The sequence below is a fragment of the Zosterops lateralis genome (assembly GCF_965231275.1).
Source record: "Zosterops lateralis genome assembly, chromosome: 3".
Lineage (NCBI taxonomy): Eukaryota > Metazoa > Chordata > Aves > Passeriformes > Zosteropidae > Zosterops > Zosterops lateralis.
Window position 1 is genome coordinate 97938982 of NC_139764.1, and position 243793 is coordinate 98182774.

General features: G+C 40.4%; 1 protein-coding gene and 2 long non-coding RNA genes across 3 annotated transcripts; 2 read left to right on the plus strand and 1 right to left on the minus strand.

Moving 5' to 3' along the window:
* Nucleotides 1-72718: 72718 nt before the first annotated feature.
* LOC310906681 lies at nt 72719-242030 on the minus strand. Its single transcript, XR_014589465.1, has 4 exons — nt 241941-242030; nt 121257-121352; nt 95350-95455; nt 72719-73062 (listed from the first exon to the last, which is right to left on the minus strand). It is a non-coding gene; the product is annotated as an uncharacterized lncRNA (long non-coding RNA).
* LOC310907794 lies at nt 182602-184666 on the plus strand. The gene is made up of 3 exons (XR_014589724.1): nt 182602-182692; nt 183687-183779; nt 184560-184666. It is a non-coding gene; the product is annotated as an uncharacterized lncRNA (long non-coding RNA).
* On the plus strand, nt 237204-239378 carry ID2 (inhibitor of DNA binding 2). Its single transcript, XM_083856067.1, has 3 exons — nt 237204-237636; nt 237849-237913; nt 238584-239378. Exons 1-2 carry the CDS (start codon nt 237289-237291, stop codon nt 237903-237905), a joined length of 405 nt encoding a protein of 134 aa, XP_083712193.1. The 5' UTR covers nt 237204-237288; the 3' UTR covers nt 237906-237913; nt 238584-239378.
* Nucleotides 242031-243793: the final 1763 nt, after the last annotated feature.

The window sequence follows — 243793 nt, forward strand, 5'->3', positions numbered from 1 at the left end:
GTAAGACCTGATAAAGATTTCTTGCAGGGTGAAAAGAAATTTCACTATCTATTTTAATGATGAAAGTTCTCAAATGAAGACTCTTTTATCCAAAAGAATTGAAGGGAATAAACTATCAATTCTGATTTTCAGTGAGATCTGCACATTAACTCTCAGTAGATGCCTTTGAAAATATTAGTCTGAAGAGCTCAGCCAAGAGTGAAATTTTGCTCAGTAAATCCAGAGAACACCACTAACATCAGTTGCAGTTGCACTGAGTGGGAAGGATGAAGGGTAATTACAGTCCCAGCTGCCAATTCACCTCAGTTGCAAGTAATCATGATTTGCGCTGGAATTAGGAGATGGAGAGACAAAACCCCTCTGAAAATCAAGCCACGTTTTTTAAATGCTAAAATGTGGACATAAGCACTTCATCCATGTTTGAAAATCTTCACCTCAATGACTACGGAAGGTCACTAAATCTACACAGGGATGTGAATGACACTAATATTATTGTGATCCCCAACAAGCTGGCTACGCCTCCTCTTTTATTAAAAATATCATCAAGTATTTTGGTACCTACCCAGATTACTACTACTTTTACGTCTTTTATAATTAGATAATGCTAACAAATAACTAGCATTTTTTTATATAAAGTTATGTGTATTTGTAGCAAAAGTATTGTTGTTTATGGCATAATTATTACACTATGATATCACTGTTCTTTACTAAACTATTGTTTACTACAACAACAACAACAACAGTTGTTGTTCTTGTGTACATATCAGATAAACTAGTGTATTATTAAAATGGCCTTCTCATAGAAAGTGTTATTTACAGCATTAGACCAGAGTAGACCAGTAACCTGTAGCGCTTAGGGAACCTCTGCAGGGATAAAAGAAGGCACATGTCTCTGCAAGTGCATCACTTCATTCCTGCCTCCCAGTCCTCTGTAATGTCCAGTATTTTTCAAGGAGGTGCCCTCCCAAAGCCCTGTTGTTCGGCACTCCAAGCAGTGCCGAACAGTGCTAGTTCTCAAGCCAGCCTTACAACAGCCACTGCATACAATTGCTGTTCTAATTTAGAGGAAACTCCATCCTGAACTATTCATTACAGTAAATAAGGAGACAAGATACTTAAGGCAAAAAATAGAGCTCTACCATGTCACCTACCATTCCAAGCATCAAAAGTCATTTTCATACTTTACCACTATAGATGATCATCAAAACTGAAAAGGCAAGTGGAATCAACAACATTTTCTAGGGAGAAAAATCAGTTTTAATGTTTTGCAAATCTTTTGGCTCAGTGGGTTATTGATAACATGCAACATTTCTCTTACACCATTCTGCACATTTATCAGAATATTTTCAATAGAAAACACTCTATTGCTTTCAGTGACCTGAGGCCAGCTTTGAAGCAGGCATGTTAGACTTACTAAGCAACCAGTATCTTACAGATAATCACTCAGAAAGCTTCAGTCCAGAGCAACTTATTGTTCTCATAATTGTCATATCTGATCACCTTTAAGAGCAGATTATTTGGAAGCAGTAGGTAAAGATTAATAAATTAATGCCTTAAGTAAACACACCTGCATTTTCTCCACAGCAAACACTGCTGATCATTGATCTGTATCTAATCTCTTCCTTTCAGTGAAGCATAAATTCAGCAATGATTGGGATCTCAATCCAGATTTGAAAGTTAGATATTTAATAGGCCAAACTAAGTCCATGATATGCAGACATTTGGAATTCAAGAAAGAATATGACTGAGAACAATGCTATCTCTTTTTTAATGTTAGCCCCCCTCTTTGTAATTTTTTCATCTTGACAGTTTCAACCTGCCTCAAAACCAGTCGCCATAGAAAGCAACACTTTTACCTATTGCTGACAGTCTTTGCTTTGTATTCTTGAGAGAAGGAAAGGAAAGGAAAAAAGGAAAAAGGAAAAAGGAAAAAAGAAAAGGAAAGGAAAAGAAAAGGAAAAGGAAAATTGTTTTCCCGAGTCATCTAATTGAATTATCTTCCTACAGTAGCTGAGCTAATTGTTTTAACCTATGATTCTGTATTGTCATTTCACCTTTGCTAACTATTTTCTAAGCATGTTTCCTATTAGTTTCTCAGAAAAGACACTCCACCACTTAGAGTGATGTAGTCCTTCTTTGAAGGAGAGGTAAAGTACCTTGATGCTTCTCCAGAGTTTTAAGCATCTGAAATGCAAAGCTTAAGAGCACTGTCCCTTATTCTCAGAGGAAACTATCCTACACTGGAAACTATCAGGTGAATAATTATGAAGAGTAGCTAGAAAACTCCACTTCTGGATTCTCTGGGAAACATCTCATTACATCATTACTGCTCAGGCTTCTCTGGACACAGGCATTCATCTCATATTCCAACTTAGCCACAAGTCATAGATTTGAAGCAGGAACTAATTCAGGTAAATTTAGTAGCAAGGTCAGGAAAAAGGAGAAAATATACCAAAAGTCAAATTGGATTGTCATGATGGCTGATTGCAGGTTTAAAATAGACAAATGTAGATCTGTTGTCCTGCAGAAATTTTTATACAATGCTGTCACACACTTCCTAGCCACAGAGACCACCAGTATACTATCACTCAAGTACTCCAACACTGTTATTATCACATAGAAAATATTACAGGAAAAAAAAGCACCTTTTTTATTAGCCAGTCTGCAACTCTCCTCAACCAGCTCAAGGGAGAGTGGCCTTAAGCTGAAGGAGAGTAAGTTTAAACTAGATATTGTGTAAAATTTATTTACTGTGAAGGTGATGAAGCATTGAAACAGGTTGCCCAGAAAGGTTGTGAACTCCACATCCTTGGAAGTTTTCAAGACAAGGATGGATGGAGCTCTGAGCAGCCTGGTCAGTGAAAGGCTCCCTATCAATGGCAGGAGCTTGGAATTAGATGATGTTTAAGGACCCTTCCAACCTAAACCATTCTATGATTCTATATGCATTATTAAGCATGCTGTGATGGGACATATCCTTCAGACAGATTTACACAGTTCCACACACAGTGAAATCAGCACATGTGACATAGGGACACATGTAGACCTTACATGTTCCCCTTTCAGGTATATATTAGAGGCTTGGTCTCTATGCAATCAGCACATCAGCATAAATTTGTCTGTACTTCCACTGCACACTTTCCTGGCTTTCTCTATACAGAGAAAATACACATCTAGTTTAGGTCTAAAGTCTTCAGATTATTATTTTCAGACTAAATGTTGTTGTCTGGATTATGTGCAAAATGGGGAGGACAACCCATGTTGTTTCTATATTATAATTTAATATGGATGAGTCAGATGATGACTGTTTTCTGATAACTACATGCCTTTTGTCTTTCCAGATTTCTATAGCATCATAGTGATTTTCCAAGGACCATTTTACTATCAGAATTTAAAGACTAGGCCCAGCAACTGGATCTCAAGAGAAATCTTGGGCTCACAGAAAAATTTAGTGAATAATAGATTAATAGATATAGAAATCTAAGGTTAAGAAGATGGAAATTGCATTCAATAATTTCAGTTTAAAAAATTTGTCATGCTTATTTGGAAACAAACATCTAATAAATTCTGCTGAAATCCTTGAAGAAATTAAAGGCTATACTTTACAGTTTGCACCTCCCTCTATTATGAATATCCCAAGATACTGAAAAAAAAAAAAAAAAAAAAAACCACAATATAAAATTCCCATTTTGCATCTGGGGTAAATTTTGGGTGCTATCTTGCAGGATAGGAAAGGTTTGGAGCATTACTGCAGTTGCATAAGCCTTTAGAAGCCTGCATGGATGAAATCAATTGGTTTAACTCAGACATGTATAGCTAATAAATGTACAGAGTAGTTTTCTTTCTACTAGTGTAGTGTGCAGGTGTGTCACATCCTGTTCTTATGTGACCAGCTGGGCACAAATGCCTCCCAGAAAATTCATCCATGGCTGTAGAGACTGTAAATCTGATTACCCCAAAATGGCTGTTGTACTTATGAAGTTAAAACAAACAATGCCAGGGGAGTGCTTCATGAAATCTTTTCCCCCATGTCAGGACAGTCTTTCATGAAGTACAAAGAACAGGTGTGCATGTGAACTAAGTTGTCTCTATTGTTTTATAATAAGCTCTCTCATTTTTTTGTACTTCAGCCCTGTGTCCATTAAACGCAGTTCAGTGGGATCATCAGAGCTTGAAAGGGCAGATCAAACAGCACTGAGAATCCCAGCTGTGCAGGCCCCAGTTCAGAGTGAACATTAACTTAGGCATTCAGCTCTAATTTATTCTACTTAATACAGGAAGATGGTCTATTTCTGTGTTGTATGTTGGCCCCATTATTTTTTTTTCTTCTGAAAAAAAAATCCATACAGATAGGTAGAGAAAGAGAGAGAGAAAGATTTATGTATTTAATTGTCACAACCTAAGGCAGTTTTTATATATGTACACACTAATACATGTGGCAAGGAGAATTATACATCTATGACCTGGCTAAATTTGGATATACACAGGACTGGACTAGTATCTCAGAAGCCCCTTCAGAGAAGCAAGATATTTCTGTTATTATTATTATTGTTGTTGTTGTTGCTGCTGTTATTATCGGTAAACACAATGATTCTAAAAGCTCGTATCCATGTCTCTGTGGTGAAACCTGATGCCCGAGGCTAAGGATTATGGTGAAAGCACATTTTTTGGGCAGAAGATGCTGAGGTAAATGTTGAAACAGTGTTGAGTTTTGGGTTTGTTTTTTTTTTTCCTTTTTAGTCCACTGTTAGCTAAAGTTCCAAGCAGAGCTTCTACTAGAACCTGAAGACAAGAGATGTGCACAGAATAACTTGCCAGATAGGCTGTACCTCATGTGATAAAATCATATGCATATCTCTTCATTTTGCAGTGCATTTTTTTAACTACAAGAGATGTACAATGGTACAAACCTCAAAAGCTACTCCAGAACCAAAACCTGCAATTATCCCTCAGGTAAAGGAAGGCAACAGTACAGGGATTTGTGTCCATGATGATCATTGCACAAATTGTTAAATTACGGACTTTCTCTCTTCCTGTTCTTTGCTCTGTACTAGATTGTGCTACATGAAACATTTTGCTTGTTTTGATTTTTCCTAAGTACTGAAGTTTATTTTGGATCAGTGAGGTGAAAAACTTTAGGAAGGCTCATGAGACTCCCTAAGCCTGAGAGTCCAGCATTTGCACCTGTCAGGATCACAGTTTTCTTCAACAGATTGCTGACTTGGAAACTTAGCAGACACATTTCTGCATTTATTTCCTCCCCTGCCTTAACATGAAAAGAAGCAGTATTGTGTAGGTAACATGTAATCAAAGGTTTCACTTGTCAGATTAAGTGGATTGTGATTTTTTTCAGAAGTGAAAGAAAGCTGCAGCAAACTCTGTCTGCATTGCACAATCCCCCAGGTACACAGAGACAGTAGTTAGCTTGTGTTAGAGAATGTTAGAAGGATTAAAAGAGTACATAAAAAAGGCGTGGGGGAGGAAAAGGAGTTACTCTGATCAAGGAAACCAGTGGTTGCCTGGGTGTTTGTTTAAATCTTCACAGTCACATTAAAAGCCTAATTACTTTTTAGTAAAGGATTCAGGTTCTACTGAGGACAAGAACTATGAAGAGACAAAACTAATTAATGCAAGATATTCAAAGTCATGGAGCACAAAATACTCTACAATATCCATTTTCCTTAGATACATTTACATTAGTGAAAGGTACATCTAATAATATCATACAAATTTCTTCCACTGAAGTATTGCAACACTACTTCTTTTCTCCATTCTTTCTTAACTTCAGAAATAGATCTAGTATTTAATTTTTATCTAATACATATATTTACAAAACAGAAAGTGAACAGATCCTGGGATCTGAACATTTACAGACACCATGAATCACAGCTACAGAAAGATACAGTTTTCAGTCTGGAGGTCAACAATTTCAGAACCTCCTAAGCTCATTAGCAGTCTAAGTTCCACAGATAAGCCCTGCTTTGAAAAGCAAGAAAATAAGAGCCTAAGCTTCACCAAAAAGGGAGAATTAGGCTCCTAAGTCAGAAATCAGAAATCAGGTATAACTTTATTTGTATTTTTCAGAAATGTGTGCCTGTAGTCATGAACCCTATTGGAAAGTAATACTGTTTATTACTGGAAAGTAATATGAGCCTTCAGAAACCTACCTGCTTTTTAGAATACAGAGCTATGGTCTCAAAGCATCTTAACCTTACCTATAGCCTGGCTATATGTGAGTCTTGCTTAACTTAGGGTTGCTGTGTGAAAGGGCCATTTGCTTTCCATTTTATCAGAAATGCTCAAAAGCTACTCCAGTTACTCCTTGGCCATAACACACTGTAAACCAAAATCACAACCAATAGTCAACATGAACAAGTGTGAATACATTGTCTCTCCCATTGCCTCCTCCCTTTGGACAACCACCCCTTTGATGTCATCTCAGTAACACTAAGGAAGAGAATTGTAGGTGCCCCATAGCAGCTCATCATCTCAGAATTACATTTATGCTGAGCCAGATCCTCCAGCTTTCATGTGAGTTTATGCTGACAGTGCAGAGAAAAGCAGCTGCACAATAATGGAGACTCCTGCCCTACATTTCTATTTCTATCTAGCCCAGAGGAACCATAAGAGGATGACCACATCAATCATAAACAATCCAAATGTATTTCAATGCATACTATGAAGTTGGATGAATGTTGCATTAAAAAAGGTTTTGCCTATTTGTTAAAATAGAAACCATGGATGCAATTACTTTCTACTTCCTGAATATTCAATAGTTATGTTGTGCTGTTAATATGTTCAAAGTATGCACATGTGCATTGAAACATTTACAACCACATTTGTGCTAATATTCATGGAGGTAACAATCTCACTGCCTTCTTGACATCCCTTCATCAAAATTCATTTCCCCAAATCAGGGGACAGAAACAAGGGTATATGTGTTTCATAATCTCTCTAATACAACATATAAAGTCTGAAGTAAAATGATCATGAAAGCTAAAGAGATTACATAGTTTTTCAAACAAAGGAAAGCAATAAGGGAATTAACAAATATCCAATAAAATAGAAAGGAAATTCATAGATGAAGCATGAAAAAATATTTCATAGAGTTAGTTGACAATTTACCATTCCCAATTCATCACAGTCATATCACAAAGGCCTTGAAAACTTATCTTCACTTTTTATATTTACAAAGGGTATCTAAAGCAGCAATATACGGTGAGGGACAGTCTCAGTCTTAAGCAGCCTTTTTGTTCAAAATGAGCAAGTGAAGTGAGTAATAGGATGAAGGCCATGTAGATGCATTCTGTAGGTGCTCACACTGAATCATGTTTCAGAGGCATGTCCCCAGCACCATGGAGATGCCTGTTACAGGATGGCTCTCCCTAGCTTTGCTCAGTATGGAAAATGGGAGCAGGCTGGGATAAAGGCCAAGAAGTAGAAAAGTGCTCACACCTGCCAGAGTATGCTATGGGTAATCGGCAACTGGGTGAGGAGAGAAAGCCCCTCCAACCTCTTTTCCCCTGATAAATAGAATCCTAGGTAAGCCGCAGAGAAGTGATTTGTCCTGGTAGTCCTGCTACAAATTTAGGAAACCCCAGGCTTCCCAGCTCCCAACACATTGTGCTTTATTCAAGCATATTTTTCCCAAGTGCTCTTTTGAATTAATGCCACACTGAAAACCTAGCTCACAGCATGTCATCTATTAAAAAGCCATATATCCATCCCGTCCATCTTTCCACCCCCCAAAAAATCTTTTTTTGAAAAATATATTCCTCTTTGCCTTTGAATACCTAATCTATAAGAACTGTGAAGGGAAGCTCAGATTGAAGGCTACAGATCTCAGTAATATACTTGAGTCAAGTGTGAGCCATGCATTCAACAATTGCTGGCTTCTGTTTCATCACTGATTTATGCAGAGGTGTACACAAGCTACACCCACTCCTGACAAAGCTTTTCAATTGCCACTGGAATCAACAAGAAGCTTTGAAGGATTAGGCATGGGCAAGTCTTCTGAGAAAGGTGGTTTTTGCTAAAGAAAGAAAATTAACATGCAAATTGGCATCCAAGTACAATATGAAGCATGTAGCCTTTTATTTCCTAAGTTGCACATTTCATGCTGCCTCCCAGCTTTTAAAGGTCAAACATGTAAACTTAAGAAGGTGTGTGAGTGTATACTAGTTGCAAAGCTCTTTTTTTGTCAGCTCCAGGAAGCAATAACCCATGAAATATAGTTGATATCTCATGGGCACATTTCTCCATGCCTGCAAACATTTAAAATTGCACTCGTGGTACATAAAAGATTTATACTGATCTCACCCACAAATATAAATTTTATCCCACGTAGGACAAAAAGACCTAGAAGCAGAAGCAGTGAACAGCTGAACATGAGCACAGTGTCATAAATTCATAACACTTACAGCTTTTTAACAACCAGTCATAAATGTGACTGATTTCAATTTAATTTATGAGACTTAGAGATAAAACTAAGAATACCTCCTCAAAACTGAGTTTTTAAATGGAGTGAGTACAATTATGGCCTTATTAGGATCTTAGCTGAGGCAAACAGGATTGGGGTGTCCATCTGGAAGGTTCCTGAGCCATGCTGCATGTACAGGGTCAGACAACTAGAGCTGAGTGGGCTCCACCAAACTGCAGTGCCGATCCTACTACCACTCCAAGTCAATAGCACGTCCCTTCCCAGCACAAACTGCCACAAAGGAACACATAAACACAACTTATTTTTACCAAACCTAGGGCTCTTGCTATGGGTACAGCTGGGCAATAGATGGCCAAGTCATCCATCATGGTAGTGTTGGGACTATTTCTTGTGCAGGTGACAATCAGATTCACCTCATCTCTTTTGCTCCATCATATCCCCCAGATATTCACAAAAATCACACACATTTAGGCGGTTTTGTTTGGACTGGAATTTTTTCTGGCTGTTTTTTGGATGGAAAGGCTGTTTGGGAAGGGACTGGAAGATAGGAAACAGCACCAACCAAGACAACAGTGGATGAAAGAAGTGGAACATTCTTGCTCAAGCTTGCTTCCTCAGGCATCACTAGAACAGCTCATGTAAATCAGATGTCATAAGTTAAAAACCTTCACTTTCAAAAATTTGATGTTGCCTTTCTCCCCCTACTGTATTTTTTCACTACAGAATCTATGGTAAAAATAAAAAAAACCCTGAATTTCATCTACATGAATCTCCTAAAATCTCCAAGACAAGCCCTGATATCTAGCAAGTCAACAGAACTGTTTATTTTCTTGGACATAGAGATTGAATTTTATTTTGGGTCTGGCAAGAGGAAAATTTTTTAAATACCCTGGGGAACCAAAGTTTGCCTCAGAGCTCTCTCTTTCTGCACCTGTCAGAAATTTGATTTATTTATTTTTTCTCTGCTGTACATATTGGCAGCTTGGAAACCTAACAAACAAACAACTTGTATATTTTTCCTGTAACTTCATCAGGATAGAAACAGAAGGGAAAAAACATGTTTTACTACCTAAGTCTCTTGCTTCCAGCTTTATCTTATGTTGCACTTGTTCTTACAAATGGAAGATAACAAACAGTCCCTTGTGTTGCCTGTGTGTATGAAATTGAAGGCAAAATATTATGCCACAGTGTGAAGTTGTAATATTGTGCCTATTAAAACATCAAAACTAATTCAATATAGAAAAAGACATGATGAGGTCAAGCTGCAGATGTATCCCTAAAGGTATGAACTAAGGAGGACATTTCAGTCCCAATTATTTTTAAGTGTGTGTTGATAAGTAAAGCATAGTTCTTTGTGCCTTGAAGGATAATATATTTGATAATAGGTGATGAGTACATTATCTGAAAAGGTAAAAGGTTTTTATTTTATTGATTTTTTTAATGCACATTTTTCTTATCAAGAAACTAATTGACCAGTTATGGAGACAAAACTTCTAAGGACTGACAGGTTAGTGATATTTATTAGTTACAGTTAAGTACCTTAGACAAACTAAATGTAGATCATTAAAGAGACACATGGTGGTCAATGTGAAATGTAATAGTGATCTGAGTTTCTTGTATAAAATTGTACAGAAATAACTGTTGTGGGTCCTGGATTTAAAAAAAAAAAAAAAAAAAAAAAAAAAAAAAAAAAAAAAAAGCTGAATTCTTACAACACTTATAGTAATTCTTAAAGCAGTCTGGAAAACAGCAGAGATAATGCTTACATGTTCTGTAATAAGGAATACGAAATATTGGCATACCACCAAAACCATAGTGGTGTCAGCACTGGGGTCTGAGGAGATGATCTGTGCTTTAGGAAAGGTGTAGGAAAAGAAAAGGCAATGCCAATTGGCAGGACAGCCCTGAGTAGGTTGCAGAGCTCTTTGCATTAAAATAAAGTGGTTAATATGAAGAGCTCTTCATAGAAATCACAGCAGCACCCAAAGAATTCAGACACATCCTGAACTGGGGTGCAAAGCTGCAACAGCCAAAAGTTCTAGTCATGGCCTAAGAAACCACTGATCTGATAAAAGATACATATCTTTCTTTAAATATCTCAGTTTATATTCCTGAGACCATGATGGTTACTAAACTATTGTTTCTGGTTCAGGGGACAAGGACACTTTCATTTCTGAGAAAAGCAAGAGAATCAATATGCATTCAAGAGTATCACTAAGAAGCAAATATTTTAAAGTACACAAAATTTTTTTTTTTTTGCTTAAATAAGAAATAGCATTAGCACCCAAAATATCTCACCTTTCAAAGAAGGTAAAATAGGCTCAAAGTGCTGAAGATATACCACTGGAAACCTCACCTATGACCGTTAGTGAGACCTTTCACACAAACACAATTTAGGCTAAGTGATACTCCATTTATCCCGCCAAGAATTAATCTAGTAACTCTTTTAATTTTATGGAAGTATTCCATGATTGCTCTTCTGCCTCCAGTTTAAGATGGAGAGGCTAAACCATGAAGAAATATGCTTGTGTAGTCAGCACATGTCAGTGAGCAGTGTCTTGCTCAGAGTGTGGCTTCTATTCCAATGGTAGAGGTGCAATTCTTTCATTTTCAGCTTCATCAGAAAAAAAAAAAATCAGAAAATTATACTTTAAGATATCAGAACTAGAAGACTTTAAGATAGCAGAATTAGAAGACTTTTCTTCATCTGTGTTTAGTCTTCCACTTATGACAGTCTGGGTGTTAAATTTACCATTGTGTCTTTTAAAATAGAGTGACCCCTAGGAGAGAGAAAGGACAGGTATTTATATCCTAATAGATGCAGGGACACAACTCACATTTGCACTGCTGCTTCAGCTATTAACTAAAAATTAATATGAATTCCTTGGAGACTGAGGAGAGCAAAGGATAATCTTTCCTTCTTGAATCAGTGGCTTGGAGAAATGATTGGAGAAAACTGAACAAGAGGTTTCTATGATTATAATTCTTTATGTCAAAATAGACTTAGTCATATTTTTAGGATATTTTCAATAAATTCTTTCAAATATGACAGTTCCAAACTCACAGTTCTGATGTAGGCTCATTTCCATTTCTATCGAGGAAGGAAATGTGACCATATTCATGTAGCCTGTAGCAGAATATCAAATGCCAGAGCATCTACCTTTAAAGGGTTTGGTGAGGCATCATTGCTTACTGCTGTCACATCCTGAGTCTCCATTCACTCGCAAGGAAACAGCCACAGCCACCAAACTGGACACCACTGTAGACAGTCTGAAGAGCATCTCATGCCTGCAGTCAAGATTTATTCAAGAAGTTTGTATGTGCCAGTGTAAAAATAACAGATTCCAGAAAGGCTTTGAAACTGCAAATATTAGGGTTATCAGAGCTAAACAATTAGCAACTGAGTCATACAAAAAGAGCAGTTACTCATGTGCACAGTGCAACTTCAGTAGCAGATCCTAAATCTGACCTACTATAGGAACTAAAACATTCTCTCTACTCTTTCAGAATATTATACAATTGCCATCAATGTTTACCTACCCCAATTAAAACAAATATTCATCTTGGCACTCCAATTACAGTTAGTAGAACAGCTGTGGAGTTGTAAAAGAGAAATAGCCAGACACAGTTTTTCAGTACTGAAGTGTTACTGTTTTCTCCTTTTTTTCGGATGCATAATTTTACTGATCCTGTGATGCAAAGCTTAAGCTGAACTAGTTCCTACTTTGCCATCAAAAGGATAATGTATGATTTTAAATCATTTTTTTGACAGCCTAGACACAAAACTTCCCAGATAAGAACCAGGGAAAAATTTTAACATTCATTTAACTGTTCCGTAGCTCCGCACATTTCAGCTGAAAATTCATGCAAGCCTTTTGTCATCCAGTGCAGAATGTACTTTTAGTTTCCTCATAGTCCCCAAATTCTGCCAAGTATTTTTTACCAGAGAAGGTAAAATAGATGGGGGAGACTTAAAAAAAAATAGAATAAATTAATTAGTTAATTAGAAAATTAATTAATTTTCATTGTTTTGTCTACAATTCCAGTACCTATATGCCTTTTATGTGCATATTTATTGTGGGATCTTTTTATCTAAAGATACAAAGATATAAGCCCAAATACTAAGCGTATCACATCTATTGGTGATCATTAACACATATTTTGAATTTACTTGATATTCTTGGGCTTTTTCCAGTCTTTTTTCATTTCATTTGGAGACAAAATTGATGGTTACACTATGGTATGCCAAACTATATTTTTTCCATGACACATGAGGCACCAGGTAACTAAATGCTGAAAACTCTAGGATCCAGACATTTTTGAATCTAAAAAATTACTTGGTCCATACAAGGAAGCATGGACCAGTGCCTCAGCCAACAACTAGGAAGCAATATGAGACACCAAAGGTGGTGGTGATGAAATTCATGAGATGTTGTTCTTATCCTGGCTCTGCTACTGGCTTACCTTACACTAAAACTGGAAAAGGAAGTTAAAATGCTGGACCTTCTGCAAAGAACAATGAGGTCTTTGGCCAAGAATAAGCAAAAAAGAGCCAGATAAAACCATTATTCTGGCACAATAACCATATAGCCACTGGAACATATTGAACCACATGGTCCTCATGTATGACTTGAAGAGCTATCAAATCACAAAGTAACTACATCCTGGAGAAATAGCTTTAGTCCACATTGCTTCACGACACCATGGGGGTTTCTAAAAGGCAGCCAGTACTGGGGAGGTCACCAGCCCCCTCAAAGTTTGACAAAGAGCAGGGGCACACGTGGCTCTGAATCGATATCAGAGTGTATATACATAATGCTGCTCTTGACCTCGTTGTCATTTTTCTCCTTATGCTGATCCTTTTCATTTTCCAGCAAGTATCTTCCTTCCTTCCTTCCTTCCTTCCTTCCTTCCTTCCTTCCTTCCTTCCTTCCTTCCTTCCTTCCTTCCTTCCTTCCTTCCTTCCTTCCTTCCTTCCTTCCTTCCTTCCTTCCTCTCACAGTATGAAGATGTTTGCAAACTGAATGGAGAACACTGTCAGGGTAGGACTAAACCACTTCTGAAAAGGTAAGCATTTCCATTTTTCTTGTTTAACCATGTAATTACAAACAGGAGAAAAGGGACATTAGAAATACGTGAGATTTTAATGTTTCATAAATGCTTTTCTTCACCTTCCCACATGCACAGTGGGAACTATATACTATATTTTAGTCATCTACCCTTCAGCTTGTGAGGAACAATCTTACTGCTCTGAAAATGAATGGGTAGATCCAGTAACGTTAGACAGACCTTGGCTAATGTAGACCAGAAACAATAAAAGTCCATGCAATTTACTGCTGGTTTAATGAAACATATTCACACTGAAGAAACGCTACTTCTTTTCTTTTACCGGCTCCACTCACTTTATTACACAATCTTCTGTGCCTGTGTCATTAAATCCACCAACTTTCTGGACCATAGCCTCTACAGACATCTTCCCTTGGTTAATGAATATCTTCCAGACAACATTCATTTTATTGACATCCATAAAAGTCCAGGGTTATTTGCCTTGCAAAAGTTAGATTTTATTGGCTGTGTATGCTTCAGTTAGTTAATTAAGAAGTAACCAGCAACAGCCTTGGCTTATCTTGATTTTGTCTAGGTCAATTTCCAGTGCTTTAACACGTCAGTTTAGCATGATTTTTTCCTGCATATTTTTCCATAGCCTAAAAATCATTTACTATTATTTCTTTTCTTTTCTATTCTATTCATGCCTTAAGGTTCATACTCAACTGTGCATCTCTTATGTCTTCCAGTACCATGACAAAAAAAGGTCTATGCTTTTCAGAAGCTCACAATACAAGAAAGTGGCAGTAAAAATTATATTATCAGTAAAACATTGACTGATAAGGTGACCTACTTATAAATAAAATTTAGGGCCTGTAGAAAAGCCACAGAAATCAGAAAAGGTTTGAGGGCTTTTCTTCTGGTTTCTATGCTAATAGATATCAAATGTTAAATGGATTTAAAATCCTGTAAAGAAAGTTCATAATGCTGTATCTAAAAAACAGCAAGCATGTTTTAGGCATTAAATATAATTTGTTTGGTGAGGTTTTTTCCTCCCATATTGGGTTTATTCACACCTCTGAGTATTCACATATTGATGATCAAACAAGCCTGGTAACAAAGCTCAGCCTTATTGAGTCTTCATGGTGTTCATTCAGTGATCAAGAGACTGAACTAAACAGTCATTTTTGATGGTTGCTTGTGATTACTATGTTATGTCATAGCAGGATCAGGCCTCCAGGAAGATCACTCCTCTCCTTCAGGTGCAGTGCAGGTGATTAGCAGGACTGGGATTTTTACATCAGCTGAGGGCCATGGCCAGTATCTGAAGACAGAAAACCAGTTTGTGACAGGGGCACTTGCTAGCAAACCTACTGTGAGACACAGCAGGATGAGGGTGATCTATTCATCAAGTGTCTCCAAAGGGCACAGGTGAACAGGAAAATATTTGTGATTCAAAAATGTTTTCTGACAGTGCAGAAGAAAATACTCTTAGACACATCTGACTGCATATTTTTTAGTACCTTTTCCATATGTAAGTCCCATCCATATGTGAAATGAAGGGCCATTTTCTTCCCTATAAAATATATAATGGAATACTTGTCTGTTAGGCAGGTGACGCTTTTGCAGATACTTCTTGAACAAGGGCATTACATACTGCATGAAATCCTTCATACTTTTTACAATATAGATTTTGTAAAAGGCTCATGGAGCAAAAGCAGAAAACATGGAACACATTCAAAACTCTCCTCTAAAACACATGGTCCATGCTATTCTGTGCTGTCCCTACAGCATCATCTTCCCCAGCCCATTTTAACCTGATGATCTTTGCGATGTAGAAATCCAAAGGTTTCCATTATATCAATCTTTTTCTTATTATTACCTCTTTATAAGAAAAAAGTACATTTGCTGACCACAATCAAAGATCTCCATGCCTCTCCTCCTTGACTTGCTTTTGGAAAAAAGAAACAAAATCAAGCAATGGATTTTCTTGTCTATTTTACATTATTCTAATTTAGAATATTTTGTTGAAATACTGCACTGAACAGGAAGCCTCTCTCTGTTCCCTGTGGGCATTTGTGGTGCACTGATATACATGCTAAAGAAAGATTTTTGTTCCACATGGACCACGGCTTCAAAAATAGCAGCATCTCTGCAATACAAAAGGTGCATTGCTCAGAGGGGATGTTCTGTAGTCAATCTGATGACTTCTGTGACCTTTTTCAACGAGATGAGGGAGATCATAAGACCTATGCATTGCCCTCTTGGTCCCCAGCCTCAGAGCTGTCAATGCCTTGGTGAAAACTGTAGCTGCACATACTTCCCTTGTAGCAGTTGCTATCTGACACAAAAGATGACTTTGAAGACAGAGCCAGGCCAGCCACAGTGCCAGATCAGCACAGGACTGAATAAAATTTTAGACTGATAGCTGTGTTCTGATAATTACAACTATTAAAATATTTCCTGAATTTATCATTAGAAAAAGTAAGTCTAAAAATAATGATTCTTTCATGCAGTGGTCCAGAATTTTAAAAGGTAGGATAAAAATCCCAGCAATCATTGATTGTGCATTGAGAGGGAAAGCTGTTTAATATCTAAGAACAGCTAAGACATCTGGGTTGTTTTCTAAGCTCTGCCACAGATTTTTTGCATCTCCTGGGGCTGGCTACTTAAACTGTAGAAAACTGCTCAACAGCTGCACCCTGCAGCATGCTTTGGAGCCCTGGACCTTCATTCACTAAGAATGGGGATCCAGCTGGGACACACTGGGGCTCTCTTATGGCCTTCAGGGGAAAAGGAGATTTCATTGTCTCACACAGCTTGGAGTAAGAGCAAAGAAATCATCCAGAACCTGGGCAAAGTGTGCCTAAGCTTCTCCAGTACTGATCTATCATACAAGGATAGAGAAGAGGAAAGATGGGAAAGGAGATATGAGGAAAAAAAGATAGAAAGAAGGAAAGATGGGAAAATCTCCAGTCCAGTAGGTCCTAAAGCACTTAAAGTCTTCCCATTAAAATGACTGTAAAAAACACAAAGAATTATTGTCTTTGTATTTTTATATACACAAGGTGTTACTGTGTCTTTGTGGCTTATGCTAAGGGAAGAATGTATTGGCTGAAACACATCAGGAACCAATGCTAAAGAGTGGCTTGCTAAATTTGGGAAGCTGAAAAATATAATAAGCAATAATACACCGTCAGAAAATTCCCTTCCTTAACTTGCTTGCTTGAACTGTGCCTTCAAGACCTGTACAGAGGTCTGAGTAGTGTCTTAGATTCTGACATTTCTGAACTTTTAACTGACAGAGCAGAAATGCCACTGGAAAAAGGGGCATCAACAGATGAGAGAGGAATACGGGCAATTAGGCCTTCACCCTGACACATTTCCCCGGGGAATCAGGCTCAGCGAAGTCAGAAATATTGCTTGAGCAGGGTCTAAGACCCCAGTGCAGAAAGCATTTAAACAAGGTGCTTTTGATTTGAACAAGACTTGACCAGATACTTAAGTGCAGTTTGATGAACTGATGCTTGATGAATGATTGCAGAATCAGACCTTTACATTATTCAGTTCAAAGCTGCTTTTAAAGACCCTTCACTTCAATGTTTATAATGCTCTCTTCCAGAAACATAACTATTCAATACAAACCTTGATTTTTTTTTCTTTACAGTGGCATTAACTCCTGAAATTAAATTAATTAGTTGCTAATTTTCACTCTGTAAAAATGTGTTGACACAAGGAGTATAATAAATAGTGGTTGGGTCAGACAAATAGTGAAGCATTTACCTGACCCCAAGCCATTATTATAATTAGCTTCCTCTGACACATTACAGTGTGTTCTTCAATCTACCACTCACCAAACATCCAAAAGGACATGCACACAACAGCACCAGTTCACAGTTCCTGGCATACTGAGAAGTGCTTTCTATCCCATAAAGAGCATAGCAGAATGCGGTGTTAAGTACTTCCAAGGCTTTAAGCACTGTGGACATAGCTGTTCTTTCAAGTTTTACTGGGTTTTTTAAGCATCATTTTACAGTGGAGTTGGACATTCAATTTTCTGTCAGAATAAATAAAAAACTTCAACACCTCAGTAGTAAGAACAGCAACAAATATCCAGCACTCATACAGAACTGCATTCACAGTGGAATCCTACAAGCCAACTGTGTATCATGCTTATTGCCCTTTGTCATGAATTTCCTCTTATTTGAATATCTGGCAGTATTATGGATGAAAAAAAAGATTGAATTTAAAGAAGATTATCAGCTGTTCTGAGTTTTTGAGTCAAATGCCAGATCTTTTCAGTTTTCACTATAAAATACAAACAGGTTATTTTTATAATGTGAAGAATTCTGGAATGATTTTTTTCTCTTTTTTTAAACAAAGGAATACATGATGTCATGGACAAACAAATATTGGGTTTAGTTTGTTTCTAATAACGAATACATTTTTTAAAGTAAGGATAACAGGAAAAAAACAAGATAAAAGGAAAAAAGATGAAGTTAGTGTTGAATGAATTAATAGCAGGCAGGTGGCTGGGTGGGTGTCATGGCAGATAAACACTGAGATGAAGCCAAGGTAATTATAATTATAATCTGGCTAGTAATGCTGTCAGCTGAGGGTGTATAAAAACCTCGGTAAGTTAATACAGAGATGATCAGATCAACCTCCTTCCTGCCTGATCCCACAAAACACAATCTCATATATTCAAACTGACATTTTATGCATTTTTATTTTCTGAGTATTTCATGTATGTTTTAAAAGAGGATGTTTTAAGAGAGCTATTCTGTTGTAACCAGAGTTTAACCAACTTTCCACTCTCCTCATGAAATCCTGGAAAACATGAGTATGTAATCAGCTGAGTCTCTCCTGACCTCCATGTTTTGCTGGACAGAATTCACCACTTTCTATCATTCTCTTTCGCAGGCTTTCTCTCCCCACCGTGCTATTCACGGGGGTATAAAATGCTCAGGCAAACAGAAGTCAATGGCAGATGTGTCGGCAGCACTTCTTTCTGCAATTTTACTAAATGGATGTAGTCCATAAAAGCAGCCTTAATTAATGGAAACATTTTAAAGGCACTTATAATAAGCTGGGAAAACAGTTGCCAATAGCAAACTTTATTAACAAAGAATGTTTAAAAATTATGTTCCTGAAGGTGACAAAAGATTTGTGGTGGGTTGACCTTGGCTGGGTGCCAGATGCCCACCAAAGCTGCTTTATCACAGCCTTCCTCAGCTGGGCAGAGGAGAGAAAGTGTAATGAAAGTCTCATGGGTCAAGATAAGGGCAAGGAGAGATCACTCACCAGTGACCATCATTGGCAAAACAGTCTCCACTTGGGGAAATTAGTTTAATTTATTACAAACCATGGAGAAATAAACCCATATCTTATAACACCTTTCCCCCAACCCCCCTTTTTCTCAGGATCAGCTTCTCTCCTGATTTCTCTGCCTCCTCCATCCCAACAGCATAGGGGGAGGGGGAATGGGGCTGTGGTCAGTTCATCACACGGTGCCCTTCTGGCCCCTTCCTCCTCAGCAGGAGGATTTCTCATGCTCTTCCACTGCTCCAGCTTGAGATCCACCACACAGGAGCCAGGCCCCACACACTTCCCCCAGCTGAGCCTTTCCCATGGGCTACAGTTCTTTATGAACTGCTCTAGCATGGGTCCCTTTCATGGGGTGCACTCCTGCAGGAACAGACTCCTCCAGACTGTACCCCACAAGGTCCCAAGCCCTACCAGCAAACATGTTCCAACATGGACTCCTTTCTGCACAGGGACACAGGTCCTGGCAGGAGTCTGCTCCAGTGCAGGCTGACCATGAGGTCACACCCTCCTTCAGTCATCCCCTTCTTCTCCATGGGCTGCAGGTGGATCTGTGCTCCATCCTGAACCTACATGGGCTGCAGGGGCACAGACTGTCTCACTCAGCCCTGGCACCTCGAGCAGCCTGCCTCCCTCCTTCTGCACTCACCTTGGGGAATGTTGGGTTGTTCTCTCACATATTCTCACTTGTTCCTCCAGCAGCTGTTGCACCCCAGTTTAGTGGGGTTTTCCCTCACTTCTTGACTATGTCATCCCCCAGGCTCCACCGCCATCACTGATGGGCTTAACCTTGGCCAGCAATGGGTCTGTCTTGGAGACAGTGGTCATTGGTTCTGCCAGGCATGGGGGAGCTTCTGGCAACTTCTCACAGAAGCCACCCCTGTAGCCTCCACCTCTACCAAAACCTTGGCATGCAAACCCAATACAAGATTTTATGTGAGCAGTATTTTAAAAAGGTATTTCTATTCAAATACCTTAAAAATCTTGTGGGACTCATGTTTGGGATGTGGCACGTTTTCTGGAGGATGAAACTGAGACAGGACAGCTTTCCTGCTCCTGTGTGACAGGCAGGAAGTGCTTTTACTGTGTCTCAAGAGTATTTTATTATTTAGAGACCTGAACCTGAAAGGTGCTGAATGCTCTCAGCTCTCATTGACTTCAGTGTCACCCAGTCCTCAGTTAGCTTCAATAGGGTCTGAGGGAACATCACATGCCATAGCAGATGTTTACCCCACTGAGCATCTCCTCAAGTGTACCCCAAATACAGAAACATCAAGGCCTCAATTCAGATCCAGCAGAGCTCTTAGATATATGCTTAAGTCTCTCTTAGCCTAACATTCCTCAGCAGGATTTAGCAACATGTCTTAAAATTAGTATTTGTTTAAATATCTTACATTCTTGAAAGAAAATGGCAGACTTTTCTATTTTCTGTGAAAGATATGACAAAATGTTCTTTTAAGTACTAAATCATATTTTTAAAAAATAATAAAAACCCACATAATAAAATATATTGTCAGTGGGTAAATAACCTGGACAAACCTCTTGTCATTTTCTAAGCCATTACAATCTGTTTTTGCTGACATACACTTTGCCTTGTTTTGTTGTGGTGGGGATTCTCATGGAGAAATTGAGTAAGTTCTATGCTCTTGTTGCACCAAAGGAAATGTCTTTCCTTAGGAAAATGCCCCCTCACACACCATCTGACACTGGCTTTCCAATCAAATATAAAAAGTAAAAGCAAACTGTCCCCACCATCTGTGACAAAGTCCCTTTAATTCTTCAAACACTTCTCTATAAAACATGGCTATTAGTAATAGCCACACATTTTGCTGAATTTGTATATTAGAGCTGTTTTCTTTCATTCCTGATTGAGACAGAATCATTGTATTATTAACCCAGAGAAGTTCTCTGTGCTTTTTAATTCCAGAATAATGAAACTCATTGGAACTTGGCGGCATTGAGTCTTGCTGACTAATCATTGGCATTGGCTAATGGCAATTTTTAATCAAATCTTATTATTAAATCAGAATATAAAAGATTTAGAAAATGCAAGGTTGCAGCTAGAGGTCATTAGTCATGAGCACAAGAAGTAATCAATACAATTATGGTTGCTGGAATTGTGTTGGATGGGCCAGGTGGCGCGGAGTGATAATGTGTTACCCTTTCACCCCGGGCGTCCCGCTCGCATTGCAGATAACGACAGGGCTGCTGCCTCCCATCTAATCTCTGGTGGATGCTTGGACGTGCAGAAACCATTAAAAGGAATTCAACAAAGTGGGCTAAATTCTATTCTTGGTCACACTGGTATAAATTTTCAGTGGAGTTATTCCATGTTTATTCTTGTCCCATTGCAAGTTTTTTAGCAGTCTCTTTTAAAACTAAGATATTGTTTTGGGTATTAGGGATGAGATGGAAATGCTCATTTTACAATGCCGTCAACAGCCTAACCTACTGTTATTCACTGTAGTGCCAGTATGAAGTAATAAAAATAAAGTCATTGCAGATTATACTAAAGATAACGAGTGCAGAGTTGTTTGTTAAGCAGTTTCTTGCAGCTCCTTTCTGTTATGAGAATGTGATACTGAGGTTGCCTTATTTTCTTTGTCTTAGAAATGTATTTAAGAAAGGATCCTCAGAAAGACAAAGGCTAGGAAAGGCTAGGAATTTTGAAACTCCAGTAGCAGGTGGAGCTACAAGCAATCTGTGAAAAAGCTACATTTCATCCTAATAAATTATTTTGTCTCTAAAAGATGAGATGGTACAAGAAAAGTTACACTACCTGTAAATCTGGCCCTACTAGCAAGTGTTCAAGCAAAAATATTACCATCCATAAGCATTTGCTTTCCCAAAGACATGTGTTTCTTTATCTCCTTTTGACAAAATTATTGGCTCAAATCCAATCTTAGGCAATTTTTTTAAGGATTTCAACCATGCATCTGCCTGGACAAGGGGCACTGGTCTCCTACCCTTCCTGTCAGAGAACATTGAAAAATGCTTGGTTACCAGCACAGATTGATGTCTGGGGCATTCACACATCAAGAGTATTACCTTCTCTGAGAATTGCAAAATTTCCCTAAATATTTATTTTGGAGTCCATTTTCTCTAACAAAAATATCATTAGTTTCACTTTGTGTCATTGTATTCCTTGCATTCATCTATATAACTACTCTCTAATGCAAACAAAAGGAAATTCCAACACTGTAAAACTTCTGTGTTCATATGAAGGTGACATTTCCTTACAAAAGCCCAACAGGCCAAATTAAGTACACTACCAATTTTTTTTTACTTTTTTGCAAACAGTGAAAATATCTCCTTTTTTATACATAATGTTTCATCCTGTGAACCTTCATATATGTATGAATAAGAAATAAAACTTCACACAAGCTAACTACCAACCATATAGACATAATTGCTTTTGGAAATATTGTACTTGAAGACATTTTCATGTCAGCTGTATGTGTTTGAGTATCATCATAACATGGTGTTTACACCAGATTAATACCATATGCTGTGTGGGAATTATGTCAGGTTATAAATGGAAATACAGTATAATATCTGAAATTCAGGAGTGCTTTAGAATCTGATTTCTGTTAAAGTGCTGCTATTCTAGAAGAACATAAGTTTGAATAACATTACTTTTGATTTACGCCAGTAGAGTGTGGATAGAAACCCATTCCAGCTGCCTTAAATTTTGTTAAACAAGTGCTAAAATTATCACCAATTAAAACTGTTTCTACACACTGCTAGTGGATTCATGACCTCATTAACACAGTCAGGAGTGCTGCCACAGAATCATGGTGAGACCTCAGATCTGATGAGAGTCATTTTTCTAGCTTTTCTTCTCCCAAAATGATGCCACTCTCCCATGTCTCATCTAGGCCTCTTGTTAGTCCTGTCAACACATTTTAGCTGAAAGCGCTTCTTGAATCTGCATTTTACTCACTGCCTAAGTAATTTAACCGTTGTCAAGCAGGTCAGGATTAGGAATAAGAGTACAAAATACTAGAGTGGGGAAAGGTGAGGAGTGTTTAGAACACAGCAGAAGGGAGCCTAAACAGAAAGCAGTTAAAAACAGAAAAGAAAGGCAAATTAAGGAGCAGAGCCAGAGTACCAAAGCCAGTAAAGTCCAAGAGAGCTTTCCACAGATTTTAATCAGACCCCCTGGGAATGACAGAGAGGAGAATAATGAAGGACATTGAGAGAGATGGCATCATTACAGTAACAGGGCTTAGCGAAAGGAGAGCGGATGCTGACAGCAAGTAAAGGTTTACCAAGGGAGTTCCTTCCCACACTGCTGAGGAAGAGGCAGCAGACTCCTTCCTGGGCTGAGACAACCAGCTTCGGGAGCCAAACTGCCACATTAAGTCAGCACTGTGTTCCAGTCTCAATTCTGCTCTCCATGGGGCTCATTATCCGCAACACCAGCACAGTGCTCGGGCTCCCACATGTAGAGGCTTCCCAGCGAGCCAGGGCAGCACAGGGGCAGAGCAGGAGTAGAGCTGGGTCACCCCCATGTCTCTGCAGACCTGACCCACCTTTGTTTCACATTCAGGCTGCTCAAAATTAGGCAAACACATGACCCCTTGGACAGCTTCTTAAATTCACCCTCTACTTCTTCTGAGCAGACCACATTACTTAGGTCACCAGGTTGGAAAAAAGGAAAAATATCAGAAAATGCTCTGAGTTTAAGTAATATTACATTATTAAATGTACAACATTATATGAGAAGCTTTCAGAAAATTACAGTATCTGGGAGAACAAAAATAAAGGTTGTATTGGTACCTCAGAAAACGAAATTCAGATCTAAAGATAATTTTTAATTTAGAATGGATATGCATGCTAGCATCATAACTTCTCATGTAAGGACTAAAGTATCTTCTAGATATTCCATGAAATGCTTTCTGTGTGCTGCACTAAGTTCTCCCGTGCATTTTCCACTAAAACATATTCATATTATTCACTCAAACATTATTTAACTCTCTTAGGGATGACAGATTGCCATTTTGATTAAAAATTTAAGGGTTTGCTGTTGATTTGACCCTGATTCATATACTGAGTAGGACGTGATATCTTTCATGCTAATCTAGTTCCAAGCAGATTTAAATATATACATATATATATAAAACATATATATATATATAAAACTAAGTTGGAGGATTGAATGTAGAAGGAGAGCATTAACTCTGTCTTTACACAGGACCTATTAATATGAAAATTACTGTAATATGATTAAAGGCTCCTCTTAGCACCAAAGAGAGTGAGTCCTGAGAGATTATTCCTCAAGGTGATAACATTTCCCTATCCAGTTTGTAACCCTAGGGAAAACTGAAAAAATATGGATTTTGACTTGAACAATAATGAAATGGTAAGTGATATAGCTTTGCTGTCTTATAATGACTGTATTAATTTGCAAGCTGTAATGTTAAACCAGAATAGAGGTGCTTGAGGAGATATGCCTGTTATCTAGGCAACAGTTAATATGATGAAAATGCTATTTAGAAGCAGCTCTGTATTTTTATCATAAATATAACTTTAATTCCTTGAGAGTCTCCATAAAGTCCTGGTAGAATGCAATAAATGCAACATAATCTAAAAGAGAAGACTGTCATTTATAGCCATTCCCAATATTAGTTATGGATCTTTTAAAGTTTAAAAGCACTTTCTGTAAGAGAATCTGTCTTATATATTCCATCCAATATTACTTCCCCAGTTTAGAAAAATGACTCAACTGTGATAAAGAGATTCAATTTTTACCTTTTGCTTGCTTTTTTGAGTTAGCATGGCAGACCTTATCTATTAATTTTCTAGGGAGAATTTCTCTTCAATGATGCTCTTTTCCCCAAAAGTGAAAGTCTTTTAAATTTTAATTTTAGTGCGGGAAGGAAGTACTCCACAAGCAAATGACAAAATTGAACTATATACAGACTGATGCTTTATCACCTTTCATCAGGCTGGAAGTGCAAAGCTTCTGTGAATGCAATTCTCTTACAATTGTCAGAATTTTATATTACTGATATTTATATATGACTAGGCTGAATAAGCCTTTTTATTCACTGGTGAGGCTGTCCTGTCCAGATTTCATGTCATGTTTACTGAAGCTGAACTTAATTGACAAGACCATAAACCACAGCTATTTTTTCTATGACAATAGCCCAACTTCAGCTTTTGGGAAAGAATATTTTTAAAGTTTCCTGGAAGTCAGCATAGTGGTCTGAGAGCTGTAGGACTGAACCAAGCAATAAAAACAGGGTCATAACGAGTAACATACAATTACACAATATGCAGTTCAGACCTCAGTCAGAGCCTCTCCTGCCTGGCTTCTCCAAGGATCTCCCTTTGTCTTGTCTCTCCTTGTATCACAGCACAAATATGCTGGCACACTCTACACACACCTCCAGGCAAAAGATACAATGAGGAGGCAGGATGAGAAGGAGCAGTGGCCTCCACATGCTGCAGTGCATCACCTCTTTGTACAGCACTGCAAAGGGCTGGTCTCCTTCACAAGCCACTGCTCCAAGTGTTTCACCCCTGAGGATCCATTTTGCTGTAGTACTTAACATGAGCTAACAGTCTGAGGTTCATAAAGGGAGAGTATTCAATATAGTGCTGATAGATGTTTGCTCTTGCCTGGCTGCATGAAACAGACAGTTATTTTTTCTCGGTTTTCTTATGGAGTGCTGAATGAACTTTGGGCCTAGACATTGTGGGAAGATCAGTTCAGCGGCTGCATGTTTCTCATGAGACAGATGTCTGCAACAGGCTGAAGGATTTGATGTTGCTACAAACTTTGCAGGCAAGTGTGATGTTTCCAAATACTTAGTGGTACAATGGAGTTACCTGAGGATCCTCGAGGATGGGGGACACTTAAATCCTTCTAGATAAGGGACAAAAAGAAACCCTGCTGTTCTAATTCTGCTTAAAGTAAAGAGAGAAAGTTGAGGTTGATTTGGTTCAGACCATGTCTTCTGATGTTTACCTGTGCAGTAAATTATCAGCTTTTTCTCCATGTGACAGTGCCATCAAAATGTACTGTGACATGTTGAAGCAGACTTTCATCTCTGAAGGAGAAAAACACTAAGGGGAAAAAGTATGGGAAATGTATTAAAATGTGTATTCTGTTTAGGTTTTCTTCATCAAATATAAAGCACCTCAAACAGTTCATCAACCAAACCAGTAGCTGATTTATTATAAATGAGAATGGGAATATTATGAGACAAGATTCTCTCTGCTTACCGTCCACATGAGCAGCTGCTTTAATAAGAAGTTGTCTTTCTTTCTATATATTCTACATGTTGATGTGATAGCCACAGATTTCTGTATCACTAAACACAAAAGCCTTCACCGCCTCCTCCTGAGATAGAACTGACAGAAATTTATAGGGAATCTGAAGGATATTCTCCCCATACTAGTATTTTCCTTTAAACACTCTCATTTTCGGGGAGCAGGAAGGAAATTCTTTTATTCAGCTTTGGTGTGTGCAAAGTCTCAGTTTCTGTGCAAATTGCAGGATGTTATGGCATTGTCTATGTCAATATTGTCTGAGTTCATTCTTAAACTCTGTCACTCTGAGCAGGTAGGATTCTGTCTGTACCTAAATGATAAGACTGTATCTGCTATAAATATAATAACATCATCCACACATACATATAGATGGCTACAAGAGCAATGAGACATCTTGTTTCGCCAAATATGCAACCTAATGACCGAAATCAGAGACTACTTCTTAGCTCTTGAGACTTTTAATCTTTAAACATTTGAGTTCAAGTTCCTCTTGGCTCTGAGAATATTCAGCTTTTTATTATACTATTTTGTTCTTTCTTCCCCCACTAAACTCCTAGTGCATGATTTAATTACAAATAAGAATCTTGGCACAGGTTTCAATTTAAAGAGAATTTTTTTTTTCTACTAGATTTATGTCTTTTCTTCAGTGAAGGGACAAGTTTAAATTACAACAGGGAACACAATCATCTCATAAAGGTTTGGAAAAGCCCTCATTTTCTTCTAAAGCTTAAAATACTTTTCAAAAACTCACTCCCAGCAAGGCTCTTTCAACACAGCTATTAAAATATAAGTGACCATTTTCATTTAGGTTTATGCAAAAAAGAATCTATTGTCATTTAAGTCTACTGCCAATTTCTCCGCTGGTATAAATCACCATTATTACAGTCTAGTGGAGTAAAACTGCTGTACATCTAGTCCAGGATCTGGCTCCTGTTTTCCATTAACTCAGATAAAGGGTACCTGGATGAAATTCTCTAGCCTATGTTTTACAGGTAGTTAGACTCCAAGCTCTAATGATCTCTCTTCTGCCTTTGAAACCTATGCATCTAATGAAAATTATGTGCATTTATCAAGGGGAAAATATACCTGTTTACAGCACAAAATTCTTGTGCCTCATTTCACAAGACATAGAAACCTGGCTATTTCTTAAGCCAGAATTTCTTTTTGCAGTATTGATAATTATATTACAAACAGTAATTAGCACATGAAATTAATAAATCTTTTGCTTCTTCATTTACACCAGTTTCCCATATTGTATTAGTAACCACACATTAGCTAATCAGCAGGTTGGGAGGGAAAGCTGCCAAAAGCAGATCTGATAATTGGCAGCAGTCAAACAATCATAGCAGGAAACTTTACACTTCCTGCGGACAAGGCTACTGATGGAGACAACACTGAGATACAACATTAGGGGAAAAAAACTAGGATGTTTAGCTCTTTCATGTTTCATTATCTCTTGTAAAACTGGATTCACATATCACAGTGAGATACAGGCATTTTGCTCGGAAACCATGTAAATATCCACTACAGGTTAAGGAAAACTTGGTAATCTAGTGATCACCTAGAAACATTCACAGATTTGTCTTCTGCCAAATTTTACAAGCCATTTAAAATACAGTTCTATCTCTCTAAGTCCATACATGCTACAGTTATTACTGTGATAAGTGACCACATGAACCATTTCACTGTCCAACATCACCCTGAGATATATATCAACAAATCCATCCTCCAGCAAGGAAATTTAGACACTCATCAGCTGAGTTTTAGACCAAATCCAACACTTTAGATGGCTCAGATAGTATTTAATTCAATATTCTAAATTTTCCCTAATCTACTGCTTAGTCTTTGCACCATCTGAAGTTCTTCAAGTGTTAAGACTAAAGTTTCCCTAGTCATCTCAGTGATTCTCCTTCTAGACAGAGATAGAAACACTTCAATTTTACAGTATAAAGAACCCAGGAATCTAAAATAACTTTGACTCCATGCATTATCCACAGCTTGGCATCCTTAATTTATCTTCTTCCTGAAGGCATTCTTGCTTATGTTTTACATCAAATATCCCCAAGATTAAATACGGCAATAGTATCTCAGAAAAGCAGAGCTGAAGAACTCCCACTTCTGCTCATACATAGGTGACTTGGTCCCTCTGTAAGCCTCTTTCACAAGGAGAAACATTTTCCACAGGAAAACATCAGATTTCCTTACTGCAAAATGGCCTATATCTGGACAGGCAGGACAATTCCAAGAATTGCACTACAGGCTTTGACAGAAATAACTGGTATATGTTCACTATATAAAGCAAAGAGGTAGGAGAAGGCGCAAGATTATGAATTCTAAGAATTAGCTTCCTATATCTTAATACACATGGTGCCTACGTACCCAAAAGGCTGGTATTTAAGAAACACCCTTGGCACTAGCAGTTTCCTCCATTTCTCCCTGCTACTGAGAGCTATTCAGTAACTTTCCTTAAACTGTAAACTTCCTCATGTCAAGTTGTCAAATTAGGGACCAAATCCTAACAAATTTCTGAATGTGCAGGTAGCCAACCTCTTTAGGCATCTTTTATATTCCTAAAAAAACACAAACATTCAATTTCATGAAACAAATGGGGAGTGGGAAGGTTGAAAAAAATCCTGAACTTAAAATCAAAACACAGAATGAAAGAATTTCAAATGGTAAAGGGAGAGGATACATAGGTCATGTACCTGGTCTGCCTACACCCTATTCACTGTTTTTACTGTTCATTACATTCCTTTTGGGCTGTGTTTCTAGTCTATGCATATACAGGGCCCCAAACACAGGGTTCTCATCTGCACCAGTTTTCAGGGAAAAAATAAACAAACACAAATTAATATAAACTAATGACAGAGAACTAACACCTGAAGAACAGTCAGTGCACTGCACTCATTTTCAAGCACCTTGAGATGATAAAGCTTCAAATAAAATACGAGGAGTCCACTGAGATGTACAAAAAGAGATATACAGAGTAGGAGCCAGAAGAGCAAGATCCAGTCCAATCTTTGAAACCAAACTGTCTTTGCTGACAATGAGGGTATATACACTCCTTGGAAGGTGTGAGTTTTGAGAAGAGATTTGTAATGCTTCTGCTATGTAGGAATATGATCACCATCTGCTCAAGTCTGTTGAAATTTACCTCTAAGATTTCCTTTACAGATCTAAGATGGAGTTCTTTGGCCAGCAAATTCTGGGACTGAACACCCTATCCTCACCTGTGGTATCTCAAATATATGGAAAATGAGTCCACAAATTTGCATTGCTTCTTCCTACTAAGTGCTTTTAGCTCTCAGGACTAAGGACTGAGACCATAACAGGACTTCAAAGGATATTGTCAATAGTACCAAGTACCAAAATCAGAAGGAAAATGCAGGGTAAAATACCTTGAGGTAATCTCTAATCTCTCAAAAAATCTCAGCAATCTTTGCTTTTACTTTTAGTGCAAGCAGATCAGACCCTCTGGTAAACCATGTGTTTTGTGGATTAAATGTTCACATTTCCAAGGTCGCACAGCAAAAGGGAATGATAGTTTTCCCGTACAAATTTCTGATTTACCATTTAATTAATTGACTTTGGCAGTTGGCACACAACCTTTTAAAAAAAAATTCTGAAATGTCAGCCTTGAACAGGGAAAAAAATAATTTGACGAATTTAATCGAAGTGCCAACCAAAGCACAAATGTTCCCTGTGGACCCGTTACAACACTGGAGTTCACAACTGATTGCTTGGGAATGAGCAAACTAATGCAGCAAAATATTTACTAGCTAAGTAGATGTAGTTTAATATATACACATTACTTGCCAGATATTTATACCTGTATCCAGTAAAATGCTGAAATTTTCAGACTTGTTAAATTAATTAATTTGATTAAGGTAAATAAATAGAAATACAGGTTGCTCTTTTCCCAAACAAGAAGTTTCAGTGACTGAGGGTATTCATTTATTATTTCTTTTTTTGCTGTTTTGTTATTTTACAAATGTAAGAAACCACAAAAAAAAAAAAAAAAAAAAAAAAAAAAAAAAAAAAAAAAAAGTTCTCCTTCTTACTCTACATACTTTTCATGTAAATTATATATAGTTTACTGAATAGTCTTCAGAAATGAACTTCAGGTACCATCTGTATATTTTTCTGGCACTATTTATTTGCAATTAACCACGGCCTTATGTTTTATCCTCTGCAACTTAGAGTCTTAAATCCTGGAGGAGGTAAGTTTAGCAGAAGGGAATATTGAATTCAGCATCAGTCTTTCTAATGAGCAAAACCTATTCCACTATTCCATATTTAAACCATTGTGACTAAGAAAGACTGTTCTTCCTAGGTTAAAAAAATTCTCTTGGAAAAAAAAAAAAAAAAAAAAAAAAAAAAGACAAAAACAAATAAAAAACTCACCCTAGTTTTAATAGCATCTGCAAGTGCAGATTAAACTATTTGTAATGATTCATTAAACTTGATGGCTCAGATACTGCACCAGTGAGAACAAGCTCCACTGATTTCACCAGAACACAAGGACTTAACTGATAACTGAGACACTGTAGCAATTTACCCCAAGTGACTCAAGGTGTCCAGTCACATAATAACCTTCTCATCTTGCAGATCTTCTCCTGAGGTCAGTGTTTAAAAAGCAGAACCTCTGAGAGCAAATATTCATGAAGCACCAGAAACTTTATTGATGCTGGAGACCGTTTCTTCTTCTCTTCTTTCAACCCACCACACTCATCCCACTCCACCCACAGGAACCACACATCTTGAAACTTGCAGATGCACTCATATATCAGCAGAGATACACAGCTTTGGGAGAACACTTGAGCAAAATGCAGCAGGCTCAGAAAAATCCCTTTATTCATAAAATCACCCAAATTATCTGTGTGCAGCTTCCTATGTGAGAAGTACTAGTCAAAGATACAGCAATGAGGCAGAGCTATGAGCCATACCAACATTTTCCAAAAAGAAATAGGCAGGAAAACACAGATAACTGCATCACCTATTAGCTAAATCACTTCTCCACTTCTGAATATGGAGCTAAACCAAGCAGGCAGCAAATTATTTGTCACAACATGGTACACCCCAGCTCTTCATAGCACTGCTTTCACTAATGGTATTTCAGTGTCCCGAATGCTGAGTGTTAGGTGGTTTAGCACTCTTCCCAGAAACACCCACCTGTGATTGTAAGATTGGTGGAAATGACTTGTGAGGCTGAAAATATAAACTTTTCATCCCAGCCATTGGTCACATTCTCCTAAACTGAGTGAAATTCTCTGAAACCTTATAGTATGCAAGTACATCTGTGTGTGAGCATGTATAAAAGCAAGTGAGGGAGTGGGTGGGGAAAATATGTGTGGTACAGAACAAATAAAGCAGAAAACCCCAACCTTATCTCTAGCCTTGCACAAGGAAAGTCTATTTGTGTCAGTGCAAGTAATTCTAAAGCAAACAAACAAGACAAGAAGGAGTAAATGACCGTGTTTCCCTCCTTTTTATATATATATCATCCCTGAACATTGGTATCAACACATTAAGGAGAGGGAACTGGTGAATTTTACAAGCAGGAGAACATAAATAAACATCAACATAAAACAGGGAGCTAAGAAGTGATGATGATTACTGAAATTGGGCTGCCTGGTTAAATTAAATCAGGACAGGGGAAAAAAAATGTAGCCAAACCACAAAATACTGGCCTCCCCATTTCATAAAAATAAATTTATCATTTCTTTTACAAATTTACTGGAATCAAGTAAGAAACACAGACAGTCTGAATTCCCCTCTCTCTTCTCAGGTTCATTAGCACCAAAGGGCAGGATGAGGAAGCCATTAGTGGGAAGAAGTGGCCCTGCTCTGAGCATCTCCCCACTGTGGTCACAGCAACTGCTATCAGCTATCCCACACATTCACATGTGGGCTTTGCACATCATACAGATTACAAAACAGAGCAACAGAAAGTACCCTTCAGCATGAGAACAGTTTTGCTGCATGAGACCAAGAGTACTTCCAGCCTTTTATCTCATTTCCAGCAATGGAGACAAGGAAGGGCAAAAGAACATGGCAAATATATACTTATAATTTCTTGGTTGACTCCTGTCTTTATGATGTGTTGTCAGGGACTCTCTGATAAGAAGATATTTTAATGGCCCTCTGTGGATTTTTATTCCACAAACACTTTTAACAGCTTTCTGTGCATCTCTAAACTCCTTTTGCACTCATGAAATAATGAGTTCCACAGCTCAACTATGCACCCAGTATTTGTTTCAAACCTGCTGTCCAGTGGTTTACATATGGTGCTTTCTAGGTCCAGTGTTACCAGAATGGTTAAATAATAATTCTGTATTCACCTCCTTCGTCCAGGATCCCAGGCATTCCCTTCACTTGTTCCTTTCATACCAAAGCCCACAGCCTATTTTATCCCCATCTGAAGAAGTTGTTCCACATGCTTGACTACCTCTCTTGCCTTCATCACTGTTGAGTTCTGGGCTGATGGTTTTGGAGAACTCAGATATTCCTTCTGAGTGATAAAAGCCAGTGCAAAAGCCACTACTGTGTATATAAGGTTAATACCTCTTTACACTTTTAATTACTTAATTGTACCTGACATTTTGTCCGACAGCCAGTCAGTATCATCATACTCCTCTGCAATTCTCTCCAGCATATATTTTTTCTAATTGCTTTATATTATTTAAACACTATATTATTTCAATATTTCTTTTGCCAGATCTTCTACTGACTGTGTCTTGCTTATATCTTTGAGGGACTTCACTGATGATTTTCTGTCGGAAAAGCTGATGGTTTATTCTTATGCTTTTAACTAGCCTTTATGAAGAAGCAAAGATGCAGACGAATGGGATTAAATAAATATTAAAAATCAGTCTGTTATGATGAAGTGCTGCAAGTTTCATTATTGCTGCTTGTTGTGGTACCTGTGTTATAAGATTTACAAAATAAAAGCTCTTCCTAAAACACTCCACACTACAGAACTAAGGATCTTTGATCAAGCAGCTATGTAATAAAGTTAAAAATAATACTTTTTAGCTGAGAACTCTTCATTAAACTTCTCATTAATAGCTCTGGAAATGTTTTTGTATTGGGATACTGTCAGTTTTCCACAAAAACATCTAATTCTGGAAATACAATATTCTGGGGAAAAAAAAAACAAAACAAACCTAAAGTGCTTAAACTTGTAAATGGTGCCACAGTGATGACTAATAGCAGGGCACTCTGGCTAGGTACTAATATATTATTTCTCAGTGTGCAGTATGGCCACAAAGTTCAATGATGGAGCTTCATATTCAGACCCTAACTTCCCCTTAAAAATAGCTGCAAGATATATGTAGAAAACTCAATCATCTCCCACTGTTTTCAATTCTTGTGCTTTTTAATTATCATTATTATTAATTTTTCTTGAGCTGAGTAATTTTGGAGTTCAGAAGAAATCCAATATCTGAGCTTCAAATGCTACCAAGCAGTTTAACAAATAATTTAGGTGTAGATTTTTAGAAATTTTAAATGTTCTATTTCCCTTCTACAGGAAGGGAATGGTTATTATCCAGCCCTTTTCAACAGCAGAATATTGGTAATTATTGATTTTTGCAAATAATCAGATTCCTTTGGAGGCATATGATCAGTAAGCTGCATTGGCAAGCCATAAAATGATACCATAACATAGATTGCATTTCAATAAACATTTGTAAATCCAGAGGATGTGTGCATCTTACCAGGTTGTTTTCTATTTTGCAATATCATTATGCTGTTATTCGTTTCATTTGCAAGGCTAATGATCTGCTTTTGCTCTATATATCTTTGCCTGCAAGGTCCTTGACCCCTCCACATGCAAGGATCATACTCTGCAAAAATCATGGCTCTTCTCCTCTTCATGTCTAAGTCTTTGAGATGAGCCTAAGTGGCTCATCAGAAGTTGTCAGAAGTTCAGAAGTTGTCTGAAATTAGGCAAGATAAACATATGAAAGAAACAGATCAGTTAATTCTCCCTTCTCTGTACCTTGCTTTTAATTTTATAGTGAAACACTGAATTTGTGTTCATGGGTTGTTTGACTTTTTCAATAAAGTTTTCTTTTTTATATTGTTTTATATTGCTGACTTCACAATATTCTCTTTTGAGTGGGATGATTCATCGCTCTGACATTTGCATGTCTTTTGCCAGAAACAAAACAAAACAAAACAAAAAAAAAAAAAAAAAAAAAAAAAAAAAAAAAAAAAAAAAAGAGGAAAGGAAACTCGGTTTTTTGGAGGTAAGGTTTTTCCTTTTGTAATTCAAAACACACATATCACACATATTGACATCTAGGTAGAATGCATATTTTCCTAGGTTTTTTGGATAAGTCTCGATCAGAAGTGGTCAAAATGAAAAGGCCTGGTATGAGATTATTCATCTGGTCATCCATCTCTGAAATATAGAAATATATATTTGTGATGGGTTATGAGGTGACAGTATGGCAATCCTTCCATTTTCCCCTTTGTCCCTTACTCAGAAGTTTTTTGACTAATCATCAAAGTACAGTGACAATCCCTAGGAGCAAGGAAGTCCAGGAGCCATGCCTGATGGTACCCAAAACTCAGGGCAAAATGAATCCAGACAAGAGGTCAGGTTTTGAACATATGGTTTCCTTCCACGCATTTCTATCCTAACCATGTCTTTTACATTTGCCTTGCCAATCACTTTCCCAAATTCAAGGAAAACATAAGAAGAGCACTAGCATGTCACTGGAAAGCTTCTGGATGTGATGGGAAACTGTCAGTTCCTCCTCCAGGTCTGTCACACCTGAGATTTATTTGTGAATAAGACTTAATTGGTTAGAGTCTGCATTGCTATCACAGCAGCTACATGTGCTTCCAAGATGCTTTTGCCAGACACGCAAGGTCAAGGAGACAAAAACTATGGGTAGGTATTGGGCCCAAGAAATCCCTTGTGAAAGGCTATTCATCTATGGCAGGCAGATATTCTTTCCTTCTGCACATAAAAATGGGCAGAGTGGACTCTAAATTGTCTGAACGTTCTTTCATAAATTTTATTTATGCTGTCCTGTTATTGGTTTCTTAAGCGGTCCCTTTCATAAAGCATTCTTTGAACAGCAAGGACTGGAGTTGCCAGAGCAAGCACTTAGGGTCCCTGCTGCTCTATGAACTTTATTGCCAAACCATAATGCCATTGATCTGTTAAATAAAGGCAAACTTTGAAAACTAGTACCACTTCCTCTTGACAGTAATTTTTAATGAAATGTACTTTTCATACAGTGATTTAATTTCAGTAGGACCAGCTCACTAAGTAAGGTCAAGACCTTGTAAGAACTATAGAGGCTAATGTTGCTGATCTTGACAAATTAGGAAGAGTATCATAGCATTACTCCATGTATTAGTTTAATAGGCCAATAAAATCAGTGCAAGAGATGGAGGGATAGGACATAGTGTTAAAAGCAGTGTTCCTGTAGTTATGTATCTAATACAAAGTTTGGAGGCTTGAACATGCAATTTGGAAATGGAAAGGTACCAGCCTCTGTTTCTTTCTCAGACTGTAGTATTTCATGTGGTTTTGAGGACCATCTGCCCTTACAATAGTCTTACCTATTTCATGGAGGTGCTGTGAGCATTAGCTAATGACTACTAAGTGCTTTGAAGGCATAAAGCTCCATGCTTTACAAATATATATATATTATGAAATATAATTACATAGTTATTGGAAAAGTCCCCAATTGTCTCTTAGAAACAACTGTCATGAAGCACTTACTATACATAGGGAGTGACACATAATGATGAAGTAGTTAAAATGATACTCTTGCTTCTAGACAGAGCATTTGCATTTTTGGAGAAATTTCTTGTTTCTTTTCAGGGATTGGCATAAGAAGCTTTCAGAAATGCTAAAAATATCTTTTTATATTAACTAGCTTTCCTTTTCTTTGGCTAAGCCCACAGAGGTACAAAAACAGCTTTGATAACTTCTGAATAATGACACTAAGGTTAGAAAACTGAAAATGATAGTGTGTTATATGAGCCTATTTTATATAGTAATAGGGAACATTCATTACCACAGAATTAATAAATTCTGAAATTATGATTATATAAGTTGCCCTTGGGCACAACATATACCCATAGTATTTCACCCAATGACTTCTGCATAGACCCTATAATTTCTAGTCAGAGTAGGACAGCTTTTAGAAAAGATATGTTTTGAAATCTTAAAATTAGTAAGAATCCCACAATACCTTAAAAAAAAAATTAAAAAAAAAAAAAAGCAGCTGCTACAATATCAAAAGTGCTACATCTTGTGTGAACTTGTCCAGATTAAGCTCTCAACCACAGGACCTTGCTATGGCTTTCGTCTGCTAAATTAGAGATTCCCCGTGTATTGGAAAACTCTTCCTCTGCTTGGGATTTTGAGACCATGATCAAGACACCTCTTAACCTTCTCTCAAATAATCTAAGTGCACTGATCTTCTTTAATCTCTCAATGTCAGGCAGGATTTTCAGACTTTCAATTGTTCTTGCTCTTCTTTTCTGCAACCTTTCGAGTTTGTCTCAATCCTTCAAAAGTAAGGATATTCAGCAAAAGATTAACAGGATTCTAGGATAGAAACCCATGGGAAACACCCATAGCTCTGAACCACCAGTGATGGGATAGTATTAAAATCAGTGGCCATCAGTTTTTTGCATGGCCCCAGATAAATCAGGCTGGGAGGCTGCTCTTACGATGGAAATTAAAGAATTCTCTTGACCCAGTGGCTGGAAGTGAGAAAAGGCAAAAACTTTCAGAACCAAAGCCACTAGAACTTAGTCTTCAGCAGAAAAAATTATATGTATGGGATTTCTCCAGTCTGAATTATAACAAAACAATTATTTTAGAGCTTGGAAATGTTTAGGAAATTGATTCAGTTTTCCTCACACAATTTTATTAAAGATACTAGGGGTTTTTTTCATTCTTTATTGACTGCATCACATGACAGCATTTACAAGAACTGTGACTGGGAAAATATCTCTTTAAACTTCACAGATTGTTTTGCTAAACCAAGTGGATTTCTATTACAGTCAAATATTAGCAGACCAGACTCCAATGACAGGGCAATTAATGGCTGATAAGACCTATATACATTAATATTTATACAACATGGTTATGAAACATTCTAAGTATTTCAAATTCACCAGTTAACCCAAAACCACCTTGGTGATTTAGACAACAGAAAACTATCACACCTAATTTATAGATGTGTGGTTTAGCCAAAACTGTACTGTTGCACCAAATGGAAATTACTACTATGTTCATAGAAAAAGAAAATAGAAACAAGTTTTGTTGGGAGAGATCTGCGTACAGGTGATCGAGAGTCCCCTTTCTGGTAGTTCTGACTTCCTGATAGATAAAATAAATAGCCATTAATAGGTTAAAATAGAATGAATAACTGAAATGATTAATACTGTCATTTTCCTTATTCTCTCCTGTGTGATCTGTAAACTGTTGTCTAGGCTAATTCATCATTGCCCTAATGATTTGTTTACTTGTTCCTGGAATGTGCATATAAATTGCTCCTAAAAGAGAATGCATTGGTGTAAATCAGGTCACATGATGCTCAACAACAGTGAATGGGGGTTTGGGTTTCTATTCTTTCTCTCTTCTTCCTACACCCTTTGTCAGAAACCCCACCTGTGCATGCTCAATCACCTCCAAAGGGATTTGGCAGTAATTTCGTCTAATGCTAATGCTATGTCCTCCACAGTGAGTGAAGGGACAAATGAGATGCTGAAAAGACCCATTAGGTATCAGTCTTTCTGAGGACATCTTCCCCTCCTTAACCACCTATCCTGCTCCATCCCTGAGAACCAATGCAGAAAACCCAAAACTGATAGAACAGTATGTGTCCTGCCAGTTTAAAATAGTTCTCTGTAAGTCCAGACAGCTCTGTAAGCAATAGAGCAATCAGCCAGCACTTGCAGCCATTTCTCTAAGGGAAGAAATTTAAACAACAATAAAAACAATGCAGGTGTATAGATCTTCTGCAAAAAAAGTAGCAAGTCTTGTTATGTCCATTGCTCTGGTGAGCGTCCTAGGCAGCGTGGAATGTCTGGGGTAACAAATGCTGGCTTAAAAATACAGTGGTGCATTGCATGTCTGAAATACTCATTATTATTACTGTGCACTTAAACACAGCTCTAGGAGAGTTCAAGGTCCCATTTGAGGAAAAGCTGGCTTAGGGTCTTGGCCAAGGTCAGCCTGCAGTCAGAGGAAAGCCCAAGAGGCTCCTTTGCCTGGTGGGAGCATAACCTAACTTTAATAAGTAACTCTTAATTTCAGACAGAAGCTCTAACACCCATTCTGCTTGTTATATGTCAGAGGCTAGGATAAAGGACAGGAAAAGAAAACTTCTGTTCCCTTTGTTTTTAATGCATTTCTGTTTATCCCTTTGTTGTATCACTTTGTGAGGCAGTTTCAGAGCTCTGTAGGCAGGCTGAATATTAACCATCCACTGCGATCCTCTCCGTCACTCCTGGCACAGGTTAATCCCTGTATCATAGGCTGCCACCAGTTTGCTAAGCAGCTTAAAAGGACATGTTATAACTTTGACAATGACCTGCTAATGGTTTTACATTTCTCAGAAGTATTATGAGCTATCTTTGTCATTTTTATCTTCTAATGAGATCAATAAATTTAGGAAGCAGACATAGATGGTGCAAACTGCAATGCCACAGCCAAGGACATGGTGTGTATAACTGTTAAACTATAAATAATAATGCAGGAACTATAATCAAACCTTGACTTTTACAGAAGAAAATCAAGTTGAAAGTGCCACAGTATTAAAAAAATCTAGACATTTTTTAGGAAAAGTGTAACCTTTTATTTCTTCTTTCATGTCACACTATATCAATTCTTCAATGAAAAGCTTAACACTAAGAAATATGTTTCACTTATTGATTTTATTTTTTTTTCCCCAGTGGTAAATAGCAGTTCTTGACATTTGAATCCTCTGTCTCTGTCTTTGGTGACTCTATGAAATAAGCATGTCAGGTAAAATTTTTTGCACAGCTGCACGGTAGATCTTATTGTTTCTTACAAATGTATCATTACTCTCCTTCTCCCTTCCAAACAACTATGAAAAGTTCTAGGCTTTAAAACGGCAGAGATTGCAGGTTGCTTTCAGTGCACAGGGCCATGATTTTGGGTGATATGAGTTCACATGTCCCACATGTAGCTGTATCACATGTATCATACCTTGGGGCTGGGATCCTGGGCCATCTCTCAGCAGCATGAATGCCAGAGAGCCCCCTTTGCAGAGTCCAAATGGTCCCCCAGAGATAACAAACCATTCTCAATATGTTTGCAAAAGGCCTGGAAGCAAGGTATCTTTACCTTCTCTGAGCTTTACACCTGTGGGTATCCTCTCCAGTGCATACTGGCCCAAACAAACATGAAAACAAACTAACATTCAGTGACCCTAAGACTCACATTTGATTTCACCGTGTCTGCATTTTCTGTTGAATGAATCAGAAGCTTAAAGTCAAGCACCTGTACCACTAGATGGTCACAGGAAGGTACAAACTGCATGGCAAAAACTCTGGGAGCACATGCCTTCAGGTATTAGAGTCCCAGGAAGAGAAACACCAAGGTATAAGATAGCTAAATATTTAACTGGTCCTCATTTCTGCAGCATACAAGCATTTGTCACACAGCGGTTGCATTAAAGACAGAAAAAGAAAGGAAAGTACTATTTTACAATACATCAGCTGGCTACAGCTTCACATGAATAAGATAGAGTTTGCATTTCTTGGAGCAGGAGTCTGCTTAGCCTACTATAGTTTCTAATTTTACCAAACTCAATGTGAAAAATATATTGTGGCAAACCATTACACATCCTATCTGTCTAATGTGTACAGAAGATTCATTCTATTTAATAGGGTTTGGATCTGTGTGCTAATCAGATATAAAAATTCTTTGACAATTAAATTTGATGATTGATTTTTGCCTTGTACAGTAATGATATCTTATAGAGACTACCCTTGACAATATTTAGGAGATATTCCAACAGAGAAACAGGTACTCTTCCCCATTTTTAAGCACAAAGTAAACTATGCTGCCTGATTACAGAGCCACAGAGCCCTACTCTGGAATACTACTTAATCTGCAATAATGTTAAATGTGGAATGAGATCCATACCAGCTGAATATGTGTCTATAAAGAAAGAGAGGGCTAGCTACTAATCCAAGCACCCCAGGAATGCATGGCTTGACTTGAAAAAGGTCTTCCTATTGCAAAATCGAATGGTTTGGATTTTCTTTTTTAGCAAATGATCACAGGCAATGAAAATTAAAGCATTGAGCACCTTTGAAACACCCGCAGTTCCTGACTCAGTGCATTGCATTGTTGTGATGTCAGGAATGAGCCCCAGGAAGGCTTTCAGTGGCACTGCAGCCATGCTGCTCTAAGTAGTTGCTGCTGACACTGGCTCAGACGAGCCCAAGATACATGTGAGCAGAAAATCCATTATAGAAACTAGAGACTGGGGAAGGGAGAAAAACAAGTCTCCAGTTAGAAAATACCTTTCAAACAACTGTACATTCACAAACCAAGAACATTTTTTTTCTGCCAGCTTTAAAAAATATTCTTTCTGATTTGGATGACAAAACTGGATTATGTTCTCTGTTAGGTGTTCATGGTGCCAAAGGTGGACATGAATGCCCAAATTACTGGTTTGTGCCTAAGAAAAAGTACAGATTTCAACACACACATTGTCCCTCAAGCATATGTGAGCAGGACTAATGCAAAGATACATGTGCAAAATTTAACGTAGGATTTATTACTCCAGCAACATCTGCATTCTGCTTTTCACCTGTTCCAAAATTAGGTTAATAAGGGCTCCAAAATGGAAATTCTGGTCCCAACTTTGTACCCTCCCTCACCAGATGCAGCAGCAAAATCTCTTTGATATCAACAGAAAGAAAATAAACTGCACTCTTTGTTGGGAAGTTCATGTTGCTGTATTCCAGATACTGTGAAAACCCACCTGGCCTTTTGTGGAGGATTTCCCTCCTTTTTTATTTACCAGAACAAAACAGCTCTTTCAGACCATCCCTCTGCAGTGGAATGGGTGAAATGCATGTGATGTGTCTCCAGCATGATCAGAACACAAATCACCTCACCTGTTACTGATTGTTTATAAAGTAGGTGTTTGTGCCTGATGCAGCAAGCTAGACTCCAGTCATTAGAGAGGAACAGAGCCTTCACTAATCTGAAATGAGATGTCAGCCTCAGGGTGACACCAATCATGCCCCAGCAGTGCTTATGTCTCTCTGAGGGCTGCTAAGTATGTTTAGAAAATGAGCTTAGACTTTAAGCAGTCACAGTGCACTCATCTACAGTCCACCACATTCTCCACCAATTCAAGTTCCATTCTCATGGACATTGCTGCTGACAGCCTTGCATCCTTACTATTTCTAGCCACAGTTTTAATCATTATCTATATCCAGGTTCCATTTTACATCCAGCTTCCATTTTGCCTGGAACCTCCCACTTTTTGAGACATCTCTCTACAAAGGTAGTTGGTAGTGGTTATCTCACATCAGCTTGGAATCTAAAATAATTTGATGACTGCACCATGTCTCAAAATCCTGAAAAGCCAATGAAAATCAGTTACTTTATGCATGCAGATGAGTAGGCCAGTGGAAGAAAAACACTACAACTTGTCTCCATATCACATCCAGCTTGGCTGTAGCATTTGCAGAGGATTTTAAATCCTAAGGTGAAATCACCAAGCTGATACTATGGGACATCCAAAAAGCTGAGCAAAACAGCACCTACTTTTGATGTGATAGTCTGCAGGAGTGGAGGAGTTGTGAGAGACAGAGCCTCTGGATATTTCTATACCAAAACAGATCCAGGAAACTGATAGCAAGGAGACAGAAAGGATCAAAAGATTTTACAGCTATTACTTTCTGCTGCTTTTCAACTTGTTTCCAATATTTTATCTCAAAATATTAATCTCATTTCTAGTAAGAATGCTGTCCTTGTTAAATATATGTATTTTAATCAATTACTTGCTGAAAAGGCTATGGGATGATGTAAACCAGAAAGCAGAGTAGACAAGCAGTTAATTCATACTGTGGGAGCATCCTTGGTACATGGAGCTTTATGACATGCGAACATTTAACATTTCAACACAAAGATAAGAATTTATGTTTTCTTTATGTTTTACAATTGCCTAGAGCATTGCATATGCATGTTTCAGTTTCACTAAAGACAAGCTAAATACAAAGGCCCAATATTATTACAATGGATGGAAACTTAATGTCCACTGAAGCCATTGACCTAATTAAATATATAGAGCTGCCTAAACGTATTAACAAAGGTCTACCTTTGAAAATGATATTGCAATGCCTATCTGAGAATATAACACATGCTCCCACACACTCATGGAGTACCAGTGACACTGATGAATGAGTATTAGCATTTCAATGATGAAATGAGGAGACAGGAGTGAACACCACCTGATACTGTAAATAAGCGTGATTCAGAGAGAGGAGGAATAATTTTCTATCTACAGTCTAATCATGACCTCAGTCCTGACCTGAAAAGACCACTTTCCTTAGTGATTAGATCAGAGTTAATCCCACTGTGGCATGCACCCAGGTGTGTTGAACTGAGCTGAAGTGGTTATGTGACAAATGCTGAATTTTTAATATTCAAAAGCAGGACCATGCAAACTAAACTCGATTTGGACACAGGAAGAATCCATTATTTTTAACTCTTTTAACCAACCACACCTGAATTTCATGCAGCATATTTTAATACCTTATCAAGTATTCCAATTTACTGGGTTTCCTATAAATATTATTCATTACTAGAACTGCTTCGTCAACTTTTAAGCTGTTTTTTCAAGAAGATATACATGGTGCTTTATGCGTCCAGACAATCAGAACACAATTGGACTGGCAATAATTCTGGCAGACACTCAAACTACTACACTAATTTTGAAAACAGAAATTGGCTAACGTGAAACCACTACAGGAGTATACAGCATTTTTGCTAATAAAGGCGCTGCAATAGTAATTCATAGTCCCAAGCTGAGCCCGCCAAAGACCAAATACCATGGTCACAATGCAACTATGGCTATCACCTAAACTTGCTCCACATAAAAGTAAATTTCATCTCTTGATGCAGTTATCCATCCATCCCCACTAACTCAGATACACAATTTTCAACTGCCTCACTTGAGACTTTTTTTAAATTCATGCCCAACAATAATCTCTGATCCCTAGCAGTAATACACTTTAGCACCTGAAATGTTTTTCCTTAAAGCATGAAGCAGAAGACAACTAACCACATGCTTCAGCAGAGTGAACAGAGCAACCTCCTGCAGTCATTCAGGAGGACTGTGGTCTCAAACGAAGAAAAGGCTTCTTTTAAGTCTCAGATCTCAGCCAGACAATATATCAACATGAGTCTGTGGTAATACAAGGTCTACGGTTCCGCAGACAGACTACCCAAGCTCTAAAATCAAGGATAAGCACAACGGTAGCAGATTGCTGCAATATTGTGATCCTACAGACTTGTGAGTGGATTGTAGATCCTGAATCCCTCCCTTTTCTCCACTGACCCACAGGGCTGTGGACCTAGCACATCCAAATCTGTAAGTCTAGTGCTGGCTGCAGGCCTGACATTTATATTCCCATACAGAATCATGGAATTATTTAAGCTGGAAAAGGCCTCCAAGACTATCAAGCCCAACCTTTGTCCAAACACCACCAGGCCAACTAAACCACCGTACTAAGTCCCATCATTTCTTCATCACTTCCAGGGATGGTGACTCCATTACCTCCCTGGGCAGCCTTCAATGTTCGACCACCCTTTCAGTGAAAAAATTCCTCTTGATGTCCAACCTGAACCTCCTCTGGCACAGCTTGAGGCTATCTTTGGTATTTATTAGCATTTATTCATTGAGATGTTTCCAGATGCAAATACCTGGCTATTACAAAGGGATTTTGCACACCCCTGTTCTACCAAAATAGTTAAAAGCAGTAAGTGCTCTTTGAAGAGCCTCACTCATGCAGCAGCATTCAGGTCTGATGAGAACAGTTTTCAATAAGTGGTCACAAAGTGGTTTTATTTTAAATGTCACTGTCACAGTGACACAAGACAAATCAATTGTGATGAAGCATCAGCAATATATCTGTTATTAGGGTCAGTTTTAAGAGACACAACATCATCTGAGATGAGTACAGAAATTTCCCCTAATTTTGCACTAGCCATCAATTTGGTTTCAAAATTACACTTTGCAACTGGATGGGTCCAGTGATGGGTCCACTCTCAGGAAAGAACTGAAGCAAGTGCACTGACTCATGGTGCACTTCTGCATACCAATAAAAACACTGAACAATGGAAAGCTGAAATTTTAGGTACCTAAAAAGTATACTAAAGTATACCATTCTTGTCACTGTAGATCAGGCTTGCCAGGTACAGTATTTAGTACCATAAATATTGTCTCTCTCATATCAATGTGAAAAGAAAGCTAAGTCCAGAAATATTGATGACATCTGGGGAGGAAGCACTTCTCACTCCATACCTGAACACTGCTACTGACCTTCCCTCTGGTTCTGCATCCTTTGAACTACTCTGAATTGTTTATCAAAATCACAAACAAGGAACAAGTCATTTACACTCTTACAGCATAAAGCTCTGAGCCTTGATTACATGTGCAGGAGGAATATTTACTTTTTAATCAGGGTTGACTGTGGGGTGTGGAGGTAAGGCTATTTTGAAGATTAATTAGTTAATATTTGTACATTGCTTTGAAGATGCGAGATAATAAGTATTTTTATGGCACCCAGCTAATGGCCTTAACTCTTTCAGCAATGCTGATGTCAAGGCCTTGAAAAGTGGCCCATCTGAGTTGCTTCTATATAACCCTTTGGAGGCTATATCAATAAAATGCAAAGACAGAGTTTTCAGATTTGGTCCCAAACCCTCTTCCACTTCTGCCAAATCCTGCCAGCAAATGATAGATTTTGAAAACATCAGTAGAAAAAGTGGGTAGTGGGATAACATACACTTTTATGTCCTTCTGATTCGGCGTTTGGGCTTAAGATGAGTGGCTTACATGTTACAAACGTGGTACGTCTGTTCTCACAACAGCCCACTGAAGAAGACTATGAGCTTCCATGTTCGTTTTGCAGATGAGGTGCTCTAAAATCCTAAGAGTTTTGAAAATTTGGACCTTTTTCCTATCCAGGTGGCTAAATCCCACAGTGGGATTTAGGTGCATAAGTATTTTCTGGATCTTAGCTTATGTGACTTGCACAAGGTCAAGCACAGATCATACCTATACTGTAAAAGTGTTCCAGGGCACTCTAACCACTGCTTCATTCCTCTTTTCCTATAACAGACAGATGAGCTCCCATGTTTTGCATTAAGACAGTCATTTCAAAATAAGAGTTAAGGAGTTTAGCTTTATTTAGTCTCATCAAAAGTCAAATCCATGCAGAGGATCTAAGGTCATGAGAAGACATAAACACAATCTCTTTCTTAGGCAAGCACAGAATGTAAAATCACAGGGGATATTCAAACCTTGGGATGTACCAACTGCATCCCTTTTGTATACCCTACAGCAGCTGGCCAGAGCACAGCATCAAGCCCCAGGAGGAAAATGGCTATTCTGACAGCCACAATACTGGTGTGCATCTGCCACTGTGAGAAGGGGAGATTATGAAAGCAGGAAAAACAATAAAGGTGGCACACTGGTGCCAGTCTGATATTCCAAGATCCATCCTTGCGAAAGTTAAGAGGCCTCTTGGCATATGGCTTCAGCTGACACCCTGGGTAAAATAAAACCCCAAGGTCTCCAGCTGAAAATACAAATGACAAATAAAGAGAAATTTCTGGAGGAGAGAGAATGGAGTAAGCCACCACGCATATAACTGGCATTTAAATTCAAAAAACAAATGGGAATCTTGTTATCATCAATTATGACAAAACATAATGTCACATAAAAGCTCAAAAATGTAAGAGACAAGGTCCTTTGACTAAATACGCTCTAGCTGCATCCAGCACAAATTACACAGACTGGAAAACTAAGCAGATTCTTACAGGATCAGGTATTATGTGAAGTGTTCAGGATTTGGGTTAATGAATACAGCGTTCTCCAGATGTTCCATCATTGTTCCAGAGTGGGAGGAAAACTGGCTGCAGACCAAATCAAATTTTTATACTCCTCTTCGATAGTGCCAGACACTAAGATTTCACCAATATAACATCTGAGGCACAGAGACAACGCATCACGGTTGGATAACCCTATATTCAATCCATTTTGCTGAAGACAGGACAAATAAACTAAGAATCAGAGCATTCAATGAGTCATATCAAAGGTATAAATTGAAAGTCGACACTTGTACTGCATATAATCTAGCTGAAAAAGAATTTATGGTCTGGAATTTCCCATTTAAACATTGTTGCTGCTTCTTGTAGATATACTCCAAATGGTAACTTTAAACACTGCCAGTCCTTTAGAGATGGGTTTTCTGCTTACTTTATAATATCTTTAGGATGCACATCCTTCTCCAGAGTAATGGAGGGTTTGAGAAAATAAATTAATTGCTAAAAATGCCTAGTTTGCTTAGAAAAAGTGCACCATTTAGTGTTTATTAAGTATTCTTTTAAACATTTCATTATTTTTTTGTTAACAGAGTTAAACAAGAAAGTTTCTGGGATATGCAGAAACAGAGATCACTAGAGAACAAAAAAAGGCAGTCAGCATAACACTCTAAAAATGCCTAAGAGGTGATGACAGGAATAGAATCAACATCTACACTGGCCAACAGAAACCCACCACAAGAAATAAACCAAGTTTTTAAAAAAATACACAGAAATTAATAATCGTTTGCAAGTGCATTTTGAGCACATAGCTGATCCACAGGCTGAGCAATAGGAAAACTGATGTCAGGGAAAAGGGTGTACTTGGGCACTGAGTTTCAGTTTTGAGGCTTAAAATCAGACTGGATGAGGTCTGTGACTGCAAAGCTAAGATCCAGTTCAGTTACACTAATCTGATTTGGTCCACACTTGTGCTTAAATTGATCACTTAGCCTAAAGGACTGAAGGTAGGTGGGGTGGGGGGCGGGGGGGGGGGGGGGGGGAGGAGGGGTGTGGGTGTGTGTGCACATGTGTGCTTGCTTCTGGGAACACATCCATAAGACCTAAACACCTGCACAGATGTTTTTTACACCCTCTGAAAGCAGGTCAGCAGTCAGCATTCACTGGGCATGAAACAACATTAAACTATAAAACATTCCCTGCCTGGTGCTGGGGAGGATTTCATTTTTGTGACACAAGCAAGTATCTGGGAGTACTGTAGATATATTCACTAGCAGTATTTAATGTGCTGTTTCATAGGTGGCCTTTCTCTACTGCAAGACATCTGAGAGGTCGTACAACAGGAGAGAAAACAAAAAGGCAAGAAGATGCCATTGGACAGATGCCCAAGAATAGATCCTGGCTGTGGTCCTCTTAAAGCCCAAGGGCTGTACAGGGGTTCAGTAAAAACTTCTGTGGCTTCAGGAACAGAGCAGAACCTGGAGGCAGGAAGCTGCTGCAGCATGGCAGACAGGTAGATGAGACAGGAGGTGTGGGCCAGCTGACTGAACACCATGTGTGGAGCATATACCAAACTTAGCTTGTGCTAAAGCTAGGGCTGCATTTTCTCCAGATTCAGCAACAACCAGGATCAGGACAGTAAGAACTAGAATATAGTCACACCAATGACAATTCATGGAAATGTATCTTGTTTGAGTACATCAATACTGGAATTCATCTAGAACATAGTGCTTAGATGATATTTTCTTATAAACCAAATCTAACCAAACAAAACAAAATAGAACAAAATTTTTTAAAACCCACCCAAAATGTTTAAACTTTAAGGAAACCAAGAAATTCTCACCTTCATTTATTTCATCTTTCACTTCTCCAGCTGCAGAAACATGTCATGTAAGTAAAACAGTACTGACTGTTTCTTAAAAGGAAAAATCATTTGCATAATACAAAGTAATAGTTTCATAAAGCCTATTTTTATGTGTGTAAAAATGTAGCAAGATGATAAAGAAGGTGCTGTAGACTTAGAAATTCAGATTTCAGGTCTTGTTGACCTGTAGGTGAAATATTTGAACTGTATGTATTCGCCTGGGGAATATCTTGTCTTTTAAACATGAAGCATGTTATCTTCTGCCTGCATTTGCCTAAATAGATCTTGAATTTCCATTCAGCTCCAGCTTGTTGGTTTCTTTTTAAGTATTTATTTATCAATTAGACTTCTTGAGAGTAAACTATCTGAGGAGTTACACTCCCCTCTCTTCAAATGTATGTGATAGATCTAATTATTTTTCTGTAAAACTACAAACAACCTTTTAAAAAATGACAATCATTAGAAAACATTAGGGTCTGTCACTTATAATCTTTGCCAACTGCTGATAACATTTTATTACTGCTTAGAAAGGTTGATTAAAGCTTGTAATAGATTTAGTGAGGGTGAAAGATTAACAAAAAGGTATTTATGACAGAGACACTAAAACATAATATGTTCTCAGTAAACACTTGAAAAAAAACATCCCTGTGACATTTATAGAGGTTGCTCAAGATACAGTTTTTCATCTGCACAATGAAACCGATAACAAGTTCCTACATGCTGGGGGAAAAAAAAGACAGAAAGGGAGAGGAGCACATTACCTTTGCATGTCTCATGTCAAAGCAAGTGAGAAAGTGCTCTTCAAAAATAAACCATCTGAAACCCCTGAAGGATCTCCTGGGAGTGCTCTTTGACCATTTGGACAAACTCCTTTGAAACTATAGCAATGAAAATTAAAAACCAGGCTGGATATGAAGGTAGTGTCTAAGGGGTATATTTTTAAGCCTGGCCTTGGCCTCAGCCCACCCCCCCCACACCCCAGCATGGGGTGACAGACCCTGGTGGGGCTGGGCACTGCAGAGCACAGCAACTGAACACAGCCTACCTGGCACTAGGTAGTGACAGGCTAGCAGGATGGACATCCAAGTTTTCCTCTTGCTCATCATTCACTGGGAGAAAGTGCTGCCAAAAACAGCCCAGCATTGTTTCAGTGTGGAGAGGTTACTAAGGATGGAGAGAACTGCAAGATCATTTGGAAGTAACCGTATCCCTCACCAGCACTGATCTGGTGAGAGATCCCTTCCTCCTCTGGAGATGCCAACCTTGCAGTGCATGGCAAAGACTCCATGTGGCTGGTGCCTCAAGTGAGAATGTGCATTCCTGTGGCATGTTACAGTCTCCTTCAAACACTTTGTCATTTACCCAGTCATAGGAGCTACTTGCAGGTACAGCAAGTATTTAATGGATGGCAAGATCAGCTTGCTCCTCACTTCAGAACAGCCTCTGCTGAGGTCAGTGTGGAGGACCTGATGCAGAAGAGAAGCAGGGGCCCAAACTCCACAGTTACACACTCGGGCCAAGGATGTGAATGCAGGTGCCACAGCAGAGAGCTTCAGCTGTCCTAGCTCAGCCCTGACCTTCAGCTTCCTGTTCTGCCTCTCTACATCCTTAGCCAAGGAGATGGAGCAGGAGGGATCATCTGGTTTCCACAAGCCTGCAGCTCACCTTTGTGAAATAAACAGAGGTCCATTCCTGTGAGTCACAGATGTGAGTCACAGCATGCTGAGCATCCACAGTCAGACATCAGGGAGCAGGACAAGATACCAGGAGTGAGCTGGAGCAGACATTGGGAGGACTAACTGGTTCAGACTACCTACCTTAAGGCAACACAGCAGGACTAGATGACCTGGTAAGGCCTTTTCTGACTTGATTCACCCTCCATAAATAATCTTCTCTGGTTTTTTGAAAATCAAAGGGCCAATATTTAACAGCAGTCTACAACTGACTATCTAACACCACAAAAATCATTTACCAGGAACAAATCACCAGCCAGATCACAGTCAAAACCAAACACATTTAAAAATAAAAACAATTTCTGTGCTGTGCATGCCTCGACACGTCTATAGCCAAATATACGTACACAGTCTGCAAACACATTAATGTGTGGCTCATCAGAGAGGTCAAACAGTGGTGAAGCAGAATGAGTTTGTGGTTAATTCTGAGCAGAGAGTCACTCTCTGCAGCATGTGAAAATGTTAATACATTAAAGCACTGCAAAGTGGATGACAGATTATAGAACCTGTGAATTCAAGTTAACCTGCCCCAAACCATTCCTCAAATGCACTACACAGGCAACACTCATTTCAGGTCTGACTCACAGCTTTCATGTTCAAAAGTGGAAAATTATTTTTAATGTCAAGTGATGGTCAAAGCTAAGGCTGTTAGTTATACCAGAAGATTTAAACCCAAACCTTCCTCAGATTTAACTGTACCCTACTGTGTCACAGCCAACACATAGCTCAAACACAACTGCTGAGATTAGGTTATGTACTGGCACTTTTTTCCCTCATTCTTCCACACATTGGAAATGAATAAAGCCTTGAAAAAAATATTTTCAGGCTTTATAAATATACACAAAAAGCAATAAACGTAAACAAAAAATCTCATGTTTATGTGTTGATGTAGTGAGTCACAATAAACATGACAGCTTTACCTGAGAAGTTAGAGTCTGAAAACAAATGTCTTATGTTTGGCAACAGGCACAGAAGATTTTTAAAAGAAACACCAAAAATAAACTTAGCAACATACTTTACAACTCCCACAGGTAGGCCTCATTCACCCAGGCAGACTCACCAAAGTCAAGAAAAAAGCAGAATCCTGTAATGCTGGGTGCTGAGCATCCCTCAGGCCCTGTATTCCACATGGTGCCTGTATCCCACACAGCTGCCACTTGAACCCTGCCCCTACAGGGCTAACCTGTTCAGACAGCAATCATTGTCCTGAAAACAATAACAAATTAGAAGTTCAGCAAAGGTTAGCATAGTGAGCTAAACCCACAGAGCCCACATAGGAAAGAAAGAGACTGGGATAAGCACACTTATTTATTTCCAGCTTTTATACACTGGACACCAGCTCAGGCAGGAAGTGACACACAACACTATGGCACAGACTTGAACCTCATCAGAGAGTGCTGCCAGCCTCCTCTATCTCTTTGTTAATTCTGTTCTGACCTCTGTGACACCTGAATTCCTCATGTATGATCCAGAAAGATGATTTTCTACCAGGGTAACAAGGAAGAAAAGGGGATTTTGAAAGACACTGGTAACCCTGGATTGTGGTAATGGAAAGTTAATTCCACATAGTCTAAACCATTTTGGAGTAGACAATGGATAGAGTATTTCCACCTGGCAGAAATTCCAGTTCAACTAGGACAAACCTACTCATGGAAGAAACAGAGGGAAATTTTGAGAGCTGGGTATTATGAGTAACAGACATTTAATCAAAGAATAGATAAAAGAACAGAAGAACCATGAAAGCCACAAAAACTTCCATACTGTTAGTGTCTGAACAAAGAAATATATCCTGAGGTGTAGTTCATCAGATGCGAAAGCATAAGATTAGCAGAGAAATCTGAATAGGTTGGACTTAGTAGGGTGTCTGGCCCCAAGTTCAGATAGAAGCAATATTTCAATTTTTACCTCCCAGTCAGAAGGTACCACAACACAAATTCACATCAAAAACATTGGCCTTTTGTCTGTATCCACTTGATTCAATAAAACTATAATGGTGAGGTATTTCTCCCTTACATTTAAAACCAAAGATTAGCAAGCCAGAGGTTAAACCATGAGATTTTTAATAAAGACTCTTTGCTCTTGAGTACCAAAGTAGTGTTTCCTTCGAGCTTGGGACACAGCTGCATAGGCAGAGCAATGGCTTGTACTAACCACAGTCAGAGAAATGGTATCCTGCCTCTTTTTTTTTTTTCTAATAGTACAGTCATTTTTAGAATATATGCTAAAATAAATACATTCAAGAAGAAACAAAATAATTGCCCTTCCCATGGCTGTGAACTCTAATTTTTGCCTCTTCAAGTGTAGTATCATTTCTTGCACCTCAAGTATGACACATTCACACATTCATCAATGGTGTGTCTCAAGCTGAGGAAAGGGGAGTTATAACATGATTCTCTGTGTGTTATATCTGGTGGGTTTTATTAAAAAATAAATGACTCTGTGTTATACCTGGTGGTTTTTGTTAGAAAGCAAATTAAGCCTTAATTCTCCAAATTTACTGGGTAAATGACCAATTTTATCCTTCACTGAGTTCAGTTTGGCATCTTTTGAGATCAGTAAGATTTTTCTCATTGATTGTTAAAATACATCATAATGAATCAATAATTATCCACAGTTGTTTGATAGATGGGACCTCTGCTATGTTCCGCAGATATTAAGAGAATTTTCTGCTATGTTACTCATCTTCATTTTTTTCTACTGCCCTGTGTGGATACTCTCTGCTTGTAGCCAAATTTCTGGCAGAATTATTTTCAGTTTAATGAAAGTGATCATTCTTCTAGAGAGGTTTCCTTTCTCTTGGTGGCATCTTAGCTGTTGACAAAGTAAGTGGTCTTTGAGGAGTCAGAGCTCCACACCTGCTACCCTTAGGGTGGGAATAAGCTTCCTAGAAGGAATTACTGCAGAGATGATAGGACAAGCCTTGGATGGTAAAACTCCTTCATTACCAGCCTAGAGAATCCCCTGCCATTTTTGGGCCCATTCCCTATGGAGGCCTTGCAGCATCATCTCTCAGTATTACTCACCATTGATCTTCTTCCATTTCTGCTTGAAATGGTGAAAAGCTGAAAAAATCTGGTGGGCCTATTACATTTCTTGAGGAAAAATAATTTAATTTGAAACATTTCCTCATCATTACTTTCTTTCTCCGAGTTCCTTCAATGTCATGAGTTAAGAGTACATAACTTTAGTTCCTGACCTTGAAGGAAATCTGATCCATCAGCAGAAATTTTATCTATCTCTCTCTTGCACACACATACTGCAGAAGCATATTGGTCAAAAAAGAACAGAAGAATGCATTTGCCTATCAAATATGCTCAGGCTTGCAGGAGTTACCAAATATCTTTCTCTATACAAGAGGCAGAGCTCTTCAAGGAAAGTTAGAGCATGTCAACTGCATATTCTGTGGTCCCCCAAAGCCCTGGAAAGGAACACTAAGCTTGAGGTTCATTGTCCCCCGTGTGTACACAAGACCCCTTTGCCTTGCGCTGATCAACAAAATATTTCACATTAGTGTAGTTTTCCTACTTTAACAGCCTTTCTGTCCCACAGTATGCACAGGTGGCAATTTCTGTTGATATTGGGGATAATGAGGACTTAGATGTTGTTGCACTGTGCCTATATACTAGTTTTCAGAATAGGTTTTTTATGCTAGCCAACATTAGAAATCATCCTCAGCACAAGCCAAGTCAAAAGCAAGGAAAAATACTTATTTATAAAATCCAAAATAAGCAACAGAGTTGTAGAGATTTTTAACATATGGCTAGCAAAAAGGAAAGAAAACTTTCTCTAAAATCAAGTCCAAGAAGCCTGCCATCATCTCTTTTCTTCTTGTCTCACTTTGTATCTAACTGCCAAACAAGATCTAAACCACATCTGACCCATGGGGACAGTGTCTCAGAGCTGGTGTACACTCTTCATCACAAATATATATTCACAGAAGGGAGCTAGCAGCCAGGGAAGAAGGCTAATTTATAACCTGTACTCCTTCTTGAAGTTTTGCATGAGGATTCATTCGAATTCATCACCCCTCCTTCATTCAGGTGTTGGCTTCAATGTCATCTCCCTGGATTATTTACTGGCCTAACATTTTCAAATGCAAATCTCCCTTCAATAGGCCAGCTGCAAATAACTCTTATCCTTTACCAAGCTATCAGTAAATCATTAATCCACAGAGGAGCAAAACACTCCCACTTATCAGGACAAATCTTCGTGCGAAGCTTTACCAGGTTCCAAATTTCTTATTTCAAATCTGCATACAGATAGACAATCACAGCTGATGCTAACATTAAAGCATGACCTGTGCTTTTGGGGTAGAGGTCTACGGGATGATTAATACACTCCAGCTTCTCACTAAACATTACCATGAGCCCAGTGTAACATGGTCACCAGGCCTGGAGCAAAAGCAGAAAGAGTCCATGTTGTCAAGTGTGAGAACAGGCATTTAATGGTTCTTCAGAGTTTTAGGCTACAGGAATCCATGGCATCTGCAACAGAGGATTTGAATAGATGTATTCTTCCAGCAGATTCTGACATATATTTATTAATGCAACATGAAAAAAGGGGAGAAAGCCACAGCAGAATCTAAGCCTAAGAATGTCTTAAGCCTCATCAACTCCAAGTCACCTTATAAAAAATGGGCTGCTGAGTTGCAGGTAACCCTCAGACAGCCCGAGAGCACAGGTCCTGCCTGAAGCTGACCCAGAGCAGGTGTACTGAGTATCAAACAGAAAACCCTGCTCAGCTGTGGCTGCATCAGCAGCTCAGCCCCCCACACATCACTTGGCCCTGCTCCAGAGACCAGTTATCTGAAACCAGACCCTGCACCGAGGCGCGCTAAACGTGGAACTGCGGTGCTGAGTCACTCTGTTTGGGGCTGCCCCCACATTTAAAAACATTTTTTGTTATTGATCTAAAGATTCATGACTCACAGGCTCAATATAGAGCTGAGTTTAAAAGACTGCTTTGTTCTTGGATGTGACACATATGGTCTCCCCAGGGCAGCCACCCTCCTCTGCGACACCTGCTTCCTCAGAAGAAACTCCACAAGGAGTTGAAAAGATGCACAAAAATTAAGTAACAGGGGAAGTGGGTTATGCAGCTATCACTCCATCCATACACTCTTTTCCAGCCTGCAAGGCTCAGATGGCAACATTATCCATTCTGTGGTGCATCACAGAGGTTTGCCATAATGTCTCCTCTCACTTCCAAGGAGATGAAACTGAGGTCTCCAGGACCATAAGGCATCATTCACTATGTGAAACTGTCTAATTTAACAGCTTTAGACCAAAAAAAGAAATCAAATTGGACTCTATACACCTAAAAATGTGACCTTGACCTGAAGAAGCACTCTCTAAAGCCACAGAAATAATTAGGGACCAAACTTCAAGGATCTCACCAAACTCATATACGGAAGCAGCAGCAGCCACAAGTGACCTTGTTGGTGCTCAATCATGTTCAGAAAATACAAAAGCATACTCTTTCATTGTGTTCTAGCATACTTTCCTTGCCTGGGGAAATTCATTCTGAATGTGTGATGTCTCTTTGAATTAACTGGCACAAGTTTTGTAATCAAGCACTGTTGAGCCAACAGGAAGACAAGGAGTTATGGTATTTTAGTGTGGAATACACACAAAAAAACCAAAAGAAATTGGCCCAATATGCTGTAGAAGACCACAATACACGCATTCATTCATACAAAAATTAAGTATATAATCACATGATGAGCAAAGGACTTTATATGATGGTATACAAATTTAAAACACATACAACCCTATTTAAATAAACCGCACACTCTGCTAGATTCCAAAAAAGATGAAGTTACAGTAATTGTCACTTTCAGTTTTATATAATTTTCCAAATAAAAATGTGATAGTTGCCATTAACTAGTACTGACAATGCACATACAGTACACACATTTGTCAATTTCATTAACCTTCCAAATTAGGTATTCACGGGGAGTTAATGGCAGCATAACACATCATTACAATATTCAATGCAATTTCATGGATATTATGTATAGGGAGAAATTTTAGGCTCTCTTGTTCTTACAGCTGTTAGAAAATATTATACTTTGCAAATATCACATTAGTGATCGGCAAATGCTAAATAGCAGAATCTGAATAGCTTGAATTATGTCCCACTCTCCCGCCTCTCCTCATCAGGAATGGGGGTTGCCTCTATTTGTGTCACATTTGGCCGTAAGTAAGAAGAGCAAATCATCTGCCTGGACTTTCCACTCTCCTCACCATTGCTATTACAGCTTCCACAGCCCAAATTAGGATCCATGAGATTTGCTCTTAATTATCCATTAACTTTCTTGATGACCTTGGGCAAATCACTTAATTTCTTGCATCTGCAACAATTTCTTCTTCAGAGGGCACAGTGCGGATAAAATCTATTATGGATCATGGGGGTCTGAAGTACTGGAGGAAGGGTTAATTTCCTTCTCATAACTCAAAAGGGAGTTTTACTACAATGGGAGGAGGAGATCTTCCAGCTGGAAATGAGAGTAGGAAGGCATTGAATATGAGAAATAGAATGTGGGCAAGTGTGGGAATAAGAAGAAAACAACAGATACTTTGAATTATCTAAATTAAGGTTTATTTGGTGACCAGCTGGGACAAGGCGAGTGCCTCTTCAGAAGAGAAGAAAAATTAAAGAATCTTAAGTAAAAGGAGTATTTTTAGGAAGTCAGAACGTGCAGGAAAGTAACTTTGTGGTGCACAAAATGGTAACATGGGTCATAGGATTGTACATCTCAAAAAATGACATGTTCTTACCATCTGCAAAGGAATATGAAAGGATAAGATTGTCCTGCAAGGCCAAAAGTGGACATGAATGACAAAAAACAGATTTTTGAGCTCTAATGCACTTTAAAGGGTTTTCTTTTCTAGACCTCCTTGAATTCCTCAAACCAGTCATATTTGAATAAAGTCAGCAGGACTGAACCTCATGGAAATTGCTCTAGCTTGAGTAGAAAATCCTTGATCCTAAGACTTTTACCTCTTTTGAATTAGAAAGTGTTTAGAAAACAAATAAGGTATAGGAAATTCTCAATATCTTTCCTTCTGATCAGCATTAAAGCGTTTAAAAAATAAAAACCATCAGCAGTCACGGCAAAATAAACACACACTCATATGAAATCTAGGAAAACAACAAATTCCCATGCAAGCCATCCCCTACAAAAATGGTCAAGGTTACCCACAGAAATTTTAATTGAGATTTGCCTTTCTGCTTGATACTGTTTTCCCTGCAGACTCTAGATAGAGCTCAATATAAGACCTGTTTACCTTGTCAAAGAGGATCAGAGTTAAATGCCCCCACAGAATTCCTTACCAAAAGAAAGTGGAGTTCTCCATAGGTGGCAGCATGGTGGGCAGCACTAGAACAGTGCTTCTAACCCAGTTTGTTATGTTGCATCTTAAAATATCTGAGGTACTCTATTCATGGGAAATGCTTTGGATGGACCAGCTTCGCAACAGCCAGCTCGTGTTAATTTGAATCACTTTGGTTTGCTTTTCTCACTGTTGCTCTCACTGCCAAGGGCTGTCAAAACACATTGTCCTGCTTTCAGAAAAGAGCCCCATACTGTGTCATGGAGAGATACAAAACACAGCTGATAAAACTGCACAGAAGAGTTCAGCTGTCTTCCCAGTCTATGTATTTAAATAGCATTCGCCTATAGAAGTGAAGCAGTTTGTACATTAATTTGTCTTTCTTCCCCTCCATATGGAGCACCTGCTTCACTTAGCCACCTCATTTTGTATTTACTTTTTTTCTGTTAGTTCAGTTTTCCATTTTGAAGACTTGAGTACCAGGAAAGTGAGCTTTTAGCCTTCTTCCTCTCAGAAGAGTTAAAGTTATCCATCCAATCAGTTCTGGGTGTTAAAAAAATGCTGCACTGGCAGACTTTTATTGCTCAGTGTCTCAACTTCCTATTGTAACATACAGAGAAAATATAGAACAAGATGTGTGACTCTGCATCTCCAATAATTTGTAGAAAAAAGCAAAGTAGTGTTGCAGCTTCTTTAAATTCTGGCCAGCACAAAACTCTCTGATAACTAGGAAAAAATTAAAATAGAAAACTTTATAAAAATAGTAAAATAAATAGCAACACTTTTTTCTTATAGTTGGAGATTTACCACAGACAGAAAAAGAGCAATCTTTGACACAGGAGAGAGGGCATGTTTTAATAAGGTGCTGTGCCAATTTGGCTTGTTATTCCTATGCATAAAGTATCCTGATGTCTTTTAAATTAAAAAAAAAAAAAAAAAAAAAAAAAAAAGTTCAAGCTGGACAGAAGTGCCAGCAAATGTTATAAGCCAGTGGATAGTGGGTGGGTGGTGTGAAAACGTTTCATAACTGCTAACAGCAACCCTGTTGTGAACCAAACAGCTGTGCACAGAACACAGGTGTGCTGCACAACAAGGGCTATTCATGCCTTCCCACAGGGTGCTGGCCAGGTTTGCGGAGCCACAGCTGACCACATAAAGCATGGAGGATGGAAAAGGCTGGGAGTGAAATGTCCACTAAAAGTGTAAACACCGGACGCCACACACACACACACACACACACACACACACACACACATTTTTAGCACGTTTTGCTCACTGCTGTAATGAAAAGAGGTAAGGAAACCTTATTCTACTGTGGGAAGCAGAGAATATAATGACATAGGAAGTAAATAGGAATGTTATGTGCATGAAAAAAATAGGCAAACAAAACAGAATTGGGATATGGCACAAGCCAAAATAGTCATAAATTAACTGAACATGTTGTTCCAATAAATTCTTTCCTCAATGTATCAAAGACATTTGTAATTATAGAAAATGTAGAAGATACTCCAAATAATGCCAGCACAGGGGTTACAGATTCTCTTTCCTTCTACAGAACCTCCAAGAGAGAAGACAAATTTCAGGAAAGTCAAATATTATGGTTAAAAATTAAAACCATTTCCCTTTCATATGCTCTGCATAAAGTGTTTTTGCAGCTTTTCTTCCACAAATATCAGTGCAGTAAAAGTTGGGGGGATGGCTGGGTTTTGTTTCCTTTTTTTTTTAACAGGTTTTTTTAGGAAATTGTTTAAAAAACAATTCAAGTGAAAAAGGAATGATAATCAGGAGCCCTTGAATTCTAATTCTGGATATAGAAATCCTGTGCTGGGCATCTCACTTGAACACACAAGCAAATATGATTCAGTTGCAAAAGGTAGAGTACCTCCTTTGTAAAAGCAAAGGACTGTCTGCCCAAGCAGATCATCTCTATCTATTGTATCTATTATGAAAAGGTAATTATTTGTTAAAAACACAGTCTCCAGATACAATATTTGTAGCCACATGGTACACATAAGGAATGAATACTTTCCAGTTTTAAGTACAGAAAAGCCACTTTTCATGAAAAAAACATGGCAATGAAAATACAGCATACCATAACCATGATGTTGACTAATATCTCCACATTTAAAACTCTCACCAGCCAGTTCAAGGTGAAATGCCAGACAACAACAGTTTTGACACAGCAAAGCTCTGTCTGATTCCTACCACTGCTGGTATTCCTGGATACATTTCTGCTTTCAAAACAGACTACAAGTTATTACTGAACGGAGTTGATGTGTCAGCTAATAAAGTGACTCCATGATACAAATATGATATATCTATAATAAAGGGAATAAGTGACCCTAGAAACATGGAAAATCTTACAATTCTTCAAGTACCTTTTTGCATGAGCACAGTGAAGAACCCTAGTTCCTCTTTCACATGATAGCCCCATTTCAAAGACATTTAAATACTGAACCAAAAATCCTGTTTGTTGCAGATGTAGGACCTCAGCACAACTGTTAGAGATGAGCAAGAGCAGCATCAGAGATAGGTTCACCGGGTGGCTGCAGCCACACATCTTTGGCTCCTGGCAGCAGAGGCCTAGATGTGTATCTGCTCAACGCTCTGAGTGTGGCTGTCCCACCCCATGAGCAGCAGCTGGTGGTCAGCCTCCTGAACCACACATCAGAAAATAGCACACACGAGCCCTGCTGTTTGTGCATTATGGCCATTATCTGGGGTAAACTGAACATCCTCTCTCACCAGCTACAAAGGTCTAGAGACATGCTTTTATCGCATTGTTATTTTTGCTTTCTTCTAAGATGGCCCCACCTGTCACAGGAAAATGAGTCCCAAGATCAACCAAGATCAGCAATTTGCATGTTCGTTTTTGGTGCTGTTTGCAAAGTTGATTAAAATCCAGTGCTTGACACCATTAAAACACTCACAACTGAAGAATGATCTGCAGGTCTTCACTCATCCACCGGCTGCTGTGCTCCAGTGGGACACGCATTTCACATTAGTCAAATTTTGCCCATAAACCTCAAGAAATGGAGCCATCTCAGGAAACCAGAGTGTAGTTCACACTCTACCTCTATTAAGTCCCTGGCCTCTCTGTCAAGCAGAGTGGAAAGTGCCTGAAGTGGCTGATCACCCAGATTTGGACTGAGATTCCCAATTTATCACCTCTAATCTAATTTAACATATTCAACCACAGGAGTTATTTCTGCTTCTTCTCACTGTTATTCCTACATGAATCTACTGATGCTGCAGGTATTTAGTCACACTTTCTTGTCTATAAAATATGCAGTAGAAATTTAAGTAGTACTAAGGCAAAAATAGTGTAAAGACTGTCTAGCAGCTTGTAATTAGGAACATTTCATTCGTCACAGCTTACTTAGAAGTGATTTACACTTGCCTCAAAATGTTGAGCAAACCTGAAGCACATGCTCACAAAATTCTCAAATTCTTTTGGAGATCTCCCTGCAACTGACAAACCCAGCTTCTTTCCAAAAGTACCAGAATTTGATGTCTAACAACTGAATTATATCTATCTGTCTTGGAGCACTGCTGCAAGCCAGCATCCTGTATTTAAAGAGTCACTGAGCAAATTACAGGACCATTGGATATACTGGCTCTCAGTAAGTGCTGGTACTATACTGGAACCAACACATTTGGCTTATATATGATGTAAATTGTTACAATGATAACAACCTTGAGAAAGGTTTTCAAAAACTAGAGGAGCTGAGGTTCTGGACTGTCATATTTGTCAAAAAATTGTTTAAACAATGGCACTGGCTCTCCATTTATTCAATTACTACAGGTTTACTCTAGCTGTGCTTGAGCAAAAGCAACACCAGGACCAGCCCAAGCAGACCTAACACCTTTAAAAGGAAACCTTCACATTGACATTCTCACATTAAACCTTCCAACCAATCTTACAGAAACCCTATTTTAGTGCTTTTTCATGTGGAAATGAATGACTTGCTGTTCTTTTGTGTGATAATTTAGCTAAGCAACAATTATTACTTTGTGTCCTCAGCTGTGGAAAGGACGGAGTTGAGTTACTCCAGTTCATTCCCTTTCCTCTCTCTCTGGAATTATAAATTATATATTTTTGTCCTTATAAGAAGTTTGCAACCAGAAGGAAATCAAACTCATCTGAATATTTATCTCACCTAAATGTTACTATAGAAATTCAATTTCTAATCTCAAACACAGATAAAAATTTGCATTCATATTGTTCCTTCAAATTTGTTGATGTGTTTTTTACAAATCCAGATCAAATTTTGCCCTTCAGTTTCTTATAGAGATTTGAACATAAGGGTTAAGAACAAAAAATGAACAGAACAACTCATGTGTAAAGGAGAGATACAGCGTGTAAAAAAAAAAATCCTTGTTCACAAGATCCTTTTATTCAAGAACTGTGATTTTATGAAATTCTTAGAGCAAGCTTCCAGAGAAAATAAATAATGGATTAGTATGAATTATGCAAGTTATCTTTACAATAGATTACTAGTAGTATAATAGTATGCTATTAAGTCACACATATTTTCTTCTCACTATTTATTACAGTGATGAGCCCTGTAGCACTGGAACAGCTATTGCCACTGCAAAAATTCAAAGCCCAGTGAAGCCTTCCATGTACAAATCACACTAATCACTTCTTAGAAGCAGATTACCTTCAAATGAGAAAATGTGAAGAAATTGCACCAACTGCAGCAAACAAAAACCCCACTAGTTATTTAAAGAAAATTGCACACAGCAATGTTGCCAAGATGTTACAGTGTCTCCATCACAGCTGGAAGTGGATGGCTAATGTAGGCTTGGGCAATTCACATTTCAGATTCTTTTCCCACTGCCCACATGTTCAATTTTACTCAACAGCAAGCCCTATTTCTCCCTTATTTACCTTCTAAAGCAAAGCCTACATTGGTGGGAATGAACACCAAAGTGACACTTAGAAAAAGCAACATCATTTGAACAGCTGTAGACAGTCTGTTATTTATCAGAAATTTTAACAAAGGCCAAAGGAAAAAAGCAGCAGTTCAGCAGAGAGCGAGTCCTGCCCTAGCACAGCTGTTACACAAGATGCGAAAATTTCAAAATGAGAAAGTAAACATCACTCTATATTCTAGAAAAGAGGTTTCTTGGGAAGATGTTTCTTCCCAATCCTTGGAAATAGCAAACTTAACACTAATGAAATGCAAACGTCCCCCCACCCCCTGGGTACAAAAGCTGGGATCCAGTTGTGATTCTTTCCTTGTGGAATTACTTTGCCCACACTACCCACAGGGTAAAAAGCTACAGATGCTGGACAGACCCCCAGCAGCAGTAAACCAGGCCTGCTTCACTGATGTTCACATTCTCTGCTCTCAGGGGTTGCTGGACAGGCACAGGGTTCACAGACAGACTGTGCCAACAGATCACAACTTGGTGTACTGCAATTTGGGAAAACGCACAGGGGGAAACTCTGCCTCCACTAACCAGATTTGTTAAAAGAAATGCAGAGAAACCCTTTCAAGGGTCCTTTCAACAGTTCTTTAGTGAGGGCAGGAACTGATGTTCCTGTGATGTTAGTTCCAAACTGTCCCCATTCTGCAGGTAGAGACAAACTGGTGGTAGCTCTAGCATGAGAGTTTGATTTGGCTGCTCTGTAATTTAGAGGCTTTCACTCCTCAGTGCTGTCATTTACAGCTAAGATGGCAAATGTACAGAAGAAAGAAAACCCCAAACCCTCCTTTGAATGAAGGTGGTACATAAAAACATCCTCCTCTCAGCAAAAGGCAAGCCAAGCACAGCCCAGCTTTTCACCAATAGTGCAAGTGCTATACAGGTCTGCTCTATTGGAGCCTGACATATAAAACAGCCTTACATGGAACAGTGTGGTCCTCAAAACACCCACCCAACATGTCAGAGAGGTAAAGAGTGCCCCACTGCTCACTCAAGTGGATGAAAGGCTGAAATTAATGCCTGCAGACTCTGTGGGAGTTGAGCAATGCATGGAGGGAGACAGAAGCAGAAGGTCCCACCACCTGTGCTTTGGTTGTCTTTAAGGGTTCCATCAGCACCTGTCACCACCTTTCCTCATATCTGGTTCCTAAAAATTAGAATAGGCCAGTTTTCCCAAGATAAAACAAACACCTGGAAAGCTGTTCTGAGTTACGTACCCTGATTTACCAAAGGCAACATCTCAGGCTGACAGAGCATGCTAAGAAGCGAAAAGAGGTCATCTTTATGTCCTGATCTCTGTAAAGAGAGGTTGGGGCATCAGCATCTTCCAAACAGTGTATAGGGAGGTCAGGTGCCTGACCCAAGGCTAAAAAACCCTGCTGTGGGAAGCAGACACCTTATCTCCACTCTTCTTATTGCTATGTCTGGGGAAATCAGGGAAACAAGGTCTGGCCATCTGGGCATCTACAAGAGCAGCTGTGTTGTACAGACACCTGTGCCTCGCAGGGCTGACACCAAAAACCAGGCACAAAGCAACACAGGCTCTGAATTGCTGAGCACCATCGATATACTTTGAATATTTTTCATACAAAACAAAAGAAAAGGCAGCACACCATGGGAAAAACTGTATTTGAGGCATCTAGAAGTCAGATACAATCTGGATATTAATCTTCTACCATCCTTTGAATGTCTGAATTGCTAGTACTGAGGTATTCTGGGATAAGCACTATGCATCTCCCTTGTTGGAATAACTTCATTTTGTGTAAGCAACAACATATTAACTGGAAAGGGAATCCCAGTCATCATCTTCCACCTACTGTGTGGTTCTTCATTATATAAAGACCCTATTTTTTTCCCTGATTCCTAAAGAAAAATGTCCAGTCAGGGAAGGGAGAGGCCCAAGACAAAAAGGCTCAGGGGTCAATTCAGAGAACTACATTTCCTGCCCACTTGCAAGAACTGAGCTGTTGGTTAGTCTGCGGTACAGGCTGGGGTAGGTGACCAGAAACTCATCACATCCTGGGGTACAGCAATCTGACATTTGCCAATGAAAAACTGTGTAGTCAGAATTACTGCTGACCATCATTCCCCCTGACTCCATTCTACAGCTATTTCCCCTGGTTATTCAGTAAGCAGAAAGCTGCTGCATTGCTCTGAATGCTCTGTGCCTTATATCATACCCCAAAGGTCCAAAGCAATACGCCAAAGAAATAACATTCTAGCTGTGCTCAGTTATAACACCACGGACAATGGAAAAACCCCAACTTTCCAGTTATTAATAGAAAAATTAGAAACTTCTGAATTTTTAATAATTTACTTACAAGATTTTCCTTTTTAAAACAAATATTCGCTTTTCTAGGAATTGCTGACTACTGTGTTTATAAAACATAGCCCATTTTTGCTGTGTCTAGGGAAGGATAAGGAAAACATGATGCACAAACTAGGAAAACTGTAGAAAAAATATTGGCTGCAAACTCTGTGCTCCTGAAGACAACCAAGGATAACATTTAACCAGAAACAGGTTTAGGCATTCAGCTGTCAGTATTTTACTTAAGCACTGGAGACTCTCAGTCTGCAGATAAAATCCTGATTCACACAAATGCATGTGCTAAATAAGTGTAAGAATCAACCAAATCTTTTTAGAAAATTTAATGAGAAATGACCATTCAAAGACTGACATGCATGCAAATTGATATATATATATTTATGACATATAATTCATGGCTTCATACCCTTCATTTCACTTTCAAAGTAAAATCTAATTGTTATTAGGAGAGCAGGATTAGTGTATACCCATTATCCAGGTGTTTACAGAACTTGCCTGTATGAAGCACGATAGGTAAAAAGCCATTTATACTACTCCCATTCACAGCAGTGTTTCCACATACAACCTCATGTGTGTTTCAGCTTTGAAATTTAAAGCACATTAGCTCAGTGTCAACTTAGGACATCAATGTCTTTATCCAGAATAACCTGAAATACTTTTTTATTATTTTATTTTCTTGTCCATCAGCTGTTCACTAGAGATCCAACATATATTTTCATGATCGTAAATTGTACCAATTGAAATACCAAAGCTGCAAAATGTAAGAGGGGAAAACAAAGACTGTAAAAATAATTTATAAGATTTTTTTTTCAAAAATAGTATCAAAATAATTCTTACGAATGTACGTAACCCTCTCACTCAAATATAACAGTCTCCAGCAATATTTGAACACTTATGTCTTCTGAAAAAAATTTGTTTCGCAGAAAATATAGCCTCTGCTAAAATAACTTCTAGGTTTTCTTTTTGAAGGACACCCCTATTGCTGGTAGGTAACTCTGCCATATATATTTATATTGTACTTATTATTTTCCATAGCAGAAAACCCAGTATATATTTTTGTTCTCATACAATATGCTGACAAAATTATATGATCCAGCACTACTAATATTTTAAAGGATACAAAACAGAGGGGAAAAAAAACCACACACACACACACAAGGCTGTCTCTTTTCTGAAATCTAAAATCTAAATTTTACCTAAGGTATAACTAGGGACAATAAAAGAGATGAGGGAACACCTTCACAAGTTTTCCAGTTCAGGAAAAGGCAAAACAAATGCCATTGTCACAGTTATTTCAAATTTATAATAATAGGGGGCACAGGTGTTGTGAGCCAAATCCTACCTAAGGCAGAAGAAAGATATGTAATGGCTGAAGCAGTGCTTTGGATCAGAAATAATATTTCCATCCAATTGAAGCTAAAGTTATAAATCAACTTAGCTTACTCAGATTCAGTGAAACTCACAATTTGCAAATGCCTGATGAATGCCTTTGAATAAGCAATGCTCTGAATCCGGTGATTTTTAGGAAGACATTTAAATGGATAACAGTAGTTTTTCCTTGAAGAGTGCATTATTGAGGTGAAATGCCCCAGCTGTACATTGCTGGAGGTTGTGGGAGTGCCCTGCTTTTGTACCATCCACCAGCATCTCCTGTCATCCTCTGTCAAAAACATGACACCAACCTGGGAACCTTTGTCTAAAATGGTCTTTGAACCTTCTTATGCACTATACAGAAAATCAAACAAGTATCTTTGCAAAACTTCTTCCCTTGCCTCATACTCCCCACTCTCACAGTTACAGCATTCACAGTCATCATTCCATAACTTTTATTTTCAAAACTTTTTCATTCTAAATCACTGTCAAATTAAAACCAGGCTGATAGGATCAGTTATAGACAAATGCAACACGCAAGTGGAAGTGGCTTAAACTTATTTCTTCTGATGACAGGGCAGTGTAGGGCTCTCCTTACCTAGCATTTTACTGGAGCATCTTTCAGAAGCATTAGCAGAAGATTACACAGTCCTTCTTGATTATCTCAGACCTTAAATTTATTATGCCCCTATCACACACAGCTATTATAGTAAACTGCAGGCTTGTAATTGCTCTCAGTGGGAGAAGGTTCAAGCCCTTTATTTCTTCCTCAGAAGGATATTGGGCCTGATCCAATTCAGGCCAGATTCATACTGTTCTCTTCTCTAAAAATCCATTTCCTTTTTTTTTTAGGTTAATTCAAGCTACAAGATACCATCTTTCTCTCTGGCCCTTGACCTTCTAGATAACCTTTCTTTACACCAGGAAATTATGTGTAGGAGAATATAATATTAATTAAAAGGCAGCATACATTTACTATCTAATAAAAATATAATAACATTGCTGAAGAAAAAAATCTCAACTGTATTTCATCATAGAGACAGCAAGTAAAATCAAAGTGTAACTGTGAGTCAGTATTAACAACAAAAGCATATTCCCCTCTGATGCAGATGCAGTCACTCAGCTGTGTTATCACTTGAATGCAGGGTGGGATCCTTGCCCACTCAAAAGCAGTTTTCGTTTGTCCCAGACTCCCCCTGAGGTTCTACCAACAAGCTGAGAAGGTAAAGAGCCACTCCTGGGGGTCCCCTCTGTGGCAACCCTGTTGCATGAATGAGATATCCACCCCTCACCCCTACACACACCTATAGATCACCTGCAATTGTACTCTGCTAAGTGTGTTATTGGATATTCTCTTAAGGTCAGAAGTGTTTGTCTCATCCATTAGTTGTTCTCTGTAAAAATGCAAACTGTGATGCCCTTTTTTTTTCCAAAACAATAAGAAATATTGTTCATTATGAATGATAATGCATAAGAAGAAAATGCACCTCAAAAATTTTGTAGGAGACTAAAGTAAATAATAGTGTTTGGAGGGGAAGATGATACTTTTATTCCAACTTGATGGTGTTTGCAGGAACTCTGAGTTTAACAGCAGCTCAATAGTGCAAACAGTCCACACATAAACTTGGCTGTCACACATTGTGAGTCTACAAAACCTACCCCTCCCAAAAGATTTACTCGCTGCTCAAGCTGCTCTGCTTGAGAATCTCCCACAAAAATTGCTTCCAAAGAGGAAAATCGATAGAGTTCTTCATCAGACAGAAATATGCTATAATCAGATTCAAAAGTGATTAGCATTGAAAAGATTGCTGATTTAAAAACATTAGTGACAATTCCCCCAGCACTTGACTTTGTTTGTAATCTGCAGCACAAAGGGTCTTCCCAGATCCTCACTATTGAGTTAAAACAAGGGAAGGACTAAAACCAGCTTACAATATTTGCCAATTCCTGTTGCTGGTTTTGTCTTCTATTTAAATGCTATTCATTTCTCCTTTATTACCTTTTCAGCAGAAAACATTCAACTCTACAAAACCTAGACTTGGGACCAATTCTATGTTTAGAAATATTTCAAAGCTAAAAGCTTTTACATAAGGAATTCTCATTTAATGAAGGATTAGAAAGTAACAAAACGGTCATGTATCTATATTTTATAAAGCAACCAAGCTAAGCTGGAAGATGAATACTGAAATACCTAACTTTCATTGGTGAATTAAAATGTTTAATTGTTGAAATCCAATTGCATGATATATAGCACTATTGAGCAAAGTTAATATCCTTTGGATGGATATCATAATTATGTATTTTCATAGCCTAAAATGTTCCAATTTAGTACTAAATTTCTTATGTTACATACTTATGTAATGTAGGGTTAATTTCAATACATGTACAATGTATGCTATGCTTATGTTACTAGAACATTTTGTCCATTTTAATTGAAATTTAACATTTTTTCCTACTTCAGAGTACAAATCAGTCATTGCTTTCTCTCAGTCTTATCAGTCAGCTGCATAATAAAATATCCTTAAGACCCTACATATTGTTGCCTCATAAGGCAAGTGCTATAATATTTTGGTTTATATGTACTGATGACATACCTGAGTTTTTATATTTAAGAATTTCTACATCAGCAATGAACTGAAATTTGGACAAATTATGTGCTGAACTGTCAGAGACTCTCTGGGAAGGCAAAGCTCAGCAATGATGCTGTGGCATGATACAAGATCCAAACTAAGGATGTTTGTGAAATGGCTTTCATTGAGCCAAAGAGATTTTACAAGACTTCAGCACAGCAAAGCATTATTATGGCAGGACTATTAGGGCAGCTCACTGTTTACCCAGCACAGTCCTATTTCTGGTGTATGCAAAAAAAAGTGTGAAAATGAAGAGTACTTAGGCTACAAATACAAAATCTATTATCTCCAGAAATGTAGAGACTTTTCACTGTTTCCTGTAACAACCTTGTCACACTTTATAAGAATTGTCATAATAAGGAAACAGTTGCAGCACTGATTTACTTGAAACTTTGCTACTGAGAACAGTCCACTTTACAAATTGCCAATTAGTCATGTTCAAATAGTTGCTACTACAAATTTGCTGGAATAAATAAGTATAATAACTGCTTTGATTTTTTTTTTTTTTAATTTTTAATCTACTGGAACTTGACCTGTGGGAAATTGAGATTTTACAAATGCTCTACATTCTGATTTAAAATATGGAACCTGGAATTTGCCCAAAATGATGATGTCCTCATAAAAAAAGCATGCTGGTCAAATTTGTTAATATAAAGCATAGACATCCAGGCTTTAAAGACCCATGTGCTGAGAGAGTCTCACATTGACATGGCTTTAAAGGTCACTTACATACTCTGCCTCAATTGAACCCCAAGGGACGCTGTGGCTAAGCACACAAGATGTTCAGACACTACAATCAGGTTTAAATGGGCATATGGCAGAAGAAATCTGTTCCCACAGGAGGAGGAAAAGGAGAAGTAATATCACAAGCGAAATTAAGAAAAAACAGGATGACAGCATATTACTAAACTAATAGAAAGGGTGATACAAAAGGGAGGAGGTTGAGTTGCAGAGACACTAGAAATTAAGAAGGTAATTCTGGGAGCATGGCAATGCGCTCAGTGTTCTTGCTGACCTTCAGCTGGAGGAAAATGCCATTCCTTTTGATCCACGGGTTTTGGTATATTTCATATTTATCTAATATTTTCAGTACAAAGCAACCTAGTCTCAAAAAAAAAAAAAAAAAAAAAAAAAAAAAAAAAAAAAAAAAAAAGAGCTTGGTTTGAAAGCTTAATAAATGAGGGAGTTCACACCAAACAAAGAAGTAAATGAGGGATTATGGGTTTTTCCACCTGTTTAAAGAAAAACTGCTTTCACATACTGGCATCTAGACCTCAGAATCTTTCAGACACTACTGCCTCTGTCTGGCAGGCCTCACTTACAGAGCAGAGGTCAACCTTGGTGAAAAGTTTGGACCCAAATCTGTCTATGATACTTTCTCCTTGGGTTTCCTTTCCTTGGGCTAATAAGACAGAAATCAGCCTCAGAAAGAATGAACATTTTGTGAAAGAGTTTTCCTTCCTCCATGCCTGAGCCCAGCTCTAAACATGAAGCTGCAAATGCAGAAAGGCTCATTTACCTTTCAAAATATATTTTTTGATAGCACTTAGATCTGCAGTATCAATAAAAGTGTACGGAGTGGGTCTGCAAGCACCTCTGTACTACAGGCACAGGAGTGCAATGCATCACACTCATTTTTCACAAAAGAAATTATACAGAGGAACACAGATTTTTTTAAAAAAACTTTCATGATACCTTCACTATCATGCATATTTTTAAAAATCTGTAAAGCACCAAAAAATCACAAGACCTTCCATTTAAAAAACTCCTCAGGTCTACAAAATCCTTTCTCCAACTGCCTGGAACAACATCATTTTGGGGAAGACTTTTCCACATGGACATATGACAAATGATGCAAAAATCCTCTTCTGACACCTTCTCTATTGTGTATGAACAAGGCAGAGAGTCTTTGGTAGCCCCCATCAGTCTGGGAGCTGGCTGCTGCTGGAGCTGAATACAGAAGGGAAGGAAGGCAGTCCAAAAGAGGAACAACCAGGAGAATGAGCAAGAGAGGAAAATACCTCCTGGACCTGGCCCCCAGTTCAGACTCTCACTCCCAAACACAGTGCAGATGGCGAGTGACTTTGCAGTGACTGGAAGGACTGGATAGGGTCCTTTTTCTCATTCTTCAATTTTTTGTGGCTCATTTGTTTCCTTTGTTTTCCTTAACACTACATTCTAACAGTATTTTAATTAAAGTCATATCTATATACAACTTTGACTGCATCTTAATGAAGGTTTTTTTGTTGATAGTTTGGGGTTTGGTTTTGTTGTATTGCTTTGGGTTTTTTTGGTCTGGTATTTTTCATTTATAGTTAAAATATCTAATTACCAAGGAAACTATAATGAAATCCACTAAATGTGAAACAACAAACAGAAATTCCAATTAGCAGGGGGACTGATAAAAGAATTTACATTTCCAAAGCTGTAGCCAGATACCTTTTCTTATTACATTACCTGTTATTCATTTCATGCTATCAAAGCTCCTTTGCACAACAGAGAAGCATTTATAAATTCCAGCCATGATTCTTCACCCAGATAAGCAGCATGTGAGGGAAGGAAGGAGTCAGCAGCAACAAAAGAAACTGAGGAAGTTTCAGAGAGAGTTTGTGGTGAGAAAATTATGAGACTTTTGTCCTTTTCTATTTTTCCCACCTGTCTAAACTGTTTCGCCTACAGGAGCACATTTAAATCCTTCAGATATTTTTGCAAATTTTGACTTTAGAGTGAGTAGAAAATAACAACAGCTCCTAAGACTACTGCAAAATACTTCACCTGTACACAGGAAAAATCATGTCAGAAAACATCTGACTAACTGCTGCTTTCATTGATTTTGGTCCCAAGAAGATGAATCATCTCCAGCAATGTCACTCCACATCACTCTCCTGAGAAGCTGCACCCCAGCTTTTGTTTACAGACTTTTTTAATTACATGTCTCCCACAAATGAAGGAACTATTATGCACAGAGTAACAGCACTGTCACCACCACTGTATTCAGGAGGACTCTGGAAATGATTGGCCCAACATGATGTTTTACAAAAATGAATTGCAAGCTATCCATTAAAAAACAAAACAAAACAAAACAAAACCAAAAAAAAAAAAAAAAAAAAAAAAAAAAAAAAAAAACCACCACAGCACCAAACCTCTTCAACACAACATTCAAGAGAATTTAGGTGGGAAACAGCAGTTGTAATGACAATATTTCAGTGTTATTAATAGAAAACACCTGTCTCAAAACTCAGATGTATGGCAAATTTTAGCATTGTCAGACAAAATTTTCAGCTGATGAAAAATCAGACAGATGTAGGGATTTTTCATGTTTCACCTTTCAATGCTAGTAGCCTGAGGAAAGGAAAAGGTATTCTTTTCTAAACTTTTACAAAAAATCAAAAACACTTTGTTTAAAGAAATGGGAAAATATAGGATTCTGAAGGACTGTTGATTTTTGTTCAACTGTTTTTGTGGGGAAACTCATTTCTTTTTCTCTCTCCATCCCTTTTTTTGGTCCCTCCTCCTCTGGAAGGATTCTGGCTGGAGCAGTGGCAGCCAGAAGATTGCCCCTGTATTATGGCAGCAGTGAAGTTTGAGTCAGGCTCTTGCTCCATGAGTCAACCCTGTTGCTTGACACTGGGGTGGCTGGGAGTGGAGTAGGTGGCACAAGGACCCAAACTCACCCCTTGTTTCAGGAAAACTGAGAGCATTCTCTGAAATAATCACATCTGGCCAGGGTATAGGTAGCCCAGCACCCAGCGCTAGGAGGCCTCTGACCTCAGACACACAGGTGGAAGGGCTGCAGAGAGAAATGGTCTATGAGCCAGAAACAAAAAGCAGTGCCTTGAACAGGTCCTGGGAATCAGGATCTTGACAAATATTGTGAAAGTCAGCTATAGTTATCATTAACAATATGCATCACAAGCTCTGAAGACAGAATCAAAGAAAAATGTGAAGTTGGTTTTATCCTTTTCCTCAGTCCTCTTTGAATTTTAATTTCAGTATCTGCTTCATCTTTTCCTATTTTGTTGTTTTGCCTCCTTTGTATTTTCTGCTTGCTGCTACAAAATATGGAGTGATGCCTCTGTGTACTGGTAGGAAGATGTCCTGCTCCCCAGAACTGCCTGTAATTCAGTGGTGTGGGAACTGATTCATGTGGCCATATGTAATTTGTATAGCACTTTGGGACCCTTTTGGAAGAAAGACACTATAGAACAGTCAGATCATTTGCATTATAAAGGTTTATTGGATTAGCCACTTTAGGTTTGTACAATGTTTCTATATTAGAAGAAACAGGAGCCAAACAGGGGGAAAAAAATCTTTTCCCTGAAGTCAGCTATACATTCTATATATTAAGTAATTCTATATTCATTATTCATTAGTATTCTTATTTTCATTTTGACTTTCCAAACACACTTTTTTTTCCAGATTCTCTTTCATTGTTTAAAAACAAACCTTTGGAACATTCAAATTAAGGTGTTGCTTTATGAGTTTAACATAAATATTGCTCTTTCCCAGCAGTAAACCCAACCACAGAGGCAACTCCAAGCACCCAGCTTCCCAGACCATTAGATGAAATAGCACGGTCACTCTCTTTGATGGGAGAGTTCTCCCCTCACAGCAGGGAGCATCAGTGCTTCCTACAAACCAGTATCCAGGAAGAGCCAATAAGATTGTTCTGAGGCAAAATGTTGTATTGCCTCTTCCTACAGAAAAAGCACACGGAGAAAAAGGGGGTTGAGGTGAATGAGAATATCTGAATGAAGTAAGTAAAAGAGGTGTTAATATAGAATGAACTGTAAAAAAAAAAACAATTCTGAATCCTCTGCCCTAGATGTATTACCAATAAAAAATAAGATTAGCTTCATTGACTTCAAGCCCCAACTTATGCCAGATAAGAATTTGCCTAACTTAATTTTACTCCTTACCTTTTTAAACAAGGAAATGACAGTCTCTATAGCTTTACCTTCAGCAACAGATGAGCAGAACAGATTCTGTACCAATAATAAGAATCCACACTTTTTATATAGCTTTTAGCTTCTCTCAATAGTTTAAAAATGTCCCACAGAGTGTTTTTTACCCATATTGTAACACCAACTACTTCCCTGTACAATAGGCTTATTCCAGACTTTGTTGGAATTACTCCAGATACATTCACATGAATGTACAATCCCTCAGTATCCCTCTGACCAAATGCATATATATGTGCCATACAGTCCTGTGCCAGCACAACACTAAACTGTCACATTTTCATGTCATTTCATATAAACAGACCTTTTTAACTAATATTTTATAGTGAAGAAGCTGTTCAACATGATATTTCTGAGTGGGGGACAGAGTCAGAGATTATGCTTTAACATGTACAAAAAGAGCATCCTATTTTGAGCTATTCTGAAGAACTCCTGCAGTTTATATAATTGCAGTGTTAGGATCTGCTTCTTTATTGCATGACAATCTAATTATTCTTTACTTTCTCCCACTTGGAGATAGACCAAAAGTCCACTGCAGTTACCACAAATCTAGCTTTGGGTCAGGACCTTATTTCATAAGGAATAGTCTGTCTGCAAGTTGGAGTTACTGCTGGTGCAAGCAGCTATTCAGTGTGGGTATGAATGTCACAGTCTGGTCCTGAGAATTTTTTTATTAATTATTCCATAACTCATTGTGCATGTTCTAAAAGTTTGAGCAAAACCTATAAAAAAGATGATGCTACAGCAAACTACCTTAAGAAAACTACCCCAGTAGCAAGTGTGACAATGTTATCAAATAAAACAAGATAGACATCTGTTATTTAAGTTATTATAAAGCGTTTGGTGTCATACTCAATAAATAATATTCCAGGAAGTTTAAATGTAATCCTGATGGACACTTAGCAAAAATAATTTTAAAATGAATAGCATATGTGGAGCATATCTGATGGTTTTCTACTCTAAAAAACGAAAGAGAGCTATTTGTGCCAGAAATTGACACTCTTCCAGTTATCACTGTGCTCCAATACAGTACACTGTATGCATAAAATATCTTCCAGTTTAATGTGCACCAGAAGTGTAGAAGGGGGAGTGAAAAGGAAGAAAAAAAAATCACCACGGCTGTAGTTAGGAATTCCAGGCTGCTGGTTATTAAAGTGCCCTTCGTTCACCTGCTACATCCAAATCAAGAGCGCGGCGATTGGCGCCTGCTCCCGTCAGCGGGTATTGTGTGAGCAGTGGGCAGCTGGAACCCTCCGAGAATCTTCACTTGTCAGAGATGAATCAATCATCTCAAAAGATGTCAGCATCTGCCCAAACCATTTTATATTAGAATAAATGGCAGATGGTGGTGTTTTTATATTTAATCAGTTCCACCAAATGCAGTTTCATCTCTTATAAAACTAAACCATCTGCAGTGTGTAGGTGTACAAATCTAGCTAAATGCCCACTGCAGAGCCTTTCCTCTTAAAGGTAAACTGTACATGTTTAATATTTGTGGATGCTGAGTTCACTAAATTTCAAAAGCTTTAACAAACCACCCTGGTTTTATAAACACTTTTTATTTTATTTTTATATTCAAATATTTAATATGAATAGCCCATGCCTAACTCTTGTTTTTGAATCTTGTTATGTAAACTGATCATACTTGACAGTATTAAAATACTTTCTGCGTAAGATCATTCCTTCCTTCTTTCTATGTAAGTTCATGCCCAGCTTCATAAAGCATGGCACAGAAGAGGCTTAGTACCTTGTCCACGACAGAAGACCTCAACAATGGTATAACTCAGGAAAAAAAAAAAAAGGTTTCATCTGACAGAACCAGACCTGAAAGTCTTGACCATAGCAAGGCTTTCTCTTGATTTTAGCCTGGCCTTTAATACTATCTCCTGTAACAGCCTCATAGACAAACTGATCAAGGAACAGACTAGATTAAATGGACAGTGAGGTGGAAAACCGGCAGAACTGTTGAGATCAAAGGGCTCTGATCAGCAGCCCAAAGTCCAGCTGGAGACCAGCTGTTAGTGGAATATTATAGTTTGATATCTGGACCTGTACTGTTTAATTTCTTCACTAAGGACCTGTATGATGGGGTCACAATGCACCCACAGCAAGTTTGCAACAAATGAGAGTGGTTGATGAATCAGATATTTGGGCTGCCATCCAGAGGGATCCCAACAGGCTTCGGAAATGGGCCAACAAGAAAGTTGTGATGCTCAAACAAAGAGAAATGCTGAGTCCTGCAGCTGAGGAAGAATAACCTCATGTGAGGGGCTGACCAGACTGAAGGTTGATTAGCAGAAAATCTTGTTGAGGACACAAAATTGAACACATACACGCAATGTACCCTTGCATCAAGGAAGGTGAACAATTTCTTGGGCTGCATCAGGAAGAATATCTGATCTGCTGTCCTGGGCTCCTCAGTTCAAGAGAAACAGACATACTGGTAGTGCGCATCCAACAAAGAGTGAAGTGACTGGGGTCCAGTTGTGCAGAAACTACTGTTCTTTTTTTTTTTTCCCCTTTGTGGCTTTGCTAACAGTAGCATGGAAATACATACAAATTTTAAACAATTTCTCCAACAGAACCTGAGTGAAGCCTGACCAACAACAGTGGATAGCTGATTTCAAGTACATTTCACAGGATTTGATGGGGCAAGAGAAGCAGCAATAAAGCAGTCACATATCCTAGCACTGTCTTCAGTCTTTGAGCTTTTTTGTGTTTTACTCAGTCAGCACTGATGTTGGTGGGCAACAACCAGAACAAATCGGAACAACTGACACATATTGGACTCTGCTCAGATGAAAATTAGCAGTGGAATCACTTGGAGATCTAGAAGTTCCCCAACTTTCATGGAAAAAAAAGCTAAATTCCCAATCAGAAAAAAATACAATCCAACAATGGAAAATATTAAAGATATATCTAGTTGTCTAGTAACTCTACAACTTTGGAAAGTGATATAAAAACCAAACCTTGCCATAATTTTAAGAAAAAGATTCTTTGCTATGCCATAAACTTGCAGTACCAGATACAATTTTCCTTAGGGCTGTAGCAATAAACATGGTGAAGTTTTTGTGCATTGTTAAACTACGCTTACTTTTCAATCCAAGAGTGGCCATGCATTGAGGAATGGCTACAGACTACAAGAAATCAGCTGGTGTGGGAAGCCATTTGTAACCTTTTTACTTTTTCTAAAAAAATGAAGATGTGAAAAAATGTAACGAGACTGAAATATCCTTGAGAAGGTACTTCCCAGGGAGCCCCTAGAAATGTAGGCAGAGAAGACACAAGTGACATCAAGCCAATGCTTTCATGGAAATTTGCTGCCCACAAAGGCTGCACAATCCAATTGCATCAGCAGGATGGGGACAAGATATGCCAAGTACCCCTTGCAGAGGAAAGAAGATCTCCTCTCAGAATGCTTTATACTTCCCCTGTCTTCCATCCCACAGCAGGGAGGAGCAAAATGTGGTTTGTGCTTGAAGGATAGTTCCTTCCCAGTGTTTTATCTGAGGCAAAGACTTTTATTCAAGGTCATCTCCTATCCTGCCAATTCACAGGGAGTAGGCAGACAGGTGCCCCAGCTGGGAAGTAGGGCACCCATCTAGGTTAACACAGTGGTTTCCACTTATAGCGATTCATGGAAAGCTCTTCTTCAGTTTCAGCCCAAGTGCACACACAAACAGTCCACTCTGGTTTCAGTTTGAGTTATTCTGTCAAATACAGCTCATGTGAAACCAAGTGACTCCTGAAACTGCTGTTTACTGCATGAAAATGAAAACTATCCCTATGCTGTATTGTTTAAGACTTTGGGGATTTTAGTAACTTGAGAGCTCAATACTCAAAACTCAGAGGTTTTTTCTGAGTTACTAATTTACTTTGGGCCTTTAGTCCCCCTAGGTCAGTTTTTCCAAAAGCTTCCTATCTGTCTCTAAGGAGTCATTCAGGACATGTCTACACACTGTGCAAAAGCCTAGCTTCAGTGTGGGCATCACTTGTACTTTTATGTCCATCTGTCTTCACCATACCTTGGTTCATTTCAGTTTGTATTAATAAGCAGGGAAATGGGGCCAAAAAAATCTATCATTGAGAAAGTCTCTTGTAAGGGTTATTGTCTGGGCACAAGGGCAGGACACTGAGAAGACTCAAATCTAGGAAAAGGCAGAATGTCTGTACTGGCTGCCAGAGCTAGAGCCTGGGAATTTTCCTACAGGCAGAAGAATGAAATGAAGCATTGATACAGTCCTACAGAAGCACATACTTTGCCTTGATAAAATCTCACAGATTAAGGAGCTGGGAAGGGCAAGCTGAGTAAAAAAGAAATCAAGACAAAAAAATGGAGAGGGCAGTAGTCCAAATAAGGAAGTAGGAACCAAATGACACCAAGCCCATAAAGAGCTGTGCACCACAGGAAGGCTTGGACATAGCCCCTGAAAGCAGTAGGGAAACAGAGGAAAGAAAAAGTAAGGAGCATAAATATTCTTCATTTTAGGAATATACACATACAAAGCTTTGTGCATAAATGCACATTTGTGTGTTCACAAACATGCATGTACACTTACATATCCTTACACGTACATGAGTGCATGTGTTATTCCTTGTGCTAGTTCATTTAAAAAGTTACTGCTGTGCAAAAAGTGCAAAATGTGTTTGTCTGTTTACTATCAGCTGTCACATGCCCAAAGAATAAATTGTAAACTGACTTTTCCAGTAAGACCAACATTGTCAGCAAAGATGAGCTAACACTAGTCAGGAGCTTGGTGGGGAGGCCAAAGGGGCTAATACAGCTGTGAAAGCATAACAGGCTGCCAGATTATTTATGGGAAAACTGCCAGGGAAGCCAAAAGAAGAGCCCATGTTTCAAACCATCCAGTCAAAAGGGAGGTTGGGAATCCACCATAAGTCTGAAAGCTGAGTTAACACCAGCTCAGAGGTGCCCTACCAATGCTGTGACACATTTTAAATAACAGTTTTGTATTTGTATAAAATCCATATTTGATTCATTCTAAGCCACTGATAAATCATCATTCCAAAGGAAAAGTCTCTGCAATGCTAATTTAATCAAAACTGTTATTCAAAATTTCCAAACAGATATTTCTCCCAGAATCCCACAAATACATAAACACTTTATCTACAATATCTACATGTTTAGCTCCAAAGGACTGCTGTAATTAGTAGAGCTACAGCTCATGCCACAAAGTACTGGTCTCAGGCCCTCTCCTCACATCGTTGTTATTAAAATACATTCAGAGTTTTTTATTATGGTCTATAGGTATCCTGTACACAGCTTCAAAAGCACAATGCTACAAGAGTAGTACTGATCTTAGCCCACCCAACATGTATAAATATATAGCACCCATAACAAGCCAAAATAAACTATTTGATTACTCAAAGTCCTAGTGATACAGGTGAGGAAGGCACAAAAGGTATGGTAGATGAGCAAAGGATTACTGGCACACAAGAGCAGGAGGGTTTTCTGGGGGAAAATTGTACCAGGGATAGAAAATACACAGGAGAAAGCATAAAGGTGTAGGCAGATAATAGATATGAAGCTGCTAAACTAGTATAGGAAGGTGACTTGGCAGTGTAGGCAACATCTGTAAGGCCCTGAAGATAGGGTTGGGAATATTTTGTGTGGGGCAGCTAAACAGGAACACAATAAGTGACACAGAAGGAAAACAAAACTACTACTGGATCACTTAATCTACTGTCATGTCAAGTCTGAATGCAATTCACAGATTACAGATTTAGCAGCTAGCACACTCCTCACTGCAAATTCCTAACCAAGCCAGCTGTACAGCAGTTTTCAATTTGGCTGCACCAAGAATTCCATTGTGTTCGCAGCACAGACCAATGCATGAGGAGAAGGCTCTTGTCTTCTGCCACTGTCATTCTGCAGAGTTCAGCACACTGATGGTGGCATCCTGACCAAAATGCTCCTGTCCTCTGCAACCTCATGAGAGACCCAGACAGAGAAACAACGGCATAGCCACGCTCTCCAGATAACAGAGATCAATTCTGTTGTGGTCACCAACAGTTTGCCATTGGGGAGAGGAAAAGGGATCGTGCCAATTGCTTTGTTTCAGCAATATTTCTTCCCAGCCTATTTATAATGCAATTTTAACAGCCATGGAGGACATATTATTTGGCTGCCCAACTTGTGGAACACAACTAGCAATGAAAGAAGAAGAACTGCAGAAGTAATGGAAATCATAAAATATATGCTGTGTAATCTTAAGCAGTCTCTTTTGTAACTCAGAGTAGAAAATAGGGGCAGAAAGGGTGAATTTTGGGGCTCAGAGTATTAACCTGGAGTTAGTCTCACCCACCAAATGCAAATAAATTCCTCTTGGAGAAGTGGAGCTGTTCTGCATTTATACCAAAAATAAATGTGAGCAGAGCCTCATCCAACATGATAACTACTTCTGCTGATTTCTTTTGGCTTGTTTCTTTCTCACCCCACAAAACTGTATAATGGGCAAATGAACATGGAGTTCTCCTGCAATAAATTAGATGAGTGAACAGAAGGAAATAAATTTCTAGATGAATCCTAGTATGAACAAAACCAGAACGTCTAATGAGTGCTAGTATGATGAAGTTTGAGGACAGTCTATTATTAAATTATGTTAAACTAAAACAGCTTTGTTGAATTCAATACATTTATTCCAAATTTTGCACAGATAGAAACTGTGACTGGAGTATACAGAGTCTATGAAGTTGTGGACCTGGCTCTGGAAAATTGAGGGATTTCTGCTTCTTCTGATGATTAGAACTAAACTGGATCAATCTCCAATTACACAGTACATAAGGAAAAATGTCTAGTATTATTAACATGGGATATGACTGAGAAATTAATAGGAAGCTTCTCTAATTTATGAGTTTTAAAAAAGAAATTCTTACCAGGGTTGGACTGAAGAGAGAGAAAATAAATTTTACAAAGACTTTTTAAACAAATCATATAAAAATAGCAAAACACACTCTTTCCCATAGTATGAAGGTGACCAGCAGAACAGATATGTGGAAGGTATTCTCTAGCTGAGAGTTTAATTAGAAATTAAAATGCCATACACAATAATTATAACAGGTGTTCTCAAACTTTTTCTAAGCACTTCCCCTGGAAGCAATAGTTTGCATACCTTGCCTTATACTCTTCATATGTATTAAACTAAAAATGTATATACGTAATTATGAACAAATTCAGACTCCTACTCTGAAACCCTATTTCCAGCAACATATAAGACTTGAGATGGGCTGTCCAGTGGGATTCTCCATACCTCTCACCAGACAGCCTGCTTTAAACTTTATATGGACTGAACTATGATAATAATTTATCAGAGGTACATTAAAGACAGAATTAGAAAGAATCATCCCATTGCTGCACAGTGATGTTCTCTGGCAAATCTGAAGATAGGCACCAGGCCAGAAAGTGCTCTTATATGGAGCACTAATTACTACAGTACTGTAAAAGAGCACTGTTCAACTGATGAACTTCTTTTGTAAGAGAACACCTTACATACCAATGCTAAAGACAAGTGTACAAATGCTTAAAAATTCAGGAGCCATATGCAGATGTCAGGATGGAGCATGTGAGTCGCTGCAGTAAGTTACCAATTCTGTGACATTCTTCACAGTGCAGGTTTCTGAGAGCAGACAAGGATGACCAGGTTCTCCAGTTTGCTCCTGGCTAGGAGCTAGTGATGACTCTGGTCTGCAGGTATCAGAGATGGTAGCAAGATACTGCTGCTGCCTATGGCACATTGAAGTGAAATGAGGTCCTGTGTTCAGCCTGCAAACAATTTTCTGGAGCAGACTTTGCAGAACTCCACTAGCAGCAGAGCTGAAGATGGCATTTCTAACTTGCATTAGGGTCCAACAAAAGGACACCCTCCAAAGTGCTGATTCAGGTTTGTATTTCTAACAAGGAATAAAAGAAAGACTTTATCTCTGATACTTCTGATCCCTTTAGTCTGATTCCATGTCATTATTGCATCCTACAGCAATAAGCATATCAAAACACATGTGTCTTTATTTGTTCATTTATTTTATATTTTTACAAACCCAGGATCTTAGAAAAATGAGTTTAAAAAAGGAGCGTCTGTCTGCAGGCATATGGACCCTGAGGGCTGCAAATGACAGCACACTTTCTGAATTACAAATTTTTCACTTAATTTTGAAACTGAAATGTCAGTCTTTAAAAAAATTTACTTTTAATATCCAAATGTTAAAAAACCCCTGTTTCTGCTTAATTTATACCTACTCACATGTTTAGCTTTTATTTCAAAAGGGATGCTTAAACATCCTGCTAACTGTTCACTGGTAGCTGTGGTTTCCAGCAACACCTCTTATGCCAGTTCCTTCATGAGTAAGAAAGGAGAAATCTCACACTATGAACCAAACTTTCATGACTAATTTTCCCATTCAGAGGCTCAGAGTCAAAACCCAGTTTTGCAATGCATGTAAACCCATATTTAATTTTAAGCTTTGTTCCCACAGCATGTATTTAAAGTTTAAAATTTTGCTGAATGGTGATTGCCACAAGTACATCTTTAGTGCTCTGTTGAATCAAGTCACAAATGCTGATGAAGTTGGAAAACTAATTTGTATCACAAGGAACTTGAATACAATCTATAAAGACATCTACTTTTTAAGGTCAGATTGTAAGCTCTGATACACACTTCATATCTGCAGCACCTCAGAAAATGTATAAACACATCTGCCAAACTGGGATGCACATCTGTGGCCACTCCTGTTACTAGACAGGCTATCAGATTCACATCACATATGCATGTACATTTCCTGGCTCCCTTCAGTACCTGACCTACTTGTGCTTCCTATGTGGAAGGGTATGGTTTGAGAAGCAAAGGTCATGAATCGCCCTCTTCATACTACACACCCTGCCCACAGACAGCAGGTGTATCTATGTAAGCTCCCCTGGAACATTCTGTGCTTGCAGCCATTGCAGCAGACATTTTGAAATAGGTTGCACAAGCCAACAACTACCAAAAATTATAACCACAAGATCTGAATAAATTTTAAATGTCCAGAACATTCCCTTTCTCAGCTACAGAACACAAAAAGTTCTCCTGTGATTTTTACCTCAGTGCCATACCCATCAGCTTAATGAGATTATGTAGCGAGCAAAACACATCAAGGCTGGACTCAAGATTTGTAGGAGGCATTCAACATGTCAGCCCCCACAACAGGAAAAAGTATTCATCAGCTTTGCAGGAGACTTTTGTACATATCACAATGCCTCCTACATCACTGAACAAGTCTCTCCTATCACCTACCACATGTATGTAAAATACACACCACCTCCCATCCTCTGAGCACAATTTGAGGAGCAAAATCATCTTGCCTTCTGTCAACCCCAACTGGGCAGTGAAACCTCTTATTACCTCACTCCTCCCCTGGCCTCCTCAGAGACCAGTGTTCAGATTTCTTTTCTCTGTGGAACTACATCAGTCACCATTATCAGCCTTCAACCTTTGCTAGATCTATTATACATCATTCTGTTAATATGTTCACAAAAATTATTTTCCATCCCTGGTCAGAATTCAATGCATATCAAAAAGTCCTATAAAAGGAATAATCAAACATAACGTCATTCTGAAACAACCCCAAAAAAACAAGTTGGCTTTTTAGAGGAGACAATAGACTTTGAACTTGGTAATTACCATCTATTCCTGATGATTCTACATAAGAAAAGCCACAACCTCCCCTATCCATGGAGGCTGCAGATGTAAACCCTTCATTATCACTCCTGCTATATAAATGTTCTTTTGCTTTTTCATGTATTTAACCTTTATAATGGTAAAGAAACTCAGTGTTTAAACCAGCTTTAATTATATATTTTCCTGAGTGTTGCAACAAGGTCCCTTGAGTGAGTTACTTGTCTGAAAGGAAGAAACGTTTGCACAAATGGGTTTTAAAACACTACTTCTGACCCACAGAACTATTTCTCTCACAGGGCACAGTAGACAAAGAAAGGACACAGAGTGTTTGTCTCACAAAAAAAAAAAAAAAAAAAATATATATATATATACATATAAAGGAAAGAGTTTTCAGGAATCCAGTCACAAAGCAAATTTTTGTAAAGATTACAGATGGCATTGCAACCTGAGAGAACTACGTAACTGTGGCAGGCCCCTTTCAAGGCTATGTATCCAGATTGACTCTAGTGCCCAGGACAATGTAAGATTCATTTTAAAAAAAGCCACTTTTGCTCATTCCCCACATAATGTGCTTCTTGTGGTGCATTAGATTTTACATGTAAAATGACTGTATTTTTAGAGACACTTAAGCACTTTAATCTTCAGAAAACAGAAGGCCAAATACCTTTAAAAGTCTGGCCCATTATCAGCTGGAAAGAAATTCGTAAAATCAATTTTAGTCACTTTTTTCTTTTCTCTGTTCATCATCAGAATATCTTTTTTCACATATTGGCCTAATTTAGACTCTAAGGGAGTCTGAGCAGGGAGTATGTTTTTACATTTATAGAGTGCCTCATAAATTTGTGACACTAGATGTGTTTTTATAATAATAAGGAGAAAAAAAATCAATTATTTCAGAAAAATTATACTTTCCTCTCTCAAGCAATTGATATTAATGCCTCCAGCAATAGCTGATATTGCCTTTATCAACATGAGGACCTCTAAAAATTCTCGAAAATTGTACATATGTTGTTTCCATAGCGTGTGCAGTTTGGACTCTTGGAAAATAATAAAGCATTTCAATGCAGGATGTCTCTTTACTCCTTCCTTACATAAAGGCACTCTGCTAACTTCTTACATTCACATGGCTAAATCGTTAGTGAATCTCATGAGGTTTAACATCACCAAGTACAAGGTGCTGCACCTGGGTCAGGGCAACCCCCAGTATGAATCTAGGGCAAACAGATCCACAGCAGTCCTGCCAAGGACTTGGGGTGCTGGTGGGTGAGAGGCTGGACATGACCCAGCCATGTGCCCTCACACCCCAGAAAGCCAAACCTGTTCTGGGCTGCATCCAAAGCAGCGTGGGCAGAGATAAGGGAGGGGATTCTGCCCCTCTGCCCTGCTCTGGTGAGACCCCACCTGCAGGGCTGCATCAGCTCTGGGGTCCCCAGCACAGGAAGGACATGGACCTGTTGGAACTAGTCCAGAGAAGGGCCACCAAGATGACTAGAGAGATAGAACAACTCTTCTATGAGGAAAGGTTTTAAGAAACGGGTTTGTACTGCCTGGAAAAAACAAGGGTGAGGGATGACCTAATTGTGACATCACAGTAACAGAAGAGAGTACAAGATGGAGAGGGACTTTTTACAAGGACATATGGTGGCAGAACAAGAGGGAATGCCTTCAAACTGATTTTAAAAAGTAGGTTTAGATTAGATTGAGGAAGGGATTCTTTACTGTGAGAGAGGTGGAGGTACTGTAACTTGTTGCCTAGGGAAGTTGTGGATGTCTCATTCCTGAAGCATTTCAAGTCAGGTTGGACAGGACTCTGAGCAACCTAGTCTATTAAAAGGTGTCCCTGCCCATGGCAGGCAGGTTGGAACTGAATGATCTTTAAGGTCCCTTCCAACCCAGGCCATTCAACAATTCCATGATAAGGCCATCACATCAAATGGTCAGGATATGCACAAGTGAAGCACATGCAGCTTTTGTACTATAAATTTCTTTGAAAACTTATATAACCACTGTACCTACGTTTATGTAGGCCTTTTGTTGTCTCAGCTTTTTTTAAGTGCTTCTCTGGCCCACATTGCATGATACATAAAGTGTGGTTTTATGCATATAGCATAGGCTCTAGTGGCATGCATGTAAAATGAATGCAAAATATGCAGCCAAGATAAACTCTGGAAGATCCAGGGAGCAGAGCAGAAGAAATCATTTTTTTCATTACCTTTAAAATCTCTTCCATTTGATAACTATATAACCAACAGAGGGAGAAAAGTATTTTTCCTTGCCAGACGTGCATTTTCCTGTAATTGAGCAGAACTTCGCAGGATGCCTACTCTCTATTTGAATCCTTAGGAATTAATTGCTTTATTCACCCATTTCCATAGGACAAGGCCACTAAATAATGAGACCCATCAACCTTTAGAATTAAGGAAAAATACAAATAACATAGAAACAGGCAGGGCTTTTGGTGGCATGAAAGGACACCTCTAGCTAGTTAACAGGAACAGCCAATGTATTTGTGATCCTAAGTGCAACGATTTTAACAGCTGGTCTCAAAAATAGATCCCATGATTAATACATTTGAAACAAACCTGAGTTGCTAGATTAGGGCACTCTGTTCAGCAGTGGGAGCGTTCATTAAATTACGCATCAGATACCCATTGTCTGAGCGCGGTTCTGATAGTCACATTGTAAAGCTGATTCTCTAATATTCTTGGGATGCAATGTACTGCATTTTTTTCATCATTTCCTCTACATGTAAACTGATCTCCTGCGTTGAAGCAGTACTATTTAAAACAAAAGGGTTTGATTTATAGCCAGTCCCCAGCCTCATAAATCACACCTGCAGTGTGGTGCTCCGAGCTCCCTGTGTTCTGCCAGCATTTACGTTTTATAAATGATTTGGGTTTACCTCCCATTGTGATGGAGACTAATACAATTGCATTCTACTCTCCCAGCATTCACTCTTGCTGTTGCTCATTATTCCCACTGGGAATTCAGACCTAGTTTTTGCAAGCTTGTCAGGGGGGAAGGGAGTGAAGGTGGTGTGGGTTGTTTTGTTTTGTTTTGTTTTTAATTAAAGAATGTTGAATTAAAAATTTATGTTTGCATTCTGTAGCTTTTTCTATCACTAGATATACTAGGCAGTGGAATTTTTTTTCCTACCTATTGACTTTGCTTATATTTAGGCTCCCATTTGCTAAGCCAATGATTTGGAACTTAAGCAGGACAGCAGCTTGAAATGTTCAATATGCAGAGTATTTGACCTTCAGAGTAGCCCAGGTATGCACATCAGCCTTTCTAAAAACTGCATAAGGAGCCTAAATGATCATTTAAAAATAAATAAATGATGAAAAAATAATTACTTGAGTTCCTCAAACACTAAGTGCAAAGATTTTGTTTTTAATTCTCAGAATCTACTGAAATGCCAAAAAGATACTTATATAATATTTTGCAATTATGTTTAAAGCTCTCAACCATATAACAGTTCTAGTTGGTTAAGCACAGTTCAGACACTTGGAGATAGCAAGACTTGCTTCTTAGAGCTGACACCCTTAAGTCTTGACACAAGGAATTATTCCTAAATCATAGCACCATGTAAGTGAGATTGATGGAATTTATGCACATGCCTTTATTTCCTCTGTATCAAAACAATCAATGGTTCAATTTGTTCAATTAATGACTATGATCACTGCCTCTTTTTTGGTTAAATACTGCTATTACTATACCTATAACCAACAGAGAACCAATTGTATCTCGAGATTGGCAAAAGCAACAAATCTAAGTTACACTTCTGTCACAAATACTCAGTAGAACTTCAGTTCTGTTTTGGAGCCCAGTCTTCTGAGCATTTAAATTGCAGCCTGTTATTTGATGAGTTGAAAAATTTAGACTTGAGATTTGAAAGGCTGCAGTACATATCAATGCATGCTGAAATCAAACTTAGACCTAAATTGCTGCAAAAATATTTCTAAAATTAATAGCAGTTATTCAGAAAATCTAGTCCCTTTCCAACATAATTTAAAGGGGGACTGGTATGCAGACTTGTTCTAGTTTAATGAAGGATTAAGCTAAACACTACTATTAAAAGTAGGTTAAGTGAAACCAGAAGACATTTTGATTCCTGAATTAGAACTGTCCACACATTCACTTATGCAGGAAGAGCTTTTGTGCTTTAAATGCAAACCTTACTTTCATCCAAATTAACTTTCAAATGAAGGCAGCAATTCTTGAATTATTGCACCCATTGTCTGAAAAATTCATATAAAATCCTTGTATGAAAAGTAGGATACTGAAGTTCATAGTGTGGGCATAAAGATAATCAAGTGTAACAATTCTTGCTAGTTAATAACTAGCCTAATTTTTAGAATCTGTTTTGCCTTTATGTAGCTACTGATTGTGTAAAAAACAGTGATTCTGACAAGTGCTTCCAAAACAGAAGTTAGCAAATTTACACATTCTGAGTAACTGCTTTATTTCTCTAGCAGTTCAAAATTATACTTTATTGTGGATCAATTACTGAGAAGTAAACATCAAGTTTTTTATGCCAAAATTTGTTACCTCAAGTTTAAATTTCTTAGGTTTATAATCAAAATATGGTAGACTGATGAGAAGTGACAGTCACTCTGCAAATATTGTCCATTTGATATTTTATCTTATTGCAGGACAAGGTAGCAAAAACACTGCATGAACTTCCCCCCTCATTGCAATTATTGTTTGATCCGCAGGTTAGTTTTACTATCAGATTTAACTGCAGTAAAAATTAATCATGCAGATCCTGGTATACATGAATAAGGTTACATTACATCTTGCTGTGTAGTCTTGTGCATGTAATTCCATACATTCTAAGAAGTCCTCTACTATGATTTCTTTTGTGAAGCATCTTCATACATATATCCAGGATCATGAACTTCATTCTGAAGTAGCTTCACATAAAATCTTGTCCACTGAAATATTAGAGAATTTTATTGCAAGTTTGGTCCATTATTATTGCAAGTACATTTGATCCAACTGCATGTGAGGCTGCATAGCCATCACATATAACGCATCCATATACATTTGTTTCAAACAATCCTAAAATTCCAATGTTTCTTCCTGAAGGCAATGTCTTTATACAAGGTGCTATCAAAAATAAACCTGCCATTAAAAATGTCTATGTTAATAAAAGAGAGTTTGGTTGAACGCATAAAACCTGCTCCTCCATCAAAGTAATCATTTGACTTAACTTTGAAGTTTGATTTATTAAATATTATTTATTATATATTAGCAAAAGTGAAAAATTTATTCCCATCTTTACACAAAGCAAAAGGGCATTAAATGTGCCCCAACATCTTCAATTAATGAACCTCATTTCAGTGAATGTAGCTGTGTTTCATTTCATGGCTTTGTTTATAATGTGAAGCAGCAATTACAAGCCAACTCTAGAACACTCATAAATTCATCCAATCACCTCTCAGATAGTGGCACAATCAATTTAAAGGAAATTACTAAAGTTATGTTTCCTAAACTTCCATTTGCACACACAACAGCAGTAACTGAAAACATGCAGTTTGATTTGAACCCATAGTTTTGACTTCTTCACAGACATTTCTGAAGACAAGTATCTAGAATTTTGCTGTAATTTTTCCCTCCTATGACTCCCTACATCCTAGGATTCTTGACATAGTCCATCCATCTGTTTTCTGAGTTAATCCTTATATAATAAAAAGTCTTGAAATCCACTACATTATTGGAATCCAAATGCCTGTTCCAACTGCTCCTGTAATAGAGCTGATCTTTTGAAAATACATTTAAATGTCCAGATCTAGCAGAAGAGGACTGCCTATTTCCACTTCTGCAGCTCATTTACCCCTGGGAGAAATCAATAAAGAAAATTTAGCCAAGAAACTTGCCAAATAAATATCTAATAGATCCATTAATATACAATAATAATCAATAAAGAGGGCTTTCCTGGCAATGACTAACTGGAAGAATCATTAACTGTGAGAAATTTCCGATATAGAGTGTAATCTGATCCTGAAAATACTTATTCATATTATCAAACCTTATTCTTACAAAATAGTCCTGATTTGGGTGAGCCAGATGTAACATTCTGTTTAAATACCATTACATACCTATTGTTCCCTAGTACATTAATAAAGTAGCATTTTTAGACCATTTGTTAAGTTCTGCAAATACTAGTTACAAAATTACTTAAAAAGAAAAAAAAAAAAGGAAAACAAAACCGTTTCTTAAGAAGCTCTTAAGAAGCTTCCTAAAGTTGAGTTCTACGTTCCCATGGATACACTGCACTGGTCCTATAATGGTCTTGCTTCAGCACAGTAAGCAGCAGGGAAACAAGACTAACTCACAAAATTTCCATGGGCTTAGAGCACCTTCATTAGCTAAGTGCTCCTCTGGTGCTGCCCAATGGAACACATCTTTATCTTTTTCATTCTGAGAACGAACTAATTCTTCTTATGGGTCAAGGCCCCATAGTTGATCTCAGCATAAAAAAAATGCAGTTGTATAATTTCTCCCTAATACACCCCAGGAGTGTTTCTCTGGCTGCTTCATACAGTGCCAGGTGGTTGCAAATTACTTATCATTTTCCCAGCTCATTTGTACAACACCAAATATCATCACTGACCTCCTCCCCTAGAAATAAGAAGTTTTCAGTTTATACACAGAATCCTGTTTTCTAGAAGAATTCTTAGAATGATGGAATGATTACCAATGTAAATAACAATTGAATACCTTTCTTCTGAAAAAATTAGTTATTCTGAGATATTCCATGAATCCCATCTTATCCAACTGTACATGTGAGGAACAATTCTCTGATGCTACAGGTTGTTCTGCTTTCTTAATCTTTGGTGAAGATGATCATTATCATCCCCCAGATAAATCTCAAAAACATTTTTAAGGGAAGTGATTGGCAAAGAGAGCAATCTTGGAAGAAAAAGAAGCTATTGAAAAAAGATAATTTTCTTTAGATGTAAAGGAGGCAGAGAAGGGTTACTAGTGGAATACACAGGTTTTCATCTCTGTATCAATACTTCAGATATAGCTGAGGTAGTCGGTGATCAGAAGTGGTGAGTCTACAAATGCTACAAAACATCCAAGAGTCAGAGATTACTAACATCAGCACTAGAAATTCAAAAGAGGGAAAATAGAGTTAAATTGATACTAGCTTTCAAAATAACATTAAAACATCTCAAAAGAGAATACAGTTAAGAGAAATCCTATCTTCAGGGTGAGGTGAGCTAGTGACCTAACAGCTGTTTTCTACAAGATGTTTTCAGATGAATAACAGCCATTGCTGCACTCAGGGCAAATTAGATTTTCACTAGACTAACTTCTAAGATTGCTGGTGATCTTTCTAACATTCATCAAAACTCCCCTCTGACCTGTTTCATAAGAAATTCATCATCTATGTTCGCTTGGTTCAGAATGGCCAGCACAGTTCATCGTAAAGTTCTTTTTAATTAAAATATTATTGTTAAGCTCAATATTTTAAAAATCACTATTAAATTCACAGTTTAGGGTATCCAAAGTGATGCTGTGTCTAAATTACTGCAAAGATAGTGTGTGCATCCTGCACCACCATCAACACCATTGGTTTTGCTATTTACTGTCTTCTTTCAAGTTTCACATAGGCTCCTCAGCCTTGTGGCTATTATCACCCAAACCAGGACATTGGATTCTGATGCTGCCTGGGCTTTCAGGATGCTGTGCAGAACGAATCACCATCATGGCCAATATCTAGAGAGCTGTGACATTGCTAGATGTCACTTGGCTCAGTGGCTCCATTAGCCCCATCAATACACATCCAATGGCCACGTGAGCAGCTATGTGATGTAGCAGCAGTCATTTCGGAAGAATCATTGACTGACTTACTGCACAGACACAGAACTAACAATTAAATGAACTAACAGCTTCAGTTTGCTTGTCCTGATCAATTTAAGCTACAATGCAGTCGTGTGGGGAAAAGTTAAGAGCAACATGACCAAGTCTAAACCACAGCTCCCATTTTGTGACACAATGTCTTCCAATAGAGAGTTTTTCTGTCAAGTGCAAATAAAGCATCTTTAAAATAATTTTCATGAGTTTATCTTAGAAGTGCACTTTCTGATGCAGGGCAATATATTTTGTCCAAGAAAAGTATGGAAAATTAAGTGGAACAGCTGCTTAGTGGGCTGAGGATCCTTTGACTTGAGCAGGGAAACTCCCTGTGTCTGGAAGGAAGTCTACAGAGTATTTGTATATAATCTGGGTCTGAGTCTTTGCTGACTCATATAATGGGTATTTACATCCATGCAAAGACTGAAACATGGTCACTCTGAGCAGACTTTTACAGCCACTTTGCAGCCCATAGAGCAGGCGAGTGGAAAGCGGGTCAGCAAAGCCGGCACTGCAGATATTACATGCAGTAAAACTTCTATTTACAGTATATTTTTCCATGCTCCTGTAAAGCCACTTTTTTTTCCTTCATTCTTGATACAGAAATAGTTTATTTACTTTTCATATCCCTGTCCTGTCTGAAAAAGGTTCATCACTCTTTAAAGTTGATAAAAAACTAAGTCACACTGAAGTGCTTTTGTGAAGCTTATCCAAGTTCTTCAGTACAATTGACGTGTTTTCCTTTTAACACAGATATGGCAGAGTTGAATAGACTCCCTGGAGACTCCACAGTTATTTTCAGTAGCAACAAGAGCCCATCCCAAACATAACTTCCAATCTGTCATCCCTCCTTGAATACTAAAAAGAGCCTCTTCCCCTTACAATGTACTGAAACCAGATCTGTAAAACAAAAACACCTCCAACATTTCAGTACCACCTGAATAATTTTCATAAATATGTATCCCAATGCCACAATTGATCCCATGTCAGTCAAGTCACAAGGACCATGCACTGGCTTTTCTCAAAACCCACCAGCATGGGAAGTTCCACTGTGAGATACACATTTCTGCCAAGGGCAGCATACAGCATCTTGGAATTTAAAAGAACCACTAAGGAGGAGAAGATGCACACAAAGGGAATTTAATGCAAGATTCAATGCAAGCTAGAAAGCTTGGGGAGTCCCCTCCAAAAAAACTAATTTTTAAGATAAAGCACCAACTCAGCAGTAGTTCTATGTAACAGCAAAAGTTATAACAGAGAGAATTTATACTTTTTTTTGGCCAGTGACTCATATTCTTACAGGCAAGTAATTAAGAGCATTTCCTACCATTAGTCTTTTCCACCATTAATATAGATATAGGATCTCTACATTTCTGGCAAAGTTACGGTTCTCGTGGAAGAAAGAGCTTTGATTTTATGACAGTAACTGTCTGTACATATTCTCATTAAAGTCTTCATCTTCAACAATAAAGCTTGGAGACTGTTTTCATGATGTTATTATTTCCCTCGTTTGAGCAAATGCATAATTTACAGAACATATTCACTTTTCTCGTGCTCCAAGTTTTTGTAACAGTGTGCTCCCTTTCCAAAAGTTTGCATGCAAGGTCTGAAAAAATTTTCTCTTACTAGGAACAAAGTCCTACCCACATACATATTAGAACATTTTAAATGCTTTTTCAAAAGGAGATGGGTCTTGGGATAAAACACGAGACATGAAAGGCCTGAAGACTGCATACAATTCTCTTGTGAACCACGAGACATGATGCTCTGACAGCACAGCCAGCCCTTGAGCATTACTGTACATCTGCAATCCAACCTGTGCTCAGTCCCACAGCACAGCTGCAATCCTGGGGGTCATTCCCCTGAGCCCACAGCACCCGACATCCCTGGCACCAGCCCTTACACTGTTCCTGTGTCTAAGTCCCAGTGCCAGGGGCTGAGCAGCCACAGCACCCATGAGGCACCATGACAGCACCTGGAATGGAAAACGGGATCTGAAGCTTAACTTGCCCTGACAGACAACAGAGACAATTAAAACCAGTGATATGATGTGTGTGCGCCTATACAGAAATCATTACAAAGGAAGAGAAATGCAGTGCTATCCTGCTATCTCTGCTCAAAAGAGAACTTCTACCAACTTTTTTGGGACTGTATTAGTCAAAAACTAAAAAAGACATCGTATTTCATTGTCTTAAGATATTTCTCAGTTCCATGGCACATGCATACAAAAGATAACAACTTTGGTTTCCTATTACTATGAATGCATTAAGCACAGCATCAAAAGTATTCCTGAAACCATTTTGTTTATCTTCTGGCATTGAATTTGATATGACTAGAAACAATTCAAAATTTGTTAAAATAATTTTTAAGCCAAATATTATCATCATTGAAGCTCATGCAAGTGCTCATGCCCATGCACTGAAAAAATAGGAATATCATATTATATTTGTCATGATTATTGATAGTAAAACGTTTAGGACTGGTTTTAAGAGCAATGGAGAATGGTAAGGAATGGTAGTATTATTAAATTTCATCATTGGCCCAGTGGACTTGAGACAGCAAGTACACAATCTCTTTCTAGTTTTTAAATTATTATTTATATGGACTTAGCTGTCCTCTATTAAATAATGTCATATAACCACTGACCAAAAAAAAGCAATTGATCAGTTGAACAACATAGGAGGATTTATCATCTGTATGCAACATTACAGACTTTTTGCAATTTGAGTACCTAAAGTGCCATTCAGAAAAATGTGTCACCAAAGAAAAATTAATTGGGACTAATTTAGCTGTCTCATTCTAGGATTGCAGCCTAATAACAAATTCTCCCTCATGTCTTCCTATTCCTGCTGCTTAGTGAGGTCAGACAGGAGGTTCAAGGGGACAGGTAATTTATTTTGCAATCAGTATTGACTTCTCGGTCTACAGTTAATCATCAATTTTATTTCAATGGGAGTAGTGACCAAACAGAAGACATGACTTGGTGTGTGACCAGCTCAAGAGATAGTTCATCCTCTGACTACTAAACACAACATAGAATATTAAGAACCAACTTTTGCAAGCACCAGCTGATAAAGTCTTTGTTACAAACTGCTGTGAGGTGTACATCCCCAGTGTTCATACTACCAGTCATTTACTAGTGTTCATCCTACTTCCTGGAATCTTCATGCTTCCTCCTGGGAGAGGAAACCTCTCCTTTCCTCCAGCACACTCAAAAGCTACACCACCAAGAATCAAAACAGTTCTCTCACCCATTCTGTGCTGAAGGAACTGTTAGTTTCTTAAAAGTGGCACACAACCAACTGCTAACACCAAAAGCAACATTCCCAAAACTAAGACTGGGTAACAGATTTTGTTCAATGCCTTTAGGCCTTTGAATAACAAGATGTCAGCAGCCCTGATCAAGCAGCCACAGAATCAGCCATAGAATGGTTGGCATTGGAAGTGACCTCTGGGGGTCATCTGACCCAACCTCCTTGTTCAAGAACCTTGCTTCAAGAAATTGGAGCAAGTTGTCCAGGACCATGTCAAGATGGCTTTTCAATCTCCAAGGATGGAGACTTCACAGCCTTCCTGGGCAACCTGTGAGTGACCACACTCACCATGAAAAAGTGTTTCCTGATGTTCTGATAGCACCTCATGTGCTCCTGTTTGAGCCCATAGCCTGCTAGAAAAGTGGCAGAGAGAAACTACCTGGAATAATAGGCAGAGCTGGAAGACAAGAAGGCTCTGCCAAATGAGAAAATTTTAAGCATGTCTATGCACAATTATAGGCTCCATACACATAAGGATCAGTTTTTCCACTATTTTAGCGGTCCTGTCATGAGCTTTGTGATACAGCTTCTGTGACAAGCTCAAATTGCAACCTTTCTGCTCTTCTGCCTCTATCAAAAGATCAGCCTCACTTTCTGCAGTGATTGACACACATAAATAAATTACAGTGAAATTTCTGCAAACTGTCATCTGGAAAGGGCCAAGAAGCCTGATTTTCTCCATTGTAGCAGCTTTGAGTAGCAGTTTGAATCTTTGTTATGGGGTTTTTTTTCTGGAAAAATATTAGTTTAACATTTTTGAAAAGATTCTGCCTTTTTTTTTGTGGGCATATCATCAAAACGTATTAGTTTAATACTTGCTATCATTCATTTACTGGAGAAAAATCATTAAACACATGTCACTTCAAAACTGTGTGACACAATATGAAATTGAAATGACCTTTATTTTGGCATACTAGTGCACTGAGTTAGAGTATTACAAAGTCCCAAGTGTTGCCTGTTTACAGATGCCAGACAGACTACTACTATGGCTCTAATGTGCTTAGAGATTGTGCAGCGTATGAGCAACTGTAACTAACTGAAAATAGTGAATTAGCTGTGGGGGAAGATTCACAGCTTACCAATGGGAAAAGCCACTACTTCGAGAGAATGGTTTAATTTATGTTGGAAATTCAACCAAATAGAAGTGGAAATTTTGACCAAGTACTCACTTTTTTTAGATGTTGTTTCAGTGTTTGGCCTCCTGTCTTGCAATCCATAAACTTACATCTTGGGTCTAGGATACTTCTTCCCTTCCATATGGTTCTCACACCAAGACTGTAAGAGTGACAGCTGAATGAGTCACAGTCATGCTTAACTTCAAGCACAAAGGTGTCTAATTCTAAGTCTTAAAAATGCACATGACTGCATCATAAAAAGTCACAGGCTGCTGCAACACAGATCTTCAAAGCACTGTTAGGGAGTGCACAGATGTGTGTGTCAACTCTTTGCACCCACTGTGCCATTCTCAGGACTCAGGATAGTCAAACAAGAGTCAGATTTCCACTCATTTCCTGAGGTTGTTCAACAGCATGTGATGGAAGCTGTGGATCACTAACATTCTGTCCCCTGGACCTTTTAACACATATTCAGGCATCCCCTCTCACACCAGGGGACTTCTCCTGAAGAGGTGCAGTGCTCCAAGACAAAGATGTGACTGATTCTTATATCTATTCCAACAAGGAACACCACAGCTAAAGCAGTTGCAGTGTTTCACTGTGTCCAACTGAAGTCCTTCTCCTGAGGCCTAACAACACAAAGGCATTTTGTAAGAGCTCCCTTTGAAATCAAATTAGTGATGTTTCAAGGCATGACCCGTAAAGGGCTGCTGTCCAGAATGGACATGTGTTTGACAGATACAGGTTCCACCTAGAGCTTCTCTTCAAGAGTACAGATGGAATCAAGATGTGTGAACAGAGCTCCAAAAGGGGAGCCATGGGATATCAGGATATACAGCAAAGTACTCTGCCTCAACAGATATAAAGGAAACAATATCAGATACAGTGTGAAATAGCTCACTCCAGCAAGTAGGACAGATTCTGACAGAATTATATAGGTATGATTATTAAAAAGAAAGATGCTATTCCATATGTGCAAAAGCTAGCAAAAAATAGCCCAAATTAAACTATATAACCTTGTGCCAACTCGTTATAAAAGTCGTAAAATGTCACAATCTCCTACTTCCATTTGTCCATACACTCCAAAATGCTAAAAGTTATTGTGGGCTGTAGCTCAGAATACCCATGAACACAATTTGGAGACTAGGAGTATCTAGAAAGCAGCCTATTTTTACCTGTCCAGCTATGAAATTATGGAAAAATTAGAAAAGAAGATGATCTTTCAAGTTTGCCACAACGTATTTGCTTATGTGACAGAAAAACCACCCCTTTGTCCTGCAGGGTCAATTTCTCTGAAGCAGGAATGAAGATGAGAACCCCCATCCATAATATGTAAAACAGGAAAGCATTTGTTGGTTGGACTTTCCAAACATCCAAAGGTCCCATTTGACTGTAGAGAAAATTAATTTAAAGCACAGTAACTTCCTAATGCAGTCCAGGCCTCAGCTCCATAACTCATTTTCACATGAATTCACAGACTAGAAAAAAAAAAATCATGCTAGTATATCAGAAACCCCTAGAGCAGCCAAATTAAAAGAAATATTTGCTGTCAGGAGCTCCATCTACTATTCCTTGTAGCCAGTGTGTTCTGTCTGAAAAGGGGACAGGACAGAGATTAACTAGGTGTATTTTGCAGAGTCCAGGGAAAGACAAAGGCTGTGCGTTCTTCAGTATGTGTCAGGACCAGCCACTTCTGAAGAAAACCCAGGTACTTTAGGCCAGGACTAGGAGCCAAGGCTAAAATTCTACAGTGAAAAATGCCTGTGGATGACAACAGCAGACTTCACTGATGGTAGAACTTTACTTATATCAGACTCCCAATGGCTCATTTCTTCAATGATCTTCAAGTTCTGCCTCTGCTAACAATAGGAATGGTAACTGCTTCAGGAAATGGAACCCATTTCTACCTTCTCACAAAAAGGATAGTGGAGTATGCCATACTCTACACAGTTCAGACATAAGATTATACCCAAGATTTGGCCCAAGTTCCTGTATATCTATCTTTTCAGCTGCATTTAATTACCTGAAAATCATTAACACTTGTGATTTCCATATTATTTTTTCAGGAAATTACTTTAGAGACCAGGAAACTGTCACAGTGATCACAGAACTATATGCAAGTGCCATCCTGATAAACTCACCATTCCTGAGAGACATAAGCAATACAAGATTCAAATCCTGATACAAAATTCCAACCCAAAAGAGGTGGGAATTCAGCTCACTCTCCATGTTCAAGTGGATCTCCTTCCTTGGACTGCAGAGATGGTCTGTGGTCAGATTGGCTTTGATCATTCCCTCAGGGAAGGAGAGAGAAAACCAAACTTCTACCACTAGAATTTGATGGTGAATGACTTTGCGTATGAATCCCAGTGTGGTCACAGCTCTTTCTCTTGGATTATAAACCTAGTTACAGCTTTGATTAAGGAGTTAGTAACTGAATGGTAATAGGATCATTCTTGTCTGTGCCTCTTTTTCAGCAGCAGAGTGACATCCTCCTATTGTTTCTGAAGCAGTAACTATTCAAGTTCTCCATGTGGGCTATAAATTAACTTGGCCATGGAAACTATGCTGTTGGAGTAGTCCATTAAAAAATATTTTTAAAAATAATGCATTTAACACAGACTAAAGCCCAAAGGCAATGATAAGTCTGCCCTGTCACCCAGGTTAGTGAACAAGAGCCAACACTTAGGCTTTGAGTTCCCCCCTAGAGTGGTACCTCTTCCTTTTCAGTCTATCATGACATATTTACAGCTTTGTCTCTCAGCAGTCCCTACTGAGAATCCAGGGATCTACACTGGCCCATCATGAATGTTATTTTTCTTGTGCTACTATTGTTAAGAGCCAATAGAAAATATTCAGGAAGGAATTAGAGTCTGTGTTAATGTGATTTTTGTCATCCCTAAATATCTTAGAATAAGTTAAACATACTCTTTCTCCACTTCCCCATTTCAAAATGGCGTCCCAATGTATATGCTATAGAAGTAAGCTTGCATTAGCTCTACACTACACAATTGAACAAGCCTGAGACAGCTCTTTGGGATTACAGCTACTTGTCTGCAAACATTTCCTATTCCTATTATTTAACTCTCTTTCCCTCCAAGACAAGATGGTCAGGTACCTGTTCAGAAGGGGTTCTGGGTTGGAGCTCATCCTGAATGGTGCCTATAAATTATTTGAGGCATCTAGTTGGTACAGGTCTGAAGCCTTCCAGGGACTCTTCTAACACTTAATTGTAGACCGTGTGGTGCTTGGGGATGCTTCCTCACAGTTTTCTTTAATAGTATAGATATTGCTGTAGACAACAGGAAAAGAAACTCAAAATCATACAGAATCCAGTGACTAATGCTCTGGTTTTACTGTTGTTTTCTTTTGTTTTCATTTAAACTCATCATCAAAACAGCCTTCTACGGACTAATATCATATTCTACTCATTTACAAAACTATTCAATGCTCTATGAACACCTTGATTAGCTGTCAATATATTATCAAACTTAAAGCATTATATTAGACACTGGAAATATTATGGGTACATAAAACACGCCCAGAAATTATGCAACCCTTTCAGGCCAGAAGGGGTCTGTCTTTCAGACCTCCCAAGAGAAAGACTGAATTTCTCTTAAGGGGGTACCAAATCTGCATCATTCAGCAGATCTAAAACAAACTGCGTCACATCACAGAGCAAGGAAGCATTTACAGGTCTCTACTCTAGGACAGAGCTCCCCATCTCTTGTCTGAGTGTGACAGCTCCCACGCAAAGGTCACTGGTTTCTGGGTTATTCAAGCATTCAGTGTTGATGTAGAGTCTGATCTGTTCCCACTCAGTTATGCAGCTAGGGCACATCATCCCTCAGTTTCACTGTACATTCTCAAACACTCAGACAGACACAAGGACAGTAGTTTTAAATCCTTACAGAATGGAAAAGATCTTCCCTGCTCAGAGACAAAAATCCCTATCTCTCCCTGGCATCATTACTTGGTAGCAATAACTCCAAGGTGTTGAAACCACATTTAGCTTTATGGAATAAAACATAACAAGCTGTCAAAATGTGCATAAATAAATTAGAGTCATTATTCCAGCTTAAGGTTCTGGGGACATAAACAATCCTCTTGAAGTTCGCTGTGACATTTTTTGCAGCAAGAGCCAAGCATTAAAATTACGTCCTGTATACAGAGAGCTGTAAATGCATTCTGTCTTAGGGCCTGGCACTGCGGCACAGAAATCAACAGGCCTGCCTTGGAATAGAAAATACAGCAGTTCAGGGCCAATTCTCTGCCCCTGAGCACAAGTTTTATGGCACAGCCCATGTCCATATGGCTAAACTCTGTCCTGCTCACTCCCCAAAGAGTAGTTCTCATCCGTATCTGCCTGCTTGGAAGAGTCCCTGGCTCTCACTGCTGCCCTGACCCATCTCGAGGCCCAGCTGCAGAGAGCACTGGCTGGCACAGGCAGAACCATGCCCCAGAGTGTGCTAAACTCCACAGGTCACCAATGCCACTGCTCCCTGCCCAGTGTACCAATACAGCCACAGTCTGTATTCTATACTTATCCAAGGATACTACACTAAATGCTTACTCTTTTGTAAGTGACTTTCAGTTATATAATAAGAAATGCAGAAAGTGAGATCCCAAAAAGGTATGAGGAATGAAGACATACACACATTTTGTGTGTATAGGGATATAAAGGAGCTGTACCAGGTAAGATCACATATCCATCATGCCTGCATCACTAACCAATTACATAAACTTAGGAAACAGTGGGATATCAGGGTAAGCACACAGTGGCACCTCCTCAGCACAGTCCCCTGCAGCCCTCTGTGACTCAGAGACTTCCGGATAAAAACTGGTACCCTGGTATTTTAAAGCCTTCTGAGGATTCTTCTCAATGAAAATGAACTCTGGAATTAAATGGTGTATAATTAAAAATCCCGTGAAAATAGGCTTCAGCAATTTGAATTATAAACAAGGACCAAACCCCTTCATTCAGAAAACACACTTTACATCAAAAGAACATCAAAACAAGGATGAACAAGAGTAGTGTCATTACAAGAAAGCCTCAAGCTGAAAGCTACAATCTCTAAGAGCAAAATGACACTGACATTATGACAGAAAGCTTTTGCTTGAGCTCAGTGCACATAAAACACAACAGAATCAAATTTTGTAGTGTATTCAAGGCAGAAGCTGCTATGGGAGAAATCAAAACAAATGGCTAGTGACTCTGGGAAAATGCAGGATCCCTCCTATTTTGCAACCAACAATTTTTAAAGCAAATTTTTTTCTAACTTTTTTGTATAGCCCTTTAAGGTTTTGAAAAACCGCCATAGCAACTGTGTCTTTGGGTTCTGATGGGTATTTTTGAGCTACTTGCTAAATCCATATTAGGAGCTGAGGCAGTCGTGGCAGTACGAAGGATTGTTCCATTCCTGAGTGGGAAACATTCTTGCATTTTGTCCAGCTGAAATACTGTATTTCCACTGAAAATGCCATACTAATAAGCTCACTGGTGATGTTTATCTAGAAATTATTAAGACAGAAAAACTTTTCATTTCCCTGTCTCCCCTTCTCTTTCTCTTCAATGTGGGATCAAGTGGGTCAAACCAAAAATCTAAATGCATTTTTCCTCCTAATAATAAAGAAATTGATATTTTGTTACTTTTGCCTTGATGTATCAAAAACATACCAAGGTAGAATCATCCTGCTTTCCAAAACTTTTTGTTGACCATTGAAAGGAAAGACTCCCTAGACATTCACCTAGCACAGAAAAGTTCTTGCTTGCTCTGTGCTTACTCGCAGTGTCACAACAATGCAGATGCAAGCTTGAAGATCCATGATTTGACTCTTCTGAGATTTCTCCTCTCCTCCATGTACATTTGTAAACATGACACAAATGCAATTCAATATTTTTATTTGAGAAATCATGCAAAGTTACAGAAATTAATTTAGAGCAGATGACAGAACAATTCTGACTAGGACAGAAATCAGGAAGAATGCAAAGTCTTCTGCCAAACTTGGGAAGGAAGTAAAAATTCATCATAGAATTTGTGCTTCTATAGATCACTATCTGATGTATATTAGGGGAATGCTGGTTATGTCATTTGATTCTCTTCTGCCAAAAATTTCCTCATCTCCAAAATGGTGACAGCAGTACTGCCAAACTCACAGGGATCCTGTGAGGACAATGACCTTTCCAGTGTTCTTACACTGGGCAAGTACTAGATGAAGGACAGAGGAGCCCATCACCACTCTATAGCCTCCTCAAATGCCCAAGTAGCATTATAGGGCTCCTGACATGCAGAGCAGATCTATTCATGCATGATCATTTTACCTAAACCAGCATTGGCCTGGATACTTCAGATCACTAATCACCTTCAGCTCAGAACACAACCACTACACCAATGCTAGATAAAAAATACAGTGCTTACAATTATATGTGTAAGATCAAATTAATAGAGAAACAGAAAAAAAAAAAAAAACAACAATATCAGATCAGAATATATTTGGGTTGCAAAGAATTTAAGGGGAAAAAAAGGGGTGGGAAACCCCAAAACTGTGTAAAATGATCCTTCAGACTAACCAGTAATTCTGGTAAGCCAGCCATACAGCAAGGGCTCAGGGATCAGCTTGGTAAGGAAAATGAGCATTCTCATGATGTGTAAGCTGTAATAAGAGCAGTGGGGGGTGACACAAGCCCCTCAAAAACATTCCATTGTCAGTGCAGCAACATCCTCCCAGAAGGAACAGTTTCATATGACAGTGTTCCAAAGTCTCTCACACCCCGTTAGTCATCTCCATGTCTTGGAACATATTATGGAAAAAAACAGAGGCATCACTACAAGATATCCCTGCAAAACAGGTTAATACACAGGAGAGGCAGCTTTACAGAAAGACATCATGAAGTTCCCCAATTCTTTTCCTCTCAGCCTATATTATGGCAGGATATAGGACAGACATAATAAATATGAGAATCACAAAAAAAAAAAAAAGCACCTAGGAAATGTTTTTCTAAAAATAGTCTGTGTACAAGATTATATCCCACTTCTTTCCACTCTGATAGTTACAGTCCAGCTTACATAGGCATGCCTTATCACTAAAGACACGCAATTAAATATGGGAACGGATGTCAAGTCAATGGTCTGAGTTCTTGTGAAACCATTTCACCACTCTTCCACAAACTGGAAAATATTTAGCAAGAAGTGTGCAAACTGAGCCCAGGTGCAAGAGTGTGCTCGAAAGGTGAGTATCATCTGCTGGAAGGAGATGTAGACAGAAAGATTCAGGACAAAAAATATTTCCTTATTTCTCCAGATATAAAATTTTGTTCCTCTGGCCTGAAAATATTTGTTACTTTCATTTTGAAACTTCAAGTTTTCTATTCATATTTCCAACAACAAACTGTCAACTGCTGTTACAAAATGTATGGTATTTCACAGAAAAACCTACTGACCTCAGCAAAATATTCTTCTGCTTGCTCACATAGACCAAAGCATTTGAGCCACTGGAAAACACAGCAGAGAATAAAACATTTGGCCATTAAAACTCACTTATGCATTTAGTTTTTCTTTAACAGCCTTTCAGAGCTTCAGTTCAGTGACATGAAAACTTCCCAAATCTGGAAAGCGGTCAGTCTGCAGAGAAAGCACTTTCCAACAGCTTTGATGTCTCCTGGTGAGACCCTTCATCACCCCAGAAGCCCCAGGGATGCACAATGTAGCAATATGAGGGCTGAAATTTGTCCTTATATTTTCGTATTGCTAAAATCCAGCATAATCCTCATTTTGAAGACTTAAGTGAGACTTAAGCAGTACATAACCTCATACCAAGTCTTCTTTGTATTGGCACAAATTTCACCCAGGCAAGACAATATTTGCTCAGGTGCAGTACCTTAGGTGAGAGTTAATCCCTTTCATTTCTGACACAATACTTATTATTATGTACAATAACTTATAAAAGCCACTCTTGAGATCGACAACCTACACATTTTCAATTTCCTCTCATGTACTGTAGTTTTTCATAAGCTCCTTTGATCCTGTATAGGTGTCAATCTTTGCATGCACACAGGTCACAAGAAAGTTCACCTCATATTAATAGCCCAGTCACTTTCAGATACATTGATTTTAAGCCATTTCCATTTCCAAATTGCAATTTATCATCTTACTTTAATTACTGCATTCTTCTCAAAGATATGAAGCCACAGAGACTGTGATTTTGCTTCGACCTGTATTAAAAAGGAAAAAGTCATGTCAAATATCAAACCTTCCTTCTTGTCTGGCCAGTTGGAGACAAGTGCACACTGTGCTCTTCCCTGTCAAGGGAAAGGTGGTCCATCTGAGGCAGGGTTTTTGGGGCCTACTGACCCTGGAGCAGCATTCCTGGGACAGCAATTGGTCTGAAATCACACAAAATGCAGAATCAAATCACATGGCCTCATGAAATCTGAGCTGAGGTCTCTGAATTTGAGGAAAGGCAGAGGGCTACCTGATGCAGGCACTCCTAGAAGAGCTCTAGGAGTGCTCTTGTCTTCATCCAGCCCCAGATGCTGAGTGCACAGGCTGGATTTTGCTGCAGCCTGAAATCCCTGCCCAAAGTAAAGCATCCTCCATAGCTTTTTTTTTTTTTCCCTCACAAACCACCAGCACTAAAAGTTCTGCCTTCTTTGGTGTTTCAAACAGGACCAGAGTCTGCCGGTGACAGAGTGCAAGACAAGAGGGCCTGGACTTAATCTTTTCTGAGAAGGCAAACCTTGCAGAAATGTTTGTTTTCACTCTGCTGTTCAACATTCCAGCTAGTGGGAAGCTTCAGAAATTTGTTCCAATGGCTTGTTTCTCCTGCTCCCTCCCATGGCAAATTGAAATCAATATTTTTAGATTCTTGTCATTCCCTTGAAGACTCTCTCTCTCCCTCCCTTTCCGAGGTCACACAAACTTTGCTTTGGACTCCAAACTATTAATTTTTCACATTACTCATGTTAGGTGTCTGAAAAGCTTCTTACTCATCAGCCCATAGAAGGAAGTGTTCTTTTTCTTTTTTTTTTTTTTTTCCTTTTTAAGACAAATAATAGATACAGATCTCAGCAATGGAAATAAAGTCTCTTCCATGCCATTGCAACAAGGTGTCTCCAAGCCTGACTTGAAGTCCCCCCTCCTTGGCACACACTTGCTGGCTTTTCTTCACGATCAGAGTGCTTTGCTTCCATAGGAACAGGGCACTGAAGAAGAAAAAAAAAAAAAAAAAAAAAAAAAAAAAAAAAAAAAAAAAAAAAAAAAAAAAAGTCCGTGCCAATTGAGGAAATCAGGGGTGCTTTTCTAACCAGGCAAAGTAAATTCAGGGAATCATAGTGAAATTGAATTCATTTCCCACAGGTCACCAAACACTGTGTCAAACATTACTGACTTTTGGTAGCCATGAACTTAAGTTAGGCTTACACCCTAACTAGAGCTTGACAGCTGCATAGCCCAGTGTCAGCTTCAGGAGCTCAGCAAGGACTCCTGTCAGCTATGCCTGGAAAAGAGATGATCATGTAAGAGGAAGTGGCCTGTGAAGCAAGAAGCAGCCTTCCTCATTTACCAAAAGTTCCCTTTTCTGCTCAGCTCCTTTTCCAGACTGGACTAGCAGAGGAATATACCAGCGCAGTCTAACCTGTCAGCAGGGAAGAATGTTTGTGCATCTGATTCCTCTATCTCTCTACCAGAGCTTTGCTCTTGGATCTCCTGAGGCTCTTGATAACCTCCTATATTACTGCAGCTGTTTGTTTAACATAAACCCATAAAATTCTTGAGGTTGCCACATTGCCCTCTTCTCCTGTCCACACCCATGACCTTCTCATCTTCTTACACACAGTAAACAACTCCCCACTGGGTCCACATTTGTTGTGATAACTCACTCCCATTCAAACTTCAACTCTGATGCACACAATGCAGCAAGCTTGTGGAGTGCTGTCAGGTAAGACTTTGCTGATGCACTCGTGTAGCAATTTTTTCTGTGGATGGCAGGGACAAGGAACTTTGCAGATCTAAGATGTTCTAGAAACACGTGGCTTTATTATTACAAGGGTCGTGGGTAAAGCGGGCCTGCTTCCAGCCACCAGCCTCGGCTGAAGCAAAGCCCTAAAGAGAGAATGTGGAGAGAGAGATATAGAAGAGAGCTAAGGGGTAAAAACGGGGCAGGAGCAGGGGAAAAACGTGGGGAGAAAACAGGAGCAAGGGAGGTGAGGGAGAGGAGCGGAGTGGAGAGGGCAATCCTCTTGTTACAATACATTATATCTCTTTTTGTGTTGAATATTCTAATTTACAGTGACCAACCGGCGTGAGATACAAAACCTACAAACTTTGCATGCAGCCTATAAGAACTACTACATTACCATGTCATTTTATATTCTAAACTCTATAGACTTCTTTCTTATGCACTTGTTCCCGGATGTCTTTGCCAAGGCGGAAAGGCAACATTCTTGTCTTTTGTTTTCCTGTTTTCAGCTAATCACCATCTTCCTGCCTGCCATGCACATATCTCGAAACTGGCTTTCATTCCTATTTCACTCAGGTTTTACATCTACAGTATTTCTTACCATGCAATCACATTCATAAGTCCTTCCTCTCCCTTCTTTCCCAACACACTCTGATTTTACCAATAAAATAATATTTGTGTTCTCAAAATCATCTACTGAAGTCTCCCAGAATGCCATAGCAAGAGCTACAAAGTATTTTTAAGGAAAAAAAAAAAAGAGAGAGAGAAAATATTTTTCACCATAGAGATTTCAGCAAGTCAACTTATGTAGACAGGTTGGAAAGCTTTTTGCAAAGGCATAAAGACAGTTTCATTCTGCTCACTTATGCAGTTCCTTTGGCTTAGTACAAATTGGATGCAAGTAGTACCATAATCAAGTATTTCTGGTTTGGTCCTCGAGTGGGCAGAATACAACTGAAATCTAGATGATCCACATTTTTTACATCTGGCAAGCCAGGTTGACACACAGGGCAGAGGAAACCAATTTGCAAATGCCCCTACCCAGATTTTCGTTCTGAAAAATCTGCTGAGTTGCTTGTGCTTGTTTGGAAAAAGTCTTAAGCCTAGATCAGCAAGAAGGTCTTTCCTTGCTGCATTGCTTCATGTCTGCCTGGGACAAGGTCCTGTACAACTATTTCTGTGCTCAGGATGTCTGTTTGAGGTGTGAAAGTCCTAAGTCCCCTCCCCTGCAGACTCTTGAGAACTCTGACAGACTGTACTATGCAGTTTCTTCATTCAGTTGTCTCTTGAGATTTCCTTTTTGATAAACACAAAAGTCTAAATGTACACAAATGCGTAGCATACACAGCCAAAAGAGAGAGAATGAAAGCACCAGTCAAGCAGTATTAACGACCTTTGTTTAATACTACAAATATCTGGAAGCGTTTCTTTGTACGTACCTTTCTGGAAGTCCACAGCCTATTTCCCAATCAAAGACAACATGTTGCCCGTGCAGCAGCAATAAAGCTGTCACACCGCCTTCGGCTGTAACTAGCAATCTGTCCATAGCCAGTACTTCATTGAAAAATAAAAAGGTGCAGGCCCTAAATCTGGATGAATTGACTGGCAAAGGGCTGTGTACCTAAAGTTCAGCTCACGTTTTTCTTGGCAAAAGTATTTAAATCCACTAATGGAGATTTATGTCATTTTGCCTGGGTGCCTTTCCCACAGAGGCTTCAGATATTAATCATGCTTCCTCCACAATCATGGAAACATCCGCAAGTTAGCATGAAATTACCTTTCCATTTTTTTTACCTCATTCTTTTCCACCTGTCGTTCTTCACCAAAACACCCATACTGGCTGAAAATATATTATGCTTATGGAGAATTGATCTGTGAGAGTTAACAAGATTCTGCAAATTATTAGGACTGTCACATCTTCAACATTTCTTGAATTGTGTTACAGACTTGGCTGCTGTTTGATCTCAGACTCACAGACAGCTGCAAATTCAATATCTTTAGAGATATTTTCTTATTTTGCAATTTCAAAGAGCTGCATACTTGTAATTCATTTTAGAGACAAATGACCAGCAATAAACTATTCCCTTATTTATTATTTTTTGCTATATTTCATGTTTCATTAGAAGATGCAAAGCACCCTGACAAACAGGAACTGAAAAATAAAATACTGAAGCAGGAAGCACTGTTTGCAAAGATGTCGGTTTAATGTATGCAAAGCGAAAGATATTTCATAAAACCTATTAATAAAAATATTCCCAAGCTAAGCCAAAGTTAACTGCAGTGTTTCTGGTCTACTTCAAAGAATATTGGTTTCATAACTAATTATCTCACAATTACTAATATTTTTCCTTGATGAACTCTGTGCTGCCTCATCCTAATGAAAGTGCTGCAAGGTAATACAGCAGTTACGTGACAATGCAAATAGGACCCATTCAATTTGCACAAAAAAAGGTTGCAAGGAGCAATTAGCACTTCATTAATATGATATAAAATGCTAATTTGCCATATATCCCAAGCGACACAAAACTCCTTTCCATCCATATGTGCAAATAATACTTAATATGATGCAGTGTGTGTGAACCAGGTTCACGGTGCATTAGCTGGAATCCCTGTGTCAATTTTTAGTATAATAGCTATTAGTTAATATGAACAGTAGTTCATATTTAACCTATGACAGCAGTGTTAAATGATAAAAGGATCTGTTGGCAGCAATATCTCATAATTCCACTCTGGTAAAGTTCTCCCTTCCTTGCTATCCAGGATGAAGTATTGGAAACTGACTTCTAATCTAATTTATAAAGCAGATTGAAATGAAGTGCTAGTAGCACTCAGCTCTGCTGCTCAGCATTTTGAGAAGCAAGATCATTCCTGGTGAATTGCACAGCTCAGGCATTCAAGCACTCACTGGCAGCTTCTAATGATCAAAGTATTTGACTTAAATAATTGATTTATTTATACCAGTAAAGAAGCTCCAGGGGGTTGTGAATATTATGAGATATAATCACACCACTAGGGAATTAGAGACCCTCAGATGTGCCTTGTGCTTGCTAATGCCCTACGGGTGTGATTAGGATATCACACATCAAAGGAATTTGCTCTAAATTTTTTCATATAATAAATTAATAAAAATAACTTATTTAAATAATTCCATTGATTTAACAGGACAGATCTGATGCAAGATACTGTATGCAGAGAGCTACAATGAAGTGTGTTGATCTAGGACACTACAGAAGCCCTGACCATCTTCAGTTAACACCCAAGCACCAGCAGGATCATCTGGCTAGCGGGTCTCTTACAGGGCATTATCATCACCTCAAAGCTTCCTGTCTGCAATGAGCGTTCCCAGATATGTCAGTCAGCCTGCATTGTCTGAGATGGAGTAAAATGGTGCTCTCTAACAAATCCTTTCAAGAAAGGAAATGCTGATTAACAGTGACACACAAGGCAATACAGCACTCTGACGCAGGTAGGCAGAGCATGGGCTGCAATACCTCATGGAGAACCCAGGCTATTCTGGCCAGATTGTGTATTCAGATATTTTAACATCTACCTTAATGGCTTATATGGTTTGACTATTGCAGACTACAAGGATTTTACAGTCTTTAATGCACTTCTTGCCCCAGAATAATAATAATAATAATAATAATAATAATAATAATAATAATAATAAGTGTTCTTGTGCCAGTTATAAGAAATTGAGTTACCCAGAGACTGAATAACCTGCTCAAGGACACACTGACACTCTGGGCAGACCATGGGATTAAACCTGTAGTGACTTTCTGCAGTACACTTCAGAAAATTTCAGGAATACACCAGTTTTTCCACAACGATATTAAAGCAACAGGCAATTAACATCATGTTATCTTTAACTTAGTGTGCTGTAAGGGAAGTATTTAGATGTTCCACTTTCAGAAGTACAATTCTTGTCTTTATCCCATGACCCACAGGGAAGCATTTATGGCAGTGACAGGGAAAACAAAGGCATCTTTTTAGAAAAGAGTTGTGAAAAAACCCTGTAGATTCTTTCAAAGCCATAGAAAGGCATGAAGACACAAAGCAAAATTTGGGGGCAATTTGTGCCTTGGACAAACTAGTACTCCAGGTGCAAAATACAATTGCTGTTCTTGGGTTGCAGAAAGAATGAGTGAATAAGACTCTTTGAACCCATGTCTTAACTTCCCTGTGGTCAGGCCTAGTCTGTTTTTATATTGCTTTAGAGCCCTCTTAAGACGTTGCAAAAGAACTCCAGAACTGCAATGTTGTTTAAACAAGCCATGCAAGTTCTAAGTGAAGAAATCAACCACAATTATAAATTCCTGCAAAAGCAACCTCACTATCACTAAAATTAGAAAGGGAGAGGCATCAAGAGATTTGTTCATGCCTATGGGAAAAGTCTGAGATTGCGCTTGACTTCCCCACACTAAAGCTTCATTCCTATCCTTGCATATGTGTTCAGATTTAGGAGAATTTAGGAGCCTAGAGTCAGGCAAGTCCACTGAAAGTACTACATGTAACGTGCTGTGTTGAAAATAAATGTACACATTTTTCTATGTTTATACCCCTTTTCCTTTCTTTACCTCATTTTTCCACATAATAAATACAGCCTGTCCTACAGATGCAGTTTCACTAAAGTGCACAAGAGGACTTTTTGACTCCTTAGCACTAAGGATCCAGCACTGTGCATTGGTTGGTCTGTGGCAGAACTTCAGCAAGGGTGCAGACCCCACATTTAGGTAGAGCTTAATCTGCCCATAAGGTCTTGTAAAATGATGTGCATTTGGCTTTGTTCTGCTTATGTTTCTCATCTGCCTAGTTTCCCCCATGCCAATTTACCCTTGTAGAACTGAGTTTATTACAATTACCATGAGGAACCATGGAACTCAGAAAAAGTCTTTCTATCTAGGCCTACCTTCAAAAAGTACAAAGTGTCTGTAAATCCCTGATATATCTATTATCATTAGAGACAAAGTCATGTCAACAACCTTGACCTCCAATTCTTAGTATTTGTGTGACTGCCAACTACAGCTTCAACAGCTACTGATCTGAGGGAGTCCTGTGCTGACTGTGAAATCTCAGATGTGATCCCAGTTTAGAATATAATAGAGTTTAATAAGAGTTTAATAATTCTGATCCTAGTGATATCCCAGTATGCTTCCCATAGTACAGGTGCCTGTTAGTTAAGACTGAAAATACCAACACTCTACCCTTGAAGCAGACTGTCAAGTTTTCAAACAACCAGCAGAGATCAAGGATTATTAACATCATCAGCTCTCAGAACTGATTTTTTTTAAACAATGTCTGTTTTGTTATCTATATCATCCATGACCTATGTGTTATTCTCAAGGATAACAACAGCTACACCACCTTGAGCAAACCAACTTCTTAGGAGACCAGAGAAATGAATCACTGAGAGAGAGCTCAGAACATCCCGAACGTCTCAGCAGTGAAAATACCTATCCATGACTGGAGACAAAACTTGAAAGCCAGTGAAACAGAACAGTATTAAAAGCTGAAGCTTATCAATATACTAGAAATTCCCATGTTTATTTATGACTGAAAATATTATTTATATCTATACAGGATTTTAAATCCTCTCTCCTTGCATAAAACAATGTTGTTTGCTTTTGCTCCAGTAATGGGTGGACAGCAATTCTCCTCAGCAGAACAATACTCAACAGGGAGGGCCCCAGTATGTACAATTAGCATAACGAGAGCAGGCTGACTGGCAAGCCACGGCTGAAGTCAGAGACAGGAAGGTAACTGCATGCCAATACAGCTGTATGAACCACAGGACAAAAGAGATTCAACAGAAACTTTCATGAGCAGGATCTGACCTTGAAGGTTCACCTGTAGTAAATCAAGAATGGTGTTAACTAACACATGTCTCTTTGCACAAACTTGCCTCCATCCTCATCCTCCATTGGAGGAATTCAGTCTGAAGGTAACAGAGACATGAATTGCTCTGCCAAATCACATCCAAGTGGAAGATACAAAGTAAAACAGTCAGGAAACAAACACATTGGGGCATAAGAAGCCAAGAATAGACTCAGCAATGGGGATGGGCTTTGAAACTTGAAAGCAGGGGGTAGTTCTCCTAGGAGTTTTCCTTTGTGCAGAAAGCCACTCTTCCTTAGCCTCTTTCACTGCATGAATTCAGTTAGAAGACCTTCTCCTTCATCCCAGTGGTTATGTCCCAGGCATTGTGAAATACTGGTGCTGTCAGCATTTGCAGCTGTAGGAAGTCAGATATAAGCCCTAGTGCCAGAGTATGCCGCTGGCAATGGAGCCTGGTAGTCCTGTCACCAGCTAGGGCACTCAGCACACAAAGAAAATCAACCACAGACTTGGTGATCAACAAAAGACCTGCTTGCTCATTCTGCCTGGAAAGGAAATTCCCTCCTTTTGAGCTGGCTGTTAAAGTGCCACTCTTCTCTGAAAAAGACCTGATGTAACATGACATCCTCCACCCAAACCAACAAAGCTCCTCATCAAAACTTCGAATCTGGGAGTTGAGGTAGATAGATGAATCCATACTAGTTCCCCTGCAATAGAGAAATGGATTTTTAGGGTCACTTAGCAACTCTGAGGACAAGCAATATGGCAGATGTAAAGGCAAAAGTGAGGCACTGCAGCTCAAAAATATCTCTCTGGGTACTGACTTCCTGCTCTATACACCTTCTATTCACAGGAGTCACCCTACCTTGCATGGCTGTCTGCTCTGTATTCCTCCTCCCCATTTTGGGGCCAAGTAAGGCCTTCATTCTGAGGTTTGCAAATTGAATAAACAAAATGTTTTTCATGGCAAGGCCACAATCAGTCCTTGGTGTATGTTTGTAATGGTATATCCAAAACTATCCAGGGAGGAGCCCAAAGACATGTTTTCACATGAGAGAGAAGGAGCATTACTTATCTTTTCAGGCCTTTATATTGTTCCTGATAAAACCAGTAGGAAATTTGTCTTTGGTGTCAAAGAGAGTAGAAAGCTGCACTATACATTTAAAATTGAGTTTTCAAGGTGTTTAGGTTTCTTCAACTCCTGCCTTTTTCAATAATCTTGCAAAATGGGACAATCTCCTTTGCCACCAATAAAAAGAAAAAAAACCACAGAACTCATTACTCCTTAGCAAACATTGTATATCACAGGAGCACTGTTTCTTAAAGGGCATCTCCCTTCCAGTGAAGAACTGCAATGCTTTCTAGTAAAATGTCTAAATCTAACTCCTCATTACTTCAAGTTGCCCACTCCATAGCCAGCCTGACAGCCTTGGAGCCTGCGAAAGGAGGAATTTAATGAGCATACATTAATATTATGCTTTCCACAGTTCTTGTTCTGGTGTGACCAGATTTATGTATGGAGTAGTTTGAATGTAATTCATCATGATTATACATAGCATTGACTTCAGCATTTCTGCAGGTAGCGCCGTCTCCAAACTCTCTTAGCCACATCTGTATAAAGGAACTGAGAAGTGGTGACACAATGTTCATTTGTTTTGGTGGCAAGACTCAATTTAAACAACATAACAGAGTCTAAAAAAATACTAATCTGTGAAAAAATGTGAAAGTGAGTTAAGTAAAACCTTCAAATATTCCCTTGTTCATGACAAGCTGTGTGGGCTGACAGCTTGTCCCAAGGGAGTGAGAGGTCTTAGAAAAAACCCTGCTACAAAAGGACTGGCTGTTAAGGCAAATCCCCACCAGTCGGAGCCCTGAGGAGAGTGAAGCCCAGCTATTGATGCCCAAACACAGAGAAGACATTGTGAAGGAAATATGGGGGATGAGAATGGCAGTGGAGGAAACAAAATAGGGACTGCCTCCCACACAGGGGAACAACAAACCTGTGAAAATAAGGAAGTGCTTCGTCACTAGACAGATTTTTAAGGAAGAAAAACATATCCCATGACTTTCAAAATGGTACCTGGGCTATTAGTGATCTCCATGCTACCACAGCTTGAGGCGTGGGGGGAGACAAGAAGGCAGGTTATTAAAAGTAAAATGGAAATACAAGAAAGGTTCTTTTCAAGTAAGAATCAGTTCAATTGCTGCTATTTTCAGAGGGGACAAAAAAAATAATAAAGTCACCTTAAGTATTGCTGATTTCCCATTTTTATGCCAAGTTCTGCAACAGCCAGTGTTGCTCTCCAAGCACCAGGTCCTCGGGCCTTGTCACCAGAGCTCTCATTTCTCAGAGAGTTGCAGTTCAACAACACCATGTTTCAAAGCCTTTTGTCCCCACACACACACTATAGCCATGAATGTAATGAAAACTGTTAGAAATAGTCATTTTAGACAGTCTCAGTTGGGAGTAGGTGAGAGAGAGAAATAAGAGCCATGTAAGGAAATTTGAGTCTCTGAAGCTGAGAGTAACTTCACAGAATGAGGATTGTTGAAGGAAAGCAAAGCTCTCTTGTGGGTTTACACTGTTCAGAGCCATGAATGGATTATAATTGAAAACAATGATAATAATTTACAGTTAGAGAGTGCTTATAATCAAAGAACTTAGAGGTGATTTTATGTATTTGCATTTCTCATATGTCACTTCACCTCTCTTTGTAGCTACTTTTACAGCTGTTTCATGGTATACTGTGCAGGAGTACCGAAAGCCAAAATGCTATGCTCCAGGACACAGTCAGAGCAGCCAACAGGACCACAAAGTCCCGCCCCTTAAAGCCCCAGGTCTCACCTAAGATATCTATACAGGCAATGCTGGTAAGTGATATGACTATAATGACTAAAGACAAAAGAAAACATTGAAGAAAAATTCAACACTAAAGAAAGACACAAACTTTCCTTATTAAGTACTCTAATGTTGTATCTCTAAGTCTCTTGTTTAGCTCCTAAGTTCTAATACTTGAGCAGTGAGAGAAGAAATTACCAGAGGCCTGCATATGAAACAATATGTCCCACCCGTGAGGTTGGATTTACTTCCCCAAAATTTTACTCCCCAAGAACCTTCTCACATGAAGTAAATCCACTAATCAAGAGGAATCTATTTGCAACATCCATTCTTCACAGTGAATTGCCTAACATGAAGGTTGTTCCCACAAATAAGCAGAGTATTCAGTTGTAGAAGCATAATTAAAAGACATTTGTGCAGTTCTTGGGAGTTCTCAAAGAGAAGATGTGGCCAGCAAGACCCAGGACAGTCCATTAGCAGCCTGTTTTTTTCATGACATGAACTTTCTTGCATACCCCATGGCAGTTTCCACTAAGAGCAGTATTGCATTTGTTTAAATTTGCATTAAGAACAGAAATACTTTGTTTCTTAGAAGGCAAAATCCTCCCAGCAATTACTTTACTAGATGAGCATCTCTGCTTTCATTTTAAAAAATAAAAGGAGCTGTCTCTGGTGTGTGTCAAGAGCTACAGAGACTACATGGAGCTTGCGACACTCAATCTACCAAAGAGGTTCAAGGCAGCTCACAGGCCTAAGACAATGCCAGCAGGGCACTCACAGGGAGGTGACAACAGAACAGCCACATGGCCCTGCAATAGCTCAGACAGCCCTGCCCTGAGCCTCTGGTGGTCCAATGAGTCTGTGAGAAGCGATGTGGTGCCAACAAGCAATATTCCCATATTCTACAGCTGCTCTCTGGGCCTGGTAATGCTGAAGTTCATCACTCTGAGCACAATTAAACAGAATAAAATATCAGGTTTAGTATCAATAATGGCTAAGACAGCTCACCTCCAAATCTCCCCCCAAGCTGCACAGCCCTGAACACGATGATATCCCGCTCACAGAACAGGCCTTTGTCTCGAGACACGGACACAAAGCCAGGAACGGTATGTACCATGCCTTGCTTTAACATATTCAAAGTTTCTTTTGGAAGGTCATCCTGTGTTGGCAATTCTGTGCTCAGGAACTGACAGCAACAAAAAACACACAACCCAGCTGAAGTGATGCTGGATGGGCCCTGGCACTGTGAAAATTAAAAATTTGCAACACAGTGCTGTTTAGGAGCTGCATCCACAGGCCCCACAGCACTGTGGGCACCCTGTGAACTCTAATAAATGTAGCAGAACTGATCATTACCAGACCTATGAAAGAGTATTTCTTGCAGAGGCACCATATCCTTGTATCAAAAATAGGTGTGCTGCTTTTGAACAAATCACATGGAGACAGCAGCGTTTGATTGCAAAGGCCTCACACACCAAACTAACATTATCTCTGCAGAACTACCTTACCTGACTACACAGCAAGCACCTTTGTTGGTGCTGATACAAAAAGAAAACTACAATAACATAGGGAGAGCTTGGGAATCCCAGATTCTCTTTCCTCAGCTCCCAGTTGATACTTGATATCTATTTTCATCTCAAAATCCCAGAGAAAGACCTGAGGATTTAAAACGTATTATCAATATTATAGCAACATTTGTGGAACTTGCATATAAGTAGAAAAGCGGTCACAAGGAAGACTTTGTAGGAATTACTTGAAAATTGGTCTGCGTGCACCGCTGGAATGCTTAATGCTTCTCCAACAAAGTTCCAGTTTAGTTTTACAAGCATGGCAGCCTTTGCACATTAGCACATGTTATGTGAAACATCACCCCACTTCCCCAAAATAGCAGCTCTAATGAGTTTCATGGTAGCTCTCCCGCTGATTGAACATGGGTTTACGAGCAATACAAGGAACTGACAGGGTGCCTGTGCCCGTGCATTGGCCCAAGTGCAGGCACACTGCAGAATGGCTTCTGCCTGCACAGGCTCTGTGTGCTGGCTAATGAACAGTGAGACACAAATATAGTCACCCCACAGTTCATTAATAAGCTCAGATTTAGTAGTAACAACCTTTTGAAAGTGTTCAACAAAATCTTTCAAAAATGTAGTAGTCTGGATACACCTTTCTATTGGGAAACAGGAGCTAAGGCTCATTGGTACACAGATGACAAAGGTTAAGCCTCTGTCCTCCAGGGGACATACAAGAGACAGAAGGAAAGAAACAAAAAGATAGAATGCTTTCCATGACGTCTCTTCTTCCACTAAATACACACAAGTCCCTCCAGAAGCCAGCAGTAAGCCTGGGCTCCACCTGAGGGCATCATCTTGACACAAGGACACACATTAGGTTTGTATGAAGTACTCAATCTCTAAATGGGAATATTAATACTTATCTTCTATTCTTTAAGGATCCTGTAACAGGGCACAGGAGCTGGGCAAAGCAGGAGATATGACTCATCAAGAGATATCAATCATTGGTACAACTGGAACTTTGAGATCCTAAAGATAAACTTCTCTGGCAAGGTGGATCACATTGCTTCTGTGGAAGTATGAAAAGCAGTCAACATGCTGTAATCCCAACTCCTAACATATCAGACACATGCTAGTCTTCTATTCAAAAACATCACTATTTTGCCATGTGACAAGAGACACACACAACCAGAGAGAGACTGGAATGACAAAAATGTCACCTTGGTCCACGACCAGGGTGAAGGCACACATCCATAGCCTGTACTGCAACTAAGAGAGATCCTGATAATTGCAGCTAGAGCAGAAACATCCCAAGCACACAGCATTACACCCAAGAGCCTTTATACCAGAGTCCAACAAACTGCCGTCATAGAAGGAAAGAGTTTTTCACATATGATAATTATACAAGAAGGAGTGCCCCATCAAAATACCCAGGCAGTCTGCAAATCACTTCCTGCCTAAAGCTGCAGGGCTTTTGAAGCAGCAGGTTGCTAGCCTTCAGTTGGATGGATTGATTAAACAGCCTAAGTTGGATAAGACTGGCAAGACTTTAAATTGGGCAAACCTACCCCAGAAGGACAAAAGCCTGTATTATATAGTTTTTAAGCTCTCCCCACCACCCAAAGAAGCTCAGCAAGGTGAACTACTGCATTCGCATCAACTTTCCTCTACGAGATCTATTTCCCAGGAGGCAGGAACCAGACCTAGTTACTAGAATCAGGTCCTAGCTCTTAAGATCTTGCCCTTCTTTCTGCAGTGGAAGCATATTTACCCTGGTATGCATTTGCTCAGCCTCTCACTATCACACATGCAATTAAGTTCAGCTTCTAAAAGTTCTACCTGTAATTGGAGCCAGCTGCAACCTTTCTGACACATACTAATTGCCCGTAATGATTTAAGTGCAGTCAATTCACATGTTGCAATTGTTTTAAATAAAGGAATCTCTCCTACCTTTTCCCTGAGAAAAATCTGTTAATCTTTGCTGCTGACTTATCAAATCCTCCAGTCACCTGTTTGCCATCATTTTCATGAGCTGATAACGTGTTTATTAGAGCCATAATATGCAGGTGGAAGCATAAAGGTCTCATTTGGTAGAGTATGAATTCTGTTTCATACATCTGTATGGAAAAGCTTGGTTTCACCCTTCAGCTATGCCTCAGAAAAGAATAAGTTCCAAAATAGTATCTTTTATTCTTTTCAAATGAAATATTAGTTCTTTTAAGCTCAGTACATATCTCAAAATACCATTTGGATGTGTGTGACAGGTTGGTTTTTGTTAAGCTCCAGGTATCATCACTGGCTATGGTAAATCTACCTAGCCTTAGTTAATTTCCATTTAATTGTATTCTCCTTTTAATTATTTTTCATATATAAAAGCAAGTTCTACAAAATAATAAAATGTCATGTGGATTCTATGAGGCTGGTTTAAGAGTGCTTCCCACAAACTATTTTAGTTTCCTGCAGAAGACCTGACCTGAGATATTGCAGACAACACACTTCTGGCAGAATGAACCCAGTATCTCTTTGGAAGCTTTGCTTTCCTTTCCAGAGCATTTGGTGATCACAGCTGGGGTTGGGGGGTTTTTTGGGGTGGTTATATATTTTAGGGGTGGAAGTGGACACCTCAGAGTGGACAACCAGATAGCAAATGGATGTTCTGCTGCAGCTGAGTTCACTGGCTCTTTATCTGCCTTATGTGTGTGTTGTACTGAATGCACTAAGCATATACTAAAACTCAGCTTTACATGGGGTCTAACCCAGGTATCTGCCATCGCCAGGAAGACATTCATAACCCTTGCCTCACCTGTGAGATTCTGCAGGAGAAAAAAACAAAATTTATGGACCAGAATTGAAGCAAGGATGTTCTCACAAATATTTTTAACTATCTAAAAGAGAAGAGAAATAAGTAAAAAAGAAAAGTACTGACCAGCCACTCAAGGAATCAAGGCAGATTTTTCATGGGGGAAAAAAAAAGCCTGAATCAAAAGAGAAAATGTATAAGAAAGAAAAAAAAAAATAAAGAAAAAAAAATAAAGAAAAAAAAAAAAAAGCTGTAAACAAGAAAGAAAATGAAAACCTAAATTATGCTTGAGACAAACTTTCCAAGTACAAGAGGAATTTAATCTGAGTTAGGATTCCTTGAATGGGTTCCCGAAAATATGAAGTAGGGGTCTAATTCTAGGACAGTATGTGGTTTACTATAAAATAAATCTAGCATATAATAATTTCCTTCTACAATTCCCATGACTTGTGGCACAGACCCAAACCCTCTTCCATAATTCACTTCCAAGCCTCCCAGAAGAGATGTGATGGCCAGATTGTTAGTTTTAGTGTATGAGTAGTTTGGGTGAAATGACAAATGCTAGCACTCAGTCATACTGTGGAGAAGAGATGACCACAGTTATGAGCAAAGGGCAGAGCTCCACTGGCAGTTTATTATTAGCATCTCCAATATGCGTAAAAAAGTTGTGGGTTTTTTTAAGGTAAATAACATTTTCCTACCTAACTGGCCAGTCCTCAGGGACAATTTGTTAGTCATTCCACAGCATGGGCCAATTTCTCTTTTCCAGAGAGGAGGACAGAATGTCTCAGCAGATCCAGTAGTCTACCAGGCTGGTGTTCTGAGGTGCCTTACAACTCCTAAAGTCTGCTTCTATGCCCAGTAATCTCCTGAATCTGCATTTCACACAAACTCTGAGCCAGTGCTGACCATGCCCAGACTAACGCCTCCTGGAATAGCCTTTCCTACTGCTGAAAACATTGCCAGAGTAAATAATGTACCAGTTTGCTGATGCAGCCTGTTCCAGAACTCCTCCTAGAGTTAACCTTTCCAAATAGTCCCTAAATGTAAAATACAGTTAATCTATGCCTCTGACTCATCAAATTATTCATTTCAAATTTTATGTTTGTTGTTAATTACCCCCTTTTTTCTTCCTGTTTGCAGGAAGAAGATGGATCACAGATCAATCCATCAAAACATGTGAGAAACAAGTCCCAGCCTCATGGCCTTTGCTCACAACTCATTTCTCCTGATACAAGAGAGATCATTTCTACCACATGTTATTTCCTCCTTGTCCCTGACTACTTGGCTGAAATTTTTGAATTGAGGAGAGTACTGACAAGTATCAAATAATGGATGAACCTTTGACACAGCATTGCAGAAAAAAAGACATTTCTACTAAAATTTGTGAACAATCCAGATTCACCAGGTTTTCTAAAAATACCTCCTAGATACCCCAGTATTAGCAAATGAGAAAAAAATCTGGAAAATATAAAGAAAAAACAATGAAGAAATAAATGGAAAAAGCCTTGCAACATTTGACTGTAAAAGCTATCATTGGAGAGATCCATATTATGCAGTTATTTCTATCTAACCACGTCACCTAAAACTTGTGGCAGTTAGAGATAATTCAACAGTGGAAAGCAGAAAGGCAGAGGTCTGCCTCAAAGGGCCAGCAACATCCTTTTTTTGCTCTCAGAGCAGTTCCTACTTCATGTGTGGTGTCCCACATGCCCATTGGACCACAAGCTCTAAGGAGGAGCACTAAGCCAGTTATTCCTGTTTTTGAAGGGGAAGTGAGGGAAGAGACAGGAGGAGGCAAAAGTGGTGGTGACTGCTGGAAAAGCAGAATTTGAAGATCAAGATTTCCCAACTGAGATTAGAAGAAAAAATGACTGAAAAAAGAACTTTATCTCCTTGAATATTTTCCGACACTTCCCAAAATGTATCTAAACAGCACTGGTCTTATCAGATTGGGGCACTGAGAGATGGATGTGAGCCAGCTGACAACCATGTGAGCAAAGGAGGGCAAGGGACAGCCAACATGAAAGCTCAGGCTGCTGCAGAGCAGAGGAAAGCATGTGCAGCTCTTTCCCAGGCTGCCCCTTAAGGATAGAGAAAGGAGAGGAATACCACAGAAACAAAGCAGGCCATGCCCGAACCCCTGGGTGATAAACATTTAAGCACGGGGTAGAAAATAATTGCTTAGAGCCATTACAAACCCAGCAGTGCTGAGTTCAGCCTAGGCCAAGGCACTCCAGCCCAGCTTGCCAAACTTGGAAGTGGCTCCATACAAACCTAAGCAGCCTCTTACCTTCCTATCTGATGGGCTCTTAATGCAGTTCCTCCATCTCCCACGTGTGAACAGTTGTAATGTTATGTTCTTACTTGCTATAGGATACCAAGAGCTGTAATAGCAGGGGAAAGACTGGATAGAAATCAGGATAAGCACTGAGGATTAAAGAAAAATTTATTAATTGTCACTAATAAAAAAAACTCTACACAGAGTTGCAAGCTTCTGTATTTATGATGTGAACTTCCCTTGAAAACAAACAACCCCTAGTTCCCTGAGGACTTTTCCAACAGTCACTGAAGATATCTAATGAGGCAATATTTAAGAGACCTAATTATAAGAAAAAATAAACCTTGATAACAATCTTATCCCATGTAAAGCTCAAATATGACTCAGAGTTTATTTTAATAATCCTCTCAGGTTAACACAACACAGTCCAAGCTACACGGTAGCAATGCAACTACTGAGAGATCATGAAGAGGAGCTAGGAAGTCACCCACAACAGGATGCCTGACCAGAGGTGAAAGACCAGAGATGTGCTACGGAGAGCTGCAAATAGCAGCCTTGAGAAAGCAGGGCTTTGCATTGCAAACTCATATCATTATATCAATTTTGGCCACTTTGCTCTGATCACCTGTGTCAACAAGGCATTTCCTCTGTTCTGTACCTTGAGCCACATTGCTGCACCTGCCCTTGAGGGAGGAGTTATTGGATTAACCCAGCTTCCTCTTATCTGTGTTTACTCACCAAAATTACTCTGCAGAAAAAACTCCGTGAAATCAGTCCCAGAGCTGCAGTTTCACTCATATGCAAAAACTCAGATGTAGCATTAAGCATGCAGAGCTTAAAAAAAAAAAAAAAAAAAAAAAAAAAAAAAAAAAAAAAAAAGTTACCTCATTGTGAGTAACCACCACAAGCCAAGCTGGGTGAAGTCACTGGGGATTTTTCTTTCCAGCACGCCCACACCGCTGGGACTCTTTCAGAGGGACAGACACCTGCAGTGCTGCTGGGCAAAGGCAAACCTTTTTTCCCCACTTTCCCTCAACTGGGGCAGAAGAAAGTGGGTAACCACCAGAGTAGACAAGGAAACAGGTTCAGACATGTTACTTTTATTGCTTGTGTTGGGCCAATCGTAAAAAAAAAAAAAAAAAAAAAAAAAAAAAAAAAAAAATTAAAAAAAAGTCATAAGGAATTCTGCTTGCTAACACTAGCCTTGGCTTTGCTCCAAACCCATGACCCTTACAACATGTTGCTATAGGATTGCTGGGCAAGCTGCTAGAGTCACTGAAGCAAGAGAGAGAAATCCCCAGATTTCCTACTGTGTGTAATTCTGCATAGCGTGAGCTAATCATAACCCCCCTGAGATACCTCCTGGTTTTAGTCTCAAAATGGCCCCCAAAATATATAAACAGACAGAAAAAAGAAATTTAGAACTACACAACATTTACCTTTAAAGCAAGAAAGATCTAAAATTCTGATAACCAAAGACAATAGACTTCAGTGACATTTTGTTACTTAAAGCAGCCTTCCAATCCTGAACTGGGGATAAAATCTCAGAGCTGTATGTCCAATTGCTGAGATGGAGCAAGATACGGCTCCCCATGAGTCTTCCCACCGAACAATCGGCTTCTTCAAGGTGAGCAGAGATTTCAACTGAAGGATAAACAGGAAACTGTTAATGACAACCTTAAAAGGTTAGATAAGGAAACAAGTTCCAAAGTACCTTATATTTATCTACTTGGCTTTCACCTGCAGATACTTGTCACCACTTACTGCCTCCTCTGCAGGCCATTAATGACCTACCATATTGCTTACAGAAGACTTTGCAGTAAGTATTTTGTGTGAAAGAACTGTAAACTCATATCTACATGGGAAAAAATTGAAAATATTCTCCTTAAAGGTAAAGGAAACAGGCTGCTTCTCTCACCTGTTAGTGGTAATTTGCCTCTGCTGAGATCATTCTCTAATAACATAAGCCTTAGTCAAAATCAGTGACTTTCATCTTAAATCCAGGAACCCCAAAGATACTCCTTTGGCACATCTGCTGAACCTTCAACATACTGTTTTCTAAGGAACTGCATTTTTTCACAACATCCTGAAGCTCAGGAAGCTCTCATCATGACATCAGGGCCAATTCAAAATTCAGTGAAGACAAAACATACTGATGTAACTGATGCAAGTTAAAGTTGGATCTTGTAGCTTTCTAAGCCCTTGTGCCATTTCTGCAGACAGACAAGCGAATCCTGGTCAAAACCAGCCTATACCTACCACAACTATGCCAAGCTGCAGTTTCAAAGAAATATGCCACCATTTTGCAAAACTGAGAAGGAGAGTAGGGTATCAGCACACTGAAATATTTTCTTAGCCTATCTTTCTAAGTACTTATAGCAGTGTTTCTGAAGTCCCCTTCTTCTGTCAAGTGGAAAATTTCTGAGATTCCAGAGGTCTACATGTGACTTGGCTAGAAAAATGCAAGGCCCAACCTTTTAGCACACAGGCCACCCACATGAACACATCACTCACAGGACCTGGGATAAGTAGTCTGAACTCTCAAATAAATCAAGAGTTTGACCTTGGATGGGTTTAGCAGAGTTTAGAATCAAATCTAGGGAGTCAAACACACATGAATACTGTGGCTCTTTGCTGCTACAGCTTCCCAACGGGAGAAGACAATGATCAATGTTGAAGAATAACTCAGTTAACAGGAATGTAGAGTGTTGACAGACGTATATTGGAATACTAGATATTTCAAGCTGTGGGGAAGAAGAGAGAGGAAAACACAATTTCTCACCAGAAGAAGGAAAATTAGGACAAAAATTTGAAAGAATAATTGACAAATAGCACTCTCAAATACAACCTGCTAAGCTGAGGAGACCTCCATACCTACAACATCAAATGTATCTAAGGTATTGTGATGACTTGGTACCACATCATTTTCTGGTTGTTTGTGAGTTTACATAGCTGCAAGACAATCATTTTCCCCGGTAAAATCATTCAGCAAGCAGGTTTCTAGTGATTCACTCAACTTCTAAAATAAACACTATCACAGCTGATTATAAGCACTTAGCCGTGCTGTAACTGCTGTCATGTTCAGATACACAGGAGTATAACACTACCTTCAATAACAATACCAGAAAAATGACATTCATTTTCTAAGTCAAGCAAGGTCTTACTTTCAGCTTGAGGGCATTCAGCTGTCTGCCTGTAATATGGGAACTTTTCAATGTCATCTCCAGGCAAGCCCAATGTTCAGGAAAAGTTCTACAAATCAAAGCACAGACCATATGATTTTGATGACAACCCGCTCACCCAAAGAGAAAAGTGCAGGATGCATGCAATCCCTTGCCTCTCCCTAGTCAAACCAATACCTTTATTTTCCCCTGCAATGGTTTATATACTGAGAAGAAAAATAACAATGGCTATTAACCATCTGCTTCTCACCCCATTACAGCTAAAATGTGGTCAACTGAATAATTTACTTCTTTTTGCTCTTCCTGGGAGATAAGACTGGTGGGAAGGAAAATTATATTCCCAGCTCCTAGCACAGGAACAAATAAAGGACATTCAGCAAATGAGAGACAGATGACAGAGAGAGATAAGGAGGCCCCTATTTTCTGGTAGAGATGGAAGTGGGGATACACCAAGCATAAGAAGGAAAACCTGCAACCAGCAGGAATGTTTGAAGAAGCAGTAGGTGAGAGAGGAGCCTGGAGAGACCCTCCAGGGGAAAAACATGGTGCAGGGAGTTCTCAGTACCATATTCAGGGCTGCAGAATACACACCACATGGTGATTTTCAATATTATTACAGTTTTCTGAAACTAGTTAACAGGGTCCCCCTGACAGCCTGAGAAGTTTTTATGAGACAGATTTGGTGAAGTGGGTTGAAATAAATTCCCGAGAAATGCTGGACTTCCTCTGAGTCATGAAAAGCACTGGAGAGGCAAAAAGAGATGGGGTAGGCAAAGGTACAAGCTGACTCTCACACCTTGGGAGCACGGTGTTGGCCTGCACGTACACTGAGGGCCACTGCCTGCTGATAAAAAGGCAGCATTTTTACCTCAGGGTAGCCAACATGCATGTCGAGGTAAAATAACAGTGACAATGAGGCACTGCAAGTTTTACCATGAAGTGACTTGCCAAGATGAGTACATTGTACCCTGCCTGGGGTTGACCTGAGGGAGTTTACTTCATGGTAAAACTAATGTGTGTTGCCTTCGCTGAGATTTAGTATTCAGACAGTTAACATGTACTTTTGTTACCCTGAGGAAAAACCACTCAGGTTTTCCTGACAGTGAAAATATGATGATTCACATCTTGCTGCCCTGTTCAAGAAACTGAAACCATTTTGCATTTGCTCTGGGTATCATTAGCAATTTTTCTTCACTTACTTTCACTTAAAAGCATATAATTTGACCAATAGACAGATGCATATGCTCACCAGACGGGCTTCTGCAAATTTTGCAAAGAATTTTTTCATATACTCAGATGTACTTTACTTTTCATTTCTGCACAGGGCCGTGTTTAACCATGTCATTTTCTTGCAAACATTTAAGGGGAAATTAACACAACACAAATTAAAATTTTAACCAAGATCACTCTGGAGGAATAACCTCTCTTCTTCTTTTAATTAAAAGAAACCTTATTGTTCAGCATTTAAAAAAGGAATTAAAAGTCAACACACAGGTGAAAACCCTTTCATGCGTATATAACTCATTATTCTGCTCATGTGCCAATATCACAACACACCAAATAAATACATATTAAATTTTTCACAACTATCAATTATTGAGAAGAAATCTAAATTCTTGCATGAATATTATTAAAACATTATCAGAACCTTCCACACTAAACTCACTGGGGATCACTTTCATACTCCTTGCATCCCTCAACACATATACTGGGCCATAACTGTAAGCAATTTAGGGTAGGGATGGCCCTTCCTTGTTTAAGAAATGGCCAGTACTGTATATAATTTCACCCTTACTTCACTGCAATAATGATCTGTGACAATTAATAGCAATCTTAATGATTTATAAATCCTTTATAAAGGATTTTAGACTGAGGCCTTTTAATTAATCTTGGCCTCTCTGTAGAAATATAGCATAGGAATTGGATTGTTTTTAAGGTGCCTCCTTCAATCAGGCAAAGTAGAACAGGCTGGTCAAGTTTTCTCTGACCCTCTTCCACATCTCCTATCCCAGTAAAATGATGTTTCCAACTCCATGGGACCATGAGCAGCCAGCAGATGGATACAACTGGTGAATGCTCTCCCATTACAAAACTCTACAAGGTTGTGCATCTGCACACAGCAGACAGAAACACGTGGTGTGCCTGCATTAAGCATTTAGTACTCCGTGGTAGATAAGCTCTCAGCTGCTACCCCTGGCATTTCCCACCAGGACAACAGAATACTGCAGGCACATCCTGGCCAAGATCCAACATCTCACATCTGCCCTGCACCACCATTTCGGGTGCCTCCGCCCTTTGCGTGATCACATTAGGACTTCAAGAATGAGGGGACTTATGCAGCTACATCAGTCTCCAGGAAGCTGGGTTACATATCAGGCAGGAGTTAAACAGGCACACATGAACATCTAGGTTTCGGCTTAGATACTCCTCTCAACCCTCTCAAAGGACTAAAGCTTTCCAGGCTTCCAGCTACATGAACACTGAATATCTTTGTAGAAATAGTTTTACAGTCACAACTACTGCAGTGATAGCAAACTCACAAGCATAAAAATCACCTTCTCATGCATCTCCCAGAGTACTTCAAAGGTCAGAAATGTTTTTCCATCTGATTAATTTGTTTTCACTACGGGACAAATTTATGGATTACATAGTTGCTCTGAGTTGAAATATGCAAAGATAGTATTAGCAACCAGTGCATTATACAATGCAGTAAAAGATGGCCTAATGTTTCTTCTATTTCAGAGGTTTGGGTCATGCTTCCAACCTTTATTGTACTGATAGAAAGGTCAAACATTAGTATCCCAGTGAAAGCCAATTTCCTCATTGCCATTACCTTCATACAGGGGCTACAAAAATGTCAAATATTACAGGAATCAAAATGCAAATCACAAGGGAAAACAACCAACAATCCTATGGAAGACCAAATCTGCCATGCCACACCAGGCCAACCCCTCATGTCCAGCATCCCACTCCTAACAGGAGAATTTCATCACTGCCTCAGATTTCAAGAAAGACAATAACCCCATAATGCACCTGACCAATTACAAAATGCTGTGTATGGATAAGGGAAAATCCTTCCTGATCCCTACAGAGACTAGCCAATGTGCTCAAATATGAGATTTAATTAAGCCTGTATTATTACTTCAAATGTTACAACTGTTCATAATGTTTTCTAGGCCCTTTTCAATCCAGCATGGCATTCACATCAACAGCCTCCTGTGGCTCACAAGTCCACCAGCTCAGCCTCACACTGTGAGGTACCTTCTGTGGGTGAATAAAATTTACTGGCCTGTTTGCCTCATTTTCTTAATACAACACCATGCCAGGCAGAAACCCATAGCTTTTTTGATGATGTCGTCCACCTCAGGCAGTGACCTCCAAGTCCACACGGATGTTGGCTGGGTGATGGAGTAGGGAGGTTGAGAGGATGAAAGGAAATCATTGAAAAGGTCTATCAGGACTAGCAGCACAATGTCTTCTCAAGCTTGCCTAGACACCTTGTGTTTGCCTGTGTGTGCAAAATTAGGATTATATCTATAATGGTGCAATTATTAATAAAAAACAATAATTAATTATATTATTGTTATTTCAACCTCCCTTCTAGAACATCCTCTGCTTTCTGCCCCTGCAATCCCACAAAAATTTACTTTTAACATGTTGAAAGCAGCAGATAAGAGAGAAACAAAGCCTCAGGTCCAACTATAAAGAGAAAAGGAAGGAAGGAAGAGGGAAGGCAAAAAGTTAATAATTGTTCAGAATCTGAAGTCTCCAGTAAAGAGGGAAATAGTTTTGTTCTGTTAAACAAACACCTTACTAATGACAGAGTCTCTTGCCCATTTCCCACAATCCTATGGATAATTTTTAAAAAATGGGATATGTAGGTTCAGCCTGTGCCTTCAAAAAAGTCAATTCTGAAGAAAATTACTTGGAGGAGTAAGGAAAAAGGGGAACTAACAGGGAAGTCAATTCAGAGAAGTAAATGTGTTTTTGGAAATTCTCCTCCCTAAAATTACACAGTACCTCATTTTGGAAACTCCAGAGTAATACTTCAGCAGTCCTGGAACAGAGTGAGACCCTTGGCAATGCCAGCTGACAATCTGCCCCAGCTGTGGCTGCAGCCCTGCACAGTGAGCGAGGGCAGGAGCCCTATGGCCCATCAGCTGACTGCTGGGGCCACATCTGAACTGGAAACTGTTTTCTACAGGGGAAACAGGAATTTCCAATGGAAGTTTTTGCTTTTGAAGGAATTAGGTGTCTTCCTGTAAACCTGTATGACTTCAAAGCAGCTTATCAATAAACCAGTGAGTTCAGCAGAAGTCCACCAACGCTGGAGCACTTGCCCAGTGTGCAAGGGCTGAGGGTGGTGGGCTTGTCCAGCTTGAAGAGATGACTTCAGAAAAACAGCAGCCCCCCCAGTGCTTATGAGGATAACCAGCAAGGAGATAGAGGCATGCTCTTCACAATGGGACATAGCGGGAGGGCAGCAAGCATAAGTTGCAAGTAGGATTCAGACTGGATTTGAGGAAAATATTTTTTCACAATAAAAGCCTTTGAAATGAAGCAGGGGAACAGGATGTCCAAACAGTTATGCAATCTTCATTCCTGGGGGTTTTCAATACCTGACTGGACAAAACCCAGAGCAACTTGGTCTGATCTTTTAGCTGACCCCATTTTGAGTAAAAGCTTTCATATGAGGCTTTCTAAGGTCCCTTCTAACCTGAATGATCTTAGAATCTTAAAACTCTCTGCCTGCTCCACCATACACAGATTTAAGAACTGAACCATTTGGAGCAGATGAACTCATTCAGATGCAAACCACACCATCCCCTTGCATCTCATTTAAATTGTATTAGAAATCATTCAGCTTATCATCATCATCATCAGTGCCCATCTATCTGCAGTTTGTGTGACTAGAGAGCTCATCAAGTAATTCTGTTATCTGACATTTGTTTATAAACCTTTCTACAGCATTTACAAATGCTGTGCAAACAGTGCACTAACGATAATGAATTAAGGCTCCCGTAACATCCAGACCACACCCTGCAGCCACCGATTCCCTGCAAGACTAGGAGAGGCTCTATCCCATCCCTTTAGCTGTTTTACTTCTGTGTCTTCATGAATTGTATTGCCTGTGATGCTGAGGGGCCTGTTTGTCCTCCAGAATGGCATCATTAGGCTTTACTATCATTACCTACCTGAAAGTTTTGAGGGGCAAGCAGAGCAAATGTAGCAACCCCTTCTAGGTACTAATGCTTTTCTTCCTGTTAATGTCACGCTGGTGAAATCTGTCACTTTCAAAAGCATATAGTGTCTAATGAAAGACTTTGACAAACTCTCAGCATTCTTGAGATCAGCCTCTGAAATGTGAGGACATTCAGCATACAACAATAAATGCACTGGTTCATATGGGTCCTAAGGTCATTAAAGTCCAACACAAAGTATATGAAGTCACTGCAAAGATTCTAATAAAACTTTACAGGCTTTGGAACAAGCAAACAGAGCAGGAACAGCAGATTGCTATGATTTTGGAGATCTTTGTGATTTTCCTGTTTGGCAAAGCAAAATGTTAAGAGGAATCTAGGGAACAACAAAAGTATAGGCTTTAAACTTTTCCCTGTCCTATAACACGGTAACATTTGACTGAAATGTAACACAATAAGTGTTTAAATTAGATCACTTTTGAACACTGTGAAGTGAGATTACCTTGGAAATTTTTAATTGCATGCATTTTCCCTACCTTTTTATTTCTTTTTTTTTTTTACAAGAATAAACCATTGCTGGCTGAAAAGATGCAAAACTAGGGTTGTGTTGTCTAGAAACTACAAGATTAGACAAGTAAAATCTACCACACCTGCTGCTCTTCTGGATGCCCCACACACAGCACTTTCAGCAAGAATTACTGAGTCAAGAGATACCTAATTAGCACTTAGTCTACATCTGACCTTCTGCATCTGACCCAGGTGCAGAAATGAATATGATAGCTGAAGTTTCAGTTTTCTAGCTTTCTGTTTTTAATGAAAAAAACTGTTCTACTGTCAAGAAAGAGTTTAATGGAAGGGTTTTTTTTGAGCAGACCCATTGACAAGTACTCTCAAAGCCCATTAATTCACCCAGTAAGGGCATTTAGTGTCTCTAAGTGCTCAATACTTTTGTACTTGACCCTCTGGGATCAACATAACATGATATTCAGAAGCAGAAAAGTAGTTCCAAGTAGTGCAAAACCTGAAAGTGTCGATGCACATTCACTGGCAGATTTAACCAGGATGGATGAAGCATTCACCATTGCCAGCTGTAACCTCCGTCCCTCCTTTGGAAGCTACCATCCCAGGGAGGCTTTAGCAGAACAAGGATCCCCTCTTGAGTCAATAGGATTTACAGCCTGAAGTCAGCAGGAGCTCACAGGAGGACAGCAGGCTCTCAGCTCCCTGGCCAGGGTGCAGACACACATCACATCCCGCCGGCCCATGGCAAGGCACAGGGTGGGGAGGGAAGGGAGCTGGGGGCTGTTTCTCCTTCAGCTGCCTCCGACTGAACTCTCACCAAGCATGAGTCAACACCCAAAGGTTAGCGGGCTGCCAGCATACTGCTCTGCTGGTTTACAAAAAAGGAATGACCCTATAAAAATAGTTAGGGCTCAAACCTTCAGCATGCACATCTGCTCTTTGAGACAGACTCTAAGGTCACTTTGAATCACAAAATTAAATACATGGCTAGTGAAATCCAAAAAAAAAATGACTGCCTTTCCCCTTGAGTCTGAACTTTTATCTGCTCATCTGAACATTTTGCAAAAAACAACAGAAAACCTATTACAAAGATTGCTGGGGCATGAAATGATTGAGAAATATTTGCAGTTTGAAAGCAGTTTCACTTCCTGCCTGATACCACAATGAAGCTTTTTAATAAAGTTAACATAGCTGTTGTTTTACATCTATGTCCTTATTTTGTCTGTTTTATATTTCTTGAATACTTATGTTTTAAAAAAACCACATCTCCTAAAGCCAGAAGTTCCTGAGTTTTCATTGTAAGTCACACTGCTGACAATGTAATAATGTTTCTAATAATAATACTTTATGCTTACACTGTAGAGCAGCTTTCATCCAAATACTTCAATGTATCCTACCAATTTTAGCTAAGCTACCTAAATATAAGCATATCATTTAACAGCTGGGCAGCCTGAAAGATTTTGTGACCCTCTTTCCACAAGTATAGAGGCTGAAGAAGTATGTTATGGAGTCCTGAGTTAAAATACTCCAGGAACATTAAACTATACTGCCTGTGCAATACCTATTCACAGTAGTTAAGCTCCAGAGCTGATAGAATACTAATTAAATTAATTTTGCAAATGCTTGTGTGCTGCTATTTGTAAGGTTGTGTTCCAATATGCAGACAAGCTGTTAGATAGTCATAAAATATATTTGTAAGTTGTGAAAGTAATGAATTTCAGCATGAATAACTATCTAAAGACTGTCCTACGGAATAGAAAACATAACAAAAAGCTATCATATGTCCCCTACTATTATTTTTGGTTACTTAAAATGTTTCAGCTGCCCACTCAAAAAGCCACGTGAGCACTATCGTAATCTTGCAGGCTCTGTCTCTTTCTAGAAACTACTTGCACAGCATCCAGAATAAAAAAGCTAAATTTGTTCATTACATTTTTAACCAATACAGTTAAATACAAACCAAAATACCACTCTGACCCACAAAGGAATTGCTACAGGGATGGCTGGCCAATTGTTCTTGCTTTTAGTTCCAAAGGAGACTCTCTGATTTCTTTGACAGCCTCTTCCAAGGTGGTGTAATTGGCAGTGGTAGCATGGCCATTACCTCATCAAAATCACACAGCCAAACTTTGGTAACACACTGATAACCCAGCCCCTGCTCTGTACTGCCTCAAAGGTCATGTTTCTTGCATCTTTCTCTGAAGCCATCTGAGGGCACCTGTTGGCTGTTGGACTTGCTGGACTCTGGGCCAGTTCTTGCAGGATGATGGACATTCTTATAAAATTAAATAATGTGACATATATGTTAAAAGTCTCTTTTTTTAACCATTTTCTTCCTATATAGAAAGATAGGCATGCATATTTAAACTAAAGGATCTTATTTCTTTAGGGATAAATGAGTTGTAAGACCCACAGCAAAATATGATTATAGTTAGTGACAAATGTGGGAAATACACACTAAGACAGGGTGTGAAGGACAGGAAGCAAAGATAGTATCTGGGTGATTCATGTGTGCTTCTGTCTTCCAAACAAAAAATTTATTGCCCAGGGACAATCCCAGAGTGAGCTGGTGTGAAACAATCATAAGATGTACATTCCTTCTGCCTAGATAGACTTGTGTACTTTAGATCCTTCCAATGCACCACTGGAAGGTTTATGCATCAGGACCTCAAACAACTGGAGATAGCAGAAATCCTAGAGAAAAGCTTTTTCCGATATGAAGAGTCTTCCTTCCCCTTCAGGGAGTCCTGACAGAAGTCTGGTCTGAGGCTTTCACTGCTCTCTGTCTCAGCTGGCACATTGCCCACTGCCCACCATGACACAGGGAAGGCTGAATGGCAGGATTTGCAGCACATGTTTCCAAGTGGGCGGTGTCACTGTGGGACCTGCAAAATCTCCAGTGCTTTGAAACTCTGTTTTTATCCTTCCTCCTTTCTTTAAGCATACTATTTTTTTGTTTTTGTTTTTGTTTTTGTTTTTGTTTTTGTTTGTTTCCTGATCTTGACTATGCACTCAAACACGCAGAGGGATCACCAGGTCACCAGGGCAGGGGCTGGGCTGGCAGTGTCCCTCCGTGCATGCAGACTTGTGCATGCACATGCCTGGCAGGATGACCACGTTTCAGGCATGACACCAACAGTGGACAACAATTCAAGTGGAATATACAAAAGGAAATGTGGAAATTGGAGGACAACTTTTCCCTGTTTCAGCAGGAAAAACAGGGTCAATTTAAAACAAGGGATCGGGTTTTATAATGTGGAATAATCACTGTATACTTTTTTCTGGTAATTTTTAGAATTTCTACTGTCTGTGTGAGGATATCTTCTATATCCATACCCCTCATCTTTGCATTGCAACTCACTAACCTTACTCTTTCCCAATACCTTCATATCCACCACTCCAGCTTCTTATGGCTGTAAAAACTCCATACAGACCTACAGACACACCTGGAACATACAGAACATACAAATCTATATTCATTTTCAGGCATATAAAGAATATTTAGGACACACTCCAGTTCCCTGAGCCTCCAGTGTTTCTCAAATCCTCTTCTCTGCATTGCCCAAGATTTAGAAAAAACCCTTGTATCTCCTTTTAAAAACAGATAAAGGCACAAACTGCCATGTTAAGAGTGCTGTTAATTGCATCTCTCCGTACCTATTTTTCACTAGATCTGAGCACTTGTCAGTCAGGGTACTAGCTTGGCTTCTCTTTGCTCCAGAGAGGTCAGGCTGTATTTCTTCATCCTGTTTGGCTAACATATAAAATATATATGCATTTATAGTATGAAGAATGGATGCTACTATGTTGATGGGTACTGTAATAAATCACAGGTTACACAATAAAACAAAAACAATGACCCATGTCATAAGAATAACAATTGGTAAACATGCTGTCTCCATTTTTATGGAGCATTTCAGATTTTGTCTGGGTTTTACTGCACTGCAAGCAACATTTGTTTTGTGTTAGGTTACTCTTCTCTTTTATTCTCCTTTAAAAATCAATGGAGATTTGTTCTACAGTTACCAAACTTTTTGTTCTTATCTTATATACTGCTCCACTATCCACATAAATGCAGCAAGATCAACCAGCCAAGTCAACTAAAGCAATCTTGGAAATAACAGGAAAAAAGTGATATATTCCCCTACCCTTCCTTCAGCACACAAACAAAAAGTTGTTAAACTGTACAAGCTAGCCAACATGAAAATCTCTAGCATTGTTCTCTTCGTGATCCTGATTTAAAAGGAAAAAAAATTGGAAAATATGAGTGAGGGAAAAAGGCATGGGCAAGTACAGTTATAAGGGCAAAAAGAAATACTCATATAGGGCATTGTATCAAATTTCCAAAGCTTTTTCTGGTGTATACCAAATACCTCCTCATTGATTCAACTAACAGAGGATATAGCAGTCTATTGATCCAGTTAGCATGGCTGCAAGTTGTATGTGAGTACATAGAAACATATTAAACACATTTTGGAAACAAAAAGTAGGTTTTAGTACATCACCCCACTCAACATGGCTGTAGTAATGCTGCCAATTGTGCTGCAGTTTAATATAGATTTCCTATGGAAATTAATTCCACATGCTGAAGGCTTACTGGTTAATGCCTATGAGTCACTCATTTATCTGTTTTGCATTTATCGACTGTCAATGTCACAGAGTAACCACCACCTTCTCTTGTTATGAGACAGTGAATAGTAGCTCCTCATGTTTCCCCTATTCAGTAGTTTCCAATAACTGCCTTATGCTTCTCAAGGAAATTTTACAGTGTATTATGTGTCTTTATATACAGGCCTCTTAACTAGGATCATTACACTCTTACTTAGTCTATTTTGTTTCATACAAAGTTTGTGAGGCAATCAAATATTTATAGTATAATTAGTAACCTCCTAAATTCTAGAGTATGTTGTTAATATTTTCCTTATCAATCTGTTTCTTTGCAGATAAAAAGCAGTTGTTAGGTGAAGACATGTAAACATAATTGCTGAAATGAGAGTGGATGTTGTGTATTTGCTTTCTCCGTGTGATCTCACGTAATTCTGTAGGGCTGACTGAGAATTGTTAAGGTTGTAGTTTGGTTTGAGATGGAGTTTTGCAAGGAAACCATTGTTAACCAAACCTAGATCCTCTTATTCTGGTTTTTATTCTACTTCAGCAAGATTTCACCTGGGAGATTTGCAGCTCAGAAACAGCCTGAAGTCATTGTTCCACATTAAAGAAGCATATCTAGGGAGACCAATTTCCCTTCTGTAGTATCAGTGCTCTTCATGTAAGTGATAATTATAGGTCAGGGCCTGATTCTCAGCTTACCACAACAATCGTGAAACTATTAATGTCCACTGAGTTTCTCCCAGTACAATAGAGATTTCTAAAGCCTACAATCAGTTAAGATAAATATTACAGTTTTGTAAATGATCTTCTGAGGATCCTGGTGACCATATGTTTGAATCCTAACATGCATACTGGACATAAACATCAGCACATTATTTTCAAACAAATTATGAAATTGGTTTTGTTAAAAGCAACATTTGGTAAGAAATCCTTTAGTGAATGAATTTCTGCACTTAACAAAAAGCAAGAAAACAATTGTTTCTAGTAATTGGACAGTTTGATTAGAGGCAGGTGGTGCAGAGCTGAGAAAACTGGAGCCACAAAGCCAATTTTAACGTCAAGTACGCTTCCTTTTCTTTAGAATCCAGAAGCATAATATGCAAATTGCTTCCAAAAAAAAAAAAAAAATCAGTTTCTATTTATTATGCCTTCTGGTATTCTATCCATAGAAGTTTGCAGCTTGGAAAGAGCTGTATACTTGATGCTCATCATACACAATGATACAGGTACAAAAAGAACAGAGACTTAAGAAAAAAAAAAAAAAAAAAAAAAAAAAAATTGTTTAAGATTTCCTTGAAAGTGTAGGCAAGAGATGTGGTGTTGTGTCAAGGACCTTTCCTTGTAAATCCCAATTCAAACAACACACCCCCACTAATTATCAACTGCAGCTTTATTACTTTTAATAGCAGTACTCTGAGGAGTCCCATTGATGAACCACCATTCTGGGCAGCATACAAAGAAGAACATTGGGCTGCAATAGAATTAAATTTAATTTGGTTCTTGCTGAAATTTCGGTGTATATAGACCTCATTTACCACACAAGCAAATACAATAGCCAGACTCAGCCCACATTAAGCCAGACATCAGGTCTACTCAAGAAGAAACTAACAACCTGCCATGGAATGGGAAAGAGGTTGTCCATTTTATATACAGCTGGTTTAAAGTACACAGAATACTGAACATTGAACTGAGATAGAATTAGTTTTCTTATTCATAGCTCGCTTCACACTGATCATTCATAAGAGTAAAAGAAAAGCCCCAGGGACAAATTTGCTGCTGGTATAGACCAACATATAACTTTGATCAGTATTTGGTGTAAGAAATAAGTCTGAACCAAAGGAACTTCCTCCTCAGAGGACGACAGCACACCAGGACCTGCCGGTGCCACCAACCCCTCTGGAAGCTGACTCCTCATGTTGAGGTGGGAGATGCTCATCACTCCCATTCTGACATGGTAGAGAGGACGTGACCTCATCCCACCCGCCCCGACCGAGAGCCCGCTGCACATCTCGACAGCAGAAGCGAACAGGAAGGAGCCCCGCGCTGGGCCCGGTGCGTGGGAGGAGGAAGCCGCCTTGGTTAGCTGTCACCCAGCACGACTGCGAGCAGCTGCACACTCCCACTCCCACCACCTGCATCCTACAAGCGAGCTACACCTCTGATCTGGACTGAGACACTGTGTGAGCACAAATTTACCGCCCCAGTGCTGCCGGGAACGGGTAGGCCTGTGCAAATGGTGGCACTAAACCACTAAGCGTGGTGAGCAATGTGGTGGCAGGAAGGAGCTTCTCGAGCGCAAGGCAAAACTTGCAAGGGCCACTCCCAGGCTTGAGAGCCTTCCCTGTCACACTGCTCACAGCTGGGCCACTTCCCCCACCTAGCCATGAGTGTGGGAGTGACTTTGGGCAGAGCTTCACCCAGAAACACTGTCTAGTGAGGTACATTAGCAAAACGCACGCAGATCAGGTCAGAAGCATCAGCAGTGTGATCACAGGGAGGGCTGACACGTGTGCAGAGTACAGGTGGATGACTTAAAACATGTGATGGGGTAGAACAAACCAGCCCAGCTGGCGATGGAATGAGAAACAACTAACACACATATGGATATGTTGGTACTATTGCAACACTAATATTTTCACAGGGAAGATAAATACTGAACAATATCTTTACTGTACCAGGCACAAACTTAGCTTCAATCAACATCAGCCATGCATGACCTCTTCTCCATCTATTCCTTCCCTCAACAAGGTATTTATTACAGGTAACAGCAGGTATACTTGCAGGGGAAGTGACTTTTTGCATCAGTATTTGCACCTTTTAAATGAGGGCAACATGCTGTATATTATATCCCAAATATTTACAAGTAAGGCTTAGTGCCAACATAAGAGTAAAGGATAGCAGAAATTCCAAGTGGTTTCTTAATGCAGGGAAAATGCTCTTTATTAAGGAAAATCACTAATTCTGAGAGACAGAAGTGAGGCTATATGAAATCTAGGAGTGTCTGTGTCTCTCTAACACACTTCACTGGTCACTGCTAGTAACGTGTTAGTTCCAGCTCAAAATATCATGTCTTTTTCTTAGTTGTCCCAAAATTGTCCTTACTTTGCCATTAACTCTTCCAGAGCAGTCCAGCCAGGATCCAGCAAGATGATTGTCAAGCCTGGCACAGGTGCAGAAGGATTTGATACAATAGGAAGAGTCATTACCTGCAAGATAGGAAATTGAGCACTTTCTGAGCAACTCCTGGAGCTCATGCCTTCCTTGTCAAGTCTCTAAGACACCCACTAAGATGAGAGGAAAAGGAACAGTTCTGAACATAACACACTGGATGCTGGTCTGAAACAGGCTTCCTAAAACTAGAAACCTGCTCCTCAGCACTGAATAAACTTGATCATCCTGTGTTACATTTATAATATCCACTTATTCAATAGGATTTGTAAATTTAATCTTAATCCAAATATCAATCCATCCACCAAAATTCTTTCCATTTCCTCAGAGAAGTCAAAACAAAAGAAATTCTCTTTGGTAGACATAGCATTTCTCAGGCAATCATGCTGACTATGGATAATCAAATCACACTGTTTAAGCTATCTCACTGTACTCCTTTTCAGGTTTTCCAGCCTCCTCCATGTGGATATTTCCTCTTTTCATATACTACGGTATTTACCTAAATGATGCAAAAGCATTAGGATATACTGGAATAAAGTCAACATAGATTTTAAAGATGTTTAGGCATTTAGGTCCCTTGGCATTAGGAACAGAATATCTCACAAAATCTGGTCATTAGAGTGGGACTGGAACAAAACTGCATTGCTCTGTGCAGCTGGAGTCTGATGGTTGTGTTTGAAAACGGCCTTTTATCACCAAAGCAGAGAGAAAGCAGGCACAAATCAGCTGGACACAACATCAACAGCTATGCAAGGGAGGAGGAATTCCTGTCCTTATTTTGTTAAATCTCCAGCAATTCCAGTCTAACTAGGCCTAGTCCAGGAACAACTGCTACTGAGAAATGCAGTGTCCTCTCTAACCTTGTATTTTCCAGTTCAGGCATAAGACACCTCTCTCAGTTCATCCTGTTGCAACAAATATTCTACAGTACACACACTAATAACAAGACAAAGATTCCACTAAAACAAGTCCCTCCAAGAAACACTGGCTCTCCTGAAAGAAGCTGAGAAAGCAAAGGCACTATGGCTGTTTTTACTGAAGGTGCTCCGATGCTCCAGCAATGAGTGTGATGCAGAAACACAAATTAAATAGAAACCACCCAGCTGACAAGACTGATGTACTTGGATTCTCTCTAGGCCATCACTGACACTGCACACTCTTGCCAGTCTTCCAGCACCTCCTAGTTTTCTCATATTGTCCCAATTGCCTCAGAATTCAGGGAAGCTGGTTACCTAGGCATGGGTTATATCGACCTTGAGAAATTGAGTTTTCAGACATTTCGATTTCATGATCACCTGTGCAGGTCTGATCCTGATCTTCTCTAGTAATTCTCTTTTCTCCCTTGGGAAATTTCTGCCATCTGTTCCCCTATTCTTTCCTGAAAATGGAGGGAAAAATATAGCTTTTAGCAACACCCTGAGTAAATGCTTTCACTTTCTCTCATAGGCCACATCATCGTTTTCAGTAGCCTGTTATTCCAAATGTGCTGCAAGAAAATACATTTAATTGTATTTTCAAGTGAGCAAAGGTTTCAATTACCAGTTTCATTCTTGCCCAGTGCATATATTTATTTCAAACACTTATGCATGTTTCCTTTCATTCACCATCTGTCTTATTTTATTTCCATTCATTCTTTCTGTTATGCATTGTCATCTAATGTAGAGCATTATAATGGAAGTCAGGTCTTTTAATTCAACTGCTTATCTCTGAAATTCATGGTGTGACCCTGTGTGTGTCATTAAGCCTTAATAAGTCTCATTTCCTACCTTTAAAAAGGATGTTGTCTGTTTGAACCATCACATTAAAATTGTTTCATTTAATCAGAGTAGCAATACTTTATAAATGTTAGGTATTATTTCCATTTCATGCCAATCATGCCACCCACATTAATAAACTCCTCCGTGTTTGCTTCTGGGCTCACACATATGTCAGAATCTACTCTCAGGCTCTGGGTCCCCAACGAAAAGGTAAATTTTACTTTGTAGAGATCTGTCTTGCTCCTGAACAATTTTCCCTTCTCAGCAACTTTCCTCCAAAAATTATTCTCCATTAAAACATGCAGAGAAAACCTGCTAAAAAGAAATGGAATTTTTAAGCTGAACAACAGTTAATGTAAATAATTTGGTCCCCTAGTCTGCTAATTGCTGTCTTTTTTTGGTAAGAGTATCTGAATGTACACATCCAACCAATGCATTTTCAACACAATGCAATCAACACCGAAAAGAGGAATGAGACCCTAGGAAAGATAATTTAGAGATGGATCCCATCTATTTATATGTGGCTCAGAGAGGTGCAGAAAGCCTGTAACACTCAAACAATAGTAATGAATTGAAAATTGACACAATGTGTTTTGCTTTGATTTGTTTGGGGTTTTGCTCAAGTTTGTTTTTTTAACTCCCCTAGGACATAACTCAAAACAGTTGGCAGAGATAAGTTAGTCTTGTTTTAGTATCAAAGTGTCTCATTAATATTTAGTTTCAAAAATTCTAGTTTCTTTAGCAAAGCAAATATATCTTTCCTACTCAGAGCAACTCAACAAAACCTCATTTGGTTACTGCCACTGAAAACTGCAGTCACAAGTCCAGGTGGCTTTTGTGCTTCAGGCAATAATTTGCTAACACCTTTTACATGTCATGTGAGCACCAGTTACATTCCTGACATGCTCAAAACTCCTCTAAACATCATTTGCACATTAGAACATTCAAGAAATAGAGAATCATACCCAAGAACAGAGCATGTGTTGTACAAGTTACTGGTATAGCAATATCTCAATCATCATTTATCCTTGCTTATAGGAGGTTATATCAGCACTTCAGGTCTGGTTGCTCTAGCAGAGAGAATTGCCTATCAGTTGCTTTCTATTTTAATGTCAGACAGTGTCTGCTCTGGGCACCTTCAGTAACACACATGGGTGGGAAACAGTTTATAAGTGGAAGAGTGGGGATTTTCATTATTCCTTTGAAGCACAAAGGCTTGATCAATGGCTTGATCCTAGCCATTGAAAGGAGCAGAGTTGAGTGCCTATTTCATGTCTGATATTTCTCTCCTCTGACCAGAGAAAAAGGAATAGGGAGAAAACAGCCCTGACACTACCTCAGTAAACTTGTAAGGCAAAATTACTCACATTTGGGCATTTAATGCTACGCAGCAGGAGCAATCCAGGAAACTTTAAAGCTCTGAAAACCGCAACTTTTTCTCTAAGATGCACTTCACCTCTTTTTTTTTTAGTGATTCCTGACTAGTTGTTACAAAGCTCATAGTTACCATATATATATCTGTAAGAATGCAGCTACTTTTCTGCCCTGGCCCCTTAGATATCCCCCTCAGCCAACATTCATGAGTTTTTTTCAGGATTTTGTTTTCTAAAATTTTCCTTCTTCCTACAACGTCAAATCTATCTAATTTTAGGTTACCTGGTGTCTCAAGTGCTCCCCACTACTTTCTTCCTGTCTGATTGTCTAAACCTCCTGACGAGATCTCTGCCCAGTAATCACTATTAAAGAGCAGGTAGGAGCTGCAGAAGATCTGACATCTCACCAGCTATGTTGTTTGTTCTCAAAGACTAAGTCTTTGAGACTTACATTTATCTTACATTTATCACCCAAAGATATTCATACACATTTACCAGCCAAAAGAGCACTGCTACACAAATAAAAGTATTAGCATTACACAGATTGTTACACATATTCAAGATGGATACCATTTCCCTGATGTCTTTTGCAAGCCTTTCTTTGACTCCAGGGCTTAGTTTTTCCTTCTTCCCTACAGGGAGATATTTCCCCCTATGCTCTGTTTCACAACAGTACAGCACTTCTCAGGAGGTTATGGATTTATTTGGCAACATCAGGCTCTCCTACTCTGTCTTTCCCAGAAGTTCCTTACACCTAGAGCTCAGTCATCAGCCTGCTGTGACTTTCACTCCTCAGGCTGCTCCATCTCCAGGACACTTAGCTGGCTTCTACATCCCATATATCTACTTGAGAAGTGCTGAGTAACATAACTTGCTCAAACCTCTCACTTTTGCACTCATGCAGCTTTGGAGGCCTTGTCCCAGGCACATCTCCCTGCAGTGAAATACCCACTTCTTTAGACTCACACGTGGCAGACTCATCCCCCAGAAAAAAAAAAAAAAAAAAAAAAAAAAAAAAGGGAAAGGGCTTGTTTCACCTACAGACCTTACAGGCTCAGCTGATCCCCTGGTAGAGGAAGACATATAGGATATGTATTGTTGCCATAAATTGTAGGTAGTTAAAAGAAAAAAAAAAGCCCTGTGGAGGTATCTGAAATCTAATCTCAGACAGGCAGCAATCTAAAATAAACTACAGCTGGTGTTTCAGCTTTGATTCTGCTGCCACCAAAGGCAAATGGCACAATTCCCATTGATTCCAATTAAATCATAGACTAGGTCCTCTTCTTACTCATCTTTCTTTTTTTGATGCCTCTATCTGCTTTTCAGTTGTAAATTTCCCTGCAATACTGGTCTCAGGACCATCAAAAATTTCTGAGAAATCCATACAAATTCAGATCTTGGTACTATTTTTTAAATAAGGAAATAGGGAAGATTTTTAACTCTCCTAATTAATGGCATGGAAGAAAAAGCAGAATGGCTTTGTGCTAATGGTTTAGTTGGTTTCAGTTAGGGCTAGAATTTGTCCTAAGAACCAATGTGCATCTCTATACTTCAGGAAAAAAGCACTCCCTTACAACAGTAAATGCATAAATGTGAGAATGCAACTGTTAACCCTTTTGCATCTAGCTTGACCTTGATATGCCTTATCTCAAAGCAGAACATGCACACACTTGTTTTTACTCTCACACATGTACAGAGGAAGCTGTGGTGCTGTGCAACATCCCTGCATTTGTGCTGCCATTCTTGTGGGAGTTGCATCGCCACACGTTATGCAGCCTTTTGCTTCTCTCGCTGTTCTTACAAGGACAGCCAGAGGGTCTCCTGGTTTCCACTCCAGTGGTGATACAGAGCATGACACTGAGCCTATGCTGTGGGCAGTTCAGCTGCAACTGTTTTGAGACACTTGAGGGCAAAGTTTCAGGGTTGTCAGCTCCTGGATTTTGCTGGGTTCCTTGTCCTCTTTCCTGGAGGTCTGCCCTTGAAACTCTGGCCTTCATGGTTGCAGAGAAAAGCCTGAAAACACACAATCTTACAGTATTTTAAGTGTGACTCATGACTTTTTGTCATGAAGGGCACATACAATTGCCTCCTTCTGACTTCCCTTTGTCTCTTTGCATGCAGCCGCACCTGCAGATGTTCAGGGAGGAGTGCCTGCACTCATCCACCCTAAAAGCAGCTTCTGTGTATGCAAAAGTCAGCACCCGCTTGCACAGGTGTCACTATTCCCAACGGGCGGGTGCAGAGGTTCTGCTTGATGGGGCTACATGTGTACAAGCAGTTGCCCCTTTGAGCAAATTAGTCTCTGAACATCACATTTTAGCCAAGAAGCGCAGCTTTTTCCATGTGTTCCGTCCACAGAACTTTTTTTAAAGTAGTTTTACAGTGCTAGATATACAGATATCTATCTCAGGCTTTTTTTTTCCACTTTCACTATCTGACCTTCGCAGTTATTCACACAAAGCCTAGAGCTCAGCTAGCTGTTTCTAATGGCTGCTGCTCAGAGTTCAGCTCACAGAGAAAGAACCAGCCCAAACAAACACCAGGGCACAAGGGATCAGAAGTGCCCATCATCATTACCACCAGTCCTCCTCAGCTTTCTCCAGGGCCTGGGGGATGTGTGGGCCTGGTACCACAACCAGTGTGGCTGGGATGCTGGCAGGCCAGTCAAAGAATAAGCCACTCTGCCCTTTACCGCCTTCCAAAAGAGCATTCCCTCCTGACTGAAGTCAGCATAGTATGCCAGGGTCATATAGCAACACAAAACCAAAAATCTTTGTAATTTAAATTCACCTTAAGACAGATTTTAAAAAGATATACCAACAAAAATGTCAAAGAGCTCTGTCATTTTGCCTCAAAGACAAAGCAAAAGGGGCTTGATCCTTCTCCAAACCAAAAGTCCAGAGTCCTGACCCTCCAGCAGAATCCCATCCTGGGACTCTGCAGGCAGAAGAGCTTCTGCAGGCTGGCAACAAGTTTTCTGTATCAGGCAGATCACCCAAAGTACCTTGCTGCTTTCAGAGCACTATGGAGGGAGCACAGACCCTCATTTCTGTTTAAACTCCTTGGATCATTTAATGGAGAAATGACACCAGGTGATGACACTAACATCATGGCAGCCCCTAGGGAATCTGCCCAAAATGGTCTCAGACAGCTCCAGCACAAAGCTGCCCAAAGAAATGATCTCTACAGATACCTTTAATAACAACATCTATGACTCAGAGAGCACTTAGCAATGAGTGTCAAAGGTAGCTGAGCATCATTACCCCGTTCAGATGGGGAAAACCAGACTCTCTGGGCTAAGTGATTTGCCTGCAGCCCTACAGCACCTGGCAGACCTCAGAGCAGGAACTAGGGCTTGGGCTAATTCAAGACACAGAGCCAGTGCATCCCACCTGCCTCAGAAGGGTCACAGCCCACTTACTCCTCTGCATGCATGAGGTGAGTGTGACCCCAAAAATTCTTTTGCCTGGAGACAGGATGAAATATAAATTTAACTGCCTATTATTGCCATTAAATATGTTCCACCAGCCTAGTCCCACCATATCAGTATGGAATACATGAATACACTGCAAAACAGAATGTTAAAAATTAAAGTGTAAGTGGCTGAATTCAGTAATACCAAAAGTTGCATCAAATAAAGTAACATATTTGTTATTGTGGAATTTTGCTAGACACATTCTGAAGATAACATCTTATTTGTACAATGAATGGTTAGGCTAATCAGTGCAAGGGTTTAAATAGTCTTAAGTATATTAGTATAATCACTCATGAAGCACATGTAGTTTATAAATGAATTAACAGCTACAAATTAAAGAAGCATCTGCTTTTTAAAGCATCTGCCTTTCTTTTTTTAAGGGAAATAAAAGGAAAGTTGGGCATTCTGATTTTCAAATGCTCTCAGACTGTGCAGTGTGGAAATGCCTGCTTGCACCTTCCACTCCTCAACAAGCTCAGCCCCCAGGAGGATCCAGCGGCAGCTCAGAGGAGGTAGGACTCTGTGCATGGATGAAGCTTCGCAGACCCCAGGAACTCTTATCAGTTCTAACTCATTCCAGTTCAAGACTTTTTTATGCTGTGTTAAACTGTTCTGGGTTTCTAAAGTGCCTGTACCTTCTCAGACTTTAAAAAAGGTGTATTTTTATTAATAGGATGATTTTACAGACCTATTGAGTCTTCTGAAGTGAACAGGATACATGGTTCCCACTCTGTTCTCCCTTATTCCTACACCTCTTTTTCATGTCTTAAGCAAAGGAGGATGACTTTTTCACTTCTCCCTGAGGAGAACCAGGGCTACCTCAGCCAACCTGACTTCCCATTTCCTTTGGAGAAGATGAAGAAAAGTACCTACATGGCTGCTCTGCAGTCAGGGATGGTGACACCTTAAGCCTATACTGAAGAAATCCCAGCTGGAAAGACCCTCTCCAGCCCCACATCACAGCCTCCATTGAACATGCAAAGGCACAGACATGATGGAGGTAGAGATGTTCCCATTTCTTGGTACAGAAACTGAAGGGGCAGGATTCTTACAAAAAGGGATATAGGAAGGGGAAGAAGAAATGATCACTAAGAATGAGAGACACAAAATTGGAATGAGGAGACAGAACCAAAGGAAGCTTCTTCTCAACAGAGCTGGTAGTGAAATAGAGGAGTTTGTCACCAAAGAACATTGCAAATAGTGCATGGTTTTAAGATGCAGTTACACAAATTAACAAGTCAGATATCCATTTGGGTACTAGACATAGACTTCAGTGGCTTAAGAAGGCAGGAAACTGATAAGGAAATATTCCTGTTTTTGCCCTGTACACCGTTCTCTAGGCATCAGATTGACCATTGTCAAAAGACAGAGCTGGACCAGCCATTTTATGTTCTTGCGTTTTTTACTCCAGAGTGGCACAGGTGGAAGTTAAGAACTTATTTTCCAAAAGGCAAAGCACAGGGATAAGTTTTACCCCAAGGAGACAGGCTTGTTCCTTAATCTCTTGCGCAAGATAACTTGAACAAGCTTATTCACCTACTTCCTTAACACCCACCCCACCCACAAAACACAGCAGTAGTGGGTGTGTTGGGGCTGTGTTAAACACCTCTTGTCTCCTCACTGTCCACCCCAGCCTGCACACAGCCCTGATGGAGGACACCAACAGGCTCATGAATCCTTCCCATGCTGCAGTTTCATTGTGGGTGATTGTCAACTACTCGTGGGTAGAGCAAAAATGTAGTAAACACATTTCTCTTTTGGTTATATTACGACTACTACTTTTCTCCCTATGGAAAAAAAATACTAGTAAAGAATATTTAGCCCTTCACACACACCTAGTCTTCAAAGGTGAATTTGCCTCTTATTTTGGATGTATTTTTTTTTTTTTTAATCTTTCTGATTGTCTGGGAACCACTGCGAGGCAGTAATCAGGAGACTTGCACTAGAAGTCCAACTCCCTAGTAAATGTACTGCTATTTTCATCTTAGATTAAGGGCAGCCCAGCCACCTCTCACACTGAGAAGTATTAAAAATACTTCCCTCAGTTCTCAGAAAGAGAATAATCTAAACTCTCAAGCTAACTGAACTGAAAAAAAAAAAAAAAAAAAAAAAAAAAAGAGGAAGCCTTAGCGTGAAGAGCTATTATTATGTCTTCTCACATTTTGCTGCAGCTAAAAGGGATGAGTTGTATATATAACTAATGCACCACCCACCCAAGCAAAAATACTTGCTTGAAAAAGTAAAGGCATGCCTGTCAGAACTCATCCTCTCCCATTCAGTCTCCATTGTATATTTTTGTTCCTGTGATAAATTAGCCCACTACTTCTCAGGTGATTCTGGCATTTCAAATCTGAACACAGGACATGCTCAAGTAAAATCATATAGTAGCTTCACTAGTAGTCTGAACTCACAGGGAGCGAGTGCTCTGCAAAGCAAAACCGAAATGTGAAGGTAATGGGGTGAAAGTTTGAGGCCTGCCCTCCACTTGCACTCACTCACACACATTAATGTTTCCATCCTGGCAGCTATAAACACTGTTTACCATCAAACACCTGCAACAGATTTCCAATACTCTCATGCTTGCAGTCTAGGTTTGCATGTAATCTGTTTTGTATGCTAGTACACAGCAGAAACCCGAGACTGCCCTGGAGGGTTATGGTTTGTAGGTGGAGCTGCCTAGTCACATCTTTGTTAGTGCTCTCATTTCTGTCTTTCTCCTTCAAAATTCTAAATGCCCTTCTCAGTGTCAGCACTAACTGGAATTCTTTTTTTCATTAAGCATAGCTAACATCTACATCAGCCTAAGCTGTAGTCATTTTCTGGTTACACAGGCAGACTTTCCAGCCAGTGGATAGGAACACAGAAAGATACACAGAGACACCTCTCAGTCAGGTAAATAGTGTCTCTGCACAAGCATCTTGCAATTTTAGCTCAAGAACCAGGCTTGCAAAGGTACAGAGGAAACCAAAGAAATTTTACTTCATCTTTTCATGAAAAGATGGCACAGTCTGTGACCAGTCATGCTTTTGGAAGGCAGTGGTGACAAATTCTTGGAATTTTCTTGAATTGTATGTAAAACAAGGTTGAGAATTTCTAGGCAAGACTCGAAATATTTAGCAACTTTACAGGTGGTTTTACAAGGATATTCCAGTAGATCTTGGATCTCTGCTGTATACCATTACTAATGTCTGGTTCTGCTGCTTTCAGGATCTCAAAACAAACTCAAATTCACTGTAGTTGGCTCAGATCCTAACTTTCACACAAAAGGAAATTATTATCCTGTAACATAACGTGCAGGAAAAACCCTAATGCTGTGCATTATTCCTGGACTAGGTGACCTCCCCAGACATCATATGTTTCTCCATCATGCCCTTATGATGCACCCTAATTCCTCCTTAACAACCCATGACAGAAACCTGGGTAGAGTAGGAGGAGAACACAATTTCCATAATTTCTTGGGTAACTGTTCCTCCAGTATATCTGACAGGTAGGGCAATGTTGCCTGGGCTCCATGGGAGAGTTTTAATAAAGAGAGTTAGCAAAGGTGTACAATTTGGAAGCAAGATGCTCCAGCAAGCACCATTATGTACGTATTTTGCAATTTGTACCTGAGGTCAGCATTAACACATAGACATAAATAACTGCTGGCATGCAAGGACGTAATAGGACATTCCAGAAGATCTCTTTTAGGATGAAGTATTTGAGTCTGCACCCTAAGCACTGCAAGGTATAATTCAGGTATTTATGAAGTTCATGAAGTTCAAAGCCATTCCAAGGCTTTGCTGGGTCACAAGAAGTGATGGATGTGATGATAGAATAGAATAAAACCCTGATGCAAGAGTTGTGTACTGATTTGATCTGAAAATGCAGACACAGCTCTGCTCAACATGGAAGAAATCCCTGAGATTATTCCCTGAGTACAGTTTTGCCATACAGAGCCCATGTTTCCTAGGCTTGGGGTACACAGGAAGGCCCACGTACTACTGAGCCCTCCTGAAAAGTATTTCTATGCTGATTTCTCTGTTTGTTATAAGTTTAGGGCTTTTAAATCATGCTAATGTGTCTAGAGATTGCAATGGGAGTGTGTTTGAGAAATCCAAAAATAAAATAATGTAATGCAGCCAAATACTTAATTACCAACATGTGCATCTGTTGTCAAACCATACGCTAAGTGAGTGGCACTGCTCATTAGTTCTGCTTTCAGGAGCTACCAGGCGTTCGTGTCATCACTACCAAGAGTCTTCTGAGTCTGAATCATCCCCGGAAAGGACAGATTCTGTCACTCATGCAGTCGCTGTTAACAAGAATGCTGATGGCGTAGCAGGTGTTTCCTCCACTTCTCTAAACCTGGAAAGGTTCTGGCACAGTTTCCCTCCAATTTTCCCTCTTCAGAAAGGAAAAACAATCTTTCCCTCCTGGCTCACATGAGCAGGCAGGCATGTTCCAATAACTCAGGTATTGGATACAATTGCTCCTATTCACTCTGTTGCCTACAATACTGTGTGATTATCGTGCTCTGCTAGGTCCTCAGGAAAGAATGCTGGTTTATCCAGTCCAATCCCTTTTCATGCAATAAGACTAGCCCAGTGAAACAGAAGGGGGTCTGTGACACACAGCAGTAAAAAAGGGTCACTTACTATTTAGCTGACCCATTAATTTGGCAGTAGGTTTGAAATGCTCTTCCAAAGTTGCTGACTGATAAGTCCTTTCAAACTTTTAAGGGCATCTGATATTCTGAAATGGGCTTGGAAAACTTTCTGCGCTTTGTCCACATGAAGCAAATGCCAGCTGGGATCTAAAGAAAAGAGCAGTGTTACTACCAGGAAAACAACACATCAGCACCAAAGAAAGGCCAGAAAGGATCTGAGCAATCCCAAATAGGGGTCACAGCCTGATAAGACATTACATACAGAACTGTCTGCTCCCATAGAGACTGAATGTATGTCCTGGTTAGCCCTTGCAGTACTGAGGGTCTAGGGCTGGCTCACTCCTTTCTAGGGATTGCCCAGTATTGGGGCTGATCCCCATGGCTCATGCAGTCAGTGTAGCCTCCTGTGCTCTCAGGTAGGCTGTAGAAGGACACTGCTTGCCTCAGACCTCACTCTGGCTACTCTTCTTTGGCAGATATCCTCCTGTCCTAGTGTGCAAGTGCTGGTCCAGCCCATGCTGAGGATGCAGCAGAGAATCAAGGAGCCATAGCTGGGCTTCATCCCAGATAAAGCTTTGCTTGATTCCAGGTACATCCCAGCCCAGATCCACTCAGTTCTCCCCCTTTCTCTGAACCAGAAAGGAACAACTTAGGTCTCTTCCCTCACTTTTGAAATTACTTTTGGCCTTTTAGACAGGGTTCTTTATAAAGAAAAAACTCAGCAGTTAGCCAACATTGAATGTGGCCAAGCCCAAGCTCAGATAGTGGCATTTACATGGGCACAACAATTTGAGGTTCTCCCCAGGTTGCTGCTACAGAGCCGGAGAGGGCAGGAATTCCCCTTCCTTCCTTGTGCCCCACTTTTCTGTGGAACAAAACAGCCAAACCAAATCCTCCTCTTTTTTTCAAACAGCTGAAGATGGTCCAAGCATTCCTTTCCACTCATAATCAAATACATATTCTCTTTTAAGTATGGTGGCTTCCAAGAGCTAAAGTTCAAGCTGGAACATTGAAACACACAGATTAAATCACCAGTAGGACACCTCCAGTGCTGACACTGAGGTACCCAGCTTGGAGCTCTTCAGGGCTTGGACAGTACTGGCTCTCTGTGCTCCAGAATTCCCCTCTACAAGCTTTCCTGTCACTGCCAGCTGCAGCAACCAACACTGCCTACAGCAAATGTGTCACATATAGGTAGGTCACTAAATGTCATGCCCAAATGCAACACAGGGCCAGATACCATTAAGGAAAAAAAAGAAAAATCATGTTGATGTAAGCACTATGCTTTTACTTCCCCAAGTCTGACAGGCCTCCTACACAGCCAGCAGCAAGTAGCTATTTCCCTTGTAATATCATCAACTTCCAGTAATGCTCACTTGCCTGTTTTTAATACCCTCTACAGCCCTTCCTACCATCCTGTGATAAATCCTTTCCCCTCTACCATTTCGTAACTGTCCAGATCTTTTCCTCTCTCTCCCCAGCACATCTGGCTTCTAGACCATTCTCCACTTCTTTCTGTTAGCATTTTCAAAGCTTATCTATCTAGAGCTCAACAGACTTTTTTTTTCCCCTTCTTGGTGGTGGAGGGAAGAGGAGGGGGGACCTGCTGTTTAGCTGGCTTTGGCAAGCCTGGGCAGCTCTAGCTGAACTCCCCAGCCCTCTGCCAAGAACAGTCTAAATAGGAGCACCAGAAACATCTTTTAATGTCATTTGTATTAATATTTTTGGAATTAGGCAGACTTGAAATTGCTTTAAAAACATTAAAAAACAGAGGGAAAGGGTTGGCAACCATGTGAAGCTCAAACTGTATCACACACAGTACTGTCATAAGAAAGTGGCTATAATACGAGTGCCTAAGCCATTTGTTTCAAAGGACTATTTTTCTGTCACTTTATTTAACAAAAATGTTCTTAAATCAAGACTTCTCTCAGACTTTTAACAGAAGAAACATTCCTGTCTTTGTTCATCCTAAGCAACATACAACAACAGTTCAATATATGGCACGTTTTCGAGAAGACCCTGTCCCATCAAGGTATATCCAAAAGGAAAAACAGGCAGACCAGGGTGAAAAAGACCTTTGTGCTTTTTGCCTCTCCAGCTCCTTTCCTTAGTCACATGTTCTTCATGCCAGAGAAGCAGTCTGAGCCTCAGAAAGGCCCCTGGCTTGCTACCTGCTCTCATCATCATGCCCAAACAGTTCCTTAGAATTTCACTCTGTCTGCCTTAGCTTCCTTCTGTGATCATCAGAGATTTCTTCTGGACTCACTGGACCACCAGCTTTAATGTCTTACAAAATCAGACAAAGGGTCACTCGACCAGCATTTTGAAGGAGAGTTAAAGCCAGGCAGATTCCTAGTACCTTCTGTAGGGACAGCCCTAAGGGATATACTCAGAAGATCACCTTTAGAGAAGCACAGCCGTTTTAGACTGGTTTTCTGATTTCCAAAGCAAGTACGAATTAGGCCATGAAAATTTCAGGTATAAAGGAACTGGCGACACTTCTCATGTAGAAATGGGGCTGGACAGGGAGAGGGGTTGTTATGCCTTGGACCTTGGGCAGGGAGAAGTTCACAACTTAATGACACCTTCCTCTTCTTCATCCCACAAACAATGCAGCACAAAGGCTTCAGACAGTGCTGCAAGGATGTCACATACGTTGTCTGGTAAGACAAAGTAGATGCCCCCAGTAACAGTGGTCTGCCACTGGCTATTCTTAGCTTGGGTTTGTGTCTCTGACATGATGATCACAGTGCCTGAACTTCAGTATGGATACAGCCAGCAGGTCTACTTTGGGACAGTATCCACAGCAGCTTGCAACCACAAGAGAAAAGCCTCCTTACAATAACAAAACATAGGTTTAGAAGCATGAAAGAAAGCAAAATAATCTGTAGGAGTAATCTAGATATATATGCACACTTTAGGAGGGAAAACAGATAAAAATCTTTCAGGTGAATTAGAGGGCATACACTTGCATAGGAATAATGCTTCTTGAGTCTACAACAATTTCATGATTAACATCTGCTTTCTTGGCCAAGGAATGTTGGTTTCTATTTTTCCATAGCCCAACCCTTGTTCCTAGCTTCTAGACGGGTTTTTGCATTTTAGTTGTCTCAGTAGGAGAAATCATACTCATTCCAACTCAGCTTGCATTTAATAAATTTCTCAGGCTCTTATTTGTCCCTTAAATTTATTCTCTCATTTAAAGAATACAAGGAATTAAAAATTGCTAGATTTCTGCTAGACTTCTGATTATCTCTCTCAGTTGCTATTATCAATATGGATGGCAGCATAATTCATTTTATCACAGGCAGAAGAGAAGGAGTCTGTGCATTTCACAATGATTTAGAAGTCGCCCAAAGCTTGAAAGGAACTTGTCAAAGTCTTTAAAAATGTTTTTCCCTCATCTTGTGATGCCTCCTTTCTGAAGAGAACCTTTCTGAGGAGCTAGCAAGACTAAAAATTTCCCCTTTTTTTAATTCAAAGTGAATAGCTTTCTCCTAAAGAAAAACAAAAGCTGCCATACAAGTGTCATTATTTGAAGGTTGGTTTGGGATAATGTAAAACTTGCCTTTGGCTTCTGTGACAAAAGGCAGCCCAGTCCTGGAGATCAGTTAAGTGTGTGCCTCATTTACAAGTATGACCTGATAATCTGCAGTACTGAAAAGCTTTCTAGGAAGACAAGAAGGTTTGTACACCCAGACTTCTCCTCATACTTCATGGGAGAGCTTAAATATGACTGACACAATTTGCACTTTTCCAGCAAGCAATGTGTTTTGTTCTGTTTTTTAACTTCCTTCTGCCATATGCTAAACATGACTATTATTTTACATTATTATAATATTTTGAGTTAGTTTGATATTGCTGTACATTGTTCCTTCTGTAAAACAAGATCTATGAAGGAAATTTGATAAAGTAATTTTATTCTTCTATTCATTGCTACTACTTTTGCCTGCTGACAAATTAAATTCCAGTCATCTGAGTCAGCCTCATCATCCCAATTCTCTGTTTTGTCAAGTAAATACACTTGTATGTGTAACTACACATATAAACCTACAGACGATCTACATGACACTCTGACTTTGCAAATTAGAAAAAATTAGTTCTTCTAGAGTAAGTTACTTAGGTTTCACAATCACTTTCCATTCCACTTCTCAAAGCTATATCATTACCAAACTTCTATTGCCTTCTGCATACAGAAGATATTTTATTAGCTGAGGCCCACTTCCTTGCTTCAAAGTTATTACAGCCAAAGAGCCTGGCTACGAGTGGGAAGTGACAGCTCGGAGAATAGCCCTGGGAATGTATCCACAAGATGGTCTGTACCAGCCCCAGTGTGTGTGTGTGTGTATTGAGGCAGGGCACTGACCCTTTTATTCTTCACACACCATCCAGCCAAGCAGTCAGCCCTGCCCTTCCTGCGGAGCCCAAGGACTGCGCGGCTCCTCTGCTCATTTAGCAGACAATGATGGACCGGGTGATCTGACCTGCACCAGAAGGCAGCTCAGATCCTGGCAATGCTGTTCTGAGGCAAACAAATAAAACAAAAAATCCAAGCCAAGAATCCCAGGAAGGGCTGAAGGAACAGTAGGATGCGGCCAAGAGTCAGAGGCATATGGGCTACTGCACTAGGCAACCAGAGAGGGCCAGGGCATAGGCCCAAGCATTGGCACAGCATCACCTGCTGCTCAACTGTCAGTGCTGTCCTTGGCACAGCCTTGTTCCAGGCAACCAGCTCTCCCCCACACAATGCCTGGACACTTCCAGCAATAAGCAGGGACCATTCTCAATACACAGTTTTGATGGGCCACCTTGTTAGAGTGGGAGAGGAAAGAGTGTCAAAAGCAGTGACATTCCAGTGGCCACTCCTTATGGCCAGTGAGTAGTTCCCTGGGCTATTTTATTCACTAATGTAGAAGCAATCTTGAATACCACAATTCATTCAGCACAGAGAACTTGCCAGGGTGGGAACTGCCTCTTACTAGGCCTGCCTCAACCATCCCAACATAGCAAATTCAGCTTTTTTCTATTCTTTTTCTCCCTGAGACATTTCTGTAGAGTCTATTTAATCTCCCCTTAGTCTTCATGCATTGTCTAGGCTGATTTTTAATTGACCACAAAATTACATGACTGCATCTATTAGGCCAAAGCTCTGTTTCACCTTGATGTGGCCCTCAAAATGAAATTGTAGATTGCATCTCCAAACACCAATCTTCTACCTTACAAAACCCTCCTCTTCTCTCATGGCCATTCTGCCCCTGAATCTAAGCTTCTCCTATTGGATTCAATTCCAAATACATTAAGTACAAGCTGAGATCAGCAGAAGCAAGTTATAGGAAAGATAAAGATCCTGTTTAAAAGAAAAGCCATTTCTCATTAACATAATGCTACTTATCAATTTCTATTTTCAAAGAGCATTACAAGCATGAAATAATTTTTGCAATAGCCAAGGGAGTTAGATATATAAATATTGTTATGTATCTTTTGCAGAAAAACAGCTGGTAAACAAGAGGACAAAATCACCTGCTAATTTAAGATTTCTTTGTTTTAAACAAAACTGAAGTGTCTCACATCACAGGCCACATGAAAAACACAGCTTTCTTGTCACTTTTCTATGACACTATGACACCATTGTCCTGACAAAAGTTTCCACTGCTGCTGAATTATCTGTTCCCAGGCTGAATCTTCTTGCCTCCTGTAAATGTAACTGATGTCATCACATACCTTCTACAAAAGGAATTTATGTCATTTTCTCACCTTTTGTAAAAGTAACTAATGTCATCAGATAACTTATACAATAGAAGTTGCTTAATAAAAAAAGTACTTTGTGTTTCAAGCATTTCATAAGATTATGTCACACTAACAGATATGCATTAGGTAGTCAGAGAATATGTATTAGATAGGAATGTTCATATAAATTTTATTGTATAAAAGATGTAACTTTTTACTCCTTGCGGTACTTGATTTGTAGAAACCTCCACCTTTCACCCTGCACAGAACAGTGTCTCCCTTCTAAACTAGACTCACTCACTGTCTGTGTTTAGAGAACTCCTAAAATCAGCAACAAAAGGAACCAGGACAAGACAACATCAGGAACTGCTGGCACTGGGCCTACAGCTCAAACCACTGGACAGCACTGCTTTTCATAGTTCAAGAGATTCACAGGTCCAAGGAGGAAAAGGGCAAGCATGCACTAGAGCAGAAATCTGCCTGCGGCAGACCACAGAGTACATCTGCATTAGGTAAAAGAATAGAGGCGAATAAACACTGGAAAAAGCAAGTGGCTAGACAAACACTGACTAATAAGGATGAGATAGGTTTCTGTGAATGTAGCCCAGGTGGTTTTTGTAAAACTGATCTCATAGGGACTTTCTGATATAGTATCAAAGTGAAACAATGTTCAGCTTAAAATGGGTTTTAGCAAATTCAGATCAACCAGTTTTCCTGCTTGGGTGTTTATCTTCTTCCCTTTCAGTGGCTGCAGTGATTCCTTCCACAGCTCTGCTACCCTGTCCCACCTCAGCCCCAGAGTTCCGCTTAACTCCCTGCTGCCCTTATCAGCCCTGGTGCAGTCTGGTGTTTGCAACTTTCTGCAGGAACTTCCTTCCTTCCTTCCTTCCTTCCTTCCTTCCTTCCTTCCTTCCTTCCTTCCTTCCTTCCTTCCTTCCTTCCTTCCTTCCTTCCTTCCTTCCTTCCTTCCTTCCTTCCTTCCTTCCTTCCTTCCTTCCTTCCTTTCCAGAGCCACAACCTTTCTTGTGCTGCAGTCTCTTGCTCACCCATGGCTTGAAATCATTATGCACTAGTTGCAAACAACTGTGAATAAATTACAGTAATATTCAAATAAGGAGAAGAAGAAGAAGAGGGTGACTAGGAAACCAAGGAAGAAATGGTAATTAACTCAAATAGATTGATTTGCCCTGCTTGCTAAAAAATTAATTACCAAAAAAAAATCGTAAATTAAGAATTAAAAGCTCACAATAAGAGGAGCCAAAAGGTTTTTCTCTGGAATCTACTATGAGTATCTGAAAAGGGATTGTGTCTAATTAGACATTATTTTGCATCAAGATGACCTCATATTATAATTAGAGATATGCTAAATTACTTGGAAATAATTAAAATTATTGGATATCCTCCATGACTGCCAGCTTGGAAGCTTTCATGTTCACATTGATCCTATACACCTCTGTTTCTTTTGGCTGAGAGTTGGATCTTTAGCAGGTATTTAACATGCAAAAAAAGCCAGCATTCTTCAAAATCTCCCTCAGGTGACAGACACTTTATAAAACAAGAGAGATGTACAAATTTTCATGTAATAAAACCATTATCTAAATATGGCAGGTACTCAGCACTATTTGCACTCTATTTCCTTAGCACAACATTCACAATGCAAACAAATGTTATTAATTTTTTTCTTTAAAACTAATATATCCACAAATACTTTGGCTTCTAAAACATACTGCTCTAGGATATTGCATATTGCAAAAATGTTAGCCCAAGTTTTAACAAGTGTCAGTTGCTACTTCAGTCGTCTGGATTGGCTCCACGAGTCAATCAAACTCCAACTACTTCAGTAGCTACAGAAAAGGAGGGAAGACACGTCTAACACCCTGGGCTGCAGACATGCTGGGTTGTGTGATGTGGGTAAGAAAATGCCAGTCATGCTAGAAAACACTCACAAAGAAGCTAGGTCAGAAAGCCAGGTCAATGGTATGGCAAGAAACTGGAATAAGGTAAGGAACAGCTACAGGAGTTCCTCCTGTATTTCAGCATCTTTCTGATCCACATGGAGATCTGGAAGGATGAAGGCTCCCGAAACAGTGAGCAAAAGACACTGAGATAAAAGGGAGCATACCCTGAAGTGGAGCCTGAGGAAAGGAACAGTTTCAAAGATGCCCACAATGCTTTGAAAGGCACAAAGGATTAGGGCTCCGCTCAGCTACATCAGCCCTTGCAAGGGGGCAGCTGCAAATCTGTCTGGACAGAACAAATACAAGATCTCCTCCAGAAGGAAAGAGCACGCACCAGCCTTCATGTCAGTGCAGCAGCCAAGTGAGCAAGATGGGAAACTTCATTTTTGTGGGAACAGCTAAGGGTGTCATAGGCTAGGTGCAGCTGATATAACTGATCTCAGGAAATATGATTACAACATATCTTCTTTCTCAGTGTCTGCTTTTGAGACTGTTTCACAAGGCATGGATATGGATCTTCCTGAAGACAAGCACACAAAGATGGCCAGCACACAAAGGAAGGCAAGAAACTCCAGCAGACTAGCACCACCCAAATACTCAGCAAATACAGGTCCACAGAGCTCAGACCTGCAGAGGTACCCAGATGCCTGAGTATCCATGCTGTTCTGTCCCCCGCAATTTCAGTATGTAGGGTAAAAAGTCCTATGATTTGTGCACTTGTAAAACAGGCCAGCATCTGAGCTGGGAAGAGAAAGTGCATTTCCCACATCCAGGCCCACATCCCACAACCACAGGTCTCTGAGTCTCACCACTGACATGCACGACTGGTGGGACAGGCCAGCCACCATAGCCTCATTCATTTCCAGGATAGCTCTGTACATCTTAGCTGCTGCAGAGATTTAGAAACAATGTTTTTAATATTTTGTGGTATTGACTTACCCATTCATTGTGTAGTGACATTAGCACACATGAATAATCATAAAATAAAAAAAAAAAAGGATAATTAATATTTAACTTTGCCAGAGGGATGTACTTAAGGGAGAAACCATGTTTTAGAAAGAGCAGCTGATATTTGTCAGCTGGAGAACAGGACTAATTAGATGCATCAGGCAGTGGTGACACGAAGTTGAAAAACAGCTTGTCAACTCTGAAATGACTTATAGCAAATGATTATATATAAAGATGCTTTGTTATACTCTCACACACAGGTGTGTTCCTCATTTTCTAAACACTTCCTGTGCCTTTTGTTCCTGTAGTAAAACAGGTGCAAAGCAGATTGCCCATTCATAGATATACCATAATTAGCTAGAGCAGATATGTGGTCCATTTCTTGTGCCTAAACCAACAAGGTGTTGAACAATGAAGTACCCTCCATTCTCACTGATTTCAATGGAAGGTGGTCAAAAACTTATAGGATCAAAAGCCTGATGTCTGAACCACATAAGGAAAGTGATGTAGGAGATGAGGCAACAAACCAGGAGGCCAAATTCATGTCTGTTGTAATGTTGGTTGACTGCAGCCAGACAGTTCATTGATCATAGCAAAGGATTTGCCCCAGGGTGTTTTAATTTAAAACAGATTGACATTAATCTGAAGAACAAATCACCCAAATCCTAAACTCTGATCTGATGCAAGTCAGATGCAATATGACAGCAACTCAATCTCCTGGGCAGCAGAGCTGCTTCAACTGCTTCAACTTCATACTCATTTCCAAACAGCGTCTGTAAGTTCTCGAATGCTGTTGGAATAGGCCCAGCAAGGAATAATTTATCCAAGGTAGAGGCACATATCCTTCAGAACACACAAAAGCTACCAGAAAAGTGAAGCTTCAAGGGGAATGGAGTGCAGGTGCTGAGAAGGGGAAGGGGCCACTTTAGGAAGTAAGTGCTTGATTAGTGAATGAGCAATGCTAATGCTGAGCAAACAAAACAGTAGCATAAATTCTGAGACACCAGTTAAACTGCAATCAAGAAGTACTCTAAAAAGCTTATTAACTTACCTAGGAAATTAAACACAAACTAACTGTTTGAATTGAGCTGCTCAAACAATAAAAACATTTGAAATGTCCTGAAAGTAATTTGTTTAACACAGTATTTGAGCTGTCACAAAAACAAAAGACAGTATTTCTCTCCATCCACAGCAAAATCACACCAATACACTCACTGGCACCAAAGAAGGATATTTAAAGCTCTATGTGGCTGTATTACATTGCTTGTATTTATAGCCCTGGTATCATTGGTTTCTAAAGAAAAATTATGTCCACAGACAGCATGTTTTGTTCCTCCTCATTACTCATATGTAAGAATGAAAGATCTATTACAACATATTCTTCCTTCCACCTGCTTTGATGAACTGCCTCAAAGCTCTCTGGGGAGACTGCTGCAAAGCCTGTGACTTACAGCTTAGGCTCAGACAGCAGATACTGGATTGCAAGAGCAGACTCAAAGGTCAGTTCAGAGCAGCACAGGCAGCAGATTGCAACTCCATTTCTAAAAGCAAAGGACACCGCTGTGGTACAGGTGATTCCCCTCAAGTCTGTACCCTCACAAAGGAAAAACTTAACAGATCTGCCTTTAGGGACATATGTAAAAAGTTCAACTTAAAACTCTAACACCTGTTTCACAGATACTTCTCCATATTGCATATTATTTAAAAATTGCAGTTCACCTCAGGACCATTTCTCAGTAAGTCAGTTAATGATTTCTACGTCTGCTCAATTTTCCTAAGAGAGTGTTTTGTTCTGCTCAGATCTGTGTAGCATGCCCATCATTGTGATATCTGAACACCTCCCTGCAGTGTGACAACCCACTTCCCTGATGTGCATCTGTCACACCTTGATCTTTCTATTTTTCTCTTCTCCTCACATGGAGAAATCTTCATTGATGAAAATAAATATGAATATATTCAGTTCACTTTTCAAATATAGCTATATAATGTATTTATACTTTCATATACATAACTTTTTAATACTATGGTTATTGATGCTTGCTATTATCTGTACTTTCAGTACTGAAGGCAGAGTTGAAGAAATGCATCTTAGCAAAGTACCCAGGTTTCTGGTAGGTCATACATTTTACTGAAATTTATTCCACAGACTTGTGTAAGAACCTGAGAAATTTTAGCAGAAGCAAAAAAAGGGGAAATATTTGTTACAGAGTTTCAGACAATCTATCAGGTGTTCAAGCAACACATGTTGTAGATAAGCTGTGAGATCTCAAACTGGACACAGCAGATACCCAAACAGAGAGGAAGATAACATTGTGACTAAAACTGAGCTTTGTACTCACCAGAGTACACACCAGAGGTGTGACCACCCTGATTTGCTGATGGCACTGACCTGGAGAAGCTGAATGCTTTGTCCTTTGCCCCATGCCAGATCACTGCAGTGTTACAAACAGAAACTGGGGCATTAGGACAGAACCTTGTGGTCTTATTATGTGGTAACCAGCATCTTGCTTACACAGACTTACATCCATCTGCAAAGAGAGGCAATTGACACACTTCCCATTGCGTTTTTTTTTTTTGCAAGCACACATGCAACTGCAACACTGAATGTGCAGCATCTATACATGGCTTTGAGTATTTCCTCAAATCTATTTTCCTTTAACCCTTTCAAGCATTTTGCTGACTGTTGTTAATTGCAGCTTTAGAGAGAAACCTATGAAAACACAGCAGTATATTTCCTAGAGATACAGAGGTTTCAATACACACATCTGCACAGCATTCATCATTTTCCTGAACAGTCCTGCACAAAACAGCATTTCTGTCATTACATTTTTAATATAACAATTCCCATGGGAAACTGTTGATGAGGACTGGGATACAGATGAAGAGAAAGCAGAAAGATTGCAAGATGAAGGGCTGTTCTCAGCCTACAGATGAATGATGGTTCTTGTAGGAGTTTATCATTAAATAGAGATGAATGGTAGATTCTGCCATTTTTAGTAAAAACTACTAAACCAACAGGAAGGCTGGATTTGATGGAGGAGCTTTTTAAGTGAAGAAATTCTCTGAGAATAAGAAGCTATTTCAGTTGTGGAAATCATCAAAGTTCATGGATACTTCTGACAACAACCAGAGCCAAACTAGCTCTTTGAGCTCCTTTTCCCATGATTGGATGGTCAGAGGAGATCTTGGAATATCTACAGATCACACCAAGGATGGGTACGGGAGGGACACAGGACCATGAGATATTAAAATGCTGTGGTAGCTTAGATATTCAGATTGAGCCATGGCAAAGCTATCGTAATGTCCCACAAATTCTGTTTCAGGGCAATCTGTACCATCATGTACATCACTTGTGAGCAGGAGCACGTACCCTGTGAGTTTTGACAGTGCAGTTCACCATCAGTAACTCATTAACTCAGATGCCTGCACCTGTCTGCCCATGACATTACAGTCTGACCTTGGGAAAGCCACTCTCACCTGATTGTGTTAATCTATTAATTGCTCCCTGGCAGGTGCTGATCCTCCTTGTCTTTTTCTGAAATGGAGATGTGGTAGATTCAGGCTTTGCACAGCCTTGTGCTTCAGATTCCCCATCAGAAAAGTGGAGATAGTAACATTTACATATCTCAGCAGGTAGTTTGAATGCTTAATTAATCCTTTCAAAGCTTCTTAAAATATAGATAAGAAGTAAAAAAAAATGACTTTTAATATAATTTTCACTGAGTAATTAAAAAAAGTACAAAAAGCTGTTTTTCCAAGCAATAAATAGCTATTTGAAATAATTCAAAACTTATTAAACTATTCATTAATTAAGACCTGGCAAAAAAGACAGACCCTTTGAGTAGGATCTTAATCTGATCTGATGTTTAATTAGAACAAATTCAAAGGCAACAAGTCACTCGGGATTAAAATAACATGATTTCTGCCATTTCTTTTTATGAAATTCAGTCAAACTTCACATTTTGTAGTTAAAGCCTTTGAATACCTGGGACCCTGGGAAACACCAGCCTGTCAGCCTCACATCTGTGTTTGGGAAGATCATGGAACACGGCTCTCAAGAAGTTATGCTAAGGCACATGAAGGACAAGGAGGGAATTCAATACAGCCAGTGCAGCTTCACCAGGGAAGCCCTGCCTGACTTTCTATCGTGGAGTGACTGCAACCAGTGGAGAAGGGAAGAGATACAGATGTCATTTATCTCAACTTCCATGAAGCCTTTGACACAGTCCCCACCAACATCCTTCTCTCTATATTGGAGAGTTATGGATTCTCTGGGTAAACTGTCAGATGGATAAGAAAGCGGTTGGACACTCACATTCAGAGGATTGTGATCAACACCTCAGCATCCCAATGGACATCAGTGACCAGTGGTGTCCTCAGGGGTCCATGCTGGACCAGTGTTTTTAGTATCTGCATTAATGACATAAACAAATGGATTGAGTACACACTCAGCAGATTTTCAGATGGCAGCAAGCTGAATGTTGCCATTGACACACCTGAGAGGGATAGGATGCCATCCAGAGGGACGTGGACAAGCTTGAGAATTGGGCCCATGGGATTTTCATGAGGTTTAATATGACCAAGTGCAAAGTGCTGCACCTGGATAGGGGCAACCCCTGGTATCCGTCCAGGCTGAGGATGAACAGATCCAGAGCAGCCCTGCTCAGAAGGACTTGGGGTGCTGGTGGGTGAGAGACTGGGCATGACCCAGCCATGTGCCCTCACACCCCAGAAAGCCAAACGTGTCCTGGGCTGCATCAAAGGCAGTGTGGGCAGCAGGTGAGGGAGGGGATTCTGCCCCTCTGCTCTGATGAGGCCCCACCTGCAGGGCTGCATCAGCTCTGGGATCCTCAGCACAGGAAGGACATGGACCTGCTGGAGCAAGTCCAGAGGAGGCCACAAAGATGATCAGAGGGATGGAGCACCTCTCCTATGAGGAAAGACTGAAATTATTTGGATCAGTCAGCCTGGAGAAGGAAAAGCTTCAGAATAACTAACTGTGGCTTCCAATACCCAAAAGGAGCCTACAAGAAAGATGGATTATTTAAAAAGAAAGAAGGGCTATTTAAGGGGGCATGTAGTGACAGGACAAGGGGGAATGGCTTCAAACATAAAGAGAGTAGTTTTAGATTAGATATTAGGAAGAAATGCTTTACCATGAAGGTAGTGATGCACTGGAGCAGATTGCCTGGAAAAGTATAGATGCTCCACCCCTGGAAGTATGCAAGGCCAGATTAGAGGGGGCTCTGAGCAACATGATCTATTCAAAGTTGTCCCTTCTGACGGCAGGCGGATGGAACTTGATAATCTTTAAGGTCCCTTCCAATCCAAGCCATTCTTTCATTCTATGACTCTGAATGTAATTTAACATGAGCCTGTTCAATGACAAAAGCTGCCTGCACCAGGAGCTATCACTGAGACACAGCACTACCAGCATTCCCACATACTATGCAAGACATGACGTGCACCCTGGTAGGAGGTCATGGGGATCAACAGATCATTTGCTTGGTTAGTCAAAGTCACACAAACTGGCTCAACTGGAATCCTGAAAGACTTATGTATGCAAAGGAAAACAGTTACAGGCTGTCTGACCACTGGAAAGGCCGTCACTCAGGTCCACACCCAAACTGCAGGTCAGCACCATCCAAACCTTGGCCACGGTAAGAACCACAGAAGGCACACACAAGGTCCTTTATGCCAAGAAAGGTAAGAATCATGACTGAGAGAGAACACAGGATGGAGAGAACCTTCTTCTGCTCCAGGTATATATCTCAGATAGTCCCATTTCTCCAACTAGGTAGCTGGATTACAGAATCTATTTTGTTTTGTTTTTTAATCAATCATATCTCAGCTCAGAATGCCCCGTGAGTGTCCAGCAGAGCATTGATAACATAGCAGTAAGTGATTAAGGGATGCCTGTATATGGAAATAAAAGCCCAATCTTAGTTGCCGGGGATGGACACAATACCAACATGTCCTGAGAAATCCACAACCCACCCTAGCAAAAGTCACCCTGTGACTTTTTTAGCCATTTACACCTGTGTTAAAAAAATATAGAAAACCTCCTGCTTTTCCCTGATGAAGTTTTACATTTAGATTTCAAAGGTATAAAAGATTCCACAGGCTTGCAGTACTGAATACTCATGACCTACATATTTCTGATTAGCTATTATAATATATAAAAAATATTTTACTAGTTTGACAGACTTTATTAGTACAGAGGTTAATTGCCTTTCTCTGACACATTTTCATTGCCTACATCTGTGTCACAACACTATTTGCTTCATTAGTTTTTAAAGTGGAATAGCTAAAACTCAGGTTATTGAAATAATATGGCTGTGCTTCTACACCACACTATTTGCTTGCAATTCAGCTGATGAATCACCTATATTTCAAGCAGAGCTGGCCTTGCATTTGGAGAAATGCCAAGAAAACAGGTCAGTGTTATCAGCTGTAGGCACTGCTACCCCTTTTCATTTCCCTTGCCATCTTCCAAAAACAGTTCTTTCCTGCAAGAAGGTATTAAGAGCTAAGATGACAGCTTCTGAAATATTCCTTTCTCTTTATTTGGAAGTTTTATTTCTTATTGCACCTATTTTTCAAGTTTGATTTGTGGTTTTAGCAAAACACAAGGTTTGGCTAGAAGTTCTGGTCTTTAGGCCATTACTCAGAGGAACACATTGGTGCTGACTGAATGATTAAGTAGGGAAAGGATTAGTTGACACACACCAGCACCTACTGAGCAAAGGACAAAACAGAAACATAAGTTTCCTGCTGTGAAAATGTGCCTGTCCCAATGGAACATCTCTATCTTGCAGCCAATGTCCAAAAATGCCAGAGGATGTGTCTGAAGTGCTGATGTGATAGTCTGTGTGATACTGGCCCACCACAGAAAAAGATGAGAGCACAAGACCACGGCTGCCCCAAACAGCCAACAATCCAACTAAGGCAGTAAGAGAAAGAAGACATACAGATACTATAAGGAAAAGATGAAACAATATGGGCATAACACTGCTTCTTTCCCTTTTTAATACTATGCTTGATCAGGAATTGCAGGATAAAATAAGAGATATTGAGTATGCTATCCCAGGAGTTTCTTCCTGCCCTCTGTTCCCACGTCAGATGAAGGCAAGAGTCATGTGCAGCACAGCTGCTGCCCAACTGGGGCTGTGTGTTACAAAAGGGATCGCTCTCACGCTCTGGATGAATGTGTGAGTCAGCCAGAGCATGTCCTTTCACTTTCTGTCCTAAATGTGCCTCTGTGCACAGTTCACTACCTAACCCAGACACACATTCACTGGGTATCAAGTCCCACAAAAAGTCACCCTTCACCACTGATGATAAAGCAGTCCTGACTTTGCTCCCTTAATTGTCATAGTCCACCTTCCTCCAACAATTTCTTCTGTCCTTTCTCTTCCTCACTGCATTCCTGTTTAATGTAAGAAGGATTCTGGGAATACTTCCGGACCTTTTGTGCCTTCAGTAATGTGAGAGTACAGAAGAAAAACATCTGGAGGAAAGCCCAGGTGTTACAGCCTCATAAAAGGTGCTCCAGATCATGCATGTGGCTTGTCCTGCATGGCTCATGGATGGGTGCAGTGACAGCACTAGGCCAGCATATGAGAGGAGAGCCAGCCACAGCCAAGGGGGACAAGTCCCCTCACTCCAACACCCACTCTGCACAGATTCAGCTCACTCCAGAGCTGTGTGGATGCAGCAAGCCCATCCCAGACTGACTTCACCCACAACAGCATGGACATGAGCTAGTCTGCAATAACCTGCTGACCAAACGAGTCTTATTCTCTGCTGATGGTCACAGGGTTGATATGAGCAACCCTGAAATGCCACAAGCCAGAATGCCAGTGGTCTCATCCCAAGATATGTCACAGCTTGCATGGCTACCCTGAGCAGGTTTGTACAAGCTCACTGTGGCACAGGCTAGAAGAATCCCAAGAGAGCAGCAAGGAGCTCACTGCAATCACCTGCCCAGCTTTGTTCCCAGTTCTGAAACACAACTACACATTGCTATGGCTACGCTGGTTTGATACACAGCTCAGGGCTACCTTTAGCACAGCTGAAAGTGCACCTCCAGATCACAGGAGAAACCCAGCACAAGCCGTCTTTTGACAACAGCTGCTCCCCATGTAGCTATTCCCCTGCACACCCCTTCCTCCCCCTTCCACTAGCTGCAGAACAAAATCACCAAGTACAGTGCACACAGGCAAGAAACATAATTACACACACATACACACACACACACACACACACACACAATATCTTGAGCCCTTCATAATTACATTTTAAATTGGTTTACTCAGAATCCTTTCAGCTAATCATTTTCACCCAACTCTAATAAACTCTAAGCACTAAAATAAATATACAGCATCTTTACCTGGTGTAGCCCCTCTCTTCTGCCTTAAGCCCTCACACTCCAGTTTGTTGGGCATTGGGAATTTGGATATGATCAGTTTTAGGTTCAACTTTCATTATGAGCAAGCACTAGGCTTTCATTCTAAGCCACGAAAATGCACTGGCAAAATTCACACGTGCAAACCAGTGGCTGCTTCCGTCTCTGTGGAATCCCACAAATATTTTCTTCATTTTCAGTTCCCGCGCCTCTGGATAGCTCATGAATATATGGCTGAAACAGGATGCAAAAACTTGATCCAAACAGATGCCTGATTCTCATTCAAAATCAGTAACTGGATTACTTTCCCTTACAACTGAGTCTGAACCAAAGAAGCTCAGTCTGCATCAAGGGAAGCAGTTCACAGCTTCTTACTTGCTATGCAAAAGTTCTTACACACACAACTGTAAAATCTGCATTTTCATGAGCAAGTCAGCATTTCTTTGAGCTGTCTCTGGCCAACACTTGCCTGCCTGCAGCTTGCAGACACAGTTTAGGAAAGGTGGCTCAAAAATTCAACCCCAAGTATCTTCAATTTAACTCTCCAGAGCTGTGTATTTCCCATACGCTTCTAGCTGCCCTTCATGACATGACCACTTTCTCTATCCTTTACCTGTCTGCATAAGTCCTGTGTTGGCTGGAGACAGGCAGCTGGTGTAAAACCTTGAGAACTGTGAAGAGGAAGGGCAGTCATTTTCCCTCAGTTCATCCACGCCCTTACTAACTCTCAGCAGCACAGCAGTGTGAATCTAGCTCTCAGCAATGCTTTAATAGCAAAGCTGAAGGTGTGAAGCTTCATTGCTTTTAAAATATACTACACAGTTCTGCATATTCACTGGTATACATTATGCTCCATCTTACAGCAGAGAGTGCTGCTTTCCAGTCACCCAGCCTGGTGCTTTATCCTTACTTTATTCTTTCCCAGAACTCTGAAAGACTGCCTACTATTTTTAGCTTCTCTTTGTGGGTGGTAAGGGAGAAACCAAGAGGTTAACTGCTTTGTCTGATGGCTCGGCAGGGGCACCATCCTCTACCCCCACAGGGCTGCCAAGGTCTAAACCTAGCAGGAGTGTTCTGGTCCTTAATGGCAGTTTCTGAGGTTTTCACTGGTCTGGGGGAAGTGGGAGGAGAGGTGGATTGCCGTGCTCCAGAGACAGAAAAACATGTCAGTATTTTAATCACTGGAGAGAAAAACAAGTAAGGAGGAAATTAAGTTTCCAAAATACTTTTTTTTTAATCCACATCATGAGTTGCCTCACCTGCTACCAGCTGGCTCACAGGGATTTTTTGCCCTTGGGCTTTGCCTTCTCTTGCCACATGCCCTCCTCAAAGCAGCTGTGACCACATCACGCTCCCTTCAGCACTGACTCACTCCCTGCCTCTCCACAGGACCTGAGCAAGCTATGTGCCCTCACTCAACTCTTGTTTATAGGTTCTGATACAAAAGACAAGTGTTCATGTGGCATACTGTATCTAGGAAAATGTCATGCTTCATACATTTAGTTATCAACCACTATGCCAAGTGCTTTATGTTATCTACAAAAAGCAGACTTCAGAGGGAAATGAACTACGGCAAATCAAAGTCTATTACTGGGAAAGAGAGGAGAGTTGTAAGCCAGACTTGCAGCATTCTTCCAGCTGCATAACTTTCTAAATAACTTTACCCAGCTGAAGAGTCAATAAATGGTCACCCAGTTGCAATCAAAAATAACAATTCATGTACTGTTACCCAGAGGGGCTTTTCTAAATCCCCAGGGCACAACTGCAGCAGACAGCAGCACACTAGGTCAGAGACAGCAACAAGAAGGGTGAAAAATGTTTCACACCTCCCCAGCAGCTGGGAGGGAAACAAGGAGAAAGACCTACTCATCCCACCAGTGTCTCCAGAGGCCACTGCCACTCACCTCCAAACTCAAAGCAGGGCAGCACTTGGGCTGACCCTTCTACCCCCACACCAAGGATTGAGTGCTGCTCAGCAGGACAGGGCAGTGACATGCGCAGCCTCAGCCCTGATGCAATGAATTCATTTCTCCCCATTGCTCTGTGATTGTCCACCTGCCCTTACGGATACACACTGCAGCAGTGCCTGGACCAAACTGCTCCCCACCTCAGAAATTCCCTACTCTCTGCAGTCTCCAGTTCTACAACAGGTTTGAGCCCTGCATGGGGAGCAAAGGACAACCAGCCACATCCACCAGTTAGCCCTGTAGCCAAGCCCATAGTCACCACTCAAAATATAACTCAAGTATTTTCATCATAGTACAAACCAGTTCATTCCTAATTCACAGGAGTGAAACAAATGGGACTTTTTTTTCTGATCTTGATTCTCAAAGACTGAGAGCCACTGAATAAAAGATGGCTTTGAAACATGCCAGCTTTTCTGGAATCGGAGAGAAGGAATACGAAATTCAGAAATTAAACCTTAACCCAATCTTTATAGCTGTTCATTTGTACTGGGTCAAGACAAAATCAGGAGCCCACATTCATTAAAACTTTGGTAGCTTGGACATTGGACTTGCATCTGGATCTATCAGCGTGGGTGTACATATATCAGCAGTGAGGAAATTGCCATAGGAAATTAAAGGCACCAACACACAAATCTCCAGCCAGTAAGAACAATAAAGAGAAACTGTTTCAATTTATCAGGAACAAACAAAATCCTAACAATGGGATAGCTCCACAGCTAGATAGGAATCTCAAAATTGTCAGTCATGATTCATAGAAGAAAAATATTCAATAAATATTTCAGGTTTGTATTTGGAAAGTAGTAGGACGATGTATTCTTATCTCATAGTGATAAGGAAACACTTTCTATTCCATCAGTTACTTAAGGGAAAGTTAAACAGCCGCTATCAAAACTGAACATTTTTCAATCAGCAGCACTTGGTAAGTTGCACCTCAGCATACTAAAGAAAAGTGCCAAAGACTTTTCCAAAATGTTTGTGTTGATTTTTCACACATCTGCGACCACTGGAGAGCTTCCAGAAGACTGGAAGAGATTTACAGAGAGTACAAAAAGCAGGCTGGGCAACCACAGGCTGACTAGCCTAACACTGATCCATGAGTCAAGCAGATTGATGTGAAGGATTAGTGAGAGAACAGTCTTTACATGACCGATATTACCCACTGTAGCTCCTGGCCTGGAGATGGCACAACTCAGCAAGTCCCCTCTGCCTCCATGTCTCATTTGACTTGCACCTTCATCCTGCTCAGATGGGCACTTGTGGGTCAGAGTTGAAAAAGGCTTAAAAGATATCAGTGTAATTAATAGTCATCAACATGACTTCATGGAAAAGTCTTGTCAAATGAGCTTGGTGTTGCTTTTTAGTGAAATTACCAGTTTAGCTGATAAAGATAGCTGTGTCTATGTCATGGGTTTCAACATCTGTGAGGCATTTAACTCGGTCCCACATGGCATTCTGATTAAAATAATTAGCACTATCCAGAATTAATGTACCTCTTAATAAATCGATTAAAAGCTGGTGAGTCAAAAGTGAGCCAAAGGCAATCCTAAATGAATCATCCCCATCTTCAGATGATGTTTAATGGGATCCCCCAGAAACCTCTTGGCCCAGTGCTGCTCACTATCCTTAGGAATTATTTGAAGAAAATGAAAAAATGTTGCTATTAAAAAATAGATCTAATTTCAAAATTGCTGGAATAGTAAATGATGGAGAGAAAAATAGTTATATTGGCAGATCTACATCACCAGGTTGAGTGGATTCACTGAAACCCGAGTTTTAATAAGCCAGTGCACCAATGCAGCAGTGTCTTAAAATCTGCCACTCACACAATACATGGCAGGAGTAGAAAGTCCTAATGGGTAATTTCCATCTTAGCATTCTGTGGTGCTCAGTTGGACTGAATTTTTCCTAGGTGTGTCTACTAAATTTACCAGGAGAGAAGGCAGCAACAGCACTGGGCATTGAACCCAGAGTATTCACACTTGCAGGCTTTAGGACAATGAGACAAACCTGTCCAGGAATCCTCCATGTATTGATGAGATTGTCAGGCTCCTTCAAAAGGTGTTTCAGACAAAAACGCCCCCCTCAACCCCAGCTATCATCATTAGGTTTCAGAATGAATGTTGAATGGGAAAGGATGGACACAATCCCTCCTACCACCCTATTGGAAGACATCTCTGCCTTGTTTCTCATTTGAGACACTGTCATGAGCATTCATCCTCTCAAAAGCTCAGCAGTGAATTCCACTGTGTGAGCCAAATTTCTTCTTCTCTTTGATTTTCTATGTGATCCGCCTCAGCCTTTTGCCCAAGCACTCCTGTTTCCAGATGTGCAGTTAGGCTGCATGGCTGAATGGGGCATGGACACGGTTTTATCCATGCCTTCCCTGTGCTTAATCTTACAGAACCTGCTACTGATGGCATCTGGGCTTAGCAAAATGTGTACAAGAAATCTCAGGAACTCCCACACTGTCCCATACTCCAGTGTAAGGATCTATTACATGCTGACTCACAAACCTCACACAGGTTTAAAGTGATTGGAAAAAAAAAAAAAAAAAAAAAAAAAAAAAAAAAAAAAAAAAAAAAAAAGGAAATTATTTGGGCAAGTCTTTGAGCTCTTCTCCTTTTGCTGTTTCAAAGCCATTCTTTTTTGATAGGCTGGAGCACCAGAGTCTCTCTAGCCAATTTCTGCTTCCTAAACATTCATCTCCTTAGGGCTCACTTGGGTGTTCCTGGAAGGGGGAGTCAGGGCAGAAGTGTGGAGAGCAAACCCTCAGTTAATAGCCCTGAGCTCCAGTGACTCGGTTCCTTCAGAACAGGTGTTTTCCAACACGGCCCCAACAGTAAACCTAAACCTGCCCTGACAGGAGCAAGAGGAGCAAGGGACACGTCCATGAATAGTGGCCCTCCACAGCTGCTGCACCTTCCTTGCTGTGGCAATGGGGTCACCTCCAAACTGAGCCCAGTATATGACCACAGTGCCATCAGTTCAGTCCCAGCTTGGATAACAAGGCCATTTTCCAAAATGCTTAGGCAGAGTAATTATGTTCCTGTAAAACACCAAATTCAGGATTCAGAGTGGGGACTTGTGCCCTCAGCTGTTTTAACATCTCTGTGGGACAATTTGGCAAAGGAGGTAAGAAGAATACCAAATTCTGGGCTTGTGGGCTGATGAAGTCAGTCATAATTTTTGCTAGAAACAATTTTGTGCTTTCAAAGCCTCAGCCATAGCACTGCAACAATGCTAGAATGGAGATAAAACTGATACCACCTGATAAATACAAGGTGTATTTTTTAAGAGTAGCATTCTTTAATTGCCATGACACTACATCCAAAGAAATCCTGTATACAAAACTCCAGAGCCCTTGCAGAGCCTCCATCCAAGAAATAATGCAGCACAAGGCTCAGCAAGCTCACCATTGCCTGTGTGCCTGGCGGAGCTGACTAAAAGACCAGTAGCAGCTGGCAGGAAATGGGTAAGAAAGCTGACCACAGATAAACTGTAGGATGCTGAAGAGTAGCAGAAGATATACTCTGGGAGAGGAAGCCAAGTTGTCAGGTCACACCGTAGTCTAGTGCATACAGTACATACAGTCGCTATTGAAGTATGCGGCCACCAGATAATGGTCAGGGGACACAGCTGTCAGGCAGCGATGAAGTAACTCCAAGGAGCCTGCAGTAGAGTGTGGTACAGCTGCGGATGTTTCTGTCGAGCGGGATAAAGCCTGCCTGTCTCAAGGGTACCATAGCAAATGCAGTGTCATGTGAGCAGTACCAAACAATTAGGCTCAGGATGCTTATTTAAATCAGCATTGATCGAAACAGGATACCAGTGAAAGCTCCTCAGAGCTGGGGCTGATCAAAGCTTACATGAGAGCACACAAACACTGCATAGCCTAAATAAAACAACGTTCGTGTTTCATACTCATTTTACAGGTAATGCTCCCGGCAGCGGCAGGGAGGGTTTTTCCTCTGAGCTGCAGATTTGGGAAGTCAGTGGCTGTGCGGAGGCGGGTGGAGGATTTACCTCCACTTCAGCAGGAGCAGGACAGGGCCTCAGGTATCATTTAACATTGAAGGTTGTGCACAGGCTGAATGTGTATCTGCTGTGGAGATACTGAACTTTATTCATTATATGATGAAGGTAATTATGGGTCATTAACCTGCTGGGTGGGAAACAGCTCAGCATGCTGAGGGATCCAGGAGAAATGTGATGACAGAGCAGGGCATGTTTTGCTGGTTTTGCCAAACAGCCAGAAAGCGGCTGCTGGATCATACAGGGATCAAAGAGCAGGAGTTTAAAATACATCAAGTAATGGTTTATAAATGCCGATTCTTAGTCATGCTGCTCTCTAGGAACCTTTTCCAGATGGTCCATTGGCTGAAACCTTATTTCAGGAAGCTCCTAAGGTAAAGGGAAAGAGCTTCATCCAGACCAAAAAGATGCATGTTTAACAACAGTTGCTCAATGAGAGAAGGCAGGACCCCGACAGGCAACACTGACTACTGGCCTTTAGACAGCTCTAGGAGACGCCTACGCTCACCCCCAGTGCCCGAAGGAAGAATTAACTATGCTCCAGCTGTGCAGAGATGTTTCAGCAGCACCACGGCAGAGAGAGGCAGGGGAAGGGCTACGAGCCTGCCGGTCAGCCAGGGGCAGAAACTGCCCTGCAGCCTGGAAGAAAAAGCAAGAGGGGCAAGCTGCAGTGGAGACAGATCGCTTCTTCCTTCTCACCCTTCAGAACAAAAGGAGTTGACTCACTAACTGATCTGACATTTGCTTTGGTGTTTTGTTTTTTTTTTAAAAAAATTCCAAGCGTTCTCTAAATAATGGGAACAACGGGGCTTTGCACCTGGGAAGGCCGTTGTGCATTTCTCTCCGATAGGCAGGATATCAGGGTTAGCTAAATATGAGTTCAGCTGCGGGACTGACTCACTGCTTGTTCCTGGAACTGTCTGAAGGAGGGGAGGATGCTGTGGGCAGGCTCTAACTGTATCATCTGGGTTAGGGCCGGTAGCAGATGGTCCTAAAAACATACTTCCATGTGGGTTTAAAATAGCGCAGCACCCACAATCAGCTGAATGGGGAAATGTGAAAAAGGCTTGTCACACAAGGAATGCTGCTGTGAAGATCTGCAGTCAGGAGGGGATCCAAAGTTTCACCAGCCCTCACAGTATAGAAGTGCCCAAGGCTGTCTCCTCACTCACATTGGCTCACACCGCTGCCATGTCCCACCCTGGAAGGGGGATTCTAGCCTTCCCATCATATTTCATGGAAGAGAACAAACTTTTCCCTCCCCACCATAAAATAAAATGAGGAAACTTTCTCTTAAAGCAGCTTTTCTATTTAAGCAGCACTCCCTGTCCACTGCATAAGTTTAAGCCCGAAAAATTGCACTGGAAAAAAAAAATCCCTTGTCCTTTGTGAGTCAACTACTGTAGTGCTGGTCAGCAGCGACAGCCCTAAACACTCTTGAGACTATAGTTACATCCTGCTGGCTGCTCTAATGCCACACACAGAGTAAAAAGAGCTGGTGACAGGGGAGGAATTGGCAGACGGCTCTGAGGCATCAAGCAGGCGGCTCTCCCAAAGAGGCAGCTAAAGCACCACCCCAGGGTCAGCAGGGAGCAGCCCAGGGAGCCTCAGAAAGATGCCCCGAGTGCAAGCCTTACCAGAGTGTCCACATATGCAGCAGACCAAGGAGAGTGTCCAGCTGGCCGTGGGAAGCACAGCAGAGCAGGGAGCTGTGTGCAGGGCTGTTCTCTTCCTTGCCCCAGCCCACCCGAGATGGACCCCATGCACCTCGGAGGTGCGCGTTCCCTTAGCTCCTCTACAACCAGCACAGAGACCCCTTCCTGCACACCTCCTGGGACTCTGCCAGCCGATGTCTTCTACTTGAAGAGTGATGGGGTGATTTGCTTCTCAATACTCAGTTTAACTCCCAAAGGTCCCTGTGCCTGAGGGAGTAGGATGAAGTGAAAACTGAGGAACTGCATTGCTATTGTGTGCCTGACTTTCTTAGGCTGATGGATAAAAGAGATACTGTGGAGAAAAGAACACCCTTCTATTCCCCCAGTTCTCCCTGCTGTAAAGGCTGTTACTGACCAAAGAATCTGACTCCTCTTCATTCCCCATACTTGTGTCTCAGTAGGTATGCAAATACACCAGCAAAGGTTTCTTGCTCCTTCCCCTCTTCTTTCCCACCTCCTGCCTTTTTGCCATGCAAGCACCAAGAGCAATCTGGCCTGTAACCTTTAGAGGAAGAGAAATATCACAGGCACATCTGTTTTTACAGCTAATTGGCTACAGTTTTTGAAATGGGCAGAAGTAGCACAGATGAACAAAAAGAGTTCCCTGAGAAGCCTGGCCACTGTGGGAGCCTGGCTCTAGCTCCTAGAGCAGTTCATGGCACGTCCCACCGGCGCCAGAAAAACACATCGAGGTTTGCTTGTGATTGCACCAACTCCTGGTGGAAACAGGTCCAGCCCCCTTTGCTCCGCTGGAACTTGCATGAGTACACAGCAGTGCGTTTGGTCCTCTGTTTGAAACACGTTTTGAAAGCAAAGATTTTCCTAGGCGTTACCCCAGTCTTAAAAAGTAAACACACGGTGTCTACACCTTGCACTTAGTTTTCAACATCTCTTGTAAACTGCTTTTAGCACTGCAAGAAATCATTTCAGAATGCATTTTAAAAATATATTTTCTGTGTTTCACTTGACTTGTTTTTATCAGGACAGAATTATTAGTACAGCACTGGCTTGTTACACACTTACTGCCAATACAATAAAGGGTGTAACAAGAGATGTTTTAGATGAAGATTATTTATTACTGCAAATAGTTGAAGAGAAAGTGCTCATTTGGGCAGAGTGGGCTGAGGGGAGGAAGGGCTGTTCTGGTTTTTGCTGCAGCCTTCACTCATTACTTTTTGCAGCAAGCATTAAGCTTCCCGCCTGCACTTGCAGCTCACATCCCACAATTTTATCTAGACTGAGCAATTTTAAGAGATTGGAAGCTATTTGAGTTCACACAGGGCTGCCCTTTTCACCCATGTCTTCACATTTTGGTTCTAGCTAGCAGCAGTAAAGGAGCTTCCCTCCACATTCATCACTACCCGGCCCGATGAAACTGACAGTCATGCAGAAATGGTCACTTCTTCTGTTTAAACCAGAGTTGCACAAATTGGGCAGGGCACTTTCTAGATGCAGAGAAAGACTTAAAATATCTGAATAGCACTTCTGTTTCTGCCTGCAAGTGCACAGAAGAAATTCTCTGGAATAATAAGATAACATTTTCCTTATTGCTTATGCAAACTATATGCCTCTTCAACTAGAAATGGTCACCTCCCCAGGATCCTGCTTAATTTTACTGGCCCTCCATCCCTCCCCAAGAATTCAACATACAATAGTGAAATAGCGAGCCTAACATATGCTGCAGTCTGAGTACATAATATTTTGCAATAAATGTAAATTATATATATATATATAAACAGAAAGAGAATGACTGTGAGAAAGAACAACCCTACCTACTTCCCATTCATGTTATGCAAACACCTTTCACATGTGTCTTGCTCACTGAATGCAAACAGTGAGTATGCATACAGTTATGCCCACAAAGCACACATTCCTCATTAAAACCCATGCAATGAATTTGTATCTGATTGACTTTTAAATCCTTCATCTTCCCACAGCTACATCTTCCCCAGATCTAGTAGTCCAAATGCTGTTCACTTCTTCGGGCAGTCTGTTGCAGTCAGGGTCTTCTGCCTCCACTAGTGGAAAGCGTCCTCCCATCCCTGGGAATGTTACTGGCTTGAACCCCAGGACTGGTCACATCCAATTTTACACCATCAGCAATAAGGTGAAGAGGTGATACATGGAGTTTGGTATTGTGCAAGGGGAATAGACTGTGCTGTCCAACAAGACAACATTTTCATGGAAAATTAAGGCACACAAGGACATTAACATGCTTCATTTTCACATAGGGGAAAGTTTTTCTCAGATTATTTTTAGAAAGATTTACTGGTTTTAATTTTGGTAGTTGGATCCTAAAAAAGGAAGCATGGCACATGGCCTCTTAAAAAGTTGCAAAACCCACTCTCAATAAAATTTAATATGCCCTGACTTGGCTTTCCTTTAATGTGCACTGTGTGAAGTACAGTGGTATAACATTTTTAGCATCAATCATTTCAGCACACTTCTGAGTAAGCTTCTACCTCACACCTCTGCAGATAGGACATTTATTCAACAGTGCCACTTATTTTCTCTGCACTATGTGCAAACGTGTATCACTGGCAGCTTTTCCTTGCTCTCCAACACCACTGCCCAGTGAAGGAGTCACTATGAGCATAGAAATCAAGAGAACTGTGCTGACACCAACTCACTTCAGCAGACCAGCAAAACAGGAGCACTGGTGAGTCCATTATACTGTTCTCTGGATGAGCACTGTTGTGTCTGTGTGTATGTCTAGGTAAATTTCCCATCCACTAATCCTTGATGGAACAGAAGTGGCCAAATCTGCTGCTGCAGGGAACTGATGGAGTCCTGTGTAACTTGTCAGAACTGTAACAGATTACACCCCCTAAATGGTTGGCTCCAGGAAAGAATTTTGTTGCGTATTTATTATGCGAAAGCAGCGCTACTGTAGATTGTATTATTTATTGCATATTTATGTCACTGGTGCAGTCAGAAGAGTGAGAAGAGGAGCAGGGCCACCTAGCTCACCAAGTTCAGTCCCTCCAAAATCATATAAATAGATGTTCTGCCCAGAATGGCCTGTAAACACTGTGAACATTGTCGCTGTCACACCCACACCCTCATGACCCACCTGAAATAGATAAAAAGTGTAGAGTATCACAGGGAGCATGAGACATGAAAGTGTCCATGTTCTGGGCCCCAGAAGTAACAAAGAATTTCTCCCCATCCCCTAAAAGAGTCCATTCAGGTACCTCCATATATCCTAGATGCCACAAGGAAGCTTTGGCTTTGCGAGGTTAAAATGTGCACAACAGAGGAGTGTAGCCATCAGGACTGAATATTTATTCAAGTAGATGCTGACCAGTAACACTTTGGCTAATAACATAGACTTCCTTGAACTGCAAACCAAACTTTCTATTGGGTGGGTTAAATACCAAGACTGTACAGAAGAGGACTTCAGGAAGAAGCCCTTGTTAGTCAAGTATATCCCTTGTTAATCTTGTTAGTCAGCATGTCACTGCAAAACACATAAATAAGACCATATTTCCCACGGGCAAAGTAATAAAGTAGGAAAGTGAGAAGTACTACTGATTTAAAGCAAGAATCCCCATTTTCCTAAAGCTAGTTTTCCACTAGGAAACATTTCTCATAAAACACAGAGACCTAGCACATCTGAATTTTTAAAAGGGACAATCAGATCAGTTTGGCTTTGAACCTCTCATGTGAGATATTCACTAGCCTTTTCAAAGGAACAGGTTGATTTGAAAGCAGAATTAGACACTTCATATGTAATGATCCAGTTACCACCTAAGACTGATTTTCAAAAATTGGATATAAATTGGCCACAGGACATGGTTAAAAGGAAGTTCGTAGAAAGAGAGCACATGAAATCTACAGCCAAAATACATATGGCCTAATTTAAAAACAGGATTAAAGGAAATTCACAAAGTCATTTTGCTGCCAGATTTAATTAGTATGTTTAATATGTGAGATCACCTGAATATACTTCTACTTGTTTTGTGTCCCATTAGGAGTTTCACGGGAGCAGTAATATGATTGAGTGGCCCCTGTGAGGGATGAAGCTTAGGCTGCTTTGAAACAAATTGAATTAATTTGAAATGATTCTTTCCAGGTATGACATTCTTGGAAACAGATGTGGGGATAAGGAGGGAGGGCATCAAAAGTACAGATATATAGACCTAAAACTGTACCCATCTTTTTGTATAAACATAGGCACCTTTTTAAATATTTCCAGAAATATTGTAATGCTAGAAAGCCTGTTCACATAAGATTACAATTGATGATACTCCATAGAATTAGGCTACATAGAATTGAGATACTACAGTGACAAGGGTCCTCACACAAATTTTCCATCTCTATCACTTCTCTAAAATGTGAAAGCTGTGGGGACTGGGTCATGCGACCTTTTTTTGTATGTTAAAAGAGTAAATTTGTACCCAGATATTTCATGGTGAGTGAAACAGACCAGCTTCCAGTTCACTGGCTGAGACGAGGCTGTTGTGGAGGAAAGGGAGCCTTATTTTGAGTGGCATTCACAGCCCTTCCACTAGATTTCACTATTGTTGATTGATTTTACATGGAAGTCACTCACGGGTTTACATTGCTGAGTAGCAATGCAAACTCCTAAATAGGATAGAGCAGATTTATACTGTTTCCCAAACAAATGGTATGATAAATGTTTTAAATAGTACAGTTACATAGCTAAAATAATATATAACAGCAAAGGAGGTGGAGGTAAGGGCAATAAGAATAGTATCAGGAGAAAAAATGTTCTGAGACTCAGAACATCTAAAATTTACACCCAACTCTGTAAGCTACAAGTGCTCAGCTTGCCTGAAAACAAGCCCATGCATATGCATTCTCATTTTAACCTACAAAAACATTTCAAAATCCAGGCCCTGATCTGGCAAGATGCTGAATGTTTTCCCTTTTCATCAGACAAGCCTCTAAAGAGATACTGAAGCGTGCATACTGTAGGAGCCGAAGCGCAGCCACAAAGGCTAATTTACCCAGCCAAAAAGCAGTCATTGCTGCCACTGCTATGCAGACATACCCACTGCCTTCAGCAAAACTTTAGTGAAGACTGAGGGCACTTGTCACTTCACAGGGAGCACTCAGTGTCTTCCAGGCTCACATTGGGTCTACATATGGATGAGCCGAATATTTTTCACTACAAACACTCTTCCCCTTCCAGGCCTCCTTCGCTTTCAGTTCTGAAGGGTGAATTCATTGAAAACATCTGCACTACTAGAAACATTCTGTGCTTTTTCCAAACCTCATCCCCATGGTGGCTCTGTAGTAATGGAGAATAGACAGAGCTGCATAACACGAGCCTGCAAGCAATGAACTGCTGTAGGGAGAGGATACCAAATACTGGAGTTTTGCTTCTGGTACCTAGGCACTACATGGGCTCTGCTCACCTTCTGCCCTTTGCCATACACCAGAAGGTTTCCCCCTATGCCATACAGCCAAAAGGCTTCCACAGCAACTGTCTCATCCCACCACACCACTCTTACTTCCACTATGTGGAACACAGCTTAAACAAATCCCACTTAGCAGTCTGTCATGTTACCTTCTGCACACTTAGGAGTTGCTGCAGGCTTCCCTTGGTATCAAGGCCAGTTCTGGAATTGGTTTTGGGATATTTTACATAATTGCTATCTCTCCTTCTTTTATCATTTTTCCTAATTTTCTTTAACTTTTTGGACTTGCAGCACTAAAGAAAGGGCTCTGTAACCATGTCACAACATGGTAAAGGCATAAATGGGACTGATCCTGTGTCATTCACAAGCAGCAGCAATGTACTGGGCTAAGACTGCAAGAGCATGTTTATGGCAGTAAACTTTAATGAGCCAGATGAAATCTTCAAACAAGGGAAAGGAAAAGATGTATTTTTGTTTGGGGAATAAAGGATGCAGACCAGCCTTCAGCAGGCCTACCAGGAAGGCATGTGTAAGGGCTTGCATGGCCATCTGTTTCTCCTCCTTATCAGCACTCCAGTGCCAGCTGCCTCTGTGGCTGAGCCGTCCCATGAGCAGGTCCCCTGCCCGGTTCTGTGCTGCCTCTGTCTACTCTTCACTAATCCCACACAGCTCTAGGAACTGCTTCCTACCAGCCCTATGTGGCCCCACCCCACTGTAAACCTCATATAAATCACAGGGGGGAAGCTGGCGTCTCCCCGATGGTGCCTGCTAGCAGCGCTGCTCCTTTCCCTGAGCAGTTGCTGAGCCACACGAGTGGATGCTGTGCTTGCTTTACTTCCCGTGTTCTTCAGCCTGCTGAGCCTCCATTTCCTGCAGTGCCATAGAAGTGTGGTCCAAGCCTGAACAACCATGGGATTTATGTTTGCTGACCTAGCACCCACATCCCAGCGCTGCCGTGCCCAAACTGCAATTAAAGCTGCAAAAGCAGCCCAGAAGTCGATACCCCGGATAGGCAGGCAAGATAAGAAGCTAATAGCAGATAGACAGGCTGATAGGCGAGTTTGAAAGCTGCAGCCACCTGGGAGCCATGCACGGTGATGCAATCCAGCAGTGGCAGTTGCCAAAGTCGTTCTGACAACAGAGGCCAAGGGTGGGCAGCGCGCCCGCGGGGGCGCCGGCGAGGGGAGCGGGGTCCATCTGCGCAGAGGTGTGAGAGCAGCAGAGACACAGCCAGGCTCCCTTTGGGGCGTCTCGCAGCGCTGGCAGCACTGCACTACACTAAGCCTTGTGCTCAGAGACCATGAACAACCGGGATTGAAAAAAGATGTGTAACCTGGCTAAAGGACAGCAAGCTGCCGGGAGAATGGAAGGGGAAGGCAGGAGAGCGTGGTAGGCTGCGGATATCTGGGGGATACTGACCCCAGCAAGGGTGTGGAGGCCAAGTAAGAGAGCAAGAAATCAGCTAGGATGCTTAGTTTTGCATTACTGTTCCCTGAATGAAATACTGGATGAAATTAGGAGAACAATGAAATCCAGCCAGGCAGGACAGGCTGGCAGATGCACTGGCACTTCATCTCCTTTGCATTCCAGTGCCTCTATAAGCAGGGTAACAGGGATGAAGGCATTGCTCCCACAGCTCACCCAAGGCACAGCAGCCAGACCTGGCCTTCTCAATTCACTTGCAAAGGTGGAGAGGATCCATCTCTATTATAATATCTTTCAGCCCAGGAGGCATGGTCACGAACCAACCATGAACAAAATTCAGAACAAAACAATGATGCCACTCCCCAAAGAATTACCCGTTGATCTAAGTGTATGAGAAGTAACAGCAATTGGATGTAGTCTCTCCACCAGGGACTTAGGAAATTTACGGTGAGTTGCCACAGCACTTTCACTAGCTTTTCAGCCTTCTCTTTAGCTTTACTGCTTTCCAGTCAACAAATTAGTCTATACAAAAGCCAACATTGAATGTGATTTTCACTTTAACCTACTTGTTGAACTTCAACGTCTTCACTGAACCCAGGGTTAGAGACAGACTGATGTAGTTTGCAGGATGGGTTAATAAATTCAAACCTGTCCCAGATTATTACAGACTGTTGTTATTATATGTATAATAATATCAACTTCATAATTTAACTGTTTGTCTCCAAGTAAAACAGCTATTTCCTCCTAGTTCTCAAATACTGCTACCAGCACAGCAGGAGGTGCCTTTGTCACAGACCTCCACATCAGGACTAAGGATGGTGCAGGACTGACAGCTGAATTACAGTGGGAAGTACTTGCTCTTACTTCACTGTTGAAGGATCTCGCAGAGCAATGCAGCAAAGGTCACATCGTTATCACCAACACTGGCTTCCAGAACTTCCCTTCCCTGGGCTATCAACTGAACTAGTTATTACAAACCTCTGACTACCTCTTGGAGAAGAGTTAATAGTCTGTACAGCCTATTTCTTATTTTACTTTTAAGTGATGATTTGTATTACAAAACAAGGTATGATCCCGGTGTCCTTGTGCTAGGTGCTGCAAAAAGTTTTTGAGAATTTTTTTACAAAAAGAACCTAAAAGCTAAAACAAAAAATATTTAGGAAAGAAATTAAACGGAGAGGAGATGTTCTACCACTGTATCAAACCTAAATTCCTATTGAAGAATACATTCTCACTTGAAGAAGTGATTAAAGAAGCTACTGGAGTTTCTGTGGATTTTACTGAGACTGAAAAATAGAAATATGAATTATTTGAAACAGACAGGCTAAAACTTCCTGACCAAACACCCTAAACAATGTACAAATGTGAATTTGAGTGAGATATGAATTCTGGCTGGATCCAGTCCCGTGAAGGTCAATCCCATGTCATAGAGTACAAAGCATAACTCTAAGATTATAGAGAACTGAAAATAAATCCTTGTTTTGCTTTGGTAATTTTCATTTACAGAGATGCAAAGTACAAATATTTATAAACAATATTCTTACAGGAATTGGAGGGTATTCTTCCTTTTCAAATAATTACTATTTAAAGAAATTTTGAGCTCACTTAAAATGAGATGCAACACGCAAGTATGCATAGCTTTGTGGAGAAAATAATTATTAAAAATAAAATTAGCATTGGAAACGTCTGCCACTAATCCCAACCAATCTGTGTGGCAAGTTTTAAGGCAAACATGCAAGAAAGTCTCAGATGATGCAATGATGCAAGATGTAAAATAATCTGCTTGCTTGGGTAAGATAGAAGATCTCTATTTAACACCACTAAGACAACACCTCCAGGCTCTTTTATTTCAGTACTGAGCTAAGCTAACTCCATTTAGCTCACTAAGTGTGTTGGGACCAGATGATGATGAAGTCAGAGGCAAGATAACTGGAGATTAAACTTTGCAAATATTTCTGTTCCTGAAATTACTTCCCTTTCTATACTATGCTAGTGGCTCTGGCTCACAAGTTTCATATTCCCTCTTAATAAAGTTAAAAACAATTCAACCAGCTGAGGATCAGATCCTAAAGTTTTGTTACTCTGTTAGAAGAAAGTAAAATTAATGGTGCTTTTAAAGCCTCCAGAAGGTCACCAAGAGGTTCATGGAGCACACTGTGACCTAGTGTTAAAAGGAAGAAATTCCAGTCCCAGTTTCTTCAGCCACCTTAAGTTCAGAGATACAGAAGGAATCATGTACCTGCAAAATGCAAATGAGGAAGGGGATGTGATGGACTGCAGGGCATAGGTAGTTACTCAAGAGTATAAACAATAAGTAAGAAGAAAGAGCTTATGAGAACAGCAGTGGAAAGGGTGCTTCAGAAGGGCAAGGAAATGCAGCTACAAACCCACTGAGCTATCAGTGCTGTCTGCATGCTTCTATGGTGAGTGTTATTTTGAGGAGGTGAGGAATGCAAGGCAGGGGGTCTGTGGTCTATGGTTTGTTTTCCCATCAATACATATGTCTGACTTTGAGTAAAAGATTAACGAGACAGCTAGCAAATGTCCTAGGAGACAAATGGGTAAAAGGCTGTTTGTACATGTCAGTTGAAGGAGGGCTCATTCTCGTCTCTCAGTCTCTGAATGAATCTGCTAGGATGCACACCTGCACCAGGAAGACTTCCTTGACAAGGTAACCCTTTCCTCTGCAGAACACATGAGCATGTCAGCATACAGCTTACCTTACACGTACATTCTTTCAGTCAATGTGGTTTGGAAAGAACCTTCCACCTACTTTTTTTCTGCATGTGACGTACATTACTGTATGTTACAGAAAAGCCCCAGGTAAAGTAAATGGAAACTCTATCCAGCAGCTACGCACCTGGTGTTTTTGCATTTCCCAACAGATACTACAGTTGCTGGAATGATGTGTGAATCTTCTACAACACCTCCTATTGACAATTTATTTTAGGTGTGGCATGAGAGAGATCTGAGATATTGATACTAATGACCTGCAGCCTGTTGCTAAAGAGAAGGAAGAAAGGAAGTGAGGGAATTTATTGTGTAAAAAAAAAAAAAAAAAAAAAAAAAAAGCCAAAATATAAAACCACACAAATATTTACATTCTACTACTTTTGACAGCAACCGTTCTATTACAGACTGAAAACACTGCAAATGGGCATGCTGACACTTTAATATTTCCAGGATGGTCATGGTGGTGGGAAGAACAAGTAGATTGTCACTAAAGCTCACCTTTTCTACGTATCAAAAACTCTGTTGTGTTTTCCTGTTCTGTTGGCAATCTGTGCTACTGGTGATCCCTCAGAGCTAATGGTGTAATGGTGTTGGCCTGAGTCCCACAGCGAGGAATGCAGTGGCACCCAGTCAACCACCAGTACTAACCACAATCTCCCTGCCGATCTTAACTAACCTGGCAGGTCAGCTTTGTGTAGTAATGCCACATAAAAAAAAAAAAAAAAGCCTCTTTTCTTCACTATCCTTCTTTTTTCAGTCTTTTTTTCTCTTTTCTGGAAAAGTCTGAGGGAATGAAGCAGATTCCCTAAGGAGAGAAGTGACCCACCATTTGTAACACTGTCACAACCCTCAACATCTCTTATGTTCTGATTTCTGCTTTACCTGAAACCTGTCAAGTGTGAGTCACATCCATTTCCCTTATGCCATGATAGGGAGGAATGCTGATATGTGGGAACTGACAAAGAAGCATGAGGGAGCTGATGTTCACCTCTTAAACCTGATGAAATTTGCCGGTGAATCACAGGGTAAGAACTTGACCTCACCCATGAAGTTTCATGAAGATTAAAAGAACTTCCTTGTACCTCCTTGCTGTGCCTCTGACTACCAAGTTTATTGTCTGGAGATGAGCAGTTAAACCATCTCTCTAAGCTCAAGGAGAATGAGTTCAAGTCTTGTCAAGGGCCGTCTGTGACAACTCAGCTCAAAATAACATAAGCTATCCCTTTTGATGAGGCAAGAACAACCTCTATTTAACACATCAGACAGATGTGGTTGGCTGAGGAAAGGAACATACTGCACCATCCCAGGCCCTTTCATATCAGTGACGTCAGGTATATTTTGGTGTGAGAACTTTGGAGCTTTGAATGAGAAGGTGATGTTGCAGGAAATTAGTCCTCAAGCAAAGTTTCTATCTCACTTAAGTCTGGCAGCATGCAAGCAAGCACAGGATAAACTAATCCAAAAAAGCTGAGAAATGTTAGCAAACTATAAGACCATCTACAACTACCCCTGAAAAGCAGGAAAAGGAAACACCATGAACTGAACATGCTTTGCTGTGAACTGAGCAGCCTTCTGTAGGCAAGGTCCTTAGTCACTTGGGGATTAAAATGATCCTAATACTTGAGCTTTCTGGTGTAGAGAAAGCTGCTCCTGACTGCAGCTCTTGTACTGAGGATCTAGCCCATAGTCACTGCCAGGGTGCAGTGTCCCTCCTCCCTAAGAGTGCTGCCAGAATGCAGGAAATAAGACATATGTTGGTCCATCCTGTACTGTACTCTTACTTCTATTTTTTTCCTTCTTTGCAGCTGCAAAATACAACTGAGCAAGTTAAATTCCACTTCCCTTGAACACGGAAGCCAGCAGTGCATTTGTCACATGGTCACATCAGCAGACCACAACAACAAGCTCAGTCACCTGGTGAAACAATCCACACAGAGATTTGGAAGGAAAATTTCCTTTGGGCAGGTGACACTGGACATCTGGCAGTCCTCTACTTCTGTTCTGAGAGCAACACCCACATTGTAGGGCATGCTGCCAGAAGCTGCACCCACCTGGGATGTAGCCAACCCAAGATGAAAGAGAGCACCAAATCCAGAAGGGATGATTAGCATTCACTGATGTTGTTCAGGACACAAGTACCTGGGAACATGCTAGTTCCCCTTAGGTGTTCAGTACTGCAAGGAAAAGTCAGGGAACTAAGAAAGTTAATCAGGTCAGAGCCAGGCTTGCATATGTTTTCTCCACAGGAATTACAAACTATTTGCCAAATATTAGGTTGGGTGATTGCTACCCGGACTACTAAGGATATGCAGCCCAAAAGAAGATAATTGCTCAGAGGTTCTGATAGATTGCATCACTCTCTGCCAAAGAATATGACAGAATGAGAATTATCAACACATAATGTAAGGATACAAACCTGCACATACAGCAGAGCTGGACCCATCATGGCTGGCTGGCTGAAGCAGAAAATATATTAACTCCCAGACTGTTCATAGGAAAGCAATAATTTGATCCTGAACTCCAGAAGCATTTGTGGAATCCAGAGATTCCCTGAAATTCTTAGAACACAGGGGACAAGCATTCATCCCTGCTCTAAAATGTTAATTTGACTAAAGCTAATTTCACCCCAGTGTCTAGTTACGAGACCATTGTTCTACCAGCATACAAGCTTAGTCTCACACTGCCACATATTTTATGACAAAATGCAACTTGGAGCAGAGCCTGTACTGTCCATCAAGGGTGCTGCTGTGTGATAAAAGAAATACATCATCCATTGTATTTAACGATAAAGCTTTGATGAAAATCAGGCTACTTCTAATAAAAATCTTAAATACTAGTAAGATTTGGAAATAGAAAGACTAGGCATCCAAAATACTACAACCTAATTGTATGTGAGAGTATGAGATTCCTGAAGCATTTCAGAGGCACATTTCTTCTCTGTAACCAGCAATATAATCCAGAGAAGAGAACAGATATTTATTCAAATTTTCACTATTCCAGCCAGTCATGCATACAGTGCTGACTCAGGAGCAAACATTAAAAAGCAGGAGCCATGTGGGAACTTAGAAATCTAATTGTACATCTCCCAAGGGGAATCATTACAACAGTGTCAAACAGGCCTTAAGCAGGAGGAATGAATAGGTGGGGGGAGATCTGACAGAAGCAGGAAACAGTGCTGGCAGAAAAGGCCCCCATAACAACAGGTACAATCGACAGGCACAGCCTTCAGACTGAGGCTTTTTAGGAGAAAAAATTGATAACCCATATTAAAAGTAAATAAGGAAGACATGGTACAAATATAATAAGGAGGGAGAGCCCATTAAAATATCCAGTGCAGGCCCCACTTCTGAGGGCCATTAGGAGATTATACTCCGCCTTGTTTTCTTTGGTTTATAACTAAAATAGTTAATTTTAGACAGGACTGCAAACAAGCAAATAAACTCAAAACTACATTTTTAAGAAAACTGGAAGATGGTGATATTATTAGGACTTATTCAAGGTACAACACTTAGCCATAGATTAAACACTAATTAAGAACTAAGTAAAGGTTGAATTCAGTACCTTCAGAAAATGGCTATTCAACACAACAAGGGTATTTTGCCTAATTTTGTAACATAGTTTGATTTTACTATGCATAGTAAAATAGCCCAAAATGTTAATGTAAAGAGACCACAGAGCTTTAGTGATGGTCTCAAACTTAGGAAAGGCATGTGTATTAATATTTTACTTCAGAAAATATGCAAATCACTTCAATAACACTGTGTTTGTCTTCTGTATGAGAAATGGATAGTCCACAGCCTTTCTTTCATTGTTGGGTGGATCATCAAATTAGTGTCTAAATGAAGGATCTGATTAATCTGTATTAAACAATTTGTCAATACAAGTAAAATCATTGCAAATTTTACATAATCCCATTTCGGGGGGGAGTTTGTTGATTTTTTATTATTATTATCATTAAGAACAGGGATTTTTTAATCAGTGCCTAAATCACAGCTCCCTTAAACTGAGAGGTTGCCAAAATTCTGATTGTGTACCATGCCTCTCTCTCCTACATATTAAAAAAAAATTGCTTCTTTATCTATTGTGAAAATGTCTTTTTTCTTGAGACGGGAACTACAAATTCTACTCCTCCCATTCACACCAAAAAGAACATTACTCCCTAAACAGCACTACTTAATCCAAAACAAACAGCAAGATATCTAAAATATCCTTTAGTTTATTCAGGGATGTAAGACTCAAGAGACAGAGTACCTCCTTCTTGGAACAAAGGAAGGAGAGAGGGTGGATTCAAAAGGGCTGCAATCAAAAGGCTCTAACTCATCTCCAAGTACCATGGTCAAATTTATGAGTGTTTCCACAGAAAAAAAATGTGTCAGAAGGACATCCTGGGTTGGAATGCAGTAGATTTGATTCCCACAAGCCCAGGAATGTTGCTGGTTTTCATGATAGAGCTGTTAATCTTATAATAAAGTAACGTTTGAATATATTTTGCACTCAGTGATGAGCTCTACTAGCAGTGACCTCAGTGTGAGCAGCCCTCCCCAGTAACAGGGCTGTGGAAATATTGCTGGAGGCAGGTCTTGCGTTGCTTTCTTTTGTCTCTCCACTTAAGCTTTGCAGAAAGATACTACCAGAAGCACAGAAAGGCCATAAAACTGAAAACATCATTTTAAATCAAAAGGCTTTTAGTGGTTGTCTTAAAGGGGCTATCTGTGTTCCCAATAGTGACTATAGCAATTACATGATGAAAACATCCAGGCAGGTGCATAATTTAAAAAGAAAAAGGACATCCTCCCCCTTTAGGAGAGGTCAGGCTTTATATTTCAGTAGGTCTATTTGGCTAACAAAGGAGAAAAAAATGAGGACAGAGTGAAAAGAGGAATGGAGCAGTATAGAAAAAAAGATGAGATCAGAGAAAAGAATGGCCAGCAGAAAAAACAGCAGGGAAGGAGGATGAAAGAGAAGGATGACATCTGACTTGGACAAGGGGTGAACCACAAACCTAGTCATTCCCAGTGTCCAGGACAAAAATAACTCATTTGTCCAGCAGCAGCAGGGCAGCTGCCAGTGCAGCAGGACAGTGTCCCCCCCCGCACTGCTCTGCCCAGCACATCCCCAGCCCACTTCCAGATCTGTCCCTTTCCCTGGGCTGTGTGGCAGAGCTCAGTGTGTTCTCGCAGTCCCTGTGGTTGTGGTTAGGAAACTGCCGCATGATGGGTCTCAATAGAAAAAGTATTTTAATACAAGAAAAACAGGAAACTCAAGCACGTTTTGAGTCTAATTCAATTTCAGTTCCGTGATTCCTTTATTTTCTATGGACAAAAGGCATGTAACAAAATTATGAACTGGGACGTGAAGAAAGCAGAACTGTGCACATGACAGATAAAACTGGCTCATTATGTGAAAGCTGAAGCCATGCAAAATAAAAATGCAGAGCAGATTAGAGCACTTCTCATCCAAAAACCAGTTAGAACCAGTCAAGCACATCCCAGCACCTGGACAGAGTTTGAGCAGAACATATATGAACTGGCACAGGTCACAGTTTCACAAGAGGAGACCAGGTTAGGAAGAAATGCAAATATTCTTTCTTCACTTTAAGCTGAAAGCAACCTCTGGTTTAGGAATCTTCAGAGACAAGGTACAAGGTACCAGTTCAATGTCAGCTGCCTCACACTCTCTTTGCAATATCATCAGTGCATTTTAGTGCTAATGTACTAAAGCATGACACTAGCTAAAGATAACCACATTCTATTGAGAAACATAACAATAGAAATAATGGAATAAGCACTTCATGCAATTTGCTAGGAATGTAGTTTGGACACCAACAGCCAAAACAAACTAAAATGGCAAATGCAAGGACTCTATTTTGAAAAGATCTGCAAACAGACTCAGCAGCTTTACAGGGGGTCATATTTTCCACAAGGATAAACTGTCCTTGAACAATATTTTCAGTGTTCTGGGTACTAACCTGCTTTCTTTTCATATGGATTGTTCTCACCTACACTCCTTTTCCTTGAACAAATATTTACTATGGCCAATAAAATTCTGCTCTCCATTTACGAGTTAAATAGCATCGCATTCCCACACGCTGCTTTATATACATTGAGCATACGTGCCCACAGAAAATGACATCTCCAAAGTACGTCTGGTGGAATTATTTTTAAGCAATCATATTCGCTGTAGATTTCAGTCCTGATTCATCAATACATTTAATTCTCTGTGGTATTAGATCTGTGAGCAAGAGGAATGAAACATTCAGCTCAAGGAAGAGGGTGATATATTTCACCAGCGATAAAGCATTTCTGTGAGTATGTGAAAGAGTGATGTCTGATGCATTGCTCGTAAGCATCAGAGTAAACACATCATCTGCACAGGGAACTAGTGACATGTCTAATTTCAAGAAAGCAACAAAAAGTATTTTTAGTGAATTATTCATACACTTATAAATGTGTTCAAGGGTTTTACCAGGTCAGAGTTGAAGTGGACAAATGACAGCCAGCAAGATGCCAGCAGTCTGTAGGTGATAAGCATGCTGGACTACTACCTACTACTTTTATTCATTCATTATTCATATATTATTATTTGCTGCTCATTTGCTTGAAAATGTCAGTTAACAAGTCAGAAATTGAAAGAATCCTTAGATGTGAACCACGAGCATCCAGCACAAACTATATATGGAGAAAAAGGGTGAAAAATTGACAGGTTAACATATATAAACACATCATCTAAGCCTCTTTTCTTTTCTACCCAGGGGACAGACCCTCAGCACACCGGGACCCACCAGCATCTGTGCTGTGTTTAGCTTTGGGGAAGTCAGGGACTGTGCTCCACATGCAGGTCCTTTTTGCTGAATTCCCCTCCAGGGGCACAGGGGTGAAGAGGAACACATCTCTCATGAACACCTGCAACCAGAAGTTCCTTCCTCAGACACTTAAATAGATTTTCCTCACACTACAGTAAAATGAGATATTGGCTGTTCCCTTTCATACACCCCAAAATATAAACAGTTGTACTGACAAGAAAGAAGGTGAGATCTGCAGCAGGTTAATCTGGGATGGAAAAGTAGAGTTATGCTGGGTTTGGGTTTAATTTGGAAATCCCAGTTTCTCTGCAGTCCTCCCCAAAATAATCTGAGGTTCAGACTGCAGAGCATGCCTAAGCTCTATCACAAGCACACTCATATAACCTCATTTAGAACTGTTCCTTAGTCTCACAGATCTCTCTCAAGTCTTCTGAGAATAGTGGTCTCTGACAAAGTTCAATACTGTGCCCAGTATTGTTTGACTTATTCATCAATGACTTAGATGAAGGGGCAGAAGCCTCCTCAGCAAGTTCCGTGATGACACAAAGCTGTGAGGAGCAGCCAACACCTCAGGAGGCTGAGCAGCCCTTCAGGAGGACTTCAATGGGTTGGGGAGAGGGGCAGAGAGAAACAGTTTCAAATTTAATGAAAGCAAACACAGCAACTTGCACCTGGGGAGGAATAACACAGGCTGGGGCTGGCCTGCTGGGATGCAGGTGCCAAGAGGATGGACCAGGCTCTTCTCTGCAGCAGGACAAGAGGCAACAGGCAGAAACTGAAATACTGAAATTCCCCCTCAATATGAGGAGGAACTTTATTAGTGTGCAGGTGACTGAACACTGGAACAGGTTGTCCAGGGAGGTTATGGTATGGAGTCTCCCTCACTGGAGATATTCAAGAACTGTCTGGATGCAATTCTGTGCAATGTGTCTAGGGTGGCACAAGCTTTAGCAGGAAGGTTGGGCCAGATGACCCACTGTGATCCCTCCCAATCTAACCCATTTTGTGATTCTTCACAAAAGAGGCTCAGCAGCCACAGACTGAGAGAGCCAATCGGATGGTCTCTTGGTGGAGAAAGAGGTGCACCCACACAGGCAGCAACATGAATAGATTGTGTATGGTCTCCTAACAATTTGACTAGGATTGGACCTAACTTGGTTTAAGGCCTATCAAAGCCTTATGTTTGAAATTATTAATGTGGGCATGCATGCTCTGTTTTCTATTTTATACATGCATTTGGTTTTTGTCAAGATAACTATACTTCAGGACAAGCAATAGCCACAAGGCAACCAACCACCAAGCTGAGCCCAATGGCAAGGGAAGCACTAACTTCCCTTGGGTACAAGGAGGAGTAATATATCTGGTTAAAGGAGAAGAGGGTGAGGATTCCTGTCCAGAAAAGAGATGTCTGTCCAGAATGAGGAAGGACAGGTTAAACAGCCCATGCTACCTGCTGTGTACTAGGAGATGCACTCTGTACAACAAGTCCTCAGTGGCAAACCCCAGTGAAGCATCAAGCAGAGAGAAAATTAAGTCAACCACCAAGCTGCTGGAAACAGCAAAAACTACTGGCTTTGGCACACATGCAAAGTGTATATGCCTGGACTGGCTGGAATAGCAAGAGATGCAAAATCCAGAACTGCCAGGATTGTTGGTGAGAGGGAAGGGTGAGATACTGCACTGCTGGGCAGAAAAAAAATATATGATCCCATGTGCTAATCTCAAAGGAAATCCAGATGGTCTCCTGATAATCTTGAGGTGGAGGATTTCAGATACATCAGGCCAGGAAATGGGAACTACGCAGAATCACTTAGGTTGGAGAAGTCACCAAATCCAACCATGAACCTAACACTGCCAAGTCCACCACTAAACCATGCCCCTAAGTGCCACAACTACACATCTTTTAAATACCACCAGGGATGATGACTCAGCCACTTCCCTGGGTAGCCTGTTCCAATGCTTAACAATCTATTTGGTGAAGAGATTTTTCCTAACAGCCAATCTAAACATCCCCCGGTGCAACTTGAGGTTATTTCCTCTCGTACTATCACTTGTTACTTGGGAGAAGAGACCAACTTCCATCTCAATACAACCTCCTGTCAGATATTTGTAGCATGTGATAAGGTCTCCCCTTAGCCTCCTTTTCTCCAGAGTAAACAACCCGTTCCCACAGCTGATCCTCACAGGACTTGTTCACTAGACCCTTCACCAGCATGAGACAGTCATATCCCAATGCTGGGGAGACTTTCTTGTTCACCAAGTTCCTTGTTTGTAAAGTATTTTTTTTCTCTTAGCAGCAAGCATGTTCTATACTAACATCTTCTTGCCAATTTGATATTTGAAAGCTGTGTCATCTGTAACTTTATCTGGCTGATTTGAGAAAATTTATCATATGTCATACACTAAAGATCTTTGCTTTTACTTTAAGATGACCTTATTTCCAAATTTGTAAACCCTGCTTTACAGAGAAAACATCTTTTCATCTGTTATTTGGCCACTATCAAGCATTTAGCAATAAGAGCATAGAACAAATCACACTCTTCTGCACACCATGCAATAAAAACAAGATCGTCTCTGTTTTAAATAGTCCCTAATTAAGCCACAGTGCTGGTTTCAAGGGCTTTTCCAGTACTTTTGAGAAGAGACAATAGGCTGAGTTAGACAGCAGTGGCAAGCAGCCAATGTGCAGGTGAGAGAAGAAAGGGACTCCTAACTTCATCTCTGCCCAACATTCTCACATGCTTGACCCCTTTCAGCCTCTATAAATAAGATTTCACAGATTTTTCTTAATACAGATGCTACTGGGAATAACTAGGAAGTTATCAAGCACTGTAAATAACTAAAATAAATAATATTGTTGTAAAAATATACTGAATAATTGTGATTTATGATGCATGAGCTTTGCTGTGCTGGATTTGTTAACTTAATAAATTGCAAAATTAATTTGGCCACAAAAGGTCTTCCAGTCAACCATGCAAATTAGCACAGTTCTGTTGAAATGCATTATATTTCAATACTGCTTCTAATCAGATGATCTCAAAATATATTTGTAATCCATAATTAATATGACATATTTCCTTGAGCTATGCAAGTATGATTGTATCATACAGTGCAGTAGTCTCATTGCACTTCTCCACAACTGTTGTACTACTGTATGAGTGGGCTCATATAATAGCAACAAGCTCTGACCATTGCCTTGTTTCTGGTTTACCAGTGTGCTAGTTATGTGAATATGTGCATATCCATGTTGCCATTGCTATTCTTTCTCTCCCTGTGCAGGTACAAAAGATACAAATTGGTGGGAGAATATTAAACTTGCAACAGTCTTTTTTTTTTTTTCTCAAATGCCTATTTCTTGCAATTTTGCAGTGGTATCCTCCAAAGGAGAAGCAGCAACAGAAGTGAAAAGGGAATGTGTTTGTGTACTCATGTGGATGCATGAGTGGCAAATCAGTACATCACACAGTAGAATCATGTAGCATTAGAGAAGCAGATAAGTAAGCCTAAAATTTACTATTCAAAAAATGCATACCTAATTTTTCTTGCTAATCATGCAGAAGATTATTCATGGTGAAAGAGATTTAAAAATACTATTTCATTTTAAATTGTATTCTTATGTATTCTTATTTAAAGACTAGGAAAAAAGTATTATTTTACAGATAGTGATCAGACACCAGGAGACTTAACTTTCCCACAGTTGCATTGTAAGTCTGTGCTCACACTGGCAGTTGCATCCACTCAAATTGCTATTAACTCTGCTTACCACATCAGTGCCTAAGAACTACTGCAAGTGTAGTGCCTTCACTCTCATCAGGCTCTGTGCACACAGGGCTGCAAGCAAACCCTGCCTGGAGGTCTCATAGCCAAAACAAAAAATGGAGGAAAGGCTGGAGAAGGGGCAGTACCACAGCCAGCAAATAGTGCAGGCTTTAGATAAAGCAGAGCGTGTGGAACTAAAAGAAACAAGTGACTGAGGAAAGATTTAAAGAGAAATAGGTCAGGAGAGATGAAGATAAACCAGAATGCACAAGGAACAAAAATGAAGTGAAAGGTCTGCAGGGAGTGGTAACATGCAGAAAAGAGAGACAGAGCTTCAGCGAAAGAGGATGGGGTGCAGAAAATGCTCCAGAAGTGCAGCAAGCTCTCACAGCATCTAACAGTCTCTATTTCAGCAACTCTGGTAGCTGTTCCTCTCTGTGGTTCATGGGAGGCATCAATTGTGTCCTAACATCCTCTGAGCAAAAGAGCTCCCTACACAACTCTGCAGTGAGGGAAGGGGGAGGGATGGGCACTGACCAGAGCCTGTCTACTTCCCCATCTCCTCACAGCCAGCTCAGCCCTGACTGCCTCTGCAGCTGCTCCTCCATCTAAAGAGCTCGGCCACAAGGCCAACCACAAGCCCAAACTTCTTCTCCTGCTAGTTGGTTCACCACTTGCATGTCAAATAACAGGCCTGCTCTGAGCATGCTGAGAACACATTGAACACTCCTGCTTCTCTTCCATACCATTCTATCCATACCAATTGAGATGAGCAGAAATATATATGCAGTAGGTGACAGAGGAGGAGAGGAAAGAGGAGAAAAGATGGAACTTTCTGGCTCTTCACTTAGATGGCTTTTTAGCCAAGTGTACTGTCAAACATGCAATACTGCTAAAAGCTGTTCCTATTAAACCCAATTGAATTTGAAGGACAGACTCAATCTTTATTATTTTTTGTGAAAGCTGTCAAACCCCCCAGATTTCAAAATCTACTGTACCTGATGGTTACGTCATGCACTCGTTTCCTGCAGACAAAAGGACACAGACATAGAGCAGATCACGGTTTATGATGGATGGAAACAGAAGATGGAGGCACTGGCACTTACCTCCATATCCCTATCCCTTGTGGGAGGAAATGGAATTCAAGGGGATGGATGTACAACCATGTCCCATGGTATCCTGCCAGTCCTCTGCCCCTGAGTCTATTATGATTAATGCTGATCCACCACCTGGAGCCTGTGTTGGCCGTTCATTCTGTTTTTCATGGCGAGTAACCATAGTAAGCATGTGTAATAGATCTCCACCCACATTTTTGAAGAGTTCTGGGATTGCTAGAAAGATGAAGCAAAGTTAAACTGGGCCCCAGACTGTACCATGTAACTGAGTTCCCTGCGGATCTACTTTCTGCTGAGGGGATTGTAGCAAAGGCTTTGTCTCCCTTGAGGGTATATTAGGAGCAGCAAGAAAAGACTTACAGCAGGGTCACTTCTCAACAGGCAGCAGGTAAGAGAAGTTATTTTCTTCTCCTAAGCCAATCTGAATCCTGTTCAGAAGAAAGTTTCTCTCCAGAATCCTTCAGACATTGTGACACAGTTCACTGCCTCTAAAAGGCTGACCTTCAAACAAGAATATCAAAGTTAGGGCAACAGGTTTCTGAAACGTTTCAAACAGTTTCTTGTGAATCGTCATTAAAGTGGCCATTTGTGGGTAAGAACAAAATCCTGAGCAAAGGTTACCCCTCAAATGCTTTTGAAAAGCCACGTGCTGTGTTAAACAAAACCATTACAACACAAGCTGCAACCTATTTCCAACATCCAGAGCCAGAGATCACATAAAACTATCAGATTAGATTTGTATTGTAAAGTTTCTACTAAAATAAAGTCATGCCTGATCACACTGATATACTACACCCTATACATAGGTAAATCAATATTATCATTACCCCCCAGAGTGCAATACTCCAGCTAAGTTTGGTAATTAAAGCAGACTGCATTTAACAGAATATCAGAAATATTTATGACGTCTTTAAACAATTGCAAGCCTGAAAGCTAGAGCCCTGATGATTCAAAGTACAAAAGCAAGATTTTGACAGCAATCCATGGTAAGAGAATTTTCTTTCTCCATTTGGCACACTACCATCAGATCCCCTGCATGCAATCCAACCCCACAGTAAATATCCAGGCCACATGAAACACACATACACACCCGCAGGCACCCAAAGTTTCAGCTGATGCAAACTACCATTGCTTCCTTGACTTCAGCACATGAGGATCTGGCCCAAGGAATATATTCCATCAGAAACTGAAAAGCATCAGTTTTAATGTGCTTTGGCAGATTAACGAGGTTGATGTTGTTTTTTAAATTAACATCCTTTAGTTCATAAGAAGTCTTCAGCATTTTTGTATTACAACAACCATCTTAAGCTCATCTGCAAGGTTTCAGGCCAATGCCAACAGACAGTACTGCCAGGCACTGATGTTTGGGGCTTAAATATTATTACATTTCAGCCACCAAACTAAAGGCCTAGAATCTCATCTGAGATTTCAACAGAAGTGCAGGTTATGAGCAGGGACTGAGACTGGCTGCAACCGAGAGAGAGCCCAGCTTCACAACATGCCCCACGAATTCTCATACCTCCATCCTCACCACACTTTCCCAGATAAGATGCTTTGCTTCCATGTTGAGACTGCTGGGGATGTGATGAGCAGGCTCTGGTTTAACAGCAGAGTATTCATATATTTCTGTCCAATCACTGAAGTGGGTAGGTGAATAGGATCAGAAGTTTAGTGAAGTTTACAAAATAAAATCTGCAATTAGTACAGTCTGGGTGGTTTGGGTTTGGTTTTTTTTACTAGACTAGTTCATAAGAAGACTCACCAACTCATCTGTTCATTCCCAAAAAAATGGAAAGTCCTTAATTCACTGCACGTTTAACTGGAAAACCCTGTGATGTATCCTGAGCCCTACCACCCAAGGAAGCACTTCAATTTGATGACACATTAAACAGTCAGCAACTTCTAGGTATAAACATTGAAAATCTTTACAAGTAGTGGTCAATTGCTTGTTGAAGAAACTGCTTTTAGAGGGTACCCCTTCAGCTGCTTGCTACCACCCCTCTGCCAGTAGCTGCCCAGACCACAGAGCTCCTCTTCATTCCTATTAGAAATGCTAGCAGGTTAATTTAACACAAGAAAAGCTCTTTATTTTAATCTGGCTGACATTAACCTGCAGCAGATTCTCACTGCCTCTTTCCACATGGCTTTCGGGGCAATGGCATTACCAAAAAAAAAAAAAAAATAATAATAAAAAAAAAAATAAAAAAAGAAATGGTAACTAGCAACAAAAAGGAAAGCACATCTGAAACCAGTGCACTGATCTACAGTGGATGTCTACCACATCCTAAAACACAAAACATCAGATGAAATCTGCAGGCAAAACCAATCTTTGCATGCCAGTCCCTTTCCTTTGAAAGAGATTAAAGAAAAAAGTAATTGCAGTGAAAAACTAGTCCTTTACCTAAACAAAATCCAGAGGAATTTTAGGGATACATACCTTAGAGAAAAAGAATACACTCTGGAAATTATTAACAACTAGTTGACTTTCCTTATGGTAATGTTAAAATTTGAAGCTAAGGAAAAAGACAGTAAATTTCAGCAGAGAGATCTCAATTTCCCTTCCCTAGTGCTCAGACCTGAATGTTAACATGATAGCAAATTTTGGCCACAGCAACATTTTTCCTTGATTTTTATTTCTTTCCTGTGAAACTCTGAAAGTGTTTTTATCTTTTTTAATTTCAGTCTGGTTTATATTCTTCAGATTTTACTTTTCTGTATAACTGCCCAAAATGCTGAGTGTTATGGTGATATACACAAATTTCAAACTCAGTTTCCAAGGCTTTCTTCTGGAAAATGCCAATTTCCTCTAAAACACTCATTTTCTATGGAAAAAAAAATTTGAGCTTCTTGTCTTTTCTCAGGATGGATCTCATTTCAAACTTGCAGTGATTTGTCACCTTTTCATCCAAATCTTGGAATATAATTCAAGATGATTTTCCAATTAGCCAGATCTTGAAGTAGAGTGGAGGAGGAACTTCTATGCAGCTTTCATTGGTCTGTAGGTTCCCCTTGTAGCTGTTGATAAAAATCATCTCTTCATAATGGCAAGGAAAGGAAAGGAGACTTGAAATAAAGGAAATAAAAACCTTTGCAAAGAATTTAAGATTTCTACTCCACTCTGTTCTTATTGTCAGCAAATCTCAAAACAGATATAAATAGTGCCACTTAGCACTAATGTAATTGACTCCTCATGTTCCCCTATCCTTTTTTTAATATATGTCCTATGGAAAATGAAACACAGTAACTTCTGATCAGCTTAGGCATGGAAACCAGTGCTGCATTTTGCATACAAGAAGGATCTCCCTGATTTCAAACTGGAGTCTGAAAAAGCAAGCGAGACCAGTCCAACACAGCCAGTCCCTGGACCAAGTCTCCCATGCCCCTTCCCAGATGTCCCTCAGCCAGGACTTTCCTATTCCCTGCTGCTGCAAACCTGGGTCTTTTCACACCAGAATATAGCACTCATGCCAAGTTGTGAAGTGGTTTTATGAGGTGGAAAGGCACCAGCTAGGGGCTAAAGAAAGGCCAATAAACTCCTCTAACTTGTAACAAAATAACAGATTTAAACCCAGGTCAACTGAGGTGAAGGGCAAGTGCATTAATCGCCTGTATTAACAAGGCTCTGTGTGCCTGCAGCAGCCCTCAATTGGAAAAGACAGTACATCTTCCTGTAAATAAGACAAATAAACAGCAGCTACAACAACAATTCTTCCCCAATTTCTTTTACTTTTCAATAAATGAGTAATCTGACTTTTATTAAGTCCTCTTCAAAGGCCATGCAGGCCACTCTTTCTAACTGTGCCTGTTTACACCACATGTATATCCAAGATGTACATCACAGCCTGACGGATGCCTGGAAAGGAACCTCAGCCAGTTTTGTTCTTAAGTGATAATCGAAGAAATCCTCTGTCACGTGTTGCAGCAGTGTGAGTTGGCCATACCAGGACGAAGAGTCATGCAGATGTTACCCAAATGCTTCCATTAAGTTAATCTTCCTCAGAAGAGCCCTTCTGCTGCCAAGTACTTAAGAGTGTCACTTGGGATTTAGATGCCATTTTTGTTCACTACTGAAGACTGGTCATGTGTAGGAATCTGCAGCCTTGATAATAGGGTTTACAGAACACCATGAAAATAGATTACTGACTGCTGAAAACATTTTTAAAAGACAGTTACCTTTTTTACTAGCCTTAACTGCTTTCTGGCATGGAATACTTAATGGTTGTTTACTCCAGTATGTTTTCTAGAATGTTAGCTTAGAACAAAATAAGGATGATCATAATAATTAGCTGAGATGCTGACAATATGAACCAAGAGTTGAGATCACTAAATGTTTTCATCCACATCATTTTAAAAAACAAAACTGTAGTTCTGTGATCAGAAAATGCATCAAACTTTTTCAATTGTCCTAGCATATGCTGTTATCTCAGTAATGAAACCAATTTTGCTTTTTTCCTTTTTTAACTCAGTTGTTATGTGGGAAGATGTAGTAGTATAAAATAGCAGGAAATAGTATGAGTAAATTTAACTTGAAAAGTTTAGTAAGTGTTTTAGAGAAAAGATTAACAAGACCTATTTTTTTCAACTGTCTTTTCATCTGTTTTTTTCATCTTGCATTTGCTTCAGCCAAGCAATTCCAACAGTTCAGAAGGACAGATGTTCCATCTCATTCTATTCCCAGACAAGTCACTCTGTAAAATTACATTTCTTTTGAAACATTAGTACAACAGTTTAAAGACCCATCAGAACTTTTAAAGGCAAATTGCAGAGGAATAATCAGCAATGTGTTTGGATCTAGTTTCTGTACTGGATTTTTTTTAGTTGTAGTACCACTCCTCAGTGAGACAGTTTCAAATGTATTTTCCACCTTGTGGTTCTTCCTGGTTTGCATCTATATAGAACCACAAACCTCAATGCAACCTGAGCAGAGTATGTGTATTTGTGATATTCAAGGGTGATGTGTTCAGGGATGTGTTCAGTGAACCAAGGCATACCAATACACATCACAAGGAGGAAAAAATGATTTAAAATACACTACTTTGCTGACTGGCCAATCAAAGCCTACTCAATAAGGACATTCAGATCACACAGCTGCATTTCATATCATCACTGTTAATCTGCTTGTGCTGATACATTTCTACAACAAGGCCAGAGAGGTAGAAACCTTTGATCGATGCTCTCCGGAACCACACACCTGCATTCTCTCTTCCTGAACAGGCTAGTGATGGCACAAGAATTAAATACAAAGTCTCAAGAAAAGCAAATTTAAAAGCAGTCACTTAACAAAGAGGACCAGAAACCCATCCATGTGGGTGCATCTGTACTAATGCATTGGATGGGATGACAGGGACTCTTTTGAGCCAAATCTACAGATCATTCCCATTTACTGCACTGAGGCTCACGCTGCAGAGTGGCCTCAGAGTTAAAAGGGAAAGAAATGTTCCTGAGAGCCCGTATTTATTCAGCCTGAAGCACTCTCCTGAAATGTACTCAGCATGGGTACCAGGTCCAGAGGACTGACAGCTTCTTCCTGCCACTGTGCTGCTCTCCATCTGCACTGCTGGCTAATGTGGGTGCACAGTCTGTTTTGTGTCAGATGGAAGGCACATTACTGTTAGGGCCTTAATTTCCAGATTCCTCTCCAGGTACGAACACTGATGCTTGTAAAATGGAAATAATGCCTCTTATGCATCTTATATGGTTTAAGTCAGACACAAGCTTCAGGAAAGTACAGAATTAGGCCCAGTATCTCAAATCTTAGCAATAACTGATCAGATCAATTAAGTAAAACTCCTATGGCATATTAAATACATAATTGATTTTGGCATATAGAAATAAATTTCAAATTAGATCCTTAGAATCCTATTCGATATAATGTCCTCCTAGGCCAATTACTTCTCAGAAAACACAGACTGAAGTTTACTAACAATGCCAGTGTGAATTTGTTGCTTATAGCCTGCAAATACACACAAACAACAACTTTGCATGTATTTTATGTAACTCCAGTGTTGCCTACATATAGTAAACCTTATAACATACATTATTGTTACCATATCAAGACATGATCAAGACCAAGAACGTCACAGAGAAAGACTTGTGCATCCTTGTATTCTCAAGGTTCCCAAGATTCATCATGTGAAATGGTGATGAGCTCAGGCCAAAATACTCAGCTTAAGGCAGTTCACACAGCCCAGCTTCATCCACCTTCCTGTATCAGATGCTGCTTGTTCAAGGCACACTGAAGATCTGGACTCCCAGCTTTTGAACTTCAAAGGCACCACTAGAGATAGGGGCAAAGAACTTTAATGTTTGGGCTTTTTTTTCTTTATTTGTAGCTATTTTGGAGTTAATCACCTAAGGTACTGTCAATGGAAAGGAACTGGCCCCTTCAGGGTATCGCCCTACTGTGATCTGAACCTCACTTTTATGGAAGGACAGCTGACTATAAAATAACGAGATGCAACAGTGGAAAATTCCTGCCATCTTAATGTCACTAGAAATTTTACTATCAATTTCAACTAACAAAGTGGGGTTTCATTACAATTGTGGATATCCTTTAGTTATTTAGCACTATTTACAGCAGCAGTTGGTCTACTCCCTCTAGCAGGAATTTTAAATTAAAAAAAAAAAAAAAGAAGATGCTCATGTTTGAGTGCAGAAATAGAAAATTTTGTTGTGTTAAGCTCCCTGAAAGCAAGATGGCACTCAGAGAAGAGTGTATTAGGTCAAATCCAATTATTTAGTTACTCCAAAGAGGTCAATGGAATTGCAGCACAGCTGAATTTGGTCCAGCACTGCAAGTTAAGAAAATTGAGCTAAATTCTGCTCAAGAAACATGCACTAAAGTAAGACTACACATTTAGCAGACAGGAAAAAAATGAGCTTACACCACACACAGGATAAAGTCATGCTTTCTCTGGCAGTGTAAATCTCTTACCAAATGCAGTGGACTTACTCCTCTAATTTGAAGAAGAGAGATTTGGATTTTTCTTTTTACAGTTACATATAAGAATGTGATCACATTAGGAAGATTTTCTGTCATCACTTTTCCTTCAATTACAAAACAGAATACAGAGGGTAGGGGATGTTATGAAATCACAGTATTGGACTGAATCCCAAAACAAGGATTATATTAAATAAAAAGGAGAATTCAAACTTGTTTCATGACTGTGGTGCTTCAGTTTTACTTAGATAATTCTAACAAAACTAATACTTATGTCTGATTTACAAATGTGCATATACCAAATATGGAATGGAAGATCTTAGGAACTTTTCTGGAAAAATGTGGAAAATGCATGCGCCCAAGTAAAAGAAAAACTTGGTTTTGTTATTATATAACTAGTCTTATTCACCTAATATTGGTATAATAATGGACTAAGATAACCTGTAGCTCCAATCACACAAATAGCCCCTTTTTCACTTAATTCAGTGAGATAGACTTCCCTTTCAACCAAAGCAGCTAGAAAGTAAAGTTTCATCTAATATTATCATGCACTAGTTACAGCTAATGCTCTATGCTTAGAAATTGTAAAACTACTTTCTTTATCATTAAATGTAACACAGCTTTTGGACTTTCAGAATCCTGCAGGTATTTTTAGGACTTTGCATAACTGGAGATGCAAACAGGGATCCTCATATCTATTCAGCTGCCCAGTTCCTGAATTCCATTGAACAGGGTACTTACCTTCTTCTGAGGATGCAAACCTCAGTTTCCCACAAAAATATTCCACCAACACATCACAGAAAGAGGACACCAATGTAAGATTTTCAGGCTGAGCCCTGAATGAAAATGTGAGAAAGACTTAAGGAAAAAACTTCCTGCATAATGATAGCAGTTCAGCTTTAAGTATCATCTGCTTTTTAAATTTTCAGACACTAGAAGGACTAAAATATCACATAAATGTTACATTTTAAAAAAGGAAAGTCCTGGAAGTAACAGAAATAAATGGAGTTCTCAGTGGCAAATTCTGCACCCTTTCCGTGGGAGTCAGCCTGAGGAAGTGGGAGTAGAATCACACTAATTGGTAACAAAGTCATTTGGTTCACTCCTAGATTGGTACTAATTTCATTATTTCACTATATAGAAATGTATAATTATTTACAAATAATTTCACAAATAAACTGCCTGAATTTACACATGAATAAATCAGGCCAAAGTTAGGTTTTGCTCTGGAAAAAGCATTTTTCAGCAGCTTATAAGGGCCCAGCCTTTAAAAGAGAGACCGATGCAAGCAGTGCCTCTGAATGTTGTGCTGATCTTCTGTGCGAATTGGTTTAACACTAACGATACACGGCACACAAAAACTCATATGGGCTGAACATTGCAAGGCTGCCAATTTAATTTGAAATGACTTGACAGAAAATCTCTAGGCCACCAAATGCTATTATAAAGCACTGTATTCTCATTAAAGGTCTGAGCCCTTTTTTTTTTCTCCCTGAGGGCAGGCTCCTCGTGAGGCTGTCCCTCTGGCATAACATGTGATAGAGCTAATCTGTCTTCACTTGGACAGCATTGCGGATATGCAAACCCAGGTGGCACTAATAGGTTTACAGTAATAACTATGGAATTGGATACAGTATGTTACACTGTGAGAAATTCCCACAGATCAATTTTTGTGGTGAAGGTTAACCAACAGACATAGAGCCATAATATTCTTTTTTCATGGGTCTGTTAACAATTTTATGGTTTTAAAAATAAAAGAAGAAAGACTCTCCCACATTTGGGCAGAATATAAATATTTAACTTTTCAAACATATCTACAATATATGTGCATAAGAAATGCTCTCTTGGAAACACAACTTCTGTTGTCAGTAATTCCAGCACAAACCTGGAGGAATTCCATTGGCTTCAAAGAAAGATACCACTCTAAGTGAGAGCAGAATATGCCCCCAAAAGATATGAAACATAAGATTGTGTCATACAATCTTGTTCGTACATTTTAGTGGCAGTATTGTAACTTTATTATTAGAAATTACAAGAAGAATAAAATTAGCTGCAAAATCATAATGCATTATGCAGTTGAAAATACCCTTGTTGTAGTAAGGCATTATAGCCAGAGACAAAATTGTGATCTGGCCATTTGCGATCACTAGAGATCCCATGGTACTCTTTGTAAGATTAGGGGTTTTAATCTCAGGGTGCTGGCCAAATTCCAGCAAGGGTAATTACATTCTCTCTACCTAAATTCCCCACATTTCACCTAAGGTGGTTGCATTTCCATGGCGCATGAAATGTTCTTTCCATGTGGACTTTAAAATTCTCTACCTGTTTGTGTAAAAGGTGTTATAAAACATGTGATACCCCTGTTACAATTAAGTTAAAGTACATTCATTCCGGAATATAGGAAGAGCCATCTGTCAATCAACTGCAACATTTAATGTACTGATTAAAAACATCATTTCAGCTCAAGAGGCATTCCTGTATTGTGGTGTGTTATAGTTTTTGTAGTCATAAATTCCATACCCCTGTTAGCTACCACAGATGGAACATATTGAGAAGTTAAACACACAGCACTGGTGACTGAAGAGGATGTATACAACTACACTGCAAATTCACCCAGCTTGTCAGCCCCCAAACAGCACCATTACCAGCTCAAGCCAGAGCATCTGTCTCACTTGAGACTAACAAAGACATCTCCTAAAAGCAGTATAATCATCTAGGAGGGGGAGTTTGGAAACTGAAAACAAAGCCAGACAAAAGAAATACATTTCTCAATACACAGCCACCTGAGCACTTCCAAGGGAAGATACCTGTCTACCTGCAGACAGGATGATGGGCAACCACCTCCCCAGGCAATTTATTACTCCCTCAGATGATTCAGGTAGTGCCTCCTACTGCAACACCTACTCATCCTCACTAGTAAGCAAAGACATATGGAAAGAGGGATGATGTACTCTGCAGCACTGCGAGATGGTTTTCCAGAATGCCACCTCATGTGTGCCTTGTGCCTATGATTTTGTCAGCCATTTTGGTTCATCTTCCACAAAAAGAAATGGACTGGAAGTAATATAGCAAAGTATCGCAAGAAAAAAATAGTAATGAAAAATACTTCCAAGCCTTCCTTTCACCAGCATCTCTTTGTCACATTTTTGACAGTCAGGTTTTCAGTAAGAAACTTGATATTCCTCAAGCACAGAATGAAATCATTAGATTTGAGTTTCATATGCTTAATTCATTTGCTAAGGAGTAAAACAACCTTTTGGGATTGTTCTAATAATTGATCCAGTGAGTCATGGGCCAGGTCTGGGGATGCTCAGTCTAGCAGAATGGCATAATCATTTGGACTGAGATTGTTGCACTGAACCAAGTCATGTGCAATTCAGTAACTTCTCAGAGTCCATCCTGATGAAACCAGACTTAAATATGTATTTATCTATGTATCTATCTATATCTATCTATCTATCTATCTATCTACCTACCTACCTACCTACCCATGCTAAGTGCTTAACAAACAAGTCACTTACATTGAGCGGCACCATGTGCAATATTGAAGTGCAACACTAAGTGCAGTTGGAAGCAGGAAATCACTGATTTTCAAATTATATTGATTGTTATTAGGCAGACACTGTTTTACTGAATTAGCACAAAATTATCTGATACATAAAAAAACTACCATTAATCAAGGTAATGCTAACTGAACTTAACTGCAAACTTTAAACAGTTTTTCTCCTTTGTTTGAGCCTTCCACATCAATCTACACAACCTATTTACACAACATACAATTTATTGCTAAGATGAACCTTTTCTTCTGTATTTACAAAAATGCCTCACGTGTGGGCCTTCTCATCAGAAAAAGACTTTGTACAGCAGTTTCTCCTAAAACAAAATTGTTTTCCATCAAAATATTTAAACAATAAAATTTCAGTAGATTTTTCCTCCTTTATCTCTGAGCAAAAGGCCTAGCTGAATCTTCTTGCTTTAGAGAAAGGTCTGAGTGAGTTTAAAGCCAATTAATAAATTAGTTAATTAATAAATTGGCAGCTTCTGAAATGGTTACCACATTTTAAGTTACTCACATCTAAACCCAGCCTTTTATCTCAATTCTTCCTCTTTCAGTGAAATTTCAGTAAAAACTGTTCCTACAATATCATACCATCAACCTCTGAATTTTTTTATCTCAAACAGATTTCTTTTCTCAAAAAAGTTATCCAGTCTTCTTTGTTACACAGACTCTCAAAACTACAACTAACTCAGTTTTATTTTTCACCAACTCATCTCCACCTCTCATTTTCTCCATCCCCAGACATCAGCAGCCCTCATTTTCCCATTATGCAACTCACATTCCCCAATACAAATCACAGCACTAAAATCACTGCTCTGCTTTGTTCACTACCAGCTTATCTCCCTCTACTACTCCCTTCCCTCCCTCTATCATATCTTTCAAACAGTACAAGTTTCCCAACCTCTCTTTCCTCCTTCAAAGCTATCTCTGAATTGCCCCATGTGAATCCTACTCCTCATCTTTCTGCCCCTCTCTTTTAGGCTTTGCTCTCTCTTTTATTATTCACCAAGTTACTTTTCTCCTCTTTCATTATTCACTTGCAGTGCATTTCTCCCACAAAGTATCTTAATCATAATACTACAGAGAGATTTTTAAATCTCCGTTAATAAGAAATGTGGATATTGAATCCATGTATTTCACACAGCTCAATACCTATTGTCTCACTCAGCCAAGTCTATTGCAGACTCCATGGGCAGTAGCATTTTCCCCTTGTATATCTGTACAGTACCAAGTACTCTCCTGGAGCTCGGCAAATAATAAAGCAGTTGTGTATCTTAAAGGAACAAGATAACACAGTAATAATGATCATAAGCATATGCAGTAACTTTTCTCCAGATGGATCCCAAAGCACTCTATACCATTTGCCAATTAACAGTACAAAATGAAGTATTTACATAGGAATAATTTCACCCACGAACAATGGCATAATGCCAGCCATGCCTTAATTGCATGAAGTTACACAATACAAATTTAAAAGAGGAAGTGGAGACTCACGTCATATTTCCAGGGAGAATTAAGACTGGAGTATTATAATTACCAAAACTAGTAGTAAAATGCAAATAAATTCACAATAAAATAAATTACACTTATTTCCAGAATTGTGGAAACATCCTAAAAATTTTTGTATTTTTGATGAGAACAGTTAAACCCAGCTCAAACTCTGAACATTTTCAAAGATTCCTGCATAAAAAAAAAAAAAAAAAAAATCAACCCAATCAAAAAACTGGTCTACTCCTGAATAACTTTATTAAAAACTGGAAACCAGCCAGGACCCGAGACCGCTTCAACAATTGTTGTAGTGATTTCACTCATCATAAACTGGGACTTCAGATGACAGGAAATACCATGTTGTGGAAATCCAAAAAAAACCCAGTTTGACTATGCATTCACATATCCAGAGTCAAATTTTAATTTAAATTAATTAGATTAATAAAAACTGAAGTAATTCCTGCTCATTTTTTCCTACACGCTGAAAAAGTCACAGGTAAGTTTACCACTAATATTTAAATCAAGGTTCCATAAATAAATGTAACGCTTAGTTCTCAAAAGACTTTGAATTGGGTGAAGTCTTGGCATTGGTCAAATCATTTAGAATGTTTTCACTAACTTTAATACAGTCAGAGTTTCACTCACAGTCCATGGGATAGAGGAGTGTATAATGAAAAAAATATTTTGAATAAATTACTCAGTGATTGCTCAAAATTTATGAATAATTTATTTGGAAAAGAGTATTTAACCATACATGAAGCTCATCAAAGAGGGGCAAATATATTTCTGAGTCATTTATTCAACAATTAATGGAAAAAAGCTATCCACAAATGTCATTCAAATAAGCTCTAGACTATAGTAACTTGATTTCCAGTTGACTCATTATACCTTTTAGAAAAGTTCCAAGTTTTCCTGCACACTAAGCTTGCTCTCATTATTTGAGATCCTCTTGTTTCTAATTTTCCCTCTCCCTCAGGAAAATAACACCTTTTTCCAGCACCACCACCACTACTGCAGGCCTGAATGGCTTTGACTGCAAGCCCAGTATCCAACTCTTATGAAGTGATCTTTCCTTTCACCAAGAAGCCTGAAGTAAAGAAAAATGACCAAGTATTTATATATATTTCTATATATTTGCATTTCTCAATATATCTACTCTGTGGGGAGCAGAGAAGAAATCCACCTCAAAACAAGGGCAAGAGTCAGAGGGAACAGAAGAGCTGAGACAAGAGTTGGTAGCTGCATTCCTTCAAAGCCTCTCTTCCAGTCATGTCCATGCTTGGATACAGGTGCATGGAGTAATGCAGGAGCACCAGCACAGCCAGGGAGGATTTCCCTTCTCAAGCTACAACACGATTCATTGCAACCACTGAAGAAGTAGGTTGCTCTTGAAAAGAAATCCTGGCATTTCATGTAATTATGCTTTCTTAACTATAGAAAACTTAGATGCAGGAAATTCATGTTGTTATCATTGTTTTTCCAATATGCATTTAAAATATAGCATTGTAAACACTGGCTGATGTTCCTGCCTCAGTGGGATTTTCCCAGTGCTTTGAGCACAGTATAATGAAGTGCACTCATCTTTCAACAATCTGACACTTTTTTTTTTTCAAATGCAACTTAAACAATAGAGGTCAGATTTAAAGACACAGCAAGACAAACAGCTCTGCTTTACTCTTTTTTTAAAATGTTATTTGCTAGCATTTAATGAGAATTTCCAAGCCACTGCAAATCACCAAGAGAAAACAGGAATAACTGCTAAGAAGAATTTACCTGAAAAGGAGGGAAAGGTAGAAGAAGGGTTGTATGATGCTCTGATAAATATGAATAAGTACTCTTTGTACACAATGTGTGTAGAAATTGGTGACTTATTTCTTGTGTTCTGAGTAAGAACAAAGGCAAAGTGAAAGAAGCAGAAAAGATCAGAAGGCAAGGCTGTATAATAGCTATTCCAAAGCAAAACAGACAGTATTTTTCAATCAGATCCGCTTTAAAATAATAGCTCATAGAACTAGGTACAATATTTTCTTCATTTAGAATTTTATAATGCAATCTGATTTGGCAACTAGACTATATAATCATCACCAGAATGTAAATGCTATAATCCTCCTTACATCTATTCTACCTACTCTTCTTGATGCTATTTTGGCTTGACTCTAAGAAATTGTAGCACACCAAGTGTTGCTTTAATTAATAAAGGTTAAGCATAGCTGAGTGCTGCTTAGTGAAGTCTTATTTACCTGAATAAATAACTGCCTAAAAATGATGAATACACACAGCAATGTGCATGCTTTCATTTCCACATAACATACATGCATTAACTCTCACTGTGCATTAGAGTTATGTGCCCTGTATCAACTCAAAGAGATTTATTTAATAGAGCATAATTTTAAAGGTAAGTTTTGAATCCTTGGACTGTTTGTTGGCCTATACCAAAGAACTCAGGGCTGGAGCTGGAAAGAAGATAAAAAGTACGTGATGAGGTTTATGGTGCAAGTCACTCTTTCATTTATCCATCCAAGCCTCACCTGAAGTTGCACAGTGCCAAGGACAAGACACCACTGCAGGTGCTGCCTTTCAGAGGAGATGTACAGCCCAGCGTTAGCCTACATGAAACCAGCAGAAGGATGAGGTCATGGCTGAGAACAAAAGAAACAATTTGGGGAACCTGTTGATCAGTGAATGGCCCTGGGGCTTAGCACAGGCTTGGCAGGATCTCCAATCCTCTGACCTCGCTTATTAGCAAGATGAAGAAGGGAGGAGAGGGAAGGAGTTTGTAAGGAAGATGAAAGAGCAATTGAATCCTGACAAAAACAACCTTCCTGAGACCCCTGTGTCTAATGTCAGCAGTTAATTTGCATTTTCACATTTAATTTGGACACTGCTGGACCAAAGCCTCCCAGGCATAACCTGTCACCACGCTGGTTTCAATGGTGTTAAAGCGGGATGCATTTGTCCTGTAGACTACATATTAAACTACCATCATCCCGGTATGCTTGTAGCACTAGTCTGAGATTGCTTCTCAACATTTATTTCAAGCAGCAGCCTTGCCACACATTACAGCATTCATGCCACTGACCATTTAACAATCAACACACGGAAAGAAAAGACGCCTCTTTCTTTTTCCCTCCCCTGTCCAGCAGATCAATGTTCAGGTCCCATACATCCTCTATGGAAATGACTCTCTGTAAATATCCTGTTACCTAATATTTACTGCACTGGCACAGAGTCCCAAAGGTAAACTTGAAAAAAGGTGAGTTCAGCCCTCATAAACAACTAACCAAGAAATGCTCTGGGAACAGCAGGCACGTAGGATTCCTTAGCTGTAGCAGGGCTACAAAAGCCATTCACAACACCCTTCTTGACACTGCTTTACTTCTTCAGGACTCAGCTTCCTAATAAAACTGCAAAAGGATTAACCAAGGAGTTTCACAGAAATCGCCACAAAATGTCTTAGCATTTTAAAGCAGAAAACCCTTGGCATCGATTTTACAGATGACATACTGAAAAGGTTGGGGGTTTTTGTTGCCTTTTTTTTTTTTTTTTTTTTTTTTTTCTGTTAAAGAAAATAGGATTAGAGGTAGAGGCTTTTATATACCACCACTTCTGAGACATATGTTCTGCTCTCCCACCAGTTATGAAGTGATTACTGGAGTGGCACAAACAGATTTTTTTAACAAAGTAAAGGTGTGATTTTCTCAGGTTCTGTGAGAACATGCACACTTATTTTTACCAACCCAATCTGTTTTCCAGTAGTTTAATGTCCGCAGGGTTTATAAGGCTATCTTAGGTGTTGGAATCAACGCAGTTTGCAGGGTGTACCTGACTATGGAAGTTTAAAAAAACAAGATACAGAGAAAGCAGAAATTATATGACTCCAAGTAACTTGGGGACCAATTTAAATATACAAATAGATTGACTTTTTTTTTTTGCTGTTTGCCCTTATACAGTACTTTAAAGCCTGAAGGCCCTTATATTGTAAATAATTGTTTAGTTTTAAGAACCTCACTGAAGGTCTATCTCTAAATAATTTACATATACAGACTTTTAAAAGCATTATTTTTAGCCCACAAAAAGGAATTTGATCTTATAAACACTTACTGCCAGGAACAGCAATTCCCATGTGGAAAGTGGGACTTGATTTCTTGCACTTTGTCTATTTAAGCTGGCCGTAAAATGTTACCAAAGGCACAACTGAAGAGATCTGATTTTATATCCATTCACACCAAGTATATAAAAACCAAGAAAAGGAGATTTCACTACAAGGCAGTGCAGAGAAAGCGTTCACACCTGAATTGGACTGCTCACCTCTTCCAGATTCTCAGCCAAAAATCTATAAACAAACCAACAGAAGGCAATGCTCCTCCAAGAGGCTCTTAAAGCTAAATTTTGGTCTGTTACACTGGGACAAATTTAGAATAACCACTTCAAATGCAGTGAAGATACTCAGGACCAGAGGAAGTGAGAACAAAATTTGGTAGGGACTGTACAGGGAAGTAGTCAGTTAACATTTAATCCTTGATTAAAATCTTCACGGTTGAGTGTCCATAAAAGAATTTACATTGGTTTAAAAACCAGTTTATCTGAAAACCCTTTCATGGAGATATTTCAGTCTACCATACAGCATCTTAGCTCATAATTTATGAACAGAATCTAGACTGTACATTTCCAGCCTGGTTGAAATCTATGCATTTGAAATTCTGCAAAGTTTTGATGCCGTTTTAAGTATAACACTTCTGGAAAAAAAAAAAAAAAAAAAAAAAAAAAAAAAAACACTACCTTTCTGAATCACTGAAACTTCACAGGTAGATAAAAGTCTTAGACAGGACAATATCCCTTCAGTATTTTTCTGCTCAAATGGCTTTACTTTGTCAGGACTCTTAAAACAAGAGGCATTCTGTTGACACAAGATAGCTCAGCCTTCCTAATCCAAATTTTTCAGAAAAACAGTCTTCATCTTTAGCTCTACACTGAGGGATTGGACAGCAAGGTCAAAGTCATTAGTCCCTGACAAAAGCCTTAGCAGGTCCTACTAAGCATGCTTGGTAGGATTTTTTGTTGTTGTTGCTTGTTATTTTGGATGAAAAGTACCTCCTCCTTGAAAACTGGGATTTTCAGTGCAGCCTCATATGACAACCAGGGCACATTCACAGGAGCAGAGAGGTCTTTCGTTCACAGCAGCACAGGTGATGGAAACCCTTTGGCACAGGGCTGCACCCTGCACTTGAGGCCCCTTTGAAATGCAGCTTTCATGAAATCAGGAGTTTAACTGTAAAGTTGAAAGGAAAATGGAGACTGGGAAAAACTCTATGCATCAGAACTTAGAGAATAGGTAATCCTTTTGTAGGAAGTACCCAGAGGTACTTCCCTGGTCGTTTCATTTAGACCTCTTACAAAGGCACTTGTGACATCCAAGTTGTTCTTACAGCCTTGTTTTCCCTGCTTGCCCATTACAATATTTTCTACTGCTGAAACAGCTCCTCAGTGATGGAATTGATGATGTTTCGCTCAGGTTTTTTCACATGTTATCTCTTCTCACCCCACTCCATACCTACACAACAATTATCTCAAACACTTTACTTTTACTATCTGCTTATTACCATTAGAGACAAAAGCGCAATAATCTATGGCAATGCAAAATATAAGTATCCACTTTAGATACACAGAGGCAAAGAAATTAAGAGAGACTTAAACTCTGAACTAATGCTTCATCCCTAATTCATTCTCTTGTACCCATATATGGAACACTCAGCACAATGAATCTGTGAAAAGACACATTAACATGTTGTGGAACTGGTGTGCAAGAAATTGATGGGGAAATTAATGTAACTCTGATCAGATATTTCAGTGATGAGTAATGCTGACAAATCATTTATATTTTAATTCAAGCTTTCCTTGTTTTTTTTTTCTTTTGTTCATACCCCAAATACTTTTGGGAAAGAAGGCTTCTGCTGAGACATCCTCTACAAGATACCGAATGTTTGACAGCAGTCAGTACTTTGTGATTTAACTGCACTGGTATTTCTTAAAAGTAAGAGGTCATATGTCATAAAGCAATGTCAGGGTCTGAATCTCTCCTCTTAAAGATTACTACAAATTATTAAAGCCCATTTGCAAAAGGAAGAGCATACTAGTCCTAATATTGCAGAGTATGTTTGCACTCAAAACATGTTCACAAGATCTCATAATCCTATATTCTAACGAAGTAAAAATATCTTACATAGTATTAACATCAAATTGAACAGAAACTCATGCTCTGTGATAGATTATTTCCAAGAAGAAAAGCTTGCTTTTCAAAGTTCTTCCTGCCTGAAGCTTGCTTTTTTTGATTTGCAATAAAATGAAACAAGATTTTTAAAGAGTGGAGATTTGGAGAAAATACAGAAACGATGTAATCTTTCCACTGTAAATACCCATGCTGAACTGACAAAGGAAAGTAGAAGGTGTATGCAAAATCACTGCAAATAAATTGCTACATGTGCTGTATCTCGTAGAACTGCTGAACAGTTTTTATTACATTTTTGTTCATTGGAGATTGCTATAGAGATCTCTGCATTGCAAGTAGCCACACCATTTTAGTGCTTTGCTGTTTCAGAAGAGCAGATTTTCTTGATTAATAACAAAAGGTTTTGTTGGGATCAGAGCTGTTTCCCACCATCTCTATGCAAACCCGGCAACACAAACTGTGTACATTAGCATTTCAAGGAGCCTCCTATTAATGATGGCAAGAAAAGCTTCTCTCGGTGGGTAAAATCCATTTTGTCCTCTCTTGTGACATCTGTTCTAACTTTTAAAGCCAGAAAGGAAACTAGATAATGCCAGAGAGTCTTTTGATTTACTGTATTGGCACTTGTGATGATGCTTCAGACTATAAAAGCATGTAACCCTAGTGGACATACATGACTGTGTAAATGTGAACATCTGCATATTCCCACAACATAGGGTGAATTGAAAAAGTAATTCCAAAGTTCTTTGTTAAACTTTTAACTATTTTTTTTCAAGATTTCATAATTATACCTTCAATTACTTCTATACCATTCTATACCATTCTATAAAATTCAACATTTTAAATTGTATTTTAATGTAAATGTTTACTGCTACATATGTTTTTTTAATTAATTTCATTTCCCAAAAGCTTTTCTTTTTCTTACATTTTTGTGAGTGAAGACAGTTAAGCAAATAAAGTTGGAGTTACTGAAACATGACTAAAAAAATAAAACCCCAAACAGTGTAGAATAAGAAAACGTAAACTAAACCCTGCAGATTTCTTACCTCTTTACACCATCTGTGCAGTACTGCTCTTAGGCCTTTTACATTGGTCATCCTGGGAACAAAGCTGAAGGCAGATTCCAGCAGTTTTTCCATTCACTATTCATTCAGAGGTTCATCAGCTCCATATGGATCCAGCCAACTGCTGTGTTAAATCAGAGCCTTTTCCCAGAATTGACATGGTAATGAAGTCATGGTATTGCTCACAGAAAAGGCCTCCATAGGTATTTTCCTCTCTAACAAATCCAGCCTTTTCACCCCATTCACTCCCTAAAATTATCTCATAACATTACAACATCTGTGAACTGGGTTTTTGCCTTTTAATGTCTAGCATGTTTTATTACATGACTATGCATTACATACTGGTTAACAAGATTCCTATACAACCAAGGAAATAAACTTGCACTCTTCCCAGCTCAGATTGTTTCGTCCCCTTTTAATTTATATCCACTATATTTATTTTTCTGCAGATAGAGCTGTCCAAACTATAGATATACAAGATGAATTTTAATTTTTTTTTTATTTCTATCAGAAAGTGGCTTCAGAAATATTCCAGGATGAAAAATTGTTTAACCACAAAACAGTAAATACGTCAATACAAAAAATTGCTAAAGATAGTGTGCATTGATGGCAACTATGTTCTAAAAGTTTCCTTCAGTTCATCATATGCATGAGCTTTGCTTTAATAGCAACAGTTTAAGATTTTTTTAAGGAATAAACATGAGAAAGTTTATTTCTGCAATACTTCATCTGCAATAAATATGTAGATACTGCCTTGATATGAAAACACAAGGTAGCTTTATTGAAAAACTGTCTTTCTTGTAGCAGTAATATACTTAAACAAACATGATCTATAAAATAGGTATCATTACAGATGTGTATGTGTGCCCAAGGTTAGCCATGTGCTGACTGAAGAGATTAGTCTGATACTTACAGTGAGTGTAGGTTTTTGAGATGGTCTGTCAATATGTTTCACTGACTTTTTTTTTTTTTTTTTTTTTTTTTTTTTTTTTTTTTTTTTTTTTTTTAATGAGTTAACACTGTGTCCTGGTAAATTCTGGCATTTCGGATTGGAAAGCAGAAAGAAGCAAAAAGATAAAGCACAAAAAATTCTCCTTCTTCACCCCATCATAACAGCCATCCAAGTGCCTCAACCAGAGGGAAGCACAGACAGACAGTGGGTGCATGGGACAAGTGACTAAAGGTTCTTCTTAGAGAAACTGTGGAATTCCTCCTGAGTACTCTTCACTGTGCTGGTCCCAGCACCTCAAGGCAGATATGGCAGAGTTACTGCATGTGCAGACAAGGACACCTAAAACAATCAAAGGGATGGAACAGTTGGTCTAAGAAGAATTAAGTGACTACAAAAATTAGAGCTCCAATTTGATGAGGAGCTAGCTGGGAAAGGGAATATAAGTAAAGTTTCTAGAATCACAAAGCAGAAGTCTTCAGCAACTTTTGCAATTCTATAACTAGGGGTCACTTGATGAAATCAGTAAGTGATTGATTTAAAAGAGGTAAAAACACTTCTTTACAAAACATCTACTGAACTTCTGGAGCCTGCTGATGCAGAAGGGTGAGGAGGGAAACTGTAGGTGTAGGATCATTAAAAATGAGATAACCTGATGGACCATGAGTCTATAAGCAAATGCTGAAAGGGCTAAGCAGGACTACAGTCTAACATCCCTAACACAACTGCTCCAGGTGTGGGAGGGAAGTGAAGAAGCATGAATTGCAGAAAGTGACCAGGCTAGTATGGTCTCCCTAAATAACATTTCCTATTCCTTTCAGCTGGGCAGCTGGACCCTGGTCTGACCCAACCAGTGTCATTGCAAAGTTCATTTTTACATCTTGTGGATGTCCTTCAGCCACAACTCAGATCCTACAGCTTAGTGTTCATTCTACTGAAACAATGACTGCCACACTCTGCCAAAACTGGCATCAACCAGAGATCTGCTATTCAAAGTAAAGTCATCTAAAGGTGGATGGAGCATAAGATCAAGTCATAGAGAACAAGGAACTGCTTTGAATCAGAAAATGTGAGATATCTTTTTTTCATCTGACACAAGAATTTCCTAGAGTCTCCAGTATCAGAAGACACACTTTATCAGTGAGTGACAATTAATGGTTGTTTTTTATGGGGGGGCTCCAACTGGATATCAGAGACCATATATAGTCACTGACAGTATCTGTGCTGGATTAATTCCTGGGGAAAAGTATCCTTGTCTGCACTTACTGCAGTGAGATGCACCATCATGATTCTTGAGATGTATGTTACTAAGTCAGAAAAGGAGCAGCAAAAAGTACTGGTGGAACACATATGCTCCTTATGGGTAAATTAACTCATTATTTAGTGTGATTAGCCTAACAAACATGTCTTTAATCCTGACATCTTTAAGTCTGTGATGTTTAAGAATACAAAGGTCCAAGTCTGAAGATATTCCTTCTATATTTGTAATTCCAGAGGGCTAGAGAGCTGTAAATACAGTGACAGCTCCACCAGCACAATTACTCAGAAACACTACCCAAGGTGCATGTAAGCCTGACCTGGGATAAATGCTAACAGGCCCAAGAAGAGTAAAGAAGCACTTGATGAACTTGCTGCTTGTATAAAAATAGAAAGAAATTAAAAATAAATAACATCTGCAAAAAAAAACACTGCACAACAAAAACATATGGAACTCCTATAGTAGATTATGCAAAAGAATACCCTTTACACAATAAATTTGTTTTACCTATCCATGAAACCCAGCTGCTGAGTCAGAGTCAGCCCACTCCATTTGTTCATGCTTTGGCTTTCAAGTTAACTAAAGTTTCTAGCACGTAAGACAATGCTAACTGCTGATGCAGGGCATAGAGAGCAAGGACAAATACCATTCTACCTACAGGCCTCTCTGTTCCCTCTGAATTCAGACAGGTCTCCATCTTGTGAAGTGATACTGGGCCTTGATGCAACAACTGTGCAGGAAAAATGTGGAACTGAGAGCAACGCCCAGGCGAGTTTCAAGTCCTGGTTAGTAAATCCTGCTGTGGCAGCCTCACACACCAAAAGGATGGTTTCTACCAAGGTTTTCTGCTTCCTTTTGGCACCAGGCAGTTATGAAGAGGAAATGTTATCAGTATTCTCAAGAAATCATACACTGTCTCCACAGCACAGTATGCCTCCTCCTTTCCAGGCAGCAGAGTTTCCAAGCTGGCTAAAGCCAAGCTGTCCTGCATAGCAGAGAGCTGAGGTGTTGACTGGCCCCTTGGAGAGAAGTGGAAAGAAGGGGGAGGGGACACAAATCCCCAGTGCTGGTAAGGAAGATGCACTTGTTCTGTCTCTGAGGACAAATGCTAAAGAAGTTGGCCATTCTCTGTGTTTGGACACCTACTGACAACTGATCTCATCCTTTCTTGGAAAGAGCTTTTTAACTATTCAGTGCACTTTAGACCTCTTTATTCACAAATAGCTGTTTCAAAGTAGCCTGAGGCATGGATGTATGGCATTGTGTTGCAATTGCCTCCACAATATTTGCAAAGGGATTGTTTATCTATTAGGTATTATGCACTTCTCCCACTTGCTTCTTCCTAGAGGCTACTATGAAGAACAATGCAATCATGCTTGAAAGTCTTTTAACCCAGTATACAAACAACCATCTCTCTGAACAGCTCGCACAATGTATTTACAAAATGACTACACCCAATATTCCAAGATTCTGTTGTACTATCTCCTTGTCTGCCACCTACCTATAAACCTGTGGAGATGTATGTCAAAGGTAATGGTGATGGAGGGAAAAGACTGCTGGTTTGAAATGGGACACTCACACCTGGTCAGAATGGTGTTCATTCCTTGGTCAGAGCTCCTCAGCCCTGCTCTCAGTTGCTCTAACTGCCAGAAGCTAAGGAGGAACTAAAGAAGTAAATCTGTCTCCTCAGCCAAGACTTGCAGGTGAAAACCTGTATTCTAGCTCCTTCTTGGATGCCTGCAACAGTACTTTCCACTGCAACTTCTGTATGGGTACAGGCTGTTTGATTCAGTGACACGAGACAGGAAAAAAATCCCTTTCCTCCTCAATTACATTTATTAGATTTGTATTAAATTAAAGCAAATGAAAACATAATTTTGTTGGAATAAGAACCACACTTTTCAGCCTTGTTCAGTGCATCCTACCCAGGATGAAACAGCATCTACTTCGCATCTACTCAGGGATTTGACACAGCAAGATAATCAGTTAATTCCAGTTTACACTAAGGAGCTGGAAAAAAAGTCTCCAACATGAAGAACAGCTTTGCTAGCCACTCAGAAGAGAGGCTGCCTTAACACAGAGGTTTGCTGCCAATCCAGGGGCCTGCATTAGGGATGTCGTAAAAAGGCCTCCAAGCCTGGCAAAAGCCAAGGATCCGCTTGAAACTGAGACAGATTCTAAAATATCAGAAGGGACTTCATGTCCCTCTGAAAGATATTCAAAGGATTTGGTGCACAGGTAGTGTTCTCTTTTATCCTCCCAGCAGGGCACTGGGACCCAGGCAGAGTGAAACAAGTGCATAGTGTGAAGGCCTGGCCATAAGACTGGTGCCATGCTCAGAGGTTTGGGTTCTGTGATCTGGGATGTGCCTTCAAGAGACTGGACATGTCAACAGCAGATGGGGCACACCAGCCCAAGTGGAGTACAAGTGTTTTGGGGACCAAGCTGGTGGGACTTATTAGCCAGGGCTTTAAACTAGATTCAGTTGGGAAGCAGATGCTCTACCAGGTGTCCATGAGGAACCAGGAAACAACAGCCCTAAAGCAGGAAAACACCTACAAATCATCCCAAAGGAATTGGAGTGGGCTCCTCCCAAAAGACTAAGAGATCAACAGACCAGTTAAACTAATGCATTCAGCATGGGTAATAAGCAGGATTAGTTAGAAACCATGGTGCAATTAGAAAACCACAACCTACTTGCTGTCACAGAGACAAGGTGGGATGAGTTGTCATGTTTGACTGAAGCAGGCAACAGAGGCCCAAAGCCTTTCAGAAGAGACAGGCTGGGAAGGGGGATCAGGGTGTTTGTACCTTGTGTTAAGGAGGGGATAGATTGTGAAGAGCTGTCCCTGAGTAGCAGCCATGAACAGGTTGAGAGCTTGTGGGTAAAAATCTAGGACAGGACCAACAAAGGACACCTGGTGATGGGGGTTTAGTCTAGGCCACCCGATCAGGGGGAGCCTGTTGACAAGACCTTTTTACTTCATATACAGGAACCATCACACTTGCAAGTTCTCATCCTGATGGGTGATTTCAACCACCCAGACATCTGCTGGGAAAGCAACACAGCTGGCTGCAAGCAGTGCAAGAGACTCCTGGAGTGTGTAGAGGACAACTTCCTGACCTAAGTGTTAGACAAGGCAACCAGATGTGAGGCATTACTGGACCTGGTGCCCACCAATGTGGAGGAACTCACAAAAGGAATTAAGATTGGAGGCAGCCTGAGCTGTGGTGACCACGGTCTTGCCTCATAAGGAGCAAAGTTAAGACCCCAAAATTTGCGAGATCAAACTTCTAGCTGTTTGAGGAGTTGGTGAATGAGATCCCCTGGGCAACTGGCCACAGGGGCTAAACAGAACTGGCAGCTCTTTAAGGTAATTTTTCTCATAATACAAGAGCTCTCAATCCCAGTGTGCAGGAAATCAAGCAAGGCAGGACAGAAACTAGCAAAGCTGAGCCAGGATCTGCTTCTCAAACTGAGGAGTAAGAAAGAAATGCACAGCCAGTGAATGCAGGGACAGTCACCTGGGGAGACTAGAGATTTTCCCAGCCAGAAGTAGCTGGGTTTTGAGGCAAAAAGACCAGAATATGAAGGAGATTATGCTGCTGTTTCCAGTGAAGGAATGAAGAAAGACATTTCAGAGTGTTCAGTCCTCGAAATGTTCTTAAGTATAAACACCCAATTTACAGAATGTAAAACATCACATGAATCACATGCGTAAGTTTAGGACCACAACATGATAAACACACTGACTCTTTTTTCTCCATAGCTCATGGCTATGTTTAACTCTGTTCTGATAAAACCAGCAGATATCTTTGCCTTTTTCTTTCGAAGTGCAAACACGTTCTTTTACTGTCTCCTCAAAGGGTCCTTTGACTTTTCACCTCCCTTGGTTTTAGTTCAGCTTCCAACAACAGTCACTTAGGATTCTTGGTAATCAACAGTAAGTGTACAACATTTCTAATTTTTATCTCACTATTTTCAGTCCTTCCTGCCTGCTGCTAGTGGGGCTTTTTTTTTTTTTTTTTTTTTTTTTTTTTTTTTTTTTTTTTCTGGGCAAATATTTTCAGTTTCCCCCTCATCTGTTCCATTCTGGAATGGCTGCTATCCTTGTCACTTCTTTACATTTTTGCTTTCCACTTGATGCTTGTGTTTAGGTATATACTTCATCCACACTGCTTCAAATCAAACCACTACCTGCCATTTTTGTTTGCATAGACCAAGGGCTCCCTAATAATTGCTGCCTCTACATTTAATCCACCACAAACCACAGAAGACCCTGATTGCAGATAATTTGTAGGATTATAATCCACAGATACATAAATCAATAAAGAAATTTAGTTCAACTAAAGCCCACCCATACTTCCCAAACTAAAAATTAAACAAAGTAGTAAGATATTTCACCAGTTACTTCTGCATTTATCTTCTAGTGTCTTTTTTGGCCCTCCATAAGAGGACAAATCATTCAGATAAGCATTAGGGCACAGAAAAAGAACACATCCATAATATAAGGTACTCATTAAGAGTAAATTTCAGCATCCAGATTCCTTGCCAATATGCCAAGAAAATGAAGATGAAGGACTGGCAGGAATTTCAGGCCTGCTGTATATATTCTTCCGTAATTTCTTTTAAGATGAGGTGGGAGAAAATATGCTTAGTTGTTTGTAAGACTCTTTAAAAAGAAACAAACTTTGCTTTGAAGTTCACAAACTTGCAAATATTTTAGCTCAGGGCTGTTATATCGAACTGCTTGTTAAGTGCAGCAGGAACAATCTGTTGCACTATTAATCTAAGAAATCTATATACCTGCACTACTAATGATGTTGGCATTAAGAAAAGAGGGAGTGCATCCTTCATAAGGCCTGATCCTGCAGTGAACTTCACGTTGGCAAGTTATGCATCAGTCTGGAACTTGCAGCCAGACCAAGCACCAAGTTTCTACTTTCTTTTCTTTACAGTTTGTTTACAGCTTTTGCAACTTGCTTAATTTTATGTCAATTTAGAAACTTTGGTGATCACCAACAGATTGTTGAGTTCAGTCAGAGGTGTGTCAACAAGATATTTGAGTGCCTTTGCATTTAGCTTATTTAGCCACATTAACTGCAGCCATAGCAGAGCCCAGGTACCTGTAGAGGGCTGCTTACTAATGGCAGAAATGGCAGAAACATCAGAAACAGAGAAACAGACAAAAGAGTTCAATAAGCAAAGCATCTGAAAACCTGCAGGGTGTTACACAGCACTAGAGAAGGTGCCCAGTTGGGTATGCATTGGCCTCTATCCCTGTGCTGGGTGTGCAGGCCTCTCTGGAAAGGCATAGTATAGAAAAAAATCACAATTAAATGGGGTGGAAATAAGCTGCTGGAATAAGAGAAACAGTTTCAGTGTTTATCTGTTGGTGTCAGTTTTTAAGTTAATGGTCAGTGACTGCTGAGCCATGGAACTGACTCAGAGGTAGACATAGTATGGGAGTCGGGTTCGACACTCCCTAAATACTGAGCTTACTGATTAGATGTTCACTGACTACAACTGGTGTCATTTGAGGTGCCAAAAAGATGAAAGCAGGCTGTCCTCAGTGGTGTCAACAAGAAGGCAAAGGGCACAAATGTACAAGAAGATGTACAAGAAAGTTCCACCTGAACATGAGGAAGAACAACCTTGCTGTGCAAGTGACCAGACCACTTGCCCAGAGAGGCTGTGCAGTCTCCCTCACCAAAGACATTCAAGAACTATCTGGACACAAATCTATTCAATGTGCTCTAGGATGACCCTGCAGGAGCAGGGAGGCTGGAACAGACGACTCACTGTGGTCCCTCCCAACCTGACCCATTCTGTGTGTCTCATCTGAATTCCAAAAATCCTGCTCCTGAATGAGCAAATCTGCAAGATTCCATTTTAGTCATTTGGACTTTGTGAGAGACAGAAATATAAAAAAATACTTCCTACCACTGACAACAGGCACCCCATGTGATTGCAGTGCAAGGGATGTTGCTGTAGAAGGTCTTATGGATGTTTATGGAGAACAGGTGAGATGATTATGGAGAAAGGTGCATTCTGGAAAAACAGACAGAAACTGCAAACCAAATTTGCTGGGCAAATTTTACAGCAAAATTTTACAAATTTGTCACAGATACACATAAATAAAGGCAACCTTTGAACTCTATGTTATATGCAGCAGGCTGTTGCCAATGAGCCTCAAATAGGAAAGCAGTGACAGATCAGGGAGCATCTCTTTGAGCTAGAAACATACCTCAATTGGTTCTGGGCAAAAAAGCTCCCCAGTTCTTTCTCATTGGAATTGACTCCTAACAATTAAGGCTAATCCTTAATCTGATGTTTACTCAGTTTACTGCTTTTCTGCATTCAACATTATCCACATCTAGCATTACACTTTGTATTTATTTCAGTCAATATACATTTATTCATCAGCTGTGCTCGTTCTAGCTATGGTTGAGATGGCAACTTCATTCTAAGTCTCCACATACATCAGTGGATACATTACCTTTCAGCTGAACTTTCTCATGCTTGTTCTCAAGCCAGAACTTGCATATTTTTTCTGAAAGTCAGAACTAAACATGCACTCCTTTCCTAACATCTCATATTTAAATGTGAGAACACAACATTTTAACAAAATGCTTCCGATACAGAGTGGTTTATTTCTCTTTAGGAGTCTTTCAATTTTAAAGCAACTCTGAAGTTATAGGAACGAATGTTTCTTTAAATGCTATCACAAATGCAAGAAAGGCTCAAGACTGTCTAGGAAAGGTAAGGTTTATAAGGAAAAGGAACACCACCACTCTCATTTGTGCACGAACTCCAACAGGAGGGTGAAGCATGTGACTGTGAGAAAGTTTGAGTCACATTTGCATACAAATAGTTAAAGAGCACTCAAATGAGTCATGAAAATTCACTCTGTTTCTAAAAATGAGTGGAAATGCTAATGCACTGGTAAGGCTGAGATTTCAATTGATGATAAGCAAAAATATTTACCGTTCTGGTTTCAGAGAGACTCTAACTTCTACTCATTATTCCTGCCTACTACAACAGCCCATGCAACATTCATTTAATTCAAATCTTGCCAGTATTTATCTCTATACATTTTTTTATTATTTGGGGTATTTTAAGGGAGAGTGGATTTTTTTTTTTGTGCAATACCACATTATTTTTCCTGCATTAATGGTGAAGTAATGGTATTATATGACAAGGGGTAATACAAAATCTTCTGAAAAAAATCATAAATGCACTTAAATTCTGTGCCCAGGTAGGATGGTCTAACGTGTTGTTTAGGAAAGCAAGGAAGGTGTCAGCACTGGGATTTGTGCAAAGAGAAAACCTTTTTGGAAGAAGGCATGGGTGTTTATTTGCAGAACTGTGTAAAGGCAGTATTAGAGGATGATGGAAAGTCAGTTAGGGTGAGTACAGCTTTTGTCACTACAATGACAAAAAAATTTAAAAGTTAAAAATATGTGAGTGCTCTTCAACTCCAGGGCCCAGGAGACAAAACGGGTTTACCACAGCTTGAAGAGCTCACTCTCCATTTACAAATGTTTATAAAAGCCAAGGTAATGCGGCAAAGAGCAGAAAATACAATGGATTTTTCCTTCTCCAGTCCTAAGTGGAGCAGCTGAACAAGTCATAAAGATGACTCTCACTGACAACCCTGCTCCCGTCCCAGCTCTCATTAGCACCCATCCACACCACAGGTAACACTCCTATTGCTCTAGGGGAATACATCACGTGAGGACTACAGGAAAGAAGTACTGCCTGACTTTTGCAGCTGTCATCCTCACAAGCTGCCTGGTTTTAAAACATTAGCAAAAATGGCAAGGTAACAGCTTGTGTTTGTTCTGTCATCCCCTCACTTCAAGACCCCTGACGCACTGAGAGACAGACTGCGGGTCAGGTTCTGCTCTGCCCCGTTCTTTCTGTCGTTATTTACACCTGAACAAACTGAGTGGAAAACATGCAAAATGGTACCATTTTGTTTTGATAGTGTTTTACCCTCACTTCACAGGGGTGAGAATGAATAGACAGGGTGCAAGGCAGTGGAGAATCAGGGATTCTGTATATTAAAAAACAGTGCAGACAGCCACAGAAAGTGTCAAACACCATATAAAAGGACTGTTCATGCATTCATGCTCAGCATCTGTGATCTGGACAGTATAAACAGAAGTCACTGTCTTTGGGCTGTGCGGATTTTACAGGGTTTTGTTTATATAATTTAAAAATCAGCAGACCTGCAAGGCTGAATGTGGCAGGATGCTTTGCAAACAGCAATCTCACCCATTACAGAAGATTCTGGAGCTTACAAGAGGAATTCCCTCACTATTGATAGATGCTGAAGGTTATTGTCAAATGACTGATACTGGCTCTCTGCTATGTGATGCTGGAGCCTACAATATCAATTAAAAACCCTTAAACAATTTGAAGAATTGCCTAGCTGAAGCTCTGATAATCTAGAATGCCTTCCCCTTCCATATCGAGTTGGGCAAGTAATATTAGTTAGGAGGGAAGCCTCTCTGCCACTCTGAAGGATTAAGATCTGTGGCTTCATATGCAAGAAAGTCACGTCCTCAGGGAGATCTTTGATGCCTACAGCCAAGGTGTGCTAACACAGCCTGAAAGGGTGGACTCTGCCTTAGTCCCAGGAACAGGAGCTGAATTTGCAGATGTGCAAAAGCCAGGAAGGATGGAAGCAGCATGGTGGCTAAAAGCAAACTGGGACAGTTGGGAGTGAAGGAGAGGGAAGGTAACAACCAGTAGAGCCAAGAGCCACAGGAGCAGCTGGGAGTCTATGTCAGCTACCAATGACAGCTGATGGTTACTGAAATGGCATCATGGCCTTGTCATCCCCAGCACAAAAGGGGTTGACAGCAGACCCACAGTAGGAAGAACATGAGCATGTTTTCACACAGCCTGCCTAGAAAACAATTCAACTTCCATTCTGCCCAGCTACTGTCAGCAAAGCCCCACAGACATGAGGAGTGGTGGAGTGCATCTTAAGGAGTGATTTGAAGGTGAGTGGCTGAAAAGAATTTTCCAGACCTTCATCCCACACAAGAAGGATAAGACACAGGAAAACATGAAGATATCTGTGCAATAAAAGGACGAATGTGTGGTACAGGCCAGCATTGCTACCACAGCAAAGGCCCTGTTCAGCTAGGCAATAAATTACCAGCACCGGAAAGAGTGGATAGAGTCCAAAAAAAGAGCAAGGGGATTTTTTGCCTGGAGCACAGAGGATGTTAGATGAAGTTACTTGGTGTAGATGCAGGTTTTCCTCTTTAACCATCTGGTTTGTGAATTGATGGCAGTTTTTGTTGTTTGGAAGAAAATCTCATGCATTCTGGGATTTTGTTTTGGTCTCCCTCATACTGTAAGCACTCTTCAGAGCTATTAAGTTGAACAGCCACTAGTTAAGCACTTAGAGATGGGCTCTGACAGGTTTCCCAAGCTGCTTCTGAAATGTATTTGGCAAATAAATTCCTCCTCATCTGCTAATTTCAGACTTTTAAAATAATTTAGCTCTCAAGTACATAACATAATGTTATTATCTTGTTCTTTACAATCTGAGGGCAGAATCTATTTAGAACGTGAGCAGGCTGGCTATGTGCAAGTGACAAGCTTTAGATAAAATTCACTTGCCAACCCAGAGCAGTGAAACAAATTCCCTCCCTGCTCTCACAGGCACCTGTTACACCAGCCAAAAACCAGCCACATCCCACATACACATTCACAAACACACCTGAAGCTCAATGCAAAGCTGTGACCCAACAGGGAGAGTTTTCGTGTGTCTCGCTGGATTTGCATCAGGCCCCATAGGTGTAAAGCATGAAGACTACTGAGTCCCCATCAAAGGAGTTTCCACTGCCTGTTTCATGTCTTACCCACAGCCACCCCCATAACAGCTGATTCACACAGACAGCCTGCTTATTCTATACAGGAATGTACATTTGCAGCTTATATACATGTGCTTCAATCCACAAAACACTACCAAAATAGCAGAAAAGAGAAATTGGCACACTCCAGACTGCTCCTTAAAACAATTCTGCAAGGTGTGTTGCTGCTCTCAGTACAGAGCAGAGAGTATCATGTCCCCAAATAGCTATGCCTTTATCAGGTTTAAAAAAGGAGCATCTGCATTACAGCAGAAAAAAAACACCCAGTCAACAAAAAAATTACCAAAAATTTTCCCATTACATTTTTCCTTAATAGAATCTATAAAACCACTTATGAAAACAAAGCAGAAGCTCACATAAAGAGAAATACAATCATGCCTCAGAAGAAAACCAAGATTATTTTCCTGAACATTTTCTCAGGAAATTCTCAAAGAAGTGGTCTGATTCTTACAAGGCCTGTCAAAAACCAAGGCTTCATGGCCCATTCTTCCCAGTTCAGACTGAAATTTAGAATTTCCATCACACCACGTGACTGTCCCAAATGACAACTTCTGGATTGTTTTCTATCTGAGGATTATAAGAACCTCACTGGATCAACCCAGAACCTATGTCTCCCATAACCTAGGAAACTGATTTAACTATGGCTAAAATCACCACAGTTTACCTCACAAGTTGTCCTAACAGGAGACAGAAACACAAGAAACTTCTTCAGAAGCATTCACTTTCTGGATAGTGTTGCTTATTTTAGCTTGACATTTCAAATGGAAGAAATCTAAATTGACGAAGAAATCTGAAACTTGAATTCTCCCTCTCCTGTTCCCCTTTAATCCTTAGACTTCCTTGCTCCAAGTCCTCATCCAGCTGTGACTGGTACTTTCTCTGGTCGCTGGCAGTCACCCTACTGTCACTGCACCACCACGTGATTTCCCAGCTGGAGAGTAGGAGGTGGAATCTCTCTTTAGGCCCTGAAGAAGCTTTGGGCCCTGAAAAGCTGGAAAGGACACCAGAATGCTTCTTATTAAAATCATTACTTCTGTCACCTCAGAATCTTTTCCCATATTTATTAGAATATTTTCTGTACTACTCTCAAAAGTGATATTCCCTTTTCAAGAACAAGAGGGGAAAGGAAAGGAAAGGAAAGGAAAGGAAAGGAAAGGAAAGGAAAGGAAAGGAAAGGAAAGGAAAGGAAAGGAAAGGAAAGGAAAGGAAAGGAAAGGAAAGGAAAGGAAAGGAAAGGAAAGGAAAGGAAAGGAAAGGAAAGGAAAGGAAAGGAAAGGAAAGGAAAGGAAAGGAAAGGAAAGGAAAGGAAAGGAAAGGAAAGGAAAGGAAAGGAAAGGAAAGGAAAGGAAAGGAAAGGAAAGGAAAGGGAAAGGAAAAGGAAAGGAGCTGTTATCTTTAAACCAATGGCAATATGTGAAGCAGCTGGTCAGAAAATGTACTGGCTACTAACTCTAGTTCTGGCTGCCAAACTTGTGATCGATGGGACCTGTTACTTCAAGTGGTGTTTTCATCGTAATTTAGATCTTTAGGACAATTCCCATTGGATTAATGACTTCCCATGTGATAAACAGTCTCCTGACACAGGCCTGCTCTAAGTGACTTGTCCATCATCTCACATAAAAAAAAAACTTTGTGGCAGAGACACGGATTAAGCCCTCCAGAACATAATTCAGCTGTTTTAAGGAGCATCTTCCTTCTTTGTGTGCCTTCTACAACAACTGAGGTAAGGCTTCCACAGAAAGCAACCTCCCGTACCATGTAAGTCTCATCTATGCCACAAAGGAATACGCAGCCCTGATGCTGTAGATTGCCCAACTAACAACAGGCAGAAATGCACAAAGCTTACAACTATGAGCATCTAGCCTGCAGGTTACATACTGTGGACTGTAAACCCCAGAATTCCACCAAACCACAGTCAGGAAAGCTTCTTGGTCTATCAGCCACTGCTCATTCCTCTAAATGCTGTAAAACATGTCAAGTCACACATACCCCCCCACCTCCCCCTCCCCCCTCCCAAAAAAAAAAAAAAAAAAAAAAAAAAAAAAAAAAAAAAAAGTGGAGAATTGTCAAAAAAGTCAGAGAACCAACTCTGACATGGGAAATCCACATCAAGGCTGGGGTGTCTAGTTAAACCACCGAGCTAAGCTGTCTGGGCTAAGGACAGCTAGACTCAGAAAGCAAGAAAATCAAGAGAGTATCAAGGATACAGTTAGGCTTTTAGGCTTCTGTATTACGTAGAAATAAGTCATCACAGAAGCAACGATTTTCTCAATTGTCTGTAAACTGAGTCTTTAAAGACAGGCTTAGATGCAGATATCAACCAGACACATGCCATAAATCAAGTGAGCTGAATCCCATCTCCAGAACCAAGAGACCTGTGAAAGGGAATAAGGAACACAAAACTATTGCTAATGAAGTGAAAACAAGCAGAGTGATAAGGCAGGAAAAAAGGAAACTGCTAAAAGTCCAAATTCTGATTGTTCAATAGAGAACAGCTGAGATGCTCAGGTAGGGATAAATGAGCTGTTTTGTTCTACCCCAAAGTATTTCAACAAGTTTGTGCATCCTTTTAATATTTTCAGATCTCTTGTCCCTGCTGCAAACAATAGCTCGAGGCCTTAAATAATTTGATTTCAGTCCATTCCAAATTATTTTTATGTTGCCAAATATAGACATATATCCTCCATATTTTGATAAAAGAAGTAGAAGGGTTTCTCAGCCATGTGTTTTGGAATAGTTGAAGGCATTCAGCTTTATGGAGTGATTGACATGAACAATGTGGTGGCATCATCTCCAAGTGTATTCATAGCTAAAGACCCATCAGGAAGACATATTACTGTAATTTTGTCAAACTGGACACTTATTTTCCACAATTGTTGCTACAACCTAAAATTTGCAAGATGACTGGACAATGAGCTTTCGGTGACCTTTAACTAAAATTGTCTTTCCCTGGAATCATCCATCTGCAAAGAATATGTGTGCTCCAAAGTCAGATCAGCACAGAAAGCACTTGCACTCCAGTAATCAGATAAGAAAGCTGGGTCACCTTTTTCTGATCTCTGATGAAACAATTAAGTACGTAGTTGGGATTTATGCTGCAGTACACCACAGCACTATTTCATATTATCAAAAATGAAAAAACTATACGTTTTTGAAACTGAAAATTACAGACTCATCTCTTCAGAGCTAGTATTAAACGTGATATTTTTTAAGGCATCCAACCTCCAGTTTTAGGAGTTAGAGACAGATTTTTCTGGGTCTTCAAGTGCATCAAATGCAGTATACATTTAGTCCATTTTCCATAGTACTTCACTTTCTTTGATTTAAATATGTAGCCTTTCAGCTTTCTGAAAATCCCAACTGTAGCTTTGTAATATCTTCAAACAATTTTTATGCATATTTTACACATCTGGCTCCTCCCTTAGAAGCAGTACGTAGTGCCTCAAGTCAATTAGACCATCCACAAAAGAAATGTGCAAAATGTAATAGCTCCACACTTACATTTCAGACACCTGGCACCAGGATCCACAAGCGCAGACTAGGGACACACATGGTCCCATGGCCTTCAGGCTCTACAGGCTCAGCAATACTTCAGCCCAAGACATTTCAACCCAGCTATCCATGCCCAGCTTTCCAATGGAAGGAATGACCATCATACAGAGACAAAACTCAACTAACTTTGACTACATACCCAAATTTTAAAGACTAAATTCGGGTATGATGAATCAGAAAAATTAGTCATCCACAGTGGAATATACCTCGCTTGGCATCTCTAAGTCAGGCTTCTGGCTGAAAGTGGTTGTCTGGCTCCTGCTGAGAACTGATGGCGAGCAACGGCCCCCAGCGAGGAGATTCACTCCATCCTGAGAGAGGTGTCAGATGGGCACAGAATGAATCACTCTCTGCAGGTGTCTCTTGTTTTCTCTTCCCACCGACTGTAGAGAGATGAGACATAAAACCTCCAAATAGCTAAGATAAGGTGAGATGAACCTCACCCTCAAGAATCGGTGAGTCTGCCAGGCCAGCAGGCCCAGACTTCAGGCTTCTTGCCATCCAGGAGATGCCTTTACCCCTGAGCTACAGTGTTAGGCTCCCTCTTGTTTATAATGCCTCTGGCCCTCTGAAATTTGCATCTGTTTCTTTACTGTGGCAAGCTTGAACAGGATGGGTGGGTGTCCTCCACCTTAGCCTTATCTCTGGTCGTTAAGGTTGCTTTGCAAGCAGGAGGGAGTTTATATCACCTCTGATGAGGAGAACATTGAATCTGCATCACTCACTTCCAGGACAAGTGCTCTCATGAGAAAAATTGCTTATGAGAAAGCAGCAGTTCTTTTCCTTCTTTGCCCCTGAACTTTCCGGCAGCTCCAGCTGCTGCTCCTTGTGCTAAGCTCCACGCTGTCAGCGTGCATTTAACCATGACTTGTGCACACCTCCTGGACCAGGCCTCTCCAGAGATTTAGACACATACCTATTTTGTGTGTCCCAGGTGGGTTTATGCAGGCAACAGTCACTAAGAAAGTCAGTTTAACCTAGATAATCCTCATTCTGGGCCAATAAAGAAGCAAAGTTTTAACAGCCCAGGAAACTTCACTAGAACTCTCGTGGTTCAACAGGACTCATGGGGGTGCACATGCATTTGGGATGCTATGCACTTATTTTATTAAACTGCACTTCCAGTGCCCAAATCCTGAGTGGAATTAGGCTTTCCTGACCATACAAATTTTTTTTCTGTACATTACTTAAAAAGGACTGAGAATGCTGCGGCCCCTGGAACTGTGGTATTTCCACTATGGAACTGAGGTATTCTTCCTGAAGAAAACAGGAAGGCCAGATTGACCAACAATTAGATGCCAGTTGCAGAACAGACTCAATTTCTTCTCTATTTCATGAAACATTATTATTATTGAGGAAAAACAAAACACGCAGAGCATACTACATAAACACACTTCTACTTGAAATTATCATAATTTTATAATTTGGGAGGTGGAGAGGGGGGTGTATGCTTAAAACCATACCCTCCTTTTTTTTTTTTTTTTTTTTTTTTTTTCAGTGAAATTAAGCCAAGTGTTTTGTGATCTTATTCCCACAGGCCAGTACCTAAAGATCAAAATTGGGCCAAAGTGGAAGACTGAGGGGAGCTGGACCAGACAGACAGATAATTAACAAAAGAATAAGCCCATTTTTTACTCCTTGGTTTATTCCTCATTGCACGTGAGGTACTGTCAGTAATCTGCTGCCTGGCCCCTTCTCCCTTTTCTATCCTGAATAGATTTTTCCAGAGAATTGGTGGGGAGTGCAAAATCTGCAACATTTTAGACCTACATTAATTTAAAGGTATCACTAGAAAAGCTACACTAGATGAAAACCATCTGCTACAAAAGCCATGCACTAATAAGTGAACTTGCTTGATTAGAGAGCCACCTAAATGGTTCACTATAAGCACTTATAGAGGATGATATGTAACTTAATTAAAACATAGATGTTGCATTAATAAAATAGTTAAAGATTTTTAAAAATAAATGCATTTGGCTTTGAGTAAAAACATAGGAGTTAATAGACATGGATCTAATACACCTTATACCAGTAGAATTTACTATGCCAGAGAGATTGCTCTCTGAAAGATTTCACAGCAATTTTCTTCAAGTAGAATCAGGTAAGCAACAGCCCTTTGCAGACAGCAGTTTATGTAGCAAAGCCTTCAGGGCACTGGTCCTACTTCCAAAAAAGAGAAATCCTACAAAACAGAAATAAACATTAGAACTAAAGCATCCAAATGTGGATTTGATATAAATGTTGCAGCAAAACCATGCAATTCACATGGAAACACCCCTCTTTGCAGGGTGGTGCTGGAGAACACAGTTCGAGTAAAAGTCATTTTATTGCACAGCAGCAGTTTAGGAATATGGTCATAAAATGATACACATGTCAAAACAGAATCCAAACAAAGGCCTGGCCTTCCTATAATTCGACACTTCTAGCCAAAATGGAGATGTCTCAAAAGAATTAAAAAACATTTATATTTTGCCAAAATACTTCCAAAGCATCCCAAAAATACACGTTTTGGGACTAACAGCAGCAAATGAGAGATGCCTAAAAGCGGGGATGAAGGGAATGATACTGTGCGAAAGCAACGTTATTCAAAAGCACAATGAGGAAAGAGGAAAAAAGATCTTAAAAGTTGGCAGATGTGTGGCATTTGCCAATACGGCCCAGAAAAGAATGGAGTTTGGAGATGGGTCTCGGAGAAGGTGTATGCAGACGTTCCTGGAAGCAGCAGCCGGAGGGGTTCGGAGCGGGGCGGGTGCACACGGTGGGCAGGGCATTCTCGTGCCCCGGGAAGGACCTGGAGGCGAGGGAGCTGCGGTGCCAGCCCCGTGCCCCAGAGGCGCTGCCGGCAGAGCGGGACGCCAGGAGCCCTGCCGGGGCAGCACGGGGGGCCGGGGAGCAGGACTCCTGCCCGCAGCAGCACAGCTGTTGGCAGGGCGCCGCGGGCGCGGGGAGATGTCACCCTGCCGGGGCCGCTCCGGGGCTGCCCACGCAGGCGGAGCGCCGGGCCCCGCTCCCCGGCCGGGCCCGCGGCAGCGCTGTCTGTCCCACGCACGGCAGCCGCGCTCCGCCCGGCCCGGCCCCGGTGACACCGTGACACCGGCTGCGGTGGCGCACGCACGACACGCGCGAGGCGTGGGACAGTGGCCGCAGCCGCGCCCCTGCCAGCCCGGCCTGCAGCGCTGGGGCCGGGGGCACGGGCAGGGCTCTGCCGCCACGGCGACCAGTGGGGAACAGGGAAAAGTAGAAGGGAAAAAAAAAACAAACAAACCAAAAAAAACCCAGTCCCTTCCCCCAAGGCAGCTGCGGAGTGTGCTGAAACCCCCTTTTAGGCACAATCAGCCCCGAGCATCTGGGCAAGGATGAGGTGGGTGCAAAGTGCACGGGGAGGAAATGTGTCAGCTGCAGCATCCGAGAGCAGCGGAGCAAGCTCAGACGGGAAATGAGCTTGCGAAGTGCACCCGACAAGATGATCGCGGGGATAAGTTGCTTCTATGGAAACTGCAGCCCGATGAACCAAAAAACAGTTTGATGGCAAAGTTTTAGCAGGAGCCGGCTCATGCCTGGTTTCAGCTACATTCCCCACCCCCTGAAGAAAAAAAAAAAAAAATGAAGAAAAAGCTTCACAATGTGTTTCTTGTTATGGACAAAAAAAAAAAAAAAAAAAAAAAAAAAAAAAAAAAAAAAAAAAAAAAAAAAGGGTGGGGGGGGACACACAGGTTTTTTTCCTGTATGGGCTACATCATATTAAGCTGTAAGTTTAGTTCTGGACAAACAATCTCTTGTTGCATCTCTGGGATGGAGGTTAATGAATTCCCACAGATGATGTTGGCCAAACAGTGGTCGGCTTGTGACTTGATTTCCAGCATCATGATGTGAGGGGATCAGTATAGAAAAGCACTTTGAAGGGAAGAGGCTGCCTACAGCAGGATTGTTTCTACAAGCTAATTGTACTGAGTGCAGCTGCACAAAGCTGGATCAACAGTAATAGAAGGCGGCGCAGACTTCCTGACGCCAGCCCCGCAGAGCTCCCACCAACAGCCTGGCAATTCCAGATTGTTTTCCAGACCTTATCTCTCCCCCAAGTTTTTTTTTTTTTTCTTCTTTCGCCTTTTTTTTTTTTTTTTTTTTTAATTTTGTGACCGGAACAAAAGTAACAGGAAAATCCTTTGTGAAAGTAGAAAATGCTGTTACAGATCGCTGCCTTTCGCAGAAGTTGTAACTAAATATTTTGCATGCATTACTCTCCCTCCCGCTCAAAAGAAAGAGAGAAAGGAAAAAAAAAAAAAAAAATCCAACCCCCAAACTTCTACAACTTTGAATGAATTGGAAACGTGAGGGAAACAAAAGGAAGCGGGTAGTTAAAAGTGGCCGGGTTTAGCGAGATATTTTACCTGGTACATTGAAAATTCCTGTATCAAAACATATTTGGACACCCCGCTTGGACAGGCTGGATAGTGTCAATGACTTGGAACCCGGCCAATTTTAACAGATTTTTTTTTTTTAGTCTGGTTTGATGGCTTAAATACGCGGCAATTAAAGCTATTTACATTATTAGTGGATGTTTTAGATAGATTTCATTAGCGGCAGGGGACAGGGCCGCGGAGGAACGCGCCGTCCCTCAGGCCCTGCCCGGAGCCCCGGCCCGCACACCGGGGAGCCCGCCCGGGGGGCCTTGTGACCCTGGGCTGGGCTGAGCCTTCACAGCCGAAAGAACTGGCACCCCTCAAAAAATCCGCAAAAACATACGGGTTTGGTTTGGTTTGTTTTTTGGGGTTTTTTTTGGGGGGGCGAAGGGGTGCAGAACCGAACCCCCCGCTCTGTCCCCCACATGGGAGCCCGGGAAGCGCGGCCCAGCCCTTCCCGCCCGGGCCGCGGGCACCGGCCCCGCGGGGCAGCCGGGCTGAGGGGCGAGCGGCGCCGGCACCTTTCCCCCCACGCGCACCCGCGATTTTGCCCGTTTTACACTTTCCTCTCTCCTTTCTGCGGGCGCCCCCCCCGCCTTCCCACATTCCCTCGTCCTCCCCCCGCGGCCTGGCGGGGCGTCCGGCGGCGGCCCCCGCTGCAGGTGCGCCCGGGAGGGGGAAGCGGGGCCGGGCCGCCGCCGCGGGCGCAGCCCCGGTCGCCATGGCAGCCGCCTGAGCGGCGCCGCCGGGCCCGGGCGGCGCGGGCGGGGGGGGCGGCGGCGAGGGGCTGATGTCACGGGGCTGGCGCCGCGCAGTCCGGGCCGGCCCCGGGCGCGGGGCGGGGCGCGGGGGCGCGGGGGGGGGGACGGCGCCCCCGGGGCGGCCGCGCTCCCGGCCCCGCTCCGCGCACCCGGAGCCGGCGCCGGGCGGGGGAAACGCGCGCCCGCGGAGCGCAGCCCCGCGTTTGCGATCCCGGGGGCGCGGAGGAGAAAGCGGCGCTTTGTGGCGGCGACTCCTCACAGATGTTGGCGGCGTTTCGGGGCTGGGAACCGGCTGTAAAAGTCCCGGCTGAAAACAGAGGCGGACGCAGCGCTGCCGAGGCGCTGGGAGCTGCCTGGGACGGGTCCCGGGTCCCGGCAGAGCCCCCGGGAGCGGCTCGCAGCCCCTCCCCGCTGGGTTCGGGCCCCCCCGGCCCGCCGGCACCGGCACCGCCCGTGGGGCCGTGTCAGGAGCTCCCAGAGCTGCCCAGCCGCTGCCAAGGCTTTCAATGGTAAAACAGCAGAACTGGGGGAATTAAATGTTAGGGGAAAGCCACTGGAGCCGCTCTCCTGGGGAAGCGGAGCCTGACTGCCCGCCGGCTCTACTGCGTGCACATGACAGTCATTTGATGACAGAGCAAACAGCCAGGTTAGCCTCTCCACAACTTCCCGGTGTTCGGAAAAGCCTGCTAAGCCCTTGGTGCGGAAAGCCGAGAGCAATAATACGGGTCCTCTGCAGCGCCCGGCCGGGCGGTGCTGCTGCGCTGTCCGAGAACCACCAGCAGTGATGGGAGAGGCATGAACATATTTACCTTGGCTGTTATTGCACCAAAACCACTCGACATTTCTCCCACTGGTGCCTTCATTAGACAGAAACGCATGTTGCAAGGACCAAAACCTGTAGGTCTGACCTTTAGGTTTGACCTGCACGTCAAATACCACCAGCAATTGGAATCTTAGAGATGTAAGGGTTGAAGTCTCCCTAAGTCGTGATTTTAAGTAAGTCGTTAATTGGCAGGGTGTTTTTTATTATTATTTACTCTCTGTAACTGCACTTGAACACTGTACTTGTCTTCCTATCAGATTGAATGTCGAGATTCACTTTCACCCTCCGCGTTTCAAAACGCGCTGAACTGTGTTCCTGTCAGCCTCGGCACCGCCTCCAGCCCCCCCGGAGAACAGCCCCGGGACAAACACCCTGGTGTCTCAGTCACCAAAGTGCCCTGGTAAAAGAATAGCCAACCACCAGCTCAGGAATGCCACGTTAATTGGGAAAAACCTGATGTGGCTCTTCGCAGCTTTGTCTCCAAGTGTCCGCAATGTTCCTCTCTCACAGCCCCGGCCCCCTCCGTGTAGCTGTGCAACAACCGCGCAGATAAATCCAGTATTTGTCTGCTTTTCATATTTATGATTGGCAGCACAATCCTCACTGATTTTATGGAGGTATGCGTTTATTACAGGTTTTGTTTGCAATGAACACTAACGTGCTTTGAGCATCTGAATGGTTTTACTATCAGAGAATTGCTGCGATTTGTGCAGAATTTCATTTATATTAGTTGCGTATATACGTTCACCCTTTTTAAAGCAGAACTTTCCTTAGGTGTGGAAGGGAAGGTGGAAGCTGTGTCCGTTTGTTACACAGCCGCTAGCATAAGCAAAATATAGGAAAATACAGTGGAACTAAACTTAAAAAAAAAAAAAAAATCTAAGTCACTTCTCCAGCTCAACAAAACAGAAAAACCCCGAAAACTTTTTCCTCTGGAATGTTTCTGGAAGATGTTTCATTGGCTGCAACCGAAAGCTGCTAAAAGTACAGCGTGTAGTAAGCATTTGCATTTGTCACCAGAAACAATCTATGCATAATTAATGGCAGTTCTGTGTCAGGAGCACTGATAGGGCGCAGATGAGCAGCCTTTCAAGGGTAATACATGTAAATGCACTTCCAGTATGCAGATTTGCTTAATGATCTCCAATTAATAGCATCATCTGAAGTAGCCCTGTTCTGGGGAGCGGGGCGCTGGGAGGGACCCGGCCTGGCTGCCGGGTGCTCCATGTCCCCTCCTCACTAGGGGGACGGAAACTTGCTGTGGGCTTTATAGGCTTATTTTATCTTTAATCTTGATTTATTTCATTCCTCCTTGCAGCCGCAGCCTACAGCGCTGGCTGCAAACCCGGCCATTGACTTTCGCTGCCGTGCGCTAAGTGTGGACACACAAACACCGCCGAGATGCTCCAATTCACGGTGACCTGGGGAAGGCTCAGCCCCCGCCACCCCTCGCTGCAGCGGGAACTGCGCGTTCCGCGCCGCCAGCCCCGCACACCGGGGCGAGCCCGCGCAGAGATCGGGGTGCGGCGGAGGGCAGGGAGCGGGCAGGGGGGCAGAGGAGGCCGCGGGGACACCTGAGGGCCAGGGGGGGGACACCTGAGGGCTGGGGGGAGCGCGGAGCAACCTCCCCACACCCGCGCGGGCCCGCACAGCCCCGCGCACTATTTACTCCCTCAGCTGTGCGCGCGGCCACGCCCCCCGCTGCCATTGGCTGCCCGGGCGGAAGGCCCCACCAGTGAGGGCGCCCCGCGGTGATGGACGTGCCGGCGGCCACCAATGGCAGCGAGCGCGGGCCGGGCCCGGCCGCGGCAGCCGTATAAGAGCGGTCGCGCAGCGCCGGCCCTCAGTGCGAGCTCCGGCAGCGCCAGAGCCGTAGCGCAGAGCTCTCCAGGCTCCAGCCCTCCCGCCGGAATCGCGCTCTCCGTCCGTCCGCCTGCCAGCATGAAAGCCTTCAGCCCGGTGCGGTCTGTCAGGAAAACCGGCCTCTCGGAGCACAACCTGGGCATCTCCCGGAGCAAGACCCCCGTGGATGATCCCATGAGCCTGCTGTACAACATGAACGACTGCTACTCCAAGCTGAAGGAGCTGGTGCCCAGCATCCCGCAGAACAAGAAAGTGAGCAAGATGGAAATCTTGCAGCACGTCATCGACTACATCCTGGACCTGCAGATCGCTTTGGACTCGCACCCCAGCATCGTCAGCCTGCACCACCAGAGGCCCGGGCAGAACCCTTCCTCCAGGACTCCTCTGACCACGCTCAACACAGACATCAGCATCCTCTCGCTACAGGTAAGGGCGGCCCCGAGCCCGCACGGGGAGCGCTGGCGGGGTCTGTCCCCGGGCGGGGGGCGGTGACAGCGGGGCCCGCCGGGCTCCCCTCCTGAGGCTGCCGGGCCGGGGCATTGCCGGGAGCCGGGGCATTGCCGGGAGCCCGGACAGCCCGTCCCGCCCCCGGGGCCGCTCGCCCACCTCGCCCTCACACTGCCCTTGTTCTCCCGCAGGCGTCCGAGTTCCCCTCAGAGCTCATGTCAAGCGACAGCAAAGCACTTTGTGGCTGAATCGAACGGTGAGTGCGGTGCGCCTTTTTCATAAACTTGGGGTGAAAACTGCCTCCCCGGGGAACGGGAGGCGTGATGGCAAGGGCTAAAAATAGGTCCTGAAAGTTGATTAGGAGATGCCTTTGTAATCAGTAAGAAATGAGCCTAGGAACCGAGTCTTGAGGTCCTGTGTGTGTGTGTGTCGCTGAGGGTCACCCAGCAGCACAGGCTCCTCTGATCCTGCTCTCTGCCTAATGCATGTTCTTATCTCTTTTGGAGCCTTAACTTCCTGGGCCAAAGTGACTGATTAAGTTGGGAATCTTGGCACAATTCCTTGAATTCTGTGATGTGGGATTGTCTGCGCTATCAGTTAAATAAGCGACTGCTTTTAATCAAATAATTGCTCTAAGAGGCAGACTGGCGCCTCTGAACATTGCGTTTACAGAGATCTAAATAAAGATTGGACTGAGAATCCTTTTTCTAGCCTTTCCCTGGAGTGTATGTTATTTTTATGTTCAATTTGTGCTCTTGAGAGCGAGTGTGTGAGCGTGTATGTGTTGCATCTGGACGCCAGGGTTTGCCCAATCTCTGAGTGTTTGGTTAAATGTTCAAACTGTGGCTTCCTCTCTGGCGCCAGTCTGTCCGGATCTCTGCCCTGTTAGCATTCTCCTAAATATGCCTCTTTTCAATCTCTTGCAGGTGTTCCACTGATGAGATTTTTTTTTTCTTTTGCACAAGAAAATGTCTACAGGATTTTTTTTTTTTTTTTTGAGGTGCTGAATTTATTTTTCAGCTGTATCTGGAGGGGGAAATCCACATTCAAGAAAAAGGACCTTTTAAAATGAATAAAGAAGAAAAATTCAAGATTGATCTTTATCCCCACCCCATTTTTCAACTTGGACTGAACCTAGTTATTTATGAAGAGACTCTTAAATACCCTTTCCCTAGTTGGAAGGCTTCCTTTATATACTATTCCCAACGTGGGGAGCGAAACAAAAATCTCACAAGGAGTTGCCCATTTTAAAGCAGACTTTGCCTTTTTTCCAAAGGTGGAGCGTGAGTACCAGAAGGATCCAGTGTTCAGTTTTTTAGGAAAGTCTGTGGTCAGAAATTACCTTTTTGACACAAACCTAGGACTGAATGCTGTGTATATATTTATATATAAATATATATATATGAGTGAAACCTTGTGAACTCTTTAATTAGAGTTTTCTTGTATAGTGGCAGAAATATACATTTCTGCAAAAAGTGTAATGATGTACTTAATCATGCTAAACTTTTTATAAAAGTTTAGTTGTAAACTTAACCCTTTTTATACAAAATAAATCAAGTGTGTTTCTTGAACTGATTGCTTGCTTTATTCTTTGGGGACCAACTGTTTGCTGGCTTTGATTTGTGTTGTTTTTGCTGTTGGGTTTTTTTTTAATACTTATACATTGTTATGAATTTATCAAGTAAAAATTCAAATATGTAGAGACTATAAAGAATAAAATTACCTGAAGTGAATAATTCTTGTAACTTGGAAAATCTTATTTGAGTGTATATTGCAATCTTCTAAGTCATCTGCCTGTAAACAGTGTGAAAGGAACTAGAAAAGGAATTTATTACACAAGGGATGCTATTGACAAAAGTGCTTGGAAATGTACAAAAGCAGTTAATCCTGAGGCATTCCCATGGAGTATCGCCTTTTTTCTTCCCTCCCACCCCTCTGAATGATTCAGTTCGGGGTAGTAATGGCCCAGATCTGTTAATTTGTGCTTAGAATAATCACTCAGAATTAAGGGTTGTGGGTGGTTATTAGTGCCCCAACTATTAAATTTCTCTAAAAGGGCTTTGAATGTGAGAGTTGGTGATGCGTTAACATGGGATCTGGAATGATGAAGTGACTGTTGCCTTTCCTCACTGGAATTTTCATGCTTCCATGCAATATTTCACTGAAATGGGCTTTCTAATCAGTTGCAGCAGCTTCTCCATATGACTAAGATACTGAGAATTGAGTTAAATCGCTGTTGTGTTACTGATTAAACTTTGGCTGCTCCTACAGGGACTCTCTCCATAAGAATTAAATTAAATTTGAAATTGGAGTCTAAATTCCTGAAAGCCAGAAACGGTTTATTTCTTCTTTCTCTTTTGCCCTCAGAAGTGATGCAGTATCCCATATTATTCCAGGGACACTTACTGTACCCTGTGGAACCACTGTTCATTAAATATGTGTAGTTGTCATGAGACAGTGGATGTGGGAACTGTGCCTTATCAGATGACATTCTAATTTAAGCGCACGCATAAACTTCCCCGAAATGAGAAGTTAAATTGTGGGTCCTACTTGGGAATTTTAAGAGAGTCACTTGTAACCTGAACGAAAGAAACTTCACTGGTGCTTGGGGTGAGTGCAGCCCTGGCAGGCGCTGCCTCTGGGCTGAGGGAGCTGTTTGGGGTTTCTGCTCTGGGGACTCTTAGTGTGAAAGGCCGGAGCCTCACCTGGGGCTGTAACACTTTCCCCAGCGAACAGGTGGGTGGGTGGTGCTCTGGGGCAGCAGCAGCTGCCTTTCCTTGCCCTTGACACCAAATCCATTCCCGCAGGCTGGGAGAAAGCCAGCTCTGATCTCTTAATGCCGAGGCTGCCCTCCCCGGGCAGAAGCGCGCCCTCGCGGGGGATCGGTGCCAGCAGGAGACAAGGAGGGTTAGCACGGGCCGGGCCGGGCCGGGGGTGGGGAGAGAAGGACACGGCCCAGGGCTGATCGGCATCTCCCCGTGCCCAGCCCCGCCGGGATCAGGGAAAGGTCCGTGCGGCCACCCCGGCCGTGCCTCCTGCGGCCAGAGCTCGCCACTGTCCCCGGCACAGGGCTGCCCCGGCCCCGGGCACTCAGCGTTTAACCCTGGCAGCCCGGCAGTGAAACAGCTCCCTGCCGCAGATCAGCACGCCTCAGCCCCTAAAATACTCTTTCTTCTGTATATTTTACCCAACTCTTAACAGCAGCACAGTCAGGGTTGTGATCAGAGCATTGAGATCTTCCAAACCAGTAACAGTCCAATGCAATCGCCACCAAATTTCACCGTCAAAACTAATTTTTCACCCTGCTGCACATTTCAGTGCAGTGAAACAACAGTAAGTCTCTTTAAACCCACACTTAAATTTATAAAATTAAAGAGCTGCAACGGTCAGATCACTGTAATTATTTAAGATCAACCCCTTTGGAAACTACGGCGTTTACACTTTGGTATTTTTAAGCTCGGGATGATTAACACACTTGTAGAATGAAACCGATTTTCTTATCATGCATAGCCAAAAAAGAAATTCACAATTTACAAGGCGTGGGGAGCTGAGCAGGAAAACAAACAAACATGTTTTTAAAAATGTAAATTAAGAAAGGAACACATTTTTCATCTTTCAGAATTAACTAATTCCTCGACTTGACAATGCAATCCTACGATCAGAACTGGGGGCTTGAACTAGGTCTTCCCTTAGAGATTCACTCTTTGGTTTTGTCCTTAAGATTTTGTCATTCAAAGATAAACAGCGAGGTCAAAGACGAGTGCCCAAAGCCTTAATATTAATTCTTTAAGTTTCCTCGATGATGTGGAATTTCCTTATTCTATACGATTGTCATTGTCCCTCCAGAACACATCAGAAAAATCTGTGACATTTTCAGCCCCTTCCCTGGCCCATTTGCTGTCTCTGCACAGTCCTGTTGTCCTGTTCACTGAGTAGCCGAACGCAACAGACCAAGACGGCCTGCAGTCAAGTATGTGACAGAAAAATACTTTTGGTGACAATCTTATTTAAACTCTGCAATTTGTTTTTGAGTAGGCTCTGCATGAAAGTTGGAAATGCACCTACAAACAATTTCACACGGCGGCGGCGGGGGGAACAGAGACACAAGAGTATTCTCTCCTCTGGAAGAGAGGTTTCCAAACCTGGCTTTGCTTGTGTATCGCCCCTAATGACACGGGGCCCAGCTCCCAGCCTTACCCCAGTCAGAGCTGGACAGTCAGAGCCCTCCGGCCCATCTGCAGGTAAGGGAAGCGCGGGGAGCGGGCCGGGGTTTGTTTACTCACCCCGGGCAAACTGCACTGTGTGTCTATCGCACCGAAACCATTCGGGAGCCACTTGCAGAAGCGCTGCCAATATTTTGACAAAAACATGACCGAGGGCGCTGCCTGGGAGCGCGGGCAGGGCGCACCTCGGGGCCGGGCGGGCGCTGCGTGGAGGGCCAGTGCCCCCCTCCGGGCCGGCCGCGCACCGCACCCGCACTCCGCGCCCCGCACCGCGCCCCGCACTGAGCACAGCGCACAGCACCGCACCGCGCACAGCTCACCCCGCACTCCGCACCGCGCACCCCGCACTGAGCACCGAGCACCCCGCACCGAGCACTGAGCACCGCGCACCGAGCCCCGCACCGCGCCCCGCACCGAGCCCCGCACCGCCCGGCCCCGCACCGCACCCCGCATCCTGCACCGCACACTGAGCCCCGCACCGCGCCGAGCGCCCCGGGAAACGCCGCTCAGCGCTCCGAGCGCCCTCACCCCCAGGAGGGACACGGGTGGTAAAAACCTGCGGGGAAATCTGCTTCGGAACACCAAATGCTTTGCTCGTAACGCAATGAGAGAAACACCCTTTGATAGAACTAATTTGTATTTGACTCTGGAAAGTAAAAGACGTTCTCTGAACAGTGTGTTAAGGATTCTTCCATAGAACGCTTTGCAGTCTGGATCGATTAATGCAATATGGGAAAGAGATAAAATTACGATTTGCTAATGAGAATTAGCTGTGAGTAAGAATTTCTCCCTGTGTTTATCACTGCCCTTGCTACTCACAAGAAATGATTTATAGCTTCTTCTAGAAGCTGTAAAGAAGAGGGATGGCATAATGCAACTGGTGCGCGGCAAAAGAAAACACTGGCATTAAATTTTGTTCAGAAGGTTTTCACAAATGTATTCTGTAAAACTACTGTTTTGCAAAATGATCAGTATTCTCCAATTCTACAGATAAATGAAAATGTTTGATCTTTGAAATCAAATTTGTTTTACCCACATTACCATATTCCTCCCTAGAACAGCCATTAAGTTACCATAATTCTGAAGTGTAGGAGCCAAATGCAAACAGTATTTCAATAAAAGAAGCTGATATTGCTACAGCCACTGATTGTGTGAGCTACTAGCTAAGGTATATTGAAGGAGAAAACAAAGGAAGAAACAAACAAATGCAATTACTTTTGGAGTCACTCATGGTAACTCAGAGGAATTTATATTTCAGTTGATTGCTTGTCTCGAAAAAAAAAAAATAAAAGGGCTTTCACTACACTGGGCAAGAACTATAAATAGGGCCAAACTGAGAAAAATTAATTGCACAGGAAACACTGCAGTGGAGTTACTGCTGTTAGCTGCCCTGGAAGACAGCACTTAACTTGATATTTCACAAGAACACAATGAATGGATAGATAAAATAACATGTGAAGCAACAAGGCCTATCCAGATTTGAAACAATTAAACTAACTGCATTACTTGCCAAAAAGAGTACATTTTTATAAATTTCTAGTAAGTATCACCACAAATTACACCCTGTGACTAACAGTTTTATGAATAGATCAGGTATTTCTCCTTAAAACTAACAGCCTGAAACAGCTCTTAAGTTTTACTACTGATGGCAGAACTTCAAAAGCTCACACACAGTTGTTTGTGGGTTTGGCTTTTTTCTTTCTTTTCTTTTTCAGAACTGGACTGTAAATCCAATGAATTTCTCTTTCATTTGGACGAGAACAAATTATTTGGATACTTACCATCTTGCATCTGAGCAGACACAGGGCCAGCAGTAGTGCCTCACTTGAGTCCATCTCTTGCTAACAGCTGCAGTATCTGATGCTGATGGAAGAGTGCAAGATCAGCTTTGGGTGGTACTTCCTCCATGTATT

Coding starts and splice junctions, on each gene's coding strand:
- ID2 (XM_083856067.1), top strand. CDS start 237,289: ATGAAAGCCTTCAGCCCGGTGCGGTCTGTCAGGAAAACCGGCCTCTCG. Junction 237,637..237,848: donor TCAGCATCCTCTCGCTACAG/GTAAGGGCGGCC, acceptor GTTCTCCCGCAG/GCGTCCGAGTTCCCCTCAGA.